We start from the raw sequence: 288358 nt of genomic DNA, 5'->3' as shown, positions 1-288358 counted from the left end.
GCATATGCTTAGTCAAAATTAAACTTAATTTGGATAACTTGATATAAAGTATAAGAAATTGTAAGATGTATTTTATTTGGTATTTGTATGTCCTTATAAGGTACTATTGTAATAAAAGGAGGCTCTTCAGAACACGTATATTTAATAAGAGCGTTGGTTTAAAAGTATTTTAAAACATCAATACATTTAGATTATGTAGGCGCATGCGAAGAAATACATCTTTATTGAAATAATAAAATATAAGTTATACATTTCTAAGTGTATATAGTGGACATTTATGATGTTTTTAACAAATAAACCGTAATTAGATTAATATTTGGCAATTTTCCAGCTACAGTATTCTTTTTTTATCAAATAATAATAAAAAGATAATATATAATAATAAGAAGGTAGTATATTAAAATATTGTATTTTAATAAAAAGTACAATACAGATAAAATACATATTTTTTATGTCGTAAATACACTAATTACAGTAAGGTTTATAGGTAAAAGGGCAATTGGTAACCCTATCAGAGAATGTTCCACACCAGTGCAAAATGATTCACTACCGGATAGCCTGCCTTTGCCAAATCTACTTTGTACTAAAAGCACTTAGTAGGGCTCTTTCTTTTTAACTACGAACCAAATTTGACCTTTACTCTAATTCATAATAGTATAAGTTAGCGAGTACATCGTTAAGCGGCGTAGTTAAAATTTAAATACATACTAATCTTATTAAATCTTTTAAAGCTAAGAGTTAGATAGAAACATGTATTCCTGATTTAACGGGGTTGCAGATTGATAAGTTGGAGCGCTTTCAAAATGTTTGCATAAGATTCATATTTGGACTGCGTAAATTTGATCATATTTCGGAGTTTCGAAGAAAGCTTAATTGACTTGCGTTCCTTAGGCAATCTAATTCTTGAAACTCCTACTCATAAGACTGAATTCTTTCTCTGCTCCTTTTCTGTGCAAAGCATCCTGCTATGGAATTCCATACCAATAGATATCAGACGAGGTCAGTCTTTAAATTTATTTGAAAACCTTCTTTTTCTTTGTTAGTTCAAATTATCGTTGCCTGGAAGGAGTCGCTTGTTAGCGATAAGGCCGCCCGTTGCCAAATAGCTTATGTAACCTAAGACTAAATAAATAAACATGTCATAATTCGGCTGAAAAATCAGTATGTTTTTAAAACAATGGAATACATATTAAATAGGTAGTAATTCACAGAATACTCAGCTCAGTTAAGACTGGTTTCATTTATTTAATAATAATACAATCCTTTATTCACTAACCAAATATTATAATATTTTTATAATTTTAACTTAAGCGATAATATAGATTTTATCTAATTTTTCTTATATTAGTCATCAGCAACTAGTTGGTCAGGTTATATAAACATAAATTACTTTTTACTGACATTGGCCTTACCTCATTTTTAAGTAGGTATTTATTTGAGTGGTCACCTTATCCAGGTTTTGCTTATACTTCTATCTATTTCTTTAGAATTTGTCTTTTATTGATATTAAATGTCCTAAATTAATGTAGTCATTTCTTGTCCAATTACTTTAATCATAATAAATATTATTACAATAAAGGTTTAATTTATTTTGCAATTATATACAAATTTAACAAAATTAAATGAAAGTACACTAAAGCCTTCTTACATTTAATTTAAAAACAAAGACACGGCAGAGAACTGCGTTGAATCTATTCGAATTCAAACTTACTTTGATGTTCGAAATAACTCAATCGAGTAAAACGCTTCATTAACTATTACTTAGACTGATTAGTATTGATGTATTTTTTAAATCAATTCCCAAGTTCATAGTTTGGTCGTATAATTATAATGGATCAACTCGTGCTTATAATTATGACACTATCTGGCCAGTATATTCTTGAAGCCTTGTTGTATGTACAAAAAAATATAAACGATTTTAAAACAAATGGTAACTTTCACCAGTATTATACGCGAAATAGAAATTTGAGTGTTCGGCCAACCAGGCTCTAGAAAATAAACCACTCCTTATATGGAAATTGTATTCATTTTTACAAGAAACTCCCAAGGGAAATTAGAAAATTATCACTAAATAAATTCAAAGCCCTCGTTAAACGTAAATTAATCAATAAATGATCCTAATCCTTGGCATTGATTTGCTCCAGTTGAAACAATTTGTATGACTCAATACTTGGCGATTAAAAGGAGTGGCAGAAAATTTCTTGCCAGTTCTTCTTGCCCGCTCTACGACCTTGATTTGCGAACTGGTAGTAAATGTAAATTTACAATTAATTTAACTTCTTTTCTGACGTTCATAAGTGTACTTGTTTACCTATATGAATAAAGATATTATGAGTTTGAGTTTGACCACTCTTGCGTAAATGTGTCTCTTCTCCAACACTTTCTAAATGATCTTTACCTAGTCTACCAGTCTTTTCCAGCTATTTCTATTAAGTTAAAAGCCCATCGTCTTTTTGGCCTGCCGACTCTTCTTTTCCAGGGTGGTCCCTTCCATTGTGTGGTCTTAATGACAAATATTGCTTAGAAAAGATTCCAAATGTAAAAATAAATACCAATACACAAGAAAATGAAAATAATATACTTTTTTAATAATTATAACTAGGGCCAACACAAAACGACTTTATAATAGGTTGGGGAAAAAGTTTCTTCGCATTTTTTAAGAAAATTTACAACATTTTTACACTGTCTAAAGAATTCTGAAGACACCGAAACTGATGGAAATCTATAGGTCAGGACTATACGGTGGATATATTAACACCTCCCAGCCAAGTACTCTTAATTTTTGCTGAGTGGCTAAAGATGTGTGAGTTCTAGCATTATCTCTTGCTTAAATGTCATCAGTTGTTCGCAGTAGAGTTCAGAATCGATGGTGGTAACAGCTCATAATGAATAATGCCCTTTCAATCTCACCACACATACAGCATCACCTTGTTGCGAGTTAAACCGGGTTTTGCCACAGCCTTTGACCACGACCTTTTTCGCACGTTTTTGTCGTACGTGATCCACTTTTCATCACCAGTTATCAGCTTCTTCAAAAATGGTTCGGTTTCGTTACGTCGTAATAAAGAATCACAAATACGTACACGGTTTCTTTCAGTGAGCTCGTGAGGTACCCAAATGTCGAGCTTTTTTGTGTACCCAGTTTTTTCAAATGCGCCAAAACTATTTTGAAGTCAATTCCCAGTTTTTCAGCTACGTTGAACTGATATGTCGATCTTGCTTCACTTTTTTAAAAATGGCATCCATTATATCTGTATCTGCATCTTTGACTTAAAAAAAATCGGATTAAAAACGCTTTAACCAAATTTGTGCTACTCTCACTATAACATGTATCGAATTTCTTCATTAGATTTACTCATCTTGACAGTACGAAAAATAATTAAGAATCACACATTTTCCTAATTTGAATTTGGTATAATACCAAATTCAAATTAGGAAAGAAGATAACTTCTTTAAAATTTAAACTTTTAATGATACCAAAATCAGCCAGATACAAATAGTATAGCGAAAGATTTTATTACAAGTTTATACATACTTACTTTCGCATTAGAAAAGAGTTTTCCCCAACCTTATATTTAAAGCATACAATTTTAGTTCGTTATTAGGCGTTTGGTATTATTTGAAGATGAAACCATTTCAATCAATACACACCTGATTTTTACACCAGTTTTTACACCTGTTGTTAGAAGCCACGCTGTATTATTTAATGTATTAAAATCAATCAAAATTAATAAAAAAAAGTTTTTTTTTCTATAACAATCATATAAGGAAACTTTGTACCAAAAAAGGTAATTTCTTTCTGTTTTTGTGCATTACCAACCGAAAAATCATAAAACAATATTTTGGGTAGAGTCGTACTTAGATGACTATGTATATAACATTACAGGTTATATACATAGTCTTAGGGATTAGCAAAATCCTTTAAATTAAGGCACAGTAAAAGCTTTTCATTAATACACCGACGAATATACTGAGTGTATTATATATATATATATCTTAGTAGGTTTTCAGCCTTGTATTTCTCTCAGGGAAGGCTTTATAATGTTATTCCTACGCTCGTTAAGCTCGGGCTAGGAACATTTAAATACATTAAATGTCAAATAAAACTACTATAAAGTACGATTCTGAAAGCAGCGCGTAGCTTAAAACTTTACAAACAAAACTTATTACTGATGGAACTCGTTGAAATTAAACCACTGTGTATTACACCGTTAAAGCTTTCATAGTTCCATTATTAAAGTTACCTACGTCTGGATTTTATACAAAAAATATTTTCCGACACATTTTACTACACCAGTGTAGTTAATAATATTTCAATAATACTCAGTACTTAAAGAGTTGAAGCAAAAATGTACTAAGTTGAGTTATAGGTAAGTAATATAGTATCTGTGTGTAACAAAAATAAAACATTGCAACGGTCTTTAAAATTATTTTTTGCCAAAATGGGATGTGATTGGCTCGGCTTCATAATTTTATGATATATGTAACATTTGTAATAACATTGTGTTTATTGTAATGTTTTTGTTTCGTTTTTTGTTTTGTTATTTTAACTAACATTTTAAAATGTGTGGTATAGCCATTCAGACACCAAGGTTAAACCGGTTTTTGCTGTTTTCTGTCCTTTTAGTTTATTTAATGTAAAAAGCAATAATAAATAAAACTATCGTAAAAGATACTTATCGCTACGATATTTTGTTCAGATGTAATATCTTTATGAATAGCTGTCCTATCCTATTGAATGAACCTCAATTTATATCACAAAAGGTGCGAAGTTATTCTTCTTGGTAGCAGCAAGTTGACAGCTGTGTTTTCAACGTGTGACTCTCATTACTAGGGTCGATCCCGTCTTCTAATGGACTTTCTGTCTATGCGTGGATTTTACACTCGCTCGTACGGTGAAGAAAAACATTGTGAGGTAACCGTCATGCCTTAGACTCAAAAGTCGAGGGTGTGTGACAGGCAGGCCGATCACCTATTTGCCTATACGAAATGATAAAGGAATCTGAGCTTCGTATATATTGTTCTTGCTAAACACTCTTATCGATAAACCAGTTATCTAGTGTGAAATATCATTATAATTAATTTAGTTCGTATTAATCCTGATTCGAAGATCCGGACGGCGGTGTGAGTAAAGGATTTACCGTTTAAATTAATAGCAATTGAATTTGTGTTCTCGTAGCAATCAATTTGTGGCGGGCTCGACAAAACGGCTACCGTTTTGTACATAATTAGTTTTGTGTTTTGTTACACCGTACTCAGCCACGCCCATTCCTGCATTAAATGGTAGCGAAACATATAATTCGTTTGGATGAATTCATACATTGAAACCTACATGGCAGTTAAATATTGATAGATCCTTGTTAGTTATTTTTAGTAATACGTTCAAGTATTGTGTGCTATTCACTTTTATGATTATTTAATAGCTTTTTTACCAAAACTTAATATTTTATTGGAATTTTACATTTGATATCCATTTTGATGGAATTTGTATAGAAAAAATTTTCATCAAGATCGCTTCAATCATTCAATATCATTGAATGGGACATAGAGACATACACAATTAACAGCATTTAGGAGCTGAATGCTTTGCCTGCATCTCGCTTAGTAGTAAATTAAAAGTTATTCCGCATCTATCAAAAAATACAACGGACATGCGTAGTAAGGTGTTTTCGATGCTTACCTGTGACGATTTTAGCTCAATAGGGGAGAGGTCCCATGGTGTAATGGTTAGCACTTTGGACTCTGAATCCAACGATCCGAGTTCAAATCTCGGTGGGACCTGCTTTTATTCTTTTATATTTGTTTTAATGCATTTTTTGTATTACAACTCCCGCGCCAGACACGTCGTAAAAGATTTCAATTATTTTATACGTACTACAGCGTCCTTACTTAGCTATGAAAATACAATTTTAACAAGTAAACCAAGCGAACTTTTCCTATACCTAACCACTTTACTCTGCGTATTACACGTTGTTTATAAAAGATGTATGAAGTCGTTTAAGTCGTTCTCATCGGTATATATATTTTTTATTAAATTGTTTGCAGTTTGTGAATGATATATATGCAGTAGATGTTTCAGAATACCATTTCTATTAACTTCATTAAAATAATCATTTACAATACTGCTTTATGAGTTTCGGGAAAGATTCATCCATCTGTTTTATATTCCGTTAGCAATTAGGTGATCAATCTTGCCAAACTATGTTGCTCCCGGATAGAATATTTTGAATATACTGGGAATGTAACATAGACTTATAATTTATTGAATTCCTTATTTTCTGTTCTGACAAAAAAATAAAAATTCCAAAACCTTTTTTTTAACAAATTATGAATAAGGTGATCACAATGCGGTAAAATAATAATAATAAATAATTTGTGACTAATGTCTCAAGGCGTGAATTGTACTTTACTGATCAAATAAGCAGCATAATTTATCATTTTGATGGTGAAAGCTATTGTAAAATTTGTCTATTAGACTTAATTCTTTACAGATATTCAGAAATACAAATCAATCCTCTTATAATCCTCTTTATAAAAATAGCCTTTATTCAAGTACTACATAATCAGGATTACATTATGACCAGGTTAGTTAAACATAACCTACACACTAGTACACAATCTACGATAGAGTGAAAAATTCCTTCAAATTCCTCCAGTTGTCTTTCAGCCTCGCCACTATTTTCCAATCCTTCCCTACTATTCCTTTTATTCCATCTTCTCAGGTTTCCGGTGTGTGTTCTCTCGTCTTTATAATATTACTATAAATTATTACTATTTGTATCATACAATAAGAGTTTTTATGGTCGTCGTTAACTTCAATTAATATTGTTTTTTGCGTCAAATAACAGAGACGGGGCAATACGATGACTACGTCTTTGGTTTTGCTTTAGAGATATTATATGCAGTACTTTATTCATTGGGTGCAATTACAAAAGCTCTTAAGTCGAATTCAATGAAAATAAGTGAAAAATTGTATGCACTCAGAATTCAAGAGTTGGTTAAGGGGGTGGACACGTAAATAGCGATTTTTTTGTAAAACGCGGGTATATTATATACCAAAAGGCGTGGCGTTAGTGGGTCCCACTGTTTATCAGAGAGCTGACTTGCAGTATTACTAATATAGCTTGTATAAATAAATAAATAGTGACATGAATTTTGACATTCGGGAGTCATAGTTTGCCCTAACTCTTGACTCTAATGTAGTCTGGTACGATCTTCGTAATGTCAAGAACTGTGGATTTAAAAAAATACTATTTTGTTTAAATTTGATTGATAAACGTAACACTACACAAGCAGACATTCTTCAAGGATTGAGTACAGATGTGACTTACTTTCTTTGTATAATTTCCCTACACCGGTTCTTGAAATCCCTTCAGAAAAAATGTTTTAGATATGGGTAATATAATGGGGATATATATGTAAACGCTGACGCTGTTAATGTAAGGGTTACCTTAAAACAGCGATTCAGTTAGCTCCGACGAAAGAATAGGTTGAGATCGCTTAGCATTTTTATTGGACATTTTCTCTCTTCGGATTTGAATAAGACTCTTCTATAGAAATTACACAAGTCGCTCACTGAATCAATTAATATTTCATTATTAATATTTGATTTTGGTTGAATACTTCAAGAAATAAAATCGTTAATGAAATTATCAGGGTACATGTTTGAAGGGCTAAGCAGTAAATTTCTGCGTTCGTTTGATATACCCAGTAAATAAATATTCTTTTGTTTAATTCTAATATTTGACTGTTAATCGACTATAGGAATTTAGGCAGGATATAAAGTCCGCCATGACTGGACTATTTAATATAATTGGTTTAAACAAAGACATCATGTGAAACATTTAATTGAAATTATGCTTTCAGAGACCGGAGAAAAAGACCAACTTGGATATATAGAGTAGGTTTAGGGAGAAAATATTGCATAGAAACTCCTTAATCCATATTCTACGCAGTCCGTGTCGCGGTAGTGACGAATAAAACGTCTTTTACATAAAGGCCGGGCTTGTTGACAGGTTTATTCATTCCGTCCCTTAATCGTCGCGAAGTCAGATTGAAATTGACTTTTTTTGAGAGGTTAGATTGCTTAATTTATGTACCCTTCGGCAATATTACATTTTATCACTGAGGCCTTTTTGGAGGCGCGAATAACTTTAGTTTATTCGTAGAAGAATCTGTGACCTTTTTAATTTAATTTAATCCGTCGCTAATTCGTTAAACTTGTAGGAATAAATCGTCTGGTAAGCCACAATTTTATTCGTCAATATTGCAGAAATATATTCACTGAATAGATATACTTGTAGGTTTGTTACCATTATTATTTTTTAAAAGACTGTAAAAATCTATTATTACGACATCGAAGGGTCATATTTTGTCAATCAGCCGATAGTCGTAACAGCCGATGACGTTGTTAATTGTTATTAATTACCTAATACTTATTATTGAATGTATGATTAATATACTCATGTATAAAATAAAACTACATTTTATTTATTTCACATGACAATCATAATAAAAATACATTACGTACATATAATTATCATTTTTCTACTTTTTCTAATTAAAGTACTGTCACAATTTCCCTGCATGTATAACTGTTCATTAAAAAAAAATCGTAATACACAATGTATTGAGGATTGGGACCATCATTCAAAGTTGGCACTGTAAAATTTCTACAGTCTCTGCCTGTTCATAATTTTCCTCTGGAACTTCTTGTACAATATATTCTTCCATAGCTGGTGCACAAATTTCAATAGTTATCCACATAAATAAATTCCTCTGCTTCAGTATTAGATAAAGCAGGTCTTAAATTTTGGGCTAATAATATAAATAAAATAATGAGCCAAAGAAATACTATACTCTTCATCAGTCTGAGGATATTGCCAAGAGGTGTTTGAAACCTGCATGTTTAAAGTAGTACGCAATAGTTTTTGGTGAAACTTTTTCCCATGCTTCTGATATCATCAAGACCCGTAAAACTTTTCTGGTCGTTCCAGTCAAGGTTTTGAGTTAACTTACACTCTTCTATAATGAGATTTCAAACATCTTATTACACCTTGGTCCATTGGTTGGATTACAGATGTAACATTTGTGTTTGTGTACTTTTAATTCAGCGTACATTTTGCAACCACCTTTCATAAATATCCGATGTGATCCATGATTTCATATTTTTTTCATAAGTTACCGGCAGTGATCGTGTGTTTTTAAAACATCTTGGTTTCTTAGATTTGCCTATAACTTAAAGCTTTCTTTTCAATTTCTTTTCTTTGCGATATGTTAAAAGTTTAATGAATAACTCAACAATATGTTTTGGTGGGTCTTGTGTTCAGATAAGTAACAAACTCATTGAAGAGAAATGAGAAAGTGGGCTTTGGGATTCGATTATACTGCATGCACGTGTATCTATTTTGTTTCTGAGAAATCGAATCGTTTACTTTTGCGATCTTAATGACTTTAATATGCCAGATGTAGGAAGGGGATACTGTCCTCACCTATTCCAATATTTACAATATGGCTCTAACTGTCGTTCTAACAGATATAATTCTACGAAAATATTAATTATATGTTAAACGATATTTTGTAATAAGCGATGTCGTAAAAAGCCGTGTTCTATCTAAGGTTCTTTATAAGGTGGTCTAATAGAACTCATCCGGGACCTTTGATTTTGGTCAATATAACCGGTATGTTGTTCTAAACGATGTCGTCGTTACCGGATTTGACCGTATATAGACACGAGGTTATGGTCTTAATAATATCGAATCGGGTTGGTAGTGATTTTAGCCGCCCAATAAACTTATATAATAGGTTTAATATTACCAATCAAGATATAGTAATATTATATTCTTCTTTTGTTGCCTCTCCATTCATCTCATTGTGCCAGATGCAGCAACTCCTTCGCAGCCGCAAGAACTCAACTCCACTCCACAGAAAGTCCACTTTACACACGTTACGAGACCATGAATATTTTATTTTTCCTACTACAAATACGCCATTTAGTATTATTAAACTTCTGTAATAACAGTTTATCTAAAAAGACACCTGGGAGTGAAATAAATAATTGTCCCAACGAAATAAAATCCTGGCAGCACTCAGAATAATTGCAAAGTTAAAGTTCAATCTTAACAAGATTAGGAAGGATTATCACCGTTTTTAATTGCTATTGCAAAATAAGAAAAGACCCTCATGTTACGTGTCGTGATGGGCTACAACACGTTATGAAATTATTTTGAGAGCGAATCAAATTTTTTGATTTAGCTAAATTTTGATATAGCATATATTTTGGGCAGCAGGAGCAGTGTTGGCCTAGTGGCTTCAGCGTGCGATTCTCATCCCTGAGGTCGTAGGTTCGATCCCCAGCTGTGCACCAATGGATTATCTTTCTATGTGCGCATTTAACACTATCTCGAACGGTGAAGGAAAGCATCGTAAGGAAACCGGCTTGCCTTAGACCCAAAAAGTCGACGGCGTGCCAAAGGCACAGAAGGCTCATCACCTACTTGCCTATTCGATTAACAAATGATCATGAAACAGATGCAGAAATCTGAGGCCCAGACTTAAAAAGGTTGTAGCGCCATTGATTTTTTTTTTCTATTTCAACTCACAGTGAACTCTACATTTCAATGTATTTTACGGGTTTGACATTACTCATATTTCAAATTATATTTATAAAGAAAAAATCTAAAAAAGATTTTTTGTTTCATTTTTCTACATCCTATTTCAACCCACAGTGAACTCTACATTTCAATGTATTTTACGGGTTTGACATTACTCATATTTCAAATTATATTTATAAAAAATTGTAAAGAAGCAGTGGAACAGTATTTCATGTAAATTTTCCGCGCCAGGCGTCGAGCGTCGACGTCGAAAGAAGTAGCTTATTTATGAACCGGCTATACCATTATAAGACTCGAACTTGCTTCTAATAAAAAACATAATTTATGCTTTTGAAAAGACGAAGTTAAAGAATTGATTTTTAAGTTTTCAAATTGCTTTTTAAATATAGCTTAGGAGCTGTTTAAATTGATTTGATTAATTCGAATTGATGTTTAGATATTTTAACCCCCCAAATAGGGCATTACGGTAGACAGTATGTCCTTATGTTATATGTTTGGTTTAAGTACCAAAACATACGGAAATAGCGGTTATACAAAAAAAGTCGGGGTTCAAACTCCTGGTCTAAGGGTTAAAAATAGCACGCTTAATAATTAGGGCCTACCAATAAATCACGTGATGTTTTTTGAACATGTTCTGCCATTTTCTTTTGCACCGCTTGGTGATACGTAGTGAGGTTTAAGACTAACATGTCCGTAACGTTCCTTAAAGAAAATATTGGAGGCCTTCTTTGCTTGATGCTTTCGGCGGGAATCTAACAAAAGACCATTCGCCCACTTCAATTCTTCTTTCGTAGTATATTTTTTTGCATTAGCCCACAACTGATTAAATTATTTCTGGGTCAAACTAGGTTTTTTCCTTTTTATACTCTGCAAATAGATCTTTATACAGATCACCAACTTTAGACGTTTGTTTTAATGCAAAAATACGAAGTATCAGTTTACGCGCGTAGAACGTATAACTACGGTATAACAATATAACTATAGCTGGCGACTAGTAAGCCGAGCCTAGGTGAGTCTAGGTAAAACTACACGCCGCTTTTCAGTTTAGAAATCGTGCAATTGACCCAAACATACACTCTACACTTCGTTTCCCCATATGTTATTTTTTCAGAACCTCCTCCCCCCCTACCAGCCCCACGTGATTAATGGCGGCCCCTTACTGCAAATGTAAATTATATGCAACTATATTTTAGGGCCGAAGAACATTCAATTAATTAGAGAAACACAAACAGGCAGGATATTGTTTGTGTCATGATAATTAACGACCAAACAATTAATTGAATAGCAATTATAATCTTAATTAACGTGTTCTAATTAAATTTTTGATTGAATGATTAATAAAAGATTTAAGCAAAATTTGCTCTCTTTTTAAGCTGAATTAAATAAGCTTGCAATAAAATATAGCCATCGTTATATTAATTATGTTGGCTGGAATGATTTATTTTTGAAAATATTGTTATTTGATATTATGTATATATTTGTGTATACTAGCTGTACCCTGCACCCGTTTTCTGTCGTAGAGCGATGTTATACATGATAGTTATTATATATATTATCTCTAATCATTTATTACCAATTAGAACAATGTGATTGAACCAACAAGGTTTCATACAGTGTCGGTTCCATTTATAATGAAATTTTATCCCGATATCAATCACGACATTAAAAAAATAAGTATATGTATTATATATGGTATTAAAACGGTCCCTACGTACAAAGCGACATGTCGAAAATAGATTTTCAGGAGAGCGTAATGAATGCTTGAATCTCTCTAGAAATTCATCTATTCACTTTATATATATATTATATATTTAGAGGATATTTCAAGTTTATGATTCTATTAACCATTGATAAATTTATACATGTTTTCATGAAACAATAGATATATGACTCTTTCTACACTATAAATTTAATACAACCGTGACGATCAAATCTAAGTTAACCGTTTATACGTAGGAGATATCAAAATAATAACAACTAGTTACTAAAGAGCGAAACTTCCCTGTCACAGGTCTCTGACTTACTAGGGAGGCCTCAATCTGAATTCTATTGTACATATAGCTAAACAAATAAAGAAATTTGAATTTGAATTTTCAAACGTGTAATTATGTTACTATAATGAAAAGTACGACTTGAATGTTGTAAGATTTTTACCCTTTAAAGTAAAAAATATACTTCTGTAGACATATCTCTTTATACGTGGTTATTTTTTATAAGAGTACTACTGCTGTAGAGGAATGTAAATAACGACATGTACTGAATTTAAATAGTAAGCAGAATGATTTTTATGAATAAAATAACATTTTTAACTATATAGAAAACGTTTAGTTTTCAATAATCATCAAAAATTAGATATTTTTAAATATTAAATTAAATAGGAACTTTAAATCGAAAATTTCGGTGCATTTAATGCTTCACAATAAACTATTAGTTAGTAAGGTAGTTAAAAAGAGATTGAAAACACTATTATATGATTTTAACTATCTGAAGATAGTAACTAATCTATCCCTCTGGCTATCATCACAGCTTATTTATTATTTAATTTATAAACTACTTATTTATTATTATTGTTTTAACATAAAAATCAATAGTTAAATGACTTAGTGTCTATCTTATTAATATTCTTCGTCATCACCATGGACATCCTTAGTATTAAGGTTTTTATAAAATTCATGATAATTTTGTTGAATTATTATTGTATCACACAAAGTAATCATGTCCTTATACTTTGCTTCAGTTATCGCAATTGGTTGTTTGTATAACTTCTTCAGTATCTTTTGCTCTTGTGTATTTTAAATTGTAGTGAAATCTTTAAAAAAATATTTAAAAAGATCTAAAACGTCTGGACAGCTCCCTTGAATTTTAGCTTCCCTTTTTTATTCTAAATATTTTTCTCAGAGTTCGTATCTTTTAACCAGTATTTAGTATGTAACCATTCTTTGAAATCTAAAATTAAATCTTGATCCACTTCTACGACTGTATAGGGTGAGCCGTTCAGCACAACGAAAAAGCTTTATACCATTCATCAGGTATAAATGATTTTGTTTTGTACTGATATTTCTATAAGCGCATAAACGCTATCTGCCTCGTTTTGAGTATGTCCCTTTTGAAAGAAATTATGGCACAAGCCATATATCTTAAATTTATTGCTTACAAACAAGTACATAAATACAATACGATTGCGATTCTGGCCTGCGCGGTTGTCGGACCAGAGTCTAAAATCTTTAACACCGGCTTCAACCTTTATATAACCTATATTTATTAGCGCCGCGTTTAGCAATTTTTTCGTCCCACATGTAACAAAAAAGAAGCTGATTGTTCCGGCACCAAAAATGGTAAAATTATATACGGATTTTTTTTATAATAAAGGGCACTGATGTTAGCATGTGGTGGGGTTTTATTAATTTCTGAAATCAAACATTGCTGAACAAATTTTTTTTGGATTCGATTGAACTTTTATTTTATCAACGTTTTTCATCTCTCTGGCTAGTTTTTTCTCACTATCCAATGGTGAGGTAGTGTTTCTGATCCTTTTCATACTGACCAATGTTTAACTGTTGATTGACGATATCTTTACCTTACCTTTTACCTTACGGATATTGCTTTATCTTTAGATATTTGTTGCTCATTACACCAGACGATATACAATTCGAACATTTTTTTAAAGTCTATTCACGCTCTAATTTATGTTTATTAAAATCTTTTCGAATATACCTACTGACTAATGAGTTAACATGTCTAATTACAGATTCCATCATTAAGGCATTTAATAGTAGGATGATTTTGGTGACAACCTCTCAACTCTTTAGGGCAGATACCCATGTCTGGATCATACTTATCGATAACAGATTGTTAAAAGTCTTGCTTACTGAAAGTGTATTTTTGAACATCGTTTTACTAACCAACATATTTATTTTGTTCTTGGCATCAGATAAAAGTGTCATAAAAATTGTCTTTAAAAACATTTAGTCTTCTAGAATGCTGGCTTTTCTTTATATAATTCGCATTAAAATACCACTGATGATAATGATCCCCTAGATTCCAAAATAAATCGAATAAATTTTGACGTGCTAGTACACTGAAATGATTCAGAATCGAATAATGTAGTATTTTAACAGTTAGCAATATCCACTATTAATTTTGATCTATTGTTACTCATGTTCCACGGTAATATTGTAATATTATTAACGTAAAATAACTATAATACACAACACCTAACTGTATTATAATATTATTCAAATGCCTTTGTTTTACTAGAGAAACTTCCGTAAATGAAGTTAAGTTGGACAAGACCCCCGCTCGCGTCGAATGGCGCGCTTTTGAAATCGTTACAAAGGTCGACGACGATTTACATATACATGTAAAGGTGTTCATAAACATAAACATTATTTGATACCAACCTACTTGTTTTTTTATACGATTAGTTCATCTGTAAACCTAAAAATATTTTGAAGAAAAAAAACTAAGATAAACACGTAGGGACCGTCGATATATCTTACAGTAGCTTATTGACGATTACTATTTCTGACAACTTAAGAATATTTCTTAGCAAAAGATCACATAGAACTCAATCGAATAATACTTTTGGCCAGCTTCGTGGGTTAATACTAAATGCATATGGTATAACCCAGAAGTCTTGGGTTCGCATTGAAGCAGACGACCTAAATAAAGGTCAATAGACAGGTGCAAATCCACGCCACATTATCACGGGCCTAAAATACGCATGTAGAATGTCAAATATTAAAAACAAATATAATTAATATCCTCGTACCGAACGGAGTGATATGCAATGAGGGTTTAATATGTTCACACAGTCAAATATTTCTTGTGGGAAAGGAATGAATTTCTGTGGGAATTCCGTTTGGTGGTAATGACACGTGCCACGGCGTGTAGGGGAGATTAAACACTTATTTGTGTTGGGGAAAACGTGAATAATTATAGTGTAAATGTTTTTTTAGGTGAAGCGTAGCGGAGTCAGGACTGAAAAATGTGTTCCTTAAACGATCAAAACTGGCAAAAATCACAGTTTATGTTTGAATATTCAGAAATTATAAGAACAAGATGATAATAAAAACTATCAGGTTTGAAATTGAATAGGCAAACGGGCAAAACGTTCTGCTGATGTCTTGTGATACCGCCGCCCATGGACTCTCTCAAAGCCAGAGGTTTCACAAAAGCGTTGCGGGACTTTTAAGAATTGGTATCTTCTTTTTTTGAACGACCTCAAATCGTAGAAGATTGGAACATAAAGTTAGTCACATACCTAGTCAAAAATTTATTTACGCATTATTTGTTATTACTTATTAATTAACATTTATTACTAATGGCATACTAATAATAATTACAATTACTTTAACAAAAACTAGAAATTAAAATGCAAAAAAAGAAACAAATCCATAACTAAACGTCCACCAAGACTTCCAAACTGGATCAATTTAATAAATTAATTTTAATTGCGTCATACAAGTCTTGTATTGGCTCCCATCGGCTTATTTTTATTATATTAGACAATATAATATTATATATATATCAACAAACCAGTGATAATCAATGTAAATTAACCACACCGGAAAGATATATCTGAAAAAGTCAATAATGTCGTTGAGTAATTACTCGTATTAACGATGCCGTGTTATTAACATTGTAATACTAAATTCTCAATTGACACAGGTGACATTATTTGCTTCATTTGCTATCTTTGACCAAGGTCGTTTCCCGTGGGAACGCGTCACTTACCCGTGGGAACGGTCGAGTTGTGGGAAAATTATAAATTTTTGTGGTGACAAAGTGGACACTACTCGACACATTTTGTTAGGTATTTCATTATAATACAGTAAGTATTGTTGTGTGTATTGTTTTTCTACTAATGAATTATTCTTATCTGGACTAAGATAAGATTATAAATAAAAATTACAAGTGATAAAATAGCGGGTTGGATAAAGAGGAAATGGATTTAATTTTGTAGTTAATATTTTCTATAACAAATTACAAGGTGAAAATTTCCACTTAAGCTGTCACGGGCAAACATTCACATTCGCGTATTTACGTTGGAATTGGGTGTCACGCTATTATCCGTACCTTGCAGTGACGTATTCATTAACATGCACCACTTTTAAATATTATATCGTCATATCTTTTAATTGAAAATTATTATGAAAAGATCTCATAGTTAGGTCTTCTCAAGTTTGTAGTGTGAGAATGTGAAATGTGCTAAAAGGAATGGCAAAACCCGGCATCTCTTCAACTTATACCAACTCATAATACTTTAAAAATTTCGGATTTACCCCATAAATAGTTAAAAAGCTAATTTCCTACCATCTTTGAGTGTCTAACTAACTACTATAAATAATAACTATAAATAATAATACTTAACTGTTATTCATGTGTCAATTTCTTTTATTGTTACACGTACCGAATCGAGATGAATACGAAACCGAGTCGACTGTGTCGCTACATATTCTATAATATTGTTGTTCAGTAGTATTATTCCCTTACTGAACTTGATCATTATTTTGGTTTTCTTGGCAAACATTCTAAAACCGACAATCCTGCTTTCCGAGTCTAGTTCTGTGGCCATCCTCCGTTTGGTCTGCAAACCTTATGTCAATATTTCACCGTTTATTGTTAGTCCATATTTATTTCAACTTAAGAATTTTTCTTTTAATATTAAATTAGAATTAAAAATACCATATTTTATATTTTTAAAAGCCACCTACACAACAAAATAATTTACAAATTTAGACGTAATACACTGTACTTCGAACGTTATTGTTTCTCAAACATGTACAACGTAAAACAAGTAACTTCATTATCCGGTTCATTTATTTATACAACCGCCAGCACCTACCGTAGCAAACTTTACTTCGTATAACATTATAATTCATTTATTATCTAAGTTATACAGCGGTGCACTGAATTTCTGTTTTAATTATCAACACTGAATAAATACTGAGCGCGGTCTCCGTCTCTAGAGTTTTTATGATTTCATCTTCGTAGAATTTGGACAAAAATTTGCCCTCCCTTTAAAGCTTTGATTGAAGTTATTAACAGAGAATCAATGAGAATCGTATATGAGCGTAGGCAAACGTATTTTTTGTAGCAAGATTATTGACCCTAAGAATTAGATTCTAGTTTTGGAAATTTGCAATATACATAAAAACTAATTAAGGTTTTTAGTTCTATATGCGCCTTAATATCTGTTGTATTCCCAGGGGGAATCAAATATAGCAAAGAAAAACAACTTAAATTATTTTTATTTGCAAACTCGACCTTTTTAAATAAATTTTAATCTGCCATCTCCAGACAAACTAAAGACATTATTTTCTGGCCGCAAGGGAGTTCACCAAATATTTCTCTTATAAGTCTAAAAGTGTTGGTTATCATTCAGATAAGGAATTTAATAAGAATATCCACAAAATCAATTCCATTATTGATTTTTATATCTCTAAGAAGTGTTTGGTAAGAAAAGTAATAAAATTAGTTTAAATCAATTTACATTTTTTTTATATTAAACATTTACTAATACATAGTATTAAATTAATTAACTTTAATTTATTTTTATTATTTTTGCACCCCACGCCAATCATTTTGATACGGTTTATAAAAAAATACAAATATTTGTAAATGTATAATAGCATCAAAATTCTCACACAAAAATAGTTCTCAGGGGTAAACATTTTGTCCAAAGTTTTTCTGGGATTCCGTTGTGGTTCACACGTAGGGGTCTTTCTGATCTCGTGTGACCGCGGTGTGCGCACGCGCCGACTTTCAAGAACTGTTCAACCGACTTCAATCGTTCATAACAATTGGTTACTTAAACGTGTGTAATCAATATTAACTATTGCAACATTTTTTTAAAGCGGATTTTTGAGTGTCTGTTCTGTTAGAAATGTCTGATTTATGTTATTTCTTTAGATTACACGACAATACTATTATATACACTTCTACAAAAGACATATAACAAACAAATTAAATATAAAATTAGTAACATGACTGGTGTTTTAAAATAAGTTTTTAATAATGCAAAAAGAGATTAATATATTAATGATATAAAGACACAGAGGGAATAAGCATTATTTATATTATTTTATATCTAATTTTGTGTAACCGATAATACATATTTAATAATTTAATTTATGATAAATAGACAGTTGAAGCTTTTATTAGGGTAGATTTGAGCACATTATCAGTTAGTTCTCACGCAGTCAAGGCCGTTCCCACGGAACTTTTACGATCGAACGGGTATGTTTTTATATTTATTTTTTACCCAACTTGTTAAACGGCTTGTAGTCACTTAGAACAACTACTTTTGACGACGATGAGAGTCACTTTTGAAAACTAAAAAGTGTAGGACGTATTATTGAGTTTATAATGGTAGGTAGGAATCAGCATATACATGTTTCTTTAAGTAAGTAAAACGAAGTTTGTGCTTTGTTAACCATTATTAGTTGTGTTGCAATCAAAATTAGTCCTATTCTTTGTAATTTTTAACAACGTCTTGTTCGAGTCTACATTACTAGCATAGTATATAGCATTGAAATGTGCATACAACTGTATTGTATAAAATATACTGTGTTTAGATTTTTTTGTAAAGTTAAATGACGGTTACATACAATTCACACGATTTTATTTCACGTGTGAATTCTTAGGGGTGAGAATATGCGCACGCGTCAAGTTGTTAGTGATCCTTCCCCTATTATAATCTATGGTCGTATTATACTTCTCAGCTTATTAGATAATTGTAGTCTCTAAGTTTACCACAAATAACGGTCGGTAGCCATTGATACACAATTTCAATTAAAAAATAATAAGAGACCGATTACATACCTTGTTGATTCAACTCAATTAGGCGAAAAAAGGCTCAGGGATAAGGGAACAAAAATACAGCATTAATTAAAGGTAAGATTGATAATATTATATATACTTTGCATTTATATACTAACGATATAAAAAAGTAAGTAAAAACAAACATGGCGATCGGTCGAGTCAAAAATTATACATTAACCTCGAGAAAATTTATGAAAACAGTATGTGTTACGTACTGAATACAACAAAATAAATCCTAATATTCGTATAAAAGCATAAAAAACATGCTTATGTGTTTTTATTTTATTTTATTTAAATACTATTTGCCTTTTATTCCTTGAAACATTCATCCAAACACACTTCATACAAAAATATTTTTTTTCAAGGATGTGTTATGAGACCTCTGGGACACATTCTTCCAAAATTTTATTCAAACCAAAATTAACGAGAAGAGTGCTGATCAAATCAAATTTATTAACACTTAAGTTTTTATGTAAACATTCTTACTTCCCCCAGATATGTTAGTTGACGGTTACATTTCACACGACTCCTGGGTTCACACACTAACCGTGTGACTCGGTAGGGTGGGAACCTGCGCACGTGTCGCAAAGTAGTTGGCCATATTCTGTTAAGCCGATAGCTATTTTCAATAAGTTCCAGGAATAGACTCTCCAGCAAAGTTCCCCTTTTTAAAAGTTTTTGGTTGCAATCTTGGAATTACACACCTTACCTCAGTATTGATATCACTTTTGAAGTAAGCTGAGTAATGTCAACATTCTTCGTGCGTATCTTGAATTTTTTTTTGTAATGCTTCTACTACTTCTTCCTGGACAAAACATAAATTTAAGTTTTTCTTAATGTATCCACTTCGGCCATGAAATGACGTACAGACCTAAGGTATAGATAAATAAGAAAGAAGGTATAGATGGAATCCCGAAGAACACATCTATTTGAATTAGTGAACAAAGATACAGACATAAACATGACTCATGGACTTTGAAAAAGTATACTTCACACTTGGTATAATTTCAAATATATATTACATACATTATTTCATTCATGATACAGCGACATATAAAATAACAAAAATAAAACTGCTTTGCAAAAAAAAAGTGTGGGCCTCAGATTTCTGTATCTGTTTCATGATCATTTGTCAATCTAATAGAGACTAGGTGAATAGCCTTCTGTGCCTGACACACGCCGTCAGTTTTTTTGGTCTAAGGCAAGCCAGTTTCGTCAGGATATTTTCCTTCACCGTTCAAGCGAGTGGTTAACGCCGAGAATCGAATCTACGGATAAGAGTCGTACGTTACAGCCACTACGCCAACAGTCCTCTGTCAAGTAATGACACAGTTTACTAAACCCTATATATATTAATGAACCAGTGTTTTGTGTACAATTGGTAGCGCCTCAGTCCTACGTTAACAAACAGCCCGAGCTGAGCTGCCAAAGCCCTTCAGGCCAACAGACCAACAACTCGATACCATTTCTAAAGAAAAAAAGAATGGAGGTGCCGGTGGTTCTTGCCTTGCCCTATAAATAAGGAATTATCAATATTCTTTTATTACCTAACACTTATAAAGTAACCAACAGGCTACAAAAGATATATGAAAAATTCAATGTAAAATAAAAGTACAAATGTAAAGATCAAAAGTGAATTATAATTGTAGTCGTTACAATTCGTTACGGTTCACACGGAGCGGACGAGTCTCGTGTGAATTCTAGAGGGTGAGAACCTGCGCACGCGCTTGTTAATGTATTTGTTCCTTTTCAATTTGATCTGACTTATTGTGCACTGTTATAATCCGTTAATTTCCTTTTAATTTTAAATGTGATATGATGTGAATGTAAGGTTTAATTATGATTATATTATTATACTGAATAGAGAGATTTTTTATAAATATTTGGTAACTGTCACTTTTGAGAAACACATAAGTGTCTTTCGATCTTGTTGCACATTATCAAATACCGCCCTGGAATCTTCGAGAGAAGCGCTATATGCCACACCAGACAGAAGGCTCTCGCTATATCCAAACTAAGCGCTACCGCCTCCCCCTTGGATTCAATTGCCTCGGAAAATCTATATTTAAGGTATACACTATACAAAAAGGGTGGCTAATCACCTGGTGGCTCTTTAGATACCTCAGGAGGTTTCCATTAATAGTATACAGACGAAGGCTTCAGAGCTTTAGCTAGTAATCAGAAGCTTTTTTTTAACAATTGTGGCCTTTCGTAGAATAATTTCCCTAGAGCATGGTAATTGCCCTAAAGTAAATGTAATTAGAAACTACCCTCGGTTAAAGTGACGTCTCTTACCCTATTAACAATGTAATTTACTTCGTTTTGGGAATCCCCAAGTCTCACGAGATCTCTAGAACTTGTACAGGAAATGGGTTCTGTGGGAGAGAATAACTAAGTATATGTAGCCATTACAATGGCGATAGTGTACTTGCACGTAAATTAAGTTATCTTTTATGCATAGTTAAATAAGAGAATAGCATTAAAATTATTATTTTCTACAGAAAATTATGAAGGTAGGATGATATTTTTTTTAGGGAATCCAAACTCGCTGCAGATTGTAGATGTCGCTACAAAATTAGTAATTTGTTAGTCATATATTCAGTTTACAAAAATATGTAAACTAAACTGCAATACTACAGTAAATAAAGAATTTAAATTCAGTTTAATGTCAAGGTTTATTTATTGATTTGTTATATTTATTTATTAACACGAACATTTAACGAATTGTATTACAATATAAAAATTGAACATAATTAATTGAAAAGGAGGACAATTGGCGGTCTTATCGCTTTTGAGTGATCTCTTCAAGACAACCACTACGAGAAAAACAATGTATTAAATGAGATAAGGTAGGCAAGATGTTTTTCAGTATCAGTATATTAAATAACAAATATGATTTTTAACTTTCTACGAAATTCACTAAACATGTTGAAATAAATTGTAAAATAAATTATAAATTAAATAACACATGGCCCAATTAATTTTAAGTTATGGGATATTTGTTTTTATTTCTGTCATTGTATATTTCGCCTGTTCCGTGGCTCAATAGTTAAGTGCATTTAACATTAGGGTGATAAGTGAAGGCACGCGATATCTCAGCAATTATAGGTCGGTCGCACATCATTATTATCAACCGGTTAAGCTTCGGTCATGTGACACTAAATACATGGGGTTAGGAATAATTGCCATTTATTGCCATTATGAGTGTTAAATTAAAACGTCTAGACATCTCTCTGCTTAGATACGCATACTTTAAAAACCTTGTTTGATTCATAGATTCAGCCGTTTTTAAACTCTGCTACTTAAACCTTAACGTATACTAAGTACCGAGGATCGAAGTAATAAATTTGATTATTTAATAATTTTAGGACATTTAATATTGGTAACTTGAAAAAAAATATAAGGACCAATATTATTTAGCACTAACGTACTTAATGTCTTCCGTACTGACTTCCACACACTGTATTTGGGAGGCACAATTTGCGTCCTCGAATACATTTCACGCTTCAAAATCTGTAGAGAAGCCTACTTTAGCTGACAGAGTAATAACAACCTTATTCCCAATGTCATAAAGTATAATTTTATATGAATTCGTCAGATAAAAATGCGTACATTCAGTGAGAAATTTCATTTGAGACGATTTCGCGATTTTCTCTCTTATCCCTAAGGACACGACGTTGATTTATCTCAAATATTCCTTTTCCTTTGAAATTTTGTGTTGCCTTAGATATATAGAAAATTTATTGAAATTATTCTTTTTGTTTAGGTGTTTTTTGAAGTGAATGATTTCTATCAAGCTTTAATTTAAAAGAAAAGAGAGATGGGCATATATTCTTAGCCTAAGCTTAGTCAAAGTCTCGTCAAACTTAATGCTGACTCTGTATCTTACACTAAGTCGGTCTGAGGTCATGATATAATTCCACTGCAGATGGAACGAGTCATTGTGTCAGTGAATTCAATATAGGTATTATTGAAACATCTTGTTAGATGAATAAACTATGTGATCGTCAAGTCAATCGAAACTTCAATCGTCAAATCCCTGTGATGCAGAGGAGGCATCTAGAACCATCGCGGACCAGTGTTTCCCAACTTTTTTTTGTGCCATGCCAAGCTTTCTAAAGTTCTTAGGTTGTTCTTAACATAATTTTTAACATTAAAAAAATAGAATATGTTTCAGGAAGCGATCAAAAGTAAGTTAATTTTCAAAACATATGTAAAACTGAAATTCAATTAACAAATAATTTTAATAAAGATGTTTCCATATTAATTTATTAAGATCGTTGCGCGTGATGCTGAACAGAGATTTTATATCAGCCACACTCTCAAGTATCCACGTTGTGTTATATCCAGCCGATTTCTTTTACTCCCTTGATAATCACATTGCCCCTTGTGGTCCATGTGCCCCACGTTGGGAAACATTGCATTAGGCCATATAAGATTAGAGTGCCACTGAATTATTACTATTGCATATACGTTTATGATGTTTGGTGTACTACTGTAAATAGATGTACGATATGAACATCTGTGCCTGTGGTTAGTTGCAGTGACACTCACTCCGCTGGCTGTATTGTATCTAAATCTAAGTTAACTAACCTTTAATATAATTTTAAAATTTGTATGCATTTCTGGTTCTTTGTTCTTATTATAGACAAGTAGGTAGCCTTCTATATCTGCCACAATTCGTAGATTTTTAGGTTTAAAGACAGGTCACACAATATTTGCCATATCAAGACAGTAGGAGTACGTGTTGCGCGTATAGAGGGAATCTATTGATACATAGCCGGGATTAGAAACACGACCTTAGGGCCAACACAGCTCCAAATTACTCTTTTATTTTTCGAAAAAATAAAAAAACAGTATGGAAGCTTCATCGGCCGAGTGTTTTTTAAGAAAAGTTCAGCGATACTATTTAAGTCTTTATTTCCGGCCTTGCAGTATTTCATTGTCCATTTAATGACATCCCAAAGTACACTTTGCAACCCAAACTACAACAATAACTCAAACAGGCTTTGTGAATAATGCACCATTGAAAATATTTGATATAATAATTGACGTTGACCATAATACCGTGGACGCAGAGTTGAAATTTCTATTGTGTTTTGCTTTCCAATAGTTTCTCAATTTTGTCAACTATTTGACGCATAGATCTCCTGGGTGCAATCTTATGCTAGGCTCAAATAGGTTAGTGATAAACTTTACTATAGATCAATTTTATTAATGCCAACAACATATGCTATATTGGGTTGAGGGTAGTGGAAAACTAGACACGGAAGGTGATTGCCGTGTATTGAACGCTTTTGAATTATAAAGCGTTCCATTGTTATAACTTTGTGAGGTTGACTTTTCTTTTTATTAATTTATTATTTATATATTATTAATTTTGGGTGTAGTTTATATTTCTTCACATTAGGTGTCCAATTATCGGATAATTTTTCCACTAAGGTTCATTCATAGAATATCTGTATTATATTCTGTATAAGTCGTGCATTGAGTGTTAGTTAGGCGTAAATTTTTCGCAAAGAAAAAAAATTCAATTTTTCCCGCCGACAAAGCGGCCGCCCTGGGCGGAATCCTTTGATTTATCCTCAAATTGCTACCCCCTTTGTGTTGCTCATCCTCCATTAACAATGTTCCTACATTTTAGACATCGTTAGTATCGCTAACCCCTTTTTATTAACTTCAATTAAGGGTATAAATTCGAGTTTGAACATTATAAGGATTATCAACGTAAATCAATATAGGATTATATAAATTAAATAACATTATCTCTTTCTCTTCAATCGGCAGTTTATGTCTGACCATTCTCACGTCGTGGTCAGCCCATAATATTATAACAATTTAGTTTAAAAAACTAAATCTACTTTTATTATGCTATTCTGTTATGTAGAGGTGGTAAGGTGGTATAAAAATAAAAGTATGTTTTTCATATTTTGAAACCTACTCAATCGATTAAAGAATAATTGCAATCGCATAGACGAGCCAAATCACCGGCATATTTTTTCATATTCAATAAATTATGAGATCCTTTTAATACAAAAATCTTCAAACTCAATCCGAATAATCCGAGTCGTCAAAACGTCTTGACTCTGAAAAAGAGATGAAATAAAAGTAAATTCATAAGGGTTGTACCAAGAACTTTCATGATTATTCAATCTAAACCGTTTCAACCCTTTTTGCGTCTTGAACGATAAAAATCTAAAACTATTAGTACCGATTTAATCTCATAGTCAATTCTCAGTAATCACCATCAATAAATATACCACAGCCTAAACTCTGAACATAGACTATAGTTATTAATTTACTTGAATATAGAAAGCATAGACTCACTTTTCAAACAGGACATTCTCGTGCAGTACTCGACGCGATCAGCTCCACAGACACATCGATTGCATTCTACAGAGTAAGATGTGAATGGTTTGCAATTGACTGAGCCATCTGAAGAAGACAAGTCATAACATTGAGGCTTCCTTCTGTACTTGCTACTAGGTTTTCCCATTACATTGGCAGAATTCATTTTCCGAAAGGAAAAGCATGTTCCACATTAGTGTATTGGCTTAGTACTGTAAGGCTACTTAGTAATGTTCTTTTCAATGTTTTTTGCCATATACAGTATGAGAACAAAACATTCTCCTCAAACCAAAATTTATTACGTGACGCGCGTGTTTCACAGCAACACAAGACCCATATTCTCATATCCGCTATGTTGGAATCTACAATATTCTGTTGAGTTTTAACAAAACCTACTGTGACGTCATGTTCCCAAGTTAACTAAAGACAATATTATTTTATTCTTATACTTTCTATCGTATAAACAGAAAAGAAAAAACTGTACTCACTTTTTCTCCAAAATAGTAGCATATCATCATCTAAGTACTTTGTCTGTATAGTAGCACAGAATAGCTAAAATTAAAGATTTATTGGTAATTGGTGTCTATGTAGTTTTTATTATTAAATTATCGAAAACTAAGTGATAAAGGGGCTTTTAGTTAATGTTTTCCACCCATATCACCTCGACTTTTATCGTTCCCCAGCTGAAGGTTTTTAATGCAGTTTTTGTCGCGCACCACAACTATATGGAACCGGCTGCCCACTGAAGTATTTCGAACCATTTCGACTTAGGGTCCTTCCAGAAAAGAGTGTAGCAATTAAAAGGCCAATAACGCACTCACGAGCCCTCTGACATTGAATATCCATAGGCGGCGGTATCACTTAACATCAGGTAAGTAGAACAGGATATTTTTCTATAAAAAAAGGTAGGTAGGCTTGTATAATATTGATGATTGTGTCTTCCTAGCACCATATTTTACTTTGATCGTATTGAAATAAATTGTCTAATCGGTAAAGTAATGAAAAGTATATTCCTTACAAAATAGCAGAATTATATATTAATAAAGAAAATTTATGAAATCCATATTTTATCAGTACCGGAACTGGAAGTCATAATTATTAATTCGATTCATATATAAAAAATACAAATACGTTTTGTAATACTCCCGTAGATATGCGACTGTTTAAATATAAAAATGTGAAGCCAAGATTTCATTGTTCACGGTACTCACAGTTAAAACAAGTAAAGCACTCCACATCTCAACGTGAAATAAAACTAAAATCAATTATGTAACGCCATTGTTCGCTTGTAGATTTAATCAGTTACCGCAGAATAGTCCTTTGTTATTGCTGTGCGTGGGTTTTACAAATTTTATTGGCTTTTAAAATATTAATATTTTCTTTTATCGAGGTTTTACTGTTATTAATTATGGGTTCGTTATATACATTTCGTGTTCAATATAAATACAGTATATAGTAGACGAAATATTTTTATAAATTTGGGAAATACTTCGAACGGAGTTCCAGTTTTATTTTATTATTTTTATTGATTGTTCTATTTACCAATTTGATTACTAAACTAACTTTGTCCAAAACGTATACACATGGCTTTCAAATCTAAAATATTGAGCTGAAGGACCCAACATTCAATTGGAAAACCAATGCAAACTGTTTCAACCTAGTCCAGAAAGAGTTGAAAATATTTATTTTACGTAAATTTTACGTTGTAACCAGTAAAAAACTATAATAAATATTAAAATCTTATTTAGTTTAACACAATGATTAGGTTATATTTAGGAACTCGAAGCAACATATACTTATACCACGGTTCTTACTTAAACACACAGTATTGCCATGAATATGTTTCCATCAGCTAGCATGAAGGTAATGTATTTCTCTTGAAACATTTCGTATAAATATCATTCTTCTTATCTCATACATTGTAGAACCTAAAATCGCCCGAAGTACGAATGGCTCGGAATAATCTCGAGACAAGTGTTTGAACAATTGAAAGCGCTAAAACCGTTCCGCTGACATTCTCAGTTCAAGTTTTAAAGAAAAGCTTCTTTATAGAAATAATGGCAAGACGATAAAGATAATTCCCGTCGCAATATTTCTTCAACATATGAAGACGAATAATTTTATTATGTTTTCTTGATTGCCTTTTAAGAGCTTTCGAGATGTGAATTATCTGTTTTGGTATTTAAAGAATTTCCATTACGCAATTTATTCCCCGATTAGTTAACGAAAGACATTTTTAATTTCCGATGTAATGCGATATTATGAAGCAGAAATTTCTGTATACCATATTTATCCATTATTTAATCCGTATCATATTTTGTAAGTATTTAAATTATAACCTATTAATAATATTCAAATATACAGCATCCGTCTTAACCTACATTGTAGTAATAATAATAATTAAATATGAATAAATATAAATAATATTAAATTTTTAAACTTAATTACGTTAGGTTAAGTAAAACGTATATAAATAACAATATGGCAGGTACAAAGTTATGTAGTGCACGAACAGCGTCCAAAAGCCAATTACAGCACATAGGAACCACTGAAGAACTTCAATAATGGTCCTCTCTAATTGGGATTTATATGGAGTTGTTAAAACGTAAAGTACACAGATATGACACATTTAGTTCAAACCTTTTTACAACCAAATTAAATGCAATGCTTACACACAGCTCGTGACTAGGTACTCTTAAACACTCCAAAAGAATTTATAATTTATAAAAGAATTTTCTAAACTAAATAAATAACCCAATGATTTTTACTGTGGTTTACGCTAATTGGTGGGCCATAGTACGTATTACTTACCCATAATTAACAGTTTTATTGCCGTAGTGGTAAAGTGACTTCAGCAAACTTCTGACGTTTAGACGGACCAAGAAATCTCAAAAGACTTTGTGGTGAATCCCACCAAAATGCACCGTTAGTTACAGTGAGTAACATCCATTGCAGGATACATCTTGTATTGGTGCGAAATTTCGTGATTGCCCTTTGAAACATCATCATCATTAATACATTGAGTAGAAAGATTTAAAATCCTTATTGTTGATTTTATTGAAATTGTAACATCCCCAATCTCAATTCAAAACTAAAAGTTTATTTAGTATTTTTTATGGCAAACTTTATGCCATTTTTAAGTAAACGGTAGAGAAACTACTCGCGAGAAAAAATAAACAAAGACATCAAAAGGAAACAAAGAGATAAGCTAGTTAAAAACAAAATATTTACATAAACATATAATCTTAATATTATTATTGTATATGAAAGAAGATTATAATACAAAAAAGGGAAAAGCCAGGAGATTTTAGTCGGAAAGAGAACATGTAGTAATTGTAAGGAATTCAGAAAGGAGGTGCGGTGATATTGGGAACAAGAAAAGTAACTATGGTCGAGGTCGCCAATATCTCTTCTCTACGCTCACAATCAACTGCGAAACCTTGCAAAATGATTAGGTGTACATATATGTCCTAAACGCATGGAAATGATATAAGTGACAATTTTATAACTTTTAACTTTAAAGGACCATGGCTTACTGGGAATCCTGCGTTGAATTTCAGCCTTTTCAGTTTGCCCTTAAACTCACTCCTTCTCAAACAAACATTACTCCCAAGGATAGGTTTTGGGAAGAGCAGCTAAATCGTGACAGTAATTCATGTATGGGACTATGTCTCCATCCTTTATAGCTTCTTTGGCAAGCTGATTGGCTTTCTCATTTCCTTTAATCCATTAATTAAATGGTGTAATTTCTTTGAGAACATATCAAAAGCTTATCACATATTTTGCAAATAATAGGAAAACAAATTTTCATTTGGAAAGGAAACTTTTCAGTCTTTGTAGTGCACTTTATGAATCTGAAAATATGATTGTTGTTTTAGATTTTAATAAAATAATTAGTTCTGGAGCTTTTAAAAGAGCAAAACATTCTCCAGTAAAAACTCGGAGGATCCAGGAGGAAGTTTAAGCTTTTGTATTATTCTATATTGCAAATGAACTAGAACAACTCCAACACAATCATCAACAGAGATTTTAGAGGCATCTGTAAAGATATAATCCCTGCCATCCAAATTTTGCTTCCAGAGCACTTGCTTATTGACGCCTGTCTTATATCCGGATCTAAAATTAATGAATTAAATTGTGTCAAATATGGGTAAAGATGAGATCGATGAATGCGGCTGTGTATTGATAAAAAATTACGAAAGATGGTTGAAGATGGTTGGAAGAGACATGGTAATGATTTGTGTTGTCAGTAACGGGATGTATGAATAATATTGTTCAATTCATGCAGTTTTCCATGTAGAGGGTGGTTAGAAAACTGCATAGATTTGAACAAGAATCGGTCACAGAAATTGCCTTCTTAATTTTAAAGGACAACATGGCCAACATCCACCGACTCAGATCGGGTGGCTCGTTCATACTATATTTACAAAAATTAAAAATCTTACAGATTATATGACACTTTTTCACGCCTAGTAAAATACGTCTACCATAAACGAAGTTTCCCGCACTTTTTCTTTTGCAATTTTTAAATACTTGATACTTAATTGGGACGCCTGATGTAAGCTGATACGGTAGCGGCTTTTCGACAAACAGATACAAGCATTTTCGACCAAGACGGCGTAGGGACCGTCAGAATGTGCAATCGGCTGTAGGGCCCGAACCATCTTGATTTTTTTTCGGATCACTCATTCGATTACAGGGAGGGCATTCTGTTATCACTTTTTTAGATTCTTTTTACATTAATTAATATTTAAGGTGTTCTTTTGTAAACCTTTTGTAATATTTATCTTTGTAAGCAATATTATCTAACTATTTATGCACGCCGTCCGTACCTTAATGCCTTTCTTTTTCTTTGTATTTTTTATTTTTATTTTCCTTTTTGGTTTTTAGTATGTGTGGCCTTGTTGCCGCAGCTATAAATAAATTTTTAAAATTGTTTTATACTCAAGGAACACCACAGCAATCGTTTTTGAGTTGTATGAACAGCTCTATACGAATCCAGCAAGTTTAGCATCGGGCTGTGTATAATTTTTCAAGAATTTCAAACTAATTACAACTCGCCGAAGGGTTGGATATTATTCTTACTAAAGAGCCGGCACGATCACGCGCAGATACTTTTTATCTCCGCCGTGAACCAGTTAATTGCTTAAGTTTTTCATCGATAAATCTTCAAATTCAAAGCTTTATTGAAACAGTTTTTAAGTGTTTAATGTTAATTTATGCTTTTACTTATGAACTCGTTGTACTTATAAGATTATTAAGTTTATAATTTAAAAGAAAGGGGTGATCGAATCAATTCAATAATAGAAATAAAATTCTTAACTTTAGGTCTTATGAAGGTGACGATTAACTGTCCTTTTCTTTTATACCCCAAGGAACCTTTTTTACCACTGCAGAATAGATGATTTTGATCTGAATGGTTCTGACAATTTGCTACAGCACTACTGAACACATCTTATTTTAATGTGGTTTTCGTATAAAACATTTCAGTTCATAATTAATAGCCACGAACCACCCACAAGATCGGTTATAGCTTCCTTACGACATTTCTAGATGGCTTGCTATCCATATCACAGACTTTTATGCTACTCATAAAAAAATAGGTAACTACTACCACTCCCGGTGCGAAAACCTGACGTGACATAAAAATAGCCGTATTTGTGCTTGAAATATATTTGTAATTCATTTCCAGTTATAATTTTAATCAGTAGTTTTATATTTTATTTCATTATTCTTAACCAGTAAGTAATAATTATTATTAAAAATTGATATATAGAAAACTAAAAGAAATTTAAAAAGCGTGGTCCTTGTGGCTTTGTACCTTTAATGCTGGCAGCATATCCCAGCTATTTTGCCATACTTTTTCGATGAGCGAAGAAAGCACCACCTCTGGAGTCATGGGTACTCCCAGGGGCCAACTTAAATTTCCGCCTGCGAACTTTAGGCATTACATAGTAATTATCTTTTTATGAGGCCTTATGTAATGTGTCATATATTACATCTTTTTATCGGTCTCACTTCTCCTTCTTCTTACTCGTTACTATTTGTTGAGACGAAAGCATTTAAGAGCCTACAAGTCTTTCCTTATATTATAATGTAATCTAAACCACAAAAAGGAGAAAACTTCAATTCCATTTCGGTCCAATATGGTGGTGAAATGAATCTACTAAGTTTACGACGTATAAAATTTTTAGTAGCGCGATAACGCGACCTCACTCACTGATATCTAGCTTTGATGTTGGCGTTGAATGGAATCTGTGATGTATGAAAAGTAATGGAACTATAAAAGGGACAGAGGAAAACTTTTAATTTTAGAAGTGATTTTTGTTAATCCACTCACTTTGTGCGTATGTGAGCATCGTTTATTTCCCGACGGCAATATTTCTGCATTAATGTTTCTAAAACTAGTGTAGTTATAAGTGCCAGTACGGTATCTCGGACACACGAACATAATGTAAATTAAAGTTAATTGTAAAAAAAAATACCTTATGTTGACTGTATATAGTGGCTGAAAAAGCACTCCGTATAGACAAGTCAGCAATCAGCCTTTTGTAACTGACAGACGCCGTCGATATTTTTTACGATGTTTTCTTCAGTCCATTAATTACACATATATATGTAAAAATATATTACTGTAGGGCGAGATTCGAACGCACAACCTTTGTGTAAGCGTTGCGTACCTAATACTTATCTAAAATAGTTAAGAAAAATAAAACTACATTATTTTGAATTATAATAGAATTTATATATCCTTTGCTTCAATACGTCAGTACAATTTCATCGGTTTTTCATTGCAAATGCAGACTGTAAATAGCGATTCTATTTTTAATAGAAATCTGAAAATATACATTATTACTTTCACTCGATTAAAATAGTTTGCTGTTTTTAAATTGTGTCGATTCGAGGCCTGTATATCTTTATATTATATATTGTTCGTATTTCGGTACACATTGTTTTTCATAAATAGTTCAAACACGATATTAGAGCCTTTTTAATTTTATATGACATGTTGCGTAGAAATGCGGGAGAAGATGTAGGGGTCATTTTACATCGTGCAGAGTGTTCATCGATATTGTTCCGATTCATCAGTTTTTTCGTTCAGAGAGTTTTATAATCAGACGTCGAGGTAGAACACAAAATTCCATACGAAATACGGTATAAACCCGACTTCCGTCGATCCACAACTTAGCGTTCTTTAAACCAGTTTTTACCACGTACCACCACTATGTGGAACTAGTTATCTAATGAAGTATATCTATGCATCCATTCGACTGAGGGTCCTTCAAGAGAGAGAAATTCCTAAAAGGCATATATAGGTTTTTCGTCAATGTTCTTGTCGATGCCCACAGGGGCTTATTTGGAAGCGAAAACAAGATTGCAGCTGAAATTGCAATAGTCGTGAATCGAATTCCAATTTATAACTTACTTTACGTAATGTCTTATTTCCCCCAGGTGGGGTATAGCTCACTCAGTGTAGAGAACCAGCCTGATCGGCCTGGAATTATAATTTAATAGATATAAATACAAACCTAGACTACATTATATAGGCAGTTACAAGAACATGAAATATAGGTAAATCAGGTCCAACCTAAACTCTTTTTCTCCTCGGTGAAAGTAAAAAATAAACAATATTAAACAGGTAAGCAGGACCGTAACCGCCAATACCAATATTATTAATATTAACATGAGGCAAAGATTACAGATACGGAGTGTAATTTGTGAGTTATCTATGAGAACTATCTGTAACTAATAATAACTTCTGCTAGTGTTGATTGGTATTTTATCTTTGATCTTGGAATTACTTAGTAGTATTATCAAAGCTTAAGTAACTTTGGTAGCAATTACTTATGATAGTCTATTTATATAAAAATTAATCCCTATTTCTCTTGGCCACGGCATCACGCGTGAACGGCTGGACCGATTTCGCTAATTCTTTTTTTGTTGTGTTTGTTATTATCAGGAGGACAGATAAAGAAAATTGCGCGGAAAATTAGGAAGTTTAAGAATACTTAACCACCATATAATGTCAGAATTACTTTTGTTACGATAGCAAATGTTTTATTCAGTGCATAGTGCTTTTACAATTCAAACGTTTATGATGTATCCTTATGGCGTTTGACATAAGGATACATTTTTCCTACAATCACATCATGATTTTTAAAGTTAACAATACATACGAAATTACACGTCGGATTTCATTTGAAGTTACAATGTATTCAGAAAATGATAGACGACCATTTGACCACTGATAGGAACTTAATTAGGTTAGTAGGTATTAAACCCGGACGCATCAGAATTGTTTTATCATTTTTTTGCACACAGATATACAACCATTGGCACAGCCGAACTACGAACATACGACCCTAAATTTGGTATAGATTATTTACTTAATTTTGTAGGAATTAATCCTTTTAAAAAGTATATGCAAATACTGATACGAAACTCATGGTAAAACTCCTGCCAAAATCGTATTTTCTTGTTTGTATTTCTCCAACCGAAAGTTGCTAATAAATTAAAAACAGGCGCATTTAAATGCATAATATCTTTTGTATTATTGTGAATACGGAAGCGGTGCTGTATACATAACAGCATCAATAATTTTAGTGTATTCATATATAGTATATAGTTATAAATTTTTTTTGCTATAATAATGAAACTATTCGAAAATGCGTTAAAACGTTTAATCGAACGATAACAATTACTTTGTATAATACTTTTAATTTATGACTGTAAATACCTTTATCATTTCATTTCATTTGGTTAAAAAGTATTTAATCTATTGTATATTATTCAGTCCGGTAAATAAGTTGTAAAATTACTTGAAGAAAACTATATTTATACCATATGCCATACAACAATAGTCTGTCTGTCGCGTTTCTATGAAACCACGTTTTGATGACATCTTATCAAACATAATTACTTCACTGACCATAAATGTATGCTGTTTACCATATATGTTTTTTAAAGAATTGAAGATGAAATAACAGAATATAGTTGATAGCAACGCCACCTGTTGATAAAATCTAAAACTACGTCAATGTTGTGTATGTGATAGTTGTTACAGATCAATTTAACTTTAACAAATTTAACGTCCAGTTTAACTTGTAAATTTACTACAAGATGTCTATTGATTAAGAATAATTGTGTAGCCGATTTGTATGATTTTAAATTTGTTGTATATGTCTCCGTTCCGAATAGTATTTTTTTTTTTTACAAAAATCTAAAAAGAAAAAAAAACATGCGTTTGTACTTATACCTACGCGTTAGAAGTTATACTTCTTTAAAAATCTTCTCTAAAATAGAGAAAAGATATTTATTACATTGAAAGTTTTAGTATAAATTTACATTTTAAAATCACAAAAAAAATATTTCTACATAATTAAAGATATGTTAATTAGGACTTCAGGGTGTGGTTTTTTTGTGATGGTGTGAGGGTGTCAGATTTTTGTGACTGTGTGCGCGCGCTTCGTAAAAATGTACTCTCATCATTTTTCTCTAACGCGCCAAAGGAAGTTTAACTTCAAAATATCCAATACAAAGTCTTCATGGGTTTCGTCAACTGTCAAACAATTAATTTCTTCGTCGATACGGTAAACTCTCCACAAATTTAAGAATGTATTTACATAAAGGTCCACGACGAGATATATCAACAATATTTGGATATTGGTGAATTTTAGATTTTAAAATGTAGAATAATGTCAGTAATGAAAATGGATTGATGTGTATGTTGGTTGTGAAATATTTATGCGTGAGTTTAGAAATTTATTCTGTGTAATCTAAGGAAAGTACATTGTAACGTTAAGTATTGCTTGTCATTGATAGTAATTCATATAATATTTATTTTGTATTGGTTGTTCCAAATCATTTAATTAAGTTCAACTAATCAGTAACAGGACATTCAGTTACCGGTAAGCGGTACAAAGTTCGTCGGGTCAGCTAGTATTGGATATAAATACTTTACTTATACCTATTTTAATTATATTAAAACATGAAAACAGACATAAGTAAGAAAACACTTTTTAAACGGATTGAAGTCACCGTTTTCTTAATGTGTAAAAGCTATGTTAACAAAAGACAATACTACAGACATAAGTTATTTACGATCTAAAATACGTTTAACACAATTTTACTATATATTTATATTATGTACATACCTGTTCTTTGATGTTGTAATGCAAATGCAGACCTTAAAGACAAACGCTTATTAGAAAATAATTGGAATTGATAAGTGACGAATGTGAAATATGTTTTTTGTTGTACGCACGATAACTGTATTCAGAATTAAACAGTTATATTACTGGCCTCTGGAAGTTAAGGATGGAGACTACAAAACCACTTACTCATTGACTCTTATTACAAATACGCAGTTAATAAATCCAACTGTTGCTCAGATCTCAGTTTTGTAAATTAAATGTTTCAATTCATTAGAAAACTGCTACTCGGATTCCGACAAAAGCAAACAGGTAGCAGGACTTTTGTTTGAAAGCCAGTTTGTTTGTCTCATTTCGGTTAGAAACGTGACGTATTGATTGTTGTGATCGAAAAAGTGCAACGCGCTGATGCAGCGCCGCGGTCGCGTTACTATGGATCGTTGACCTATTATATTTTGTCATTGTGTAATGAATTAAGGCGAGGTTTTATATTTATAATTTTAATTATTATTAATTTTAATTATTATTAATTTTAAATATTGATGTCATATCGAAAACCCCAAAACAAGCAATTACTAGTGGGAGAACTTAAAAAGGAAAGAGCCTGATGCTCAGACCTGGAAACTATTATCTATCAACTAAAGGAACGAATAGCTCAGCTCGAACGAAAATTAGATTAGCCATTAATACAAAGGGACGGGGCAGCCGCTGAATCAATTCAGTTTCAGACAAACGAAAAAGAACTGGTTAAAGAAACGGAATGGGTGTGAAAAAAAAGCAGAAAGAAAAGAAAACTAAACAGAAGTTACTTATAATAAAGTAAGTAAAGAATAGTCCAAAAAGGAACCCCTTCCACCCCCGACTGTTATCGAAAATGTGATTAAATACCAAACATTTTACGATTCTTTACTTAAAAAAGGATTAAATAAAGACTGTTTCACAGTGAAAATGCTTCGGAAAATGGTATACGGCAAGAAGATGATTAATATAATACAGAACCAGAAGAAATAATAGCTGGCGTGCCGCAAGTGAATGTGTTAGGTCCGGTTCTGTACTCCTTATATACATGCGATATTCCTAAACTAGAAGATAATATTATCCCGACCTTTGCCGAAGAGTTGGATCTTCGTTACACTAAATTGTACTGGTTGCTCGGAAGGCATTCCACGTTATCAGTAGAAGAAATAATAGCTAGCGTGTCTCAAGTGAGTGTGTTAGGTCCGGTTTTGTACCCCTTATACACATGCAATATTCCTAAACTAGAAGATAATATTATCGCGACCTTTGCCGAAGAGTTGGATCTTCGTTAAACTAAATTGTACTGGTTGCTCGGAAGGCATTCCACGTTATCAGTAGAAGAAATAATAGCTGGCGTGTCTCAAGTGAGTGTGTTAGGTCCGGTTTTGTACCCCTTATACACATGCAATATTCCTAAACTAGAAGATAATATTATCGCGACCTTTGCCGAAGAGTTGGATCTTCGTTACACTAAATTGTACTGGTTGCTCGGAAGGCATTCCACGTTATCAATACAAAAAAAAAAATCCTGAAATATATTCTCCCCAAGACATTCGCAATTACGACCTCCATCAGGACCTTAATGTAGAGGACGTAGCCACATTAATAAGAAAAATTGCTGGGGCCCACGAACATAGGCTCCACCATATTTTTGTCAAGGCTATTCAACTCCTTGACACCACGGGCCTAGTGAGAAGACTGAAAAGGACAAAACCATTTGAACTAGTAAATAAGTGTTAGTGCACGTTAGTATTAAGTGCTAAACAGTGAGTGAAAAAGTAGAATTGGAACAGAGTGACTTCTCTTTAAAAGAGACTGTGAGTAGTGTTATTGGACACTTCCTTATGTTAAAAATCACATGTATACAAAAAGTTATAAAGCCAGTTTTTGTCCCTTAAAGCAGAAGTCATATAAACAAAAAAATTCTGGCAAAACGTTTTTGTAATGAAATGCGACCTCTGAAACTTTTAAAAGCCAAAACAAGTTACTCACGTTGTCAAACCGTTAGGAACCCTTCAAAGATTCTATTATGTTAGTTTCCAAGGTTTAACGTTCAATATTTACGAAGTTCTTTTCCTTGAGGTGCGCCGTAAAATTATCGTCGTCTTGTACGCTGGTTCATTTATTTTATAGCAAGAAAACAGGATAATTTTGAACACAAAAAAACCTAGATACTGGGATAGAATAGAATGGCCAAAAGTAAGAAGGCCTATTTCAGAAGTAGTGCTAGCCTAATGGTTTCAACGCGTGACTTATTCTGGGTTCGTAGGTTCCATTCCCGGCTGTGCACCAATGGACTTTTTGTCTAGGTGCGCATGACTATAGCATTCGCTTGGACGATGAAAGAAAACATCCATACCTTAGAACCAAAAGTCGACGCCATGTGTCAAGCTTGCGCAGAAGGTTGATCGCCTACTTGCCTATTAGAAATGATCTCCTTGATGGTTGGAAGTCTTCCATAGTCCGTTTCACAAGGCATTTTCTTTTGCGAACTAGAGAACAATGGATTGACTCCCGGTGAGAGTCTCCCCTGAGAGATACGACCTCCATCTATTCAAACTTAGAGCGTACTCCTCCCTCAAAGGCCGGCTACGCACCCACTAAAAATGGGTGTCTATGGGCGATGACTGCACTTTTTGGGCTTCCCGTATGCTCGTTTGCCCCCCTATCATATATAAAAAAATTATTGCGCAACAGCTGTCAGAAGACAACCTGATCATAAAAATGGTTGCTTAAAATGCTATTATTGCTGATAAATTCGTGTTATGGAAATCCAAAAAATATATTATCCATATTCCAGATCCAGAGTCATTGTTGAGCACGTATTTTTAAGTGTTATTTGCTATAGTCTTCAATGTATATAATAATTAAATAAAACTGTTGAATTAATGGCATTGCTGTCTATTAATAAAGATTTTCTTTCAGTGAAAACCATAAAGTACAAGACATGTTTTGACATTTTAGTTGCTACCACAATCGGGAAATATGAGTTGCGTCCGAGCTTCTTGGTTTGTTCTTTTCAGATCGAGTGTGTTCTTAAAACTGTCTGAAAACGTAAAGAAAATTACTAGGTAAATGGCAAACAAGTGCGCTCCATGATTTAATCTTTTTTACTAAATATTTTTTTTATTTACTGAACAATGTTCGTAGGTAACGACCACAAATTACCTACGAAATTAAAGACCCATTGGGTTAACGATCAAATTAAGGTCGTATCGGAAAGTGGCAAACTTATTTAGCTTTTGATTGGACCCATACTGAAATTAATCTTTACCAAAAGTAACCGTAAGTTTTTACGACTCTATAGGTTCTCTCTTAATCTTACTCTAAGAACTCTTGATTTAGTTTATATTGGTGAATGCAACATGTTTCCGACAGAGTGAACTGCCTCAAAAGATCGCTAGAGATGCACAAATATTTATGCTTCAGTAAGCAACATTATAATGTAAATTAATACAATATAGGCCCTTAAATATATGGATTAAATTACGTTTTGCTTTCGGACAAATACAATAAATTGTAAAGATGACAGTGTAAGAATTTCTGAAAGAAATATGATAATGATAAAAATTATATTTAATCCTTTATTTAAAAACTTTTTAGAAATCCTATATAATTTACAGACTTTAGTACGAATACGAATTATTTATTTGAATGTGGAAGATGTTCACCCCGGAAGCGCGCAACATAAAGCCTCATTGAACGGATATAGCCGGGCAGTGGCGGAAGCGGGACACGCAGTTCCATTTCCGGTAGTTTGTTGGTTAAATGAATATCAAATATTAAAGCTTAAAGATTTAAATATTCAAATATCTTATGTTGTTTTTAACTTAGAAACGACTGCTGTGGAATTAAAAACGTTTCGCTTAGAAAATAAATATACTGATTCTCTCTTAGTTCAGAACTTTACCATACCTTTTTATGTACCTAGTCTATATTTATATATTTTTTCTGTTTTTAAGGAAACCACTAAAAAACCACCCATTTTCATTCATCAAAATTCTTTCACTATTCCACCCCGTAACAATAGAAATTTATATTGCCGTCCTTGAAATGTATACCTGATCCAATAAATATTCTATAAATACACAAAAACAAATAATTTCTATATACGAACGAAAGTGTAAACTATTTTAATATCTGTAATTGTTTTATTGTATAGGCAGGTCGTATTGAAATAAGAAAAACCCCCGGTGAACATAAACAAAAGAACTTTATTTCATACGGCAGCATAAAAATATTAAATGAATAGAAAGCCGGTAAACTAGTTCATGAATATGCGGCAAAAATCGCTTTTCAATAGCTTAATTCAATTCGTAATCAATTATGGCTAACTTAATTACACTCAGTACATTGGCTGAATAATTCGCATATACATGTTTACAGGGATGCAATTGACGCAAATGGGGCCCGTGTTTGGGGCTTCGGAATGAAGAGGTGAGAATGTACATCGGAAGACGAATAAAATTAAATGTTTATTGATCAAATGACATCGTTTGTATATGGTTTACTAGACTTGCTGGGCAAATCACACTAAATGGAATTTGTCAGAGTTCTACTGTCCATTATAATAATAGAAGGATAGTTCGACGCGATCGAAAGGGTAGCTGAATTTTTTTTTATAACGAAGGTAAAAAATAAAATAGATCGAAAAAATTGGAGGAGGCCTTCTTCCGGACGAGGGCGTCGTCACTCCATCGATATGGACATCGTCATTAATGGACTTAGTGGGCGTCATGTAGGTAAAGTGCGAGTACAAAAGACAAATAATTTTCGTACTGTATTTAATTCAAATTGATTCCTTTTAACATTACAAATAACACTTTAACTTAAATTATAATGAGCAGCTGGTTCAAGGCATCGATCTCAATTTTATCTCTACTATACACTCAACTCGGTCCAACGTCTCATCACCACAGTGTGCCACTGAATACTAACCAAAGACAAGATGTTGCTCTCGAGGCGTTTGCTCGGCTCTGATTAGAAACAAGTAAATAGTAATAAAACAAAGAGAATAAAATAAAATTATAATTCTTAAAAAAAAATAGTAGGAATCTCATTTATTAACTAACTCAACATTAAAAACAACGGTCAATTGTCTCGATCAGAACGTTTCCTGATTCTCGGAGCATTCCGTGACATATATATTTTTTATTGTATGTTAATAAGATATTGATAAAAAGCTTATTATTGTTATTATGTTTGCCTATTATTATTGAATTTTAGATATGCTATTGGTTATTTAATTAATTAGTAAAAACATGTTATAGCGGAACATAACGGGATGATAAAAATCTTACGCATTGCAGTTTTTATTCGATACCCAATAATAGGGCCCATTTAATTCTTATGGGCCCCGAATCCGACATGGATGCGGTAACGCCCTACGAGTTCCGGTGATGAACGAGTAGATTCATTGGAATACCGCTAAATGTTTATTGCCAATTAAGCTTAGATTTATATTTCCCTATTCGCTGAGTTATTTCGTACAACATAAAAGAGGAAATTAGTTACATATTAATTACGTAAGGCATCGCATGTGTGGTATTCAAATACGGTAACGAAAAAGAAGCTAAACTTCAAGTCACTTGACATAGTAGCATACATATGAATGTGTCGAATATTTTTGGCATTAAATAGGTTGACGTTCGCTTAACATACCTTAATTTAATTTGATATTTGGGTAAAAAATTCCCCTCTTGTCTGTAATTATACTCTAGGGATGGCTGACTCATATATATATATATATATGTATTTAAAGTTGGCAATCTAATAGGCAAGTAGGTAATCAGCGTCCTGTGCCTGACACACACCATATACTTTTTGGGTCTAAGGTATGCCAGTTTCCTCACAATGTTTTCCTACACCGTTCGAGCGAATGTTAAATGCGTACATAGAAAGAAAGTCCTCTGCGACTGACTCATAATAATAATTTTATTATTTAGATTCTCCTTCTGTCTAGTTTTATATAATTACTATAGAAATATAGAAACAACCATGTCCTTATGAACGCCAGTTGTAATAAACATTTAATAGGCACGCTTGTGTTTAAATTATTATTTTAATTACCAAACAAGTAGATAGGTCGTGTCTTTCGCTTTTTTGTATGTTTCTCTGAGTCGTCAAGAAAGCTAGGAAATAATAAACAATTTTCTATAAAAAAGTGCTTAATGGCGTTGATAGTCAATTAGTATAACCGCTCCGAGAAAATTTAGCGGGAGCGATGCTACGCAATGAAAATGTAAATACGATGAAAACTGACGTGAGTCGCCAGATAAAATGTCATTTGAATATCAGTGCTGTAGGGGTGGGATCTTAATGTTCGATACACGAAAAAAGATTTCACGGTTGTCCATATGCATGTTAAGCAAGGATACAAAGAAAAGGTTGCTTTGACAAAATTCCGCTGACCATTTGGCTTACGTCCTTTATATTTAGATATTTATAAATCTGCGTCTTTCAGCGATTATTTTTGAGTTGATTTAGACTTGCAGTAATGTGTAAAATTCCCTACCTCGGGCGTTTGAATCGAGTTCTGCTCTAATATATTTTTATTTCTATGTTAGAAATCAGTCCTAAATGGTTGCCCGACAACAACCTGAATATCGCAAGAAAACCTGCATATCAGACGAAAGCAGAGATCAGAATCTACCAGCGCCACTGTTTACGATAGTAATTATTATTTAAATTCAAATTCAAAATCATTTGTTAATTTAGGCGACACAATGTACACTTATGAATGTCTATAAAGAAATAGATATTAAATGCTTCTTCTAAACGAACGAGAAGCACTGGCAATAAACTCTCCGCCACTCTTTATAATCGCCATTTTTTTAAATCAAATTGTTTATAACGATATGCAACCATTACACTATGTTTCCCATGACCTCTTTAAGTAATTAACTTAACTAATAAAAAAATGAATCTAATGATAATTATAACATCACCTACACAGATATAACTCGTCAAAGAAAGGTCATTGTTAAAATCACGCCTGTTCCAAAGTGGTAAGCAGAATAACCACATAATCGTAACCATATTCGCCTTGTCTAATCGTAACATTCATAATACATGCTGGCGTTTTATAAAAAGTATAAACTAAAGTCAATCTATTGCAAATTATTCATTTTCGTTTATAAACTTGACGAATAACTAAAATATATAGAAATACATTTAGACAAATAGGTAAGCAGCTTCGCAAGGAAAACACAGTAACAAAAATATTTTGTTTTCAACTGTAAAAGTTGAATTTTAATTAAAAGGCTCTCGCGCATCACTAGACTGAAATTGTTTTCTTAGCAACAATAATTCGTTTTCCCTAATTTATATTAGCTCCTAAACTTTTAGAAGGCTTTTGTTTCGATGTTCAATTATTAGACACGTTGTGGGAGGGAAAAAGCTCTTTCGCACACGGGACTATAAATAAATGTTAAAACCGTTGCATAAATTCGGTAGTAGATTGTATTGATAGTAATTTGTAAGAGTTACTCTATGCCCTTTTGTTATCTGAATTTATCCCAATGCTAGAACTTCGCAGCGTCCCGCAAATAACAAATTAAACATATCTGTATATTGAAATAGGAATTTAACATACCTTTTCGGATACCATATAGCAAATTTGGTACTCGGGTTTTTTACGACACGTTAGGTTTAACTTAGGGTCAATATAAGCAATAAGATCTTTGTTTAAAAAAAACCTCAATAATCATACTTTACAGGCATAACACATCATCAATTACTATCCGACAACCAACTGAAAATTTTTTTATTATAGATATATATTTCATAACATTGAAACAGAGGAATGATAGTTCGCACGATTTAACGATTGCGGTTTTTATTTGCCATTATAGATATTTGTAAAAATACATACAACGTCATTGATGTTAGAACCATTTCAGAATTCAAGAATCGTGTATCAAGTGTCTAAAAATTCCAATGATAATAATTAAGGCTCAGCGTGAAATTGAATTGTTTTCTGAATATTTTTGAATGTTTGAAACTTTACATTGTTTAATGAAGCGTCATTGTCAGGACTTGGGACGCTCAAGAATTTTGACAAGTTATCTGGGTGTTTGGGAGTTTTTATCGTGATTAGTGAGCACTTACTGTCATTGTTAAATATGGTAATAATGTGATAAAGTTACCATCAACGAAGCCCAGTTTGTAAGTAATGGTTATTTCAGTAGTAGTAGTGTAGTAAGAGAGAAAATATACGGGAAAATTATTTACCCTAAGGACCTACTAGCTATAGCTAATTGCCCAATAATATTATGGTATTTGAGGCTGGAGTATGATTACTTTTCTCAGCAAAAAGGTACTAAGTAAGGTTGCTTCACTCGGAGCACTTTGGCTTAATTGTAATAAATGGATTCCCTTTAACTAATTCATCAAGATAAATATTTCTTTTACTATAAGATTCTTTGTATACGCGAGTAATAAAATATTTCTTGCTGACTATGACTGCTGAAATCACGTCAATATACATAATTATGTAAAATTAATGTACCGTTCTTGCTTTCTTAACATAAGACAATGATTTAACGTCACTAAAACCGCAATTCATCACAATACAGGGTGTGTCTGTTATCTGTCTACAACCATTTTTGTATAGTTTTGAAGTTATTGTATGAAATAAATTCATTTACTTTTCAGGAATAACGATGACTCACCGGGTTTCCCATCCTTCGAAGCCTGTAAAGGCTCCAGTCGATGTGAGTCAGTGACTCACTGGAATTTCACATAAACGTGACTAATAACAAGAAAGTAAAATACCGCCTCATTGTTTAAATAATAATAGTATCCCATCAAATGATGCTGACTCTTTCTGTAAGGTTTTCTATTGTTCACGAGCGGAACCGACAGACGTTGTCCTGTCTTACCTATGAATATTAATTTCGAATTGGTATAATAACTAAAAAATATTTCAGTAACAAAGTGATATTACCTCTAGTACTTTATGATAAACAACATTCTTTGTTTGTTTTTCTGGCGCGTATATTAATAGTTTTGTTTGTATACCGACACGGGAATAGGCGACATACAGGCCATATTAAAAACATGGATTTTCAAGATTAATGCCACAAACAGTTAGCGACTGTAATTATTTTATATGTATTTTATCAATATAATAACTCCGGCCGTTTATTTTAAACGATATTCATTTGCTTTCGTCCTCTTTGATTTTTGCGATATTTGCAGCACGCAATCTGTCAATGTTATGTCAAACGCCATAAGGTTACATGAATAAAGTTGGAATTGTAAGGGCGCTATTAACTGAAAAAAAATTGCTATCGTAACAAAAGTATTCTAAAATTGTCTAATGGTTCGAGCTATTTTCTTAATTTTTTCTTCATTAATAAGAATATAAGAATCTTTTCCTGACTGTAACAAACACGAAAAAAAAATTGCGAAATCGGTCCAGCCGTTCACGCGTGATGCCGTTAACCAAGGGAAATAGGGATTCATTTATATATATTATGGAAATTTCACAGATTCTGAACATTGGTTAGGTTATAACAAATACTCTCTAAATGTACCAAATGGCAATAGAATCAAATATCAATAAATATATATTGATATTTGATTCTATTGCCAAATAAATTAAATATTTTTAACAGCATTGTTAAAACCATCTAATTCATTTACGTACCGGGTACAATTTAGACGTAATTTGTTAATTTAATTAGGCCAAATCGATTCGGATCTAATTCGGAATTTATACCGCACTGTTTAAACCTAGCGTTCTAATTTACATGTTATTAGTGCAGTTTACCACAAACACACAAACTATAGAGACATTTTTAGTCAGGGTAAATGGTTTAAAGCTTGCAATAGTATTTTCATGTAACCGATAATTATTATTGATTGTGATTGGTAAAACGTAAGGACGGATAGTGTCGCGTGTCTGTGATTTGACTAAAGATGCTGTTGACTAATCAAAATGAAACGAAACATGCTATAGCTTAAACATTCTTTGATCATAACGAAAATTATATATATATAAATCATTTTTTAGCTTTTGTTACCGATAATAAGTTAATTCTATTATAACGCAGGCACAGCTTACGAATTGAATGATTTCTTGATAAAATAAATTTGTTTAAACCGCTTATCGTAGCCAAAAATATTTGCCTAGACAAATAAGATTTCATACAAATTAAGAAACAATTATTTTTATGAATTTTAGAACGAAAATGTCCTGATTTAAAAGGCATGGCATTAAAAGTATTTATCTGTCAAGTGCAGTAAACCAGTGCGGTCAGATATGTTATGCGTCGTATTATGTAGCTGACACATGGATCGCATGATAATTTCTACCATTTTGGAAAATAAATCCGTATTTGCTCCATTATTCTACCTCTGAGGTAATTTAAATCTATATTAACACAGGTTTCTTTTTCATTTGTACCTTAGCATTCGATTTTTACAATTATAATGTCAAATTCTGTTGTGCGTGAATGCTGTGAAGAAAGTAGACAAGAAAATAGTTATGCCAATAGTCAGGAAAAGGTATTGTATTGTACATTTCAGTGACAATCCAAGTAATATTTTAAGTACTGGATTAATATACAGTTTATATTGACGTTGAATATTGAATTCACTTCAATTAATGATAACAATGCGATGTTGCTGACCAAACCGCACTATGGCCCTCAAGGGGTCAATTCGATCCGAAACAAAATACAATTGAGTACGGTTTTATTATTTTTGAGGCTAGTCGAAATGTTTCGGAATTTAATATAAAAACTGTATTTTTAATATATTTCAAATCAATAAATAGTATTTGATACAACGTGTCCGTCATAATTTCGTCATGAATTCAAAATGATTTTTTTCCAAGTCCAATTACTCTTCGTTTGATAATCAAATTATTAAACTACACCACTGCATTGGAATAAATCACCTACAGAATTATCACTTTGCAACAGAGATGCATATAATGCGTCAGTATCCATATAGTCCTAGGGCGCTTAACTATATAGCATTTTTATATGGAAAAGGTCATCTGACAAATCCTATCAAAATACAAAGTATTTAACGCAAACGTGATTCGGCTTGTTTAAACGCAAAACTAAATCTCCATACCAATTCAAATATTTGACACATGTATTTTAGTATGATATTTACGGTTTCATATTTGGTTGAGCTTCCAGTCCAGTCCATAACGTGTTCAGCTAAAGAACTAAACACAATTGGTAACTATAAATCATCACACATTTTTTTACTATGTTTAAAACATCGGTCTTTCAATAATTGGGGACTAAACAGTAAATATGATTCTGACAGTACAATCAATATGTTCTCAGACCAGAGCAAACCCACTCCAATTAACCCGTGATAATGCGATATTGTCGAACAGACCACACTAGTACACTCCAATGGACGTTTTGGTCCCTTGATTTGTAACATTGAAGTACTCTTGACATTAAAGGGCTTCATGTTGATTGCACGATGAAGATGATTTCTAATTACAATGATTATATTAAAAACTATCAGTAGTTTTTAATATAATCATTGTATGTCAAAATTCTTAAAGGCATTATTTTTTATTTGATAAAGAAGAAAGTTATTTAGATTTTTTTAAATTATTTATTTATGTTTTCGATAATACGTTACTAGTTTTTTAAAGCTTTCTTGTGCTTATTTTACTTGTTTGTGAGCAGTGTTGGCCAAGTGGCTTTAGCGTGCGACTCTCGTCACTGAGGTCGTAGGTTTGATCCCCAGCTGTGCACCAATGGATTTTCTATGTGCACATTTAACATTCGCTAGAACGCTAGAAGGAAAACATCGTAAGGAAACTGGCTTGCCTTGACCAGAAAGTCGACGTTCTGTGTTAGGCGCAGGAGGCTGACCTCTACTTGTCTATTAGATTGAAAATACACAAATGCTTATGAAACTGATACAGAAACCTGAGACCTAGACCTAATAAGGTAGTATCACCACTTATTTATTTTTATTTTATCTTACTTGTTTAGTAATAGGTTCTATTAAAGTGAATCTATCCGTTGTTTAAATATTTGTCTAATTCACAAGGTTTACATTTACAATATACGTTTTTGTTTATTTAATAAATATTACGCGCTCTACAATTGGCAAGATAAGGAATATAGTTTACACTACTAAACAAGTTTGGCTGAGTTTAGTCTGAAGATTGGTTTTTTTTGAGTTTTAAGTCAATACATGCACGGGGGGCTGGCACCAACTTAGAACCCTCGAATAATGCAATGCTTTCAATTTATTCAGGTCAATTAAACTGAAGAACTGAGTATTAGTGAAATACGATATTATCTATTGCTATGTATCACGGCTTGTATTAGTATTTCTGAAATTGCATTGATGCCAGTTCGTCTGATAATTACGGTACGCAGTCAAAGCTTTGTGTATGCATTTACAAAGTACGTGCAATGTGCATGGATTGATAGTGACATAATTATCTGTCCGTTACACTGAGATTTCGATGGTCCTATTTTAGGATTATTAAACTGAGTTAACATACAATTAATAACTATAATCCAGTAGCGTGGCTAGTCGATAGATTAGGCTAGTCGATCTTGTGTGTCGATTTTCTCTTGGTGAACAGTTTACATTGTCTAGATATCCATGATACGTGATGGTGGAACTAAGAACTGGAACTAACGTTTAATGTGTAATCATGTCATCATAAACTATATTATAGGTCTATACCAATAGAGAAACAGAAACACGTACATATATTGTACATACTTAATATTATCTATTATTAAAACTAAAGAGATTCTCTGAGATTCAACATAATTTCAATTATGGATTGGAACTCTTTTTTTAATATAATTAATTAATTTAATAATTATAATTTGAACATATACGAATGATCACTATATATATCGATTTCAGTTTCCACGACGAAATAAGTTCATATGTATATTGAGAGGTTATATATGATGAAATTTAAACTAAAAATATAATATAACGAAAAGTTTTTGTAATATTACCCGAAAACCTTGTGCTTTAATATTTTAAGTACATTTTTAAATCACAATAAATAGTAACAGAAGAGTCAATGACTATTGGAGACAGTACATATCTTTATGCAATTGGATTCAAGGCAGAATTCCTATTCAAATGTAGCGATTAAGAAAATTGCAAATTCGTGCTGTTCTAAGGTCATGGAGCGGAGCCTACCGCAGTAAAGCAACATTTTTATTGCGCTATAGTATTTCTTAGTCTCTCCAAGGTTTTGCTGGTACTTAGAATAATTAAATATTGATTGTAGCGTAAAGGTCACTTAACATGTAACAAACCCAAAACTTAACATACAACATTTATGTTGTATAAATTTCTCACTCACCTCTTGTCGCGCTCTGCTTTCAATGCAGCCATTTAAGATATTCTGGAGAAAAGGGCATCCTCCAGAGGTATTCTGTAATACTCCATGCAGATACCATTTTCAATTGTCCTGCTTAATGTCTGAGGGAAAATGAGTAGGACAATGAATCCCAATTTTCATTATTACAACTGCCTTCGGCAATTAATTTTTATTATTAACTATACGAAAATGTATTTAGCTTGTCTATAACATAATGGGATAATCTCAAACCAAATATAATGTTTTTGTCGTTTGTAATAAAAAATGCTATTTGGAGCGAGACATTCATTTAAAAATTACCTTAATATTATCAAAATTGTTCCAGCTATTCTTGAGTGAATGGTGTAACTAACCCGACTTAGCTTTATACACATTAGCTTACCTCGTTGTTTAATTTAAAGTCATTTTTATCTGTTTATCGTTAATAGTTAAAAACATAAATTGGCCCGTCTCTAAAAATCTGATTAAAAAGTTGATACTTTGAGATTAAACTTTAATTAAATTTTCGTTTAACTAATTAACTACCGATGCTTAAACCTTTGAATAGACTTCGCTAGTCAATTCAGCTGTATTTGAGGCTGACTCAAGACAAGGACAAATTAATTGAATGCGGTCGAACGGTGTGAGTGAAAAGAACAAATATAGTTTGACCGTTGCGTCTTCCTAAAGCTTGATCGCCTCGTCGCTTTTTTATGAAAGTAATAAATTCAGCGGTCTATATAATAAAGCGCTACTTATGATGATTTATTGTAAACTGTAATAACTTGTAAGTATGCTATAGTTATTTTATATACAAGCAATATATAGTACATGAATAAAGTTAATATGTAAGCGCTTTCTTATCAAAGTGGAGCGGCGCGCAATTTTTACTACAAAGCGCTTTAGGCCGTTCTTCAATCAGTTGGGTCTCAGTATTAGTTGCGGCTCCGTCGCGTGTGATGTTATTCCACTTGTGGAAAATATTGCGAATTACGCTGTATTTTGACTAATATTTAAACAGTATAATAATCTTAAACATTTCAATTTCCACTTTTCATCTTTCCACCTGAACAATCATCTCGACAACGAGTGTTAAATATCGTATCGTTATCTTATTGTTTATTTTCATTTCCTTTGCGCGGGAAAAACGCCGGTTTTGTGAAAATTATGTTGTTTAGTGATTTTCTTTGTTCTTGCTACGTTCTATGACATTTATTGGATTGTAGATTTGTGTTTCTTTTTTTCTTTTGTTTTATGCCGGTGTCCACCTACACGTGTTTTATCGATCGACCGGCGAGTTTTAAGGTAAGTTGATTGATATCGGCAAAATACGATTTATGAAATGAAAATGGGCATTCATATTGGACATTAACTTCTTTCTTTCTCGTGTTTACTAACACTGTAAAGTTAAGCTTGCATAGACCGCACTCCTGCTCTGGCCTTTCTATAAACATTAAAAGTAATAATTAGTAGCCAAGGTATGTAAAACCGTCATCTAAGAGTTACAATTGTTACGAGTTACTAAGTCAAATAATTAAGCTTGTTGTTTATATCGCAATCATCTAAAAACAGCTCGCGAAAATCATTTCTGTGTTCAAAGGCTCAATGTATATGTTTTTATTTACATATTAAAGCTTCGACCATAGAGGTCATAATGATATTTTTATACAGCAAAACCACAGTAACAGAATAAACAGGATTTTATCCTTATTTGAGCGGGAATACACATGATAAATATATTGATTTCCGCGGCACTGATAAACAGCTGGTTTAAGTATGACGTAACTCTAATGTAACTTGTTTAGTTATTTCTGACCGTATACAGAAACATCTCTTACTTTGGACTCGAATAGCGCTGATTTGTGTTGAATTATTTTTGTAGCGAACTCACGACCAATCGGGAATCAAAGTCAGGAAAAAAGGACTCCTAAAGATTCCTATTTTTTTTAATCTACTGGGTAACAAGATAAATTTTTCTAAAGTATGTTCTAAGATGCTTGTTAAAGTTCCTTAAAAAAGTGATAAATATATCATAATATACAAATTACGTCCGAGACTAGCGACGACCAAAAATTATTGCACCGTTGCACACAAAATTATTTAGAATATTAATTAGTATTTTTACAAAACATGTCTAAGTATATACTGGGAAAATACTAGGTGATTTGGCATGACCCGATTGTTGTAATTGCTATTATTGTAATAAAGTAGGAAAAACCAAAATAGTATTCTCCAGAATGATATGTCATTCCGAGAAAAGACAAATAATATTTTTGAAATAGGCGACAACTATACTTTTGAATAGACAGCACTGTGCGTAGTGTAAAATAAATAAAATAATAAATAAGAAGGCCTTTGCCATTAAGAAGAACTAACCAAGACGCAAGTTTTAGATGAGTATGTTAAAGGGAATCTGTCGGATAAATTAAAATAAACATGAAATTAAAAAAAACGTACTTGTTATAATTGTTTTCACATCTCGTAATTGCGACGTTCATATTTATAATAAAACTAATTTAGCGCAGACTTAATGGTCTATAAATTATTTTCGGCAACAAATTATGACAATAACCTTGACAACAACCTCTAGACTGATATAAAATTTGTCTAGATAGGCATTCGACTAAAACGCTGATCCAATACATATATATATGCATACATATACATATACATATATATATATACATATATAATACATATATATATATATATATATATATATATATAGATTTCAAATAGAGATATGCAGACAATACCCTCTTTTTATTTTGTATGTTGTTTCTAAAAGCTGGGAGATCTTAGAAAGTTGGTCCATAGGCATAGGCACATGACTGTGACAGTGCAACAGTCTGTAATGTCCCCCCCAATTGGTAAAATTTTGCTATCAATAAAATATTTAGTTAGTCGCTGTAGAATTAAAACTTTAAAGTAATGTTAATGGTAATTGTATCATAAATATATTACATGTGTGCTTGTTGTGCGTTGTCTTGTCTTGTCTCTCCAGACAATATGGCGAGGGAGGCAATGGCTGGCCATGTGTGTCGTAGTCGTGAACAGGTGCTGTTTGACTGGACGGACATGGTTCAATATATACGACTATATCTTAATTATTTTCTGCCATGATTCTACTTGATATTACGTGATTGCGTGTTGTGTGTGTGGGACTCTAAGTATTTATTTATTCCACATCATTATTCTACCTTAACAGTTACAACTAATTCGATAGAACGTCAAAATACTTATACCGTTTATCCTACGTAAAAAATCGTATATATTTAAATCGTTATATGCCTAAATCTTATAACTAACAATATAGCAAGCAAGTCTTGTGAACTCAGCAAGTGTACAAACATATAGGTCTACCTCAATAGAAATTTTGTTAATTATTTGTATTGCTCGCGTGAGTGGCGCTTTGCTAACCAAGTTGAAATGTGCGCGCGGTCCATCCAAAAGTATTGACGGAAGCCTCAGGTTTCTACTTCGTACCCGTAGACCCAGTCAGTCAGTAATACACTGACACAGCTAGTTCTTTTCTGAGGCGTATCTGGTCGTAACCCACCATACCCAGAACAAACGGGGTACATAAGCGGATACAAGGGATACACTCCATACAGTCTCTTGTAGAGGCAGCGAATGAACTTATATTGTACTCGCTCTAACGTGAGACTGTATTTAGCCTCATATAAGGGCTTACACCATTGCGTTGTACTCCAAGTGACTTCTCACTAGCGCATTGTATAAAATTTTGTTTGCACTTATACCGCATTTTACCGGTTCTCTTTATACGCTGTAAGTAAATAATTAAATACTATGGTATATTTGAAGCATTAGAGTTACTTCCGAATGTTATATGACAACTAGATATTCGTCTAGCTAAACCCAAGCTGTAATATTTAGAGTAGTTAAGCTTTAACTTATTCACCAGTACCCTGACGTAGGATTAGTGAGGACAAACAGCAGTTTGCTCTATTATTCAGTTCGCTCAGATTATATTGTGTCAGAGGAATTGTTTAACTTTTACAATCTATACTAATGCAATAATAACTACGAGTGAACCCTTGCTGACAGTTAGAACCACTGCTTTTATTATTCTTTTCTCGGTGTTATTCATTTAATTATTGTATTATTATTACATAGTACTGACTAACCAATAAAAAACCCGAAGGATGCAGTTACACCAAATAAAATTAACATTTAATTTTCACACCGGTTATATGTAAACATTTTCTTTGCATACCGCGCTTTTGAAGTGACAATTGACAGATATAACATTTTGACGTTTCTTTTTTTGGATACGCATTGTTGTACACGAATTCATTTATTGAAGTTTACCACATAATACTATATTTACAGAATATATTACAAGCTATCTTTTCTATGAAATATGTCAATTTTACTACATTTAATCATATACACGCCAGGATGAAAGTTAACATTTCCATTCTAGTCCAAATTCGTTATCATTGTATTGTTAAACGATGAAGTGTATTAAATATACTATAAATATATATTTATATTTATATTTATTTATATATATTTATATTTATAAATATATATTTAAAATAAATTCAATACCCCAGACGTACACACTTCAATTAAGTACTTAGGTTTTGTTGTTTTAATCGATAATATATATTGATTGACATTTTGTTTTTATCTATATCACGCACTACTTTTGATGATACGCGCAAACACTGGTCTTGATTGGGATTTCGTCATTATTTCAACCACTTTTAAATCACTTCACAGAATAGAAAATGTTTTTTAAAAAAATAGAATTAATTTATTGATTTTGTCTTTAGTGTAGGCGAGTTTATATTTAACAAGTCTGGCCATAAATACTGTTACATAATTTTAACGTTTTTAATTATTTAGAATCTGGGACACGTATATTATTTTAAAAACTTTCGATTTTGCTTCATTTCACATATTTTTCGTGTTCATTATCAAATTACAATATGAAATGGGGTGTTAAAGAAAATAGGATTGCAGTGATCGTTTTGAAGAATGTGAGTATGGAGCCGTCATTTATATTCCAAACACTGTATAAGCTTGGTATCAGCCATATTCGTATGTTCCGTATGTTCGTATATCGTACTATACACATATACAACAACACTTTATCTGTCCAATACCAGAAAAAAACCGCGTGCTGTTAGAATTACAAAGGTTGTTAATGCTGTTAAAGCCAGAATTCGTTCAAACCCCATTAGGAAGCAAAAATTCTCTAAACTTTGTCGAGTATTATACAACAGGTGCTGTTGAAAGTCGGTGCTAATCGTCGATATACAAGACATGCCCTAAATCAATCTTTATAATTTAAGAGAGTGGATCGATCAAAATGCCTGTCACGATAAGCAGGTGGAAAGCACTTGAAAAGCAGGCTTGAAACTAACGTTCCGGACGTTATAACAGCTAAAGACTGGCCCTCATCTAGCCCAGATCTCAACCCTTTAGACTTCAAATTATTGTCCGTTTTAGAGGACATGGCTTGCTCTACACGGTGACATTGAGCCTCTTAAAAAATGTTTGGAGCAAGCAGTGGCGAAACTTCCCCTGGGAAATAGTGCCTAAATCCATAGATTTAAATACGTAGGTATAAATTTTAATAGTATTACATTACTTCCTTCAAAATGCATCTTTATTTTTTACAGAACTTATGGCTGGACTAGGTATTCGAAATCCTACAGAATTTATTAAACAACATACATATTTACATAATTCCACGTTTTGAAGGCTTTGATTATGGTTAGAGGAATATTGCATATGAGACCTTCGCGGCAACAGAGAATCTGTACGACCGTTCAATAGAAAAAATTGAAAATTGTGAAATATTCAATAATAATTTTGATTGGACCGGAATTTGACCGTGACTGTCATTTTATAATATTTATACCGGACCGTGATGGGACCGCAAACAAACCGTGAACGGTAATATTGTGTGTATATAAGCCTAACACTAAAACATAAGTTCTTTGACGTTAAACGTCATTTACAACATTCGACTTTTGGGTCCTTTATAGCCATGGTCAGCAAAAGATCTCTGTTTCCGCTAAGATTGATTTGACTTGAAAGTTAGAAGTTTATAGCTGGTGTTCGTTTATATAATACAGTCATGGCCATATAAATAATATAATAAAAATTTGGAAACGCATAAACTCGTTCTTATGAATACAAATAGGTTTATGTAAGTCTTCGTAAGATTTAGAATGCCTAAGTGCTGCAGTTACTGCATTCAAAATCTCAATGCTAAAACCTTCACTTTCTAATTCGTTCATTAGTTTTTGTTTTGTGCAAATTACTTTAAAGATAATTGATTGACAGGTTTTTATGTAATTAGTAACTTTCATTTATTTACTAGAGAATACGGTCTATATATTATGACATAACTAACATCGTTTCAACTCACTTTTAGTTTCAACAATTATTACGTTGAATTCTGTATACATAAAGAATCGAAGAATTCAATAAAAAAAACAATTTTGATTATAACCAGTGTTTTTATCAATTAATTTGTAGCAACGTTTTATATCATTCAGTCACGTATTGCAAAAGTATACATATATTTTGTATTTTAAAAAACCCTTGTTAATAAATCAGACATTAAAGTGTGGGTATAAAGATAGATACTCAAATTAATCTTGCTATTCTGTGGCGTCAAGCAAATTAAGATAAAACGCAAATTTACCAAAAAATCTGCTTGTAAAATCGGCTATTCACAGCTAACAATCTATAGCCTACCAGGACTGAGTAGGCGGTGGGTTACAAAGGCACCGGGGTCACGTGTTCACGCAATCGCACTGATAAGCTTATCTCGGAGGAAACACGGCTCGGAAAATACATTGCTGCTATTGTACTCAATAAAATAACCTAAAAACTATTTTTAAAGTACGTGATTGTTTAAACAGATTTTAAAGGGTAAACGTTTTGTTGTAGTTGTATGTTCTTTATTAATTTTACAAGGATATGAAAATAGTCAAACCCAATTGTCTTTTTTTATTAAGTGAATTTTATTCAAGCCATTTAAGGGGGAATTTGCTTATTGTACCTTTTATGTAAAGATAAAGTAAATAAACTTTATAAGTAGCGTGAAATAATCAATTAATTATACCGTTTATCCAGCTGGCAAGTCTGCCTAGTTGGCACGTGTTCAATGTCATTTGATCGTAGGTTTTAGGTTTGCATTCATGGAAAACTATATGTTATTATTTGAAAACTATGTGTTATACCTAGAAAGTTCTCTGAGCCCCATAAACTTAAACTATTAAGCCACTTTAAAATACTGACCCCCATCGGTTAAGTCGACGTGTAATTTTTGTTGTGTATTTTCAAGCGTAGCTTCTCCGTTTATTCATTAATGTGCATGATCGATGTGTCTCCTAACTCCTATCTACAGCAAAATAATTGATCGATCTAAATGTACCACTTTCCTGCAAAGATTTGAATGAATGAAGTTATTATGAAACTAGTCTTAGAAGAGATTTTGTAACCAGATTGATAGTATTCAGGATATTAACTGCAGTGTCTTATGAAATATCCTAAACTCGCTAAAGTCTAGTGTTTATTAACCTACATCGAATAAAACGCTATATGTTCAGAATTATTGATGAGATATGACTACCAAAAATTAGGCTAATGGCCATACAGCACATCAGTGGCCCTACCAACTATTTAGGTCTGAACCTGAGATTTTTTTTTCAGTTTCATGATCATTTAATTAATCTAATAGGTAAGTAGGTGATCAGCTTCATGTGCCTGTGACACGCCGTCCACTTTTTGGGTCTAAAGCAAGCCGGTGTTCTACAATGTTTTCCTTAACTGTTCAAGCGAATGTTCAATGCGCACATAAACAGAAAGTCCATTGGTGCACAGCCAGTGATCAAAGCCACGAACCTCAGGGATGAGTGTCAGATGCTGAAGCCGCCAGGCCTAGGCCAATGCTCCTCTGAGGCTTTTAAGCATACCCCTTATCAATTAATAACAATTTAGCGCATTTTGTGCACACGTCTGTCGTATTATGAGTTGATTTTATTTTTAAAATAATGGCTTAACTCGTCATAGTGGTTTTGCTATCCTTAAAATGCATTTTCATATCATAACAGTACTTGAGCAGTGTTATAAGTGATTCGCTTCGTTTATTGAGCTACACGGGTGAGCAGATAACGATAACATCAATGAGTGCAATCACTAAAATCAATTAAAGCAAAACGTATAGCATTCAGTACAAGGCTGGGTTACCGTGTCGACGGGAAGTTGACGCGATAAATCGTAGGGCTGGCAGGGAAAAGTATTAGTCAATAATAGTAATTAGGTAGTCAAGAACTGAAAATATGTTTCAATTGTAATCAGGTAAAGGATGTAAACGGAGATCATTTGAATTTATTTATGTATACTTTCTTTTATTTAAAACCTATGTTGCAGATAAAATACAAATAACAATTGAATTTAGAAGGAAATTCCAAAGCGATTTCCTCTTCCTTATGACTATAGAATATTAGAAAGAATGAAAGTGCTAACAAAACTTTAATTCTTAATCAAAATAATTCTTGTGTAGTAAATGCATTTAAGTCCCTTAAAAATTCATATAGAGGGAATCCATCTTTTAAAAGTAACTTCTAAATCTTAGCAACTCGAGAAGAGATCGTTAATGTGAAGAAATAATAACCTTAAATTGTCTGTTACTGTTTCGTGATCATTTGTTTTATTAATACGCAATTCGGTTATCAGCGCTCTGTGATACGCTGTCGTCTTTCTGCATCTAAGGCGTACTGGTTTCCTACCAAGATTTCCTTCAAGTCGAGCTACGCTTGTTTTCACGCCGTGCTATGCTCGCCAAAACAGTGCTGAGCTATAAAGGCCCTTAAGGCCAACAGCGAGATTCCATTCAAAGAAAAAGAAATACCGAGATTTCCTTCGTCGTAAGAGCGAGTGTTAATCGGAAATAGACTAGTACTGGCCAGCGCCGATTCGAACCCACAAATTCACAAAAAGCCACGTTATTAATTTTTGTTTATTATAAAATATACATGTATGTACGTAAAATAATTTTCGTGATTCGTCGTGGGTCTCAATGTGACACAGCAGAGACAGTTATAGTCCTTCTTTTAGATTGTTGCATAGAATATTCAACGGGTAACGAATATATATAATTGTATTTCTACACAGTAGTAGGTATCATGCTATTTGACAGAAAATATTATCAATAAAATTACCTGGAGTTGAAAAAGACGTCGTTTTCTAGGTATTGTCAAAAATAAATCTGTCCTGTAGTCATTAAGCATAAAGACGTAGACACGCTTTAATAAAAACAAAACTTTATTTTACAAAGGAACCGGTACCGTATTCTAGTCTAGACTTTCCTTTTGAAAAGGTAATAAGGATTAAAGAATAATATTTTATATTTCATTAGGTTAAGCTTTTGAAATTTAAAACGTGTTTGTTAATTCCTAAGAAATCCCTATTCTGGACTTCTATTGGAGGATGGCAGGGCTTTTTCAATTAGACATTGGATTGGATAATTAAACTTATTTAAGATTCTTCTCCTTAGATTTAAATAAATTTTTATTCAGTAGCGCAAAGCTTTGCGTAGTACAAATGGGCAATGTTGCAGAGTACCTACTCTTAACGTTGGCAGCATTTCCCCGCTGTGAATACCTACACGAGATTGACCAAGGAAGGCACCAACTTTGGAGTCACCGGTACCGTCTACCAGCCTAAATCTTTGTTTAAAACCTGTACACTTGTCTACCTCGGGACTTGTACTCAAGAGTCTACTCTGTAGCAAACATTTTTATTATCTACATATGTTTTACATAAATTCTTAATTAATCGTAGTTAACTTTTAACACACACATGAATTATACACACGTATTATGTTCATATCTGAAAGCGAAAGAAAGTCGTCTTTGGCTTTATCGTGTGTATAAATTTCAAACATAATATATTGTGGTATTTTTTATATTGACAACCCTAATCTATTTGAATAATATGTTAGCGCATTGCTTTAACGCTTGTACTCAGTACAAATTATCAGCATTTAACCGACGGATAGCAAAAGTGGGTTATGGTTTTCGTTACGAGGAAACTTATCTATATAACAGGATATGAGTTCAAAAGAATGGTATGACTAATTCTTATGAATAAATTATATTAGCGCTATTTTAGAAAAGTATAGTAAAAAAACTGCTTAAAAATTATGAAATCAGTTTAGTTTAGTATTAAACGTTCAAATCAAGTCTATCTTAAACAAATATTTAAATTTATATATCGATTTTAATTTTATATAATGCTGCCAGAGTTCAAGGGTCCAAACTTTTTAATTTTCTATTTACTTTTAATCGTTAATATTACTACGTGGGCCTGGGTATCCGGAAGCTATATCCAGGATGCTCCCTTCCCTCGGTGAAATAATATGCGCTGGTTCGGCTGTCGCGTGTCAGTATAATAAAAAAAAGGAATCCAATAATCGATAAGACTAAAACTAGCACTTTCCTTCAACGGTGGCGTATCTCACTCCAAACACTGGATCCTTCAATGATGAATCAAAAAAAGTAAATGCTATACGGTATGCGGTATATATTTAGTGCGCACGCGACAGCGGTTAAAATTTATCTCCCTTGCGCCATCACGCCGGGACCTACCATCCTACCTACCATCTCCGGTTTGTGTGTCAAAGTCAAATCGACAATTGTCATCCTTATTTCATTGACACCGATTTAGCGCGAACAATTACTGTGGTAAATTATCGTGTAAATACTGTATATTTGTATGTTTTTCAAAATTCATGTTTAATCAAATTACTCTATTAATAACAACATACAACTCAAATGCAAAATGTATCTAGATCAGTACATTGACCTCTTATATTAACAATATAATAAAAATTATCCCTTGGCTTCAGAAGAACAACCAAGATGCTGTGTGGGGACTCTTAATTTGCATTTGTATAAAGGACTTCATTTAAAATTTTAACACCGAAACTGCGAAAACTATAATTCGAATAATAGGAAGAATATATAAAAATAGATCTATAATTTTCACAATTGACCCTAGTTTGCCATTCAATCGACCATAGACATAACAAAATAATGTAGAGTTATGTAGGACGAAATCTCAATTAGGCCAACGACAATCGCGTTGCAAAACCGCGCAAAGGTTACCGAGTGAGAGGTTCCGGGCCTTTATTGGTTGGGAGGTAAACAAGCCGAATAATGACAGACAATGTCAGTTTAAATACTGTTTTATCCTTGCAGTTCACTGAGATCCAGCTTAAAGGCCCATTTTCTTTCGATAATCTTACATGCGAGACGAGAAACCTTCTCCATCTAAATGGGCCTTTAATCTAGTGCTGAGACTGTATTTTATTGCACCCTGAAGTAATTGCTGCCCTAACAGTTTTGATAAATGCGATGTTTAGACATAACTTTGTCATTAAAAATGAAGAATTGTCTCAGTACTCCGTATTATTATCATAATACGATTACAGACTGCGCTTGTTAAGCCAATGTTATATTGAAAAGCTCAAGAATATCTTTATCCTTTGCACAAAGGCTAAGTTTATGTTATCTGTAACCTATATAGGTAATTGGGTGTCGTTATTCGTATCTAGAGCGCTAGACAATATCTAGGCTTATTAAAATTCACGACATCATGCTTGGTATCCCGCTCAATGCCAAGGTTCGAAGTTTATGTGAATTATTGCCTTGTATAGATACTGAAATATTTGATCATAGCATTGGCAATTATTTATAAAGTTATGTAGACAGAAGAAGAGTTTGAAGATACATTGTCTTTTGCAATGTTAAGTAGTATCTTCCAGAACAAAATTTCTTAATAGAATCTTTGCTAAGTAAATACGTCTAATTCTGTTTTGGCGATTTACGCTTGTTATCGATTGCATTTGCGGTTCTGTTGAATTGGTACAAAGAAAGTGATTTGCATTTGCATGCAGTGATATATACAGAGAGCAAATTATAACTCAAGTCACATGTGACTGCCGCGCTTCTGCAGTGCAGTGTTACAAAATTATTGAAGTAAATAACAAAACACTGTATTGTGTTTATGTTGTGAATTTGAATTAGATATTGCATATTGATTGATATTACTATGTCGAAAGATTTTCCATCAATCGTGGTTATATCTGAATAATGTAATTAAAACGCCTTATTTTTATTATTTTAACTAAAATGTATGTTAGTGTATAAACGACAGATATCAATCAAATAAAAATTATGAAACTAATTGATGGAATCTGACGTCAATACTTATTTTAAGATCCATATTATTCATAAACGGTACACCATGTTTTTTTTTAATAAGTTTTTCATTTGCTTATCCATTCCGTAAATTTATTTATCAAGTAGATGCGAATACATGGCTATTACGAGTATATATATAAGAAAGAATGATAAGGTATTTTTACGACAAAGAAAAAGTTTTCACGCCGAAGTGAAAAAAGCTCAAATGCCAAAGTGTAAAGCCAAGGTATTATATTCATATGTAAATTCCTGAAAGAAAAACATTGCACTAAAATTGTGTTAACAACTATCAATCGACACTTCAATATTAGCACAGCTGTTACAGACAAACAATACAATAAAAACAAAGTCATGATCGGAAATTGTTTGAATACTATGTGAATATTTTGACAAAAAGTTTACATGTTATAAATCTTTATATTATTTATATGTAGTATGACATTTGTTTTGGCAAGGGCGTCCGCTCGCCGCTATATAGATAGTGAATGCGACAATAGACAATTTAGGTGACAATGCCTTCTAAAGCTAACATGAAGTGTTGCCTAGAATCGAGCCCAGGAGCTTTGGCTTATACGCTAAGTATTTTAACCGCAAAGGGACCGTGTCAATAAAGCTGCTTAAAGTTTCTAAGGCGGTAACATTGTATTCTTGTGTTTTTTTTATTTACACTGTTATATCACAGTACACCTTTTCGCAAATTTAACTTTTTATATCGTTTTACTAGACCTATGATGTCAAGCCAAGTGGTACGCCACGTGGTGGTGTGTGGTATTCATCTGAAAATATAATTTTTAATTTGTGAAGCTACTAAAAATCACAACACAAATTTGAACAAAATTCGATTCGCTAACACGTAAGTTCAAAAGTTCAGTTTGCGAAAAGCACCCCTTGTGCGTTGTTTACGCCGAAGACTTAGCCCGCAGGCATGAGGTAACATACTGTTAGAAAGTTTTATTTACTCCGCTGTGCAGTCATTTTGCCCGTGGATTCGAATACAAGATGTAATTATTAACTTTCTGCTTAGTTAATTAGTACAAAGTTTAGGTGAATTATTAAGTAATTTCGTTTATAAATAATTTAATTAAAGAGTTTCATATACCGTTAATAGCTTTTTGAGATAATATTTAGACTCCTACACCGAATATATAATATATGTAACCAATAGTTTTCTAGATATTTATCACTTAGGCTTTTAGTTGATAGAATTTTATATGACGTAGGTTCATATAGTCGTGAATATAATATGAATTTGTTTTGTTTCAAGAACGCTTTTAAAAATATTAAAAATAGTGATATGTGAAATTTATCTTGAATTTTTGCCTATAATTTATTAGAATGTGTAATGTAAGCATTGCCCTACAAGGTAATCTGGATACGAATAAATGAAGCAATTGTCAGCACAGGAAACATAATAAATAGATAAAAACGCACGGGCGGAGCTGCAAAGTGACATGTTGTAAATCCATCTTTGAATTGTGTAGTAGTTAACCTATAACTAACATAAATTACTGTTCTTAGACCTAGATATAGTAAGAAAGTATATAAGCAATTAAATGTACATTTTCGTAGGTTTGTCAAGTCAAACTTTGAACATCGGATAAGCTCGGTTAAAATAAAGAGCTATAACGAAAGCAGATAGGTGTTTGGAAGGCTTCCAAGGCTGTAAGTTCATCTGAGTGTGGAAAAGATCTGGCTTGTCGTTTTTAGAACTTTTAGATTTGTCATCTGGTTTTGAAAGTAGAATAGTTTTTGAATTTCGAAGTTGTGTTAATGATCCTAGAAGTTTTCAAAGAAGTGTAATTAGGTTATGATTTAGTTTTTAAGATAATTGTACATTAAGTACTAAATTTACGCCTATAAGACTACTCAGTCAAAGATTTAGAGACCATCTAGGACTAAAAAGAAACGGCAGAGTTGTGCCAACTGTATACTGGAGTTTTCTGGGTTTCGTACGAAGTTTAAAGTAATATATCTTCCTTTATGCATACGTGAGATAGATACAAAACTAAGTAACTTATAAAATATCGTACATTAGTTGTTCCTTAGGTTAGTACTAATGTATAAATCACAATTACAGTGATTTATATATATGACTTTAGTATTATTACTTGCTTGGTTTGATTACGTTTCAGGACTGGATGTATTTTTGTAAATGAGTTTAGTTAGACTACATTTCGTCGTACATCTTCTAATTGTTTTGATTACAATGCTTCTACAACGTGAAATAAAATAAATTCAGATGGAAAAATCATTTCCGTAATTTTAAAATTAAATGGGCTTTCCCAATATTAAAATTTCATCGGATTTTCCCGGAATTGATATGAAGCGTCGAATGACTGTATTATTTTCGGAATAATTGAATTTTTTTTTCAATTCAGTTTCCGCTTTGACTTCCGATATTGCTTTTGACGTATGTTTGATTTCTACATATTTACTATTCTGTTTTTAGAAATGTAGAAATATTCGACCGAAATAGCTTTTATGTATTTGCTTAATTATTTGTAGCTGTCCTATTTTTATAGAGATTTTTTATCTTACATTTTCTATTACCTAAAAGTATCTGTGTATCAGCGTTAGCAGATAAAGACAGCCAGACAGACCAGAATAAAAAAAATAATTATGTAAGGAAAAATTTTGAGCCAAATTTTCCCCTTAACCGCGCGTGAATACGTAGAGAAAGGGAAACTGCCATAGTTATGTTATTTAACAAAATTACTTAAATTATATTTTAAAATATTATAAATTTAATCACTTTATGTCATGCTTAATGTACCTACTAAATTAACTATCAGATCGTAAATCTTTCGAATAATTGGGAAGAGACCTCCATCAGAATCGAATAAAGTCAGGCTTTCCGACTTAATCTAATATCGAGCGAAACATTGAAAGCCAACCCTCCTGTGGCCTCCACGTAATAAAATTACTACACTAGATGTGGCTACACAGGGTAGCATTAATAGAACTCAGGAAGCAAATAGCTTAGGCCCCATTTATCGCTAGGGCCCGCACTGCTAGGGTTTTCCCATCCCATTTCATAGTAACATAGCTCGTTATGGCAAGTCCAGCTCCCATTCTGACGTTAATATCTTCAAATACAATCGTGCATTGTGCACTGCCTTTTAGATCTCAAGAAAAATCCCTACCAACAAATTTATCTTCACAGGCAGCGGTAGAAGCTCAACATTTAGCAAGCCAGGAGTTTTAAGGAACTGCACTAACAGCCTAACAAAACAAAGATATCATCAGAAAGATGAATTAGGTGTAAGCGACATCAAAACGTCTTAAAACCGCTTGAGGGCCCCAAGAACCGGGCAGTCCCGCGCCTAAGTTGTATAATTCTGTTAGTGATAGATGTTCTACTCTTTGAAATAAGTAAAATGCGAGAAAAGTGCAGTTGATAAAATTATCGGACCGTTAGCTAAAGAGAAAAAAAACGCTGCTGTTGATACAGATACTTAAATAGAACGCCGCGAAGAAAATACTTGTGAGATCTGTTTAGTTTTATAATGATTTCTACGCTTTTGTTACTATGTAGATGCATGTGAGAAAATTGTAAAGTATATTTTAATAATGTGGAGTAGTGAAACATAATAATACAAGAATTGACTATAATGATTTATAATGTAATATAATACGTAAGTCTAAAGTTTTAAGACAAATTTGCACACCTTTTTGTGTGGCACAATATGCGAAGTTTATTGATAAAAATCAAATTGTACCCCCATAATAATTTTTGTACTATATTCATGCAAATAAATTATTATTATGGGTTTTCTTCCGCAATGACAGATACCTACAGCAATGAATTGTATAAAGTTTTCAAAAACTATTTAGTGAATAAGGTGTGAAAACCACTTACTATATTATTATTTAGTATCTATAATGATATAGACATAAAAATACAGTTTATGTTATGGCGAAACACACATTGACCGTTACATTGCATTTTTTGATTATGAAAAAAACAAATATACTTTACCTGATTAAAAAAATGCAGTGTTGGTCTAAAGGCTTCCGAGTTCGACTCTCATCCCTGAGAACGTAGGTTCGATCTCCGGCCTTTCTATATGCGCATTTAACATTCGCTCGAATGGTGAAGGTAGCTATTGTGAGGAAACCGGCTTGCCTGATACCAAAAAAGTCAGGCACAGGAAGGTGATAACATACTTTCCTATTAGACTGACAATTGATCATCAAATAGAGACCCTGGAATGGTTCACCGCTACTGATATATTTATTTTATTTTTAATAATAAAAATCATTGACTTATGAATTCCTTCATCCACTGTAGTTAAGCTTACTGTTTGTATTGTGGCAAGCCTAAAAGCCTTACGTCTAGCCTCAACAAGCTTTGGTAAATACCTGTTAGCAAAGGTAATAGGAACAGTGAATGATTGATACAGTACACTGCGAATTTCTGGCTTTATATAACTCGCTAGGGACGGACTACTGTTAACCAATCTATAGAAAAAAATTATCTGGTTTTATAAATAAAGAACATTAATAATCAACAGAAATTTCAATTTATACCAGATTTCATTTTGATTAAGTCTTTAAAGAATATCATAAATTGATTATATAATAAACTTTTTGCGCAAACTATAGTACTCATTGTGTGTTGCCTTATCATAGGCATTTGATGATTATGGACACATGATTTTATTTATGATACGATACTTCTGTCACTGTGAAATAAATATTTGTTAAATAAGTATGCTAAAATAAAGTAGAAGTTAACATAAAATAGTATAACGCTCATAATAAATGATAATAAATAGATATTTTTAAATTCAAATTTTTCTTGTACCGGCTTATAGACTGAGTATGTCACGACACTTTGGAACTCTGTTGTATGTATAGGTATAAGAGTATTGCCAAAGGGTAAGGTAGTTTTTTTTTTCATTGAGTAACATAACATCGACTCACCCCATGCCTAACAGGCCAACAATTTTCCCAAGTAGGCTTTCATTTATGTAACACTTTGTCTTAGGTCTGGCGCACCCCAGTAACCTGCCTGAATTCATGATCAAATGTATACGATTGTATATTGTTTTGCGCTATTGTTTTGGGTCCATTGTTCGTGTATTAAATTGTTGGCTCGGCTGATGTAATTTTATTATTGTTGATAACATCTAGGTGTTAATTACTAGAGATATGACGTCATAAATGATAATGTACCCCTTGATATTTTTCCTAAAGTAAGTCTGAGATGTTTACCTAATTGTAAGACATATCACATACCATATAATTTAAAATTATATGTTTTTTTTAATACTAAATGTTCTCGTAGAATATTCAGTTAAAACGTCGAATATCTGAAAGATTTTTCCGTTTTATTTATACTAAAATATTGTTATTTTGTATTGTTCTTAGTTTAAATAATGATTATTATAGCAGATAGTAGTTGGGAGACAGATACAACAACAAATACAGTTAGAATTCAACTTCTGTGAATTCAATTCACAGATTCAACTCAAAACCTACATCAGAATATATAGAAATTCTATTTCCTACATTTTCATTAGTAACTAAAAATTGCTAAATGAATTCTAGAAGCAGTACAAATTTGTTTTTAAACGAGAATAAATTAACTGACTAACGAATGCCGTAAACTTACCTGAAACTTACAGAAATTCGAAGCGAACTGAAAATGTAGACACGTAATGAACTATTTAATTGCTAAACATCCTTTTCCAAGTTAAGGTTTTCCGTGCAATTCAATTAAGAAAAAGCCTGGATTTTTTTTAGTTCTATAAGATAACTACCTCATATACAAGTCGTTGCAAACATAACTCAACTGCGTATCAGTGTTCTAGTAATAACTATTTTTTGTATATAATAAACATTACGCGAATAAATATCACTGTTATAATCCTGGGATAATCTGGCTCATGAATTAATGCTTTTCTCGTAAAGAATGAATACCGTAAACTTACCTCTAAATTACTGAAATGCGAAGCGCAGTGAAAATGCTAGGCGAAAAAGTCTAAAATGCTATTTCAGTAACTTTTTAACGCATATAATTTATTAATAATCAATGTAACAATAACTACACTAGTTTAAGACGATGCTTGTCTTTTAAAATCAACTTTCAAACGGCATATAAAAATCACCCATGATGCATCAACTTAAGTATACTATCTGTATACGGAATGACAATAGAATTAATATTCTCGTAAGAAATTGCGTTGCGGTGTAAAAACAAACGAATTTCCGGGCTTGTCATTTTTCATGCAACCGCAGACAATTTATTTTCGAGTCAAAACACCCTTTTCCCGTAAAATATATTATATAAACAATATAGGTTGGGAGGAAAGGTTTGTTAGGGAAGTCAAGTTGATATTAGAGTTCTAATAAACGTAAATACTATTTATATTTACCGAATAGTGTTGTTAGAAATTGAAATACATACTTTTATTCACATTCAAATTTGAATTGCTTTATTTAATGCCAAAGTTATGTACCGATAAGTTGTCTAGTTTAAATCAGCAGTAGTCTTTGTTCTACATATTGAGTTTTCATTAAATTTAGGGTGATTTTAGTATAAATTGTACTTTAACAAACAAGAATATGATGTAAGTATAAACATCTAACAAAACTGAATAGATTCCTGCAAGTGTATGAAGTGCTCGTATAGCGTTGTTAGCGAACTCGTTATCTGCGGCCAGTTCACAGGATTGCTTATTACGCGGATGATAATCAAGTTATACGCTGAAGGTGTTTTCTATTTAATTTTTGTATATATTGTAATGAGTTTCTTCGCTATTCTTTCGGTGTGCAGACGCAATGCACCTTTTTATAGACCTTATAAACTTAGCTATAAGTGACGTTTATAAGCGATCAAATCGTATATGAATATACGAATTTGTCAATGACCTGTTAATATCTGTATTGTAGCTGTTCCTCACTGTCCACGACTGTTGCAAAGCACTCCAAACATCGTGCTGTTGTAATAGCTTTTCTCATTTATCTGTTAAAGAAGTTTTATACAATACACTTAAAATCTTGTTTATCCCGTGAACGATTAGTGAACGCAATTTTAATATTTGATAAAGGTTGTATGACTTGTACCACGCAGCAGTTTGTCGGCTTTTGGCTTATCGTAGTTTGGTACTTAGGTACTTGTCCCTTGTGTATTGTGAGAAAAGCCTATTACGCACCCTCATGCCTCATTTTGACAGGGTTTGTGTGATGTGCCCTTATGCTTCAAAACTTAGTTCTTGATAACGCCTTTGTTAACTTTATTTTTAAAGATCAATTGTGTGTTACAAGTTTTAAGGATGACCTTTTATTATTAAACGCCATAGAAAAGTCAAATTTTCATAAAATCTTACTTGATAGAAGCGGGAACAGTCGGTTAAAGACACGTGTGATACGTACTGTTTGATTAAATTAACTAGTTTAGTTTAGTTAAATTCAATATTGTGTCCATATCGATACAAAAATTTCCAAGGACAAAATCCTTTACGTTTCGACATAGAGGAGTCATAGTTCCCGCTAAGTGATGGAATAGACAATAGAATACTTCTATGTAAGTTAAATTAAAAAAAAACTGTATATAAAAATAAAATTAAAATCAAACTAAATTTAAATTTAAATAATGGCATATGTGATACGGCATTTGTTGTGTCAAGGGATTTTTTAACAAATTTATTTAACCCACTTACACCAACACCGTGGTTGACCATGTTTGGCGGTTATCAGATGTCCTCCTTTTAATGTTGGACTATATAAGATTTATAACTAATTTCTATAAATACTATATATTATATTTAAAATCACTAGAAGTCTTTGACCTCTAACAGGATTTAAAAGTGTCAAGTATAATAACAAAGTTACCAAACTTTTCTTCATAATTACCGGGTATAAAGAGGTAGGTTTTCAAAGTTTCTCTGAGTTCTAGTTGTGGGATCAAAAGGGATAGTTGAAGGATATTGGAGTGAGCTTTGTGTCCTCAATTCTAGCTAATATTATGAACGTAAAAGTTTTAAGACACTCTTTTACTTTTTTAGTTTCACCACCGCATACACGGCTTGTTTCGCTGAAAATCAACTGCAATATCTCCGAGATATACTTGACGAATACACATGACGATGTTGTTGTGTTTCATATTTTTCTTTTTCTAAACCACTGCAAATTCTATGAATTTATTTATTTATCATATCGCGTCAATAATCCTAATCATAATTCAGTTTACAAATTTAGCACCACGTCCATTTGACATAAAACTTTCTGAACGTGTCTCAACTTAACAAATTCACTTAAGTAGGGCATCATTTTTTACGCGAAGAGCTCAAAGTCGAAAGGTGTGACGCGGACGGCGAAGAAGTAGGATTTTTCTTTTTTCAGCCTTAATTTAGTAACTGAGAGACAAATGACCTTAATAAATCTCAGAGATCATTCAGTGACAATTTCTCAAGCTTGTAACCTTCTTATCATCCAAGAACACACTACATTTTCAGTGGTAAAAAAGTTATGAACAACTAATTGACTACAACGATTTTTTTAAAACCTTTAAAAAAATCTTCTACGACTACTAACTACGTAAAAAGCTCAAAGATGTATTACCATACACACTATAACTAGCTTGGTTCCAGGTGCAGATTTCCTTAACGCTTAATATCTTTTTTTTTAATTAACTGCTTTAACAAGTCATAATCTTAACAGTAAGTGTACTGATGGCTTAGCCAAACACGATAATATAATAACGGAGAGGTCCTTAAAATTTTGAATCTTAACTAAATATATACAATATTACCTAAGTATTTAATTAGATGATGGTGGTGTTGTTTATTTATCTACTTTGATTAGGTCTTTAAAGAACAATTATTGACTTTCACCACTGTAATGTTAACTGTGGTTACAGTACAAGAAAATCTGATTCGCGACTTTTACTAATTAGTCGTGGGTCGTAGGAGGCGACTAGGAACGTGAAATAATTAAAATAATCATTTTATATCACGAAAAGATCTAATGCTTTAAACGTTTTTATTAATCTATGTGCGTGTATTTTACTAACTCTAGTACAATGACTACTACTGCTATCAAACTTTTTATGAAACGATCTAGAAGTTCATTATTAATTAATTTAGTAAATTACAATAAGAAATATAAAGCTTTAATTACTTGTCAATATTATTGGTGGGTGGTGGAGGTAGAGGGTGTATCATATGAGTATAATATACACCTTATACCTACTATAATCTGATTTAAATCAAAAAGTATCATCCCGGTGTGACTGACAAACATTCTTACAAAGATTAAGACTCTTACTTGAAAATCAAAAATGATGAGATATTATCCAATTCCAACAGATAACTTCCTAATTTTGAAGTCGTTTAAAACTATATATAATGTTGGCGTAAATCCGAGTTGAAGTACGTCATATGTCATCTTGACAATTGAATTAATTCTAACGAGTCTTTTTGCGACGGATCTTGGATATTTACTTTATCTCACAACTTAAGAGCCTTTATGGCGGAGGATTTTTCTTTTCACAAAGTTAATGATTTAGGGAGCGAATTAGTTTGAAGTTCAGTTTAAGTTAAGTTAAAAGTTACTTATTTCAGACATTTTTTCTTTATACTTTAAGGAATCTAATTTGACAGTGGATGAGACCTGAAAAGTCAATTTTTCTTTATATTTAGAAACCTTCGAGGAAGGTTAGATTTAGGCTTAGGTAACTCACGTAGGTAACAGCGCCATGTTATAATTCTCTGCAAAACAGACGCAGGGAGGGAGTTCTATTCCTTAGCCGTAACAAGGTGAGAGTTAACTTGATAAGTCCGGTAGTAGCCGTAGTCACTGATTACCCCTTTGGTATGGTTTGCTTATATGTCATACAAATGTACCACTTAATAGTCTTATATATGATATTTATATTACTTACGACGTATCTTCAAAGGAATATAATTTCATTAGCAATCAAAATAATATCTTATAATCAACTTCGTAGTAAATAAAATAATAAAAGAAGCACCGAAGATAATAATGTACATAATCGAACAATACAATATTTATATTTTTGTCTTCACACAATTCACTTAGGGGCGCAGAGTGAATGGGGAGAATCGTTTATTTGAAAATGTACTGTTGATGAATAGCCGTTTCACTTCTGTCAGCTCATAAATCAAGCGACGCCGGCACAATTAGCCAGCTAATGGCTTTGTATCTGAGAAATAGGTAATTTGACTACGACTTGAATATACCATTGTATCATATTTCGCTGATAACAACCGCTTAGCTCAGTCGTCTAGAGCATTGATTGTCAAAATGTACGGGTAAAGTACAAGAAACATATCTCTATATAATGCTTGTTTTATTGTTTAGTGAGTAAACAGTAAGCACTGCAGATAATGTGACTGTTGGCCTAGTGGCATCAGCGTGCAACTGTCATGCTGGTAGTAGGTTCGATATCCAACTGTGCAACATTGGGCTTTCTATGTACGCAATTAACAGTCGCTTGAACTGTGTTGGGCTTGCCTTAGACCCAAAGTCGACGGCGTAAGCCAAGCACAGGAGGCTGATCACCTACTTGTCTATTAGATTGAGAAATGATCAAGAAACAGATACAGAAATAAGAGCCAACAGCTAAGTTGTAGTGCCACTGATTTGTTTATTTGATTACTGCAGAATATTATTATGAATATCACCTGTTTAGATATTTAATTTTAATTTTTTATAACCTACTTTGTGGTGTTTTTGTAATGCTTTCTATGTAAGAAAAATTCAAGAGCTAATAACTTGTACTTTTTGACACGCGTCTTGCATTTATCCTTTATGTTAGTAAGAAATAATGCAGGACTGTGTTTTTCTATGTTACAGCAAATTATTTTAATATATGCAGGATATTTAATTCAAAGCACGATCCACAAATCTGAATTAAACGCGTGGCTTAGTTCCGCGGGAACCATCAGTCAGGCACAGATCAGAGATAGTCAAGTCACTGTCGGGGATGTTATACACTTTATTTCGTTTAAAATACTGTTTAAGTTGCCTTTTATCTCTCTACCAAATTAAATAAAGTATTTTGTATGAAATGTTTAATTGTTACAGTTAGGTGATGTTAGTGTATTTTGTCCGCTATAAAAGTCTGCGATTTATGCCTACATATTCCAACAGAAATTAATTATTTCTGTTTTTTTCGGCAATACAACTTAAATTTAAATCTTGAAAGCTGTTAGAAAAGAAAAGCTATACTTGTTATAATCTCAGAACCAAACATACAAAGTATCTGAACTCTTAGTAGTAACTTTTTATGCTTTTTAGAAAACAATGTCTTTCGATTGTAAGTATTGTTTAATATTAATAGAATTTAAGTAAGTGATGAAAGCCCTAAACCCAACTATAAGTATTCTTATAGAATTCTACGAGGTTAATAAAGTATTCCGAGAGACAAGATTCTTTCGCGGTGCTTCAAAGAGATTTTGTCACCGATTGCCAATTTGTCGCCTGTCGAAGGAGATCTTCAGGTCCTTTTTCCTGTGACTTATATAGGTGACATCATTCCGTCTCAACATACAGAATGTAAATCAAGCAAGGCACTCTAATGCAATCGTAAATGTCTTGTCTTATTTTAATGTTTTCTTTCTTTGTCTTGTCTACGTAAAATTAGCATGGATATATGATTTTTATATTATTATTTAATCTCATTACTTTACTATGATAGTTGTTATTACCCTAGAACCTATGAAACAATCGAGGACATTAACATGAGGTAGTACCTATAAAATAAATTTGTCTAAATATGCATCATAAATTTTGTAGAACATGTAGAACTGTACTGTGACCGAAGGTGACGCATCTTTACCGAAATGAAACCCACGTTACACGTGTATCCAAGCGCATGACTCAAATTTGTAAATCATGACAATTAGTAGCATCACTGGATATATGTTTTTAAGCATCATAGCATTGAGGTATGATGCTAAAAGCAAACCTAAAAGTAAGCATATCCAGATATCCTTCCAGTCTAAGATATTCATGTTCATTTTACTTCCAAGACTTATCATCTTTCATTGCCTTTTCGGCTTTTCCAAAAAAGCGTAGATTGCGCTCATAAAACAACTGCACCGGCGAGATTCGACCATACAACTTTAGGTTTAAAATTGCATGATCATGACGACATACCACAAGACTAAAACTATAATATTTGATGTATTTTGTCAGATGAAATCATAGAAAAACATTTTCGGTGTATAGCCTTTTACACGAATAGACTATATTTATTACGGTAAATATGATTAAAAGACCAGTCAAAACTTCCTGCCTGTGCGATATAAAAAGATTTTAATTAAGATATTGAGTTATTGAATTCTGAACAGCACTTCTAATTGGACGTGTACTGCTACAGAGAATAACAAAAAAACTGGAAAATTGAAAACAATCCGCGCACGGAAAGCTGAGAGTTTTGAAATTTTTAGTGTTTCAGTTATTTACTTTTCATTGTTCCGAGTTTAGTTTGTTGCGAGTGTGCTAAAACTCAATCGTGAGTTGCAGTATGGAAATTAAATGAGAATAATGCAATTTAATTAGTTTGAGTTTTGAAATAATTTTATAGTTGGAGGATGTCACACCTAAAGAGGCGAATTATGTAATCTTAACTAATGTTTTCGATCGGCACTATTTTATTTACACCATAAGATAAAATAAATGAGTCATTGGCGCTACAACATTTTAGATTTCTGTATCTGTTTCATAATCATTGATCAATCTATTGCCTATTGCAAGTAAAGTAGGTGATCAGCCTCCTGTGTCTGACACACGCCGTCGATTTTTTGGGTCTAAGTCGGTCCTCTCGGGCTGTTTTCCGTCACCGTTCGAGCGAATATTAAATGCGCACATAGAAAGATTTCCATTAATGCACAGATTTTTACATCATAGTCGATGATATACTTTTTAAAAACATTCAGCTATTAACTACTTCGTGTATTTAAACTGTATACCCCTGAGACCCTAAGATCGATTCCTAGAAAATGAATAGTTGTTTTAACTTGCCTTTAAAATGTCATTGAGTGCGTCAGTTGCATTTGTTTAAACATAGGTCCCGTCCCAACACTTAAAGCAAGTTTAAATTGGTTCCAAATGAAAAGGAGACCTAAAAACCACGTTATTCTTACAAAATACTCTTTAACGCTTTTGAAAGTAAATTATTTTCAGTTTCTAAGAATTTTGATGAATGGTATGAAGAGTTTTATACGCTTTATCGTGAATATTTATATTTTTGCCAAAGTGCTTTCAAAGTAGGCGGTTTTATACACTATAAGCCTTAAATTGCTATTAAATGTTTTAATGAAGCAGCGTTGAGCTATCGGTTTCATATCAATACAGGACCCCAAAACGCTTTGAAGTCCCACGAATCTTTCATTCTATTTATATAACACTTGTTCGTACTATGAAAGTAATTGTGAGGAAATCGGCTTTCACATAAAAACACAATATGTACGTGGCCAAAGATAACTACTTGACTATAAAAGAAAACGGCAAAACAAATCTAGTGGGAGGCAAATACCCATATTGAGTTAGTGTTAATCAACTCCTGAGTGTACTTGCAATTCTGGAAGACAATTCCTTCAATTTAATGACGCACTGATCAAGTGGCGCTGCAATGAGGTGTCGTTTTGAACCAACTGCTTTACTACTGAGTAAACACGTGAATCGCATTGTCTTTTAACTGGCATCATTAATATATAAGCTGTATTTTAAGTCTGTAATTAGATATTTTTTACTACTAATTAAAACATTTAAAAGGGTTTTAAATCTTCAAAAATAATGGAACTTCTGCTGTCTCGCAGTTATAACCAGTTGTTTATAATTATATATAATCTATAACTTAGAATCTGTGAGCAAAAGTATTGTTCGTACAAGTAATAATTTTGCAATGCGTGATATTTATTATTCACTGCACGTAATCTGGCAGGAGCCGCTAGAATCGCAGAAGTCGTGCTTAAGTCTTTTGCTACTAGAAGTACAAATTCCTAAGCAAAATCTTGCCAAGTAATCATTCTTATAGAATAGCTACTATACTACCAAGACCAAGAAGGTTGGAAGGTCGGAAGACCAGGAAGGGTTTTTCACACAGGGCACAGTGAGTAGCCAGACACAAGTGCACTGTCCTTTCCATATCTGTCAGATGGGAACCCGAAAAACAGGTATTATTTAAAATTTCCACTTATAAATCGTAATGCGTTTTTTTAATTTTCTCCACTAGTAATTTTTGATAGTTATTATATTCCAGTGTAATACCTCAGATTAATGAGAAAACAGAAATCTAGATATCATATTTTTATGTTACGATGAAAGACAATTTAATTACAACGCCGTCCAACGAATCGTCGACCTTCATTATAATAATAATATTATGAATGAAAATAACTAGTAAAAAATAAAATAATAAAATAAAATATGTATGTCTTAGGTTAATTGGAACTATTTCTTTTGGCATTGGTCATGATTTGATTCTAGTTTCTAATTTGTCAGAAACGCCTAATGTGTGGTTTCCAATTTAGTCTTGTATTAGTATATACCCGATTGTTCATCGTATGACAATTACGGTTTACGGTGCCGGTTATGTTGGAGAGCAGGAAAATATTGTGTTTCAATTTCGGAGTATTTAGTTGCGCAAGTGTCATGACCTGACTTGATATGTAGTACTAGCATTAAGTACGAATTCTGCATCAAGGTGTCTTCGCCTTTCGCCAAGGTGTCAAAGTGCAATTGCAACTTGATTTTCTGTTTCCTCTAATCTATGTCCATCTGTTACTGATCACATGTCAAATTGGTATATTTTACAGTATTTGATGATATTAGTCTAATGTTCACACAATAGTCACTACACAGTGTGTCGTATGAGACTAATCACGGAGCCCTGCATCTTGCCTTCGTCGATTCGTATTGGATTGATATCTTTGTTATTATAAATAAATGTATATTTAACCAGCCAAGATATCATTGTTTAAACACGGTATAAAATAATTAAGCCAAAAGAAAAGCAAGAACCTCAAGAGTTCAATTCGAACTAAATTTTCCGTGTAAAAACTTCAAATGCACTGGTTTTTCAGAAAATCCGCTGGAAAATCCCAAAATGAGTGGAAAATCGAAGTGGAAAAATATCTTAAAGCCTTTGTTGATGTTTCATTGTTCTTTTGTTTACTGACAATCTCAAAAAATAACTTTTACTTAGAAGCGGTTGATGTTTACGTAAGACGTTTTTATGGATTTCGATTTCGACAATAGTAAAAATGCATGTATATTGAAACGGAACTTTTTAAAAAAATTATATGAAACTTAAACGAAATGTGATAATGTATAAATCGCCAGTACATGCATTTCCTTCCACTGAAGCCAATCATTGCTGAAACATGTGTGGCAAGGTACGCTGATGATATAGATTATTATATAGGTATTACATTGATGGCATAAATGTCACGTAATGATTGTATATTTAGAGTAATCACAGCCTCGGGTATCAGCTAGTCTTAGACAAAAATTAACACAAAGGTATTAAAATAGGTTGCACTCGGCTAGAGGGGCCTTTGTACTGTATAATATTAATTAGGCGCATACTCTTTGACAAATTATAGTGTGGTCAATTTCAGGTCACTAGTTACAGCTTTAAATTGGTTATTTTTCGTATCAATGTTATTGAAAATAATATTACAATACCAAAAGACGAATACTTATTTCTAAATTATAAAAACGATTAATAAACTCAACTCATCAAAAATATATGTTACGGTGTAACGTTCGGTGTGAGTTCGCCTTTTATTTTATATATTTATAATAATATTTCTATGAATTTATATGTATGCAAAAATTATTATAGGAACGTAAATAATTAAAATAATGGTTTGTGTCTTTATCTGCTAATAGAAATCTGCGCAAAGAAAAGCCTGCATGTCTCCTGCATTACATCTGCATCCTGGACTTCAATTTGAACGCAAATTACTTAAATAATTATTTATTTCTTTCAGGTGATTTGCCGCGGCTGTAACGAAGCATCGATTTGAACGGTAAGTAATAAATCTCCAATATTTCGCGTTTCCAGGAATTTCTTAATTGAATACCTTCGAAATTAGTTCCTCAACTGGATACTTGTAAGTCGATATTCTCTATATATCTTATCAAAACTAAATTGAAAAGTAAGCAGCGGTTTCAGTATAAAATACTGATTAATTGAAATTGAAATAGAAATTCTGCGGAACTATTTACTCTTATATTATTTCTTCCCACAACGCTTTTTATGTTCATTTGTCATTTGTTTAATAATAATTTCAAAGAAATGTAAACGAATATTTAAGTGAGACAAATACAGTCTTATTACGAACGCAATTGTGGTCAAAGTTACAATATGTAGTTGTAGTTTATTGGCAATCCTTTAGATTTTATTATAATGAGCCTAAATGTGTTGCTTGACAAAGTTTTGTATCTTGTTCCACCATTGTTTGCCAAAAAAAGACTTGCCAAACATAAGAAATCTGATATGCGTAATAGGAAAACAATGACGTTTGTATTATGTATTATAATTAAAAAGAACATCAAAATAAAATCTAAATCGTGATATCTCGTTGTTATAGTACTTTAGAATAATAAATAGTAAAGTTGTGGATCTAAAATCACCCAAGAATTAACAGGGGCAACATTAATGAAATGACCACTTGTTTATAAATTATATATATTGAGTGTACGACCAGCAGTTAGCGGATTAGCGCACTAATAATGTTTCTTCTTCTTAGCCTTGTAAGCAGAAAATACTGTTTTATTAATGGACAAAGTCCCAATGTTACAAGAACTGGTCTCCCACGTCTGATTTCTTAGTATCATTTTATTGCATGGTATATTAATATTAGAAGGTACTGAATTTTTTAATTCATTTGTCTGTACATTAGACATTCAATAAAAATCAACACAATTTCTCTTTATATAAATTGATAAAGACTTTCAAGGAATTTCACCGAAATACTATTACCAACATCAAGATTCGAGCGCAGAATCTCAGGGTTGATGGTCTCACACCATACTACTTTGATAGCGCCGCTCCTTTGTTAGGCTAACCTAGTGATAGAAGTTTGTTAGGACAGTGGCTAGTTACAGTTTACAAGTACGAACACGCGAAATATCAATTTATGATTTAGGTCGACCACAAGTGATTACGTAAATATTTCTTTTTTTAAGAACATAAATGACATTTTCAGAACTTTAATTTAATGTGATAGATACTTCATTAATGCGAATTCGATCTGTGTCAACGCCTAACGTTCCCGATCGTTTTTTAATGCATATTGTGCTATGAACCTTCTATTCCAAACTCCTACCCGTATTCGTATTATAAAAAACAAGCCCTTTTAGCGATGCCTTTTGAGATTGTGGTGTTTGAACCGGTTTGTATTTTGCCCAATAAACGTAGTACTTAATATTAGCTCATAAATCACGTGGGCACAAGCGTCAAATTATAAACGTCTGGAAATGTGTTATTGATCTTTATTTCTAGTAATTTTAACTACACTATTTAGATGATACCAACTGAAGTTATGATTGCTTATTTTTAAAATTAAATATTATTCTAGATATAAACATATTTACATATATGTATCTAGATTTATATATTTTTTATTTATTTAGCACAGTCTATTTAAACTTAACATTTCGATAAACATATAAACAAATGTAATCCCGAAATAGCCATCGATGTAATTTATTTTACTTAGCAAATAAACGAGGCAAAGCAGACAAGAGACAGCAATAATTAAATTTCGACAAAAATATTTCAAAATTTTTATTTTCGCTTAAATAACTTTTATATTTTTGTTACACAGTTTGATATCTTAATTACATTAAAAATCCACTTATAAACCGTTATTTCAAATTCGATGTGATTTGTAAAACACGCTAACGATGTTTTGCGAGCGCGTAACATTATATAGAATATTGTGTACGGGTAACGTGGGGAGTCCGTTTCTACTGAGTGAAGCGGTTTGGTGGCGGAACCGTTTCTAATTCCGTCTCATTATTGTGTATGCACGTTGCGTCGCAAATTGAGGTTTAATCCACACAGAGGTAAATGAATTTGTAAGGGTATGGTCCTACCCGATGCAATTGAGAGGGAGACAACCCGTTAAAGGTCAAACAGTTGAAGCCGAAAGGCAGTGAAGAACGCTTATCTAGCGGGCCGAGATGGCAAATCGAGGAATAAGTTCCTCACACCCACTCTAGTAGAAAATTTGACTCTCTTTTAAAAAAACAAACTATTTATTAAGTCATATAAGTTTAAGATGTCCATCGTGTAGAGGGCGCTGCGCCTGAAAAAGACAATGTATTTAGTGTTGCAGTTTTATGTTAACGTCAATTGACGCTTGTGACGCCATATAAAGGACGATGAGAATAAGATATAATCACTAATCATAAGTATTGATTTAAATCAAATAAAACGCTTTGATATTGGCTGTTATCAGACCTTTTTTGTCACTCTTTTTTCCAGGTATTTTTTCTAATAGCATGCTATATCTTTAAAGTTACGAATAACAGGAACGAATGAATAGTTGAGTCTATAATAATTTCTAGGATATTTTAAATTCTTTCATTTGTTTCAGTTTTCATTGCAAATGAACATATTCCAAATTTGCTTTGGGCAATGCCTCAATAAAAAGTCCTGGTTGTTATTAATGATGATAAAAATAATTTTGTAATATAATGTCTTGCGATTGTCTGTGCATCACTTTACCGGAGAAAGATAAGTCTTTAAAAAAGTTTTTCTAGTAATAACAGTGAAATATGAAATAACCCTTCATTGGCGGTTGAGTCACGAACAGATGTTGAGTATTCCAGGGTTATCTTAGGTCAATAGCTCCTTCCTGTTATAATTTCCGTATCACTTGACACTATGACACGTAAAATTGATATATTTGCAAATCAGCATTGCGGTAATTATTGTTAGTTCAAGGTATGTTAGTTCATTTGTAGCAAGTGGCTCCATCTGTGTTTACTAAAATGAAACAACATTCGTTTCCATGGGAATCGAGTCAGGAACCAAACCATTCAGCCATGGTGACGGATTTTCTTTGTTTGTATGTTATTTATAAGCTTCTTTAATCTTTAACTACATTAGTTTGTATAATTCCCGAAGCTAGAAGAATTGACCTTCTTTCCAAAGTGACGTGATAATCATCAAATCACTGTTAGTATAAGCGTTTTAGTCTATGGAATTATTGTTTCATACTGCTTAATCAATAATATATTTGTGTTGGCGATCGCTTTGTACGAATTATATAAAAATTTTCTGTGTTTATTCACACTTTATTGGACGCTTTAAAACGATTTACAATACAATAAATAAAAACAAAAATAACATGAAACAGTGCAACACGCGGCCTTATCGCCATTTAGCGATCTCTTCCAGACAACCATTTAAACGAAAACACATCGAAAGACTTACATTATATACGAGTAATATGATTTTTGAGATGAGTTTTATTTAATGATTCCTGTCTTAAGGATCTTCTCCAGACTGAAAAGTGATATTTTCTTGTTATTTTATAATTAGCTAAGCAAAGATTAATACTCGCGGCCCGTAATACCTTGTTTACGTCAAGCCAATTTATCAAAGTCGTATTTTACATTTAATTTTTCTTCGTTATCTTAGAATGTTATTTTCCTCAATATTTTGAAAATTAATAAGAAAAGTATTTGGATCAGAAACTACATCATAGTATGTCTAGTCGTCATTTTAAATGTTCAACTAAAAATTGTTTTGACTTGATGGATAGTTCTAACGGTAGGTTGCAAGTGCGTTGCCGGTCTTTATGAAAGTTGTACGCTTAACATTTGGAAATACCGGAAATGCGAGCTGGTTCCATAGTGTCGCGCCAAGAAGTGTCTTAAAAGACGTTCTGTCGTGGAATGTCAAGGTGATACGGCGGTAATTTCGCATTGAACCTTATCGCCTTTATCTTACATATTTTTATAATATACAATTTATACCTATATACCTATATGTATATGTACATGTTTTTTAGAAATCAACCACTGATTGCTGTCTTTTCACAAGGCACATTGTGTTATTAGACCAAGAAATGAAAGCTTTTAATAAAACTCAAAATGTCTTCTTTCATTAATTTGCGATCAAAATATATAACATTATGTTAAGCTGGTTACGAAAATAAAAGCGTTACTCCTAAATACTTTCACTTAATTCAAAAGCTTTCTCCGGATTAATTTAAAAAATGAAAATTCTTCTAAGTATTTCCGAGAAATTAAAATCTTCGGCTCATAGCTTTTGTAGGAATGTTTTTATATTACATTTTAACATTAGTTTTGTTATTTTTAAATGGCGCGTCAGGGTGAACCTTTTTCATTTTCTTTGAGATTTGAGGTATTTAAAAGTTCACTTTTGTAAATTTATAAAAATTATTTAAATAAAACTATTTGTAAATGTTTGAAGACAAGTTGCTTTAAGAGATACAATTTATCATAATCGGGGCGGACGAATTTCTGTATCATCTTCATATTTATTTTTTATAGGTATGACTAGCCTAGGTCTAAGAAAAAAAATCGGTTAAACGTCATAAGAAAACATTGATGAAAAATTGCATACTTTTATGAACTGTTGACAAAACAGTTCACAGGTTGTGCGCTGTCGCTATCCCTCTTTTACTCGGGCGAATCGGCCGATGGTGTGGACGAGAGATAAATACGTCACAAGTAGGGTATGCAACCCCGATTTCGTGCTATTTTTCGAGATTAATTGCGAAGCTTAACAAGACGAGATCTCGTAGTATTAACGAGATTAAGTACTAGTCAGAAATGCGTCGAATATATGCAACTAGATCGTAATTATATTTGAAAATCACTGTAATTATAATGATAACTTGCAACAGTTCAAAAGTAAAGATATTTTCCAGTTGTCTAGGATGTATATCCTAAATAACAAAAACGTGTGTGTACTTATGTACTTAACACGCATTAAAAGTTATACTTCTGTGGCGTAACAATAATAAAAATATTTTCAAAAATTTGATCTTTCGAAACGACACTAATAGAAAAGAAGTTACTGTCATAATTTTTCCCTAACGCGCCAAAAGAAGAACTTCAAAAATTAAAAATATAATCAAACGATTATATCGGATACCCCTTTAAACGTCGCCACTGCTGTTAATGAGATGCAACTGAAATTGATTTTACGTATTGCTGTTATATAAACAGACACGAATCTTCAAGAGGAATACGATGAGACTCCAAGAGCAGCTAAAAGTCTTTTACGTGTTTTTATATCAAAAGAGACAAGATAAATTAGAGTCAGTCATAAAAAAGAGATGAATTTGTATGAGTATGTAATAGTTTATAGCTGCAGCTGAGTTTCATCATCGGACGTCGAGGCAGAATACAAAACACCCGTGTCACTTCGACGTCCGTTGTTCCACAACTGAGCGTTTTCGAAGGCAGTTTTTGCCACGCACCACCGCTATGTGGAACCAGCTGCCTACTGAAGTATTTCCTAACCAATTCGACTTAGGGTCCTTCAAGAAAAGAGCGTACAAATTCTTAAAAGGCCGGCAACGTACTCGCGAGCCCTCTGTCATTGAGAGTGTCCATGGGCGGCGGTATCACTTAACATCAGGTGAGCCTCCTGCTCGTTTGCTTGCGATGAAAGATGTCGATACTTTTCGACTGGATTGAGTAAGTAATCAATAAATGGCACTGCTATGGTAAACCGACAAACGTGTCATATAAGCTACAATTAAATATCATGATTAACACGTGTTATTGAGGCTAAAGTATAAATTAAATTAATTTTATAGAAACGAAATACCGTGAAATTCAATTATTTCTACTTTTTAATTTTTGGTATTAGCATAGCCAACCACGTGTTACTTAGACCGAGATGTAAATCAAATTCAAATTATAGTGACGATAATACAGTGAAATTATTCTTTCGTGTCACGGTATAAAAGCTAACTAAAACCACATTAAGGAGAAACGAAGTTCGCGGGGGTAGCTAGTATGTTATATAATTAAGCCAGCAATTGAGCTACGGATTTGACTGAAAGGAATCAAATAAGTAATTACATTTAAAACACAAAATGGTCTAAAAATCCGTTCATCGTTTTAAATCAAACTATAATTTATATCAATATTTTGGTATTTCAGACACTATCTTGTTGTAAAGATATTCAGATACTAGTCACTGTTCATGTGAATATATTTCTATATTAAATAACAATTATATTGTTATTGCAAAATGCAAAAGAAAAACATTTACAATGTATGCTAAGTAGCTAATTCGGGGTTGCAACGTGACGTGTCTGTTGTCACGTAAGGCGGTTATTATGAGCATACACTGGGTGGATTCAAAATGGCGGATTACAGTGAAATACCAGGGAATCACGCGATTTGCAACAGGTGCACTTACCCTAGTTAGGTAATAATCTCTTAGTTATTACTTTGTACATGATCCGTATAGATAGTTGAGTTAGTTGCTTTTTTAGGTTTAAAAAAAACACTTTTTTACCGGATTGAAGCTCATATTCTTATTATTGTGTTGGATGGTCCATTTTTCCATGAATGCTGTAAATTATGTCATTCGTTTTATCATGACCACGCACGCTGTAAAGCACGCAAAACGTCGGAAAAAATTAAAATTATGTAAAATAATTATACATTACAGCTTCTATTCGGTAAAAAAGTGTTTTCTTTAAATGTGTAAAGGTATGTTAATAAAATACATTACTATTTTTTACTTTTTTTTAGTATTTGTCTGTATGGTTAAACGCGTTAACCTCAGAAACTACTCATATTCTTACTATCCATTTATCCATTCATGAATGCTGTAAATTATCACATTCGTTTCAGCCTGTTGACGTCCACTGCTGGACTCCTCTTCCCCCGCTTTGCATCCACCACCTTCCCTTCACCCTCGCCAGGCCACCTATCTGTCCACCTAGTGGGATGCCGTCCATCGTTTCGCCGACTGGCCCTCGGCCTCCGGTGTCCAATCTAGAACTTTTTGCCACATCCCCATGGGCGTTCGATCTTTGTACAATGTGCCATTTTAGTTTCACGTTTCACGCTTTGTATTACCGCGGTCTTTTATTTATTATTGTATTCAAATTTAATTGTTTTCCTTTATGATTGTCTCAATATATAGTCTAATAAACATTTATATAAAGAAATTATTCAATATTATATTATTGAGAAATTATTTAGAAATCGGTTAGTACGTGCTGAATAAAAGGCTGTAAAAAAAGTAAAAGCCAGTCTTTTTTAATATAACTTAAAATACTTCGAGATTTTTATCTTACCTTTTATAACCCACAATACATCACTGGATCACTTTAATGTGCTAAAATTATGACTGCGTATTCTACACACGTACCTGAAGATATATGGGCCTCTTCGTGAATGTCAAATGAACTATTCTTACATTTTTATTCCCTGCAAGGTCAATGAAGACTCAGTTTAAAATATTGAAAATGTATTTTAGTATGTATTAACCAAAATTCTACTGATTGTACTAAGATTTAAATTCTCGACCTCCGTTTTAAAGACGAATAAAAATAAAAATAAGACAAATAAAAATCATTTACAAACATTATGCAAAATACGAGTGCATAACAAACTGTTAAAACTGGGAAAGTTAAACTTGAAAAATGGGCTGTTTATGTAAAAATTAAATATAACTTTATGTCCCTATAGGACGGACCATCAGTCACTTTCCTGATATTATTACTTAGACCGCTTGATTAATGGTTTATGTTGAGTGTCAATATTGTTTATTGACAAATCGATAGAAGTTTTCACGATTATAAGCGTACTCCTTCACATTTACAAGGTCTCACATACAATAATCTTTACTTTCCATCTAACCATTAAAATCTATAATTAATATAGATCGTAGTAAAATTTGATTTCTAAACCACTCTAAGTTTAACGAATTATATTATAGTATTTAATTTTGACGCTTCACTATAAATAGGAAAATTAAAAAAAAGCAAGTATGAAATATTTTAAATCAATTTTTTATAAAGTTTAAATAAAAATTTAAAATCGAGCAGTTTGTCATCGCTACTTGGGATCTATAGACGCTTCGTTTATTGTAACATTTTATTATCACAATTTTACTCTAAATGATTAAATTTTTATAATATATAACTCAGGTCTTCTTACAAAAAACTTCTTCCCAAAACCTGTCAAAAAGAATTTATAAGAGAAAGAGTGTATAATATATCTTAATTTACTCCGTAATACCAAGTACTTATCTACCCTTACAAGACAGCGTTGCAAGTGCATTTTCGGTGCGGTATTCCCAAAACGCATCAGCATATCTGGGCTCCAAAATGTTCTAGACATTTCCCGGGCATGAACTTAACATATCTACTGATAGAAAGGTATTCACTTTACCCGGGAATCAGTGCAGAATCCGGTTTAAAGCGCTTAAGACCCGGAATTGATCGAACGTATTGAAAGTTCTGAAATTGGAAAATGGATGTCGGTTATGAAGCTTATAACTCTTAATATACTTAAGAATGCACATGTGAGTTACGAGAGTGAGTTATGACAGATTTATGCGACCAGACTTTAACATATTCAATTAAAATCATAATATAACATATCAGTTAGTGTTTGTGACTGTCTGGTTATCTCAGACCTCAAGAGAATGCCCGCTGAGCATACATTTTGCGCTGATGAAGAGGTAATCGCCGAAACTAAAGCCTATTTTAAGGCTAAAGATCAATCGTACTATGAAAATGGTAATAAAAATTGTATATCCGTTATAACCGTTGTATCGCTCTCGAAGGGAACTATATTAAAAAATTAAATGAAATTGTATAAAAAAAAACTATATTTTTCTCTATGTTAGTCTATGAACTTTACAGCCCACCGATTATAAGCCTAGACTATACGTATAATTACCACTGACTCAATAATTCGACAAAGCCTTTAAGCAGATTGGTTTTGTAAGATGTGTCAGTGATCATTTTCATGTCTATCTATCTATCAAGTGCTATTCTATACATATGTTAGAAGTGTTCTTGAAAACGATTGCTCACCTAGTACACAAAAAGTAAAAATCAAAAAGATTCAAAACGAATTATAAAATCCCCTTTAAGACCCATAAGTTTAATATGTATGAAGACGCGCGTGAAGATGTTAAATTGACATTTTAAGAGACTCGACGAAAAAAATACGATATAATGCTACTACATGACATCCTCTCAGATAAAATTAATTGTAGCAAACTACTAGAAAAATTGCACTTCAACGTTTCTTCATACCACACTCGTAATCGTGCTTGGTTCCTTATATAAACAACAACTATGCAAAAAACTCAGTTTTGGATCGCGACCTCTAATTGAGCATCGACTTGTTTGATTAGCGGAATATGACAACAAGGAGTATTTAGAATATCTATAGCGTGCATCGTGAGCGATCGGCATACACTCTCACTTACACAAGATGACACAACACATCCGAATTAGGTATTACTTAATTAAATGTATTAAATAATATTTTAAATATTGTGTGAAGCTGCAGTTACTCTCTCAACTAAAGCATTATTTATTATTTTAAAGATACTTTTAGCTTACTGCAACGATAAATATAATTATAGTAATTGACTGAACCTTTTAACAATGTAGACAATTCGGGTTTGGTCACGGAATGTATACACGAAATGTCATGAAACTAGTTTAACGCATATTCTTTTAGTATTGATTAACTTTAACTTTCAAAGGTTTAAAGTACTGATAAATTATTATTAATATAAATATTTTTTATGGAATTACTATGACTATCCTCAATCTTATTTTTTGATGATACGGCATACAGAAATAAATACAACCATTAATCACCCCTATTTTTATTTGTTAATTAAAAACTTATGACTTCAATTCTGAGGTTTATATAGAGAAAAATTCACAGAAAAACTTAAAATGTTTTAAACCGAACCGTTGTTAAAACCGAACAGTCTCTGGGACTGGGGAACGAACAAAGTAAATTGAATACTATTTATTACATTTATATTTTTAATTAAATAAATTACACAACTTTTTTATCTTGTTCCCAAACTTTTTTATCTTGTTCCCAAACTTTTTGTAAGCACACTTCCGCAGGTGAATGCCTCCTCTAAGGATCTCCAGGTATCTCGGTTTAGGGTGAGTTGCATCCAGCTCCAGCCAGCCCTTTTAGGAATGTCGTCCGCCCATCTGGAGAGCGGTCTTCCTCTGTTCCGTTTCCCAATAGGGCCACCGGGTCACCCTTATGGTCCATCGATCGTCAGAGAGTCTTGTTGCTCATCTCATTTTAAGCTTTAGAGCATACTTTAGCGCATCAGTGTGTTGTTATTTTTGAGTGTCTTATTATACTAATTATACTGAAATCATTTGGAACTCATGGATCACAGCTTGCTCCCACTTTACATTAAAAGTGGATGTCGACGATCGCGTCCGAGTCTGGAAATGCAGGCGAAAGATTCAGATATCCAAGCAAGTCTAGGGTCGTTTAAATATTCATTTGTATCATAATAGGCCAGGCAAGCAGCTTTACTTTAACGTACGATTTGAATTTATTTATTGACAACACTTGTATCTTACTAGAGATTTTGTTGAAAAAACCTATACAATTGACTACTATTATTTTTTAAGATATCTATAATTTTTCACATTTTTCAAAATTCTTCTTCAGGCAGAACAGATACGGGTCTGTATATAGAAATACTCCATAATGTATATATTCATTAAATATTATAGTTAACTCTGAACCGATAGCATTGATTACCGATGGTAAAATGAATACAGTTACACTGCAGAAGAGAGCTATTCATGCAATCTATAATTTAAAATGTAGGGAATCTCTGAGAGATAAATTCAAGGAAATTAAAATACTTACCTTTCTTTTTATAAAAATATTATGTATGTATACAAAAATAGTTATAAGTTTACTAGAATATAACATACGCATACTGTTAATACGCGGAACAAACGCAGGCTGCAATTTCCGCGTACTAGATTATCTAAAGTTAGTAATTATTTTTTGGGAAAAGGGATACTTTCTTTAATACAATCCCAGAGGCTCTTTTATATCTGCCTTTTAATAAATTTAAGAAATGCATTAAAGAAAAGCTCTGTAAAAAGGCTTACTATAAAGTTAACGATTATCTAATTGATAAAAGGGCCTGGTACTAGTGCTGAACAGGCTACTTCTAATTAATTTGCGATATTTGTTTTAAAGTAAGTGTTGTTCAGATTCTGTATGATGATTTGTTATTTTAAAAGAGTACCGAGAGTTTTTTACGCCGGCTTCTTCTATCGGCCTACACCCTCTGTCTTCTTTGCCGATGAGTAGGGATGTCTACTTATTTAAATTTAATGACGTGGAATACCTGTATGTTATATTCCATAATAAACTTTTTTTTTTATCTTTAAGCTGCCATTGTAATTATACGTTACAGCTCTAAATTATCATGATCAAAGTCTTATCAGTTTAAAATCCTTAATACTCGTAGTTTATTCGATTTGTCAATATTAACAGACATACGAATTAACGACTTTTTGTTATTTTAGTAATAGTAAGAATTACAATTAGTATTATTTTTGACTATCAAAGACTTATTTGGCTTTTACGTTAACAACGATGAGCCTAGTGACATGTAATAACAATGGCTGATAGCAGCGCCATTGCTCCGACATATATAATATACAAGGGGCTTAGTCAAGATACCTTAACAGTAGACTAAGAATCCTATATTTGTATGACAAATTTGTCGAGACGAACTGTCATTTTCAAACAAATTTAACTTTCGACTTCTCGATCTTGCCTAAGCCCCCAAGTCCTTGTTGCTGTTACAAATGCGTTGTATATTTATTTAAAGCCAGCTGTAAGAAACTTATTCAAATGCGATGAGAACAATATTGTTCACTTATTGTATGGTGTGATTGTATTAAACATTAAACATAGTTAACAAACTAAAAATACATCTGGAATTGTAACTTGAAACGATGACAACGGTGAAAACAAAGTTTTCCTTTGCATACTTCAATGGGTAGGACAGGACACCTTATGTACAATGCCGAGCGCATGAGGTCATTACACCCAATAAGCGTAGAAATCATTCGTACACTCTGATGTCATTTCCTGTCATCCAATATTATGTCACCAGGAAACCCTTTCGATAAGTAGATATAATAATCATAAAAATGCTTATATAATCTAGAAATATGAAACTTTTACAATTATTTTAACTCCCTAATTACTAGTATTTTTAATTGAAATATTGAATTAACAATTTATTCAGAAATGCTGCAGGGTCTACACTTGACGTATATGGATAGACAATATTCAATAATGTAATCGTTTTCTGAAATATTGAGTATTAACTGTCTTGAAAGACGAGGAAGCTGTGTTTTATCATGAGGCCTGTAGCGAATTGTGAGTATGAAATGGCGATACCAACAAATCGTGGGAGCTTATATAATCTGTATGCAAAACTAAGCACTTAGATAGAGTTAAACTATTAAAAAATTCTGTAAACTAAAAATATATCGCTTTTATGACTCTGTTATAAGTGTTTAATATGTCCATGTCATTCCTAATTAAAACATATTGTACGAATACATTTTAGTATCTCGTATTACAATGAAATAGATTTACTGATGTTTGTCCATTAATAAATTGTAGATTCGATCAAGGTGTAATGTTTACGAGGCAGTTTCCTATCGACACGCTTAATGGCTGCCATAAATTCCTTATGCATTTTATGTTGCTGATTTCCGTCACGGTCCAGATGTGTTAATATTACATTTATACAAAATCTATATTGTGTCAAATTTATTTCAATAAAATCTGGCGTATATATATAGATTTTAATTGGGACTCCATCGTTTATAAAAATAATAAACAGCGTTAGGACACAATATACAAAGAACTTTATTGAACACTCAGCATTCATAATTATGATTGAGTTATTGTATGTATGTTTATTATTCTAGTATATCGTCACCCCTGAAATGCTGTTACATTTTTTACTGCAGAATGTGAATACTGCACCGAAGAAAGGCTGGTGATCTACCACCACAAAATTTATCTGGTCCTTAACCTCTCACATAGATAGTCAATACATTAGTATGTGAATTTGTGAAGAAAGCAAATGCAAGCAAATTTTTTTTATTCCTTTACTAGGGTTAGTCCGGCGGTTAATCCGCTTCCTTATTAAAAAGTTAAATTAAACTTTGTCAAACAAACGCAGGAATGTTTCTCTGTTTATATGTTTTGGATGTGTATCGTAGCAACCATTAAGTGTTGTGAACAACCATAAATGACATTCTTTAAATTTGTATACAGCAGAAGGTTGCTGATTACCTACTCGAAAGAAAATATCATTAAATACGTTTTATACACATCCGGATAAATAATAATTATCTAAAATATTTGTTTATTCTCTGTGTTCATAATTAATGGAAAATCAACTTGGATTGGACTAACACAAAGTTTTATTTTCGTTAAGTTAAATTGAATCTTTCAAAAATCCATTTATTTGCGCTGTCCCAACACAATGAACAATCCTGAAGGCGTGACAGATAACCAGAAACAAATGTGAATCTGTAAATCTTCAACCCACTATGGTCGTTAAATTAACTTACAAATCTGATTAAGGAAAAATTAAATTCTTTATTCGAAATTCACTCTTGAACTCCATTATTATAGATTAATTAATTAAAATATAATGTAATAATAAAATATAATAAATATAAAATATTATGAGACGTTTAAGCTTTTATTCATATATATATATGGGAATGCTCGGATTACAAGAAAATATTGTGTTGGAATCGTTTGACTACACCCGCTAAATCACATAGTCGATGTCAATATCGATATTTCGTCGAAGTGTATATATATAATATGTTTACTGTGCAATTTATAAGGTTATATACAAATAATTATGTATATTTCAGAATTTGTAACAAAGCTTCGATGTCAAAACAACTTACGCAAGAGCTTATGCAAAGCACAGCTGTGCTGTTAACTTGAATAAATCACAGCAAATCAGCTGCTTGCAAAAGCTTGATATTACGACATAGGAATAAAATTAATATATGCCTATATAGCTAGTCCAGTCCTAAGTTTTGTTACAAATTAAAAATTGCATTTTTAAATGAAGTAATGTAATTTTTTCTGGTTTTTGACAGACAAAGTGTTGTTGTATCTATTGATAGTATAACCTACGAACATACGGCCGATACCAAGCTTTTGAAGTGTCTGATATATGATCGACGGCTCCATAGCAATTTGTGCAAGCTGATCACTATAATCCTATTTTATTTAACCCCCCTTCCATATTGTAATTTAATAAATAACACGAAATATATGAAATAGCGCAAAATCGAAAGAAGTTCTTTTTTAATAATATGCGTGTTCCAAAAAAAATGCATTTTCATTTGTAACAGAACATATGGCCAGACTAGTTGTAAATTCCGCCAATCTTAAATATAAATTATTTTCAAGCGTTATTTATAGTTTAAATTTAAAAGCGAGTATAGGCTCAAGTTGTATATAAATAAATTACGAAATTTTGCATAACGTAGCAAGTAATTCAGTCATAGTCCTTCAATTTACAAAATTTAAAACCTGGTTCTTTCATACCAGTTCCAGTTATTTTAATAATCTAGCTTAATGTGGCAAAGGTGAAGGCGAAAACTGAAACGGATTTTCGTTAGAAACAACAAACCTGGGGTCTTTTTTATTTAGTAGCTACTATGCTTACCCATATAGCTTATAAAGATATAAGATATTTTTGAGGGTAAATCAACGATACGAAAAATTTGAAACTAACAACTATTTTTTAAAAACTAATATGTTGACAAAGGACAAAAGCAAGCGTAGCTACAATAGTTAAGGTTTTTTCTGCCTCAGATGGTTAATGGGAATGTTATACGTACGATTATATAATTATAAAAGTCAGTGAATGTCATTTATATAATACAAACAGTTAAGCATTTTATTTAAATTGTTTTAGTTCAACATTATAATTTGTCGGTTCGCATTGTTGAAACATTGAATGTTAAAGAGATTATCTCAGATATTCCACTTTTCTCAGTAAACCGATCATTTATTTACAATACAAAATGGCGAGAAATTACAATTACGAGTATGACCGATAGTGACGTCAAAGGATTTAATATGAAAACATTACAAACATTGCTGTCAAAAATTAGTTTCCATGTAAATTGTATCAATAGAGTAAGTAACATTTCAAAGCTAACAAAACTCACATCGACAAAAGTAAATGTAATGCACAGAAAATGGACGAAGATGGCTAAGCTCACTCTTTCCTCGTTCAGTCTTGTTGTCAGTTAAAAAAAATTTCGTAAATTTTTCAATGGTAATTCTCAATAAATATTTAAGTAGTAGCATTTCAGAAGCACCTATATAGTATAACGCCACACGCTTCATGATTGCGGCGTGCTTGTTGCACATTCATTAACCTTCAAAGGGTGTGGTTTGAACATCAGCCCCCTGGTGCAGTGTACGAGATGAATGGGCTATGGCCATAGGCGTAAGCACTGCAAGGGAGAGGACAATCTGCCCTGTGCCTATGCCCAATGTGGAAGAACTGCAAAAGGGTGGGTTTCGAGTGACACGACCATGGAGCATGCATTAGCTGTAAATCTGGCCTTAGCGTGATACAATTCCTCAATAGATGGACTATATGACATAAAAAAATATCAAATCGAATTTCTGCTTCAAAATATAAAAATATAGGTTCCATGAAGTCGTAATTATAATCCAGGCTTAATAAGAATATATGGGTAAAAAGCAATAAAACACAGCTGCTATCAAATTTATTCGCCAAATATTAAATTGTCATAACAATAGCAGATTGTTACGGCTCGGGAAATTTAGATGTAGAATTAGATTTATTTTCACGTGAATGGATTTCGATACTGAAATACTGTATTTCTAATTTCAATTTAATATACCGAATTTATTGTTCGTTTGTGTTCTTGATAGCGTTGGCTCGAAGTTTTATTAGTTCTATTAATTTTTGTGTTATCTATCCATACAGATGTGTGAACTAGATTTGAAAGCTGGACTTGGAACTGTAGCTATATGGTTACGATATGAATTCCAAAACGTAGTAACTGAGTGAGGAAATATATTATAAAACGAATAATAACGAAATATGTATATAATTATTCAAAATAGTATGCCACGATCATAATGACGCGGGTCAAACTTTAGGGCATAGGTATTCTTTAATAAAAGAACCGTATAGAAAAGTGTTACACTAATTTAAAATCCACAAAGTCAGTGCCACCAGCTAATAAAAACTTGCATCCGTAAGACACAAAAATAGGTGAATAGCGCTATAAATGTACGAAAAATAAAACAGAACGAGAGACTACCCCAACAACTTGCAGATAGGGCAAGGGCATCGCACGAGCGCGAGTGCATCGTAGTCATAGATTATTATAACGACTGCCCAGAGGTTGCAGGCGGTTTGGTTTTAATTTTCTATCGAGTAGTTAGTATTAAGTCGCGTTTTTATCTTGTCTTGTGAAATTGGTATTTTTTTTCAATATAAACTCTACAGGACGTCAAGGTAGAATACAAAATACCATCCGTATCACCTCGCCGTCGTTTCACAACTGAACGTATCTTAAGGCAAATGTTGCACTGCGCCACCACTATGTAGTTATCTCCCAATTTCTTCAATTCATTTCCTTAGGAAATACTTCAGTTCACTAATTCGACTTAGGATCCGCCAAGAAAAGAGCGTACCAAGTCCTAAAAGGCCGGCAACGCACTTGAGAGCCTGGCAAAGTGAGTCTCCATGGGTGGCGATCACTCAAGATCAGATGAGCCTCCTGCCCGTTTGCCTTCTATTACGTCAAAAAAACTTAGCTAAATGTCACAAATAGTGTATGTTTACAAAAGTAGGTAACAACATATTTCTGAGATTAAAGAAAGAAGAAAGGTAAAGTCTGATATTGTCTTTCATACTAAACATAATAGAAAATTAATTTAATGGCTATAATAATTATTTTATTACTTGATTTAGATAGCTCAAAGTTTCGAGTAATTAATACCAATGAGAGTCAGCAAGACACCGTGTAGATTTTGTAAAATATTTGTAATTTACGACCGTGATTGTTGTTTCCCTCTAAGAGTCAACGCCATTCAGTTGCATGCACTTTAGTATTGGAATAGAGCATCTATAACATAATCTCTGAGAATCTTGACCCCTGCGCGTGACCAGTCTCCGATCGTTGCCACCGCTGTACATACGTATGTAGTGTAGATTATGTACAGTCATTGTTCCGTGTACCGTGAGAGTTACGTATTGCTTAGTATTCTGGCGTATTAATAGATTTCTTAGTACAGATCGTGTCATTATTAGCTAACTGGCTATGCTATGGCGTTGTTTAAAATCATACACATAGTTGTTAATCGTGTTATACTATATATTTAGGTAAAACAATAAAAAAAAATTTAAAGAATTTTTATCTATTTTAAATTTAGGTATATTTACTTCATATTTAAAGTCAAATTATTTCTATGTTTGTGCCACGACGAATGTGTGAGTGTCTTAATTTTGTCTTCACAATCTGTTTAATGAACTTTTACAGTAACATAGGACAATACAGAAAGCAAGAAAGGAAATAAGGAAAAATTCTACAATAGCATAGTTTTGTTATCTGTATTTCACTTTACTTTTTTTGTATACTGAATATTAAAAATAAACATTGGCTTTACAAATTTTTTAGGCCCGGGCCTCAGATTTCTGGATCTGTTTCATGATCGTTTGTCTTATAGGCAAGTAGGTCCTAGGATCAGTATTCGGTGCCTAACACTCCGTCGACTTTTGGGCCTAAAGCAAGCCGGTTCCTCACGATGTTTTACTTCACCGATCGAGCGAAAATTAAATGCGGACATAGGATGAAAGTTAATGGGTGCACTTTCGGAGATCGAACCTACGACCTCAGGAGTCGCACGCTGAAGCCACTAGGCCAATACTGAATATTAGCTATAATAATAGTTTCAATAGTTGGCAGTAAACCCCTATACTGAGATGCATTAACCGGTCTCTATATAGTTTTATCTACAACCTTAAAATATGAATTTGCTAAACTTGATAAATAACTTAAGAAAATTTGAATGCACAGCCAACGAAACTGGAGATCCGTACGATCTTGAAGATCGTCATTTAACAACGTTCCCAGTGTTTGTCACAGAGTAACAAAAGATATAGGTCGCAGTAGTCCGAAACAGTTTTCATTCCTCATTACGTACAAGAGACCCTCGACTCTGTGACTGTGTTATTCACATAAGTCTTTCAACTTCTTTAATCGTAGAACCAATTTATATTCATACTGGCGGTAGCTTCGTCTTGGCTGGATAATTTGCAAAAGAAAAAATCGTATGATTTCATGAAATCGGTCCAGTACTTTTTGAGTGTCCTTACAAACCTACGAATATTCTTTGTAACACTATGAGAATATTTTTATAAACTGCTGACTTCGTGAATTTTCTAATACGTTTGATATTTTTCTGTGTTTCGAAACGAGTATGAGATATTACTTTTTGTATTGTTGTTTTTTTACCACGCCATGTTAGCTTTTAACACGTAAATTGTGACACAAACTTATACTGTTTCAAGAGTAACGTAGATTTTAATGTCCAGAATAATCCCGTATTAGTGGAGTTTGCATATCATTATGGAAGCGTCGATAAGACTTCTCTCAAGAAAAGAAACAATTCAGTCTTATTCTGAATGGACCATGAATACATTATTATGCTTTCTTTAACCAGAAGTTTAATTAGTTAAGATGTTTTAATAATTGAGCATTAGCCTGAAACTTGGGGACGAATCATTTGTCTTGTTTAAAGACAGACTCTTGCGTCTTGAGGTAAGGTACATCAGACTAAAAAACAAAATTTTATCCGAAATTTGAAACCATATTTGCATTATTCTTTCCATTGCACTCGAAAATCTCTTCGAACGATCAAAGGGAAAATGCACCAATATTCATGAATGCGGTAATCTTTATCAATCCCTTATCTCAGTTAAGCCAGTTAGCGGGTTCCATTCCTGACCAATTATCCATTATTCGCTATTTCGATGGCCTTTTAAGTGGATTTTCGCAGATATTTGATTAAATATCGTTGTTACGACTAACTTAATTATTTTTGTTTTCATTTGCATGATTTGATGAATGTTTATAGGTTAAAGTAAAAGAGTTTTTATCAGTATTGATAAAAGATCCCGCGAACTTCGTACCACAAAAATGTTGATAAATAACGAGATCCCTTTATAGCTAAGCCCATAAATTGTCTATGAATCAAATGTCTATAAAGATATTTGAATAAGTCCCTGTGAATACGTCGAAGTATAACAAGTTGCATGTTTTTTACATATCAATTTTAGTTACCTTACGTGAATCATATCGATATATTATACTGTTATTCTGTATTATATTTTTTGGAGGGACGAATAAAATAAAAATCAGTGGCGCTATAACCTTTTAATCATTCATTAATGATTTGTCAATCTAATGGGGAAGTAGATGAACAATGGGTTTTGGGTCTGTCTTAGACTTACGATGTTTTCGTTCTCCGTTCGAGCGAATGTTAAATGCGTACGTAGAACGAACGTCCATTGGCGCACATTCGGTGTTCGAACATAAGACCTCAGGGATGTGAGTCGCACGCTGAAGCCCCTAGGCCAATACTGCTATTTTTTTGACGGCTTCGGAAAAATCGGATTAGCCGCTTTCTAGTTATAAATGGCGTACCCCAAATTATAGTTTTACTTATTAAATTAAACCTGGGTAGCTTTTAGCTTGTTCTTTTTTGTCTCTCAACGTATAAAATCATAAATGATTCTTTGTTTTATTAATGAAAGAATATTTCTGAACGATTACGTATTATATTTAATGAATCGCAATAAATATTCGCACCACTCTAAAATGTTGCAGGTAAATAAAAGTAACTCGGCATAAAGACAATGTATGCTAAATATCCATCATTCTTCAAGATAAAAATGCTCCTCTAGTATGTATTCCCGCAGATATCATTTATTCTCATCTCACTGGAGTTTTATCATATCTTCTTATAAAGACTCGCTAGGATTTATATGATTGACTATATATATAATAAGTACTTGCAAAAATTAAAGAGAAAGTGAATTTTGAGGTACCATAAAAAAGCTTACTTGATGTAAGGCACTGAAAGAGAGAAAGGGGAAATAAGCTTAACCCATTTTTATATTCTGCATATTTTTTAGTATGGCATAGTTTAAAAAGTGATGTTACAACACTTTAGGCCTCCGATTTCTGCATCTGTTTCATGATCGTTTCTCAATCTAATAGGCAAATAGGTGAGGTGGTGTAACTGACACACACCGACAACTTTTTAGGTTTGAGGAAAATCGGTTTCCTCACCATGTTTTTCTTTAGCGTTCGAGCGAATTTTAAATACATAGACAGAAAGGCCATTGGTGCACAGCCAGGGAATATAACCTACGACCTAAGAGGATCAGTCGCCCGCTTAAACCACAAGGCCAACACTGCTCTTCTTTGCATAGTTTTCCTGTAACTTATTTCAAAGCAATACATAAGCCTGTCTAAATTGGAAAAATATAAATTAACCTTTTCGAAGACGTTGCTACTAAAATTAGTAGCAACGTCTTCGAAAAACTAAATAGTTATTGTCAAATTTGGCTGATAATTGGAAAACAATTCACAATGTTTTTGATAATAATAAATAAATCAAGTTATAATGTCTGTACACCGCCTTGGGTTATCTTAATCTGGAAGTGGCACTTTCATAAAGGCACACGCACACTTTTACTTTGTTAATGGTTACTTAACAAATTTTCTACATTTAATTGAATAAATATATGATTTTTTTCTGATTGCATAGTTAGATGGAGGTAAGAGCAGTGTTGGCCTCGAGGCTTCAGCGTGCGACTGTCATCCCTGAAAACATCTTCAGGAAACCGGGTTGCCTTAGATCTTAACAGTCGACGACGTGTATCAGGCATAGGAGGCTGATCACATATTTGCCACGAACTTGATCATGAAACAGATACAGAAATTTGAGGCCCACACTTAAAAAGGTTACGGCGCTCTACTGCTTTATTTCTATTTATTTTCCCAAAAATTAAAATTATTCCGATTAAATTCCTATATGCAGTTAATTTATTTGTATACGTAGAGTTATATGTGTATTTACTTAAAGCCTTTTTGGTATATTAGTATTACTCGAGCAACTGTAATAATATTAAGTTTCCAATAATAGTTAATGACCAATGTGCGGTGAGTGGTGGCCCTATTTTCAAACGACTTCTCGACCTCTCGCAGTCGTGACCCACCATATTAGCGACTACCACTGGGCTATTTGATGCAATTTATCCAAATCAGTACTTACCGCTACATTGAACTGTGTAATGTATACTATATACGGGAATTACATAATTAGTTTATAAACGATAAAGCATCATTTAAAAAAACAATATCGCATTAATTTAACTAGTATACATGCTTCAAATAAATATTTACAGAAATACTATAATGCACTTAAATTCTAACAAAACTGCTATAACCAATAAGACAGTACAGGAAATAGGTAATTTCCATTATTATGTGACACGTGATGCGCGCGCGCAGACTTGCATAACAGTGACCTAATCACAAAAATGAGTTTCTACGTACTTCGTTGTTTTGAGAGTTGCCAAGTAATGTAATTGTTAAAATTATTTTCTTATTAAATGCAACTGAAGTTTGAGATCAAGATAGGGACAGTGAATCATATAACAAATTAAGACAAATTTCGTTACTAGTGTGGTAAATATCGTGAGAAAAATGTACGTTTGTAAACCCAAATTTCGATGGCGAGTGAGGCACAGAAGACTTTTCATCTACTATTAGAGACAAATGGTTTTAGTGCTGTTATTTTTTCTACTATAGTATCCTCGCTTAATAGTAGATTGTAATGACCAATTTGCTTGAAGCGTTGTAAACATCCGCGAGCTCAAGTCATTGAACCGATGATGACATCATTGTTCCAGAACTGATACTAGTTTATACTAGCTAGAATATAAAGTTATAAAAGTGCATGAACATCCTATAAACACTTCCGTTGACTTCATAGAAGAAGACCTAAAAGCATGATAAATGTTAGAGAAGTATGAAAAAAATTAATAAAAAAATTCTTGCTGTCCAATGACGCTGCGATCAGTTTGGGACCCCTTTTAGCAAACCTTCAAAAAGGTTTACTTGATAAAATATATTAAGCAATCAAAACGTTGAGGTATATACATAATTATCCATTACAGACATTATTGAAGTTATTAAATTTATATTAATAAAAAAAATGTAACTTGTTAATATAGTGAAATTTTTCGGGCTTACAAGTTTTTGCTTTGCGCTTTCCCAGGCTCACGGGCGCGCCTTTGATCGCACGCTTCACTGGCACTCAAATAAAATTAGTTTTTGTTTCGATTCGCTTAAAGGTCAAAGTGAATAGTTGTTTAGGTTTATGGAATGTACCACGTCACTGGATTTGACCATTGGTTTAATTTAATTTAAAAAATATATAAAATGTAATGCAAGCTTGTTACAATACATAGGGATCTGTGAACGTAGTCCTAAAATGACACAGGGTCCACCATTATTTCACTGAGAAGCGAATATAGTAAAAACTAAGAACATTTACCGTCTATCACGTAAAGAATTATTATAATTTAAACAATTCTAAACGATTACGGGTAGTACCTACCTTATAATGGCGTGTGCATAATACTCGAACACCGCTTCGAGTCAATCGTATAGAAAATATAAAGAATAGAAAATAAAATATCCATTCAAAAGGCACCGAATATAACAGTCTTATTTAAAAACAACACATTCATTCGAAACAAGTATTATTTCGTACAAAAGTATTTGAAATTCAATTCAACTCTTTCACGTCAGTGGCGAATAAAAGTTTTGTGAGGGAACAAAAGACCTAGAACAGCGAACATTGTGGGGCAAACTCGTTAGGTCGTGGACTTGCTAGATGACTGGCATTCTTCTTCGTGTATTCTGTGACACAAAGAACATATGCGGTCTTATGAGTTATGATCATGTTTTGTTTGGCTTCGTTTTCGTGGATATGCACTTTAGTTTCACACACAAAATAAAATATTAAACTCTCGTTATTTTACAAGAAAAGTTAGTTTATTTATGAAAGAATACACATTACTGCTACTTACACCAAATAATATCAACACAAATATGTTTTTAATGAATGGTTCTCACGTGAAAAAACTTTTTATACTAATTACAAACATAATTCTTACGTTTCGTTTCGTATTGTATATCGTGTCTATCTAGTTTTATGAATACTAACGGAGTCTTGTATTGTGAATTTAAATTTATCATGTTCTTTGATTGCATAGCAACCACGGATTAGCGAGATATTTTTGTATCACTAATCTTCCTTAAACCTATACGAATTACTAAGAAAATGAGATTTACAAATATTTCTCTAGAATTCTTAAGGAATAACTGAGCTAAACTAATACGCGACAAAGACATTTTCAAGATTAATAGCGGTATTTCACGGGAGTTAGTTCGCGTAATTTCGACAGATTTTTTCACTGAAAACCCGCCGTATTTTCTGTCTGAATGTTCTTTTACGCTTTTGTGCCCATTCCCTTTGAAATGAAATAGACCCGTGTTATTTTCTAAGTACGTCGAGAGTTGTTTGTTGAGATTGCGCGTGGATTAACGCTGATTTAATAGTACACGAATTTCGAATGATCTTTGTACTGAAGAAATCAATATCATTTCATAATATTCTACCGTACATTATGTCACTAGCAAAGTGAGATTCAGTCTAGATTATTTTTTTTGATTGCAACGTAAGGTCATTGTGCTATTCATTATTTGGCATTTGATAATCATTACTTACGACCAGGCAATTATTGTCTAATTAATTATTAGCAAACATGGCTTAATATATTTTGTGTAATTAGCATAGAAAATAGCATTTCGAATCTACATTTAGCCCAAAATAAACATTTATTACGTTGTTAACGAAATTGTAACAATTGTAAATTCGTTCGTTTCGTTCTCCCCCACTTATCTTATATCTCGTTATATCAATTGTATTACCAGTTACAGCGCACAACAATGTAGTAATGAAACATTTTGCCATGTTTTATCGGTCGTCATAAGTCCAGCGAATTTTTTCACTAGTTGAATCGTTTTTTTGTGATACCGCCCACCCATGGACACTCACATGGCCTAAAGTTTCGTAAATGCGTTGTCGGCCTTTTAAGAATTGGTACGCTCTTTTCTCGAAGAACTCTAAGTCGGTTTGGTTCGGAAATACTTCAGTAGGCAGCTGATTCCACAAGTGGTGTTGCGCGGCAAAAACTGAATTAAAAAACACTCAGTTGTGGAACGACGGGTGTCGAGGTGATACGGGGTGTAATTTGTATTCTGCCGATGATAAAACTCAGCTGCAGGTATAAGTTCCAACAACTCCTCTTCACACTCCATGGTAAATACGGTAGAAGATGCCCCACATGTTTATGTAACGCCAAGGGATCAATCCGCAAGAGATAAGAGTATAGCCGATAAAAGCAATAACACAATTATACAATATGTGTGTGTACAATATGTGAGTGTATTCCTATAAAAACGTTTCGTTACTGATATTCCTAACACTATGGTATTATCATACAATTTGTGTTTTTACATTACATTTGGATAAAGAGTTTGTTCTTTTGAGATCCTTCTTAAATGTATTCGAATAAATTGTATTTATTTTGATTGAATTAAGCTCTGGAGGACTATTGGGATAAAAGAAAACCGCAAAGAAATTATTATTTTATGTTTTCTACTAAATCTATTGTCTGTCTTCGTTAGAGTGGTGTGGAGGAGTGGATTTTGTGAGTTCATTGTTCCTTAAAATAGAGTTCAAGTAAAACTTAGATATTATTTTAAGTAGTTCTTTGTCCAAAGAATTTAGAAGGAGGCGACGTACTTATTAAAAACGTATCGTTCATTTTTTTCCGAGAATGGCCAGGACCATATGCTGTTATACCTTTATTGTAATTTAGGTTCAAACCAAAATAAATACCAATTGAAATAATTAAAATAATAACAATCACAATTAACGGACAAATTTACAAAATGTAAATGTTGTTAGCCTTCTTTATAAACGCTTAAAAAAGATTAAATGTGTTTCACATTCATTTCTAACGTTAAGTTATTGAAGGCTACACGTTTATTAGACATAGCATAACATTTATTACTAACAATCACTCATATTAATAGGGTTGATTTAGTAATAATTGTTTTAAAAGTATAAATGGAAAGATAAATAATTTGCATAAGTACTGAAGAATACAGACGTCCTTTCATCATGAGAGTGGATAGGGTTGTGGGTGCTTAGAAAAGTAACGACAATACTATGTCAATAAAGTATTTCTAGAAGTCTTTAAATGTAAAGGACTTTTTCATTAAAAAAATATCCATGGAATAGGTATACGTATTATAAGATAAACATCTTTAATATTTAAAAAAAATCTGTCATTTCTCTATTTGACCTCATCTGGTTGAAACATTTATCCGTTTGATTCGTTGATATTTGTATATCGCTGAAAACCAAACGTTTCCGTTGATGCTAAAAGCAATGCGTTTAGTCAAAAACGGCTTGATTCCTTCCAACTAATTTCCAGTTAATAGACAAAAAGAAGGATCCTCTTTGGACTTTAACGTGCTTTTTCTATTTGACAAATTCTTAAGACAAAAGGGACTGAATAGTAGAAAATTTATCTTTAAAAACGTTGATGAAATAGCAACCCTATGTAATCAAACCATAAAACGCACACATTGTACTCCATTCACTGCAAGTTCAGTGACACAGCTCACTCATTACACTAATTACCCCGTGCAACGATTGCCCGCAGGATTGCTCCTAAATAGACCGCATTACCCGACTGTGATTTGTGAAAGAAGAATTATTAGCGAAAGGTAGAATGTAGTTTCTTAAGGGTTTCTACATTGATATTATGCTGGGTTTTTGGGTCGCTAAGCATGGCTATCGTATATCAAGAATATTTTCATTTTGACAAACAAAACTTATCCTACAATAAAACGTTTCAATCGTTTAAGTAGGATTTAAAGAGAGCAGAGTGTCGAAAAATATCCTATCACACCTCTAGAAGGCAGTATACTCGTAAAATATAAACATACTAATTGCCTATGTGTAACCTTCTTTTTCTAATTTTGGTGTCTCCGTTACTGAAGGTTGGCCGTTAGTCTTGTGAAGCGTGCCCTGTCCTGTGCCAGATGCAATAATTATTCGATATTTGCAATATCCATCCACTCGCTAAATTTACGAAGCCATGGTTTCTCCCTTCTACCGACCTCCGTCAGTTTACCCTGGACTTTACCCATTATAATTAATTGAAGGCTGTCATGGCGCAACAGAGCGTCTGCGTTATTATAAAATATAAAAAGATGTGTGCTTGTACTAGTGTACACTCGTAAGAAGTGAAACTTCTTTATGACCTTATTTTTCGAATGATCTACTATATGCAACTTTACAGAAATTGGTTAAATAAAGTTAAATTAGATAAAGTTAAACAAAAGGCTTTTACTATCATCATACAATTATTTCATTTGACCTTATTACTACTAAGATTATAACAGAATTTCATTAATTTGTAATAGAATTATTACTATCATTGTTATCGTCATTATATATTTTTGTTATTAATGGCTTCGAATCTCTTTCAAGAAAAAGATGGTGCGTAACCAAAAAATGTGACGGTAATTTTTTTTCCAACGCCGATAAAGAAGTTTCACTTCAAAAACGCATATCTTTTTCCTCTTAGAAATCGGAAAGGATTTTGAATTGTTAAAATAAAACAATGAACACATAAACTAAACTAATAACCTTTATGGGCATAACATGAAGATTGAGTGAACGGGACCTTCATTTGATTGTTATCATTAGACAGGTGCGCATTTATAGTTAATAAAACTTGTATGAATCATTACCGATTTGCAAAATAATATTGTGATATTACGAAAATTTATAATAACATGCATTAATGTTCCATTTAAGATTGTTTTCCGGTTAAAGTGAGGCTACAATATTTATTCACATATACAATAAATTAAATAGTAGAAGAATCTAACATTCGATTAACTAATCAAAGTTAACGTCAATCTAGTTTTTAGCTCTTGAAATTTTAGTCGTCGCATTTACTGGTGGCTATTGGTAGTCTCTTTTGACTGCATGCAAATTTCCTTGTTATTGCAAATCGACCTAGAAAAAGTCTAAGGTAAAATCAGGCGTTAAATATTTCATCCTTAACACTATAGTGTCGCTTTACAAATAAATGTGTCTGTCTTATTAAGGCTTTACGAATATGCCCATTAATGTCTAGCTTATCATTAACTGGTCTCTCAGCGCAGAATCCTTGAGCGCCACTCACTGGTGTTGCGACAACCGGGCCAAGAACACTTCCTTTCTTTTCTAACTACATTAACCTAACACTGAAATACGAATTTATTGTTTCTAGATAAATAATTATATTGCTGGCATTTGACTGGCGGTCCGTTTTCGGCCAAAGCTACCCACTGGAGATGACTTCCAGGAATAATAAAGGAAGTTAAGCGACGAAATAGTTAAGACTTCTGGGAAGAAATGGATGGAGGAACCAAGGAACAGATCCAAATGGAAAGTTCAGCAGGAGGCCTTTACCCAAAAGGGGTCCACACTGCAGTATACAAATGGGAATAACAATAAGTAACGTAGACTAAGTATATAACAAATCTAACACCTATTTGATATGTTATTTTTAATAGTATGGAATAAAAGTAGGTTTTATTATTATAATTTTCACAACAGCGTTGAAGCTCTAGCACACGAAAAACGGACTTTGCTTTTATACTATGTAAAGCTTATTAGGTAAACTAATACATTCCAGAGTCACTATTAACATAACGGAGTCACTATTGATGATATCATATGAAATTAAATGCGTAGTTAAAGATATCTAAGCATACAAACAAGCAATTTTTATAGTATACAAAGATAGTCGTTGGTTGTATGTAAAAACATTTGTAAACTCGGAATTCAGCTCAATAGTGTTTCTCTTTTCCTGGGTTCAAATAGTCAGGTTATGGAATAAACTGGTTTCCCTATAGTCGATAATGTTTGATTCCTTTTGTTGGCCAAATTGAGAATTTCACGGTTTGCCGCCCACAACTATGATCCGTGACTGAATCATCCGTTATATATAAAAAAAAATCTTACACAAGTATAATATATGTACAATTATTATGTTTATTTACTACTTAAGTAAGAATAATTGTAGTTGGAGCTAATTAATTTTAAAATTTGCGAAACTAGTTTGAAATAAATTACGGCAGGGGTACCACTGCTACCGCTATACTGCGATCAAAAACTGAAAAGAGCGTACCAATTTTTAAATGTCCAACGCACTCTCGAGTGCTCTGGCATTCAGAGTGTCCATGGGTATCACTTAATATCAGATAAGCCTCCTGCCCATTTGCCCTCTGTTCTATAAAAAAATACTTTATAGGGTTGGAAGCGGTGGCCCGGAGTGAAGTACCGCCTCGCCTGCTGAGCACACCAAGCTGCTTACAGCCTAATTTAGCCTTCACTTTCTAATGACCGCGAAACTGAACGTCATTCCATAAGTCAACGTCCAGTATTCCGATGCTTGTGTCTTTGTATCTTCAAAGAGGTTTCTTTGTGACTTGTGTCTTTTTTTGGTTAAATTGGACTAGATTTAGTCTACTCCAGTCCGAGACTCCACGAAGAAGAGTTTCGACTTCAGACACAAGTTTAATCCGGTACTCATCGACAACTGCCCGAGAAATACCTGCCCAGCTAGTGTGTGTGTATCCCTAGTGCTGTCGTCCGCATAGCAATGAATGTTGCTAAGTTGCAACATATCATTGATATGCAGAATAATCAGGGTCGGGGATAGGGTTGTTCACGGGTTCACGGGTTTATGGTCGGAAGATGCTCCGTCGATGATGACCTTAATGCTATGATTGGCCAGAAAGCTGGAGATTCAATCGTATCATTTCTCGAGGAACCCATGGACTGGAATCTTCGACAGTAGTGCTCTGTACCACACCCGATCGAAAGCTGTCGCTATGTCCAAACTTACAATTGCCTCTGCCCACCTATGTGTAAGGTATTATTGCTGAGCGACCACGGTGGAACCCGTACTGATAATCGTTAACCAGCGATAGTCGTTAAATTTATTGATTTTTTTTGTTACGAAATCTTCATCATTTATAACCGAATTATGTATGTTATATGTCAAATGTTTATTTGTACGCAACTGCCAATAAATCTCCGATAAAAATAGAAATCCGATAGAATTAGGTTGTCAAATCGGATACTCGTAAAGTATTTTACAGTTATTACGTTCGAGTGCGTTCGGATATTTTGACTGACATGGACTACGATAAAAAGGCCACAGATAACCTATCAGCGGACCCATCCCATTCATAAATCACTCTGTGTCGAGATTTGCATGTCAACATTTGAGTTATTCCTGAGCATAGTAAATAACTTACGAAGATCGAAATGCTATACATCTTCATAATTGTAACCACGGTGTTACTTAGCATTATTACGAGTCTCACTCATCTCAGGAATAACCACCACTGCTTTGGGAATATGTAATAGTATAAATGTTTTCGTATAGCCTATGTACAACTTTTAATGTTAACATTAAAATTATATTAAAGGTTAAATAGTCATTGCTAATACCACATTTTATTGCAAACAATTGTAATTACACATAGTAAAGGGTTGTTTGTAAAATGATCAGTAAGTTATCAAGATTTAACAACGACAAGTCAAAAATTTGCGCTTGGCCTACATGCATGTTTGTACTATGTTATTAAGTGCGAGTGAATGCGAAGTGTCGAAAATTTAAATTTCAAAGGCACGTTCCATTTCCAAATGTGAAATTCAAAATTGAAATAAGAATTGTTGCCACTCACTTGAAACAGCATTAAGCCATCCTTTGACAAAAATTTGGCAATATTGAAATTTTTAAATAATATATAGGTATAGTTTTTTTAATACATATTAAAAGTAATTATTTTGTTTGGTTTATTTTCCTTGTTTTTATATAACATGGAACAACAACACATTGCTAGAGGGCTCGCAAGTGCCGGCACCATTTAAGAATTCATATGCTGATTTCTTGGTGAAACCTAAATAGAATTGGTTCGGAAATACATCGCTGGGCAGCTGCTTCCACATAGTGGTGGTACGCGGTGGAAACTGCCTTAAAAAACGCTTAGTTATTTTATAGTACGTAATGAAACCGGATCTTAATTAAATTGTTGCGGTATTAGAAGTAGATATGCGTCTAAAAATTGAGTCAAGTGCTTTTTAGCTGGCCATTCAATATCTTAAAGTCTTTGGTCATATCATGAAGCGATCAATCCTTAGATCTAAGACATGTACATAGTAAGAACATAAACGTAGAAACCCCAGGCTAAGTCGTTATTTAAAAAGCTCCTTAGCAAAATATAGCGAAATTGAAAAGTGCACTTAACTCTACAGTAGACAGTTTTTACCTGCTAACATTAGTCACATAGCGCGATGATCTGTCTCGCTGATAAATGGTCTGGTAATTCCAGCTTCAGGACATTTACTATTTTTTTCGTATCATGCTTTTAAGAGGGGATTAAATGAAAGTCACGGCTTTCATTGAAAAACCTGTACCATTTTCATTCAAGGATCTGTAGTTCTTCTTAGATAGGATTTGAAATATCCAATAAAATTAGACAGTACTGTATCTATTTATGAACGTCAATATTTAACAATGAATGGGATTATACAGATTGGATTGATTTTAATCAAAACTCGCAAGTGGAGCCGTACAAGTTTTAAGACGGCTATCCTTGTCATGTTAAATCAGCTGGGATCGTCCCAAGGCGAGGTCGTTGTAAAATTTTGCATTGCTGAATTGAAAACACAAGTTAGTTTTACTCTAAACATAGCTTAGTGTTTTTGTAAATCACTTCAATCCTCTTACGTTTTTCAACTGAATATATATTTAAATTTTCTCACTAGAAACAATATAAAACATAATGTATTAACATGCTATTGTTTTAACTACTTTTTACATAAACGCAAGGACTGTAAAGTAGATTTGTTGTACAAGTATATAAATAACATTCACGTTTTGGAAGCTCCTAAAATGTAGAAATTTTCCGGCCATTATGTTAACGCCTTTACAAAATCGTTACGTAAAACGCAAGAGACATCATTACATTCCTTTTCACTGAAAATACAATTTACATTAAATACTCAAATTATAAACAGTCCGAAAACTCAGTCAACAGGTGTTCGAAATTTGAAATCCAAATGCTGCCGTTTGCTTAAATCGTCGTCATTAAGGAAAGGTGTGAATAGGATAATGACATAGTGACAATTTGTACACATCTGTTGACTTAATCGGGAGCTATAAGTTTTTGTGAAACTTCGCAAATTATATACAATACACATTGTGTGTATGTACGTGTTTTGTTTGAGTTTAGAAATTCAGTACTAGCTGAAGGCTGCTCTTCTCCGAGTATATATATCTTACTATAACTGGAGGGTCATTAGGTTAGACATAATGAAGAAGAGATGGTCTACTATATAAACAATTTGTAAGTGGATTCGAATTTCCATAAATAGCCTAAAAAATAAATAAAGTTATAAATACCTTAATTCTTATATGTATAAATATAAAATACAACTAAATATATGTTATTTATAGAAGTGCATTTTGGAATCGGTTGAGTTTTGTTTGTTAAAAAAAAAGTTTAAAATACAAATGACGTAATCACAAGTAAGTCTATTTTTACTTTTTAAAATAAAATAACAATTATCAAAACAATAAAGTATCTGCTCACAATGTTAAAGTTTTATAAATTGGAAACCAGAGAATGCTATTACAAGAAACTGAGTGTATCATGTGCACAGAGCAGTATAGCCTGAGGCGACTCATAAACTAAGTCGAGCTAGTGATGTGTGCGTTTAAAGAATTGTCGATAAACTTCTGCGGTATAAAAAGGGTTTTGTTTGGGTTGTGCAAATAAATGGATATATAATGGTGGGTTGTGCAACTCTCATTCCTGAGGTCATAGATTTGATCCTCGGTTGTGCACCATTAGACTTTCTTCCTATGTGCGCATTAACATGGTTTGTCGTCGAATCTTATTAATAAAACTTTGAACTATGAACATATATAAAACATACACTATCTCAAGGGTGCCGATAGATTTTTTGTTGTGTGTAATTACAGTAAACTTATATATGTCTTTAATCTACTAAAATTATAACTGTGTACGAAAGTAAGTGACGTACTGCAGCGCTCGGGATTCCTAAGTGTTTTGAGTACCAAAGATTCTATTAGAATTGTTATCACACTCTATTTTTCTATAAATCCCATAACTTCAGACCAACATTATTATAAATTCTTCTATAAAATTTAGATTTATCTGGGTCAAAGATAAGTCAAAATTTAACATTACTTTGAAAAATATAATGCATTGAAAACTATCGATACGTAACACCTCTATTATTGGAATAGCGTAACAAGTCAAGATCTGTTTCCTGCAAGGTAGTTGGTACTTATTACATAGAACTTACTCGATATTTTAGTTACTCGCCGAAACTTCTGATGCGATTGTATTTATACAGCCTGAATTCAAACTAACATCTTAGCAAATAGTTTTTGAAGTAAAGAGTGGATCGATGGAACTCGCGTATTTCGTTTCAAAGTTCTGATGAGCTGTAGTGTAGTTAGATACCGACCCTCCATTCTAACTATTCCTATTCACAGGTATTGCGCATTCTTCTTATTATGCGTCATTGTTGACCTAGTGACTTCAGCGTGCGACTCTCGCACCGCTATTATCATTAAAACCTTAGGTTCGATCGCCGGCTCTGAACTAATCCTTTCTGTCTATTTAACATTGGCGTGATTGGGAACATCATGAGGAAACCGGCTTGCATTAGACACAAAAAGTCGACGAACGCACAAGAGGCTAATCAGCTACTTGCCTGTCTATGCCTTCGTATGATGCGTCTGTCAAAGCTAAGAAGCAAAAAGATCGTAGCGTTAGAAGTCGCAGAGTAAACAGTAGAAGATATGCCCATCTTCTACCTCCTGTGTAGTGTGTACTACACCGGAGGTTTTTGAGAGTAACATGCCTTTGTGGTAGAATGGGGTACGAGCTCTGTGACGCGGCTTTGTAGGAACTACTCGAAGTGTTTTTATTAGTGGGTATTGCTCATCCAGTCTGCGGAGATTCTAGATTATTGACGTGACAACGTCTTATAATTCGATGAAGCCGGCTGCACGCACGATAAAACATGACGCATGTGGCGTTACGTCGCTCTGCGGCGTTCCATTTAAAGCAATTGAGATTTCCATTTACCTACTTCTCTATATCCAAAAATCTATCAAACATCTATACAAAATATCTATCAAACAAATAAAATTAAAATTTTCTTTTGAAAAAGCAGCCATTCCATCAGTATTTTCTTATGGCGTTGTCACGTTCAACTATCGTCAGAAAACCGACTTTTTAAAGGATTTGAGAATGTTGTTATTTTATAATAAAGAAGAATTCAAGAATAAAAAATAAAGTGACCTAAATATTCGACCAAGATATTTTGCCGAAAACACAATGCATTTTATATCTCGTGAAGTAAACGACGATTTTACATTTCACACCCAACATTTCATTTTCACAATAGTCGAAGATTCAGTGAACGACTGAACGATTGAACGACTAAATGATTGAAACATTTTCACGTGACGAATGTCAGAACGAAATCGGCAAACTAGGCGCAGCCGACCGTAACCCTTTGAATTTCCTAAAGCAATTTGTCATTCACTGATTGATTGATTTAGTTTCATTGGTAATTTGAATGACTATGTTTTATGGTGATATCGGTTTACATTTCACTTGTAATTGCACGGTACGAATCAAGGAAATAACATTCAGCATTCGATGTTGTTTTGTATGTATGTTTTTTTATATTTTTCAAGATTGCAAACTACGAATTTTCCTATTCTACCTAAACCAACAAGGAAAATCGGTAAAGATTTAGAAATCTGTCACCCGAATGGGGGCTTGGGAGAAAAAGGGGGAGGAAGGGTATATTTATCACCCCCCAATCAATTTCACGCGCCGGAGACAGTTATATAAATAAAAAAGTTATAAAAAAAACCTTATTACCTAACCAAATCTAAGAACTTGACGTATAAAGCAAGACGTCCGTTCTCCTATTAGTAAATAACTTAAATTTATTAAAACACTCAAGTTTTTAATTATAGTAAACTGTACAAAATCGCTTGAAGCTGAGAAACTGGAGCACGCTCGCACATAATACGATTAAATATAGAGAAGATATACGTTTAATTGCAAAACAAGACAATTTAATAACACGAAGGTAGTGTGAAAATATCTATGCAAATGCTATCAGCGGAAACGCGTTACGGGATGGGAATTCAAACGTGGTGAAGATCTTCAATACTGTTACGAACAGAAGCGAAGCGAGAGCGTTTTAATGCAAATATACTGTAACTACATAAAGATGATGCCATCATTATAATGTAATGTGATATGTCTGTAATTATTTGGTATTGAAGTGTTCATTATGGATTTTTAAAATAAAATTCTGTCAGCACATTTAATAAATTCTGCGTACAATGCCGGGATCCAAAAGTGGTGTTTCCATTCGAAAGAATTCTCTTAACACCCAGGATATTTTTTAAGATTAAAATAAATCTTAATACAATCAAAAGTACTACTGTATGCGCCAAAAAACGTTACGAAAGTAAACGAAATTTATCATTTATTATCCATTGTCTCCGGGTAACAAAAAAAATATCCTCAGCCCGCCTTCTGTCGTTACTTAACCATAGACTAACTGCTGTATCTCTCAGTAACATTTAATAACAGCATTAAGCTCGCGTTCATTATGTTCTGAACGTGTAGTGTATAGTTGTTACTGTTGTTATACATAGAAACTATTTCAGTGTCACATATTCACAATCCAACTAGGCTTTATTTCTTTCATTTAGTTCAGCTTACCTGCGTGATTACTAACCAACCCAGAATATTTATCGTTTTATTTATTGTTTTAATTTTTAAGGCCCCAGATTTTTCTAATCTAATTGTTAGTGTAACAAACTGGTTACAAACAAAATTAACGAAAAACAGAATTGTGGAGCAATCAAATTGTTTTAAGATATAACAACCTCCGCGACAACTTGTAAACGTGACGGGATTTGTAAAGAGAATGTGTATTTGAATAACGTAATTGATAAAAACATACCTGTACTTTTATCGCATAAGCATTTTCCCTTGTCTCCTTGTTTTCCAAAGAAAATTCCATGTGTTTCAAAGTAATTTTCCCTTATGTCGCAAATTCACTAATTTACTAAGGACTAACTATGTTGAGTTAATAAAGTGTTATCAGCTAATGGTAATAAAAAAAAGCAATGGCACCTATTGAAAAGGGTAACTTGGCCTCCAAAAAGCTTGGTATGCTCAGCAAGCGGAAGGTAGTTCAATCGGGGCCATCTCTTGCTACTTTGTAAAGTGCAAATTTGGCCCCATATTGATAACTGTTCTCATCTCTAGCCGGGAGCTTTCTAGTACCAGCTCCTTCCACTTGACCGTATTCTACGAAGAGCGGTGCGTATCGTTGACCACCAATCTCTTTCTGAGCGGCTTGACCCTTGGCGTTGCGTAGAGATGTGGGGACACTCTGCATCTTCCCGCATTTACCTCAGAGACTCTTCAGAGGAGTTGTGCGGATTAAACCTGCAGCTAAGTTTCATCATCTGACGTTGAGGCAGAATACGTAATTCCACCCATATCACCTCGATGTCCGTCGTTACACTACTGAGCGATCTTTCAGGCAGGTTTTTGCACTATGTGGAACCAGCTGCCCACTGAGGTATTTCCAACCCATTGAGAGTGTCCATGAGCGGCGGTATCACTTAGCATCAGATGAGCCACCTGCTCGTTTGCTCTTGATCTATAGAAAATAATCCTTTAGGCTATCTTTTTAGATAAATTTTATATTATACATGTCGCTTTTGAAGTACTAAAACGCACCAGGTTCCTCATAATGATTACTAGCACTAAATGAGCACAAATCAACTAATGCTGGAATTGTTGACCTCAAGGTTGAGAGCCAAATGCTTGCCCGCTAGCCCATCACTACTATAAACGCTATTTTATCTTACGAGTATAAGAAAGTGATCGTATATGAAAAAAAATAGTCAATAAATAATACACAACAAAAAATTCCCATATAAAAAGAAATGTTAATACACTATTACACGTAATAAAAGCTTATTCCTCACTTAACCCTCAATTACCTTACTTTTCCTAGTTTCGCTTCAATCATTTCTAATAAAATGTTACACATTTAATATGCGACATTATTATACGATAAAATAAATTCAACTCTATTGCAGAGGTGTAAAGGTAAAAATCGAATAAGAAATATAAAATCGCGTGATGCGTTTGCAATCCGTGGGAACTTTTCTATGCTATGTTGCATAATTAAAACATGTTGTGTCATACACCAAGTACTGACACATTTGCATTTAATATTATATACTTATCTTGTTATATACTTTTATGAGGTCAAGGCTTTTATTCTGAAAAAATTTATAGTAGCCGAATCACGGAATAGTAGGAAATACATTTTTAAATTCATATGTAGTTTTCGGAAAAGTTATGTCTATAAACAACCATAGGTTGGTAACACATAATTGAGTACTACTTAACCTACTTTTAAATTTTGGTAAAAAGTTACGATATGGTAACATTAATCAATAAAACAGAGCATAAATGTGACAGATCCGTGTCTCATAGGGACTTATGGTCCCATAGTGTATGTGAAGGTGTGCTTGCATGGACGCAAGTTGAGTGTTTAATCATGTCTCTTGTAAGAAACGTTTGATCTTAGGTAAGCCAGCATGCCCAATCGCGAATCGTCATACATACTAGACTGGCTTTGCTAAATACAACGCAATATACAAATTGTGAAATATTTATATATAAATTAAAAGTGTCCTTTAGAACGTTTAATTTTCTTGTACCTTAAGTCGAATTCGACATACAGAATGTCCGTTTTACGGTATAGAGATTTTGTTTATATCTCGAGAATTTTGTAAGGAAAATATGATATTTAATAAATAATGCTAATAGATATTACACGTGCCGTTTATTTTTAGTCGCATACTTAAGGAAATCGAATTGCCTTTATTTGAGTTGTAATGAAGCATATATTATTTAGTTTTAAAATCAGTTGAAGAAAATGTTATGATATGATTTAAGTTAATACATGATTGCAAATAACAAATGATTGTATTGTGTGTTACCACTAAATAGTGTTTCCGGATTCGTGCGACTGGGCATGTTATTTTTTTAATACCTTAGCAATATATGTAACCTATTGTAGTAATTGTTTCATTCTAAACGTATTAGATGAAAATCGGTCCTGATGTTTTTGAGTTTATTTGTTATAAACATATAAAATGCTATATCTTTCTTCTATGTAATAGTAAAGTAAAGATTGTTAATTACATGTATTTTAGAAAATAGTGAGACATACAAGTCTCACTATTTACTTTATTGTGCTCAAAATTGTAGTTATTTTACAAAACAAAATACTAGGTATTACAAAGAAATAATTAAACGATCCCTACTTTCAATATTATCTAGTCAGATGAAGTCACGAGCACTTTAGTGAGTAATAAATATCAGGCGTTGAAGATAACATTTATTAATGAATTGACCTCAGTCGGTTTTATGGTCAGTAAACAATAAATATCACGCACAATACTATGTATTCTATATGGAGGACGTCTTTAGTGTACACTAGGTTTATATATCCTTGGAGAACAGCCTTGGGTAGTATTTATTCTATGAAACCACGCAAAAAGATAAGGGGCGTGATAGATGGTTTTTATTTATTTTCTTTTAAATTTTCACATTTAATTTACAGTTTCTCACATAAAAAACTCGAAAAAGACTGGTCTCATTATATAAATCACCGATAAATAATAGCAAATCTCAAACATTGGCCTTTAAAAGTAATAAATATTCCAATAAAGCTAATAAAAGTCCTTATTAAGCATACCAATATAAATTGCGACATAAAAATATTTTTGCTTTTAAAATATTAAAGTGAAAAATTATCAAGAGACTTCAATGACAGTCAAAGTGATTCAGAAAGTCATTTAAAAGTTAGCAGATATAAAGCGCCCATTAATATCGGCTTTTATTTAACTCGGCTCTTGTTATACTTTTGAAAACGAGTTTCCTTCTTACCGTTTCTGTGAGAATGGTTATTAATATAAGTGAATACATATAGAGTAATACTGAAAAATATCCTTTCCAAGCCGAATACTACGAATACTCTTTACATCTAACCGGAAGTAATCAATCCTATCATCATATTGTTCAGCTGTTGTGCACAACGAATATAGTAATATTTTGAGTTATGTCATTACAGTTTATTTTGTAATTGATCAGAAAACACTTTACCCGGGTAATCACTTGATTATTGAGTAGATTTAATGCAGAGTGATACGGGTCACATGACAAAATATCACTATCGTTATGATGAAGGCTTTTCAGTAAATGTAATTTAATAATAAAAAATGATGTTTTTTATTGAACTTTCTACAAACTAGGTTTATATTTAAAGCTGTATAGATGGAGATTCATTCGATCAAGTTATATGAATACCGTAAGAGACATGAAGAGACAAGGCGACGTGATGCTTTTAGTTTATATTAGATTAAAAGTTCCATATGAAAAGGGTAACTTATTACCAATACAATAGAACTCTTATTAATATACAAATTAAACTAAGAGAATAAAATTACAAATAAACAAACAATAAAACATAAAACCTCAACCTTTTTAAAACTAATAATAAATAATGCAATCATTGCAAATTCAGCCACTTACTTGATTTATTTCTAAGGTTTTAGGGTTAATAAATGTATGTACAATTAACAATATGAGTTTTGTTGTATCGTAAAGACGAGAGACTGAATCAACTCATAAATGTTTGACTAATTATGCCTGAAATTAAATATATCGTATACCGGTACTCGTAGCACAATCCGTAGCAACCGTCCGCCTCCACGTAGCACGTACACGTATCTTTACTACAGCATTAAGCGATGCTAGCATTTAAAGATTACCATGTTCTTATTAAACGTCTACACATAGTCGTATGAAATCCATACATGGAAATGCAGAGGCCTCCATTGCTCATTTTATTCGGAGGTCTGATTATATTATCTATGGATACTTCAGACACAAGTGTTGACAACATACAAATGTTCCATATGGGGTATGGTACATGTGTCGTGGTCAGTTTCAATAAAACGTATTCACTACTAATCCAGTAAGAAAATAGTAGTGTTTCACAGACTGCAGTAAAATCATATATACGTTAGAGACATGTTAAAAATTGTATATAAATTTTTGAAACAATAGTGATAAATCAATCACAGAATTAAAATTCTCAATTAATAAATTTGTGTATATAAATAATCGACTATAAAGTAGCTGATGGGCTGGCTAGCTTTTAAAAAAAGGCAAGAGTTCAGCTGATATATGAATTGTACATTCCTTAACATATAAAAATAATAATAAAAAGCATAGCAATAAAGCGGCCATTCTGTGAAACCGCCAGGCGAATGTATCTATGTGTTGGAGGTAAAATAAAATGGCGGGTTAATAAAAGCCTCCCATTTTCATGAACAGGGGTTAATGGTACTCCAGGAGCGATCTTGTAGGACTGAGAGTTCTACTTTTGCGAAATCGTGGTACAAATGAAAGGGTCTGGCGGTTGTTATTAGAAATATAATTTTATGGAAAACTTGACGCTATGACATTAATCGAAAACTACATGGTCACAAGTTTTTTATAATATCCGTTGTCATACACATACACACATATACACATACACATCTATACCATATGTATTCAATAGACTCATTAGTATGCATAAAATATTTGTGTCCAAAATCTTCTTTATCTTTATTTATCGGCGTACATCTTAAAAATAGATATAATTTCTTTACAGAAGGGGTTAAAGCGATATACATAGAATTAATGTATGGACTCATATACTATTTTTTTAAAATTGCATTGAATCCCAAATATCCTATTTGAACCTAGAATCACTTACTAGTGATAATAACCGCCGTAGTTTTAACTCTTGCTAATGCAGAGTTTAATACTAAAGTTATAAACTATAGACTTATCTATACTGAATTTATACCTATATACGTATACACTATTTGGATAAATTCCATATTTAGAACACGCACTGATCCCCTCATATTATCATTATTTCATCGATAAATATACTTACATAATGCATTTTGAGAAAGCTTGGTGTGCTCAGCAAGGCGAGACGGTACTACACTCCGGGCCAACGCTGGCAACTCTATAAAGCGCAAATTCGGCCCCACATGGAATACTGTTCTCACCTCTGGGCGGGAGCTCCCCAGTACCAGCTCCTTCTACTAGACCGTATTCAAGGAAGAGCGGTTCGAATTGTCGACGACCAATCACTTTCCGTGCGGCTTGATCCCTTGGCGTTGCGTAGAGATGTTGGGTCCCTCTGCATCTTCTACCGCATTTACCATGGGGAGTGTTCAGAAGAGTTGTTCGGTCTAATACCCGCAGCTGAGTTTCATTATCGGACGTCAAGGCAAAATACAAAATACACTATCTATACTAATCATAAATAAAATAATATCACCTCGACGTCCGTCGTTCCACAACTGAGCGTTTTCTAAGGCAGTTTTTGCCGCGCACCACCACGATGTGGAACCAGCTGCCTGACTTAGGGTCCTTCAAGAAAAGAGCGTACCAATTCTTGAAAGGCCGGCAACGCACTTGCGAGCCTTCTGGCAATGTGAGTGTCCATGGGCGGCGGTATCGCTTCACATCAGGTGAGCCTCTTGCCCGTTTGCCTGCTATTACATAAAAAAATACACTTATTATACGGTCTACGCTTATAGCTTGTACCACGGCTCTCTGGTTACGTAATCATCGAAAACGCTCGGTTAGTGCGGATGTCATACGTTTCCAGTTCCCACTTCTAACTACGCCTTTTTTATCCTAACTTTTATTGGTAAGTTCTCGAATCGTTTTTGATTCGTTAATTCTCTACTGCAATAGTGTATCGACTAAAATTTGATAACATTGACAATTTTTTTTAATATTTTCTGTAGCAAGGAAAGCTTTATTAATCGGCGGATTATAGATTTAGTATATATATGTAGTATTTATCTATCTAGATATAGAAGAGGATAATGAAGTAAAAATAATAAATCTTACATTTCTTATTTTACGCAGATATCGGTCACTAGATTTTTTTATAAACCGCTATGATGGAAATTCCTTGTAACCATTAATGCCTTGAACTATCATTCTATGAATACAACTTTTGAAATAAAATCAGTTTTAATAGATCAAAATGGCTTTAATTTTACAATTACTGGATATATAAACGGTACTAACGTATTAACCATACTAAAACTATCCTAACGTTCAAGAAATAATTAAAAACTTAAACAAATAATTACAATATTTAAGAAGAAATTTAATTAAAGTTTACTTTTATATACTTATTACAAGATTGAGATGTCTTCGTCTAAACCTTGAATTGTCTGGGAGGAGAGAATCTCTAATCATTAACTATGACAACAATACAATTAGTTGCCAATTGACAATACTATAAAACAGGACTCCGTAGGGCCCAAGTCACATTGCCAAGCATTTGACTGGAATGCTTAAGGCAAAAGAAAACGTGGCCTTTCAAAACAAACCTGGCATCATTGCAGAAGCGAACTAAGCTGGAATGAAGAGAAATTAAGAGAACTTCCAAGGTTAAGTTTAAGTTGTAAATCACAATTTAATGATAATGAGCGAAGTACTAACCAACCACATAACATTTGTTGAAGCCATTAGTTTTACTATATTACGGTGTCAGGACATCACCGTTTTTTTAATTCAGAGACTATTGTCAATATATTTGAAATTTATTCCATGAGTTATCAAAGCAAAAGGGAATAAAGCCACCAATTGTCATAGCTATTTAGACAAGTCTATATATACGTAGAATTTTTACTCTAATTACTTTCTCGGCATCGGAGGGAAGAAACAGGTGAGCTTCCTTTCTCCCTTTAAATCATATGTTTTACTCTATTACATTGTTAAATTTGTTATCTACGCTTAACTAAGTTATTACTAAAAACATTACATCTAAAAGGCGTGTCTTATCTGATAAAACTAAATTTTATTACAACCCAAAGCGTTACATAACATCGCAGCCACGGTCCTCTCCACAGTCCGCAGTTTGCATATTAATGTTTGTAATCTGTGATCTGCTTCGTGACTCGCAAGTCGCATCACCAGTATGACGTGGGATTTCTAGCTCTGCGCTAGAACTGTTATCAATCTGAGGGGTTGGCCTTTTAAGTATTGAGGATAATAATTAGTGACGTTAGGACCCTTAAAGACTCTGTCTGTTTTTTCAGTAACATTCTGTTAGACTCGGTTATGTCGCACAGAAAAGCGTGATTATATAAGTAGGTATTTTGCATGCCAATCCCAATAAGGGCTGAACGTCCTCTCACTGGCAATGTTAAAGTATTTAGATCTAAAACTTGAATATTTTGGTCACGTCTTACAAACCATCTATAATAATAATAATAATAAGCCTTTATTCCACATCTTTGACATACATTTGATTGAAATAAAAAGAAAATTTTTAGTTTTTCTAAGATGCGGCCCCTGTCCGGGAGAAGGCCTCCTCCAACATTTTCCACCCTACTTTATTTTTCGCCATCGTCATGCAATCTCTGCCAGCTACCCTCTCGATCCCGTCGGCCCATCGCTCCATTGGTCTTCCTTTCTTTCTGTTTCCTTTCGGACCCGTCCATTCTGTTACTGTTCTAGACCATCTGTCGTCTGTACAACGGGCTACGTGGCCTGCCCATCTCCATTTAAGTTTAAGGGCATATTGCTCAGCATCAATAATATTTGTTTTTCTGCGAATATTTTCACTTCTATGTTTGTCGCGTAATTTTATTCCGAGAATACTCCTTTCTATCGCACGTTGGCAACGTATTTTGGCTTTTGTTTTGTTTTTGAAAATCCAAGTTTGTACTCCATATGTAAGGCAGGGCAACAGGCAAGAATCCACTACCTTTTTCTTTAACTTAATTGGGAGCTTAGCTTTGAGGATTTCTTTTAAGCTCCAAAACTTCTTCCAAGTTGTGGTGACGCGGCGCTCCAGTTCGTTGTCATGTCTTTGTTTCTTAAATGAAACTTGTTTACCAAGATAAGTATAGCTGTCTACATACTCCATGTCTGTTCCGTTAAGCATAATCAGGTAAATGTTGTTATTTGTTGCAACTTTTGTTTTCGAAGTATTTATTTGTAGTCCTATTTTTTTGCTGGCAGTATTTAGGTCTTCTATCATTTCTTGTAATTGATTTGGCGTTCCTGAAAACAAAACTATATCGTCTGCAAAACGTAGGTTGCTCAAATATCTCGAGTCTATTTGTATTCCTTTCCTTTCCCATCGCAGTTCTTTGATAATATTTTGAAGGACGGCTATGAATATCTTGGGTGATAAGGGATCTCCTTGTTTTACTCCTCTAGTGATACGAAATTTTGGTCCAAGTCTGTCTAATTTTACTTTACTCGTACTCTTCTTATATATGTCTTTAATAATGTTGATGTATATGGCTGGTATGCCTTGATATGAAAGCGCCTGCCAAATACTTTCATGTGAGATACACTCAAATGCTTTAGTATAATCGATGAATGCTAGATATAGAGGCTGGTTAAACTCTTGATGCTTTTCTACTATAAAATCTACCGTGTGTATATGATCATCCTGCCCGAAATCCAGCTTGCTCTATAGGTTGGTGCTTTTCTATAAATATAGCAATTCTTTTTTCTAGACATATTACGAACAGTTTGTACAAATTTGGTAGAAGACTGATAGAGCGGTAATTGCCAATGTCTGAAGGGTCACCTTTTTTATACAACAGAACTATATGGGATTCACCCCAAATTTTGGGAATTTCTTGCTTTTCCAATATCTTGTTGAATAATGTGGTTATCAAGCTTATAAGGATATTTTTTCCAATTATTAAGGCTTCATTTGGGATACTGTCCGGACCTGGACTTCTGTCATTCTTCAGCTTATTTATATTGGTTAGAATTTCATTGGAATCGAAGGGTGACACTAGTGCAGTTTGTTGTAAGTCATATTTCAAGTAGCCTAGCGCTCCATCCAGATTGTCCTGATAAAAGTCTGATGCTATATTTATTATGTCATTTCGCGATTTAAGTTTGTCTGAGTATCTCTGGGAAGTTAAAGTATTAATCCATTTTATTTCCTTGCTAAGTTCCTTGAAGGCTTTCTTTTGACTCCCGGTATTAATTAAGTTCATTTCGATTGTATCCGTTCTGTATGTTTTATAGTCGTATTTTATTTGTAAGCTTATATAAAGCGGTCAGTTCTGTCTTTTCTTCTTTGGTCTTGGATGGTTTTGATTGCAGTGTATAACGTTTTTTAATTTGTTGTTTTCACAAACCATCTAACAGCAAAAAATACGAGCTCCTTAAACTAATGATACAAGGCAAAGTGGCAGGTAGATGGAGATCTGGCCTTTAGCGAAGATTTGGCGTCTTTCGGCGACCAATGTTTTTTTCAAAGTAGCCATGATCGCCAACCTTCGAAAGGATATGGCATTATAAGTAGAAGAAAGTATTAAGGCAATTCCGGCCGAATCAGTAGCAAGGGCTGAGAGTAAATGTGATATTACTTTTAAAGGTAAGGTAGGTAGGTAGGTAGGTGATCACTCTTGAGTGTTTTACACACTGGGCCAAAGAAACGCCGCCTCATGATGTTTACCTTCACCGTACGAGTAAGCCTTAATTACACTAGGCCAATACTGCTGCATGGACTATAAAAATTACAAGGAAACTCAATTAAAAAATGATGGCAATTTCCTGATATTATTGATGTTATAATAAATATTAGACTAGACCTTTAACGCTGAGTGAAAGTCAAATAGTCTTTGATGACTTGTTTAGCTTTCATTGGATTATATGTATGTAATACACGTATAATCAATAACAAGTGTAATTCATTAATCATACATAAAAAGTACAAGAAATTCGCAGTTTGCACGCGTAGGCGATGCCCCAAGCATGCGACTGCCCTTGTCTGGCCGTTGTCACTGGAGTCATTCGCATCGCGTGGAATGCAATGTCATGACATTTTGCCTACACTCGATTCAAATATACGCCTTATCCCAATGTCTTGTAGTCTAATTGACTGCAATGTCTTGTGCGTTACTATCTTTCGTAACCGAAGTAAATAATAGACACAATCGATTATGATCAATATAGCGTATATCCTTACGATCCAAATTCAAAAACTTCCGCAATAGACAAAAGCCATTCGTTGAGTTATAGCTGCATAGTCATTTCGTTATTTGATATTGGACTCTCTTCAATTATGAGAAGGTTTAAATTTTATTGAAGCACTGAAGCGCTTACGTCGTTACGTATTTTCTGCCTTACTCAATGGTGATGTTCATCAATTTCAATAAAGCGTTACTGCTTGGATCGGTTATTAAAATTTGAACTCTATTGTCAACTAAGAAGGCCTACTTTATGTTAAACAGGAACCCGGTTGAGTAGGCCCAGAGTGCGTCGACATTATAATTTTAGCCCGGTTTCATACGGTTTTTATTGTGGTAGGGTCATGTTGTTGCATTCAGGATTTCTGCGTAGTTGTCAACCATTAATTAGATTGTTTTCGTCGGGTGATAAATGATCGTTTGGTTCTAATCTTCTTTTGATTAGGACAAACACTTTCGCTACTATGTTGCATAGATTTAATAGTTGCATAGATTTTATGGTGTGTGAGTGTTGTAACAATCACACTTTTGTAAAACAACAACAGCCTACATTTTAAACAGTTACTCTCTTAAATACTCTGCAATAAAAAATATGAATGAAATTGGAAAATCGCCACCTCGATTGTAGATTTATCATATGCGGGTCTGTCATTGGGACTCATACTGCAAGGTCAGCTCTAGATTCATTCACCTCACCACGCTTATTCATCAGAAAGCTTGGCAAATACTTCGATATTTTGTCTTATATATATCTTGTTACATCGGATATTTTAATATTAATTTAAATAACACTTCCTCAATGGATATAAACTCGAATTAATTAAATAGTTTAATTTTCTTTTATAGATGCAACATACAAATTTATTGTTGTCTCTCAAAGTGCATACATATTTAACTATTATATGCCAATAAGCATATTCATAATATTTTAATAACATAGTTTAGTAACCATCATTATAAATCTTGATATTCCAATTCTTTCAAAATTAATATACACATTTTCACATACGACTATCTATTTATTGCCATCTCTATGGTGGACACAATGTCAAGTGCATGTACTATTTACATACCATATAATCAAAACGTCTGATGGGTAAAATCCAGGGTAAACACCGTCTTGGTAGAAGGAAGAAATCATGGCTCCCCAGTTCCAGCTCCTTCCACTTGACCGTATCCAATGATGAGCGGTTCGAATCGTCGATGACCAATCCCTCTCCGAGCGGCTCGATCCTTTGGCGTTGCGTAAAGATGTGGGGTCACTCTGCATCTTCTACCGCATTTACCATGGAGAGTGTTCAGAGGAGTTGCGGATTAAAACCTGCAGCTGGCTTTCATCATCGGACGTCGAGGCATAATACAAAATTCTACCCGTATCACGTTCGTTCGACGTTCCACGACTGATCGTTTTTCACGGCAATTTTTGCCACGCACCACCGCTATGTGGAACCAGCTGCCCACTGAAGTATTTCCGAACCAATTCAACTTAGGGTCCATCAAGAAAAGAGCGTACAAATTCTTAAAATACCGGCAACGCACTCGCGAGCCCTCTGGCATTGAGAGTGTCCACGGGCGGCGGTATCACTTAACATCAGGTGAGCCTCCTGCCCGTTTGCCCCCTATTTTATAAAAAGAAAATATGGCTTTGCAACGTTCCCTAACGTGGATGGGTATTGCGACTGCGGAAGAGTTGCTGCATCAAGCAACGTACTGCATGTATAAACCGTAACATAGTTCGTTTAATGTCGCTTTTGGAAATTCCCTTTGGGAACATATAAAAATGTCGATTGTTTCAGAGACAATATTAAGCACGCGCAACGCCTTTGTAACGCTCGATGCCATAAGTTCGTTCTGCCACTAGAAATTGCAAATACGCCGACTCAAATAGCCGTTTGGTACAAATAAACTGAGTTCATGCAGAACACTAGGATTACTCATAATTCCCAGAAAATCTTTAACAACAACAGCAGGCAAGCTGTAACACAAACACGTTGAGTACATTAAATGATAGAAAGGACAAGTACCATAAAGCCGTTGGTAAAAACACAGTGTAAATTTGGTCTGAGTGCGCTCCAACGTGAAACAATACTTTTTCCCCAGAGTGACGAATTCAACTCGAGCATGCTTATGATCAACGCATTGTACTGGGTTCACATAGCTTTGATGTTCGTGAACGTTGATACCCTTCGAAGGACAAATCCTAATCATTTATGTGGTTTTCAACATATGTCCGTTATGTGCTCCCGCCGTTCCGTGAGCTCGTAACTATTGTAGGGTTGAGCATCCAAGATCTCGCACTGATGTTCCCTTTCTAAGTGTTACCTCTGATACTTTATGGACATATTGATGAGGAGATCTTGCACGATTGAATGTCATTGTGGCACATTTAACATTATGCAATTCGAACTCACTAACCCTGTCTATATCGTCTTGTAGGAGGTCATATTTCGGGTTGGTACAAGCAACTTAAGATCGTCTGCAAGTAGAAGGCACCTGAAATAGGTGCATTGATCCGATAACTCATTTAGTATTATTGCAAGGTGTAATTGTCCTAGGTTACTTCCCTGGCTCACTCCTGACCTGATGAAATACGGTACTGACTAATTACCTTGATACTCTACTTACTGCTGCTGATTCGAAATGTAAAAGCAAAAAAAAATTATTTAATAGATAACAGTATATCATTATTTTCTTAAGGCGTTCGCAAAAACGCCTTAAGAAAATCAATGTACGCCGTATCTACATGCAAGCGTTCATATCTTGTATAACATACGTTGTTGCGTTTAGTATGTTGCAACTGCTTGATGTTGAGAATATGACAGTTGTGCCTCTAATTGCAATAAATTGCTTTGGTTTAAAGCTGTATCGAATACCTTTGCATTAGTCGATAAAATGGCGTACGCTTTATGTGCTGATGTCTCACCGTCTCCTTTTTTTATACCGACTTGAAAAGACATTTGGCATCAATCCCATCTGATATTATTGAGATGTGGCCTATAGGAGGGCACGCCTGTCCAGGAGATGCCTATTTAACTGCCACTTAAATTTACCAAATGTTTTGGTATAGGCAGGCTCTAGTGATTTTCCAGTACTCTGTGAAGTGACAATTATCCAGGCGCAAATTGTATACATAAGACGAACGCTTTGGCTTGATGCGAACCAGCGCCTCTAGCACTTGCGCTTGCTGCACTCATGTGCAGGTTCTCGCAGTTCCCGTTACCACTGCCGTATCAATATAGTCTATGAGCTGTACCAGTTCCTAAACTGGGTAGAAGTGCACATACAGTCTCTGATAACATTTTCACATTTTTCATCATAATGAGATTCGAATAAAATTCTTTTTCGCCTTACTATCATATTAATATCAAGTTAACATATTGCTATATTTTGTAACATTCGTATGTTGCGTTTAATCGTCTATTAGATATAATATATGTCTATAATAGACTGTAAAAGAATTATCTTTTACGGTGTAATACAGTCTGTCTCTGCCCTTTGACTGAATCATTTAAAATTGCTTTATGATACATAAATATCGCATTTTACAAATGTCGCTTACAAAAGATCGAGGTGAACGATTCTTAAACGTGACCTTGTATGTTGTGACAATGACAAACCCATATCAAAGTAGCACGTCATTTGATTTTAAAATATGACCATAGTCAATATACAGATCTAACAAATAAATAAGTTTACATTATTTACCGGAGTATCACACATTAAAAATTCAATTGGTGTTTAAAACAAAATATATCATAAGATTATCTACGGACGGAAAATGATCACTTTACATTGTAAGTACTAAATAAAAATGCCTCGAATCAAAAGCACGAGCATTAGTGAATTAATTAAAGTTCGTTCAGTACCTTATACATTTTAATGATATTTTAGTTTCAGGTACGAATATTTTGACTTCAAAATAGTAAAAAAGTAAACAACAGAAAATAAACACTTATATTAATATTCCAAACAAAACTGCAAAAACGTATACATATTTGAAAACACTATTAAGAAAATCGTTCCAAAGAAAAGCGATTGTGAGCGCCAAAGACAAAGCTCTATCAATCAAAGTCGTTTGAAAATCGAAAGAATACAATTTAAACTTGCCTAGACGAGTCCGGGAAACAAAGTTAGTAATGGATGAGATCTGTGATTATCTAGAAACTTCTAGGAAATGTGCAGCTTTAATAGTGTCCCTGAGATGATAAATTGAAGTGTATTTTTCTTTGTAAAACGACTGCTTAAGGAAAAAGGTACAAAAATAAAAATGTACTTATTGTAGGTATATCTAAGAATCTCGTGTATTAGCAGTACGTAAAGGAAGTGTGTCCTCAGATTCGATTTCCGATCGGAGCGATTATTACTAAATTAATTTTCATTTCGGTTCAGGAGGGTTGTCATGCCCACCCTTTAAATTTTAATCGAATATTATATAATAAAATACAGATAGTCACTGAATAGCAAAAAGTAAATTAATGTCACGAGACAATCACGTTGTACCACAAAGAACGCAGATACACAATCTTACACTAGAATAATTAGTCCTGAGTACATACCTCGTTACAATATCTTATTACCAGGAAAAAAGGCACAGAATATTCACATACATCATTATTAGGAAACATTCACAAATAAGAAAAGCAATATAATTATTTCATCACAACAACACTTAACAAAACAAAAATATAGGAAAGAAAAGAGCAAAGATAGTCATAGTTTTAACAAGAAATCGAATGCATACATTCGACTTTTGTATTTTTTTAGTTCCAAGCATGGCATACTGTTAATTTGTAAATAAAAAGTTAAACATGAGGAATAAAGTCCTTTTAAAGAATTTATAATGTCTTCATTTATTAATTAAAATTACTGACACTTTTAATGTGTAGAACAGGCAAACGGACAGGACGCTCATGTTAGATGATACCGCCGCCAATGGACAATACCAGAGTGCTTGCGCTTGCGAGTGCGTTGCATTTTAAGAATAGGTTTGCTCTTTTTGTGTAAGGGCCCTGAGTCGAATTGATTCGAAAAAATTTATTCTACAAACACATAGTGGTGGTGCGCGATAAAACCTGCCTAAAGAAACCATCAGTTGCGAAACGAAAATGAAATAATCACTTTAAATGAAATCCAAAAACAGAATATAGTATTTAACCAACATATATTATGAAGCAGCTGTAGTGTAAAATATTGTAACAAAAATAATCCAATAATTACTATAGTTAGTTATTTTGTACATCACATACATAATATCATTTGTTACCGTAAAGACCGAATTAAAATAATAGTATAGTATCTAATATAAAAAGAAAACAGTGGCTTATATACCGTCGTATCTCCGAGGACCGAGTGTCCTTATCGCAAAATTACAACAGATATTTACGTTCGTCGTATAAAGAAATAATTTACGCGGCAAAGCTTATTTGTGGTGACCCAAATATAAGCGGCAGCGGGTTAGCTTATAGCTTATATACCCATAATTTAACCATTGTGTTTGTTAATAGGTCTTAGCATTCTTGCATTGAAGGTAGGTTTTTGGTCAGTGAACTGGCTTATAAAGGCCTAAATTTGCCAAATTTAGATGATATCTTTTGGTTTGAAGGTTTAATGTTAAATGTGTCTTTTATAAAGGACCTGTATATTCCAGATTCTCTAAAGTTTTATAGAAAAGTTTCCTTTCTTCTAAACTAACTTGACACAATTAATCGTTTCGAAATAAACAATAAAATAGTAGCTTAAACTAATGCTTTTGAGATTGTTTAAAACCAATGTCGAGAAATTTTCAGTTCAGAAATATAAACTTGTACCACTGAGTAAAGAAGCTCCAGAAAAAATTACGGTGTTAACGACGACAGCCCGTTAGGTGAGATTTGATCGAGTGGCGTGACTGGCGACTTTGCCACCCTTCGTAGGGCTCGTGTGCCACTAAACTAGGAATGCACGCCAGATTTGCTTGATAATATTGTTTCTGTGTCATGACAATATGTTTTAATTATTTTGTCGTGTAAGGGATTAAATAATTATTGATTACCGGAGACTATTAGTAGTGCCAATGAAGTGCTAAGTAATATTAATATTCGTTTGTCACGCAATATCTGACCTAGTTTGATATAAATCAACTCATATGTCGTATGATAAAAGGTTTTTTTGAATACTTATCGTATAGTAAAATCATAGTTTATAATAAACTCAAAACGCGGTCTTATCGTTCCAACTTTTTAGTTGGATTTTATTATGGATATACATACTATTATTTATAATACTATTTGGTTGGATGCTTATTCCTTTATAGAAAGAAAATATAGTATATCCACTATCACCATGGCCACACTACATTGCTACGGAGTCATTAGTAAGAAAAATGGTGGATATTCCGTACATTTCTCCAACACGCTAAATTATTTCTATTACGATACACGGCCAACTAACTAGATCACATTAATATAAATGCAATGCTCGAGGATATTTTTTCTTTTAGGCCTACGCTTTCTCAACGTACTATGGTAAAGCCTTTGTTCTTTGTTCAAGAGATAACGTATTTTGTTTTTTATTTTATTTTATGAATATATTACTCACTGAATATGCACGATAGCTTCTGCCTACTGAGACTGTACGCGTAATATTTTTTACATGTGTGTACACAGAGACACGTAGGTGCAGTCTTTATTCAATAATAAAGTTCTACTTCTTCTTTCTTCTAGTTCGAGGTACGGAGTTTTCAAACATTGAATAATTCCTATTTTGGGGTTACCATTTAAAAAAAATATCACAATACTAGCAATGAGGAATTTAAATAATTGGCTTGGTGATTTAAAAAATAAGCATTTTTTTATAAATTGTTGGTTCATTTTTTTATAAATTAATGTTTGGTACGTCTTCTCTACGCTTCAATAAATCGAGATTTTTCCATCCAACTCGGTATTGGCATAGTTTAAATAAACAATTAGGTCAATGTATGAGTCAAACGCAGCTGCGATCTTGATACTGTATGTTTAGTAACCTATATCTATATCAGTATGTTTGTAAACTCTCTGTGTTGATTTTGAGTAACCTTTGTAAATTAAATATATGGCACAGATTACTATAAAGCAGACAAAGTCAGCCATTGAGATAGCCTATATCCCTCTAAAAATCAAAAATTATCCTAAAGTCAAAGTCTACATTTACAAGGAAAATTAACTTTGCACCTGAATCACCTTGGAGCGGCTGTTCGTTGAACTTCGCAGTGAACCTGCTTTTCATTCCTCGAACATCTATCAAATAAACATTACTGATATAAAATATATATAATTTTGTAACTTATATATATGTATATATATTGTTAAATTCAGAGGCGCCTATAACGGGCTCATCAAACATCCCTGAATAGCTTAAAACGCGTAAGAAAGCTCTTTGGAAATTAATTGTGTAGACATAACTTTTTTAACAAAATAAGCTACCACTACAGATTACTCCAATGCGGTAACTTTTGCATTTATATCACATACATACAACATTAAACTGTAATAGATATAAGGCAGATCTTTTATCAATTCACTCAACCGATAATAAATAACGTACGTCGCAATCAAAATCTAACCCATAAGTGAGAATATCTTTTAATAATTGAGGCATATGAACTAAATTCACCTACCCTTTCTCTAAACCTTACATTTACATCTCCTATAAATTTTCTGATAAACTTATATTTCGTTCACGATTTCTCCATAAGGGTTAGGATAATTTCAATCACAAAGCTCGATATTACAGTTCATCTATTTTACATCAACGTCGTATTTGGGCTTACAAAATCGTATCCAACGGGATCGTATTTTTACGTACAAAGCAGAATTGGCGGACTAAATCTTCAATCGACGCCAGGCTATGAAGTCAAAGGATAAAACCTCCCTTTGCCGCTGACAAATACAAAAATACATGTATGTAACGTTTTAGGATTCCGTAGTAACAAACAACAGTTTATATCTTGCAGTCAGTCACTGAAATAATTTATAACAAATATTGTATATCTTTAATTAAAAATTCAGCATTAATATATTTATTTAATTGAATAAATAATTGATGAAATATAAAAAGAAAAGACACCTTGCATTATATTGGACAAACAGGTTTAATAATATGACGTATCTTGTTTCGTATTATTTCGTATTGGACGAAAGACGCTGTTTATCAATTCGCAGTCGTTTTGTTTACGTTTCACGTTTCAAGTCGCAACATAATACGTTCTCGAAAGCAATTATGATATAAAAGGCGCATTAATTTGATTTGTTAATATGGTTTCACTGTTAATGATTTTTCTTAGTCCTACAGAATCAACAAAAAGGCGACACAAACTTAGCTAGGTTAGGTTAGGTTGATTGTAGGCGCGAAATTGGTTGAACGCGTTGTTTTAGGAATTGAACATGTTTCGGCCTGGGTACCCAGAAGCTATCCAGGATGCTCCCTTCCCTCGGTAAAATACTATGCGCTGGTGTGGCTGTCGCGTCTCAGTTTAATAAAATAAAGAAATCAAATAATGGATTTGACCAAGACTAGCACTTGCCGTCAACGGTGGTGTGTCCAACTCCAACCATTGGAACCTTAAATAATTATGGTAAATAAAAGGCGGCACGATATGCGGTCTATACCCACTGCGCACGCGACAGCGGTTAAAATTTAACTATCGTCTTTGTGCCATTATGACGGAACGCCACCCGCCATCTCCAGTTCTTGTGTCAAAGTCGATATTGACAATTATCATCCTTATTTGAGGCATTTAGCGCAAAGAGAGAGATACTCAAAGTCAAATTTAATTAGGCCTATTAAAAAGTCAAAAAAATTACAAGTTGTCACTTTCAAAACGTAGAATGCGCAAGAAACTCCATGCTTACTGCATTTTAGTTATTATGAATAATTTTAAACTTATATTATACAGATTAGTTTTATATCATTTACAAATGCAGGCACTGCGGACCTGGATCATTTATTTTTATTTATTCCTACTAGAAGGAGAAGTTTGACTTAAGTTTTATTTTTAGCTAAATTATAGCTTATTTTGAAAGTCATGCAGGAATGAGATAACATTGTAGCTTCCATATGCTTTGTGAATGAATAAAATGTACTTATGTCGAATCTTGTTGTGAGTTACGTCTATTGACTATTGATATAACTACTGAAACGAGTGGCGGAGAGTTTATTGCCAGTTCTGCTCTTCCGTTCTACGCCCTTGATTTGAGAACAGGCAGTAAATTAGAAGCAAGCATATACATTTCTATTTTTGACATAATCATATTTCATATGGTTCATGAGTGTATATTGTGTTACCTATATAAATAAATGATTTTAATTTTTTGAATAGTCTGAGAAATATCTTACAAAATAATTTAAAGCGTTTTCTCTACCAAATTGAATACCATACAAGTAGTAACTTCACAAACTAAGTACAACTTGAACACACGGCAACAGTTTTATTCCTAACAAGAAGCATTAATCATTTAGTTCTACAGATGTGTCTAACGAGTCTTATAAGTACGATTTCCTTGTTTTGTTAATATTTTAAGTAAACACTTCTTGATTCTATTACAATTTGAAGTGAGTTTGTAATATAACATTTGAAAATAAAAAGATCAAACAAAAATGAATACAAATTGGTATAATAGTTTGTAAGTATTTTGGCATGCATAAAACTGAGATGGTCCTCCACCTCGAAGGTTAAAAAGAGCTCCCGAGTCCTATCCATCCAATATTTAATATTCCTCGAAAATTAATGATGAGAAATTCTCTTCATATTTTCCCACGCGTGAACACACTCTGAAGTAACGAATTTCTTCTCGACGAAAATCTAATTTATTCCACGTAATTGACAGATGAAAAAGATTATTTGAAGGTCTTTTAAGCAGCATCGGGAATGTACTGTGTTAATTTTGGGAAATAAGAAAATCTATTTTTATTTTCCCATCACATGCATAGTTTTCCAAGGTCCCGTATTTCACAATAGGACATTTGTTGAGTTTATCTTTTTAAGGTAATTATGACCGTTCTTGGCTGATACATATATTGTTGGGCTCAGAATTTAGAAGCTTATACTCCGGATTCGTTAAACACTTCGCTATGCAACCAGCGCTCAGTTTCCATTAAAATATGAAGAAGAAAGACTGTCAATTGTCCAATCTTTTTGAAAAATCCACGACTTAATAGAATTTTGCACTCCTTTAGTAAAATCACCAGAAGAAAAGAGAAGGTTTAAAAAAATCCACCAAATAAAAACCGGGCATATTTCGGCTAGTAATTATCAATTAACCTTTGAGTCTGTGAAAAATATTTTCTGACGAAATATAGAATGTAATTCATGTTCAGGCCCGCTAATGGAATACATTCAAAGGTCGCACAACCACAGGGGATCATAATTAATTGAAGGATGGGCTCGCGTTATTTTTATAACACTCATTCTGTCTTTTGCTATGTTGATCAATGGGGAAATGTATTAACGAATAAAAAATTAAAGATACAAATTGTTTTATATTTGGAGCGTTTCATGTCGTTTAGTGCCAGAGATTGAATTAGTGCTTTACGAGCTTGACATTCTTTGGGGGCTTAGCGAAGCGACAGAGGAATCGCAAGAGACGCGACGACAACTCTTTAGTAATAATAAAAACCAGCCTAATATAGTAGTTTAATTAAAAGAGAGCAATTATAGATATTGTGTTTAAATTGCCTACTAGAACACACAGACAACAGGCCTGAATAAACCCCTAAAAAACACCGAAGAGAAAGTTTATCAATTCAATGATTTATATGTCAAAGTACACTCATTGATTTGTATGTTGACATAGGTAACAAAGTTTTATGAAGATGGGAGCTTTATTTTATGAGATATCTAAAGGCAGTTACGAAATTTAAGTTTAATTCGTTAATTTCTATGAAATAGACTTCATTTATATGTGTATAAATTTAGTCAAAACATCTAAAACAAAGTTAAAAGGCTACATTGCTTTGGGGGCATATAAAAATATTATTACAACTTAGATACGTGTCGAACACGATTTTTCACCCCGGTCCGACATTAGTTTTACAAACTTTTGTCACAGACAATAAAGAGAATTCTTATTAGTTCACATAACTTGACCCAAACTCCTGAAACTGTCCCAAAAATTGACAAGAATGGCCCCAGTTTTGTCACAAAAGTTTGACAAAGGCTTTTTCGCGTGATTCCTTCAACTTTGTCCTTCAAACCCTTGTCTTACAAGTTAAACTTTGATTAAGCGCTTTGATATCACAAGCGCTTAAATTTCTAAAACTGGTTCCATCGATATCAGAAATGGCATGTTTTAATCGAATTCAAATATTATTTATTTATGAAATTAATAACAATAGAATGTAATTTAATTTAAAACTCAAATATTTCTCACAGTTTGTATTACGTCATCACTTGTAACGAAAAACTAGATTAAGTTATGCAAACATTTCTTTGTTCGCTGACCGTGATAAATATTGTATGTCAAAATAAACTCTAAAGTTTAAAACATAAAGTAGTAATTCCCATAAACAAATTCACTTTCACTGACCAGTGCCAATGTCAGTCTATTTTCTCCGTAACATTACGATTGTGTAATCAAGGCACGTGGAATGATCGATTATTTTTAGTGCGTCCGATTCGATTCGATTATTCGTTATCATCATTGATTTTCACGCTAGTAATTGAGATTTGATGTTTCGATAATAAACCTAGCAAATATGACTAAAGGGTTAGTTAGTTAACATGAACTGCAGTTCAATAAAACTGTAAAAATTAATTTAGGGAAAATAGTAATCACATATTTATTGCTTGGTGCATACATAAAATTGTTTTTTTTGTATCATCACTGATTTGACAATGATGATATTCTCATACGAGTAAAGACTGGTAAGGCAAGCACAGCGAGTACTTTTCGCCGTCTCTTGACATCAGTGACATGATCATTTTTATAACGTTATGTTTAATTCAATAACGTATAACGGCCGTTATGACGCCCGTCTATAGTCGTTAAGTTCAGTCGTTAACAGCGCACGAAGAAAACACTTGCTTTAAAATGCAACGATCTTTGTCCTTAAGTTTTCCAACATTAGTTATTCTACCAAATCCAGTTTAAAGTAAAAGTTTAGATGGATCGTCTAATAAAACTGCTCGCTTAGAAAAACTAACAATGATTTAATTTATCCTCAGTATGCTTGCAAGCAACAGAATATGACAAAAGCCCTATATAGGTCTGCATCACACAACCAAAGACTTTATTTTGACTATTAACAAAAATATTAGCTATTAAATGAAGGCTTATCTTTAATGACACTTTACAGATTGCTTATTGTGTAAATGCCCATTTAATACTGTTTATTTTCCTTTAAAAGCCATCCTGTTTAAGACCGGTCATAGACAACTAGAGCCTTCGGATATAAAATCGATAAGACATTTCATTTTACGACTCTCGTAAAAATATGTGACACGTCGTAACGTGTCTTATTAGGAACATTATTAAGTACATTTCTGTAATGACCAAGGCATTGTATAATAGACATTCTCGTCATATTCTTCTTTGTAAACCTCATGATATATATCCGAAACATAAAACATCTGTGTAACGTTAAAAAAGTGCATAATTGCGTATTTTTTGCACATACCTTTTTAGTTGCGAAAATTTATAAACATATAGTAACATTTTATGTAAATTACATGAGAACAACGTTAAAACACTTAGTTTAATCCATCATTTATAACATATGACGTCTAAATTTAGTCATAGGACTACTTTTATAGTAAGTGACGAGATCTTATGTTATGCATACGATAAAAAAATATTTGAAAGCGAATGTTTTTACGTGAGTCAGTAGTGTATGTCTATTGTGTAAAGATAACATTCAAAAACGAATATTATTTCCTCTTCATAATTTTAGTTATGTAAATTACTAATGTAGTAATTTCCGCTGACCTCTACATATTTGTGATACAGGTTACATGCTACTAAACTTAAAGAATATTAGTTTGGTCTGTGTCTACTATATACTGATATGGCAATATAAGAAGTTAACTCTAAACATAATAATAACATTAAGAAAACACTTTTTAAACGGATTGAAGCTATGTAAAAAATTAAAATTATATAAATAATTATAAGTTTTTAATAATAATACAAAGCTTCAATCCGTTTAAAAAGTGTTTTCTTAATGTGTAAAAGGTATGTTAACAAAAGACAATACCATAATAATAACATTTTTTTTGTCTATTTCACTAAACAAGTTATGGTCTCTTTAATAAAATACGAGGATAATTATTGTAAGAAAACGTTAACCAGCCCATTTCTGCTCTCAAACAGTTCTCACCTATGTAACCTAAATAGTCGACAAAATATGAAGCTAGTATGTCGATCACGCACAAAACTATATGAAGATGTTTTATTGTGGTCGTAATTTCCACTCTTTGGGGGCTTGAGAAAAAGAAAATAGTTACTATAAGGAAAATTAGGCTCGTGATGGATAGTGTAATAAAAGGTATAACGAGTAGTTATTCAAAAATTTCGGAGGATGTGGAACCGTGCATGTTAAGCTCTGTTTTCACACCTGCTTTGACATTCTGATAATCCGTGATTTCATCTCAAAGTCGCATCTCATTTTACTATCAGACTGGGAAGGGATCTTCGCTGGTCACATAATTTTTGGAATCTCATGTAGTCAAGCAATTTATTTTACGTCATGGTAAGTTACAATTAACAAATTTTATTTATAAAAAGTTTTAATTGTCTAAATTTACATCTTATAAACAAAGTATTTACTAAATTTACTGGGTAAACATTTAAATTAATTATTAAAGGGGAAGGACTACATAAAACATATTATTGGGGAACCTAATTTAAATTCAAAACAGTTAAAACACATGTTTAATGTAGTGTATAAATATCCATAAGGAAAAAAGCATTGCCAATAATAACCCACTATGAATGTTGTGAAGATGTCTACTTATTCTTCTGTGTGATGTTATTTACCGTACAAGTACATCTCATCTGGCAAAGGGGCCACTTAAGGGTGTGTAATATGTTTCTTTACTTATATAACATATATATGTGTTTTGTTTATAACCTCCAATCAAGAGTTTATATTTAGCATAACCCGTCAACTGCAACAAATGAAAATGAAATCACAATAATGATGTTAAGAATAATATAATTGTAGGTAAAAAACTTCCAAATATTTTATATAAGTTAGGTTTTCATGAACACGCACAACGGACCTAATGAGAGTCTAAGTGCAGAAACTGAGTCCACCAACCATTTAGATTTCGCAAAATGTAAAAAAGTCATGATTTATATTTATTAAGTAAAATTTAATTTAATATTTCTGAACACTTATACAACCTTAATAATCATGATATATGTATGTTGGATAAAAAATAAGGCTTGAATCTTAATCTAAACCATTTCAAGTGATTATGACATAGATGAAAACGACATTGCCGCCATAACTTATTTTATAAATTCAGAAGCAATCAATATTTAAGAGGTAGTAATAGCATGTCGACTGCAGTTTAGCACAAACACACCCTTTATGGGTCTTACCCACAGATTTGTTTCATTAATAATTGTTAAGTACCCAAGTACTGACAGTAAGATATTGGTTTCCTCAAAATTGTTTTTTATTCACAGTATTCAATCGAATACTGTTTGCGAAGTAACTAAGCCATGTTACCACATAACAAAATAATATATTGTATTAGGCCTATTTATTTTATCATCAAACATAGTTAAGACATTTTACATAGAAATACAAAAATATCCCATATTTTTTTAATTTTAAAACTTACATGAACATACTACATTTAAGTTTATCCTTTTTTAAAGCTTTGATATATTTTTTGCAGGTTTATTACTATTTTCCTAAACCTTGTTAAATTGCTACTCAATATTATTGTGACAATACAGATGCAACCTAAAGGCGCGTTTGAACCAAACGAACGTAGAATTAGAGCTAGACCAACAGCACTCTTTCTCGACTTTTTAGTATAAACCAAAGATTTTTGATTATTCTTAGAGCGTTTACACCAAAATATCAGTGAGTAAGAATGAGAACCAGAAATAAATTTCTTTCACGATAGATATTTAGATAATGCGAACGAATGCTCTTTGCTCATTCGTTCATTTCGAATTATAGGTGCAGTCGACACCGCTGCCTGATTTCGTACTCATTGTTTTTTGCCTTTCTTGGCGGTAAGATGCAAGAAGTGAGACCATCTTTTTTTTACTTCTTCAACATTACGTTCTAGTATATTTGCAATTTCCTGCCAAGCATCCTGTTTGCGAGTTGTATTTTTATAATGTTCAAAAGTCGGATCCCATAGACATCTGGGCTTCACCCACACCTTCGATAGGCTTCTATCATAAATAAGCATTCATCTTGAGACCAATCCATAGTTGAATCGATGATCACTGAAAAGAGCGCTCCGGGAAGTGAACACGTCCGACCACGCCAGAACGTATTAAGCAACTGTTCGCACGCTTTATAAAACACGCTTGCAAACGAGAATTCTTAGAATATTCTACAGAAACTTTGTGAACGCAGATAGAATGCTCTACGTGTGTGTATTTGATAAAGTGGGGATGGACTGAACATTCACTCGTCTGATGTAAATCGGCCTTCACACATCTCACTATTTACAATTTAAACAGATAACCATTCTATTACAGCCATCAGTGGTGCATCAGTTGTCAAGAATGAGGACTAGTCTTAATGCTTACCATCTAGTCAATTATATCAGCTCAACAGAATCATTGTTAAAAAGAGATATAAAACTGAAACCACAAATCTCTTTTGAATACAGTTGGACAATTATGAGTTTCACATGCGCTTTTGTAATCAATAAAATAATATCAATATGTTTTTGAAACCTTAAAATATGTTTTAATGCTACTTTATATATAGGTGAAAATTGCCTTTTAGACTTCTTCAGTACCTGCAAAAAACTAATGTTTTGCAGAGAGTCATACTTTCTTGTGGTTATCTGCACTGAACCAAAACCACGGATACGTATTTTATTCAATTCAGCGAATTTAAACGCTTATTAATTTGATGGCGATGACGATATTTTCGCAAAGCTAAACAAAAAAGACTAATTGCAATGGGTGCGAATTGGCACTAACTCCAAGATCTAAACCAAGCGTATTAGTAACACAAAGACTCCAACCCTCGTACGTCAACAAAGGTCAACCGGGTAAAATTGGCCCATTCATGTGATGAATGGCGAAATCAGAGCTTATTTATTTACGCAGACACGACACTGGATTAAATTACCCAAACCATACATCACAGAAATCAGACAATTCTCGCCTTGTTGATCTTGTAAATGCAAAAGAATTTAATACGCACGCAAAGGGTATATGACATATTTCGTAACGCCGAATCAATTTATTATAATGAAGAAAAATGAACGTTACAAGGAGAAGGTTAAATAAAAATGATCATCTCTCAATATAACAATGTTTATCAATTTTAGGTTGAAAGTACTCAACTTGAATTCGCGCGAGCAGTTTTGACCTAGTGATTAGCAGTTTTTCTATGGACAAGGCTGTACATTTTTCTATGTCATTTAACACTTGGACATGTTGTGAAGGTAAAGGTAAAATAACGTCTTTAAAACAAGGCTGGACAGTCCACAGGCTGACCTCAACATCTACTTGCCTATAAAATAATAAATGTTTTCGATGCCATCTAATTACTGTCAGGACTAAAAACTTATAAAGTTTATTGTAATACAGATTAATACACCTGGTGACCGTGACTAAGGCTTGCTTTTCAAGTCATGTACAATGTATCAATAATAATCAAACTTTATTAAGTAAACTTAAATTAAATTATTCTATTGTTGCATTATTTTAAGGACGGTTGAACTGTCTTAGTGTGTGTGATTCTTCCGAGGTACAATAAAATAACAAAAACTTAGAAGTATAGATAAATTTGATTGTTATCTATGATTCAGCATGTGAGCGCGTGAACTATCAAATGAAAATGCTTCTTCAAACGACGAGTCATAATTTTTCTGTAGCTGTTGAATTCTGCATGGCTAAAGATCCCATGACACGTTTAGGCAACATCTGGAAGAAAAGAGGACTTGGCATCAAAACTGTTAATTATAGTATAAGTTAATTACTAATCGATCTCGGGACAAACGGAGCAAAGCAAGAAAGGCACACTCGGCTTTGCTCTGTCTTACCGAGACTCAGATATCTTCCCCGGCTGATACTTCCTACTTTTCCTACCCGGGAAACAAATTGGAACATGCATTTGAACCGCAGGCGGGAGTTTGCGTGTACGTCAGAGGGAACATCTGTTCTCGTCGCCTCGGGACGCTTGAAGTAACGGACCTATTTAACCTCTGGCTGCGCGTAGACTGGGATGACCATCCGCCATTCTACGCATTCCTGTATAGCGGTCCCATAGCGGAAATACCGAAACTGACCGACTCATTGAGCACATCCAAATGGCTACAGATTCCCTGCTCGAAAGGACTCCTACCGCTGAAATCGTGATCCTTGGAGATTTTAAGGCCCATTGCCGATTGGCTCGGCTCTGAAACCTGCAGCTGAGTTTCATCATCGGACGTCAAGGCAAAATACAAAATACCATCCGTACCTCCTTGAAGTCCTTTCCACAACTGAGCGTTTCTTAAGACAATTTCTGCCGCGCACCACCACTATATGGAACGAGCTGCCCACTGAAGTATTTTCGAACCAATTTAATTTAGGGTCCTCCAAGAAAAGATCGTATCAATTCTTATAAGGCCGGCAGCGCGCTTGCGGGCTTTCCGGCAGTGCGAGTGTCCATGGGCGGCGGTATCACTTAACATCAGATGAGCCTCCTGCCCGTTTGCCTCCTGTAACTTAAAAAAAAGCAATTATACAATTTCGGTAATTTGTATGTCGATAATTCAACAACCTTGGAATTAGCCACAATTATAATTTTGTTCTAAAGGAAAAGTCCTCCAAACTGGAAGAACTGTTCACCAAAGACAGTTCAACGACGAATGTTATAGCGAAACTTATGTGTCTTCATATTACGTATAAATAAAATTGGTAGCATATTTCGTTACGCGAGTTTCGTAATTGGTTTATCTTTTATTGTTCACACGAAAGTGTGGATGTCAGTTTAGTTTTATCTAGTTAGGTGGAAACTTAAAGTGGGCATGTGGAAACGTATAGAAATATGTATTCATTGTACTCAGTAATACAAATATACTTATGTATCCTTTGCATCTCTTTTATAACATATTTATTATAGTATCGGGTTTTACCCACGCTCTAAAATGTATATGTTAAGTCCCTACGGCGAAGCATTTGGTTGAAATCTTTAAAGAATGCATTCGCAATTGTTGTGTCTCACACCTTTTGTTTTATCACACATCACATCTTGTATGGTCAACAAAGCCTAAATTCATACAAGGTTTCACAGGACACAAGCCATAGTATCAAAAATGTACGTGTATTCAGCTATTAGTCTATGAATCAATCCCATAACTTTGAAGCATTTGAAAGGTGAACGTTATGATAAAGTACAGATGTCACATTTTGTAATTGAAATCTTGACAATTCTATTTCGATCTCTGGATCTAATCAAGGGATGCGGCAAAGTGGATCCTCAACCTGGAGCTGTTCGGAAATTTATTGCGCCGTGAATTAGCAATGAACTTCAAGATGTTGGAAGACTGAGATTATTCACAACTCGATCCCTTAGGGATACGCTACGGGATATTAAATCGGCGTTATGAATAGGGTTGTTACTTGCCAATAGTCACAAAGTTATTGTCATATTACATTTGTGTTTTATCTAAACCTGTAATGAAAATACCCAAATCGATGTGTTGAAAATTATAACAGAACTATTACGTTATTTTATGGTTACATTAAAATCACAAAGGCTTTTTACTTGAGCAAAATGTAGCAAGAATGACTAAAAGTTAGGTTTTCTTACAAAATCAATAATTAATGCTCAAAACTGAATATAATAAACAAATCGTTTTGTTGCATGATTGCTCTAACAACCCTGGCAAATTCTTATAAAAATATTTCTGGATTCGTTTTAAAACGGGTCGGATTTGGGGATTCGAGATAAATTTTCGGGAAATTAATCGTCCGTTTGAGGTTCCTCGCCGCGTAAATATAATGATAAAATGTAAACGGTCACGACGAAAACGTTTCCTGGACATTATTAACTTATCTAAATGATGTCCTACTTTATTTATAGGCGTGGAGCTGTGTCCTACAGTTTTATTAACCTACATTTGGAAGTATCGTGATGTTATCCTTAAGTTATTCCTAAATGGATGGTGATGAATGCAAAATACTTTCTGATATTGGTGTAATATTACAATGTAAAACCAATCTATGAAATGCTTCTTACAATCGCTTTTCACTTGAACCACATGAAACTAGAAAAGTAAGACAGAGATAGCGCACGTTTTTCCTTTCATCAGTCAACGGGGAATGTTGTCCTTTTTTCAAACTACTGTCCAAGTCCTGTTGACACAATTTCCTAATTGCTATGAGTGGCTGATGAAGAACTAAGGTAAAATAAAAGTTTATTATTGTCTATGAGCAAGTTTCACGTGTTTCATCCTTGTCTTTGTCTTTAAAGTGTAATCAAAAAAGATGACAATAACCTTGTTAATTGATCGGAATCATTCGTAAAATTAAATAAATATAAATAACTGTAATTAAAAATACAATTAGTTAAACTATCTACAGATAAATTTTAATAGACAATTGTACGCGCGACGAATGAGTATTGTATTGTATGTAAATGCACTAATAATTCCTGTTAATTTAAAGATTTCTTGCAAAATGTGAGACGTCGTCGTATTCTTGAATGAATTTCTATCAAAATTAATTACCTCTAAGCAAAGTTTTCACTCTCTCTATGCAGACGACGTTGCGCATCGAAAGTCTACAATGAATTTATCCTGTGTACTTTAATATTTATCACACGCCAACTATAAAGACCAACTTTAGGTTGCTGTAGCAAATCTTTTAAATTCCTCATTATAATAATAATATAAACGAAGACAATTATTTATAATAAGTTTTTATGGATACATAGATACTTAATCCGTCAGGAATGCTTGTTTTTAATTTTTTTTACTATCAGAATAGTTATGAAATATATATATCGTAGATGTGATGTCATTTCGTTTTATGTACGTGACCTCATACATATTGCTTTCGGACCGCGGCCAAACGATATTTCGGCCGGAAAAGTTACTAAAATGTTATCATCATAGATTGCAGAGTATACGCAGAAAAAGATAATAAAAAAGTTCCTTTACTTTCTAGTGTAGTCAAAATAATTTGGACATACATATTGGCTCGTTTTTTTAATTTCATATTTATTAATGAGAATAAATAATATCAATTGACGGGTTAAACAAATTTTATTACATTGCGAATCGCATTTCTTCATATATAATAATTATTAATTAACTATCGCTATAAGTATATTTTTTTATTATGTGTACAAATATGCATACAATGTATTCAATGCGTACAATACCTTTAAAAAATCTTAATTCCCAGTCTCATCTATTAAGATACACCCTTAATACTTCCGTATATATAGTATACAAAAAAATGTATTATCCGAACAATATTAATGATATCTGAGCACGTGAACTATTGTTATAATGCAGTACCATATACTGTATAACATTCGAACGGATTACTGCAGCACTATAAAGCTTATATACGATTATTATGTAATTCAGTTACCCTTCGGCGTGCGAGATATGTGCGGCTCGATAGGTATTGATGGAATTTATCGTCTTACATTGTTGTACTATAGAGATGTTAAAAATATTGATGTTTTTAGTATTTAAAAGTACCTCTATATCTACTATTTATTGAGGGTGATAAATAAACAGACTTAAAACGATTTTCACGTATACTTCTGTAGCCTTAGTAGTTGGTAAAATGCAAAATTAATTTAGTTTCAAAGTTGCTCTTCTTAGTAATTAATATGTACTAAAGGAATAACCTAAACACTAATAAATAATTTATGTGATTATTTTCGTTCTTTCCATACTAATAAGCTTACAAAAGCTAATCCTTTACAATGAAATAACGTGTCAAAATATAATATTCAAAGGGAAAATAACATTATGAAGGCGAAATTTCTCTTCAGTAACAATATCTAATCTCAAAGATAGCTTTAATAGAATTCTTGGGGGACAATTCACGCGCATAACACAATTGATCCAACCCGACACCTACCGCGTGGGCCTGTGAGAAAAGCGGGAACTGATTGATAAGAATAGCGATTTAATGCCCTCCATTTCTTTAACATATGTCGTTTGTGCTGTGTTTTGAGTTTTTTTTAATAATTTAAGATACAATTTAGTATAGCAAAATATTTTTAATTTGAAGATTACGAAAATGGGTTGAGTAGGTTCGGGAGCCTATGACTGTGTGCTTGTTGTAAGTTTATTTTATTATTTGAAATAGCTTCAATCAACTGTTTTTTTTTTTTAAATTTTGTTTAAACATCGTGTCATCATATATTTTGTTCAACGAACAATGCAAAATTATAGGTGTCTCGTTATTTAACTAGTTCCTGCGAAATAAAATCGCGCAATTAGTAGCCTGCTCAAAAGCTCAACCAATAAAGCTTTCAAGAAAGCATTGGAACAAAAGGGTCTCGAGCAGGAAAAATCCTCTGACGGTTTTTGGATTAAATTACTTGTCATTCCACGGCTACCGGCGGTCGACGGTCGTGCGATTACGGATTCTTAACAGTTTTGAAGGTAGCTTTTATTGAAACCGGGACAAATTATACCTTCATAAGAGATTACCGGAATGCTTTGTGAAGGGGCAAGGGCAAATAATAATTACCCTGGAAATATATTGTCATGGAGAACCTTTTCCTGAATAGATATATTTTTGACCGACCGACAACTTTAACGCGTCATTTGTATAGAATTAAGTTTATGTATGATTATGAAAATTGAGGGTGAAATTATTTTTAGTGTATACAATTACGCTATACAAATTGTATTTTTGAATTTAATTTAAATGTGAATATTTATTATGATAAACTACACAAATTTGTTATAATTAATCGCATGCGCAAACCACTGTTTGTTCCATAACTAACTTATGAACGGGAGTGTACTGCAACCGCATTCAGAATATAAGACAAACGTTATATTTGATGATAAGTTATTAACTGTATGCTAAAAAACTATACAATATTTTACAATGCCTATCTACCGAGTCTTACATTTATAGAATGTAAATGATATGTCTGTTTAAGGCTATACCAAGGCCGCTTACGAATTGCCCTAAAATAACACGTCCTTATTCTATGCGACCCTTCAGATACTGAAAAGGGTCTTCACCGTCTTCACTAACAATACGATACATATATAAGACCAACATGTATGGAGATAGGATTACTTCGATCTTCGCCTTTGGATTCAGTTGCTAAAGCTGGAAGTTAAATAGTGTTCCTTCCTAAGGTTGTCGTAATAAATTTTTAATTTTTGCGGGTACAATTTCACGGAATGAATACTTATATTCAAATGCTTCTTTAAATAACACTTGTCCCGACGGGGTTTCTACTAAAGGTTTAATCATTCGAATTTTCTTGAATGTCCGATTCGATTATATTTCCATGTTTCTTATTTTTAATAATCTCTAACTGAAATCAATTGTTTTTTGAATTTGAATCGAAAAGCATAATAAGATTATCTTGCACTTATCTATAAGAAAATTGATTAAAGAATCAGACAAAGCGTTTGCGAAATTACCAGTTTTCACACGTTTATAATTCTGTATGTGTGTATTAATAAACTGAAAAACTTCTAGATAAATTAGAAAAATGTTTTACTAGTACAATGCTGAGTGACATAGGATAAATAAACTAGACAAATATATGTCCGGCCGCACGAAGCTAATATATTATAGCTAAACAATATGTTATCTTTCAAGTCGAGCCACGTTAAAAGCAACGTATAAATTTAATTACATTATTTTAATCAGCTGCGCATTCTCATTAAAGTTATTAAAGTTGGTATTGATTTTAAGAATTGTATTGGACATGTTGTATGCCCAAACAGACGTCCAGAGTGACATGATAGCATTAATTGGCCCTACAATGGACACCAATTTTATTACGGCGTTGTACGAATTTTAATTGCTTGCAAACAATTGAATGTTATTAAAAACAACAAAGGGTAAAATCCATATGAAATAGTTGTAGTATTCGAGAGCAATTCACTGTAAATACCTAACTAATAATTCTGTAAACTAAATACAATAGCTGTGCGTACACAGCTATTGCTAAATTAATCCCTAAATTCTACAGAATAGGTTACGGTATTTTTCATAAAAGTACTGTAAACTTTAATTAGTCAAATAGTGTTTATGTCAACTGATTTAGTTTAGGTGTAATATATACATATCATACGATAGGGATAAAAAATTCAATGGCTAATTAAATACAATTCTGAAAACGTCATCCGTACATACGTGATAAAATATTTAGTAATATTGTTGAAATAACCTTTGCATTTGTAATTTAAGTATAGATAAATTATGGTAATCCGTCCTAAATTGACATCGTGGAGCCGGGCCTAACCGCGGGCTTAAGCTAGGTTAAATTGTTTGCTTTTCAATTATAACCTAATCCCCTTGATTGCTTCACTATTTTACATAAAATAGTTTATTGCAGACAAGTGAAAAACTTTTTGACGGTGGAAATTAATTTTTAGGTAAGCGTTACTTCCAAAACAGTTTTAAATACTTATAGAATATAGATGACTGTCTATAATATAGTTATTTTTACTCTAAAGTATTTCTATTGCATTACAATGAGAATTATTGAAAGACAAATAAAAGTTAGAGATAAAAGAAATCTTCGAGACGGGGTACCGGAACAACTTTTAATGGGACGAAACTATTAACAAAGATAAAGTCAAGATGTCATGACTTTTGATCAATAGTTGTTAAATGTTTGCTCTGTGAAATACTTCTACATTATATTATTTGCGCAAAAACAGATAAACGATATTCAATAAAAGATCTCGTTATGGAGGGATTGCTTAAGTTAATTATTATTGCAGGCCTAATGGCATCAGCGTGCGGCTCTCAACCCTGAGGTCGTAGGTTTTTCCCCCGGCTGTACACCAATGGAGTTTGTATGGTCGTATTTTACATTCGCTCGAACGGTGAAGGAAAACATCGTGAGGAAACCGGCATGCCTCCGACACCAAATGCCGACGGCGTGTGTCATACACAAGATGCTGATCACCTAAAAGACTGACAAATGATAATGATACAGAAATTTGGTGTGGGTAATTTTTTGTATTAGCAAAATTCCACACAATGACATAAGACGTATTTGTGTTAGATATCGCCCATAAGAAACTTAAAAAAGGCTCCACTTTATTTTAAAAGCTATCCTTTAACTGAGTAATAAAAACATAGTGAGAAAGCCAAGAGGTTGTTTTAGATAAAATTTTAAAAGAAAACCCAATAGCGCGGTAGAAATGACGCTCATTCAATTTAGTGTGCACCGCTTCGTTACTGGGATCCGATAATTTAAAATATAATTCAATTCACTTTTGTTAGAGTATAGAATTCTTTTAAACTGAAACAGAAAAATTTTGCAGCGATATGTACTGTGTACTTACTTAAAGTAGTCGCAGTTTTTTTAAGTATTAACAAAAGAAAAGATTGCTTCATTGCTTAAATTATCACTATGGATTAGCTAAAAAGTATACTGTATTGTTTTGTATAGATTTTACAAGGCTACGCACCATTGAGCCTACTTTAGACAAATTGCTAAATTGTGTATTAATTACCAAATATATGCCTAATAATATAGCTTATATAAAAATTTAATGTGTATATGCATTCGGTTACAGTACAGCTATTTAAATTACTTTCTACCATTTTAAAATAAAATGTACTTAACAAAAACAAAAGTAACATCAAATCTAGAGACATATCGTTGTCTCTCGGATACAGGTATTGCTCAGTTTCATATAAAAACTAACAGCAGCTATCGCCAGTTTGCTAACGTTTACGAAACCTCATCCGGTATTCAGGGAACAGAGTGAAGTTGGCTGAGATCCAAACGCTATTCCGGCCCATTACCTGGAACCAACTTCGCGTTATCGGAAATGTGAGTTTAATTCCACTTTTATCGCTCCCTAATCGATTATATTGCAGTTTTTTGCAGCATTCAAATATCAAAATGTAAATACCATATCTATGAAGTATTGAGTATTAAAATTTAGATTTTAAATAAAATTCCTATACAGCTTTACTAGTAAGAAGTTTAAATGTTATACTGTTCAACACTATATAAAGATATTTATTAATCCAGTTAAATTATTCAGGTTTACCATTCTGGGCCATTGCGCCTTTTAGATGACTAAGTAAATGGAATCATTAAGTGTATGATGATAAGAATACTCCTCTGGTGTATATTTTGTCTTTTGTCTTTTGGTGAAGGCCAATGACTACATTTACTGTTGTACTACAATCTCTTCGTGATATCAATACTGGCAAGTGTATATCTATGTACGGATAGATATAACTAGTCTTATACACTGTGCCTATACGATTCGACGCATGAATGCGTTTAGTTAATTAATGCGGCGACGAATAGGTTAATAGTCTGGTAAGATCATAAATGCCAGTTTAATCTTGAGTTGTGGCCTGATTTATACCAATATACATTTCCTTTATGGATTCTTTTCGCGAGTTGTTGAATACGTTAGCTTAGTATAACTAGTAAATGTATGTGTATGAAAAATCGTTGTTTGGAATTAGTCACTTATTTCGGGGCTCGCTAAAACTTAGAATAGTTCTTGAATCTTCCCTTCAAGATTTCGTATACTTGACGGAGATGACACGCTTTATTAGTTAAATTATTAATGGTTGTAGAGCAGCGGGGGTAGCTTGGGACTGGGTAATAGGAAACAGAAGGATAGCAGTCGAGAACAGTAATTTTAAAATAAAAATAAACCATATATTAAGTCCATTACTTTTTATCTATGTTATAAGATTTGCTGTATCAGCTTTAGCTAACTGCAGGTGCAATGATTCACGATTAAACGCTACGCAAATTTGTATTACAAATTAGTAGCTGCCATTTAATGGGGCTTTGTCATTGGTATTGATTATAGATTGAACTTAGTGCTACAATTAAAGTCAACAGAGAGTTCTTATTAAAATGAAACTTAAAATAAAATGATTACATAAAAACTCGTACACCTAGACAAACGTTTATAATAAACAGCAGTACAAGTGGATACAGTTACTATTTTTGATCTCGCTTATAGGAGCGGCTCTGTCTTCAATGCTCAAAATTGAGCGCCATTCTTAACTTACTTGTACAACGAAACAAAACTTTTAACTGTCAGACAATTACACTTAATAGCAATATGCAGACTTTTTTGAAAACAAACCCCCGACACACCACATCCAACACAACGCAAATCTATATATAAGCAACCCAAAAAACGCACTTTCTTCGTCCAACGCTTTGTCTCCTTCCGAGGCCCTTTCATCTTTAACCACTTCTATAAAAACAAAATTATCGCCAACATTTCAAAACTCATCCATTTACTATAAGTCTCAAATAATATCCTGTCAAGCTATCCTATGCTGATACATTTAGTCTAATATATGTTAAGTAGAAATCATAAAGTAACATTCAGTTTACATGTTAAAAGGGAGAGACAACACAGGGGATCCTGGTGTGGAGGCCAGTGCACTTTACTTTACCTAAATATCCTGTATATTGCGTATAATAAAGTATTTTCTTTCTGTCTTATAAAATAACTTCAGCTAGTCGTAGTTCAATTTTAACAAAGATAAACGCTAAGATATGTTTCTTTAAAAAAATCTAAATCTTCAGGTATCAAAGGTCTAATTACTTTATAAACATTAATAGTAGTCCTTGGCTGATTTCTAAATAACTAGCAATGCCCCGTGGTTTCACTCGCATCGATACTCGTTGCAATGGAAAGTCTACTAAGTCGGACTATAGATATATTTTTGTTCTCATAAAAGTTATATTTTACTAAGTTTTCTTAGTTTTTAATTACGCCCTTTCTGATTATTAGATACACTTAAATTTATAATCTAATCTATATACATATTTTACTTTACACCGAATATTTATCCAATATGTTTTTAAATTTGTAACATCATAAATTAATAGAAAATTTAAAAATACTCTACAGGTATTAAAAAAATTCTTGATTTGAAGTAGGTAATGCCATAATTATTTTAATCAGTCCAGGAATACACTTACAACTGCCCATGGATAAAACATTATTTTTATATAATTTGTCTGGCCATAAGTTCTCTTAGAAATGAAATAATTTTTAATGAAGTAATGTAATTTTATTAAAGTTTATACCAACATATTTATTTATATAGTCTCAGCAAAAAATAAAACAATATTCTATTCGAAATGGCCATCTTTGGCTTTTATACATGCCTTATACGTTCTATAATCCTGTTCAACATTTCTTTTGTTCTATCATCAATAGTTTCCACAGCGTAATTGCATTTTTATTAGAGATGCATATTTTTGAAAGGAGTGTATGTCAGTCAGTAAAGATGCAGCTTTCTAATGGTGAAATAATTTCTAAAATTGGTCCAGTAGTTTTTGGGTGAAAACATTACAAACATATATACAAAAAACATAAAGGTTTCCTCTTTATAATATTAGTATGGATATACTTCATCAAACTTATTTTATATAATAACAGAAACATTGTTTTGAAAACAATAAAATAATAGGTATAATCAGTACCTAAGAAGGTAATTTACTTGATGTTTTAGATCTTAATATCCGAAAAAAACTTTTCTTTATAAAAATTGTCATTTGTAATTACATCAATTTCCCCTATACACTGAAATTACGAAACTTCCAAATTCCACCATACTAAGTGCTCGAACTTGGTAAATACTATTGTTAGTAACTTGTCAAATGGCTTGTAGAGTAGCAAGTTGGCCCAGTCTCAATTAGTTGCAAGTTACCTGCAGTCTGTTACAAGTTTGATAAACGGCCAATGTACGATGAGCTATCAATACTATTTGTAAACTATCTGCCCTAAAGAGCTGTTTAAGTTGACCGCAATAATATTCGTAACCAGCCTAGTTTTAGGGTTTCGACGTATTTTCAATGTAGTCCATGAAATTATTTGTAGTAAAATCTACAGATTTTCTAAGTAAATAAAATGTGTAAAGATGGAACTGAGTATCGAAATTCATAACTCAATAATTAAGCGATTCGTGTTGAGAAACCTTTTTTCAGTTCAGATTAGATCCCAGGAGATTTAAAACATTATTAAGTTATCAAAATACTATGAACTGGAGCTTCATGAAACAATCTGAAATTATTTATTTGCAAAGTGTTCAAATTAAAAAATCATTTATATAGGTAACACAATGTACACTTATGAACGTCAAAAAAAAGAAATATACATTAAATGCTTCTATAATAAGACACAGAACAGGATAAACTATTAATTAGCTATTTACGATTTAGAGTTCCATAATTTTTTTAATCAGTCTAAAAATTTAAAATGAAAAACATTATTCAATAATATATGAGATTTATTTGTACAATTTCAGTATCATGAAACTTTCCTATACAAAACATTGGACGTAGTTTTGTTTTTCGGCAGCAAAATAATTTCATGTTTTGAAGTTCCGACTCGGGTTAGGCCAACATACTTACATTGGCCCATGGGTAAAACATTCTTTATGTATAACTAGTCTGGCCATAAGTCCTGTAACAAATAAAAATGCATTTTTTTATAACAGAATATATAAATAATAAGCTAAAATTGTGTACAACATATTGATATGCACGGCAGAAAATGAAAAAAACATAGTTCAATAATTATGTAGGTATTTGCCTCTCAATTGATTCTGACCTTCTCCATGTTTTTCTTAGTGAAGCTAAAATAAATCAGTCTCGCTGCGACCTTTTTAGGCTTGGGCCTCAGATTTATGTATCTGTTCCATGATCATTTTCAATCTAATAGGCAAGTAGGTGATCGGCCTCATGTGCCTGTACACACGCCGTCCACTGTAAGGTAAGTGTGTATTCCTCACGATGTTTTTTTTTCCTTTTTATTAAGTGCGTACATAGAAAGAAAGTCCATTGGTGCACAGCCGGGGTTGGGCCACTATCACTGCTCTAGTGAAGGCAGGATAACTAATATGATTTGCAGTTGCAGTAAAACAAGCGTTCCCATATTTAATTCAGGCAAAGATTTTTTTGTTGTTGAAGAGGAGGATCGTAGATACAGCCACGAGCCTGTTTGTAGTCTAAGTGCGTTGCCGGTCTGTTAGAGATTTGTTATTTCGTCGATGGACCTAAGTCGTATTGGTTTACATCTACCATTTAAAAAAATCGTTATATGCACGTTGCACATGCGATTCTAAATTCGATCGTTGGTATTTTAATGAAGTAATTTAATTATGTAAACCCAACGATACTTTCCAGCTCACGTAATAAGAGCAAAAGTTCCATTATTAACGGCTTCTGCCTGAGCCATTTGTTACCAACTTGTTACCGTCTGATTACGGAATTTCGACATTCCGGACGGAAATCGGGACTGGACATGTGCATAGATTGTTCGAATTTCCGAGACGAATTCTGTTGTCCGAGACTTGTTCGTGTAATGAGTTCACCGCTTTTATTGAATGTCTACGGACGGTAGAAATTAATTTGTAGATACAGATATTATTAAATACCTGGCAAATATAACAAAAAGTCTTAGTTGATATAACTTATAGATATTACTTGATAGAATTAGATATAGTAGTCATATTTAGTTTTAGTATTTTATCCATATTATATGATAGCATATACGCCGTATCTAAATACACCAGTAATGCCCCATTGCCTTTCTTATTACAGATAGAACAATACTATATCACATTTTGTCAATAATATTGGTTGCAACTAAGCTAATAACTTGCTTAAACATAACTCTTCCATTTCTACTTACAAATCCTATCTTATTTCCTAGTTTAAATTGTAAAGTCAGTAAATAAAGTCAGTCAGTCTAAGTGAAAAAGACATCTCAGTGGCTTAGTGGAAGGCTTTAAAGGAATATTGCTTTTACAAGCGCATTTCAGTGCGCAGTTGAAAGTATATCGCGGCCTTTATCAAGCCATATTTCTTAACGGACGCCGAAATTGCAGGAAAACAATATCCCTTAATTTGATCAGCAAAAACGCAATAAGCTAGAGCGCTGGGCTTTTAATGATAGGGGTTCGGTGCTACTGTTGTCATAACGAATATACTGAAATTTCGATTAAACTTTAAAGTTTAGATAAAATAATAATGGGGCTTTACTTTGTTAACAAACTTATTATAATCACTTGAAAACAAAAGGAGCAACTAAAACAAAGAGCAGCAGCGGTGTTAGCCTAGTGGTCAGCGTGTCTCTCAACACCGAGGTGTCTCGCCTAAGGCCGGCAACGCACTCGCGAGCCCTCTGGTATTGAGAGTGTCCATGGACAGCGGTATCAGTTAACATCAGGTGAGCCTCCTGCCCGTTTGCCCCCTGTTCTATAAAAAAGTCCTAATAATCGATGTCGTGTCGTGTCGTGAGCCACAGGAACCTATGCAGAAAGAAACTGAACTAAATATCTTCTTCTTCAAGATCTGAGTGCCATATTTATATGTTAAATCCATATCTCTTTACACGCTATATATATTTATATTTTCACTAACAAAACGGCATGAGTTATAAAAGTGTATTAATAAAATGTAAACTTTGAAATCCCAACGGAATTTTCAGCAACACTCGTTCGGCACTCGTATCTAAATCGCTTCCGCTTCCGCTGCAAGTGAGGGCACATCCGATACTTCAATATTTTAAGAGATGCTTGCTCTAGGAGATTCCTTTATGCGGCGCGAGTGCAACGCTAATATTTAAACGGAACATTTTCCCCAGAAGACACTATGCTTTTATTAAAACTTTTTAACCTATTTATTCATAAGCTAAATATAGATTCATACTTTTATAGAGATTTTTATTTTTTAATCCAACAAGGACAATGCGCTCCTCGTCTACTTAGCTTCAAGTATACCTACTTCTTTACGACTTATTTCGTTGCTTAAAACTTGCAGTAAACACAGTACATGTGGAATATCACAGGTGAAAATGTGTAACTTTCTCTGCCACTTCCACTGTTAGAGCTTCGACTCTTCACAGTGCTCAGGCACAACAGGTAGTTAACATTGTTATAAAAACAGAGTGCAGAGGAGAAGGAGGCTCTCATGGCTCGTACTTTGTAACTTCCAATATCAACAGGGATACCGAGTTCTCTCAATATCCTTAGCGCTGATGTTGCAAGCTTGGTTAGGACCCCGGCATCGCTATTGGAAGTTACTGAGTATGGGCTCTGACGTTAAGTATTATGGTCACCCATGGAAGCCCACAAAAGGTGTGAGTGCGTTCCCTTTTGAGAAATGCTCCGCATTCTAAAACCGATTTTATATTGATCCTCATCGGCAAAATCGAAACAACGCTTATCTCACCCACGCAAAAAGCAAAGTTCTTGGAACCTATCTCAAACAAACAAGGCGGAACTCGATTAAAACTAAGTCGCAATTTAATCAATCAACACAAATACGAAGAGAAAAATAATCAGAAGGATAAAGTTCGCGACCTACCATCTGGTGGAGGCCGAAGAATCGATTGGAATTCAATAAAATTAAAGATTCAGGAAGCGTGCGCGGGTAAGCTGCTCAAATTGATGGTGTTAGGCCTTGAGTGGAAGCGATTAGAACTCTTGGTCACAATTGGCTGGTCTGCTCAAGAACTGATGAAATAATGGACAAATTGGATTATGTTTTTTAAAACTTTTTCTAATTTTACTAAAATATTGATTTAAAATCAATATTAATAGGGTATAAATACAATTTTATAAAACGATTATTATGATGAATCAATCTTTAGCAGGCAAACAAACCATATCAGTCAAGTCGTAGAATATGGTTTCGTTTATCTAAATTGTGGAGATATACCTACTGCTGATTCAGAAATCATTATTTATTAAAAATCGTAGTAGAAATTGGGTCTTTTTCTTCTTCATGCACTCTTCATTTCTAAAGGTCATGTTAGTGGCACCGCACAACTTCCCCCCCTCTCCCTTGCCTTAGGCAAGCCTCTGCGCCTGGGTATTGGTAAGACCCGTAATGGCTTATACTTGATTGGTCCAGCGAGTAGGGGATCGGTTTCGAAGTATAGTGCCCTCCACTCTGTTATTTTTGTAACATTTGTTATATGATAAAGCTTTTAAATTTTGTTTCGCAGCCGCTTATACCTTGTGTCAAAAGAAAATCCACCGCACTTCCACTTAAGGTTAATATGTTTATTTACCGTTCCGCTGCTTCAGATAGGCTCGATACATTTCGATTACGCTACACCTAAAGATATATATGTAAATCACGTCGTTTACATATGAATTGATGATTGACTGTCTTTCACTATGATCGAAGGTGTTATTCATGTGAAATTTCATGGAATTATCATATTTCCACTATAACTACCATACAGTAACCCTTGCTAACGAAGAAGCAATGTATTAACTAGGAAATAACAAAATTTAATTATACGTATAAATACAAATAATAACTGTCTAAGAAAAAGTATTAAAAATCTGTTTATTTCTGACGCAACAAAGTAATGTTGACCGTATTGTCACTTCCAAGAGATGATAGAGTTTTATGCAAATTTATGAACAGCCTTATGAAGTGAAAAAGATATGTTCCATGAAAATTAAGTTACCAAGTGCACAACATGCGCGCATCCGTACTTCATTGCTTAAAGATAAATAGCAGAAGTTACACTTCATCCTTATAGAGATTTAAAAAGAGAATAATTAGGAAAGAACCGGAAATACTCGTATCAGACATTTACAGAACAGGAAACCTCGTGAACTTTGCTCTGCGAATAGTCCAATTGGAACTTCTTAGCCCCTAATGGAACACGCTCGGGACGGAAATTAATTCGAACTCGGAACGTGTCAAAAGCATGTCAAGTAGTTGAACGGTGTGTGAGAAATACTTGAAATTAATTAGACGCGTTCGGTATTGTATGGACTTGGTCAGAGTCTTGGTAATAACTGTAACCTACTATTTATAGTGATTATTCTCGGTCCTTAAATGGCTACGTTTTGATTCTAACTTTTAAAATAATAAATATTTAAACGCCGTTTTCAAATAATCAAATCTCTATTTATAAGGTCGTTGTTAATTTCCATGTTATTAGGACAAAACTTGAGCTTTCATTTAATTAATGGGTTTTTTGTAAGAGCAGTGTTGGCCAAGTGGCTTCAGCGTGCGACTCTCATCACTGAGGTCGTAGGTTCGACCCGGCTGTGCACGAATGGTATTTCTATCTATGTGCGCATTTAACATTAGCTCGAACGGTGAAGGAAGACATCGTGAGGAAGCCAGCTTTGCCCAAAAATCCAAAAAATGCCCATATTCCCAAAAAATCGACGGTGTGCGTCAGGCACAGAAGGCTGACCACCTATTCGATTAATAAATGATCATGAAACAGATATAGAAATCTGAGACCCAGACCTAAAAAGTTTGTAGCGCCATTGATTTATTTTTTTGTAGGATTGATATTATATAACAATAAGCATAAAGTATAAAGATATTTTAAGGACTTCATTTTAGTGAATAGTTGTTATAATGAGTTCAGAATATACAACTCGAAAAATAGGACTTCGTTAAGCTGTACATCTGTTGTAATGTGTCGAGAACTATTGCTCTTTAAACTCAGAAATTAATCATGAAAATGTTTATGCTTCTAAAATAAGAGAAAATGCAGTAGATATGAATGTCAGTGGTGAATCTAATGTATATTAGTGTCACAGTTTCATAGCATGGAGTCAGTAAAGCCTGTAAGGACTACGTAACATCCAAAGCCTGTTTACAGCCCACGTGTCACTCGTGTGCGGAAATAAGGTCCACGTCACGAACCGGCCCAACCAGTCCTACTCATTACACAACCTTTCACTTTCATAGCCCACTTTACGCCTGCCATATGACATCAATATAAACGGAATACAATTTGCAATGTATTAAACATTTTATGCATAAAACGGTTTTGGCATACATCAAAAATTAAAGTAAGAACTAGATAAATTAAAGGTTAAACTCAGCATATGAAGTCAACTTTTTGGTTTTATTTATATTATTTTATGTAACAGGAGACAAACGGGCAGGAGGCTCACCAGATATTAGTGATACCGCCGCCCATGGACACTCACATTGCCAGAATGCTTTCAAGTGTGTTGCCGGCCTTTTAAGAATTGGTACGCTCTTTTCTTGATGCGGTAGTTGATGCAGAGAGACCCCATATCCCTACGCAACGCCAAGCGGTCAAGCCGCACAGAAAATAACTGGTTACATGGCATTTGGCAATATTTGCTATTCACAGTGGCATATGTCGTTTAAGATTGCGCTATAAAATTTGTATATGTTAAATCTTACTTAGTTAAAGTACGGTTTAACCCTTTAACTAGAATTTAACTATAATAAACCTATCGAAAATTTCAATCACTTTGTTAGCACACCACCTTTATGTCAATAATTGAACTAAACAATTAATGATGGAATCTACAGATTGACCGATCTGAAGCAGGACCGCAACAATTGCTCATTCCGCAAACAATACATAATACTAATAATGTATTAGATTACTGAGGCGCATCTAATTGCGAATTGATTTGTATAATTAGCTGTTGGATTACTTAAATCACAATGATCTGTTATTAGTGTTCTGAATTATTGGACATATCTCAAAAAGTTTACGTCTGAATAACGGCGATTTTACATTTATTTTCATAAGTTTAGTCTCTTGGCGAAGCCAAGTGAGAATAGAAGAATCTTGTGTTTCAGTATTAATTGCTTGTCTCATTCGATTGCAATAAACTCTGACTAAATCCGATATGTCACTTTGCAACTTAAAATCTTTGTTTCAACAAAAAACTAAAAACTTAACAAAACTTAGAGGAGTATTAGAGTTTTACTGAAACAAAGACAGGTTTTGTCGGCCATTAGTGTTTCAAATCACGACTTTAAAATAATTTTTATCATTTAATCTATCTAAGCAATCAGCGAGCGTTAAGTTAACAAAAAATATGATAAAAACTCCGATCGTTACTCTACACAAGGCCAAAAACAAGGTCACTTTGCACTAAGGGGCAAACGGTTCATATTTATGGTTTACTGGCAAATGTAAGCATCAAAATGACAAAACAAGTAATTTGCAAACATTAAGGACTAATTTTATTTAAACTGTTATCTAGACTTTTTTAATTAACTTAGAACACAATTTCGTCAAAGCTCCTTAGAAAACCAAATCTATAGGAGGCCTCTTTAAATCATGTCCATGTCTCCCTTTTACAATCAGTTTCTCATTAATATCGTACAAATTTTTTTAACTTCAAGTGGATAGTGTTGGCCTAGTGGATTCAGCGTGCGACTCTCATCCTTGTGGTCTAAGTTCAAACCCCGGCTGTGCACCAATGGACTTTCTATGTATCCACTCGCTTGTTGGGTGAAATAACAGATGGTAAGGAAACCGGTATGTCTTAGACCCAAAAATACGACTTCCTCTGCTTCCATCCGACTTCTTCACACACCGCTTGCCCACTGACATCAAATATACTTAATTGGTTGTTTTCACTGAATTACTAATTTCAGAGGAAATATTTATAAAGACAAAAATTTATTTCTACTAATTACACAAAATATCACGAAACAGATATAGAAATTTGAGGTCCACCGCGTTTTTTTTATTATTATTTTGCTTTTAATTTACTAATACTAGTAGCGAGTGGTCGTCTCACTAAACAATAAGGCCAATCTTAAGGCCAGGTTAAGAAGAAACAGCTGCCTATTCACCAGTCCAGTTTACTAGTGTGTGCTTTGGCAGCCTATATAAATGCTAGACAGTATTGACACTTCACGATTTTCTCAATAACAAACATTTTAAACGGTTTAATATCCAAACAATAACAGTATATCTGCTGAGTTTAGAACAAGTGAATCAGGTCTGCCGGTAAGTGCACTTACCTCAGCACGCCACTTTAAGTGCTACTTAGCTTAATGACCCAGAATAAAACTATCTTACATATACATTATTTTCGCTATCTAATCCATACGCGCTACAAACATGCAACGACACTTGGGACCCAATTCTAACTGTTAGACATATATTAATACTTGAAAGTAGAAGATTGTGCAAAATGCTTCTTAACTGTAGCTTCTAGCAATATTGCCATTTAAAAGGTGTACACTGGATTTTAACAATATTCGTATGATAGAGTTTATAATATGCCGCTACTGACTGACAACAGTCTAAATAATTAGCTTTATAAGATATTTTTTAAATAAATAAGAATACCATTAAATAAAAAAAACTTCAAAAATTTTAGGTTTAGAAATGTATGTATATATATATATATACTTAAGATTACACATAAAACTTGTTAACTTTGCTTGTGTGCAAACCCAAAACTGAACAAAGAACTAGCAACATTAAAATATACGTAATTTTCCGCAAATGTCGCGAGGGTCATTGAACCGGTTGTGTACCAACCCATATTAATTATCCCATTATTACTTTAGTTCAACGCACCACGTAGAATGGCACCGACCTTGATGGGGTCAGCCACACAAGAGGTTTTTGCCTTTAAACAAAAAATCAATGTAACGATCCGTAAATTCTACGTTCAAAGTTTCTAAACAAATTCAATTACTTTTATTTATTCAAAATTGCTAAACTCTCACACTGCAATTGTCTTAATTTAACTAAAATATTTAAATGTGTTGTTGCCTAGATTTGCTTTGTTGGCTTAAATTTAATTTTATATTTATTGTACTAAAATATGTTTAATCTCGGGGGCTTTCAACATACTAATAATGTATTTCATAAATATTGAATGTGAGTGATGATTAATTAACATTTTAAAAAGACAAAATAAATGTTCGTGTTACAAATTTCAAATTTTATTGTAAAATATTTTCGCTTCCTCTTTCCTTGATTGTGTCTTGTTCACGTATATAATAAATTCTAAAAAGTATTACAGAGGCTAACTTAAATCGCAATCGATGAGTAAAATCAAGACCATTACAAAAATATATTTATCTTTCTGCTTAAAAGAAGAGGGTTTTTATGTCATATTCCTGGAGGCTTCAAAAACACTTTTCCGTCATAACTTTAGTATTACATAACAATTGGGAAGACCCATGGGCCTATCTGTATGCTTGTCACTTCCCTGTTTCTTTTGATTTGTGGAGACATGGGGTCGAAAGGGCCCTGCGTGATTAATATTAAGTTAAACTTGAGGCTAGGGAGTAGTTTTTTTGCTGTCAGGTGAAATTAATTGAAGGGCCTGTGAAGAAATTGGTTTTAACGTAATTCACAGGTATATATTTCTTTACCTTATTTCGTTGTGTCCGCGGACTTAACCTAGTTAGCTGCATAATTCCATTGATTGAAAAAGCCAAAAACATATAAATTAGGTATATGTTGTTATTAATTGTGTACAGTTTGATTCGTATCCATACCCATATTTCACTTCCTAGCAGCCAATATGCCAAAAAAGAACAATTACTTTCTAAGACAACCTATCAGTCACACGTCTATTAAAGGGTGTTTATTATAAACAAATACGGGTGTTTATTATATAATATACTTATATAAATAATCAACTCCACGACGCGACAAAGACAGGAACCCGCATCTGTCAAGTTAATTGATATCGTTACAATGGAGCTGTCCGCGAATGCTCCCGTATTGTCGAGAATACATATTCAAAGTTCTTTATATAGGCAAATTAACCTCTGTTACAGTATTCGTAAGGATGTAAATAGCTGCATGTAATTAGGCGAAAGATGTAGATTATTCACAGTTGTAGTAATTCAGTGAAAACAACCATTTATGCACATTTCAAGTCAGTGGACAAGACCAAGTGTTGCAGTGTCACTGCCTTTTTTATATTATGTATTCAAGCTGATCACTAAAAATATTTTTCTTACTATAAAGTAAACTGTAGTATCAGAGAACTTGGTATATTAGCGCAATTCGTTTCAATAAAATATGAGAAAATTGAAAGCCGTTCTCTACATTCCAATATTTACAACAAAATGCAATAAACTGGCTTTGCAATAAGACTAGGTATTCAAATCTCCAAAATGGCTGACCTGCCTATACCTCACAAATGGAATTTTGACTATAGGTTAAACGTGATATTTGGTCAAAGACCATTTTCTACAGAGTCCACTTCAAACCGAAATAAAACGCTATTTTTAGATTGTAATAAACGTGATTTCTGCTTCACCTTCGCATTTTTCACATTTGGCAACTGGTTACATTAATTTTTAGGTGTTACCATTATAGCTGTGTTTTAACTCAGAAACTATGTTTGCTAATTGTTAGTCCTCTATTGACTTAACTGAAAAATACTAAATACTACTTACTCCTTACATTTTATTCCAAACACAAAGGGTTAATTAGTAGACACTAGGGTTTATTCGTGGTTTAAGAATCATCCAAGATATTTTTTTTATCTTTAAGTTTTATCTACGTTTAATGCGCCACTGAGACTAGAGATTGATTCGGTAATTTAAATACTAGTCATATAAAAAAGCAGCGACGATGTAACAGCCAAGACATACATTTTAAATATATAATCAGGGACATAGTAACTAAAATAGAAAACGTATAATCCGTGCGTTTAGGGTCGAATTCCCGGTAAAACTTTTGGACTATTAGCCTTATAATCTTACCAAAAACATAATATTAAGTGACCAGACCAGTATTCCTTATACACATAGATATAATAAATTTATTTCGAAAAGTTTAACTGTTATTTATATTCATTTGAACATTGTAATTATGTTCTGTTCGTGTCTAAGCGAAATATTTCCTATACTTACGACAATTTATTTACTTTTCCAGATTGCATTAAGTCGGCAGTGGCTATTGACAAACCAATTGAATCTTAACGCCCGACACCCGTGCCTATCTCAAAAGCTCTCGTAAATTTTAATCGTCGAAATCTTAATCGATTCGGTTATTCGATTTAATATCGAAAAGCGTTTTACGAGCCATTACCTAAACGATTATGCGATATCTGCAAGTTAGCGCGTAAACGACGTATGAAAAACAGATTAGGGATACTCAGACGGGAATTTTAAGCGACATTTTGTCGAATGTTAAATTAGTCTTTTGTTTAATGGTGTGATAAGAGAACCCTTATTGATACACGCTAAACTTCAAACAAAAATAACAATAGAGGCACTATTGAAATTTATAAGTACGTTTTTTAATTAGGCCATTACATACTGATACAATAAGATGACGAGTAATAGAAACAAATATTGAATCCAACTATTTTATGGGATGATGTTACATACTTACTGCGCTGACGCACCGACAAATAAAAATGGGCATTTTGACGATCTTGTCAAAAAGGCAGCAATTTTAACCGCGCTATGGGGTCATTCCTCTATATCTGGACCAATCGGGTTGACAACTAATCGGTATTCTAGATACCATTTGTTGACACTCCGATCCTCTTAGCTTGGCCGCCTGGGGAGAATATTCTAGCACAGCCTTTATGTTTTGGTTTACCCTGCAATATCTGGATCAAAAATTACGTGAGCACACATTTCGTATTGCATTTCGCTACGTAGGGGTGAACAACCTCGTCTATCATTCGGATATATTAAACGTCAGTATTGTACTAATTTGTATGCAGATAAAACGAGATAGTGTAGTCCGAATTTTACATATTGAGGCTGTTGCTACTCTGATACAGTGCAGTAATTGTATTGTCAGCTTTTGCAATGCATAATCATATTTATATAATATATTGATTCCGTTCAGTGCCTGAGTACTTACGTCAAACGCACGTATACCTAGTAAGGTAATAATTAAACTTTGCAATATTAGGCGTTACGTAGAGACTATCAACTTCGCTGTGCCCAGTAAGAAAACTCGTACATTATTAAAAACTGTCACGAGTCATCATTTACCTTGAATCCCTGAGTTAACTTTTAAAACCTGACGTGAATTCCCCAAACTTCATAATTAGGGGCGAGGTGACATAAAAACTAATGAGCCAACCTTTAGTTGCAATAAAAAGACAGCCGTGTCCCGTTTCTCCTTTATTTTCACATTTTTCCTTTACGCGAAACGTGTCCGGGAAAATATTAAGACAAACACTTTTAATCATAAGGTTGATATTTTTGTTTTAAGGTTGAATGCATCTAATATTATCTAATATTAATTGAGTGTGGCAAAATTTACTACTCATCTTGATAAACGCAAACACAATGGTGAGCATCTAGCGTTGCGAGTGTCCATAGGCGTCTTCAATTTTAAACATTACCATTATATCCGTTTATAGTTATTTTAAAAGAAAAATAACTGTAATATATTGAAACATTTGGGGTAATATATAAGTAAAACGGCCAAGGTCATTATAGTATAGCCCAGTGAAAGTGGTTGAAACGAGGTTTCGAGAAAGCCCGAGGTCTGAAATGTCGAAAAGTTGTTGCTGGGTGTGTACAGGAATTTAATTTATACAGATTTTAATACAAATATGGGTTGCAGAGTGCTTATATAATCCAAATGGCGATTACATTATATATGTATAGACATTAAATGATTTCTATTTGTATCTATTATTAATTGTGTAGTATTTACAATATTCTTAAGCTATAATAATAATCAAAATATATTAATATGTATAATTAAAAATTAATAAATAGAAAATTAAAACAGATTTAAAAAGTTTAGTCCCTGTGGTAGTGTATATTTAACGCTGGCAGCATTTCGTCGTTAAGCGTGGAAAGCACCAGCTCTGGAGTCACCGGTACTATCTACCAGGTTCTAACTAAAATCTTTGCACTGAACCCCATGGCCCAAGACTCTCTACTCCAAAGGAAACAAAAAAGAGTTTGGACGAAAGACTGTTATATTTGAGCCTTTTGAGTTCCTGATAAACTTCAAGACCATTGATAATTATTCAAGTCACCTATTAAACGTTTATAAACAAAGTCTTGATGACATACAGTTATAATAATAATGATGATTATGATAAGCATGACAGGATATACTTTGTTAAGTAATTGTTAGAAACTGTACATTTCATTTTTAAATGAATCGTTGGTTTTTTTTGTAAAATATACTTGAATTCGTCTTCTATATTTTACAAATAGAAAATGTATGATAAAGCTTTTCATCTCATTTTTAACCCTTAAAATAACTCCTTGAACAGTTTATATACACGTTGAGTTAAATATGAATTACACTTCAGTTAAATATTTGAGTGAAATATTTAACAGCTGCGTTGGTTTTAAAAACAAAAAGGTTTATTTGAGTTTTCTATCGGTCCTTAATTTTTTGTATTTTTGTACTAAGTACTTTGGAAATAGGTTAATTTTGTAATAAAATAGGTCATGATATCAACAATACATAGGACACTAATAATTATGAATATTTACTTTTTACCACATACATCTGGGCTTCGTACAATTATAAACATTACTTAAGCAGAAAACGTAGCAAACTTGATATCGTGTTTTAGGCACATAGCACCGTAACAAATATAATCTTTGAAACAGGTACTTGTCTAATGGGATCTCGCTGTTGGACGGGCCTTGACAGCTCAGCTTAGGTGATTTATCTTGGCGAGCTGAGCTCTGCCGGAAACTGGCGTTTACCCACGACTAGCGTAAGGATGTCTCCTGTGAGACTCGGGCCTCGTTTGGGCGCCGCCAGTGGGTAATCAATCGCCTGAAGGGCAGGACGGAACCTCACTGGCGTGAGCGAAGGGCGAAGTAAAGGACCCCGATTTCCCCAGCCGGTTGGAGTTACATTTGGGGCCCACAGCGCCACAATAGCTCGTATAAAAAGCAAAATCAACAGGATAATATAAATAGTTTAAATTCCATATTATATAAACACTGGCAATAACCAAAGTGTGCCACGTAATCTCAAGTTAAATTTATTAACAGAGCGGGGCTTTAATATTGAATACAGTAATCGACCCAAAAGTTTTACTATGAATAACCAGAGTTTACTAAAGCCATGCGATTTAGACCTTAGTAATGTGCAATGAATGCTAACTTTACCATTATTGATTATACCTGGGTATTTCATGGTTGGTTACGTTAGTTATTTGTTATATACATGTGGTTTATTACACATATGTATTAAATATACATCCATTAATGTTGCTAATATGAAGCTGGTTAAATACAAATGAATTTCAAACTAATATAATACTGTCTTATGTCTAAAATATATATTTTATTAGTATTTAAACAATTTTTAAATGATATCTTTCCTTAATATGTGAATTTAAAATAACTCGGATAAGCAGAAAGCCTCGTAAATGTTTAAGTATGAAAATAAAGTACATTAATCTACATTCCGGATGGAATCTCTTAAGATTATCCAGAGTATCTAATACATTATTAACTTCGGAAAGATACACTTAAGAACACGGCTTTACATATTACGACGTCATTAACGAGTTCACATCGTGTACACCTACCCCTGTGGAGCCATGAACTGAGTGACAGTGATATGTGTGACACTTTTTGTCTCATCTACGTAGCATATGAATAATGATTCAATTTCTGCTTATAAAACGTATTTAAAGTATTATACAGATCGTTTATTGCTTATCAAAGTCTCCCCTCAAGTAACAACGTATTAAAGAAACAAACATGGCCTTATTAGGCCGAGTTTTATGAATATGTCACTCAAAACCAGAAAAGTAGTACAAGCTAAGTAAAAATGCATTACTGCCACAAGGCTCGTACAATAAATAGTGTATGGGTGGCTTTTTCATTGAAGGACCCTAAGAAAAAATCGTTTAGTGTTTGGTCGACGAGCAGCTTGCCCCAAGTAATATTTCAGGTTAAATCTTAAGCGACTCATTCTAAGAGTAATGGAGATTCGCTTAAGCTAATCTAAGAATACCAGACCTCATGGCTCTAACATTAATTATGTGTGTTTAGAAGCCAGTTGTTTTAGCAATTACTTTGCAAAAGCGGACGTTAAGTTGATCAACATGATTCATTATAAAATACGCTACCTGAATTAGGTACTTCTTTTAAATTACGTCTTAACACCTCCATATATCAGAGTCGAAGAGTAAGATAGGCCAATTTTTAAAAACGCTACTAAGTTACCATTATATGTACTATAAAATATATATTTCAACAGTATTTAAACAATTTTTAATGTTTTTTTTATTAATACCTGCAGCTGAGTTTCATCATCAGACATCGAGGCAGTATACTAAATTCCACCCGTATCAACTCGACGTCCGCCGTGCCACGATTGAGCGTTCTTCAAGGCAATTTATGTGGAACTACTATGTGGAACCAGCTGCCCACTAAGTATTTCCGAACCAATTCGACTTAGGGTCCTTCAAGAAAAGAGTGTACAAATTCTTAAAAGGCCGGCAATGCAGTCGCGAGCCCTCTGGCATTAAGACTGTCCATGGGTGGTGGTATCACTTAACATCAGATGAGCCTCTTGCCCGTTTGCCCCCTGTTCTATAATTTTTTTTTTTTAAATTTAATAGACGCATAAATGTGCTCCATGTCATGGGTCAGTTAAATTAAAACAACAAAGTCTTATTACTATTATGCTATTTTTAAAACTATGTTCCTTCCTCTATACTACGATACAAGTAAGAGCCGTTTGCACACACACAACATATCATATGGTGCGCTGCCGAAGTTCGTTTGACTTCGCTACCATAAATACTAGATTCCACTACAAAAATACCGTTTATTTTTATATGTGACTAAATCACAATGTACACTGAAGAACGTCAATTAATAAAATAAAAGGAAATTATTGTTTCTAAATCCACGTTTACTCAAATCAAAGTAAATTCGTCACAATAATTCAGAGTATGTACTAATAACATCAACCTGTATAGCTTACCACCCCAAGCCCACGTATTTCGCACGTGTTGTTGACAAAACGCACGGATTTACTTCATAATGAACCAACAAGCTGGGATTTTGCGACACATATTGAATAAAAGGTATATTTACTTAACATCGCTTACACTTTTAAAATATTATTACGGAAATTGACATAATCCTCTATATTTCACTATAATTTAGACAACTTATTTTATGTAACAGAGTGTTACTTAAATAAAACTAATTTAATATGTATAAACGATAATTTATGACAGTAGCAGCAGTAGCAGCGGCTCTGCAGCATTGGAAAAGTCGTCGGTGTGTTTCAGGAAGCTGATCGCCTGATTTTATTGTCATATTTATATTATTTTTGTTTTTATTATAATATTTAGTAACTTTTTCTTGTTAGACTATTGAAACGAATTTATTGGAACGTTTAATACAAGAAACATTACCTGTTTTTCATACAAGTACGTTTATGAATTTCACAAATGTATTTGCCTAAAATATTTCCGACGAATTACAATACTTAATATGTCAAACAGTTAACTATAGTGTAATTAGAGTCAAAAGAAAACAGGCTTATTTGCAATTCTGTGGGAAATTTTTCCCAACTTTTGTGGGAAATGTAATTATTTTTCGCTGCTTGTTTGTTTTTCTTCGCTCATCGCCACCTTATTATTTTGACGTGAAGAATTCTTGTAGCCGAGGCCCGAGCACAGAGTGATTTAGACAGTTTTACGACTACTTACGTTTAGACATTATTAGTTTTTCTAATCCTGTAGTGCTTAAAGTTCTTAAAGTATTGCTCTGTTTTATGCGTCAGTTTGTTTTCCTTCCTTTAACTACATTTATTTTTTAGCCACGGCAACGTGAAAGACGTGTTACGCAAATTGGAAAATTCCAAATTTGTTGTGTTGCCTTAATTATAGCCGCAGACGGCATGCACCAATGAAAGGCTTACAGGCTACAATTGGTTGTACGCTAACTCGTTGCTATCTGAGCCACAGCAGCACTAATAATTCCTAACGCATACAAAAACAGTAACGCCTGCTTTTTTTGCAGATTTCACAATCTCGTGGGACTAGAATAAACATATAATTTCCAACTGTCTCTACTAGTTTGTGATCACATTAATATTTTTACCAGTTTGTCCGTAATTAAGACGTTGAAATGTTATCAAGATTCCAGTGAAATTTATGAGGTGGACATAATGATTGTATACTTTGTTTTGTCCGTTTAATGAAAAATGAGAGTATTTTGCGTGGATTTTCTTTTGCACTCCTAGCTAAAAAGGCTTTAAAGATGATAAGAGAAGTTACTGATGTCAAGTTAATACCGCAGCTCTGACTCATACAGAATGTTAATCCATGTACTTAGATGTTGAAGTGCGTCCCGTATGTTTGTGACGGGTGACCGGGAGACGCTCCAAGAAAAGAAGCGTGGAGGCCGTGTATGGGAACATGTGGCAGTCCTATGTCAATATATTGGGTGTCACACTCGCATTGTGACAAAGGGTGTCCTATACAATATAATATAAGTATTTTAAATTAAAATATCAAGATTTATTTCCGAAGAAATACAAATCTTACAGATTTTCTATATTAAATTAACTTAATCCTGAGGATTAAGGAAACATTAGTATTCATAAATATTCCTTATCACTGGAGCTTGTTCATGCAAAATTCTGTAATATTAATATTGCCATATTACACGCATAATCCGTTACGGTGTATTTTCTAATATGAACATTTACGTATAAAATGCGATATTAAAAATATGTTAGTTATTAACAATGTAAGGATTCGCTAACACTTTTTAATTTTTAAATATTTACGACTTTTGCCTAAAGAGCATTCAGCTAAATACATAATGCAATACTTTTTTCGTCTAGACCAAACCTTCAGGGCCGAGTCAGTGTAAATGTAAAATGGAAACAAAGGTTGACAAATTGAGACATAAATTCGACGGTAACAATTTCGTAACGGCTGAAACATTAAAAATGCACCTCAATTACACCGTGATGTAGCAACTCGTGTTCGCTGAATTACCTCGTACAATATGCCACCGGCTTCTCATTCAACTACGCGGAAATAAATAAATTTTATTTCTGCATCTCGTAAATGGGCATTGTGGTTCTGATTTCCATTTTATTTATACTATACAAGAATTAATGAAAGTAATCGCCTACTCTGCGATTTTAAACCCTGAGCTAACTCAGAGCTTTACACTAATATTGTTATGCATTCGTCACTATTCTTCTGTTGACAAAAATCACCCACGTACAGTGGTTGTAAAAAAAACAATAAAATAAATGCAGAAACGTGATAACAAACCTATAAGAGACTGCTTCGCACTATTTAGTATATGTATAAAGTGGTTATAAAGTATTGTACAGACTATTCTAAGAGAAAAAGTATATAAGTTAACAATTATATTCTAATATTTCAGAATGTGATTCTTCATTTACCGAAAATAGTTTGGATTTTATCTGCATTTTGGACGTTCACTTGACGAGTAAAATGAACTGAAAATGATGACGGTATAAGACAAAGCTATTGCCTATAAATCTTCTGTTTCAATCTATTCTAGATTAAATGTATAATTCCAACTTATACGTTTACAAAAAGCTAATTCAGCATTGGATCGTTTTGTCTATGATAAAATTTCTTTTAATGGCATCTGTTTAATTTATTTTTATATGATATAAACAAAGTCGCTCTCAAAACTAGTATAACATAAACTCAATTAATAGAAAATTGATTGAACTAAACGACATGTTTTATAGCATAGAATTAACTTCCGTGGACTACGGAACCAAATGATGGCGTCAAATAAATGTCAATATCAATTTAATATAATTGTTTAAAAAAATAATACAACGCTTATGAACAAAAAAAATGTTAATGTCACGACAGCTGACAACTTTAAGTAAAGTTGCCATCAAATGTCATGTTTTTTTGTTTCTATGACAACTGATACATGAGTTTTGAGAATGCCGTAAGAATGATATTGACTATCAACAAAATGTGTTCGATATTATACCATGAAACTTTCTGAACCACTTAATACTTGGTTTTAAATGACAATGGTGATAAATATTTATTGTTGAGCAAAATAGCTAGGCTATTCTAAAGTAAAGTTTACGGCTTAAATGTGTGCAGATTAATTACCAAAACTTTACACTCGGGTGTGATGGTAGCGAATTCAAAAGAAACCTTCTTGAATAGACTTTTTTAATCTAAAAATTATGTAAACGTTTTTCATTTTGTTTCAGGTACGTTATGTAAGGCCAGTTTCATCGCGTTTAAATTAAAAAGGTTAGTGTTTTACAGGTATTCGCGGCCGAACTTTCATAAAAGCTAAGTAAGTTTTCACTATACTTTTGAACGAACAAAGACTTGACTTGCTAATTATGAGAAGAAATGAAATAAATTGTGTTAAAAGATTAACGTTTGGTTGATGAATTTTTTGTTGTACTTGTAAGTATTTTGGAAGGTCGTACTCTATTTAATCTGGATATGGATTAACTTAAAACGCGAAGATCCAAATCAAATTTTAATGAAATGTAGTATGTATTCTACTCTACCTCTTAGTATAATATTTAATTGAAATGTTTTGTGTTTTTTAATCTGTAATCGCGAGAATTCTTGGAGAATTCACACTCGAAAACAATTAAAAAAAATAATAATAAGGTCGCGATTTAATCCAATTCTATCGACAATCGAATCGATTCTAACAATCGATCCGATTTACAATTTGGAACTTTTATCTTTGTTACTTTAACTTATAATATCATTATTTTGAAAATAAGGTTAAGTGGTTTTGAGCATTGAATATTGTGTTTAATTAATTTGCTTTACTGCAGTTGGGAGCGTTTAATTGCTTGAACTGAACGACTAAGTGTAGTTATTTTCGATTTTATTGCATATTTTATCATTTTAAATTATAAAATACATCTATCCGCATAGCTATGCTTAATCCTGTTTCCTTAAGGTTTATCGTAATTAAATATTGAACGTTTAAAAAGCCTTCGAAAGCCTTTCAAACATAATATTTAAGATCCTCCAACATCGTAGACTACTGATGGCCTTGATTGTAAACGCCTAAAATCCTCAAAAGCGGAGATTAAAAACACCAAAAGTTATCAGGAAAGCAATTAAAGAGAAAGCACTCAGAGTGAAGTGTCCAATATTTCGTTTATTGTTCGGCCAATCCGCTCCAAGTAACAAATAGCGAGACGAGAGGTCTCGACAAATATTACGAGAAATTGATCAAATGCCCCTTGATTCGCGGAAAATTTAATGTTTCGAGACGCGCTTAGCGAAAATCCGCTTTTCCTTATTTTTGATGTTTTTCGGATTATATTGAGAGGCTGTTTGCTTTTTCCGTAATTATTTTGCGGTTCCATCGCCTGGAGGTATCCGCTTTTTATATCGTCTTAATCAGCTACGTTAAATTCAAATTAAGGACTCTTTTATCAGAATATTTTTACTATATTTCATTTTTATATATTATGGTCTCTCGTACTAATATTGTATATATTTAATTGAAATATACAACGAAATGATTCATCCAGATTTTCTTGTATTAAGCATGGTACGTACATCAATTTAACTCTTGAATAGATATTCGCAAAAGTTGATCTTATATTTTCTTTAATCAAAGTCGACGCAGTGGCTCGGGTGATATCATCGGGGAATACTATCAAGAATTTGCGTAATTTGAAACATTGTAAAGGTTATCTTTGACTCGTCGTCACGGATACTGATTACCATAATATTTTAACTGACTTACACAAATCAGTTAAAAAAATAACAATCTACTAGGAATATCTTATTTGTTAAGTTCAAGGTATATTAGAACTATAAAACCCCTATATTTTGTAACCTCTATGTAAGAACAACATAATAAGCCCGAGTCAAATTCTTGTGCATATAACCAGAAAAATCCGGTTACACGCGGTTTAAGCCTGTTTCAACCGGGCGAGACGCAAGGAATTATAAAGTGTACGCCACTAAGAGGATTTAGCCGTTGCACAAATACTTTATACGAAATTAACATAATAACACAGGAAAAGGATCGGAAACAGTTTTATTTACATACTAGCGGACCCGACAGACTCAGTTCTATGAAAAAGATGTGGAATATGGCAGTTTTTTATTCTTACCTATTTTATAGTCGCGCAAAAAATTCTCCTGAACAGAACCGTCACCCTGATGATAGGGTGGTGACCAAAGGTTGCTTTTATCTTCGCTTCCATGAACTTTGGCCACCCTTCTGTGATCCACAAAAAACCCCAACTGGGATGTCTTCTACAGGGCTTCAAACTAAGAGGCGAACTTAGGGTTCTAACCTTATTGGAAAATAATCTAAAGGCGCAGTGAGAACCTAAAGGTGACAAATATTTCAAAATTGTGTGCCTCCATGACATATTTTCCTATCAGTATGAATTTAGATAATTTTGCATAGATAAGGATATTAAATTAATAATTAACGATAATAAAACTCCTTTTTGACCGCGATTTGTCTGACAGATGTAATGACGTGAAAACAGATACATTTTATCACGTGCCGAAACGTCGTGGTTCTATGTGCGCATTTGGCACGCCAGTACAGAGAAGAAAACCGCGAGGAAGCCGTGCTAGATAACGTGTCTTATGCACAAACGGGTCATCACCTACTTGCCTGCAGAAAGATGATGGGAGAAATAGTAGAAGTATCCTATTCCCTCTTCTGGATTTATTTTTGGAATTCATAAATGTTGCAAATTCAACTAAGATATGTATAGATGGCGTTTGGCACAGCCTTACTAACCAAACTAAAATCTAAATGCATTCAATTTGTACATTTGAGTTCCATCCGTCTATCATCAACTTGGTCTAATTGATTCAGAATACACATACCCATATTTGGCAGTTATGTACGGTAAACGATATCGTACATGAGTTTAAACAAGCCGATATCTCAAAGTTCACTTGGCAAAAAGCGTTACATTTTTAGGTGTCAATTTCTTTTAAAAGAACATTTTGCAGAACTTTGTATGGACAAAAAGACAAAGCTAATTCCTTTGTACGAAAAGGGGAGTAGGTCTCCGAGTCACTGAACAATGTTAGATGCTTCGGGCTACTTTTTGAGTTAATTCAATTTGATACACTTCTTTGACATTTTTGAAGACGTCGGTTAAGGAAAACAGACGTTTTTACGGCTATAGATGTTTTTTTTTATTGACCTTTTTGTTGTCACCGTGTTATATGTCTAAGCTTTGAATTCTACCAACAAGCTTTCTATAGAACATAGCCATTTTTATAGCTTTATCAGACCTGATAATAAAAGATCGTGCCATGCCATGCATCGTTTAAGAGTAACGTTTTGTGTCTAAAATATTTTATAAAAATATATTTAAAAAAAAAATATTTTTCCATCTCATTATTCTTCTTCTTCTGCTGCCACTTTAATGCTCAACGTTGGTTTTTAGTAACTTGAATTGTCGGGTATTTTGCGCTAGTCTAAAAAGGTCCTCCGCGGATGTGATTCCGGTACGTACGCAACCACGACTTCTTTCTTCCACCAGCGCGTCTATTGTATTGAAATTGCCCATCATTATAAACTGCTACAAGACCTGCTCGATGATAAAGCAAAACGTGTTCGAGATATGCAACTTTTTTAGGACTTTTGGTACGAAAAATAATGGCATAAAGTCAATTTTCATTTTAACGATAAATTAGCGCTACACAAAACTTAACTTATTAAAAGTAAACATTTTAGAATGAACTTTACCTACGCCAAAACTCCACTGGCGCAGCGATCCAAAGTATTGACCTCCAAAACAATAGAACGCCACGTTTTCTGAACTTTCGTTACAAAACTATTGAATTAATAAATCCATATATTCTGGTAACAAAATATAAAGGAGCTTAATCCAAGAGGAATTGGTACGTGTGAAATTGGGGATTATGCCGGGATGCGACCGGCTAAGTGAGTGAGCGGTGTTAATAGAGTCGCTAATCCCGCGGCCCGAATTACTGTACACAGACCAGAATATGTAGCTAGCTTAGTTCGCTTTTGACTAAATTGTATGTACACTGTACAGGCAAGGAAAGACACAGTTCTTCGTCTGAGTCATTATATACAAGTGGGTGATCTGCTAAAGATATTGATATTGAAGTTCATGAGATATCGATTCCCCGAACCTACGATCCCGAACGACACGAATTAAAATGGTAAACATAATTGAATGGTATCAAAATTTGTTTCACAAAGAGTGGGACATACTAGATGTGTAAATAAAGGACCCCCCCCCCCGTTCTGAATAGAAATAATTTTCTGCTATATTTAAGAGCTGGCTATATAAATAATAGTAAAATAGAGCACAAATCAAACCCTTTAATAATAAGGAATCCTTTGCAATCATAATTTTATAAGTAATGCCGCAACATAAATGTAGTCTAAAAACTATTGTTTCTGCCTGTATCATATTTTTATTGAAACATCCATACTTCATGATCAATTAGCTGCTTAAGGTAATCTGTGGCTTAAACAAAAAGCTCTGGTCTCGACACAGACCAACTAAAGCTGAAATGACAAACGAATGAAGTAATTATTTCGTTTTAAAAGTTTTATGAACTTTTGAGTAAACTGGGAGGTGTTGATACACCCTTTTGTAAAATAAAAGATATATTTAACTGTAATAAGAGTAATATGGTTTTCTGACCTTATTTCAGCCACATTTTTGTGTTGGTTTATGTGTAGGTTCTCCTCACTTATAATATAAATTGGGAATTTAATTTAAAAGCGGCGTTATTATTCATGAAGTAAATGGAAAATTTTTAATTTTCATGAGATGCGTCGTGTCGGAGCTTAACATGATAATAGAGTTTCTAAAACAGTGCAGCAGGTAATTTTTTGGATTTTAAGATACTCAACGACCTGTTCTAGGTATTATAAAACTTGTTTTGGAACATTACAAAGAAAAAGAAAGTAGTCGTCCATCTTTCACATTGATGTAAATACATTACATACATTTTCGTTCGGTAGGTCTATGTCATCAACTACTCAGAAATCGTGGTAACTCCCTCACGGTATTTAAAGATGCGGGTTTATTTCAGACAGTCGTGTTCCGTTTATTCGTTTAATGGCTTCCACATGCTTTTCACCTATTAGCAAAATGTCCAAGGTAAACTTAGCGAGAAATATTGTGGAAACCACACTGAAATTAGTTACGTGAACCGGGCATAAAATCTATTAGCCTTACATCCTCTCGAGGGGTGCCTTATATTTGATGCTGCATACTAATTATGTCGCTACAGCGCACACACAGAAACAAGATAAGACAGTAGTTTGCGTGACACAAGCGACTTACATTTTTAATAAACATTCCTTGCTTTTTGGTTTTTGTTAGAAATATTTCATAGACACTGAAACTGACCTTGATTGGTAACACAGAAGGCAAGAGGTCACGTTACCTTTCACCAAACAGATGCACGGATCAAGTTAAAGACTCATCGTCCTCAAAACTGTCATAACAGAGGTGCTGAATTTATTCATTCGAAACGGATCTAAACATTTGCACCTTCCATACAGGCTCATAACACGTTGAAAGGTCTGTCAAAACAATACGCTGTCACATCCAGTTCTATATCGCACCCGGTATTATGTAATAAGCGGTGCGGCGGTAATATTAGGCGACTGCTTTTATTCAATATACTCTACGCTTCATATACCCCGAAGAATGGCCGGTGGAATTATGTTTATATCTCGTTAATTAAAGTTCATGTTAAGTAGAGATTTGTAGTGATGGAGACGTTAAATCTTTCTTATTTGAATTACCTTTCTACAGAATTAAGGTTTTATAGGAATTACTCCTGAGTAGTGTAACACGTAAATCACAGAAAACTTTTCACTTCATTTATTTCATACAAAAACTCAGTTATTTAGTTGTTTTATTGTTTATTAAATCGGGTTACTAAATCTGCAAACGGTTAATGGTACATTAGTGCCACGTCGTATAAATTAAATAAATGAACAATTTGAGAATATTTTCTAAACACTGGTTAAATTAACCGAGACTTAATATATGATTTTCTTAGCGTAAGCGTAGCGCAGTAGTCAGTGACAGTTAATTGGGCTGTCGTCCAGCCAATGCAAGAACTTTATATGCAATGAAATTTTGTTTGTGGAATATATAGAATATTAATTACAACTGTTTTGGAAGAAAGACACACTCTTTGACAAGGAAGCAAAGACCTTTCACAAAAACATCTGATTATATATTTGTCGCTACATTCGCTATACATAGTATAAAGGACCAACACTAATAGATTATTTTTATACATCCGAGTATAAGATAATAAACAGCCTGTTTCCTTATTATTGTGAAGGATAAATAAAAATATACCTAAATAAAATACTCATTGAATCAAATCAAATTTTATTAAATCACATTAGAAAAAAGCTTGTAAAGTGGTTGAAATTATAAATAATATCGCCGGTTCACGGCCAGTCACCACTAGTAGCACCTGTTCGTGAGCACGACGAATGGCCGCCACCAAAGTAATAACATTTCAGTGAGCATGAGGAACCTTGCACTCCTAAACGTTGCAGCTACAAAAACAAAATATATTTACGACATTGATCACGATTTAGACTTACATTGTTACAAAGTTATTATTAACCTATTTGAAATGAACCATCTTAGTCCCAAGCGTTGGCATCAATTAATAATCAACTTTAGAAAAGCTTTAGAAATTAGTTTACCTTCAATTTACGTCCTAAATTCATTTAATGATAAGTCTATAAGTTCAATTGGGAGTTTGTTGTAAATACGAATAGAGTTTCCATTGAAGGAATAATTTTTTTGAAAGGATGCGCTTCGAGCGGATGTTAAGTATGATACAATTTTAAGTTGATAAAGATAAAGATTTACTTGGCCCCAGAGTATCTCGATACAGCGAGGGAATTTCGATTAAAAAGAGTGGCGGAGAGTTTATTGCCAGTTCTTCACTTCCGTTCTACGCTCTTGATTTGAGAACTGGCAGTAAATGTATGTATATTAGAAGCAAGGAATGTATGTATATTAGTAATGTAAATTAGAAGCATTTAATGTACATTTATTTTTTATTGACGTTCATAAGTCTACATTATGTTACCTATATGAATAAATGATTTTTGACATTCTTGACTTGAAATGCTGCCATCGTTAAAGGTACCAAACTTCTTAAATTGGTTTTAATTGTCTATTTATTAATTGTCAATTATTAGGATAACTTTGTAGGTCAAGAATATTGTTAATTTGTGTGTTGGAAATAAATGACTAGATATATTTTAAGTTATATTATTAAAATTTTGTAAAATAATTTTTTCCGCTTCATACGAGGAAAAACAAACTGCGCATCATTAATGTTACCGCAATCATAATATTTTATTGAAATTTCATGAACGCCATCAAGATTTATTATTATAGGGTTGTCGACACGTTTTTTTGCTATGCAAGCAAATTGGGGTTTTTAACGATATCATTAGAAATGAAATGTTTTTCGAAGAGGACTTAGGTATGAATAAAATTGAATTACCCCTTCACGTCACTCATAAAAGCATTAATGAAGAACATAAAAGTATTTAGATAAAAACTATATAATTGATGTGCATTAATTTAACATTTTAAATACTTTTCTTACAGTATAAACGAAGTATAAGTCGTTGGGTTCTCTGAGAGGAAAGACGATTTATTTAGTTTAAAAAAATTGTTAATTTAAAATGATCATAACATAAACATCAAAATAGCAAATTCGACAACCCTCACTTAAAACATATTCGTTTTTAACAATCTCCAATTTAAATTATAAGCATAACATTTCCCGACTTATATCGTATGTGAGGTATATTGTTTCTATATTAAAGCCATTGTTGTGCAGTTACGAAATTTTCAGTACATTTTGCATTTATGCAAGTAAAATGAATTATTTAATTTCCGTCCGCTAGGGCTATACAAATTATAAATTATTACCATTATATCCGATTAATTTGCGAACGTTCGCGCTGATATGACTTGTGGCGAAGTAATTATTATTTATTTATGGCCGTCTAATAATGAGATTTATTATACAATGGAACTCGATTCAGATCGAGATTAGCATAGTCGCTCTTTGTAAGAAGTACCTATTTGAGACATAGATAAAGAACGTCATCTATGTAAATTAATTCCCAGTAAAGAGCGTCATCAGTAATAAAATGTAAAAAGTCTCTTGGTTCTGTCATAATCGGTAACTTTTAATGGCTAAAGACTCTAAATACGACCGTAAACTTAGAATATTATATCATTCGTCTTACTTTTAACTTTTAACTCAACTAAAAACACAAATTATACAGATTAATATCAGTATAGAAATACATATTCAACAATTTATTTAGCAGTTGCATACTAATACATCAAAGTGAAGTATGTCGATCCATAATTCCGTCATAATTTTGTTATTAAGCAATCGATCACCTATTGGCAACTCAATTTTTTTTTGTAATAATGTTTTTAAATAAAGAACTTTTCTGCCAACCAACCTTTCTGAAACAGGATCTTCGGAATACAGTTAACACTCTATGACACGGAATAGCTTTTTTATGATTATCTGAAAGCATGGCAGTTCGCCCACCAAGTCGAGTAATAAAGCGGCACGACCGTACCATCCTTTTCTCGAAGTAGTTTTCGACTCCCTATAACTTCGTTGCAGATAAAATTGGAATCCTGAATTTTCAGTTACCAAGAAGGCATTATATAAATGCGGTATTTTTCAAATTTAATTAAATTTTAAGAAATATTACTAGTCTTTTCTTAATTAAATTTGTCGCTTACTGACTACCCGATCATCGAAACTCTAAGGCACTAGCAGACATAGTAGCTTCAGTTTTAAAATATTATATTATAATGCTAGTGTTTAGTAAAAAAATAAGGAAGGTAAAGTTTTTGATAGCATTTTTATTTTGAGGTTAATTTGAGGTTGATTGTAAAATTAAGTATGAGTTTGAGCGAGTAATTTGAGCAGAGATTGGGTAGATAATATTTTTTTGTTACTGTTAATCTAATCTTCAAAAATCCAGCCAGTACTTTCATAATAATAATGTATCATATACACGTCAAACTCCTCACACCCTTTTAACACTTGCTCAATTAAAATTTTCAAACTGAATTAAAAAGGTCTTTTGTATGCCGAGTAAAAAATATATGAAGCATTTCTCGTATCAGTTTCCAAACCGATGCGCATCGGAATACATTGTTTGTGTTTATTTTGGTCCATTGTGCGCTAATGTTATTGTTTTTCTCGCTTTGACAAACTATGCATTAATCGGCCAACGATAACTATTACGTATATGAGAATATAAACACTAGTTGAAAACGTTTCAAACGTTGTTACAAATGTTTATTATAACTTGGTCTAAATACGTCAAAATATATAAAATGCTTAAATAATATTATGTTGACGTTCCTTTGAGAAGAAGAAGATGTGATAAAAATTAAAATAGTGATGAATAATAGTGAGGCGTTACAAACGTTTTCTAAAGAAAGATTTTGGTACATTCATTTCTTGTGATAAGAACTAAAGTAAATCGTTTTATATCTGAATAACAAAATCGTAATTACACTAACGAATTCGAAGAGGCTTGCTTTGCCTCTGGTCAGCTTCTACGAACTGTCTACGGCGGCTCTACGATTTCTGTAGCAATATATCAAGAAGAGCTTCGACAGAAAATTACGTTGTAACGTGTAGTTTCACATTGAATTGAAATAATTTATAAAAACGTATCAATGTCGGATATTTATCAGTTAGTTTGATATATAAAAGATTTTGCCATATTCACAAAGCTTCGACGTGTGTAAATTATTTTATTCTAAAAAAAATATTCACAAAACGTTTTCTCATATACCCGTAAACCGTATAACATAGGGATATGGAGTGAGCTCAAATATTCAAGTCTTTTGTAAGCTATGCGCACCCCATGCATACATCCATTTCAACGCAAATTTCCTTATCCTAGTTCAAAGTTGTTTATTAACATAATATTTACAAAGGCGGCTCGGTGAGATTGGCAAAGTAGTTCACTCTCGTTCACCTTGGCCTCCCGATCTGTTTTCAATCAAAATACTTCAGTTATTCAATGTCACACCCAATCCGAGCATCAATTCGTTCGGTTAACAGAGTAGTCATTGCTTACAATGTTATAAAGTGTTTCCAAAAAGTTTGTCAAGGCCAAATAGGAATACGTATAAATGTATATTTAGACTTAGGAATAAAAAGAAACTAAATAATTCTTATTTCATATAGTATTAAAAAGCATTCAGCATAGTTAATACGATATGAAATCAGCCACGCTCTAAATATTTTTCCAATAACAACCAATAAAATGGGTTAATAGACTTTAATGATTGATATAATTCGAGTTTCCTACGAACTGTTTCGAAATACAGCCTCTGGGTCTTAAACAAAATGCCTTTATTGTCCTCTTTATATTTTACGCGAATGTATTATATTATTTACACTACTCAATGATTTTCCAGTAATGGTCAGCTTGAGTTAACTTCATTATGTTGACTCAATAATATGATTAGTGTGCATTGCAATTTTAATTGAATATGTAGTTCTTTGTATTAACCAAACACTTATAGCTTTTAACTTCTCACCGTAATGCTACAAGGTGTACTTAATTATTTCATGAGTTCACAACTACGTTAGTTGAGTCGAAAAATATAATAATTTCATTATGTATATATATATATATAATTGTCTTCAATATATCTATTGGTTTACGGTTTTGAGCTAAAGTTTTCGCAGAAATAATTATATTAAAATACCCCCTATGGCTTTGATATTTATGTAATAATTCCCAATAAAATGACACCAACAAAAGTTTGTCAAGTTTGGGAGTTCCATGAGTATCATATTGTTATTGATGTTAGATGTTCAAATATAAAAAAAGGTTTTGCGATAAAATGTTGGGAAACTGTGAAAGAACTTTTTATTTTTGTTGATCATCGGTTAAGATAAACAGCCTTGTAATTAAAATATTTAGCGTAGGTATAGTTTTAAACTAATTAACTCGATCACGAACTTTTGAGTGAAATATTGCTGTTGCTACACTTTACGACAGGTGATATTAGCTTAACGTTAGGCTTGAATCCATATTAAACAACAGGGATGGGATGGGATACGTATTATACGTATACGTATATTTAGTATGCCTAAATAGATCCATGAAAAATAATATTTATGTCGTAATGAATACTAGAATGGAATAGGGTGTATAGCGCACTGGCGCTGTATTTGTATTTAAGTTATGTGTATGCGTGTATTTTCCTAGAGTTTATAGAAAGTTTATTTCACAGCTGTAAAGCACAAAAAATGAACCGTTTTCTTGTTTGAATTAAGTATTTCTCCTAGTTAGGTTCTAAATATATTAATATAGGCGTTGATAAATTTTATTATATTACAAAAATTTTACATTGTTAAACTTGATGGAAGGAAATTTAAAGGACATTAAATTTGAAAACTAAAGCATTTGACATACAATTGTCTAATACGTATTCACTTAATTAAACCCTTTGTAGATAACGGAAGCGTACACTAAATTTGGTAACTCTTTCACCCAGACTAGAAACGCTGTCAATGTTCAAATGCCACTACTATTTATTATTTAATTCTCAAAACAGAAATATTTCGTAAATTTTTAAAAATAAAATACTAAATGTAATATATCGTTTTGGACACAACATACGCAGCTTCGGAATTTCACATTTAAATCCGACCGGAATTCATTTTCAGTTACAGCTGATACACAAATTTAATATTTAACGGCGGAAATTTACTATATTTTGTATTTAAATTATATTGGAGAGTTGTTGGCTTAGTGGTTAAGCTTGTGATCCTCGATCCTGGGTTTGTGCGTTGAAACCCAGCTGTGGAAAATAGCATAGGTGAAGAAAAACAAAGCGGAATCAGACACATCTTTAATGTTTTGTTACAACAAAAGATATGGTGTTTTATAAAACCCTATGTTCTTTTTTATCTGGACTAATCTAAACACAAGTTAGAAGTTCACGCAAACGACAAACCTCTTTGAAAAAAGATAGGTTGTCCATGGCTGGTCTTGGCGTGGATATACTTTATTTATATGTTTGAATGTTACATTTGTTTAAACTATACTGATTGTCACTTAAAATTGTAAGGAATCTATGTTAAAATTTACTTATATAACATCGTAGAAAATAAAAACTTAGATCTGCACTCAATTTTATTTTAACACATTCGCAAAAGCTCTGCTCATACCGGAATGACATCAGAAATTTCCTTTCTACATCAGCGCGCTTATAAAATTTACCGTTTGACTCATTTTTTACAAAAAAAACAGTACATCGTGAAATAAAATTTAGCGTCAAAGTGCACTGAGTTTGCTAAGTTCATCCTTAGTCTTATTTGGAAAACATGGAAGCCGTTCTTTGGCGCGATAGGGTGGGCATTCGTTCTTTGCACATACAACATATTACATATTATTAAAGAAAATGGAAACTGGCAAACTTCATTAGCCATCAACGGGAGTTTCTATAACTCCCGTTCATCATTGATCTCATTTGTAAAACATAATGAAATCATGCCAAATTAAAGATCAGCTATCTGCTATTCCTATAAATTTTAAAATATACTTTGAAACAGAAATCTGAAACATAGAATGGCTGAAGTGTCGGCAGACTCTTTGGTTTATATTGTCTATGTCTAAATACTTAATTTATGTCACCGAATATTAACGTTAGCAATCAAAAAGTCCTATTTAATCATAAAAAGTATACAACCTAACAAGAACTCATTAAGTCAGCCGTCGCTTCATTTTACAAGTTGAGTGAAAAAAATTAACAGGAATCCTGTGAACGAACTATGTTTTAACATTCACTCAACATTTTGCTTTTCACTCCCCCGCTTAACTCCGTTACATTTTTGCTAAATTTGGCTCTATCCTAAGGTCTTTTCATGTATCGTGTACATTAAATTAAAGACAAACAGTAAAAATCTAAAAACCTATTTAAAAATACTTCAATAGCATTTTTTATTATTTGTATTTTCTTCCCAGATTTTGTGTTGTGTTAAATGAAAGTTACATATAAATGAATATGGAAATACACAGAGTTAAACAGCACACACAGCATCGCAATGAAATCGTTGAAACTCTGTAAATGAATAAAATGCCGCCGTTTACAGTTTCAGGTATCTGTGTTTTAGTAGGGTTGCTACTATGCTTTGAGGTTAAATTAGTGGTAATCAAGGCCTTTACGGTGGCATATAGTTCTGACTATATTGTGAGCATTTCAATTTATATTTGAAAAATCATAACATTTGAAAACCACACAACGGAAATATGTGTTAATAAAAGTATACGCTAAAGTAAAATCAATAAAGAAGAAATCTAATTTAAGGAATATTTTCTTACAGTAGCAACCCTATGTTCAAACTTTTCGTTTTCGGCGTGCTTTGCGAGTTTGGTCTGAATACTTTTTGATTGTGACTTTCGTAGGTTTCATATGCTTAATTGCTTTTTTTATATTGCTTTTAGTCACTGATTTTGCAGAATTCTGAACAGTAGTACTGTTATGGTCCATCCATTCCAACAAAAATATTGTCAACTAAGCCACCACTGAGTTACCAAGGTAGGCGCAATTTCTTCAATTTTCTGCAAAGTATAAGCCCGTTCACCTCAAAGCTGGACTAAAATCTTATTCTAAACCAGTTTCCGTAGTAGAATGTTTCAGGCATTTTGCGTTTTATCTGGTTTCACCACTGAAAGATAACGCCCTTTGTGAATACCCTAATAGGCGAAGGCTGCGGTTTCGCTTAATTACTCAGCATCAGTCATTAGAATTAATAATTATTTATACAATATACAATAATTTCCATATTAATTTATGTTACTTAGCGCAAAAAATAATCTATAGAGAAATATAAATAAAAAGGATTCACAAGACAATCCTTTACTTATAACTGCGTTTTCCAACGAATTCTGAATGACAATAACTCTACATAACAATGTCTCCCTTACATAAGTATTGTCAGTCTCGTGAATTCCGTAATCCCTTGAGGTCGCTCTCATCGTATAATGCAGTCTTTTGAAATAAAATGTGCATTCCTATGTTATCTGCTGATTCTAACATAAAGTCTTTTAGGGAGACAATCTCCCAGTTCCTGGCATAAAATCTGTATGTCTATAACCTTTTCAGGTCTGAGCCTCATATTTATGTAAATTTTTCATGATCATTTAAACAACATTACATCTCTAACTTTCGTAATAACTGAAATCTAAAATTATTGTAATTCATGTGCACTTTTTAAGTTTAGTTTTTTGTTCCTGTTTTAGTTTCTTCTAAATAATAGTAATGTCAATTGGAATTTTTCTGCAACGAATTGTTAATATATAAATCATTTGTCAATGTAACAGGCAAATAGGCCATCAGCGTCACGTACCTGACACACGCCGTCGACTTTTTGGGTCTAAGGCAAACCGGATTCCTCGTGATGTTTTCCTTCACCGTTCGACCAAATGTTAAATGCGCACATAGAAAGAAAGTCCATTGGTTCCCAGCCGGCAATTGAACCAACCACCTCAGCGATGAGAGTCGCACGCTGAAGCCGACACTGTTACCGACACCGACTCCGTCCCTTACATACATACAACTATTATATGAAAATCCAAGTTGATATTTTCATAGTAGTTTATAATATAGCTCAAATTTATTAGGAATATTAATTTAACAAAAAGTGAAGCGAAATGCGTAATGTTTACGTTAGTTAATTAATACGAAACTGGATAGCGATGCCGATGTTGTTAATTTAATTAAAACAAGCACACACGTATTACACGGGGATCAGGTTCAATTTGATTTCAATTATTTGTTAATCTGTCGGTAATAAAGAGGCAGGCGAAAACTATGTTTCATTCATCATCGTAAGACGTTTATATAATTGTTACGTTTATACAATAAAGGCTGGAACGTGTCCAGTCTATTATTCTAAGGTCACACAAGTTACTAAGTCATACAAGGGTGTGTGTATGCTATAGCTAGACCAAGTTACGCGGTCCCTCATTCTTTAAAGATACGTCTTCAGAACATATACTAAAACAATTGCAGAAATGGGTTACAGTTTTAAAGCCACAAATTTTGTGTTGAACTAACCATGTGTGTGTATATGTTTAATGTCTATATAGAACACATGCAAAAGGAGTACAATTTATAAATTGTAATATAAATCACAGAAATTGAGATTTTGGCTACAATACCGTTCGTTTTCGTTTGTTCGAAGATCGTTAAATTATTTTTTTCTTTATAGGAAATTACTTTACCATCATTTCAATACAGTCATCGTCTTAAAGGTTAAGTAACATTAAATGAAATATTGACATGTCTGTCATATAGGTAAACATTAAATTATTTTAAATTGTCGATTTCTCAAGATGAAATTTATATAATATCCGTCATATTATTCATACGGTTATTTAATAATTCGTCATACGGTCTTTACTAATATTTCAGTAAATTTGAACGATCCGAAAATAAAACACATTTCTCAGTAATAAAATCTAATAAAAAGATATCGTTATCATCTCGCACAGGCCTACGAACAAAGAGAATGAAATTAAAAAAATAACGGAACTCTTTGCCTGAATACCTCTTCATATTCGCGCGAATGTCGTCCCTCTTTATTATCTGTGTTGGGAAAATTGGCGGGAGTTTTTTCCTTTTTTTAGTTACGAGCTGTCGTTACTTGGTCTGTGAAATGTGCAATGAATAGTAATTGGCACAAATGCTAGTGAAGTTAGCAATTTGTTTTACTCTGTAATGTTACAAAATAAAATATGTTTTAATGTATATGGGTATAATAACGATTTTTTTTTTAATTTTCTCAAATCGATAATATCACTGCCAAAAATTAATTTCTTAATATTTATTTAATTAATAAACACATTTCAAATAAAATACTGTTTTAAGCGATTAAAGTCTTTAAAACTAAATTTATAACTGGGACAATTTTAGTAATTTAATCATTAAATATAGAGAGAAACAAGTAGAAGTGTAATGAAATGCTTACGTCAAACTTTCAAGATACAACTAAGTTAATTTAAATTGAATTACCTAAATGTGTTAAAATGTATTCAGGTTCTATTAAATTAAATTTATTCAGTCTGACGACCAAATGCTTTATTCCATTTAAGAGAGTCCATCTTGTCTAGAGGTCTGGCGACTTATTATTAATTCAAGGGATCTAGGTTCTAAGCAAGCATGTAGATAGTAAAGACCTTTCAAGAGCGCTGAGTTTCAAAACCCACTTTAGAAATTTATTATAATTGAACACTGCAAATATATAATATATAGTTAACGAATATAATATTACATTCATTTAAGTTTATTGAGGAAAGTTATTAATAGGGTAAAAAAAATAATTTTATAGTGATTGTCGTTAACACAAATATATTATGCAAATCGAACTGTTAATGTAAACTTTAACATTGAGTCAAAACAACTTTAAACGAATGAATTAACATAAAAACGATAATTACTGAATACCTACAATAATACTACAATATTAAAAATTATTCCGATACCGGGAATCGAACCCGAGCCTCCTGGGTGAGAGCCAGGTATCCTAGCCACTAGACCATATCGGATACAATATTGTATTTCAAATTGTTCAATAATTTATTAATACATTATTATTTATTTTTACTAAAAATAATTAAAAATTGATTTAAGTTGAAGATGATTATGTCAATAATTGACAATATACCGATATTTCGTCGATAACGATGACGATGATGTCAAACTTGGAATTATGAGGTACGAAGACCTAATAAGTTACAGAGTGAGCGTACTTGGATTCAATTTTATTCAAAAACTAAAGCAATAAAAAAGTTTATCTAAACCTTACTATATAAAGGCACGTACAAAACAGTCATATTATCTCACATTTTGATATATTAATCTATCTTTATCACATTCTGTAGAACAAGGACTACTTTTTGTACTTCACGGAGTCGACGTTGCGGGGATAAACTAGTATATTATTGTATTAACATTGACCTTGGTTGGACCCTTTAAAATGGTTGACCAGACGATATTTCTATGGACAAGCCATTAATTATACTAAAACTGAAGCACAAGAAATATTAATTCATACATTTAAGTCCAACAGTTCGACTGAATCTATTTTGATAAATTATGTTGGAGAAATGTTACTACAAAGATTTATTTTAATTGCTTCACGACGATTGAAAAATCGACATCCAACGCTTACATATCCTACGTGGAAAAAATAAAAATTATTTTTAAATTACCTTAAAATAAACCCGCAGAAGAAGATTATCTATTATTATAAATTTACTTCGCATCCGAATCGAATAACTAAATTAGAAATTAATTCCTATTCATACCCTAAGTTGAACTTTAGGGGTAGATCAAATATTAGAGCTTGTAAAATAAAAGATTCATGTCTACGTTATGTCTACCAGTAATTACAATCTAAAAGTTCCCTCACATTAATATTAGAGTCAGCGGCGCGTGACCCCTACCCGCCATGGAACCCTAATTTTATAGCCATTTGTCATTAAAATTTCTACATTAACTGCGCCTGATCACGCGGAAACATAGATGGCTGTCCAAATTAATGAGAAGGGATTTATTTTAAAAGGAATTCCTTGCCATCAGCTTTAACATCTTCCATGCATAAAGATTTGGGTGTCACACCCACATTTTCTGCTTATTATATATCTTTAGTTGAGGAGTGCGCTACTATGTTCCTCTTAAGTTTTGGTTCAAGATTCCAATAATCTGACGTATAAAAAATCTGAAAATAGTATCTGCAAAAAGAACTGCTCTATCTACTTCTTTTAGCATTAAAGAAGTCTTTGATCAATTATTTGTTGAACCAACCTAACAGCATTTGGGCAATGCGATGAAGTTCCGCGTCCTATTTAACACTAAAATTCGTGTTTGTTGAAGCCAACATAAAGCTCGTCCACTAGACTCACGTACGAAATTATTCAAATGAAAAGTTCACATTGTTTATAGACCAAGAGCTTAATGGAAATCAAGTTACATGTGATTTACTACAACGTTGGAGTTGGAAGTGACAGTGTCGTCGAGAAATTCGTAGAAGTCTTCTTCTTCAATCATATTGACGGATTTTTTTATGGATGTACATAGAAGACGATTACTTATTGCTTGCTTACAAGGAAACATCATAAATAAATAACTTTATGCATGTCCTAACATTTATAATTATTTTGACCAGACAGACGCTCATATGACATAAACCGACGATTCGCTATTGACCTACTTGAAATAATAATTGCGCTCATCTGTTGTATAAGATTAGACCTCTATTACCTTATAAAATTTCTATTATCGATTCAGTAAAACCCTCGCTCTTCAATATAAAGAATGCCCAGTTTCTTTGGAGTTTATCTTATAAGGCAGGAAACGCAAGGGATTGATCTATTATAAGGGTAACGTGACAATTGTTTTATCAAATGAGGAGCAGCACCTGTACTACAATTCATAGTTGAACGCACAAGTTGGTGTGGACACGCGGTCGTCCGGAACGCGTCCGAGCCTGGCGTTACTTTTGTTTCTGAAATTCGAACGATCCATTTTTTTAGATTTTTTAACGTAATTGCGACGGATGTTTGTTCTGGATACGTGACGTATAACATTTTTATATTTGAACAAAATAAATTTATCCGCGTAAGCTTTAGAATATTTTATTTGTAAGATATGAAATTGCATAATTTAATATTTATTATTGTTTACCCGTAAACACAATAGCAACACATTCCAGATGTTTGTCTACATAAGTTAAATGATTTTTGTTTATATAAATTTTGTATATATTCTGTATGCCATATTAAGCTATGTCTTAGTATTACTGTTGGTTGAATACTTTAACTTACCTGTAGGCAAAGAAAATGAATAAATAATTATAGAATTGAGTATATTTCATCCTCTGCTTCAAAATTCTGCTGCGCAATTGTTCTGTAATGAATCAGTTATTTAGTTATTGACTTAATAAATATTTAATAATTAGTCCATAGACGCTTTTTATATATAATCTAGCTATCTTACTACTACATAATTTAATAACACTTGACTACAAATGGAAAGGAAAAATAATAATTCTCTTCTAACATACCGACATGTTCTATAAATATTCTATACATATATTATAATGCTACAAATAAGTAGCATTGTTAAAACTTATGAGTTCATACTAAACTAAATAGAACAATAAAAAAACTATAAAATTGTAGATAAAAAGTTTTTATTTAACGCACTGGGCGGTAAAACGAATTTTATGCGGGTACAATGCTCGCTTAGAGCGTAGTGGGTTAAACTCAATTTATCGATAATATAAATTGTGTATCGACTTAATTAAATCTGACCGGAGAGCGGCTGAAAATAACGCTAATGCCGATTATCTGATTTAATTAAAGTGGAGATAATATTAGATTATAATGTGAACTGAATTACGTTTAATATATTTAAAAGCTAATCGTAATTGTAGGCTGTATATTTAATTATTTTCTCATTATTTATTTTTTTGTAGAGTAACAAAGAACATATATTATTAAACTACCTAGAAATTGTAAAGCAACCTTATCCATATGTTCATATTATTAGGAAGGATGTTATCTATAAAGTCAAAAACTTTTGGACCGTTATCAAAAATTCTTTCACCATTATAATGCTACGTTTACATCCAAAATATTATAAAAATGTCAACTTGTAGAAAGCCTTTATAAAAAATAGCAAATGTTATCTGCTGGTAATGTATTTCTTGTAATAACATCGATAAGTTATATCTTCACTAGCCTATGTTAACAGTGATGTAAACAGAGCTCGACAGATGTTCGAAGGATAAATATTCTAATATAATATAGTATAATAATACGCCATACAGAGAGACACTAGGAAGTAACACTAGGAACAATATGAATAACTTGATGTTCCTCTTATTATTAGTCAATAATAGACTTACTAGATAGATCATTTAGGTTATATTCCGTTGCATCCAGATGATTGGATTATATCAAGTTGTGATAGTAATTATGTCTAAATTTGTTTGTCCTCCATTGCATTTCGAATCTACTTTTTTAAAAATCACCTTAATTAATTAATCTACAAAAGGCAAAGTTAATGCTTACTCCGTTAAAAGTCTGTAATTAAACCATTTATAGAATAAATGAAACCCGTAATTTTGGAGCTAAAATTATTCAGTAAATGTACAAGTTTGTAAAATTTTCTTTGTAAATTTCTATGAGCTCCGGTAAGTAAATTTAAATTTAATCTTACTGAAACTGAATTTTATACGCAAAAATCGAAATTGTATTTTTGATATGATACTGTCCGCGTTACGACAATGAGTGAATCGTGTAAAATGTGTTCATTCGTATTAAAGTATTTATTTTATTCTTAAAATTTGTTTATAAGTCTATTCTCCAATCTCTTAACAAAACGGATTGCCACAACTTCTTTCCAAAGAATCGAATAGCACATTGGTAAATAGCTATCTATATATTTTATATTGATAGTCATTCATATGTATTAATGGCCACATGCGTCAGGCCCTAATGGCGGATCACATATTATGATAAATAATAAAATTTGGCGTCAGAACATCTGTCTTATACGTCTAAATTTTCTTGCTTTAACTATTTCTGAATCAGTGATTTTCTTTCTTTTCTTTAATTGCTAAATAAATTATGAACGAAACGCCGAAACATGTCTACGACGTCGGGGACTGCGCTCGTCATAATATTTGCATTAAATGGTCGCACTTAAACTGTGTGCATACAATGAGCATTTCCTCATTTAAGTGAAATTAATAAAAGCATAGCCAATTCCAAACAAAGTAACAAACCTCAACGCAACGGAACCCCATTTCATCACGCGACGTCGCTCGTCCAATTATTTGCCCTCATTTGAAATGGAAATGTGTTTGCAAATTGCAGCTTTCGGTATTAACCAAGTTTTATTCAGAGGATATTGCACATTTCACAAGGATTCATATTATTTTATTTACATGTGAAATTGTTTGTGGAAACCGTTAGGCTTTGCTAAAATGAGGTGGATGAGGTGTTTTGAAAATATTTATCATTAAAATACATTCTGACAAGTAATTAAGCAGTGTTACACTTGAAAAGTCGAAACGTTCGAATATTTTCAATCTAGTTCAATATATTCCGATTATGTTTTGTTAAAATTCTAAGATATATATTAAATAAAAAAAACAATATTAAAATCTACGTTTTGTATGTACAGCTCCTTAATACTCCACCTTTATAACGAAATCCTATAGCTCAAGCCGCGTAGAATAAAGGTAAACATTCTATGAATATAAAAAAAAATGCCTGAAATGCTATGATTGAAGCAAGTCTTACTTTCTCATATAAGAAATAAACTTTAAAGTATAATAAGCCTAAGTCATCAGCCGATAACTATTTCAACGTAATGGCTCAGAAACCTTTTAAAAAATGACTTTAAAGAATGATCTATCATTTGTCTTACGTATTTAACATATTTTATTAGGTGACACCGTAATTTGGGCGTCCGTAACAAATTAGTTCGTTAACGATTACATTCGAAGATTCATAGCGTGCTTAGAACTGATACAAATGGAAAAATTATATTATTATTAGGCCAAGATATGCTAAACCATCTACGTTCTGCAGAAAATAATACTCACTAGTACCTTTTACATATTAATTCAAATACCATATCTCTTTTTGGAAAAATAATATATTTTAAATACATGTATTTACTAAGACATCATGGCAAATTACGATCCAGCCTAACATAAAACTAATAAGTAATTTAAGTCTAAACTTATTTTCTAATAAGGATATTTAGCATAAGAAAGTGTCTAATGACACTACTTACAGTCTGTAATACATGGAAGTTCCTTTCTTGTGTTATTTCTTTTTTCTTCACTTAGCCCTTAAGACTAACGTCCACAAACACTAATTCTCTAGTTTCGTTTTGGTTTTGTCCCAAATGGTTTTGTCCTTCTCAGTCTTCTCACAAGGCCCGTGGCGTCATGGAGTTGAATAGCCTTGACTTTCAGGTGATGGAGCCTGTGTTCGTGGAATCGTGGAGAATTACAAATATGAAAAGATTATCTCTTTTCATATTTTGTATATTATATAAAATGAAATCTAAAACGAGACGAATAAATATTAGATATGAAAGATATGATATTCTATGATAAGTGAAATGCACTCTTACACTACAAGTGTAGTCCAGATAATACGGGATCGGTATGCAAGGTCACAGGTTCGATGTTTGCTCGATATGAACGCGTAGAATGCTTTTTTGTTTTTCTCTTGACTCACCGATGCTTATTTATAAGTTCCTTTGAGATGTATATTATATAGTCAACATTTACATTCTTGTAGTCTATTCTTAGGACATAAAAGTTATACATTACACTGTAGATAAAGACTGACTACCGCTTTATCATTAGAATATAGATGTCATAAAATAATATTACCTTTTTCATGCGGGTGTTGAGGATTACGTAAATTCTTAACCCAAATAGGAAGTCTTCGAAACAGATGGCATTTATAGCTAATCAGCTGCCCCCGCAAACTTCGTTTAGACTTAATGTGTTTTACTTAGACTACCTTTTACCACATAAATAAAGCTAAATTTTTAAAGTCCTCTCATGTCAAGGTTTGTATGGACATAGAAATAGTTCAAGGAATAAACAATAAAAAATACACTCGAACTGGTCCACCCGTCTTCGAGTATTGCGCTTAGCAACATACTTTTCGTATTTATTTATTTAGATAAAAAATAGGGTCATTTTCTGTTTATACAATTCATTTGTCTGATATATTTTGTAAAACAATACATTATTTTCCCTTAAAAAAAAAATAAGTAGTAAATCTTTATTCCGGGTTAGGTGTATTTATGGCCCTTGAGTTCTCTACGATTTATGCTCCCTTGGTGGTTGACCTGTGGATTTAGGGAGATGTTTGAAGGACGGACCTTTACAAGTACAGCCACCTGAAAAAGTTTTGCTTAGAAGTTTGCTTTGATTCGATTAAAGATATTATAATTGACTTAAATAGTTAATTTTGATTAGCAGCTTATTATTTGATTAGATTTTATAAGACTCATAAGTGGAATTGAATGACAGAAGACAGAAAAACAGTACAGTTCCTTATATTTATTACGATAAGGCTATCAGGTTAGGCAGGCTAATGCTAGGCTCGTTCTAACTTCGACTATGCATTATTACTTACATAGAAAAAAACCAGGTGATTAAATCGGCGTGTTTCAGATCCATTAATTTATGGCATCTGTTAGTCACAGAAGGCTTACCAAATAATCTTACTGTAGGTGATATGTTTCTAACTCCATACATATATATTTTATATGCTATTTAAGGATGCAATAAATGAACACAAAATAAAAATTATAGGCCATCAAATCGTCGCTTATCAAGAGAAATATAGAAAATTATATGTATGTTTTTGTTTTGGAACCAAAAATAGAATTCTGTGCCATAACAAAAGATTACAGATGTATCTTATGTTTGGAATCTCCATCGTTCATTATTAGCATGTAATTATAAAATTGTCGAGTTGGCTCCCATTTCTATGGCGTAATCCACAGTGTTATTATAAATACAAACGGATGCTTTCCTGTAGTTAATTATTTGTTTTACCTCAACAATAAAACTGTACTGAAAACAAATATTTAACTTAATTTTGATCTACTAACGTACCTACAAACGCAAATATGACAACGTTACCTGCTTCAGTTACATTTGCCATAAGTAGCAGAACGACTGCAGAGATACTCGATAAAACATAGGTACCTATTAATTTCCTAATATCTTGAAATAGATTTGAACTCCACATACGAAAATTGTATAAAACAAACACGAAGATAATAATTACTTAAAATCAACAAACTGCTTAAAACAATTTCGGCTGCAGACTGATTTAAATTGCACCGTTCATCTGTCACCCTGCGCTGCACTTCCTACGTGTATAGGCAAGTTCAAAATCCCCCAGTCTGGCCGTCTAGCCGTCTGGATTAACCCCTATCCAGGCCTTTCAACCACCCTTATTACCACGCCATAAGGCCCATTTCCTCATAAGTACCACTACACCTTTTTGTGTCTCGTTCACGGAAGAACTCACCCTATTGTATTCAATTAAAGTCGTTTTTTGTTCGTAGCCAGGACAAAGGGTTCGTTGCTAGGCGTTCGTAGAGGTAGTCATCAACGCGTTAGGAAAATTCGGGATTCTACAAAAGGGTAGCGGAGGCAATTCGATTTTAACGTTCGGGAACATAAAAGCTTCTTTAACGGGAAGTAAGTGCTTTAAATAAGAGTGTGTTTATGATAAATGTACTCTGTGAAGTGAAGTCCTGTCAACTCCAGTGTCGGAGCAGACACCTTATTGTGTTTAACCTAACTGAGAGTGTTTACATTGATTTTTCACGTCTTTTTCCACTAAGCAGTATAAGACTAGTCTTTAAGGTAATTCTCAACTCTTAGGTAGCAGGTTCATCCAATGATTTTGGCACAAAGGGCCTTGCTTATAAAAATAATTATCAACTAAACAGATGCATATCAATCTGCCACAATTCTCGACTTGACAACACTTTCTAGGTAAATATCTAGGCATCCAAAATGCCTAGGACTTTAATGCCTAGGATGATTCTGCTTTGGACAATTGAGATGCTGATGGTGCCTTGGTTTACATTCTAGTGTAATGAGTCTGATGAATTTTTATTTAGTATGACAGTAATGTATCATATTCAAATTATTATCCGTAAATGAAGTTTTTAATATTTGGAAGATTATGTTATTTTTTGTAATGTTCCTCTGAATATATCAATGTATAATTATAATTATCAATGTATAAAAAGGGAAGTCGACGTCAACGTCATCACTGGCTTCAGTAATTTTAGGAGTAGGTAAGGTAAGGTAAGGTAGGGTGGACTCAATTTCCGCACTTAGACGCGTAGTCGGTCCGTTGTGCGTAGAAGCCCTAGCTAATTTAGCCAGCCCAACTCCTTCCAGAAGCACAGAAGTCTCCCGGGCACTTCATAGGCTTCGCGGAGCGACCTCAGTGTTCCGAGGATTTTTGTACGTTGATTAGCCACAGCCTCGCATTCCAGGACTACGTGGGTGACTGATTCCTCTGCGCTGAAACAGCCTCTACACGAGGGGCTGTCTGTTGCGCCTAGGACGAAAAGATGTTTGTTAAGGAGACAATGGCCCGTGATTGTCCCTATCATTGTTTTGAGATTGGTTCTGTTCAGGTTTAGAAGTCGCTTAGTAAGTTGCGGGTACACAGCCGGCAGAGCCATTTTGGACTGTTTGCAGTCTACATTTCGCGACCATCGTTGATTCTGGAGTACAGTGGATCTCTGGCGAATCCAGGTTCGAACTAGCGAGAACGGCAAGGGGAGGAGCGGATGCGGGCCAGCAGGCATCATACCAGAGCCTCTTCTCGCAAGCTCGTCGGCTGCATCGTTGCCGAGAGAGCCACTGTGTCCCTTAATCCACTGTAAGGTAACTCTATTTGTTAGAGCTATTGCCTCCAGTTTTTTATTTGCTGTTTGTGTTTTCGTTACCGAGCGCCATCAGCACGGATGCACTGTCCGATATGAGCTTAATGTAAAAGTCATTGACTCCCATCCGCTGTACGGCTCTGGCTGCTTCGGTTAGAGCGACACATTCACATTGGAAGATTGTGCTTTGTGTGCCCAGAGGTAGGTGTATGTTGATGTTGAGATCAAAGGAGAAAATACCAGCGCCTGAGCCACACCCTGTTTTTGAACCATCAGTGTATATACGTAGCTCATTCAGGGGTGACTGATCCTGCTCCTCTTCTCTCAGTTGTATAAGATATTTCTTGTTGAATATTAATTGATTAGTGATTCTGTCACATGGCGCAGCTATAAGAGGTTGGTACTCTATTACCCTGTTGACAATCACTGTGTGTGAACTGTAGTGGTTTTTTCCCCATAGGTCCAATACCATAAGTCTGATGGCCGCTAGTGCTGCCTCCTGCTGTATGTGTAGGTCCAGAGGTAAGATTTGCAGGGCTATCTCTATTGCTGCGGTCGGAGTTGTTCTCATACAACCGCTAGCAGCGGACAAGGCAAGCCTTTGGAAGCGTCCCAGTTTCGTGATCGCCGTTTGAAGTTCAGATCTTGGCCACCAAACCAGGGCTCCATAGGTCAGCATTGGCCTGATTATGGCAGTGTATAGCCATAATGTTATTTTAGGCGATAAGCCCCATTTCACGCCTAGCATCTTTTTGCATTGATAGAAAGCGATCGTTGATTTGCTCAGTTTGTGTTCTAGGTGTTTGTTCCAGAGCAGTTTACTGTCCAGAATCACACCCAAGTACTTTATTTCATTTTTGAGTTTGAGTTGTGTGTTGAAGAGTTTTGGAAGCCTGTGTGGTCCCAGAACCCTCCGGTTTGTAAAGAGTATTAACTCTGTTTTTGATGGGTTGACAGATAGCTCGTGCTTGTTGCACCATCTCTCAATTACTTTGAAAGCCCTTCCCATGAGATCGCATAGGGTACTTTCAAAGCTCCCCGATATCAAGGTTGCCGAGGTTGCCAGCGTTGAGTTCTGTGATGAGCTCGTTAACTACGAGGTTCCACAGTAGCGGCGATAGGACACCACCTTGTGGACAGCCTCTGCTGACAATGCCCCGTGTTGTGGAATTAACAGTGAACTGTATAGCTCGTTGTTTTAGCATGTTGTTTATCCACCCTATCAGGGTTGATGATACTCCACATGTAACGAGTGCTCTGGTTATGCTCGTGGAGTTTGTTTTGTCAAAAGCGCCTTCGATGTCAATAAATGCACCAAGGGTTGACTGTTTTAACTTCAGGGAGTCGCCAATGCGAGACACAACGTTGTGGATGATGAATCTGTTGATTTGCCTGGGCTGTAGGCATGTTGATTTGGGTGCAGGAATTTGGATAGCGATACCTGGCTACGTATTTCCAGATCTCCAAGCCTTTCCATTGTTTTTAACAAGAAATATGTGAGGCTTATGGGTCTGAAGGATTTCGCCTGGGTATAGTCCTCTCTGCCTGGTTTTGGGATGAATATTATTTTCACTTCCCTCCATTTCAAAGGTATGTAGCGGTGGGCTATACATGCTCGGAAGATTGAGGCAAGATAGTCCACCAAAAGGTTTCCACTCCATCTTAGTAGGCCTGGGAAGATGCCATCCAGGCCAGCCGCTTTGAATGGTAGGAAGGAGTTGATTGGCCATGTTACTTTTTCATTTGTGATTATTTTGTGAGCTACATTCCAGTCTGAGTCGGTGGTAGCTCTTTCTGAATAGGGTTGCCATGCCTGGTCGTTGGCAATTATGCAGCCTGGAAAGTGTGTTTCCATCAGTAGTTCACATGTTTCTGCATCGGTTTTTGTAAATGATTTATGAGGTTTTTTAAGACAACCGATCGAGTGATAAGGCTCACTAGAGAGGCATGATTTCACTCTGGTTGCCTGGTTGTTGGTTTCAATGCTGGTGCAGAAGTGTCTCCAGCACTCTTGCTTCCTAGCACGTAAAAGTTTTTTGAATCGTCTTCTCGCGATTGTGTACTTGTCCCAGTCGGCAGGTAAACGAGTATTACCTGCTCTATTGAACAGCTTCCTGACCTTCTTCCGGTGTCTCTCCAGTTCGGGGCACCACCAGTTATGTCTACTCCCCCACCTAGGCATGGTAAGGGGACACGACCGTTCAAAGCTGGTCAGGTGTAGGGACGTTAGGTTATTTACATGTTCGTCTATGTCTTGTACATCAATGGTGGTTGGTATTGTTAGTTTGCTTACCTCTGAAAATTTTTACTGAATCAGTTCTCCGAGGTATGCGTCGTGGTTGTTGTTTAGGTAGCTCCCCTTTGATTGCAAAGCGGATCCACCTGTGATCTGAGCATGATAGCTCACTGGAGACATGCCAGTCCTGTATGTGATCTGACAGACAAGAGGTCACCATTGTTAGATCAATTATGGTTTGCGAGCGTGCGTTGATAAAGGTTGGTTCAGAGCCGCTGTTTGCTAAGATAAGATTATTGCTAAGAATGAAGTTAAGCATATTCTCACCTAGAGCGTTGGTATTTGCTAATGCAAAAAACGCGCACCATACGCTATGGGGTAATCCCCATAGCGTGTGGTGCGCGTTGGAGTCTGCTGCGATTATAAGCTCAATTTTAGGAGTAATAAGAATATTGTTAATATGAACTGAAAATCTAAAATCTTTCAAGAATCGAGAATCAACAATTTAGATATAAAAGTCAAAGATATCGCTTGAGTCCCCAGGATTGAGAAAACTCTTATTATTATCGGCGAGATAAGGTTTAGGCATTCGGTGTAATCCTCTTTTAAGACGGTTAGAACAAAATATTGATTGCTGGCTTATCCCGCTTTGGAGGTGACAATTTTAGTCCGAATTCATCCACTTCGAATGTTGAACCATGAAACCAGTCATTAGGTCCTTTTTATTTACACACAATATAAATTATAGACATACCTTCATATATTTTTTTATAACAAAACAAAATAGTAATTTGAATATGAATGGAAATCAAGTTTGATTTTCAAACGAAATTAGTGTTGGTATGTAAATTTTACTCTTCGTACAAAATTAATTACCATATGTTTTGCCTCTAAAAATCAATATATATTTTAAATTGGGAAAATACTTGTTGATAAACTTGCTCTTAAATCATCGGCTTGAAACGACGCGGTGAAATATATTAAGTATGAAGTATAGGTCGTTTATTTAAAGTAATTTTCGTTCTCGACTCCTAATTAGCAGCGCTGATGGACATACAAAAACAATATTTCAAATTATTATTTACTTTACAACGCTGTCTGGTGTTCGATTTAACAAAATTAATGCTGGATTAAATTGATCGACTAAACACCAAGTTTGCTTGGCCAATGTTGTGCATTTATAAAATGGAAAATTAATTACAAGATATTATTATTTACACCACGTCGAGCTATAAAAACTGTCACGGATGGAAACCGTATCGTCTATTTTGTTATAAGATGTGAAAATTATGTGCGATTCCTTAAAATAAATTATCCACTTTGACATAAAATCATTAAAAACGTGCCGTCCTTGATATATTGGCAATAAATAAAACATTTTAGTTGCATTTGAAATATTTTGAAAAATAATAGTTACGGCGAACGTCACGTACAATAAGTGTCACGTCCTCTAACGAATTTGTTATCTGACAGATTAAAATATAAAAATACATTTGTTTTTAGTATGTTTGAACAGTATTTGCATCACTCAATAATCTCCGCAGTAGCAGGCCAGGCAGCTTACACTGAATTCGGAATAACTTTTTTTCTAAGACGTGATTAAAAAAACAGACATTGTGATGTTATCATAGCTTAAACTAGGTGTAACTTTAAAATGATGGAACGTAAGATTCTGTGACGTATTTTTATACCAGTGCCCGTGGCAATGACCGCGGTTGACGCTGCCAGTTCACGGCCGTTTATAAAGAGGCGCTCGGCTCGCATCCTTGTGATACACGTCCGCTGAATATTTCCCTACCTAAACCTCTTTCAAGTTTTTAATTCGACCCGACGAATGCACTCTCTAGAGTATTCATTCTGTATACGAAAATAAATAAACGGTTATCGGGGCGCAGGGCGCACCCTCACATGTACAAGCCGCGCACACTAACAAATGTGGGGCGGCTCACGGCTGAGGCCCAAGGGGCGCTAGTGTCGCTCAGTCTCGTGCCGAACGTCGCTGTTGCTGGCCGTCTCGTATTTGTTTAGTGCGATACAATCGGAGTGATAAACTAGTTACTCCGGAACGACCGGCTATTCTACAGTGCATTGTGAACAAAAACTGCTGTAAAGGTGTATTTTATATTGGTGCGTATCTCTTTTGTGCACAAGGCGGTACAATTTACATTACAACCATTGGATTCGTTGCGTAGGTCCAAAAACGTAGTTTGTGTTCAAGACGCCGCATTAATAAAATACGTTTCTATTTCCAGATAAACTGAACGGTTTCGGGAGCCGTTAGTGAAACAAAGGCATAGTTTATGAAAAGGTGAACTTGTAACAATCGAGAAACAGGTATGTATTTTTTTCAAATCTCTTAACGGTCGCCGCATTTAAACAGATGACTAATATTTGATATTTAATTTTTCTGTCGAGATTTTGTCATATTTATATGTTATAACGATGTGAATAAATGTGCGTATTTTTCCATTTTAGGTCAGTGACCTCCATTTAGATTTATTGTAGGTAATGTTTTTCGCAAAACTTGCCGTATTATTACTTGTAGACTTACGTAAGCCGGTTTATGGATGGCGATTATAAATTTAGAAGCGTGCAACTAAGATTGATTGGATTCTCTTTGGATTGTCTATAAATGTCAAGTTTAAGTATTGCATAAATGCTAATAGAATTCAGATTAGAAACTATGCGAAAATTTACATATTTCTTCAAAAAAATATTTAAGTTTCCTGTTAACACGTTGACTTATGACATTGAGAGTCTTTGTTCATATTCTGCTTGGATTTAAAGAAAAAAGATTACCTGTTGCGCTTGTCATTCTAATCTCGGGCTCAAAAGTAGGTCTTATATGTTACGAATTATTATGAAACAGCCTGCGGCCGCTCACGTAAGCGTAGCCACGCTTGCAATTTCTATACCTACAGACAATGACATGAATAATTTTGCTTTGACAGACGAAAATTAACAAATCGAATTGCATTGTGCAAGATAATCACAAATTGCAGAGTTGTTTAACTACAAATTGACGTGATGCATTAATTATTTTCTATTTGTTATTGTCATTGCAATCTAGGCTGTTTGACTTTAGTTTAAACCAGAAGTTTTACATAACAAAGGGTTTTAATATTTTGTCCACTATAGTATCTAATATACTATAATTTATATGTAACAAGCTTTAAAAGTAAAGTTTGATTTTTATAAACATTTATACTTACTTAAACTTACACATTGTCTTCCATTTGGAATCAAATGGTTTGGCCATTTAGTGTTCAACAAAGAAAATAATTTGTTACAAACCAAAAGCAAAACATTACCTGATCTTGTGCATTGAGAAAATTAAAAACCTAAGTACATCTTGAAAAGTTCAAAGTCGACAATCACTTATAAAGTTATATTTAGATTTAGTGATTGGATTATTAAATTAATAATGAAACATATAAAACAAAAGCAATACATATTCAAAATTGTATTCAGATGCAGAAATGTATTCTTAAAGTCTGTTACTATTTGTTTACTTTTCTTAATAAATAAATTATTTTTTATCTCGGAATCCTCTTTATGTATTCTAATAAAAACACATAACTTATGTATAATTTGGCTTAAATATTACATCTTGTTAAAGTTACTTAAGTGATAACAATGGTATTAATCTATTTCAATGCAATAATTACTCAATCCTACAGTTAATAATTATAAGTTGATTTCCTTACATATTTTTAGCATATAGTCGAGAGATTTTTAATACTTTCTATCTCTCTACTCTAATCTAAAAACAGTAGTTTAATTGTGTGCATATTTTATATACAAAACTTTTATTTTTTCATCATGTTTAGAAATTGAACAAAACAACCAGATGAATTTTTATGTTTACAATTGAAGGGCACAGTTTTTAAGTTCTAATGTTAATAATTAACTCATCCTAATCTATAAAGGAAACCGTCTTGGTTCAACAATTTATAATAAACGGCCACTCCTTTTAACACAAAAGGAAATCGGAATATGTAATTTTTATGTTTCCCACGCGTTACGCTATAATAGCACTTGATGAAAAGAGTTTTTGTTTCATACGCATCCTACAACCGTATCAAACTCGATCTTACTTTAAAATAATATTAAGTTATTGTAAAATATCATCCAAATTCGTACTCATAAACGTCTTCCGCTATAATATGGAATTTGTTACTTATAACAATGTTAAATTTGAAAATTAATTTGGCGTTGGACAGTTGTTTAGCTAAAAGACGGTTCAACCAACCGGATATCAATAAATAATTGTTGGTTAGCGAGTAGTTACTTCAATTTTACGCCAGGTACTTTGGTATTCAACACAAAACTATTCACGGAAATCTATTCTTGTTTCACTTTCTCCTGTTGAGAGGGAAAGGGACGAGAAATATTTTTGGAAGATCACGATGTTTATTTCCGTCCCGCTTGCACTTGTATGGAATTGATGTATTCATGGAATCGTTATTTTTAGGTTTTGTTTGCTTTAAAGTAGTAACGCTTGTAAAAAATATACCGATGCAGTTAGTGTCATAAATAAAGCAAAGTCAAAGATTAATTGAGTATCTACAACGTATTTGAAACTACTCTTTTATTAATAGACTTTGTTTTCATACATTCTCCCCCCCCCCCTCCTGCGGGTACATAAAATTGTTTAGTAGGCTGACTTAAAAACTTTAGAAATGGGAAGTGGAAAAACGGGTTAATGTAATACATATGTATATATATATTTCTCTCGTGTCTACTTATATAAAAATTGAATGAGCACCATGATATCTTGACAAAAGTATGTACTTCATTTATACATCGTCAATGGTTGTCACAAAAACCACTCCCTTGTCCTTCATTCTCGCCTTCTAACGCATAAATAAATTGAAATCAATTAAAGATTATGATTGTATTATCTTTCAATTTCAGTAAGATATATAGGGATATGAATAAAATTACGCGAGAGTTTTAGAAAGGAAATATCCATAAATTGTTAAGAATTAGAATTTCGAGCCTACGGACCTCGCCGAATGGAAGTGCTCCACAATTTTCTTTTTAGGTAACTGTTTTTAACCATTCAAAAGGTACATCGAAATACGATTGCGTTGAATTTTACAAAAAGCTGGTCTGTTGAAAATATCCGATACACTCACTGCCATAGAATTCCCGATCAAAAGAAACTCCACAAACAAAAAGCTCAGCTCGCGGTTTTCCAAACCTATCAAGTATTTTTAATGGAATACGATTCACAACTAGTAACTCCTTTTCTATATTTTATTAGCTAAAAATACTGTTTAGTAAGCTGACCTTTCGTTGTCAAGTCGGCATCTTGAAAATGCAATAAAACCCGGTCGGCTCAAAGCCAGTTACAATAAAATTATTAATTGTTTATTGCATCTTGTACAATGTTTTTTCTTTTAGAAATTCCTTTAAATAGGTTGCCAAGCTACGCATTTTTGTAATAACGCTCTATTACTTATCAAATGATGCGTAGCTACTAATACCATTGTAAATTGGACTCTTAAGGTTAAAAGGTTAAGTGGCATTTTGATTGACCGTGGCAGAGGACGGGAGTTCGACTCCGGATCGCTCTCGGCCGGTTGCCAGATCGGTGTTACTGACCTTCCACAATGATTCATTGTGACATTTTCGGTACGAGATTTTAATGCGTTTATTTTCATATTTTATCTTTTTAGCTGTCGAGAATGTTCACGCTAATGGATTTGCTTTCGCTGTTTTTAATTACTGCTGATCTAAGATTTTACTAAAAACGTATGAGATTCTGTTTATGGCATATTTAATATGACAATTATACCTATATGGCATATGCAATATGTAAGTACTATATTCTAAATTAGTTTTGGTAATATATTTTATAATCATGTTGTTTTATATTTTATTAAATCTTTACCTTAAATTTAAAAGCATATTGCATTATGTGACATTGAACACCTGTAATGCTACACACATAATGGCGTAAAGTATGACATTACGTAAGCCATAGTAATTAGCCATCATGCGGAGTTCCTATAACCATTTCCCATGGGTTGCGGCCGCCTAAACCACATCCTCAGACATTCAGCGAAGGGTCTGGGGTAATTACTGGCAATCATTCAATTATGGTGCGTTGGGGTGACCCGCTCGTCTGTCTTTATTTTACGAAAACGGTCATTAAAAATCCAAGATTCTGCTGCATTTGGAATAAAACAAAAATGTTACAATTCAAACTGCAAAATAATAATTTTCCTGTTTGGTCTATATCTTTTTTAAATGCAATCAGTGTGTTGTTGGTACGCAAGAAATATGTAGTTTGTCGTAGTGGACCAAAACCATAGTTAACAAGTTTGTGACTCGCAATAATGAATCAACTACGGTCGAAAGCGACAAAACAAAGCATTCTGTGACTAACTTCGTTCAATGACTCAAACACTAAATCAGTAACGCCTGAATCTACCTTCGAACAAAGATACGGCTGATGACTTGAGAAACACTGGGCCAGTGTAGCTTGGACGTGGGTTATACTATTTCGATGCTTTGTCTCCTTTATTATTATTTCTTATTATTCCAACGTTATGAACCATTCGTGTAGCTATTTATACAACTATAACCGACGTTTTGACTGAAAATTTTCTTTGTGATTGACAAAAATTCTAGGATTTGTAATGTGTATTATGTGTATTACTGTTTCCTTTGATGTTAAACCCACGAATGTAGTATTTAGTTGCTCAAAATATTCATGCCGTTGAACAAATACAATGCGATGTTTACAATATAATCCGCCATTAACATGTTTCTATTTAAAATTCATATAGTACTTAGATGGGCGTCTGTTTTTATTTTTCCACGAGCGCGTGTATGTGAATGTTGCCAAGAATATTTTTTTTGCTTGGCAAGATTCGGAATAATCAGAAAACATTGCTCGTATAAACATTATTACGCGGGAGGTGGCATAAATATAGATTTACTGTTTAAAGCCGTCTTATATGAGAAATCGTACAGCGTTTCTTTATTTGACCTTAATTTAATGTTTTATATCAATTATTTCAGGGCATGTTTGAAATATACGATATGCGAAGTAATTAAATAAAAATAATATCTATTGTGAACACGCAAGGTCGACCTCAGCATTGGCGACCTCAATACCATTAGTAAAAATATGTTACAACTACTTATGAGTAAAAGTTTCGCTTACAGTGTTTTACCTATGGAATATTAACTATGGAAAGACTAAGTTCGGACACAAAGTGTTAGAATTCGCTTCATTATTTTGTAAAATATATCAATTAAAAGTAGTTTAATCCTCCAGGTTAATGCGAAAATTCGAATTTTCTGTGAAAATTACCCTTTATAAGCTATAGCGTAATCGGCTAAAAGTATGTTAAATTACAACATAGCGATAACGACGTAACAATGCTAGTGTGCTCGATCAAACGGCGCATAGCAATGAGAGGTATTTCTTAACTATGCGAACTACCTTCACTACTAACCTTGGTGATACAGACCTACTTCCTCGTTGACAGTTCTGCTAGCTCGCGACACTTGTGAAATGTCTCCTGCCACGGACTTATTGCCACTTTTGCTTGATTTTAAATCTAAAGGTCGCGGCTTATTAAATTATCCAAGGGAATGAAACAGCGACGCCCAAACTAGGCGTTCGAAATTTATCGCTGTCTCAGACCAGCTCAAAGCGGCAGAAACGGTGTAAAAGCTGCCGTTGCCCGGATAACTTAACCCTTTATTACATAAGTAATATCCGATGCACTTGCAGCAGCCATAATGTTCTAACTTCAAACTTTACATCAGAAGTTCACACTTCTAATGGCTTCGCCCGGGATGTGTGGTCGTGTTTAGACAAGCCATTAAGAAACCTCGAAATGTAAGTATTTGATTGATACGAAACGAGAAAGCTTCGGTGATTTATGTCGGAACGGAAACCACTGTATTTTGTTGGATCCAAACTCGTAACTATTAAAAACAGGATGTCAGTGTTGAGCAATAAAGTAAATTGGTGAATATAAAGTTGAGATTACGTGATTTCCTCGTGGGTTAACGCGCTGCTTATTCGGCAGAAGTTTTTCTGCCGATTGTCGAGATTTTTCCGCGACTATATTTTGTACTCACTTGAACTCGCGTCGTTCGTTATTTAAATCGCAGAACCGACTCTGTTCAAATATTAACATCACAATAGGTGGGTACAATGTATTTACCTGTCTAGCTGAGCACGAAAAACTTGTAATAGTAACGAGCGTTCTTTATCTCCTCGCTCGTTTGCACAAGAGCGAGCGAGACGCGAGATCTAGTGCGGCCAGAGAAAACTCGGCATAAGTAATGTACCGACTCACGCGCGGAGTTGATGACCGCCGGCGAAGGCCGTACAATCGGTCAGACACCAAATGTCACGGTCATACGCAGCGGGCGACAGGAAAAACTGCGTCACAGATGAAAAAACGTGACTCAGACGCGACATGCTGGCCAGTATAAGCTGAGCCTTCTACGACGACGCTGGAGTCACCCGACGCGCCCACCTGCTCTAAGACATTTTAAAAATACCAAGTCTTAGCTTCGGACTCTGATGTGTGTACATGCGACAACTTCGCTACGAGAGCGGCAATGACATTGGCTTTATTTCAACACGGAAAGCGGAAGACTGCGCACTGGTTCATTGTTCATTGCGGTCTTGTAATGCGAACAATTTTACAATCTTTATTCCAGTCATAATACAGAAATATATTTTCCTCTTTATTTTCTGTGCCGCGTATTTCTACTCGTAAACTCGATATAATAACTGGATCGGCGCTCGTTTACGACTGTCAAAATCGTATTTTATAATAATAAAATGTCTCAATTTAGGATGCCAATGTTTTATCACGGGTGTAAAGAGGCGTTATTAAATATTTTTATGTCACTTTCGTGTATTGTGGGCGAAGGGCTCCGATTGCGCCGGGCATTAATTAGGTGGTCTTGATCTAAACGATTACACATCTTCGTAGAAGCGTGAGTGAGTAACATTAATTCATAAGACTATCTCGCTATCTAAGGCACGGTAAGGCCAATACGGGAGGCGTCACGTCCACGTCGATGCGTCGACTCTATACGCACTCATTCTCTTTGTCCATCGATCTTTGTGTATTTCCACTGTACACAGAATAGTGTATATAATATTTGTGGCAGTGTTTTGTTTATTATGGTTGTTTGAGCTTCTATCATCTTTAACATACTAATTCCTTTCGCACATAAACAAACCATATGGAATGAGATATAGATGGAATTTGCGCTTCATGATTAAGATTTGACCAATTGTTAGGATATCAAAACAGGTTTGCAATGCTTCCTAATGGGATTGACAGATTCTGTCCCGGCCTAGACCTATATTTGGTTACTCTCACACAAATTTGGCAGAACAAGATTATCTGGATTCGGAACGCAGTCTCATATCATGAGATCCGTATTATTGACCCCTGCTACATAACCAGTCTTAATTAAACTTGTGAAATCCATTTCAGGTATTCCTCAACAGGTCAATACTCTTAAACATTTTACGCAGTCGGGTAAGCCGTTGACCCTCGGAAACCGTGATAAGTCGGCCATGCTTGAAATTACAATGTGCTGTCATTAGCAAGCCATTTGTATATTTATTTCAGTAAACAAAAGACTAGGTACCTAACTGCGTCAATCAAGTCATATGCGATATTATTATTATCCTTTCGAGGGAATTATTTTAAGGGGATAACATATGAATATATGAAGAGTAGGATAAATGTTAAATACTATTTCGTAATTGTTAAAGAAAAACAGAAAGAAAAATATTTTTGCTTTCAGTTTCTTGCTGACCACTATTGCTATAAAGTTCTAGAATATTCAAGTTTATTTGTAATGTGATAAATCCCTGTTTATATCTGTTCTAGGAAATTTAATTTACCTAATAAAGTATTGAAATACTTGGTTATCTCAAATTCAACTTGTACAATAAACAACAAATGTAGATAGATAAGCTAAAATACATTTTGTTTCTTTGAAGGAACTGTCAATTTATTCCGATATACAGGAAGGTTTGTTGAATCGTCCCTCAGAGGCGCGACTTCGGGTTGTCTTATACCTGCTTATTTTTTATTTAAATTCCTCGATACCTGGGGCAACATAAAACATCCGAAAAGGGTGAGTCATTGTGGCTGGGTGGATCAGGTTTTATGGGGAGGATGAGAGAGCAGATTCACTTACTGGTTAGGTGGTCCGAGCTTCGGATACCAGATAAAAATATCTTTTCTCGTTTTTTCTACTTTTAACGACATTTTTTTATTTGAAAATTGCTTCTTTATGCTTACCTATTTTGATCTAAATTTTCCTCAATTAACCAATGCAGTATTAGATGTTTTGATAAAAATATATACATTAGAGCTCTTTATTTATAGATACTACGAAGATTAATAAATGTGAATTTATAAATAAACTGTACGTAGGTGTTATCAATTAATCTTACAATAAAACCTTACGCTATACTCTATATAGTATATAAAAATAATAATTATAACTTAATTTACGTATAATGAATAGGTATTGACTTGTCATTTAGTTAATTATTGTGTACGAATAATCTTCGTATCAATGTTAATATGAATGTATGAATGATAAACATAGCTAATATTAAATGGGAATTTCGATTAGAATGCAAATACTTCGTAGATATGTTAAATAAATCAATTCCCCGATACCACATTTCAGCTCTGCGGTAAGGGAATTGTGCTGTGGTACACCGGGCACAACCTGATTTGTTGCCATTACACGTTTGGTATATGCCAAAAGTTGTCTTACCTCGATAGGCTGTAGCCAAGCAATTCGACTGATGTCTTGGAAAGCTTTTAGGCTTTCCTACACAGATATGCGCGTAGGAACTACTTGTATTCGTAATATTTTATATATAGTCGTAGTTGATACATTTTACGTATAATTATGAGGACGAGGCGTATTCAGTATCGAATAATCTCAAGGTACTCTAATATAATGAGTGTGTTTCAAACCTAAGGACGTGTGAAATCACTTAAAATTAATACACAAATATCTGTGTTTAATTACTATGTTTCAAGATAAGCCATTAAGTAGCTGTAATCTTGAATAATCTCCTGTGTAATTATTCACTAGTTTTAGTTATTATAAATGTAACTATATGTATATACAAGGGTCCTTATGTAATACAAGAAAAGTATAATACCTATATAAGCACTGTTAGTTAGCATCTTCAACTATGTATGCCCTCAACATTGTTCGTACTGTAAAAAAAGAGAAGTACCAGTATTCGAAGCTTTCCACGCACAAAAGGCTGAGCAAATAAACGCAGATACACAGTTTTGGCCACAGGGCCACGCCTCGTAAATGAGTTGCAGCGCCCAATCTATGACCGTTGAGTCCTTATAATTTAATATTCATGCACACGTCGATTACATAATATACTTGACCGTTATTAAAATCGCAGATGTGCTAACGTTAAAAGATGGCGACTTCAACGTGTTCGTAAAGCACAAATTTAACATCTGTCAGATAAATTAACTGCCCCCAATATAGTAATTAATGTTAAAATTACAATTTACATGAAGTAAAATTTAATACGTTCCGTCTCGAGTTATAGTACTCTTCATTAATATTTAAAATAACGAGTCGACTCTGAAGATTTATTTTTAAACTTTCATTATATGCAAATAACGCCTACGTGGGTTAACCGTGTTGCAAAACAGGAGTTTCATTAGACAAAACATTCACGATAAGAAAACGTATCCACAGCTTAATTTTTGTAAAATATAAGTATCTAAAAGATATATTTTGATTTATAAATAATATATGTAGTAAGCTTATATATCTAAAAGACTATAATATTCAATGGAGTGAAAACCCTAGTCTTGCTCTAATTGCTAGTAATCTTCTTGGCTTAAGAATTCGTTTATAGAATGGTTCGATTATACATACGTCGTAAAAAATATTTATTTTATTTATTAATATATAATAAATGAGCCGCCGTCTTATCGATATGTTCATCATGTCATATAATTAAAATTGAGATTAAATTATTTCCAGGCCTATACTGTTATTTACAATCAATACATAAAACGTGTAATAACAAATTTAATGGAATATCTTTAATACTACTGGGCTGGGATCTAAGTTGATGTTTCTCAGAACTTGACCTTCTCTTGTTCTAGGTTAGTGTTAAAGTGACCTTACGGTTGCCACACGATGGATGATTAATTATCACATTTAAGTTCTCTTGTAATCTTTGAGTTCTATACCTTCTTGTACCGCACAGAAAGCTTTATTTCTTATGTTTGTCGATGTAGTACTACAGTTTGTTCTGTGACGTGTTAGGTAAATTATGTGATAGTTTCGTACTGATAAAGGATGAAACGCGCGGTCTGATAAATCAAGGCTAAAACAATGTTGTCTATGGGTAGAGTAAAGTGGTCTCAGTGACTTTAAGATCGTTTCGCGATGCCGAGCTCGGTCATTGACCCGGAAAACATAATTGTCTTTGAATTGGGTGATGTTTGTCGAGTTTGTCATACGTTTCTTCAATATGGTGCTAATTGTATGCGCAATATTTTGAATAAACATAAGTTATTTACTGTGATTTATTTGTGTTCATAATCGAAATGGAAGCGTAGGTAAATGTGATTTGCGTGAATGTCAACTTTTATTTGTGTATTATTTCAAGAACTACAATTATTTGTCTCAAGATAGAAAATCAGCCATTCTTGAAATAAGCTATACCAAAGTATCAGTAACGTATTCGTTAGTTTTTGTGCCTTCTACATTTATATATCTTTATCGTGGGAACAAATCTATTGCACGTATAGCAATAACTGAATTTTAGTTCAAACATTTTAAGGTGACCTGATTAAAGATATTAAAATATTGTGGAGTGACCTTCCATGTCGGTTACGAACTTTCGAAACGATTCAATTAACACGTAAGGACGAACGACAGCTGTCGGCCGGATATTAGTCTTTTTATGAACTTGTAAGATTTCTGAAAGTCTAGGCTACACCTGCCGGTGTCACTCACATGCGGTTGAATTAACGATTGAGATTAATCAGCATTCAATTAATGTTTATTATCAGATAGGAAATACATAATCCAAAATCTCATTTAATTAACTATGAAATTAATAAATATCTCACCTTTACTAACGTTAATCTAAGGTTACTAGAATGTATTATTGGCGTCCCTGTTTAATGTATAGCTTAGCAGACGTAAAAAATAATAAAAAAACACTCGACCAATACAAACAAAGGAAAAGACTTTATCTTCCCAATGAGAAAAATAAAACAAATCTTAGAACACTCGACTCGAGGGACGATTTAGCGAAAATTCTAAATTTCCATTGTGTTCAGAATCGATTATGTGAGCCGAGAGGTTTTTGAACTATTCTTCGCGATCGGGAATTTAAGTGAAATTAAGACAGTTCAGAATAAAATGATTTTAATTTGAGTAATTTACTTCTAGAATTCAATATTAATATTTTTCTGAGTAAAGTCATGTATGACTTGAATCCAACTTGCGTTTGTACGACAAAAATGTTGTGTACACCAAAATGGCTTCAACACGTGTAGAAGATGCATTCAGGGAAGCATATGTTTGAAAATGCATCTGATATATTCTCAGAAATCTTGGTAGCACAGGTGCACGTTAGTATACGATATTTTGTTTTACGCGAGGTTCAATTTGTTTATTTTCGAAACCATTTTCAACGACCTATAACTGGAGATCACGTAGGACAAATGTTTGGCTTATCATGAAGAACAAGGAGGAAAGAAACGTCTTAGATCAAGCTTATTTGTAAGTCGAAATATTACCTTTTTAAATTATGTATATTATTTATATATAAGAGCGTATTCAGAGCTCGCTCCGCGTAAAGAAATTATGATAAATACACTCGTTCTGGTTCGCCCTTAACCCCACAAATGAACTACGGGACGGAAAGACCGGGCTCCGGCTATTTTCGTTGTTAAAACAAATTGAACGAGTCCTCCGAAGTTTACAAGCCCACATATTTTATTACGGTTTCCGTTTAGTCGAGACTAACTTGTAATAAGTTTCTGAGATCGAAATACCACGATGTTTACGTGAATACATTCCTTTCATGTTGCAATGTGTTTCTTTATATTGCTTAAATGTTTTCATCGCGTTATGAGATGTAAGGAGCCTTCTTCAAAACATAAATTTCAATTTTAAATGTTTCAATATCTTGTCAACGGGGGCGTTCACCTTTCGAACACTGATTTTCCATATCAATAAAATGTTTTATTTTGCTCTTGTAATTTACTTGCTAATAACAAGTCTGTACCGTCTAACCCTTGTTTACTTTAATGATATAATAAATGTTTAGAAAATACTGCGCGGCAAATAATTGCCCATGAGGTAGTGTTTCCAAGTGTCTGATGTCATTTTTATTGGAATTAGTTTGAGTTATGGAGCGGATGAAGCGATGATTGCTGATTCACGACGGTTCATGAGCAGCTCCATCTTTATTTAGTTTTAAGTACAATGAACGTATGACGTATGCTGTTTTACTTAAACTGACGTACCTACACACCGTATAATGCTACCCAAACTCTCCCATACAGCTGCTTCGATAACATCAGGTATTCTTGGCACCATCAACCAATAACCCTCAAAATCACGTTTAATCGCGAAATTAAAACTTTTCCTTTCCTTTCCTTAACCTTTCATACTTATTACAGTAATTGGCATTAGCAAATATCAAGACGTCTGCACTACTCGTTAAGTTAACTTTATAGATCGTTACTATTATGCAAGAATAATGGTTACAGTATTACATAATCCATATCAGCAGTGTCGTCAGGTAACGGATTATTATTATAACGATCAATGCAATTTTAAAACAAAGGCATTCGAGGAAATCTTAACACGTGAGCACACGTGACGAGTGTAATCTCCGTCAAAATATAACATGAACACAACCGGAACAATAGCCGACCTTTGTCCGATAGTGTTGTAATGCTTGATAATCGATGAAATATGAAAGCAAAAATTGATACGTGCGATAGTGATTTTTGCACTACGTACATTTCAAAATGGCTTACACAATACGTTAGATACTGAATTCATTTCGTACACGTTTGATTGCCCTTTAGTAATACTGAGAAATCTTGTTTTGATAATGGCTATTATCGTTATTACCTTGTTCGCCGACTTGATAAAACAAAGTGAAACTAATATTCTTCGCGAGAGAAGTTGAAGCGCTTTGAAATCTGTTAACAAGCAACGATTACTATCAAGTGTCTCTTGATTCACGCTATCGCTTACACTAAATATTAGCTTCGAAAATTCAAGCTCTAGTTTAAAACGGTCTATTAGAGTTTCAATACGTCAAGGACTGCGAGCGTCAGATTTCGTACAAAAGAGAAAAAATCACGAGCCAGTCTGCCGTCAGGCCCGTCGGAATATTTAAATAACGTCTGGCTTAAACAATGGCTTCCGACCCTCTGCTTTTGTTATGCTAAAATTAAGGCTCGATTCGTCAAAACCTGTATCGATAAGTAGGGCCATTGTTTGTACATCCCTATTATTGTTATAGCATATGGACCGTGTGGGTCATGTTTGGGCTGAAAGCTAATTGTTTTAAAATTAAATATTGTCGGAAGATGCGATGCCATTCATAAACGTTGTCACTTTCGATACTTGCTATAATATTTATCATCTTTCATTTCTGGGCTCTAGAAATTCTGGCTTCACCAAATTGTGCTTTCCATAACACAACAAATGTTATAGTTGCACAATAATACCCTAATTAAAAGTTAAAATGTACCTCAAACAGTGGACTTCTATAATCCTATCGAAAGATCATCACCTGGTCATGGTTAAGGTAGAATATATGCTAATTATTCGAGCTATAAATGATTTAATGCAATCCAAAATAGAAGCTTAGTTGTCGAATAAATTCCCTATATACTAAATGTGGAGGTCGCTTGGTATTAACAAAGTAGCAAGTCTCGTCATTGGGCTTTCGGATTGACAGTTAGCATCGATGGGACATTAATTAATTATCGATATGTCACGACTGTACATCCCTAATATTATAATAGAATTAAAGGTTTGCTGTGGGTTCGTGTACTTATTATATTTAGGTCGTCCTCGATATTTTAATATACGTATATGTACGTTAAATGGTTATTTGGTGCTACTGCCATATTGGTCCAGTAGTTTCCTACAGTCATGAGGTCTCTTGTTCAGATCCCTGATATATAAAATGTTAAACAAAACTACGTATATGTCATAACAAGTGACCAAAATAAAATTGTGGACCTTCCTTTCTTAAACGTATTAAGTTTACTGTAATGTCCGCCAGTTGCCCTCCTTTTGATTTAATTATGTTAATTTTTATTTTGTAGTGTAAATAAATAAATATAATTTTTTTTTATTACATTATATTAAACGGAACAAAATCTTATTTTATATGCTATTCCAGTAAAGCTTTATATGTATATGCAAAATAATCCATCCGGGATTCCCAATTAATCATTTCGTAAATAATAATTCATTCCTGTACATGACTGATGCGGAAAAGGAAGTGGAATATAATTGTAATTTAATGGTGAAATGTACGGGGAAGGAAAATATAGTGCTAATAATGGTTTTTTTAATTGACAGAATAGATAATGTTATTTTTATTTTAACGGAATCATTCAAATTAATTTGTTAAGTGGCTCAAATTCAAGCGTATTGCTCGGACATGTTGGGTTCGATTGTACAGTTGAAACAAATGCAGATTTATATTCTACTTTCCCGTTGACGTCAGCACTTTTCACAAAACATATCCCTATTACAGAGAAAACACCTAATTTGCCTAAGAATGCCTATGAACGAAAGAAGTGGCAATAAATCTCAATAAATTCGGGTAAAAATGGCCGAAATAATCCGCGGCTTTGTGCCTACTCGCTAAGCTTGCCTGTTGTTGTGTATTTAGGGAGTAACACACAATTTTCCGTAACGTTATATTTCAGAAAAGCTTACATTGATTTACAATATTGATTTTTTGTTTTCTCCTGATGTCCTCTTATATTTTGAACGTAAATCCGGCACGTGAATCTTTAATGCAATATAATGTAAAAGTGTGTCAGTAACATGATATCGACATATTATATTTTTTGCATAAGAACATTTTATACAATTTGGAAATTACATACAATATAATACGTGAATAAATTGCGTTAAAGGTACATATTTACACAATTATTATTTCAAAATAAAGAAGTTCGCTTTCACAATAATTAAAATGACGACTTAAATGCTGGTTTTACTAACACTCAGAACCTAACTGTCGTTTATTTTTAACTGCATTTACGACCTAAACCGATGTCTGTCAGACTTGCGCGTATTTTGTGGAGGTTGTTAGGTTAGGTTTATAGGTTACAGAAAAATGTCGAGATTATATACATATATATATATATATATATATATATATATGTGTGTACTATTAAGTTAATATTTATTAGATCTAGATTTTATGAGGTTCCTGTGTGCCGTTGCCTTAACCCGAATGTCAATACGGATTAGGAGTGTTAGTACCATCTGTTGGGGATAATGCTTTTGTTGCTTCTAATTTATGTGACTTATCGTTCTAGATATACAAAGAAAAATATATCGTGGATAGCGGCAACATAAAGCTTTAGGCTTTGAGTTCTGCCTTACAATTTCAATTTCTTTAAGTGCGGAACATGGTAAACAAACATATATATATATATATAAGTTATTGTAATAATATGTAAGTTATTGTTGCGACTGATCTTATTTTCATACATTTTGTTATACAAAAATAATTTTCTGTATTTGAAAATTGATGATAGATTTTTCACATTTCACATCCTGCAATACCTTGGTACATCATACAAGCTTAGTGTTAAGCCGTACTACTACTACTTCGTGCTGTTGCCATCTGTTGGATTGTGAGGAAGCAATACGACACTTGACCTAATTGTTAGTGTTCATTCCAACGTAAATAAGGGATTATGGTAGTACTGGCAAGACACATTTTGCTTTCGAGCAGGTTTTTGATCATCGCCAAACACATTGTACCTACTTGAGCTATGGTCATATTCAAGTAGTCATTGTATATGGACCCTTTAGGAATTAGTAACAGTTTATATTGGTTCACAAGGTACCGATGATTTTACATTCAACCTGTTTGAGATTACATTATCACTTGTACATAGGTGGTCGTTTGAAAAGTGTCACCGCGAGATTAACCGCAGTTTAACCGGAGTTTAACTAAAGGATGTGTGTTTAGGACGCTAGTTACATGCTCCACGGTCACGTTTACATAACGACGGGTTACTTCGGATGTGCTTTAGAGGATTTTCTGTTGGTAGTTTGTTTGCGTTGTAAGAATGTTTTGTTTCGTGCTCATGAGAATATTATTTTATATTATTTAAATAGTAGATACTATCCTAACTTACCAATAGCATAGAGTATATCTATGTGTATTTACAATAAGCAGCACTACATAGGCCAACTAAAATAAAGTAGGTTTAAAATTTAATAAAGGAATGCAAGGTTGTGGTTGTGATTTTATTCTTTCGTATTATTTACACCGTAATTCGTAACATTCGATTTCTTAAATAATTAACTTAATAACGGTAAACTCAACCTATGACTCGACAAGACGTAACCTTACAATGAATTAACTGTCGTTTAAAGTTTAATTGGAGATTTATTGTTATCGCCAATTGGGTGGGAGCTGTCCTTTCGGTTTCGTGATTTAAATTAACTACCGGTTTATCTAATGATAAGGAATGCTAATTGTACTATGTAATTTTCCATTTCCTAATGAATATATGGGTCAGTTGTTGTATAATTAACAAATTAATTAAGTACATATATATAATATATTTGTTACATTTATCATACTAAATATACTTTTTTTTCTAATTGCTATGAACGGTTAAAGTTAAAAAAGTTTACCAAAGGATAATTATGCCGTTGACTGTATTTCATCGGACATTAAATTATTTAGATACTTCTAATATAATTCTAATAGCATTTCTAAAATCATGATAAAAGTTCATAAATTGTTTTTTGTTTCAGGTAACGCCGCGTTTGTCATGTGCTAAAACATAATTTCAGTGAATAGCAAGTTCGATTTATTTATAAATGGGTTATAAGAATTGGGGCTGAAAGCATCTTAAAAATATCTCGTTGTATATTAATCAAATGATGCTGAATTAATGCGTCGATTTTATGAAAATTTCCTTGTGTGTATTACCGCAAAGGTAGGCGACTCTTGCAAAATTTCGTACCATTGCCTAAGGTACAATATACCTAAGCATATGTATATAGTTTTATAGAGGTTAACTCCATTTCTCATACTGTTTTAATTCCTGGAACAAAGCATGACCTTAAAGCATGTTTGCAATATTACAAATATAATGTCATGAGTCATGTGTCCGCGTATCAAGGTGCTCTCTTACTTCCGTGTTATATTACGTACTGTAATTATCACTATTCTAATGGACATTGCGAACGCGACTTTAATTGGATTGCTGGATTTTTATGAACTGCCAATCCAGGAACCATACCGCGCTAAGCCTCGACGCTGAATCCGTCCCGTATCATATTTATTCCATATACATCTCTCTCTAATCTTACTTCACTTAAACGTATAAAATATTATTTTAATTCACTCAATACTAACAAAAGTTTCTGGAAGACAGACTGGCAACTATATAACCATATCCAGGAAATTATGTGAATTGTTTAGATATATTCATATTGAAATAAACGTATAGTATTTCTTTATGTACGAATATTCTCACGTTGCAAAGTTCTATGGAAGCTCATAGTGTGTCAAGTTACTCCGATTTCAATATCATATATTATGCTGATGACATATATATTAAGTGGAATGTAGAATATTTTACTGGCTTTTTTCTACCGCTTTGCTTTGCTGTCACAAAGATTCTTATACATTTTCATGCATTTATTATTAACATAAAGGATCTGTTTATATATACAAAATTAAAAATATTATTTATACATCGAAATACATGCAACAATGCAAAACATATTTATTTACGTTTATAAAATTGTAGGTATGAAATGCGAGGCATCTACATTATGTATAGACTTAAAAAGTCGTACGATCTAAGATAAAGATGCCTATAAAAAGTTATAATCTACTTAACTGAGAACAAACTCGAAACTCATCATAAACTTTTAAAATATTCTTTTAACTTTATAAACCCTCTCAATGATGTAGCTATTTTGAAACAATACAGCGTAAACAAAGGGGTATATTTCAGTGCGTATTTTGATTAATAACCACCGTTTTGTACCTCTGTCAGGTTCAAAAATATTTAAAAAATGCGTCGCGCCGCCCGCCATCTAACCCAAAATCAGAGGCTATTCAAGTATACAATGGACTTGAATTATGTCAAATAACCCGTATTACGTGACTGCTAAGGGCTATATTGACCGCGAAATTTTTTGGGACCTATTTATTCAATTTTCGCCTCTAAACAGGTCATGATAAATGGCGTTTTAGCGTGACTATCGGAATACGAGCTGGCAGCGATGTTGATTCGTATAAAAAACGATGCGGGGAACGGGCGGCCCCATTCGGGACTGGCTCTAAACCAGAGGGATACTTATAAAACAAGATTTGTTTTATATCACAAAGGAAGAACGTAATGAAATTCTAGTCGCACAGCGTGACGTGACTAGGATGGGTGGGGTTGAACTAACCCACTAGAATTAAACGATGCAAGCTTTGCCCCGTACCTACTCTGACCGCTCGGCCTTCGCCCTGAAAATCAACACTTTCGAGATTATTGTATCCGAACTAACGGTTTAGGAAAGGAACCTCCAAAGAAAATCGAATAACCTTTAACGAAAAGTCTTAGGTTACCGAACAATACAAGGGCGTCAGAAACCGCAACAATTCGTGGAAACACTAAGAGAATATCCGCTTCGTGCCATGCGCATGCAAATGTCGAATTTGGGGTATATGTATTTACATAGTTTGATTGTTTAATGACTCAGGTCCGCTGTTAAATTATTCTATTTTGTGTGTTAGTTACAATTTAATAAATAGTTGATAAAAATCTATATTAAAACCGAACATAAAGAGTTAGGAGTATTGCGGGAGTTAACCTCGGCAGTTAATATTAAACTCTATTAAAATTCAGTGCTTATTGAGATTTATTATCCAGGAGCTAGCCGATCGGAAGCGAATTATTATTGGCTCAATGCGTTTCCGCCTCAAAGCCTTCCTACAATACACTGAAAATAAACAAATCGCATTTTACCTAGCGATAAGCGTAATTGGCTTCGATATTCACTTACTAAAACCACGCCGAGTTTATTTTTCGTATAATATTAAAATTTAACGAACGAAAACAATAACTTCTATAGTATCTCTTTATAAAACTTCAGCATTTTCGTTCAATAATAGTTTTATAATAATGTGGTTAAAGTTGCCCATATTAACATTTTTTATATAGACCAACAAGGACTGATTAATCATCATCATATCAAATCATAAATAAATAATTAACAGCCTAAATCGAATTCGCGTTTCGGTTTCACAGATACTTTGATTTAGTTTCAACGCCACGGGACCAAATTAAACGTTCAAAAACACCCTATTTCCTCAACATAAATCTTGTAGCGACATCTTAAGGTTAATTTCATTTGGTCATAAATCCTCTATGTCAGAGGGATCGTGCTTCTATTTACAAGTACATGGTACGGCTATTTTGAACCGGCTCACCATATAGAAGGTTATCAATAACGCAGAAGTGTCGGGAGTTCCCGTTGACTGTAAAATGTGTGTTCTAGGAATATTCACATGTAAAAAAGCTGAAGCTCATGCAGCGGTGCCTGATGGAAACGGAAATATCGACTTTTGTTTTCAACATCTTAATCAAGTATAAAACTATAACTCTTTCAAAGTTTCCAACTAAAGCATAAAGATTTTACATATTCTTCGTTCTTAACTTAAAAGGCTAACTTCCGATCTCGGATAAGTTTATGGCGATCTTAAGCTTGTTTATGATGAGATTCTGCTAATGTATAAGTTTGATATGTTAAATATAACTAGAAAAATTTGATTGACAGCCCTAACACAAGAACGTAATACTTACCTTCATATCTATGCGGGGACAATGCCTTAGCTGATGTTTCTGTTCACGATTTTCTTTGTGTTTTCATTTTAATATTAGAAGAGATGCTCGCTGGCAGCATTCCCATGTGCGGAGTTTGTATGCGGAAGATTTTTGCAATAACGTAGATAAACTGTAATTAATTAATATGTGACATACTTGTTGTGTTTCAAGGGCTTTTACGCACAATTTATAAAACAGAACGATAAACTCTTTGTTAACTTACGCATAGTATTATAATATTACCTCACAACATTCAGTAAATATGTTACAACCTCATCACGTGTTTTAAAAACAGAATATAAATGCAATTGAATCTAGACTCCTCTTCTCTTAAATTAAATCACATGAAGTGTAACTTTGTTTTGACACAACAAAACCAAGTAAAACCTAAGTGCAATGATGTATAGCGTCAAAGGCAGGCTGTGCCCGCGCAGGTAGGTATGCGCTATTCTGAGACATGGTCACTGACCACGAGACCTTTCCTCGGGGTGACTGTACCACCATTGTATATTGACCCTTACGCCAAAGGACTCATTAAAGGAACATGCGAGTTCTCTCAACTGGTTATGTCGACCGGTCGAAGATGACCCATCTCGTTTTCTCGATCCCTAAATTGAAATAAAGAACGTCCTTCCTGACACGGCTCTCGGTAAGCTGGTCGCCGTCGTCGCATTTCTTTTTGTATCCCATATGTTTTCTGGTTATTTTTATGTCCTTGAATGTTCGCTGTGGTCTCACTTATATTTATAGCTGTAGCTCTTGAAGTGCGTTACAAAATTGGACGCATTTTTCAATGTTGTGAAAGACATTACAATAGGATCGTTTGTCAAATTCTATTAATAAGCGTGTCCGTTCTCGAAATACCTCATTATTCAGATTAATATCGAACGACTGTTATAGATTATAATTAAATACTTTTTCACTGCTTAGTAGTTCAATTGAACAATTGCATTTTAAACATTCTTCAGAATTTATTATCTATACTGCTTGAAAGAAAAATGGTTATTTTCTTGCTGCCAATTTTAATGATGGTGCAATAGATTTCTCAAGGATATATAAACTAATGTGAACGGAAACACGCGATGTCTCAGTAGTCCGCAGACGTACAAAAACTCTTCCAAGAAATCCGTCTCCCAATATGACACGTGACCGGCCGAAATTCCTAAAGAAATCGAAATGTTCTTAAATCATAGCCTCCGTTTTATATCGGGTTATAAAAACATCTATTGCAGCCCATGTTGAATTCAACTTTATAGCGTCTCTAAAAGGTTATTTTTGCAGTGGCATTCGAAATAGAGCCTTAAGGCAGACCGGGGTACCTCGCTCGACTGGTTTGAGACCTGTTACACTTCGTTTTGTTTTGTTTCGAGCACTGACCATCGCAACAAAGGTCTTGATAGTTTTTTTAATGCATCGCCTACCCACGGCGAGGACTAGGATAGATGTTGTGCATTTATTCATTTTCATTTCTTTACAAAGAAAAGCCAAACAATAATACTTAGAATAACCATACACACTGCCTTAACCAACAAATTATTCCACTATCATCCGTCAGTCTTTCCAAAACTGTCGCAAATATGTATCATATAGCAGGGAAACCACATGCCATTTTCGCTTGCATTTCTACTCATAGGCAATTTTGTCGTTAAGCATATTAAAAAAGCGCAGAATCGTAATCCTAGAGCATACATTCAACATGTGTTGTCACCGATTTAGATATTTTTGTGGAATTGCAATATCCGTGTCACGATTTGTTGTTTTATATAAAATATGTATATGTAGTGTGTAAGTTACAAATTTCGAAAGTGTTTGTGTTTAATTACGGTAACAAACAATATGATTTTAATGGAGTATTATCAAGTGGGCGTTAAAGACAAATTGATTAAAATGCTCAGGCAGTGTTTAAATTTTGATAATAGGTAATCAAATTTTATTTTATTTTTCGTACGCCAAGAACTTGGAGCTACATTCTGGATCTATTTCTGTTAAACAGAAAAAGACATTTAATAACAACAAAACAAGATACTACACGCGTACAAATAATAAACTTAGTACCAGGAACAAGCTGATTGCTTTATCCCTTAACTACCTGGCAATAAATAAAATCCGTTTAATTTGGTCCACTAATGACATATAGAATCTTATTAACAGAAGTACCCTCATTCAGAGGTGCGTCTGACGTTGACGCAGGTTCAACCCTAATCACCTGTGCGAGCCCTTATACTTCTGTACAACATATTTTATACGAAACGGAATTAAACCAAATATTTAAATTAATTCCACTTATGAAATAGTTTTTTTTTATATATTATGTACTTCTCCAAATTTACTATGACAACGAAAATAGTGTATGTGTTCTTCTGTGCCTTACGGTCGTCCGCAAACCGACGTTAAATAATTTTTGGTTAAATCATTTTCCAGAAAATCTCCAGTGTAGTTTAGCTCAAGGTTAAATCGATTTGGATAAAACTCAAAACTGTATTCTGAAATTAGTCATACTATATTTTAAGACTTGTTTTCTATGTGCATAGATGCTTTAACCAAAATTCTCGGGAAGAATAAAATTATTAACTTAATCAAACGCATTTCTAAGAAATACTTGTGGTATTTCTTCGAAATCTATCTAAATAAATGAATCATTTCTCAATTTAATAGTGGTATGTAATGGTGTACGTGAACCGAAACACGCACGTCTCAAACTCCAAACATCAAACAGAAATCGGTTTGTTTTTGTGAACACGAAATAATATTAAATTTATGATCTGTCGAACGTAAACGGATGGACAGTGAAGCCAAAGTTCTCCATTGAAGTTCACGACAAAAAAGATTTAAACGTATCTTGCGCAGACGCCGCGCAATTATTAGACCGGAAATGATTGAGGCCCGAGGAACTATTTTTGTAGGGCCTCACATTCCGTCTAATATGGCCGTGTCTCGCTTGTCTTTCTCATTACTGTATTTTCCCGATATACTCAATCGATGATTGATACCATACCGAGTGTTGCTTCCATATGTACTTCGTAGTTCGTCTCATTTAGACAAGGAACTGATATTAAAATAAATTAATTGTTAATTGTTGAATTTCAAACCATAGAAGATATATCTCATAAATGTATACAATATGTAGGAATTAAACCGTGCCATTAAAATGAGTGAAAAATGAAAACCCAGTTCTGAAGCGGTGGCTCCATTGTATTTCGTAAGAAAGTTCGTCCCTGTTCGTCTATATATGAGTCGGCCAAGTGTTCATATGCTTGTGAACACATTGCAATGTTTATGTTGTATATTTCTGGAGCGACCGTGTGTGCTGCCACGTGGGGTAACCACCGCACTGTACACCAACATAAACAACATACATGCGGGCTAATATACACCGTATGACGGGGCAGTGAGGGCAAAAACAGCTTGAACGAGGTTCGTTTTCTTCTTTGATGACATGCTCTCTGATTGTTATGAACGTTTTAGGCTTATTCTCAAAACCGTAGACTTGTAAGGATTTTTTGCGGTTATAAACGGTCGCAACGGGTTGTTTATTACATCTTTAGATAAATAATATTTCCTTTCTGCGCTATTTTAAGATTATCTGTTATGAATGTTATATTACTTATGATTAATAATGTTTTCTTTTCATTTACCTAGAATTCAGTTTTAATCCTGTAAGGGAAAAGCAATATATAATAGCTAAGAGAGTATTTGTACGAGTTGTTTATTTATTGTAATCATATGTATAAAGGAGGTAAATTGTATCTCTTTAACAAAGTTCCTTATTTGAATGCTGGATATCAGCTTTAGTAATAAAATAGTCAATTTGGATTGTGAACCAGCTATTTGAATTCAGCCCGAAACAAATTCGTCAAATTAAAAAACTCGCTCGTTATGAACACGAATTTTATGCGAAATCTTTTACGGTTTTACAGATAAAGCTTTTGATTAGGGCTGTGGTGCCATAAACATTATGGAGGCTTTGGTGTTAATTATGAAACAATGGAAATCAGTATGCAGCAGTGGGAAATTTTCCGACATTTTGTTTATGTTTGTTTGTCACTGGGCATATTTCAAAGTGATTTAGGTTGTGTGTGACAGGTTGAACAAGTACGTACATATATTGAGAGACTCAATTACGTAGGTATTATTAGCTGATGATTGCTCATCTTTTTGATATCCTACATCTTATGTTTAACAAAAGCTTCACTCCAGTACAAAAGTATTTACTTTCCAACTCACATCTAAAAACACCAAAATTGAAGGACGGCTCCAGAAACTAAAAGGCATGTAGATAACGTTAATAACACTAAATGTTGAAAAGGGATGCCAAATATAGAAATATCTCTATAGAAACTTCGACACGACACAGTGAAATATGAGCGCCCCAACATTGACCCGAGAAATGAGTGATTTTTTCTCATATTCGAAGGAAATATGATGTCGAAACGTGCTACTTTTTGCTCTAACATTCTGAATTATTTTTGTCTGGAAATAACTCGCAGATGACACCGATGTGAAACGGCACTGAAAACGATTATTACTTGTCTATGTTATTATTAAACGTTTTCTTGTGTCGCTTTGTCAGTGCGTTTACAATTTAGGCATTTGGACACGAACTTTCCAGACATGACTTTATATCGGCAGCGAAGTTGGTGATTGCGTATACATTTTCGTCCTTAAAATACCTCTCACGGAGCAAAGTATTTAACGGTTTACCGAATAATTAATTTCCATCCGAAACGAAAAAGTTTTCCTCCGAAAGATAGCTCCTTCAATTGGGAGAGGCGGTCGGGAATTTTATTTAAGAGCGAGAGAATGAGATGGTTTGGCTTGAAGAGGTGACCAAGATTTTAGTATCTTGTGGCATTTTTATATTTGTTTTTAAACGTTTTTTCTTTTCACATGTGTTTCTTTTCCATAATTTTAATGCAAATATGTTGTAATATAAAATGGTATATCTGAATTTAAAAATAATGACCAGAAACAGTAATAATGCGTAAACCTAATGTAACGAAATTTTTGTTGTTTATCGAGCTGTGGTCACCCTACCAATACACTTTAGGTTCACCGCAGACTTGGGGATTGCAAATGAATTATTAATGCCTACATTCATATAAACCTGGCCGTTTTCCCATTCTACCTTAAATTTTACTTTTTACTGCGCCTCCTGAATCTATTGCGTACCCTTCTAAATTCTAGACTTTAACGTATATATGTACACGCGATCTAAAAGCAAAAAGCTTTTTGTAAACAAAGGAAACACAAAAATAAAAAGTTTAATATGAACTTCAGAAAGGCCCATTAAGTCGGGAAATGAAATACACATGGAAAAGTAACACCTATTTGGTCGACTAGGGCGCAAATTGATTTTTAATTGCGCCCAATAATAATGTTTCGATGGTTTAAAGGGAAACTGTAAATGTTTTATCGTGCTATTAATACAAATCATAATCAATATTTATAATGATAACGAATTACTAAAAACATTTGATTTTATCGGACTACTAATAGTACCGTTAGCTAACAATAAATAACTCTTAGTGTTAATTTAAAAAGCTACATTATTTTAACGAAACGTAGGAAGATATTTTCAAACAGAATCGTTTAATATCCCACTCGCACTACAGCCCTTTGTATTAATTCGAGTTGATCACAACGCCATCTGTTAAGTCATTGTCAAACCCCTCGAATTACTTGGCAAAAAAATTTGAACCTTATACCTAAACGTTAAAATTCAATATTGCATGTTTTCTAAAACCCGTAGCACTTGCCCGTATGTCGTGTTTTTGCGTACTTATTGTCACTAGTTTCTGCTCTATTGAGACTTGTACATTATACTTTATATGTAGCTGTATAATATTCATTAAACTATATGAATGGATGTTCATGTTAATGAGATGAAAAACAAACACAAATAACAAATTATAACAATATACAGTTTAAATTTGTAATATAATATGCACATTTATTTTTTACTCGATATTTCTTGTTACTCGATATCCTAATTTCTTCCTTCCTATTGATCAGAACCCCTTCAATGGTAAAGGCCTCCTCCAACTTTTTTTTCCAATTTCTCTATCCATGGCTTGCTTTCTCCATTCGCTTCCTGCTAACGCTTCTTTATCTTCTATCCACCTTTTCCTAAGGGCCTCTTCTCCTTCCCTCTATCTTGTGACAAAGATATATACAAGCTCTTTAACTAATTATTTAAGACGAATGATACTACGCCTATATATATCATAAACAATTTCACCAACTATTACCGCTATTGAATACATCCCTCCATATTTAAGACCAAATTTGATAGGCTTTTGACGCGCACGTGTTTGTTAATTAAACAATCTAAATTCAACGAGATTTACTTATAGATCGCTGGGTCCCCATATTCCCTTGGGAGGCAATTTATATTATGAGAGCTTTTGACCGCGTCTGCGTGCTTCACCCTAAGGGAGATACGGATTAAAAAAAATATATACAGCATAGGGCAAACACATTTAATCATCCTTTTTTTATTACATTAGCCTAGCTTTCTCAGTATTCGTATTGCCCGCTTTGTTACAAACTTTTCGCTCACCAAGCTCACAATAAAGCTCAGGGTGCAAACCTTGCGTTGGAGATCTTATTTATTTATTAACACTTCCTTGCAGAAATATAATACAATTGACTTAATTAAATGAAAACGAAGGCGGCCTTATCGTTTTCGACCGATCTCTTCCAGGCAAACACTCGTTTCATACTACGAATGGCTACCGTAAACTGTAATAAGAATGTAGAATAATTATCTGAAATTCGTGATGTTGATCCCACAATATTTTGTGCGACAAACAAATTACGTATTATATATATTATATACAAAGATAAACAGTTCTCAGAAAAAATAATAAAATGCTCTTGCTAAATTCAAATATTTTCTTTCATATTAATGTGGAAATAATAATGTAACGTAGTAAAAGCACAAATTAAATTCGATATTGTGTTATCATTACCTCGGATGTTATTGATATTTAAAATTAACATACACTCATTAATTCAATGTTCCAATGAAATACATTTTATCTTGACGTGAATGATTTAATACAATAAATGGATTGCATTTACATTGCAAAATAGCATTTACTAAAAAAAAATTACCGTAGGTCATCAATAATAGTTAGTGGGGATCAAAGTGAGAACAGTTTAACTTTGGCAATGGTTCTTTAACTCATACCTTTGTAAGTTGCGTACTCTTACAAGATTCAAAATAGTCAGAAATTCTATGTGAAATATCAAGACATTTAAAGCCTGCGAAACATCGTCTACGTAAATATTCCATGAAGATTTCACATAGCAACATGTAATTTAGCATTCAATTAAAGAATATCCCTCACTAAATATCCTCTTACATTTGAGCCTGCAATAATCCCGCTTTACTTATTTTGATCTGTAACGTAATTTTGCTAAGGTTTAAATTTAATTGAGCGCCATAGCAAAACATAGGGCGCCCGCCGTTAGGGGTGACGCTTTTAAAATATTAATTAATTAATTAAAAGACATTACGTTTTATTGTGTCGTTCTGCTTTATTTATAGGAAGTGACGTTTCCTTTAAGGATTCTGGATAATTTTCGACGGCTTACAAAAGATAATAAAGCCACGTTTCCATCTTTAATTTTTCTCTTTGTCGAGGCTTTGTGACTTAACAACATTTTATTAATGATTGTTCATGTCCTATTACTGTTATTTGTTTGATTATTTATATCATTTTGAAACCGGAGTTTCGAAGAAGCGTGGAGGGAAACAGTTTCCTCGCCATTTGAACTCATTAGCCGCTGGCAGGCCAACTCCGTTACAGTCGTTCAAACCTATTAGTCTAGTTGTATTTTACTTGTCCCTCACAAGTTTCTAATGAAGTGTACTTCGAGTGTTCAGTTCGATCGATTCGCTAATTATCCGTACATGTGATGAAACTTTGTCTTTGGACAGACAGAGGACATTAATTCTAATTTGTCCCGTTTTAATAATAAATAAAGGCGAATTTAAATTAGAGCTGTTGACACACTCAGTCCACGGAACCTGATGATAATATGAATTATGAAATTCTTTGAAAGAGTTTCTTCCGTGACCATGGCCACTTTAAAAGATAAAAACGTACAGCCGAACTCAATCAGCCTGCTCGTGTCACTATTCTTTTGTTTGAATATTCCTCAACACTTTCATTCGAATCACGAATTACAATTTGTTTGCAACAAATCAAATCGCGTCATCCTTACACAGTGTTGTTTTGCATCTAAATGAAGACACTGACGCTGTAGCTCGTACGATCGTCCTTTAATTAAGCTGTAAGCGATTTAAGCGCTTAATGGTCAGGTGTCCCTAAAAGGGGACCTCTATTTGCATATTTGCTTTGTCTTCTGTATTAGGTACTGATATTTGAGGTCCTTCCTGCTTAATTACTAGAGAATATCTTCATTTTCAAACATAACAAAGGTAATGGAATGTATGGCACCTGAATACTACTTTACGAGGGTAAATAATTAGGTTTACACTTCGTACCAATGTTTAAGTACTTATACCTAAGTGTTACACTGAGTTTATTTACGCACTGTTCGTTTGGAATACAATTAGTAACAGTCTTGAATCCCTGCGGATTCTTTAACTCTGGTTAAATGGTTTACCATATTCGTTTATTTTCTAATAACTTATTTCATATTATGACACTACTACTATTTGATTATCTTCATTCCTAGTATCAGTTCAATCCTAGGTCCAGACTGGACTATACTGAGTTACTAATTGGAAACTATAACCATGTAATGAGTTTCCGTTAAAAACACCCTATGTACGCTACTCTTCTCTTCGATGACACTCTCTTTTGAGGCTTTAAGCCTCTGCTAGCATCGGAATACTGGGCGCTCACATATCGAATGACGTTCAGTTTCGCGGTCATTTCGAAGAAAAGGCTAAGTTAGCCTCTAAGAAGTTTGGTGTGCTCAGCAACGCGAGTCTACAGTAATTCACCCCGGGTCACTGCTTGCAACTCTCACACGGAGTACTGATCTCACCTCTGGGCGGGAGCTCCCCAATGCCAGCTCCTTCCGCTTGACCCAATTACGTTACAAACAGCGATTAGAATCGTCGACGACCAGTCACTTTCTGTGTTCAGAGGAGTTTTTCGGACTAATACCTGCAGCTGAGTTTCATCATCGGACGTCAAAGCAGAATACAAAATAACATCCGTATCACCTCGACGTCCATCGTTCTACAACTGAACGTTTGTTAAGGCAATTTTTGCCTCGAACCACCATTTTGTGGAACCAGCTGCCCACTGGAAGATTCCCGAACCAATTCGACTTAGTCCTTCAAGAAATGAGCGCACCAATTCTTAAACAGCTTCTATCTGTCAGTGTGAGCGTCCATTGGTGGCGGTATCACCTAACATCAGGTGAGGTGAGAGAGTGATCCTGGCCTATGCTAAAGAATGAAAGCTATACTTAAAACTGAGTTGAACTTGACGGAAGAATTCTATTCGTAGCAATTACGGCCGTTCACGTTATTCTTTTCCTTCGTCCAACATCTTAAGGTTAGTATACCCAAAGGCATTAGGATCTATGAAACGTATTAAAATATAAAGTTTCAAAAATTATCACTTTCGCAAAATAAACTAGGTATAAGTTTATTGCACGCAAAAAGCAGTGTGATACGTTTTCCTCTAAAGCATATGTAGGAAGTGAAAAGGATAATTTATGAAGCTGTCCACTTTGAAATCGTTTGAGAGTTGCCAGTCGCAGGCGGAAAGGACGGCGTTAACATTCTCAAAGGGAATCCTAAATTATCTCGAGTCCTGAGAACCACTTGAGACGTGCATTAAGGTGATGTTGGTGTGATTGTGGTATTTCTTGGGTTGTTGCACCTGTTCCAGTGTCGTGTGGAAAGAGAGCATTAGTCTCAATTCTATATATTTATTATCCTAAGTACCTTCTTAAGTCCTTGCTAAATTCCTAGTTCGTAGGATTTTTTTATGTTACCTATTTAAAAATATGTTTTTGATTTTTTTTACATAAAGTAAAGCCTGCATTATATAATGTACTGTACATACCTAATTCAAGCTCAAAATAGTGCCTCTAACTGCCTATTTTAAGGTGTAACCACGGAAAAGTTTTATAATTGATAACATTCAGTATACTTGATCAAGCCTAAAAAGGTTTTATATGAAATAAGGATTAAATTTGTAATTGTTGATACAAGAAATTAAGGTTGTACATTAACGGTAAAATAAATTGAAAACTAAATTATTCGTGTAATGAAAGTGTCCTTTTCACCGAAACAACCTATTCCATTATATTTAAAGAACCGTTTAATTATAGACCGCCCGCCATTCACAATGATCTTGCGTGGGTCGAAATGGGCTGGTCTTCATAATTTGACCTTCTGCCGATTTCACACTCCAATACAACAATTATCTTCTAAATAAGGCCACACAGAAAAGATTTAAAGAATCGATAATTAAACTTAACTGAATGACAACAGCTATTACGACTCTTAAGGCACATATGCAACCTACTTGTCGGAATTGGTTTAACATTCTTATAAACAAACTATGATAACTACTTTTAACACTATTTTTGTTTATTTTTTCAGATTGATAACACAAAGCGAAGCAGGCGCATTGGCCTCCGACCATGAATTAGATATCGCTGCAAACGATATCGAAACGTAAGTTCCTTTTTAAATATGTTAAATATGCGTATACTATACGGTGTACAATGTTGACATAAGTTCCAAACTCATTTTCCGACTTTTCCATTCTATTTAATCTCCGATGAACAAAATCCTGTATATCCGAATGTTGCTTACATATTTAACCAACATTAATACGCACGTAATTATAAAATCACTTTTCATACAAGACTTTTCCATCTACCCTCCATTGTTAAGAAACTCGTAATTATTCAAACAGAAAGGGGCTTTTCGAAGATATTTACTTAGGCCCTGATTACAGAACGGTCGGGCGTCGGAATAAGCGCCTTATTGTTTCGTATTATGGTATGTTTTCCGTAGGCATTTTGGCCTATCGTTCAATCATCAGTGTTGATTAGAATTAAAGATCTGCCGGGAGATATTTGGGATAAGGCAGTAATTCTAAGGATGTCCTTTAGTCAGGAAATTTACAATAGTGGCTTCTGCGTTTGTTAGTTTAAATCGGTTTGGTATAATTTAATGAACTTGCTTCCCCAAATAGACGTAATCGCCATAATTTTTATTATTATAGAATTGAAACGATATCGAAACAATAGTTGCATTTATATAAACATATTGACAGAAATTTAGACGTATGTTAATTTGATATTCAGTGCAAATAAATCTAAAATAGCCAGTTTTAATATATGTAGTGTTAAATAATCATCTATCAGTATAGCGATTGGATCTGAACGGGGCTGCCACCAATTTCATTAAACAAAGAATTCATCGACTTGGATGAATTTTCAATAAAACTTCTGAAGAAAAACTTTAATTGAAGCCTCGGTCGCGGACCGACCAGTTGAAATTTCCATTTCATATTATTTTAATATATAACTTTTTTATTCTTAGATTGCTTCACAAACAAGTAAATCATGTTATTATATAAAGGTATTGAAATGGCAAAGGCAAATTTTAGAGTTGTATGACAAAAATAATGTCGACGATTCACAATATTGTCATAGTTTTACTTAAGTTAAACTCAAAATTAAACAAGACAACATCGAGTATAATGGAGCATCGCTAAACACAGATTAGCTTATAAATTACCTAATCTAATTCAATGTCATGACAATCAGATGATTTAATCGGATAAGTGACAGCCCTAAGCCATATCACGCACACGTAATTCACGTAATATGTTAATTATGAATTAATTATAGCTTCTTATTTAAATAGACGCGTGCGATATAACGCACGACCGACGACTATATTCCATACTAATTTGATAGCTTTGTTTTTAACATTGTAAATAATGATTAATAATTAACTTATACCTCGTGTCTGCTTTCATTCAAAGGCGATGTAAGCGATGTTACTTCTTGTAAACAACGCGCCCAAAAAGAATAATTTCAACAGATTCAGCGCTGTAATGCGCGTAGGCAGAAAGTTTGTCTATCGTGCGTTTCAATTATTTTGAAGTAAATATATCGCAAATGTCTTAAGTATATGCAGTTATTAACTCTAAAATCCCAACAATGTTAGTTCGTAGTACTACAAATGGTGACAAGAAGCCAGCCTTGACTGTTTAACATCCAGTAAGCGGCTTATCTTTGTTTTTGTTAGGTTTTACTGAACATCGTGTGAAAACTGTAACTCAATACTTTGAATGTAAATGTTAGCCAAGTGGCTTTTGCGTACGACTTTCATCCCTGCGGTCGTAGGACTTTATTTCTATGTACGCATGTAACATGGGCTGGAACTACAGTGAAAGAAAACATTCTGACGAAACCGGCTTGCCTTAGATCCATGTGTCAGGCGTAGGAGGCTGATCTCTATACGAAATATTATTAGTTGCGCCATCTTTGGTCATATCTAGTGATGTAGTCGATTAGAAGCAAAGCGCTCCACTTAAGGCGCCAAAGTCTTTGAAACTAAACAGACAGCGTTTGATAGGAAACAGCCTTTGAAAGAAACACTCGAGAGCTTTCTCGAGTCAAGTTTATCACCTCAAGTGTTTCGGGTTATAGAGGAGATTGACAAAGAATCCAAAATAGTTTTTAATTTAATTTGGTGGACAAATTTTCATCTAAAAAGGCTTTACTGGTACTGTCTGCAACTAATCTTATTAATATAAAAGTAACTTTCAAAAAACCCATTTGTCTAATGCGATAGGCCTGTAATAAGTTTCCGAGTTATATAACAATTCACAAGTCAATATAACTTAAACCTTAAGTTAATGAATATGTAACTTATTCATAATTAACGTTGTATAATTACGGGCCTCGCAGTATAGAGGGAACAGTAGGAATGTTACGAAGTCCGTGCTGGCCAATATTACTATGGTGAGCACAGGTGTCATTTATAAAAATAATACCCTTTTATACTAACCAAATACATAAATTTACATAATTTTAACCTAAGCGATAACATATATTTTTGTTATAGCACACTAATTATCAGCGGCCGTTGGTCAGCTGATATTATCCATCCTTTCCGCACATCGTTTAATCGAGTTACTTAGATCGAGTTTAAATTTACCCTTTTAAATACACTACATCTACTAAATGTGCACATGATTTATTTATTATATAAAATGTATATACTCCTATTTTCGATACATAAAAATATATTATTCTTTATTTTTAACATTCCGGCATTTCCAAATCCCCTTTTGCGTTTATCATAAATGTCCTAACTGATTATACCAACCTGTGGTCGCAGTAAAGTTTCGACGTCTCGTATTAGGGTTTAGTTAATACGTTTAATAACTAAGCCAGCTAGTTGACGAGATGACGTAAAATAATTATGTTATGTAACACGAATTGTTCTGACGGCCGACCCAGTTATATTTCTTTGTTTCGGCCAATATTATATTACTGTATTTAGTTTCATATACATTCTTTCTCTTCAGTCGGTAGCTCATGTCTAAGCGTCGTGGTCAGCACCTTGCCTTCTGTGTTACCAACCTGTGTGATCAGTTTCTCCGTATTCTCCTCGCCTCTTCGCATTGTATATATTGTGTATAAAAAGGGATATTTACAACTTTCTTATTAGACTAACAAGAAACATGACTAAAGCTCCGAAGCCTCCATTATCCAATTAGCCTTCGGGGTTTGGTAATAATTGTGTAAATGTCACAGCCTTCAACGCGTCGGCCACATGTCACGTAGCTAGGCGGTTAATCTATTTTCCGTTTCAACAAATTAGCTGCGACACAGTGCGGAGACGTCATCACTAAAGTCGTTAGGATCTCGATAAGTTGTGCGCCCTTACGTCAAAGACCGTATGAATACGTAAAGTTTTGACATTGACATTCGTGTTTCGTCTATAGAGTTGTTACTAATGACACAAGTTTTAATGAGCTGAGCTTTTGCTAGGCTTTGCCATTTAATTAGCTTGTACTAACTGCACAATTCTACTATAACTTATACGTACGTAGATGTACGTAGATCTACGGATAGAAGAATGGTGAAAATACATAAAGGCAAAGTGAAAATGCAAATTTCCTTTATGAAGACCCATATTCAGTTTACCCGTCTCCAACTCAATATTTTAACCTTGGAATTTGGATTTCATCCATTCACCTTCGACTTGGGTAAGTTATTCAAGATGACTTCCCTCCGGATGCGTCAAACTCACCGTAAACCAATAGGCGGTTGATACAAGAGGCGCATTGAGGGCGTTCTTTTGTCTTACTTAAATCGGGTGTACTGGTGGTGGATTACGGGTTGTTAAACAAAAACTTGTAAGTATTATAAATTGTTTTTCGATGATAAACGGTATAAATCACAATTAAGCTATTTTAATATAAATCTTAGTTTAGTTTTTCCTATGTAGCGAGTATTGGTTAATCAAAAACGCTTCGCTATGTGAATTAATCCGGGTCACGTGGAACAAAGGTGCGTGTAAAGGCAGCTTTTCACATTTCAATCTAGTACCCAGCAGTAATAACATTTACTAGTGACAATTTCATTATGGCGGTGACGTGGGTGTATGAAACATGTTTGCGGGAAATAGGTCAACCGGTGGTTGATAGGCTCGACCTTCGTTATCAGTGTAAAGTAGTTCATCCCTCGGAGGAACTTCCTCGGGTGATCCGAGTCTGAAAGGACAATTCGTTCGCCCACATAAGCAGTTAAATACTGTTAATATCCGGTAAACAAGTAGCAGTTTTTTTATGTTAAAGATAAATAATGTTAAATATTAACAGAATCCTAGTTCTAGCCTTAGTATATTGCCTTTCAATTAAGATTAGTTTGATTTATATTTATCAAAAGTGAATTGAATCCAATTGATGTAAAATAATGCAAATGTTTAATGCCCGTTTTCTTTTTAATTTCGTGTAACTGAATATAGATTACGAGCCTCTGTATCAATAGTAATTACAGTTGTAATTAGTGTTGAATGTTGGATAATATTTCATCCATACAACCTTGGCTACAGTTTAACTAAGAGATAATGAAGCCCAACACCACCAAATATTTGTTTAAATTATTAAACGTTTCCTGGATCCATAATGGAGATTTATGGGATTAAATTTAAACTTTTATATTGAAACTTGACCGTTTTATCATCCTTTCAAACGTTGCTCGTAGAATTACAGCCCATGGTGTCTTTTGTTCGCAATAACAATGAGGGATAGCTGAAATATCGCTTTTATTAATGATACTTTTACTGTTCTTTCCGGGTCACGAATCACCGTTTATGGACGCGAATTTTCGTATGGCTTAAGTGCACCACCAGGTCTACCTGCATGGTTTAAAGATTATTTAAAAAATTATGTAGTGTTAACTGGTCACCGGTGACTCTAATTATAGGCATATAACTCGTGCAATGCGCGCTAGTTCTCTCGACTTGGAGGTCTCCCTCTCCGGAACCGTAAACTTTAGAACTATGTAAATAACTATAAGTTTTAATAATAATACATAGCTTTAATACGTTCAAAAAGTGTGTTTCTTTCATTAAAGAGACGCATTGAGATAAAAGCAGTTTATTGAAATTAATTGGGAATTGAAATTGTACAGAGCACGGAAAACCGACTTGCTTAAACAAACGCAACAATCGTTATACCTTTGTTTGTTATCACGCGCTGGCTCTTGCCCGAATTCATAAGTCAAATTCCTAAATTGTTGATTTTCATCAAAGGCTCACAGGATTTATACTTATTACTCACTTCTCATTTGATGATGTACTCCTTGCGTGAAGTATTCCGCTACAATGTACTAAAGTTGATAAAATAACAACTGAATATTTGAAATTGACAAAATGTTAAGCTATACCAGAAATCGAAACAGCAATTTACTTACAAATCGGTTACTTTGTCGGTTTTCCTGGAAATATAAATTGCTGGGCCGTTTTGATTAGCTGTGAAAATATTCGTTTATTTGTGATTGCTTATTTCGTAGAAATGTTTTTTGTTCCAAAAAGTAGCTTCGTAGAAATCCATATAGCCGTTCTCGCATCGCGTTGTTTTATGTTGTGTTATTTGTGCCAATAGAAATAAAAACTAAGACATTAAAACTGATGATCGCGCTAGTTACATAAAGCACAAGCCGGGATCCGAATCCCCGGCATGTAAACAGGAACCGATCGATACGGCGAGGTAAACACGGCGGTTGTCATGGCAACGGCTGCGTCCTTCCCCCAAACCCCACACCCGCGTCGAGTTTGTTATGACGCGACGTGCTTTGCTTAGTGAGCACTGCATAGTTTTATAACAAATTCCTATTAGCATCGGCATTCTTACCGGTTTCCCATCCACTATACTTCATTTTCATGTATTATTATATTTATTTAGTGGTACGAAACATTCTTATTTGTGTTTTCTGTTTAAACACTTGAAATAAATCACCCTTATGTATGTTTTTCGGAAGTAATATATTGCTTGTGTCTGGCTCTTTCTAAATAATTTAATTTCCTTTATAAAGATGAAACAATATATTTTACCCAAAAAAGTTGTAACACGCCTTGTCGGTTATCAGCAGGATGCGTTCCTAATCAAATTCCTTAAACTGTTTAAACGTGACAAAAGATCGTATAACAGATGGGATATAAATTTGTTTCTAACCGAAGAAAATGATTAGGAAACGCGGAAATGTGCCATAAGCCTTCTTTTCATTCACACTACGCAATCAATATGCTGAAAATGGGATGGAAAGAATGTTCACAAAGTTTTCTCGTATTTAGAGCAAAACCGTATCCTCGGCCTAGCGATTTATATGATGCAATAATATCGAATAGCCGACATCGATATCGTCACGAAACGCAACACTAAACGGAAGGACTGTTGCTTATGTAAAACAGGGATGTACGATCGTATCGACTCCTTTTGACTTATTCCAGACATATAAATAATAATATTAATAATCTGTAATATGAACGGAAGCATTCGCATTATTCATAACTTTTTTTATTTATATCCGATCCATTGAACTATATTAAACATTGAGATAAGATAACCGTAAACTAGGTAAAGTCTCAAATAAAAACAAAGAAACAGTGAACCGCAAATTATTAATGTTTTATCTGTCAATGCTCTTGATTTATGAATTAAAAACATTGACTTTTATACATGAACTCCGTTTAACGTTATTAATATGTACATTGTATTGTTAATATGCTAAATGGCCATTTGGAGTGACTCCGAACGCTCTTTACCCGTTGTGCTAACAATAAGATATAGCATTGTTATTTACATTGAGATTAAATTTAAAGCCTTTGTACAGGTTTTGTATCAATATTATTTACATCACTATTGTTTTTTTTCACGTACTTAAAGGAAGCTATCGTAACCACAGATGTTGTAAAAGCTTCACTCTGTTCCACATTCATTTATTAATACGGTGATACTTTCAAAATCGCTAAACACGCTAAACGATGTGTGCGATGTCGTTTCATCTTGAGCCGAAAGGTTCACATTAGTTTTAAATCGGTTTTGATTATGATGATATTTGATGTTTTGATCTTATTTATAAACTTTTATCTCTGACAGAAGGCATCGGTCCAATTTTAAAGGTCGCGTTTATATTCATTGGCCGTCTGTAATTTATTATTAAATTTAAAATTTATATCATGAAAATAGAAAATTCCCGTCCTTAAGACCCAATTAACAGGTACAGTAGCAAACGTAATTCGGCATTTTATAAAGATTTTTCACCAGAAACGAAAATGTTTATTTTTCTTCACTTTTCTCGAGAAACTAACGAGGAAGGTTTTTAATGAGCGTCTTCTAAAGCTAAGACTGTTTTAATGACACTGTCCGTGACAGTACCTATGTAATTTATTAAGCCGAAATGATTGGCATATTTTTATTTCGCTGCAGTGTAGGTCATGCTTTTTTAATTCCGTTTAGAGTGCGACTGCTTTTTTTATTAAAATTGTCATTAAAAACTGTCCTTCCACATGTAAAGAAAATCCTCGGTTATCTACGACACATTGGCCAATCAATCAGTAGATGGCGCTTGCTTTCATTTGCCCTTATGGAGTTTAATTCCAACGATAACTAACGTCAGGAATATCGTAAATTATGTTTTTGATGTACATGATTTAAATGTGTTTAAATCATTGCGAGGCCGTAACATTTAAATATTTTACTGAGCATTACATACAAAAGGAGGATAATTCAAAAAAAGCATTGTATCTCCACCGTTAAAGAATGAATCATCTCTTTACACTGTAACTCATAAAAAATCGTCATATGGTGGGGGCGTTGACCCGAACGTTGACCCTGGGACAATATCATATTATTACCTCCATAGGTAATTGTGCCTGCAGTTTACTGCCTTTGGCAGTGGTATAAGATCAAACACAATATTCAACTGAACCATTAAACTGAAAATCAGTTCAACAACTAACCTTCGGCATTGTTCAGTTTTTCATCTATGTGCAGCTTATTTATGTTTTGAAATTATTTTGTTTAGTCTTGGAATATATTCCTTTTTGTCGGAATATTGAGTATACGTGCACAGCAACAAGAGAACATGACGGCCCAACTGCAATTTCTATGCACTTTATGGGTGATTGCGCCTACCTCAACGCGCATGCGCGCCACTTGTCAGTGTGTGCGTCTTAGTGTTCCATAGTTTTGTTTACCGTTGAGCCCGTGTGAGTTTTTAGAATCAATCAAACTAGTGGAAAATATAAACAAAAGTGCATTATTCTATCGTTCTAAAGCTTTTGCTTTGAAAGCTCTATTTTCTTTTACCTTTATTCACAGAGATTATTTAAAAAACCCGACACTTTTACACATTTGTGGTAGTGGTTTTCAATACTAGATGATTCATCTGTTCACATGCCCTTTTATTAAGTTCCATTTTTTGTATTTTAGTTTAGCACTTTCAGTAAAAGATAAGTAATAACAGATATTTCGGATGTAAGAAATCCTAGCCTTTACATGAAAGTAGATTTAATAGTTAAATAAGGTCGAGCATTTGGCCAACATCTGGCGTTGAATCATAATTAGCCACCCCATGACAACAACATAGTAAGTGAAAACATTAAATAGAAATAAAAAATATTTATTCCTAAACCTCTCAACCGGGACTAGAAAAAATAAAACAAAGATTATCTGTTTGTTTAGTAACTCTTACATTACATAGATAAATAATAAATACGCAGAACAGTATTATCAACATCGCCCCAGCCGTTACTAAATCAAATGTATTTTTCTATGAACAAGTACATAGTAATAATAGTGAAATCAATATAGCAATGATCATTAAACGGGACACCCCACGCATTAAACACCCTTGCACGCGCACTCACGTATACGCTGTGCGTACACCGTGTCCCATGTGTGCACGGCAGCTGCGCGACCCAACGGCTCTCAAACGTGTTGTCGGTTTTTGAGTCTCTAAATTATTATTTTGCATTTTTTTGCTGTTTCAAATATTCAATTATCTTCAAAAACACTCAAAAGTTATCACAAGAAATAGTAAAGTATTTACATACATATATGATAAATACAAAGTCTTTCATATTTTTTAGTATCGTTTTAACAGAACTAAATATTCTCATCAAAGTGATCTCAGATTTGAATAAATACGTATTGAAAAGAAAACTTTGAAATCCACGATCAAGTCTGTAATTTTCTTTCAAAAGATTTGCACTTTAAAGTTAATCTTCTTAAAAGTCCGGATCACCATTCCCTTTCGTCTTAATATTGAAGCTTTTTCATTTGAATGTATTTATAAACCTTAGAAAAGGCGCTCATTTAAATAAAACCGATTAAAATCAAAACTAGATTGGTTTAATTCACATCAAATATGATCCATAACTAATGTGGATACGAAAATCAATCAATACCAATCATTACATCATGCCATGATCTTGTCTGATTTTTCAAGGAACAAGTTTTTTCTTTAAATATTCATAAAAATAATTCTAACCGGGGTCATTATATTGAGTACAATGAACGCGGCGGTTACCTTGAAATGTGACTGTCAATGTCTTAGAAGTAACGCACAAACATTGATAAGTTAAAATTTACAAATTCGACTTTATACTCAAACAACAACCCGTCTATTGTTTTATGATTTAGGCCATACAACATATTGATCTGTTAATTAAAAATTTGCAAATATCCACAAAATAAATTTGCCAAAAATATTACCCGTAGAATTGTCGGCAAACATTTGAGAATCATTCGCTGCCGGTAATATTTAGGGTTCTTTTTGTTAAAGGCATCTCGTCCGTATGGGCGCTTTTGCCTGCATTCATTTTTTTTTCTCCAAAAACTTGACCCTCGCCGAGTGTCGACGAAGCCGTCAGTTATGAATCGACTGTTGACGCGTACGGATGTGTTCGCAGTTAATATCTAGTCATTGTCCAAATTAGTTTAGTGTCTTTCTCATAGTGTAGTGACGATAGTTTTTAGCATTGAGAATAATTTATTTAACTTTTAATGAACGGATTTGGATTGCTTTGGTAAGTTGAAAAGTTTAACGAACTTTTATCCGGCGAGAAGTTGTTCCTACAACAATTCACGGCTAAATATTGACGGCCTTATGTTTGTTTCAATGTGTCTCGTTTTGAATATCGACAATTACATTTATTATATTTTTTATCTACCCTCTCACTTTATCGTGCTTATCTGGAATACTTTTTATCTCTTAAATAGTGCCCTATTGTCCTTCAACATATTGATTTATTTTGTTGACATATTTTCTATATACATAATAATACAGTTTTACAATAAAATGTGAATATAGTTGTCGATACTACCGTTTTAAATTAATACGAAGGAAAAACCATTGAGTCAACCATCAATTTGGAAAATCATATATTGAAGTGAAACTATGTGGAAAAATGACATTTGTTCGACATAAAACCTTATATATTCTTCCCTTTTACTTGAAGGAGGCTTTCACTGAAATTGCCTTTCAATTTGAGCGTATTGTAGGTACCTACGTTTAGTTGCGATTTTATTACTCCGCCCTTTGTGTTGAACTATGCCGGGATTTTAGGCATTTGTGTATGTTTTCCTGTTTTTCATGAATCTATTTAGACATTCGTACGATTTGTATCCACGACTGCGTATGAAGTGAAAAGTGCATTATTTCCTAATTGCAAAACTAATGAAAGATAATGTACAAACAATTTAGCTGCTTATGTAGTTTGTCTTGTCAAATTGCTAAGTAGGAAATACTTTCATAAATAAGGTTCTATTTTTAGGTCAAGGTTAGTTATTATGAATCGGTTCATGTAACGAGGTTCACAAGGCAATTATAATTGAACTTTGTCGATATTTATTTATTTTTTATTGTATTGGTGTAACGAAATTTGACATTGGTTAACTTTTTAACTGGCAAATGTCGGTCAGCACTGTTAATTTTGTGGTCAAGGGAGTAGATATAATCTTGGTTCTTTCTTAATTTTTCTTTTAATCTAATTCAAAACTAGTAATTGTAGATTAAAACGTTGTGGCTGTTTTACAACTACCGCTTCCGCTGAGTACAAAGCATAAGTACATAGAGATCCTGGGTTCTATTTCCGGTAAATAATAATTCTATAAATTATACTTGCCTTGATCTTATCGGACGCAGAAATACACTATGCATCATGACTTATCCCATTGCTTGATGTCGCGGAGATCCTGGGTTTTTTTCAAGTGGAAAAATGAATCCATATACAATAATTAATTACGAATAACTTAATAATAATATTACTACTGCCTTTCTAACTTTGGTATAGAATGTTTCCGGTTTGTATTTAGAGGCATATAATTAGTGTGTAGGACATCTTTTGTGTCAGTCGTGAGGAACGTGTATTTAAGTTTTTCCTCGAAACGGTCTGTTTATTTTATTATGAAATATTTCTTAGGACTGAGTTTCGGTCATGTAAGTGAGGAAAATAATCTTCGCCAAATATATTAAATGTTCCTATATGTATTTTCTTTTAATCCGAGTTTATTAAAAAAAAAAAACCTTATAACGTTTCTTTTTATTCTTTTATAACACAACACACTCATTCATATACATAAACGTTTAATTCCTTGTCGGTAATTATTTCTAAGCTTAGATTAATATTTAAAACTAAATTTAATACATACTTAAACAGTTTGAAGCTCTTTGTGTAATACCAGCGTTGTTTAACTAATGTTAGGAATGTTGTCCAATTATGCCTGATGCATCGGCTCCCAATTCGGTCATCTTGCTTTATTGAAAGCTAAAAACCAAAGAAACCACATGTTTTGACAAGGGACTGTAATTATATGGTTCCCAGAAACCTTTACCTGAGCTACAAGATTAGATAGCCCACGTCACAGGTAGTTGCAGCGCCACACTCTAATCTTATCAGTCGGCTTACAATAAACGCCTTTGTTGTGCTATGCTTCACATAAAAATATTTCCATTTAATTTAATAAAAAATTTGTTTACTGCAGATAATAATCACTCTAATTTATCAGTATACAAACAAGGTTCTAGTTAAAATCTAAATAAGGCAAACGACGCATTTTTTCAAATGGATTCTTAGTTCATTCCTCGATCCAGTCGATTTGAAATAGTCTTGGAATTGTCCAAGTTGTTCTATAATTATATTGATTTAAGAATCCTGTGATAATGCACCTTCTATAACTAATATAAAGAATTACTGGTATATTTAGTACTTCTAAACATTTTAAATAATTGATGTTGTGTTTATTTGAAAGCTATAAAGCGAAAAAGGCGCAATGATTTGGTTAGAGTTCGAATCCGTATTTCGGCTGCAATAGTCCCTGATGCTCATCTTGAACCATGGAATCCTCCGAAGACGGCACTTGCGATTAATCAAATTAATTACGTTCATTTCTCCGCGTGAGAGGCACTCGCCACTTAGGTCCATAAGTCAAGAGCTGATGCGATTACTGAGCCCGAATGAGCAATGATATTTGAAATAGCTATCTCAAATTTGACTAGAGTTGTCTGTATAAAATTGTAATAAAATAAAAAAAGTTTCGTAACTCAATTCAAATAAAACTAGTATGTAAACTACAGAACGCAAGTGCAGAGGGTTTTACAGGTACCTCTAAAACCCTCTGCCTATGACTTGAACCAATTCATCCGCCTAAATGACTGCCTACATCCATTTAATGGAAATTCGTCTCTATAAAGGTATTCATTTGTGATGTAACGACGTTCAATTGAATTTCCCCTTATAATTAGTATTTATTGTCTTAATTGCTCTAGTAATGTTATAATGACACGATTGACATCTTATTGAAGCCTCGCTGATTTCTTCTGTGCGCCTTGTTCTTTGCTTTCCAACTTAAAAAAGCATACACTAAAACTAAGTAATTAACTAATTATATGTTTCAATTACAAAAATATTTACAAAAACTTGTTAAATGTCGAAATATATATGTGTGAGGCTTATTTTTGAGGCAATTTAATCATAAAAAATAAGAATAATATGAAGCCGTATTCTAGTATTTGAAAACTCGTAAAGTTTAACCGTTAGACATTTGACAATTAATTCTCATAGGGGCTTAGATTCCCGCGGGAAATCTATTCTTATATAAAATCTATTCTTTCTATACGTAAGACATAAAACTACCCCTGTGAAAATACAATGGCTAGAACCGTTGCACTATGCGTTTATTCAAATCTACTAGCCTTTTGTTGCACCTGATCGTGGGAACGGCATCTCAGGGGTGACTTGACATTCTTACGTTCTTAAGACGTCACCTAAGACCGGTTTTGAGTGAGATTCGCTTCTGATCGTTTAAGAAGTTACGTTTAATAATATGACAAATGTGTTTTGTAAAAAAATAATTTTTCATTCTTTGTTGCAGGTACGTATCACACTTTTCATCTTTGTGCAAGTTTTACGAGTAAGTATTTTTGATGATGAAGTGACCGATTATAAAATAATAATAACGAAATACGTAATTTCAAGTAGCACAGCCTTATATTACTTGTTATATTTAACGAAGTCGGATAACTACATATGTCTCCCTTCGACTCTAACATATAAATGTATAGGATTGTAATGTAATAAATGCCTCAAATGGCAGGAAGTATATAATCGTGTGTACATTGTTTGACGTGTTACATCGACACATTTGGCAAATGACAGTATTCAGGCCCAACGCACACCAACAAGTGATTCCAACTATCAGTACAGGAAACGCGAATAATTTATGAGACCTCCATCGAATGCTAATCGATGTCTTTGACTCATCTTGTCACTTGGCGCTCAGTCTAGACACACATTTTATTTAACAAGTGTATAGGAACCAATGTTATACATACAGAATGTGTCGTCGAGAGAAAAACATGCCAATCAGAAATAATACATAATGACTGACAATCCCTCGTATCGTGAATAAATCATTCAATCAATCGAAATATTTAAGCATTTTTAAAAGCTTTGCAACTAAACGTGGTAACAAATTTGACCGTTTTACTACCGTGTACGCTATAGAAGGCACAGGTATGTCTATAAAGCAATAAACGACCTTGTGCGGTACAGTGGCCGGGTAACCAGTGACGAATAACGAGTGTAAAACGCAAAGATTTCGTGGTAAAAAGCTGTTAAATTATTCTAGCCAAGGGCAAGCCATGTTGATAGGCTGGCTCTTTATTTATTAGCAGTTTCCTTGTTTAGGGCGAAGTGTCGTTAACAATTAACATGAATTTTAATAGGCGTTACAAATACATGGACACTTTTAAATTCTGTAAGGGCTGCCCTTACCCAAAAGTGATTTATTGGTTAAAGTATAGCAGGCCATTTAAGGGGGTTGTAGCTTACTGTTTAGTACATAAAGATTTTTCCTAAGTAAGACGTCACGTGCTTACATAATTTACATTCAACATTCGATTACCCGATTACAACTTATCTTGTTTCGCGAAATTAAATTTTACTCTAACTCGAGTTGTACCGCCGAGCAAAGTTTATTCATTTTAGCTAAATTTAATACATAGCAACTTCCTCGCGGCAAGACTTTCACATTGTTTAGACATTAACTAACTTGTATAAACGATTTATGTTTACAATTCATTGAAACTTTAATTTCAATTGTTTAATTGTTTTTTTAAATACCAGCCGATTTTTTTGTTACAAATTTGAACCTTATCGAAGTTATTTGCTGTTCGACCTAGTCCTGCCATCTGTTTAGCTACTGTGAAAGTTTTCATCATAACATTCAGAACTAAAACATAGATGTCACTATATTTCCTTTAGTAATATGAATTCTTTTCGGCGGAGTTTATTATAATTATTTTGGCTATTAATCTACTTTATTGTGTTCGGAATTTCTTATATCAGTTCAATTTTCCTCTGATGACATAAGCTCCTCTCATTACGATTCTTATTAGCTTAAGCGGAATGAAAATTTAGATAGGATCGATGTAATCAAAGCGTCAAATCGTAAATGAGATTGTCATCGGCCCTGGGGGATTACCGAACACTCGGACGGCAATAATCCTCGAGGACATTTTTAGATAAAACCTTTTTCGAGCGTCAGATTTGAGGTTATGTTTTTGACGTCTATAAATTCACTTCGGTGGGCCTATGTTTGAGTTTGACGTTTCGTTGAATAAATTGACAATTTAACGGTTTGGTTTTATAAAACGCGCGATGCAGATCTCAAACATAAAAATGGCTTCAAAATTACCTGCTTTTAGAGCGAGGACCTAATAGACAGCAGGGAATGTGCGTGTACAGTCACGTCGGCCGATGACAGATAACACAGGGCCGCCGGTATTTAAATCATGCCTCGTAAAGCTCAGCCCGCTTCCTCATAGCGACCACTTTACTTTGACCCGGGGTGGCGCTGCTATCGCAAGCGATGACGTAATAATTTTAATTCAATTATACAATTGCATAAACTGTTACGTTTCTAGGGAAATAGAGGCCTTGATACTTGATACGAAATGTTTATAGCACACCGTTAAAACTACTTTCCCTATAGGGCAAATGTTGCATTGCGTTGCGTTTGTAAAATATCATTTGCAAGTAAGTTTATGTCGATATTTATTTCGTTGAGAATATTCAAACCATACGTTGTGCGCGAGTGTGCTTTATTTGAATTTAGGAAGGTCAACTTCCACTGGTTAGCCGTGTGCGTTCACGAAGTACATTAATTACGTTTCCAACTCGTGAAGAAAAGGGCCGACGTTAGCGCGATGACTTGTTTTTAATTTGCATTTTGTAATAGATTTTTTATCTCGGAGAGATAAGGAAGTACGTGTTATACACGTTAGTTTAATTACTTTATAATTGTGTGTACATATACACAACAGCTTGGTAGCTTTAACTATACAGTGTGACTCGGTGGCTGACACGTGTCCTTGATTTGATATTTTTAAAACCAATCGGATTTATCTCTCAGAGATGCGTCATAGTATTGGTGATTAGGGAGTATAATTTCCGATAAATTGAAAATTTATATTCCCACGCTCCTCGAACCGTGACTTAAACTGATGCTTCATACCATTGAGCTAGCACCGTAAGAATGACTATTATGGGATATTGAACTAAGCATTTAAATGCTCTTATTAGTTTAATATGGACCTGTTCACGTATTATTTTATGGCAACTCGAGTTATGACAAATGATAGCCTTCGTCGTACACATGGCACCAAAAACAAAAGCCCATACACAACATGGAGCCTCGTAAATTGTCATACAATCTTGTTTCCGATAATGTCCAAAAAGTTCGACTTCACTTGTATTAAAATGTCACTTAGATTTATTGCCCTAAGATGAGTCAAATTAGTTTTTGCTAGCGTCGCAACCCCACTACCCTTAAGTTAATGTAAGATACAAGCTCATGTTGTAACCATTAAAGTCAGTTGTTACCCAGCTTCAAACAAAGAGTTTTATTTAAACATCTCCACACAAAAAACCGTCACCGTACTTAATTCTCGCCAGTTTAATTTAAGTAATTTTATAATCGTATTGATATATGCGTCAATGCGTAAATAAAAAGCTCCAAAGTGAGACCATTCGGGAGTATGCGCATCTCGATCAAGTTTCGAAGTCCTTGTTCGAACTTGGTTAAGGTCAATTTTAAGGGTCGATGGGGACACGAGTGGCCAACTTTTTAGAGTATCAAATGAGCCACTGGGTTTTCACACGACGCGATTTTATCTCAATTAAAAAAATTCCATATTTATTTATATCGCAAGGACTCGACGACACACATTTTAAATTAGAATCAAATTGATCGCCATCGTATAAAGTAAATTTAATAAAGAATAAGCATGTTGAGTGTCTATTGAATTGCTTTTATTCCCTCTTTTTAAGCACGAATGTTTTCGAGATAATGAAATTTGTGTTCCGCCCAATATTGTCCCCTGAAATAAAATTCATATCTAACTTTCCCACTTACAAACTTGTTCAATGTTACCAAAGTTTCTAACGTTCCGGAAATCAACTCGATAAAGCGAGTCTCACATGAACGAAGCGATAATATTTTCAAATTACATATTTCATAATTGTAAAGTCGCTTTACGTTGAGGTAGGTTATTATTGATTGCGTTTTAATCATTTAATCGTCAGAACCCAACAATGCAAGAAGTTAGGCAAGTTGTAGGCAGGGTGACTAATGTATCTAATGTTATATTGTCTAGTTGAGCGGATAATTTAAGATTAGCTATCGGTCCTACGTAATGCTAGGCCTATGTAAACGGTGCACGTGGCCGACTAGATATTAAAACCGGCCTTTGAATGTTAGGTACTTAAGTATTTGTTACGGGGATTCGTATCTGCTAAAGAATACTACTGTTTAACTCTCTGTGTCGGATAGGTTAGTGAACAAATCAAAAAATGCTTCAAAGCTGCTATTCAAAAATAGCTGTTTAAGCAACAAGTGGCTCAATTGTTGTTGCTTGTATTCCGGCCCTCATCAACTACCTCTAGTCTGTATCGAGTTTATTAGTGGGATAGTGAGCTAAGCTTATATATGTCTCTTAGTTTGTCGGTCAGAATATGCCAAAGCTTACTCCAACTTACTTGACATTCCAAACTCCTACCTTGGACCAAAGCATGTTCGAAGTAAACTTGTATAAAGCATTATTGTATTCGCAGCGAAAACACATGGAACTTCAACGCTATGTGCGTCTGTTTTATTATTGTTTAAATCATTTATAAGAGCATTAAGACACGCTTTTTCCATCTCCCTAGACCATAAATGTCTAATATTTTACATGTAGCGGCACAGGTGGGGTAAAGGGCAAATCGAATAACGGCCGGGACGGTACATTGAATGCCAATAGGTAGTCGGTTACGACGATTTTACGACGTTACGCGTAATGTTTTTACATATGGGATGTGTATCGGATAGTTATTATTCCACAAATGTAAAATATTTGTTTGTTTATTATCGGATTGAAAGGAGTTTTTATTTGTTTTTCATTTTCCTATACCAATACGAGACAAGAACATTTATTGGTTTCTCTAATAAAACAATACAGGACCCTATCGTCTGTTTTATTATGATTGTTTGTCATCTTAGTCGATTGATGTTTGAGGTTTAAAATGGGACCCGTGGGAACCACTTTACTTATTTAACCGGGCTGTGCTAAAGGTACAATTGTAATTTAAATAGCATAGAAAGTATACGTTTTTCAGCAATAACATAGACTGAATATCACATGGAAACGCTCTTACTGTTTTGGTCATCGCTTAGCAATATCGCACCACTTCACCGATAAACCACTTTCATCGCAGGTGAACCCTCCGTCGGTTTAGCGAACAAATTAAAGCTAGATTAGATAAAATCTAGAACCGAATGTGGGTCACACTCAACAGGTTGGTAGCACGTCGTTTCAAACTATTGTTTAACCGCTCTGGGACCGACGTGCTGTGGTGAAATTGTTGTATCCCGATTTTTGTGAAAACGCATAATTGTTTGTAACGGACCGTGGCATAGTTTTTGCCACTCGTATGGTTTTCTATATTTTTTTTTTGTTGTTTATTTCTATGAAAACGTATCAATTTGAGTTTCGTTAAAGAAATTTAATGTCGCATGTGATTAATTAGTTTTCCGGCGGTTTTAGGACCTCGAATGAAACAATTCGACTCGTAACGAGAGGCGCCTGTCAAAGTGCACAAAGACAAATTACGCCATCGCTCCTCAAAGCTTTCCAATTTTATATTTCAAGAAATACGATGACAGCGTACAATTTGTTTGCCGACGGACCTCCTCAGATAAGTAACATTGTATTCAGGAGTTTATTGTGTGAGAGATTCGAATTTACTTTGAATTTCTCCGCTTTTATGACAAGAATTTGTCAGCGAGTGTTAAGAAAGAAATGCTAAACACGGCGACATAATGCGAATGCCGTTCTGTCGCAGGTTCTATTGTAGAATTGTGCACTTTTAAGTAGAAACGACAATTGAAGATACGTGTGAAGACAAAGCGAGTTACGCGAGACGAATAGTTTATGTGATTTTTCTAGATTAAAACGGGAACAGTTCCTTATTCACATAAAATAACACGACCTTCGATTCTTCCCTAAAGGAGGGAATGAAGAGATAAAGTCGGACGAAAACAAATAAGGAAATGACGAGTGATGTTCACAAACAATCGCACGACGTTGGGACACATTTTTTATCAAACAAATTGAATTCGGCCGGAATTGCCAACTTATTGGAAAGCTTTGGCGGTCTTTTTTCAGCTTTATTGGAAGTTTTAACGTGCAAATTTTAATGAAAAACACTATCTTACATTCAGTGGAACTATACTCAAAAGCAATGTTTGCTCAGTACGAGTTATATTATTTACTAACTATTCAATAGACGTCTAACCCTGAATAATTAATAGTTGGTCAGTGAATTGGCACAAAGAAAACCCTGTTTTATTTAGTCATGGAAAAACAACTTATCTAACTTCCATTTTGCTGGCATTGTGCCAGGCATCAATACCCCATACTGTTAAGTGCCAATTTTCAAAACAATACTTTAAAATTTAAACTAATATATCATTGTAGATAACATTTAAACATAATAAAAAATAAGTTTTTAAATGAACCACTTCGGAAGGAAAAAATCGCTCACGGCGTCTCCAATTAAGGTTCCGTAGTTTTTATCTCGGCTAACCTTTAAACGGTTCCGCTTTCCGCTAATTGAACTGCACCGATTTCTTATTCCTTTTATTCATACTTCTAATGATTTTAGGTCCGTTTGAAAATTCTCATCACTGTATTAGTACATAGCCAATGTGGTAGACTTGTCGAATCACGGCGCCATATCGTTCTCTACGACTTGTATGTACATAGAACATTATGGAGGATTTAATTTATTAATTATATTACATGCATGATGTAAATGATATTGTCTGAGTTCCCAGTGAGTTCCAAAAATTTCATTCATCCCTTAAATCACGTTACACCATTGCCATTGAAAAAAACTTGGAGCCGTGGTACAAATTAACCGCAAATATTAAGTTACTTAAAAGAACGAACCCGTAGTTATATAAAACTAAAAAGAAAAATACACCAGAAACAATAAAAAAGGCTTAAGTTTAGAGCCATAAGCCGGGGATGTAACAAATCCACTCTAAATGGGGTCTTTCCGATCCCACATGGGTAGCTAAAGACGATCCAAACATCATTCTTTCCTGAATTAGAAGGTTTCGAGTGACAAAGTTGTATGAAAATGTATATAGATTTATTAAAATATAAATCCGATTTTTCTAAGACGGTGGTACGTTTAGTATTCAATATATACTCAAGCCGGCTAAAAGGGTTCTCACTTGTCAGTTCTTAGGATGGCGTGAAAGCGAAAAATGTTTGGATCAAGTAACAAACTATTTACGAACGAGTACTGAATATTTTTTTTAGTAATAGTGAGTAATTTAAACGTCCATGTAAACTTATTGAAATGTCATTAAAATTTTCGATTAAACTAGATTTTGTTTCAAACAAAATGCTCTTTCGGGTCAAACTAAATAACGCCAGCAACTATGAATTGCTGCCAAGGAGCACAATTTGGGGAAACAGAAAATTAATGTCCTCGGCGATAATACGCCAAATCTTTTTATCCTTTCTATTCACGGGCTGAGGTAGTTTATTTATGACTAAAGGGCTTCTTCCCATCGCTATATCAAATTCTCGCGTTAGGCAAAATTTATGGTTTGGAAATATTGTCAGCTGGCAACCCTTAAGTTTATCTGAGCGTTCTTTTTTCAAAAAAATATTATTGAAATAACCTACTCTTTGTTGCTGGAGTTCTCGTGGTAAGAGTTGAAATGGGATAGGTTAATCCATAGTTACACCACGAAATTGTTCAACGAAGTTATGACAAAATATAGTAAATAGTGGCATTTATAGTTGAGCTCATCACGTAATGCCATAATCCCCGTGTATTGTTATATGTTAGTGTTCGCTTTGTGAACGGATTAAATTATGAATTAATTATTATTGTTAATTAGGACGTACACCGCGGCTATTTAACTTTTTGGAGCGGAACTAGTGACGTGTCAACTGCTTTGCTCTTACTTAATATGTGATAGAACCTCATTACTATATTTTTATACTTTTTACGGCCAGAAGTAAATAATCTAGCTTTTAAAACATATAAAGCTATAAATAGAATGAGTCAAATTGATCGCATTTGGTTTCCATTACTGTGTCTATAATACATCACATAGATCCATTTGTCACACAAAGACTGTTTTTTTTATTTGTCGAGGTATTATTATTAATCTCGTGACTGACGTTACTTAATTCCAAGTTCAATTGTACTGTTTCATTATTATCAGTGTCCCTCTGGCGCGTGGCGTACATTCTCTGCGAAGGGTGGCCCGACGGACCTCTCACTCACACGCGCCTAAACTAAAAACGAGTGAAAGAGATCGATATCTACACAGCTGCATTTGGGGTGATATTGAATGACTAATCCTTTTTCAACCCCTGAAGCTTAAACTGCAATTAATAATACCTTTGTTTACTAGTCCAATACATAAGGGACGGTTGCAGCTTTTGTGCTTTAATTTGCATACGAGTCTGTTAAGCTGCATCCATTGCAATGAATAGGATGCACACACACTGTAAATAATATGAAATAAACAAAAAAGGAGATGGTTTAATTATACAATTAATATTGTGTTCAAATTTATTACAAAGGAGCCACTTAATTCAAGCAAACCTCTTCCAAACGATATTCCGCCGCGCTCTTTTAAAAGACCTCATGAATTTACCGGCTGACGTCACGTACAGTTAATATTTCAGTCTTGAAAATTATGCCGTAACTCCATGAAATGTAGGTAAAAAGGGATACTTAAAATTATAACAATGAGTCACCCGTTCCACGAGAAAGAGCAACAACCCGAACGAAACGAAACATTTTGTAATCGGCCGATATAATGACTGACTCAGCGAAAACCTTACCGAGGGTGACCGGTCAGAGCTAAACTCATTTAAATTAATACGTCTCTTAACACTGTAAGGGTACTTGTATATTTGTTAAACACTAACTTTTAAACTTTTAACTATGTGACAGGTTGCAAGTTCTATTAGTAGTGTTAATTCAAAAAATTCAGATAATTTACCACATTGTATAAATACCGTTGATATTGAAAGCCAGAAGCGGCGACAAATCTTAATGCCGAAACCGCGAATTAAAATGTCAAAAACGGCGGGAAATATGACAGCTCGTGATTCAAAATGGCGGACTTAAAAGGGAATTATACAATTTGTTTCGCGCCATTTAACTCTTGCCGCGATTCAAATTAAGCCCAGGTTAATTGATAGGTGGTACACGTTGTAATTTCTTTGGTGTGGTGACAAAATGTATGTGGCCACCTTTGTTTAGACATTTTGTTCTATGTTTGTATACATTTTTCGCTTTTGTCTAACACGTACTCTATTGCATAAGTAAATTACTTTAAGGACACACGGCAACTTTAGATTATTACATTTATGTAAATTACGTCGTGCATTTATGTAAAATACGCAATGCTTTCTCGTAGCGTTACCGCAACGGTTTGTAGCATTGCCTACATTAATACTACGCCTCATATTGTACTGTCAGTCTTCGTAGCAATTTAGAGCTTTCTACGAAAAAATACAAAAATGTTAATTATCTACAATAACTGTTATTATTTTCATTAACGAAATGAATTTGCAATAGTCCGGCCACTAAAATGAAATATAAAAATTATGTCTGATAACATAATACAATTTTAAAATCAATTGTGTATTTGAACAGCTCGAAATATCTGCATTTCAAACTGGAAACCGACTCAATAACAAGCGTCTTATTTGACGTATAGAGATCGATTGAGGAAAGATTTCTATTTGACGTTATTGTGATATGAGAATATTGTACATTGTACAAGCGAATGGTTGTAACATCAATACGACAAGAATATATTTGCTATTTTTCTTTATAAAAAACATGTTTTTTTCATCGCACACCTAGGAAATAGCTTGACTATAATATCAGATTAAACCTATAATTAAACCGAAATTTTGTTAAAATGAAAACAATGGCTAGCAATGTTGAAAATATTTGGATAATATCATATTTCAAACTCAACATAACACGCAATTTAACCAATTTCCAAAGTAAATAAGTATTGTGATACATGAAGCTTGGGTGTATTAGGGTCGAACAGGGTGCTTATAAAGGATTTTCATGTTTACCAGCCGTTACGAATCTACTAAACGGTGATTGGTTTCGGAAAACGTCTCATTTACGTTAACAACGTTCCGTTTCGATTATGACTGCTTACGTAACTCGAACGATTCTGGGCTGTCTCTATATATATTCGATAAAAGGGAAATTCTAAAACTTTGCTTCTGATGCTTTTTTAGACAAAGTCTTGTCGTATTTAGATGCATATGATCTCTTTTGTAGGTTTATTAAACAAAAAGCTTATGTAGTATACTTTTCCTAAAATAGTTGTCATAAATCAATTTAGAGGTATTTGATGGCGTTGTCCGTGTTGATTTAGCGTCCATCCATTTCGGATATCGATTGTAACTCAATAGTGAGGGGAGCGTCCGTACTTTGACGCCCTTCAGTCTACATACTCATGGCTATGATTCGTGTGTAGATATGACTGCCTATATACACGGTATGATTCCTTTTGCAATATATTTTAAAGGCCGGCAACGCATCCACTAAATATGGTTGTCTATAGACTGAGATGACTGCTCTTTTGTATGCTAAAAAAATTGGTTTCGCAAATAACGATTATATTTTCTTAGTTTATTAACGAGTAAACAAAATTAATTATGTGTTAATATAAGGATTTCCCACTTTCGGTTACATAAATGGTAATCTTCCGCGAATGGTGCAATATCTCATACACGGCACCAAAGTTAATTTTGGTCTGGAGACACGACGTAAGACTGAGTGGGGTGCATTAATAAAATTTATATCTGTTTACCCTACGTTGTATCAAGCTAAGGAGTTTGCTAAGGGTTTAACGAATTACCGGGATGTTTCCAAATATTAAGATAATACCTTCCTTATAATGAAGTAAAGCTGCTGTATACTTGTTTAAATATTTAAAAAAAATCTTATTTCGTAATAAAACATTACAGCAGTGTATTGTGAACATTTGTAACAAAAGCACAACATCAAGCAATAACCATTCATTACGACCGGTATGTCGCCGCGGGGACACGCGATTGCAACTGTAACACTTATAAAAATATCAATAATAATAACCTATAATTCAGTGTAAGCAAGCTCGTGCCCGACAATGCTGCAAGCTTTAGGGGTCGAACAGCTGCCTGCAAACTCGCATCTGCCAGCCCTAGCACGCACACATGCATAATCATCCACTACACGCTTCGTTACGCACGTAACTATAGCATACATTAATATCCGTCTACGCTACACAGATAGAACAGACGCTTTGTTCAACTAGGGCTGTCGCACCATTGTTTTTACTTGTTGAACGTTTGATTGATGATCGGCGATGATTGATTGAACACGTCTATACGATTGTTGATGAATTATCACAAAGCTGAAATCTTTCACCTTTTGAGCGTATTCTCGTCGGTTTTATTTAGAAATTTTCTTGAAATAAAAATATTCTCGTGGATTTATTTGCCGGGTTTTGTGTTTGCTTTCACTTATAAATTCTACAGCTATGCACCTTTAGTAAACAAAGATATTAATTTCCTCTCTTTAAAACTCCTGTTATATATGAGTTTAAAATCGCGTAATTTCGAAAGAACGAACAGAAGCTTCTTTGAATAATGCGGAGTCAACCCTGGCTCGATTTAATCAGTTAATGTATCATTCGCCAGATTTTACGATGTGCAATAGTGGTGTAGTTTTAAAAGCACCGTCCGACACAAATTTATGTCCGCATAAAGCGCAATACGTACTAAAATGCTATTTGGGTAAGTCTGAAAAATGGCCTGGTTTATACCTACCTCTCCGTGTCGAATTGAATTGCCTGTTCACACTTTTTTGTTAAAATTTAAATTGCTTGAGCTTTTGAAAGTTTAAAACGATCTCGGATTTGTATTTTCCCATAATAATGCTATTTAAATTGGTTCGTGTATTATAAAATAAACAACGAATCGATGCAGAGCGATTATAACTAGAAGTTCAATTTCCCAATTGCTCGTCCCACGTTAAATGTGATACATTTAAGTGCCGGTTAGTTTCAATTGGTTTAACTTTTAATGTTTCTTGTTTATAGTCGAATTTAAAATCACGTTATTCGTGGTGATATATTTGGAAGCTAATATTGAACCTGACATCCGAAACTCATAAGTCAATATAATACTAATCTACACAAACGATAGATCGCTTGTAAATATCCTTTAAAGTCGAAAGTAATAAATTGAAAAGTTGAACACAATACCATTAGCACACACATGGGCGATATCCGAAATGGCTGAACACCTGCATTTAAGTACAGAACGTAAACGATCCAGAGCCTGTGACGTTTCAGACGTGCTGGAGGGTTATTGCTTTTAAATTTGTTGTAATGTTAGGTACCTTAAAATATTTGCTTTGGCAATACATGGTGAAGCTGAGTCAGTTGAGTTCATCGTCACAGAAAGGTGTTTATTGATTCTATTGTTATGTAAATTATGCTTTTAAAAAGCTAAAAGCTTAATTTGTACGAGTCCCTACCAACACATCATCAATCGTTCAGAAAATGCATTATTTATTAATCGGTTACAGTCACGACTTTGGAGCCTTTTTTTCTAGCCCACAAAGACATTTGTAACATAGAAAAAAACTTAATGAATTCCTTTAGAAGCGATACGTCATGTTCATGCGGGCTTACATTAAAAAATGGTCCTTTAAAAAACGCAACCCGCGTGAGTGCCTCGAAATTCTTTATGTGGAGCACGTACGGCGGAAGCTCGTCGGCATCGAAGTTAAACTCGGTCCAAAAGTGCAGATACTAAAATATCGAAATTTATATTCTCTTACAAACGTATTGGTGCTTTATAGCTTGGCGATATCGCGTTTAATAAGCTTGTGAAAGGGGAATAAAGCAAAACTTTGTTCTCTTATATATTAGATTATTAATGAATTGTTTCATTAGGAAACGTATAAAAATATATTTGAATACAGTTTCGATTCACTTTTAATTTCCTTAATCAAGACAATTTATTGACAGGTTATGTGAACTAAACTATTGTTGAGATCGAGTCAGTCGCATTTAGTCACATCGTCAATTGCGTATCTCCAGAATCACCTTGAACCTCATAGTGTCGTAGTCACAGACAATACAAACAAACTAGTCGAGATTGATGGAGAATCGAATCAGCTGGATTGTTCATTTTGACCGGTGAGATATTCAATTAAGGAATCAATCCATATTAAGGTCATTTCGACAAGTGATGAATTATTGCATAATGTCATTTACGTATTGGTGAATTTTTGCTATGTCTCAATTTTGTACAAATATTTTGTTGATCAACTGTTCGGTAAACAGGTTGAATCGACAGATCGCTCGATTTTCTTCAATAATTCAGACTATGGAGCATTATATCATTCTCGTCACTGCGCTATTACAGAAGCAATAAACTGAAACTAATTTGACTAGAACAGACAGTTTCGCCCCGAGCCGGGCCATAAAACCTAGGACGTTAATATCTTGCAATTCCACCTGAGATGATGTAGGGTAAATGTACCATTTAGGAAACATTAACATGTAGCTCTTTCGTTACAAAGAAAAGGCGCGGTTCAGAACATGCACAGTGATTTACCTCTGAGCGTGTCTGTTGAATCAAAGATATACTAAAGTTCTATTATCTTTTAATTGTTTCATTACTTATACTCTTATTAAACTAAAAACGATGCGCGACCAACATTTGAAGCGCATCCACGTTGCGCTCCGACACAGGTACAGTGTCATAACACTGAGTAATTACGAGGCATATACGCGACTAGTAATAAACCTGCCCCTCAGTCAACCGTATGCGGTATTAATAATAAAGTTCGTTTTGGCCGGGCACTACGGAATGCTTCCCTCACACAAGTCGGGAGTAATTTTTAGTTGGGGTTGTAAAATTTTTAGAACTCTGTTGAGTTGACTTTGTAATTTCGGTTGATGAAGCTACATAATTTACTTTTGATTTATGATTTACTCGCAAACGAATAGTTTTTTTTCTTAAATGTAATCAACTGATCTTAAGTGATACCGCCGCACATGGACACTCTCATTGCCGGAAGGCTCGCAAGGGCTTATCCGGCCTTTCAAGAATTGGTACACCCTTCTAAGTCGAATTTCAAGCGTCTTGTGTAGATGCGGTTTAACAGCGGCGGTTATAGCTTTTAGGATATACACTTGGCTTTTAAAATCTTATTCCGTGTAATATTTTGTTAAGTTATAATTAAATATGCAACGAGTAATTTCTTGTGTTAGGAAAGATTTCCATTTTCTTGAGACAGTGGTAATCCTATTTAAATAACGCCACAATTTCGAAGTATTTAGAAATGTCATACCTGATAAGACATCGCGGCGGTTTAAAGAAGACTCCACCCCCGCCATATTTAATTTAAATATATTATGGTTTGCTTAACAGCAAGTAAAAGTTAATTTATCTGTTCCGCGTATCCGATCGAATTAAACAGAGAAAACAGACTAATGATCTTGTAGGTCCGAGAAACGAAGCGACTTTTCAATTTGGTGGTATGATAAATAGCTCCAGTTTCCACGAGTTTTAAATTTCCAAGTATTGTTCGGGAGCGTTCTGAATTTAAATTCATTTTACATCTGTCACACAAAGGGATTATACCTTCGAAAATTTCGCTGTACCTCTAAATGTTTTCCCGAAATGTTGGGAACAAAATTAGAAGCGGTTTTTATTTAAATTCACATACATAATACGACCATTTTTGTAATACAGATACATCGGATTATTTTAATGTCTACCGAAACTTACTGATTTCGTGACGGAATCACATTTTTTTTAAATCTATAATAATACACTTACCGCGTGCTTCCGTCGCGTGCTCACTGAAACTTTAAAGGTGAAATATTGGGAAAGTTTTTAGAACAATACCATTACTGCCTTCGTAGTTCATAATAATTATTAGTTATGGAATGCCAAAGTAAACCTGTGCCATAACTGCTTGGCCTGTTTACATAAGCAATTTCGGTTGAATTGACGTGTGAGCGCGTCATTCTAGTTTAATAATGGAGTTAATACTAATATTAAAAGATGTTATATTATTAATTTATCCTCGTCAGCATTTCACTATTGTTTCAATCGTAGGTCATGTCACCCGAGATGCTTAATAGGTGGTGGAGACATTATGAATTACGAGAAATTTGACGAAGATCTATATAAATATTGGGCGGTAAATAGAACACGGTTCAGGCTTTTATGGTTTTATTTGAACCAAAAACTCCGCAGTAACTATAATACCAGAACTATTATCGCACAGCCGCATTGAAAACGTTTCATGCTTACACGAAATTCAAACTTTACAGCTTGTTAATATCGCTTTTAAGTTTTTGTTCAACCCGAGTTATGACTACTCAACTAATCTTACTGCTGACTGTGCTACTATTTAAATTTTATTTACTTTTCAATTGGTGAAAAATAAATAAGTAACTCCTTTATTTGCCTTGAAAGTGGCACATATGACGGAGGAATTACAAAAGGCCACACAATGATTCATATCAAACTAGCATCCAAATGTCTAGTTTAAATTAAAAGCAATTGAGCAACTGTTTTAACACCTTAGTAAGTTTGTAAAGTATTATGTTAAAAACTACACAAATAATGTTTAAAGGTTTTTAATACTGTGATAGGCTTTTCTTAAAGTTGAACTTTGACTTCAGTAAAGACGACGCTCGTGTGCGAGCTGTACGTCGTAAAATTGCGTAGTGGGTAATCAGCAAGTTTTTTGTTCATTAAACATGTAACAATGCAGTAACATGAATTATGCAAATGTACCCGATAATGTATGTCGCAGTCGTGTTAACTAGCGCACACACATTTGTTAAACATAGTATCTACACGCTTCTATAAGGGAGTAATGTTTTCCCTTGCTGTTAATAGTGACATCTCATTGATTATTCAAGACTAAATGGAACAAATTTAGAATATTCTCCAAGCGCCTAAAGCGCATTGCGCTCACCCGAAAGTCCACATCTGTTCCGCAGACAAATTGTCTAAGCGTGAACAAAAAAGTTGAAAACCATAGAGCCTCGGCAATTTACAGAATACAGCTGCGCCAATTAATTTCGTGTAAACCAACACAGCTGATGTACATCATTCGAATAACGATTCCAATGAAAACGATGTCCAAAAAAATGTCAGTCGATTTTAAAAAAGGAATAACCGACGCTCTATCCCAGCTGTTTCCGCGCACAGCTGATCGAACGGATATTGGCTGTTACGGTAACTGTCTCGCTCGCACGTATTAGGGTTGAAACAGTTAATCATGTGTGAATGCGGGTCATTAAGACGTGTGACTCCCGTGTTTAGGCGTTTAGGATTTTACGTAGAACTGAAGCCGACCACAAAACCTTTTATAATGAATTACGTTACCATAAATTGCATTCATCGCAAGCTGTGCGTAACCCTTGGGAAATCACCTACAATGGGGACAGAAATATATGTTAGGTTAAATAGAACAGGTATTTGGAATTAAGAATGTGATTATAACACAACATTAGCTTTTTGTACAACGTTATATATGTCATATTTTCCTCGCGTCGTCAGCCCTGATGCTCACACTGGTTTCTTTCGGCTCTATTAATTTTCTCCGCCGTCCTTTAATGAGTACTTCAAAGTCTCGAGTGTTCCGCGTTTTTATTAGCCTCTTACTGATAACCTGCCAAAGAGACATTTAATTAAGTCAGTTATTGGCGTTTTCCAGCGTAGGTTCTTAATTTTAAAAAAGATATGTGACATATTCCTTAAAATCTAAGAACCCTCTTATCATTCAAGTACTTATAATTATTATTTTTTGTTTCAGGTGAGTATCGTGACTCGGAGAACACAATATCCAAATGTTGAAGAATGATTTACGAGTAAGTCTCAATTACAATTGACGCTGTATTTGTCGGTATAAGGTGCCTGACGGTATACAAGCCTTATATATTACATACCTCCTTATATACTTTCATTATCTTGCGATTCCCACTTATTATTTCCGATTACGGCCTCGTTCGAATTGTAAAGTCCTTCGTTTAGCGACATGCTTAGCCACCCATAGCCACCCATAGCCACCCATAGCCAACTTTTATACTAATCATTTAATATTCAAGTTGCAAAATGTATTTAAACTAGAAACAAACGGCAACTCAGATTATCCGCTATAGAAAATAATTTATTAAAGCGACTTTGAAAACATTTCTCGGATTGGAATACAAAATTTATAATTCTTTATCTTCTGATTTATTCTGTGCCTCGTTACGAAACCCTTTTGAGCCTATTTCCACTTGGAATATTCATTTCTGAATTACATCTATTCAAGCTTATCAAGACAAATAAAGTTGCTTTATTGTTGTTCCAATTCGCGACGCTTTAATATACATTTTCAGACTGAAGTTTTCGCGCAAACTACGTTCACGTTGAAGTAAATGTTAAGATAAATCCCTTTAACAGTAATTAAACGTTAAACAGAACCGACTCCAAAATATCACAGCTCTATTATAATTTAAAGCTGTTTACGTCGAAATTGATTTGTGTCCCAATTAATGTACTATCAATCCAATTATTTGTCCCTTTAAAATTTACCATTGATTAGTTAATTTTATTCAGTCAATTCGAGATCAAAGTGTTTGTAGAGCGAAGTAAATCAAAGCAAATACGTACTAATTGGATAATAAACATTTTGAATTCGACATTGTCTGATTCGTTAACGAATTAACAGCGCGGATAGACCGCTGAGGAAGACAAGGGAGGGCTTAATTAAGGGTAGGTACATGTCGCAAATTTACTCATTATAATTGAATGGCCAAGACTAATCCTGACACCTGACGAAGGCTGCAAAGACAGTCAACCTCTCACTTAAGTAACGCCTTGTATCTGAAACGGAATAATTCTTTTGTCTGAAGCACATCGCGTGATTGAGTAACTGCTAATGTGAAACCGCCTCAATAATTTGAAACACTAAATCTGCTTTACACACTGAGTAAACAGTTTCAATCGTTCAATTGATGATATAGGCTTGCTTTAAAATGCATGAAGTGGTACCCGTTCAAATAGATCTTGTGTATTGCATGAGGATCCAAGGGTCTATCAATCCCGGTCTCTATTGACTCGATCTCTATGTAATAAATACTGATTATTCACCACGATGTCTGGACTAACCGTCCGCCGAATTTCGATTTGATATATACCTATATATGAACCTTTTGAATGGAAACTTCAATCATTACAGCTCGGATCTGATATTTTCTGGTTCGTATACCAATTATGCTGCCAGGCACACAGCGGTCATGTTGGAGGTATTGTATTCGATTCTCGTTGAAACAATTGCTTCTGGTTGGGAATAATATCAGGTACTGGTCTAAAATGAAATTATCCATTGAGAGGAACTATTCGTATTACAGCATTCTATAATCAGCAGTATGATTAAACATTATGTCATTATAGGAAGAATTGTCATCAAAACATAATAATTTAATAAACAATCATGATTGTTATATGATGCCGACCAATTTGTATGCAAAGCTAAAACGCTCTTGTCACGTGACCAACAAATAGTAGTGTTTTCTATATTAATATTGTTTCCGAAACGTGAGTCACGCTACGACTTTATGGCGCTTGTCTATTTAGGTGACTGGAAATGAAATCGTATCAAAAAGTGATTCGGTAACTGCGATTTAAGTAAAATAGGTGTCACTATTTTGATGGATCATCAAATAATATAAAAGCAAGATGGGAGATTGATATAATTTTGACAGTAAGATATGGCCCGAACTAAGTTTTAATACCGTGTCAGGGAATTATGCTAAACTCCCAACCCTGAGTTTCATACATTATTTATTTACTTGGGAAGATTTGCATTACGACGCTTATTGAACAAGTTTCAAATTTCGCCATTCAATATTAAAGATTAAGCGATGTCAAAGGAATATTTTTGTAACAGATTTTTCATAGAAAAACCGGAGCTCATTTGATTGGAGGGAAGTTTTTATAAAATAAGGGGTGTCGACTTAATTATCAACAGGGATGATATCCAAGGCAATCTTTTTGAAGTATTTCTTCGGGAAATTAGTTCCATAGTATACTTAACTTAACTTAACGAGCGCGTTGATCAGCCGTTATGTACTTTAATTATTACACCGTCTTGGCTTGTAAGACCCGGATTCGAATCATACGTGAAACAACCGACATGGCATTGGGTACGCAGTACTTTTTGCATTCACGTCTAAACATATAAAATAAAATGTGTGACTGTTTCAGTAAACATGATAAAGCTTTTAGTGCTAACTATGATAACTGGTTGAGCTCTTACGATGTCGTCCGTGGTGTCATTAATTTTCGTGGGAATTCCTAATACAAGAAGACAAAGTAATGTTTTTAGTATCATTAATATATGAACTTTCACATCGGCGTATGTACTTAAGGTAAATAAGAACATCGGTTTTGACAGAAGGCGTTTATGGCACACGTCTTATCTTAACGCCAGCGGTTTTTGTGAATGCGAACTTCCCGCCATGATGACTCCGTATGAATATGTAATTTACAGCTTAACTTTGTGCGACGAGATGAATTCTATTATCTAATATTGTGCTTTTTATTTTGTCTGTTAATGCCCCATCAAATAAAAAGTGTTCGCTTGTGGTAACAATACGTTTTGGCATCTTTCAAGACCTTGCATTCCAATGCCTATTTAGTCAAACTTTAGCTTATCGCTAGTTATTTTAGAAAATAACTAATGATTGCGAATTAGTACACGTAATAATGGCAATTCCGCCTGACGCCTATTGGATGACCACAATGCTTAAAACTCGTCCACGCTATACCAATTTGACCCTTAAAGCAAATCAGCCAAAAGACCCATATTCCCGCGACGAATCGAGTGATTTACAATAGTTTGGAAAACCTTTTGGAGCTGTGTAATCTGCTTCGGAGCGATCGCAATTAATGGGAAACTGGAGTACTATTGCCGAAGATATAATTTCACAGGAATGGCCTCCCGTAACTAATAAATAGGTGACACGAGTAACTTTCAACTAATGTGTCGAACCGTTACCAAAGTTTTCGTCCTAATTACAAGCGGGAACGTTATCAATTAGAAAACTCAGTCGTTCATTAATTAATTAATTTTATGATATATACATAGATCAGTCGCAACGCGAAACAGAAATCTGGTCTTCAAAGTTCTTTTTTTAACGATACCAGGCTCGTCTCAATATATTCTTTATATACACTTTATAGCTTTCCTATTAGTTGCTCAGACGCTGCTGTAATTACCTTTTAAATTTCAAGATGTGGCCATATAAAATTTTGAGATATCTCCGAAGCTGTATTTCTTATTTCGCCGGCCCTCAAGGGAGAGGGTTGAAATTTAGAAATGCGGCATCTCCGCATTGGAGCTAAGGCATTTTGCTCGTGTATCTCCCTCGGGGAGAAAACTTCGCTTGACCAATGTCGGTAGTCTTCGAGGTTTCTGAAATTAACGCCATAAATAATATAGGACTCCGGATTTGGGCTGTTAACTCCAGCTTTGAGGATATAACGGATTTCATTAAGCGTGAGTGTTTTTATTTCACATGGAGTGTACTTTATATTTTTTCACTACAAACTTTTCACATTTATAACATCTTTAAGGCTTTGTAAGAGCAATTCCGGCATACAATGTCAAAGGCGTCGCAAGATTTCAGTAATAACAAATACATTGTTTGACACATACATTTCACAAATCGTAAAAGCAGTCCAATCTTGTATCTTATTCTCGAGGAGGTAAATCAGAATAGTATGCCAGTGAGCCAATTTAGCCGAGCGTTCGTATCGAGCTGGCAATTGTTGGGAATTGCGCCCTATTGTTGACGGGAAATCTTCGGAAAAGGTGTACCAAGTTTATTGATAGCTGGCAACTATTACTTTGCTGTGTATTCAATAATAAGTAAAATACTTGTTACATAGGTTCGGAATAATTGAGCTGGAACATAGCATTAGAGACATGTAAATTAAACGTATACTCGTATGCACGACTGTCATTCTATCACTAATGGCTGTTAGCTTTTGCTGTGTCAGGCATGAAGCTTTGTCTACGCAACGATGTATTATGCAACCTCTGCATACGGCCTCTTTGCACTGGAGAACCGCTTTGATACTGATAGTGATGGTCTTAAGGCATTTGTGTACGGATCTGATTTGATGAAACTATTCATTCAACGATCGATACAAACAGTGTATAAAGCTTATTTAAAGTAAAAGAGAGACTAACGAATTTTGATGATAGCTTTGGGTTTGTATTCCTCATCTGTTGGAAGGGATATATCTTACTATGGCATGGATGCGGATAAGTTCCAGAAAGGCGGAAGATTATAGGCACAGATTGAGATCCCTATATCACGTTGATGTATAACCGGTAAAGGAAGCTACATACAAACGGACAGTCATTATGTATGCGGCCGATCGCTCTGTCACGTCACGGGGGGACAGTAATCTATGACCGGTTGCAGCCCTAGCCGAAATTCCTCTGACCAAGCTAGGGTTGACAAATCAATGCTTTTAATAATAATCAAAAAACAATATGTTGTATCGTTGAAAGTTACGAAAAACCATATTTTTTGGCAATTTCTTATCTTGTGTATAAAGTATGTTTATAATAGAAATAACAACTACCTCATGAAGTAATGGTGTAAACTTAAAAGACGAGCTGTTAAGAAATAAAATAATCGTTTATCTATACAAATATCTTTGTCTAAGGAAATCCATGTGCATGCTTTAAGGAATGATATGATACAATTAAAAGAACTGTACAACCCTATAGAAGTCGATTGAGCTCCAACTTGTACCTATGGAAATATATAGCACCGTGATATACGCTTGGTTGCTTGTCGACAGTACTATACGAGTATATGGGCATCCTTACATTTATGTATATGCTATTTTGTTAATCGTTTGTTATAATAATTAGTTTTTATTGCTATTGAATTTCAGTTCTTACGACATTTGCAAAGGAGTGCGTAAGGGCGCCTCTGAACTTCCGTAAGACTTAATCTGTAGTCTGGGCAAGGATTTAGCTTTATACAGGGTTATTGTTGGTAGAGCTAAACAGTATTTGGGGAGGCCTATATATATTTCCAAACCCCAACTTATTCCTGAAGTCATGAAGGGAGGAAATTTTAAAGTAATTTTTTTACATAAACAGTTGGATATCTATCTCTACCAAAATATAATTTATATATATTCCATATAGCCATTAATAGCTTTTAGGTCGTTCACTTCGAACACGATAGTAGAGTAATATATGATATATATAAGTTGTAAAAGTATCAATTGTTTTCTATGATATCTTTAAAACCTTTGTATAAAACAAAAATTCAACTTGCAATTGTCAGGTCAGGATCTTTCGAAATAAGTTTGGGTTCGCGCCCCCCGAACATTAGTCATGTTGCAAGGCCATTCACCTTGCAAATATCGCCCCTTGCGAAATAACCACCCTCACCCTAATTCGATGAGTTTCCCCTCGCCGTTGCCATGGCCACGGACTCCCCTTCAAGTGCATAGGCACCTTAAACTGCACAAATGTTTTGTATTTACACATTTACTATCATCCTAACTAATCTTTTAACATAGCCTAATAAGTCTGGCAAGTTTTGAAACATAAATTATCATTAAACAGCCCGCAGTTTGCAGCCACCTGTAAGGTGCTTTATCTTAAAATTGAAATATAAAAGATAATCTCTTAAATTTATGGCGACGCTATAGCTTCACGCTGCGAGCAAACTGAACTTGCCTCTTAATACGCTAGTCTTAACTTTAATAAAAGGTGACCTTTTTATTATGACGGGACATATGAAACGAGCCTATTTGTTCGCATATAAAATCCAATTTATCCTAAATAAATACTTTGAGCCATTTCATGTATTCGCATAATATTCAGTAAACATACACTCAATATATCTATCGAATATAGCTTAAGAATACCCATTTGCGACGATGTACCATTTCCCCATCTGTTACGCCGCACGGTATCTTTTACGAGAAATTCAAACATCGCCATTTTCCTTAACGCGACACGGCTACGACTCCTAAATATAACTTATTTCCTCAGACTCTCTACGTATATTTTTAATAATTTTACCGTCCCGTATGCAATAGCAGTCATCAAATATCTTTAATTAGAATTATAAATAAAGTATATACTTTATTAGTTAGTTATATTGTTATTTTTGTAATTTCAGGGATGCCGGTGTCCTGAAGATGGCCTCACGCACCCCGTCCCTTGAGTCGCTGCCCGGTGCCAATTCTATAGGTTCGCTGGAGCGTGGCTCCTTATCACCACTGACCTTAAGCGGCTCCTCGCCTCCCGCGAGTGACTCCGCCGTATGTGATCTTCGCGAATTCGACGGTCTAGACACCACCTGTGCGATTTGCCGAGAAACATTCGTTGACCCTAAAGTTCTCAACTGCTTCCACACCTTCTGCAGAGGTTGTCTGGAGCGAGAACAAACTCACCCCGACAAAGTAACTTGCGTCACTTGCCGAGTGGATAGTCACCTGTCTCCAGCCGGTATACCTGGACTCCTCACAAACCTAGTGATTGCAGCAGCCGTCGAACAGGACGCTGATCTTCTGCCTACCGGACGTCAGACTAATTCGCCCACTGCGCCTTGTACTGGCTGCAAGTCTAAGGAATCCGACGCTGTAGCGCGCTGTGTAGATTGCGCTAACTTCCTGTGCCCCAATTGCGTCATGGCTCACCAATTCATGCATTGCTTTGAAGGTCATCGTGTGCTGGCCTTCACGGACCTAAAAGATGATAAAGGTCTTCTTAACTCGACGCTGTCGGCGAGCGGTGATAAAACCGCATTCTGCCCGAGACACAAAAATGATATTCTGAAATACTTTTGTCGCACTTGTTCTGTGCCAGTGTGCAAAGAATGTACTATTATCGAACATCCCGCGGCGCTTCACGACTGTGAACATTTGTCGGATGCGGGGCCTAAACAACTTGAACTCATGCAGCAAGCAGTTAATGAAGCTAAAACACGTGCAACAGAAATAAGACACGTTGTGAAGACGGTGGAACATGCTGCTGGTAAACTTCAAGTTCAATATCATAAAGCTCAAAATGAAATTAACGACACCTTCCAATTCTACCGCTCTATGCTAGAGGAGCGTAGACAGGAGTTACTGAAGGAACTTGAAAGTGTTTTCTCTACAAAACAAATTGCTCTCACTGTCGTGGGACAGAAAGCTCAAGAAACTGTAGACAAAATATATCAAACATGCGATTTCGTGGAAAGGTTAACAAAATGCGCCAACATCGCTGAAATATTGATGTTTAGAAAACTTTTAGATACTAAACTGCAATCTTTAATTAGCACAAACCCAGAACAAAGTGTACAAACAGCTTGCGAACTTGAATTTGTATCGAATTATCAAGCGATACAAGTCGGTGTAAGGAACACTTTCGGTTACGTTCGCTCTAGTTCTGAAGCGAACGTCGGTCCCACCAAACAACCACCAATTGCTCGTCCCACCAACGGTTCTCTGTTGAATGGCGGATCTTCATCAAGCAGCAGCAGCGTAAATGGAAGCTCAGGAAGCCTTAACGGTGGTATTCACCTACCGACCGGATTAAATGGTGTTTTAGACAGACCTTACTCGAATGGACTTCTCGGTCCTACGAGCCAATCAACATCTCCGTTTGATACGAATATTATCTCCAAACGTTTTACTAGTGGTAGCTCTCTGGGGCCTTTCTCCACTGCTATTGGAGACATCAACTTAAACGGTATAAACCCATACGAAAAATGGTCAAATGGAGGATGTGACACGCTGTTCCCTCCTGCCACATCGGACCCATATTCTCTTTCTGCTGCCGCTCATTCGGATCCAATTTTAGATTTGACCAACAAATTAATATCCACTGCTATATTCCCTCCAAAATCACAGATCAAACGTCAAAAGATGATATATCACTGTAAATTCGGTGAGTTCGGTGTGATGGAAGGCCAATTCACAGAACCAAGCGGAGTCGCTGTCAATGCTCAAAACGACATTATTGTCGCCGATACTAACAACCACCGAATTCAGATTTTCGACAAAGAGGGCCGCTTTAAGTTTCAATTTGGCGAGTGTGGCAAACGAGATGGACAGCTATTGTACCCTAATAGGGTGGCCGTTGTCCGAACCTCTGGAGATATTATCGTAACAGAAAGATCGCCGACTCACCAAATACAAATTTACAATCAGTATGGTCAATTTGTTCGAAAATTCGGTGCCAACATTCTTCAACACCCCCGCGGTGTCACCGTGGATAACAAAGGACGAATAGTCGTCGTAGAATGTAAAGTAATGCGTGTCATTATCTTTGACCAAGTAGGAAACGTTCTACAGAAATTTGGATGCTCAAAACATTTAGAATTCCCGAACGGCGTTGTGGTGAACGACAAACAAGAAATATTCATAAGTGACAACCGCGCGCATTGCGTCAAAGTCTTCAACTACGAAGGCATTTACTTACGACAGATCGGAGGAGAAGGAGTGACCAACTACCCGATAGGCGTGGGCATCAATGCCGCCGGCGAAATCTTAATCGCTGACAATCACAACAACTTCAACCTTACAATATTCACTCAAGACGGCCAGTTGGTATCGGCTTTAGAAAGTAAAGTAAAACACGCTCAATGCTTCGACGTAGCTCTCATGGACGACGGCTCGGTAGTGCTCGCGAGCAAAGATTACCGCCTCTATATTTACCGTTACGTGCAAGTGCCACCTATTGGCATGTGAACGTCCCGACCTCACTCAACCCCATCGCAGTCGGGAACTTCCGGCGACACTTAAAGCCAAAAATAAAAGTAAACGATTCTGGCCCTATGTGTCAATTTTTATTACAAAGTGACTGTTGAAGTGAAATATAAGAAATAACTACGTTTGCGGCTGTCTCGATGTGATCACTTTACCGATAGCCCTCCGCCGAGGCGAAGACGCCTACGTCGAGAGAGGCTCGATGCATTATGTACCTATATTTTAAACGAAACTGTAATGAGATTAGTTTTAGTATTGACATTGTTATATAAGTACCTAAGTGGAGTACAGAGATTATTCCGTTGGTTGGAGCCGAAAATATCGTACGATTCTCGACCCTTATCATTTTTGAACTATGAATAATATTTTTCCATATCCCACGTCGTTAAATTAGGGATGAATATTACGGGCGTTTGTATTATTTAGCCCATTTGTTGGACCAATATTTTAACTATTATTACTTAAAATTGTTAGGCGTTAAGCGAGTGATTTTATTGAATTAAGAGAGCATCGAGTGGTATTGTTGTTAGTTTTAAGGACATTCTTCGGCACAATGGCACTTCCTGTTTTGAATTAGCACTTATTCTGTGTCGATGGAAAAATAATTATGAATCTAATTAAGAAGTTGTTACATATTCTTAGGTAAGTGTTAAATGGAATTAAACTAAAATGGACAACCTTTAGTTACTACCCCCTTTTTATTGTAGTTACAAAAATTAGGGAAAGTGATGTTAGGGGTTTTATCAATGACAAAGTTGACTGCGGCGTCTCTTGAAGTACGTATAGATCAAAAGTTTGGTTGATACAACTGGAGATCTATCAGACATCACACGAGAAGTGAGTTGCGCCAGTCCTTGGAATGATAATAACTTAGAGTATTATAAAGCATTTGAGAATGGTTGTTTTTGATTTTGAGTATTGGAACACTGTTAGGACTACAGATATGACGTCATTACCGCCTAGTCACTGAGAGCCCACGGATCCATAAATTCCTCAATTTCGTTGTTTTTATTACAATTAGTAACATTTGGTTGATATAATATTATTCGTTTTTATACAAAACTTAAGTAGGTATTTTATATTAATTAAACACGGTAGTAACTAGTAGAGCACTTAGTGAAGGTTCGTTTCGCTAGATTTTTTGATTTAACTGTTTCGAGATTTTAACAGTGTGCCGCATTTTGTTGCTCACTGTAGTATTATAGCTTACTTGATATGTCTCACAAACCTGTTGATTCTAGTAAGATATTTTTTTATACGAAAACAACTTTATTTTTGTAGCATTATTAGTTTACGGTGCATGTGTAACGTTTATTTCTCTTATTTTATGAATATTACGCTATCGTTAGTACTACTTTACCGCGTGTTTGAGTGTGTTAGAGGAATTATTTTAGCTCGATTTTTCATTAGTTTTCATTTTTAGTTATATTTTTTTGTAGTTTGCTGAATATATGACAATAATCAGATCTGCCGCTTAATGTTTGATCTGAATAAGCCACTAGAGTAGGACTGGCACACCCGTAGAAGGATTGAAGCCACGCCACTATGACCTTTGCTCGTATCTCGCAATACCTGCTTTACATGTGCCATACAACCATGTTGTGATGTATTAAGTGATATTAAGTGTTGTTTGTAAATATATACCATAATATCTTTGTACCGAATTTTATACATAAGTTATCGAATTTTTTCACTACTATTTGTGCAAATTACTTGGTCAATAATGCAATGAATTGCTTAAAAAAGCTTTATGATTTTTACACTTATTTCGAACGAAAGACATTATTGTTCGCAAATTTGCATTAAAGTCTCTGAAAGGTTCTCGGGATTATTTAATTGTCTGCATTTAGCAGTCCACGGTGCTTTCAATTGAATCATATTTGACGTGGCTTCGATCTACCTCCATCAGATTCTGTCACTAGATTAGGCGAAATAGAGGTTTTGATCCATTCTTTAGAATCTAAATTGCAGTGATCGATCACCAATGATTTGACGTATAGCGTCTGTTCCTAGTAAATTATTCCGTTCTAAAGATGGCTTTCAGAATTTTATTTCTTTTAATCTACTGCACTCATTATGGTAAGCTTGATTTAAACCGGTAATGTTTCTTTTGTGATCAATGACAATTATGTCATCATTACGAGATCCAATAATTTGTTTAGAAACGATGAATAAAAGTCACACGAGAAACTATCGGTTTAAATAAATCTCTTAGGATTAGACCGGAACGTTCATTGATCGCGTTACCCACGAACGATCGGTCTTTGATAAAACATACGCTTTTACTTAATTAAAAATGATTCATCGTATTATATTTATATTAAGTACCTATAACTTAGTATATCGAAATTCTATGTAAGATTATGCAACTTATGACAACTGCTCCCGTTATCTATGTAATCCAGTTTTTATTATTTTTTGATTTTACAGTAATTATTTAGTTTTGTTTTTCAAGAGACGTGTTTTAAGTTTGTATTATTTTTGTTCACAAATGACTAAGTTTGTGGTTTAGCATAATATAACACAAAAAGATTTAAGAGTAAATCGCTCATTCTTAAAAATTGCATTTCTGAATCTTAGGACTGATTAAATTTGAAACATGTTTTGTCTTTAAATATATTTTGTCAATGTTTGTTGTTATAATTATTATATTTTTTTTAAGTATTTGTATAAACAATTGTTCTTTAAATTAATGTACGTCGTTTTGTTTTGAATTATTTTTGTTGTATACTTGCTTTTTTATAATAATACCAGTTCTTTGCAGTTTGACTGTGTGTTTTATTTTTGCTTTGCCCAAGTAGTGCTACTCAGTATTCCACCGTAGTCACCGCTGTGCTAGTCCATCTAACACAATGATGACTTTATCAAGTTTGTGCTATTGAATCCCCAAACACAACGTCTGTGCCTTACTAATAAAAATTCATAAACTTTGTCACGTTTCTCTCTTGCCGAGTTCGCTTCCAGCACTGTACCTTTAAATTTCAATCAATCTCAAATAAATTTAAAATACTGGGTTCTGTAGCACAAACGACCGGTTTTAGGAACCACGAGTGAGTTTTATAATTTGGGGTTCTTGTGTGTGTGTGGGTGTGTGTGTGTGCATTTTTATGAGAATTAATTTAATACAGTTGGTGTTGGGGAACAAACATTGGCATGAAATTAGTAAGTATTCATTTAGATTTTAACTACACAATTAGACGAGCACCATTTTTTGTTTTTTTTAGGATTTGCTGCACATTTGCCTTGCAACGTAAATTTAAATATGACGTTACTCATGTAGCATCTCAGTGCATTAGGCGGTAGATTCACTAGGAGTTCCGTATGACTAATGCCTATGGTGAAGTCTAACGTTAAAGCCAGACAGAGATTGTTTGATTCTTTCTCAGCACGTACTTAACCACTATTTCCAAGTCAATTACTCTAGGGAACATTTTACTAACTAGCACCTACTAGTACAGTAAGCACAGCTAGGCTTACGAAATTGTTTATAATTTTATACTCAGCTCACTTTAAGACTAAAATAAGACTTAACACATCAGCCATGTTATTTTCATATTTCTAGGCTCCACTCATCTGCTTTTTCCACTCGATTAATTCTCACACCTAAATCTTGTCAAACTATTTATTCCTGTTGTCTTAAAATATACATAAGTCATACAATATTCGGCTCGTACAATAGCCTTTCAGTCAGAATGTAAAAGTTTGACGTTAGTCTTCGATGATCATTGATGAAATTTCAAGCTTGATTATTGACCCCATTTTATAATGATTTTGCGCAAGATTAGATCCACCTCAATCAGGAAGTGTGCAAAAATGTATATATGTTGGTTAGTTTAGTTTTAAGGCGTGCCGGGATGAGTACGAGATGGGCATGTTTCGGATAGATGAATTAAAAGTTGATTACATTGTGTGAGAATGTGTATTTTTATAATGAAAATTATGATTCAACGATAGGTATCTTAAATTACAGTAAGACGTTACTTAGAAAGCAAGTTATTTGAAAAGTGATTACGAAATGATCTGGTCTGTTGATTGACACCCGAATTCGCCAGGATTATTAGACTCGACTTAGGACTTAACCATATCGATAATTTTAAGAGTTTGTTTGAAATTCAATAATTTCGTATGTAACGATAATAAAGTCACCTGTTAATATATTCATCAATGTAGAGAATAATGTATTTGATGTTAGCTTGTCGGATTGTATGATATGATCACTTTATATTACGTTAATATGTATTGCGGCATTTATTGTAAATAAGATTGATGCTTGTGCGTTCGTTTGCTAACTCCGAACTGGCCCAATCTACTTCCGGTCAACCTTCTTCATGCTTAACTGACAGAAGCACATTGAACCAATTTTTATGTAAAAGTCGAAGCTAAGTGTGCATTAAATGTATATAGTAGAGAAGTTGATCAAACGTCGACGTCCGCAGACGTTTTTAATTGCTCAGGAATTGTATTGATTTTTCTGATATTTTGATAATTTATTATAATATTTTTCTACCATCGCTTGTAAGTAATTATAGGATGCGGCGATGTTGTATCATTGTTGAATTTCATTAATTCGCTTAAGTGAACTCTGCACAGAACGTTGGTGTTTCACTTAATTTTTGAAATATTTTTCTTATAATACATGCAATGATTTTACTGCATTCAATGACTGATGTTGAGTTTAAAATGGAGAAATTATGTGTTGGACTCTGTGTAAAGCGGAACGAGACGATCCTCGATTGGGAAATCGATTCCGGTTTTACGCAAAATGACAAAATTGTAGTTTAATAAGTTTAGGTGAAAGTAATAATGCACATACGAGCACAAATCATCCATCCTCAAAGATTACTACGCTGAATGTTTTGATTGACTCACGTTTGAATTTATGATACATTTTATTGTAAAAAAAGAAAATATTTTACTATCGCTTATGTTAGTTGAAACGTTTGCAAATAATAGTATTTATTTTCTCAGTGATAATAATTTTTATGGCAAGTTTTGGAATTCTTAAGGTGTTTTATATATTACGGATTCTACTTAAATATTGAATTAAGGCATAGTACTATCGTGGTAAATATTACTTATTATTCCTAACGTTCGTGACAGCTTCTTGTGTAGATACACCTATAAATTCTATATTTTTGTAAGAATTTTCACCTGCCTTTTCTACGAACACAATAATGGCAGCGACAGAAATAACTTACAAAATATAGATTCACTTGAAACGATAATTTCTTATCTTACGTTAGGTAGTTTTTTAAGATAAGGTGTGTGATTTTAGTTAACAATAATGTTTTTTATGTGGAAAGATTCCAAATGATGCTGGTGGAATATACGAAGCTAATTACATATCAAAAAAGTTTCAAATTATTTATAATCTGTTGGGGAGGTGTAAGTAAGGATAGAAATGGTTAGTGAAGTAAAGTGTGGTTTACAGACAATATTAAGACAGTTTTCTCGTTTTTGTAAGGAAAAAAGTTTTAATAGCAAAATTGTTTCAACGTTTTGAAACGCACATATCATCCACGTAGTGGAGTCGTTTGAATTCACTAAATTAAATAGAACAATTCCGTTGTTAGAAGAGATTGATGAATGATGTGGGTGGGTAATTTGGAATCTTTCTCGAAGCTTGACGCCAAAGAGATTGCTTTTAGATAATTCAATATTATCTATAGGTTATTACGCACGTCGAATACTTTAAATTAGTTGTATGATGCTTAAAATGTCCACACACAAATCGATTTTAACCATTTAATTCCATCCTGCCAGATTAAGGAGACACAATGCTTATGAAGATTATTATTATATCCTACTTAGATGTACGTCGTAGTTTGTATTTTTAGATATCGCATTGTCTATGTTAGATTAGTGGTTAAGACACCTTGAGCTTTGTACACTCTGACACCGACGTTTTACCAGTTAAGTAGAGCAGTACCACCCGCCCACCAACCCTGTAACCAATCAGCTAACTGAGAATCCATTCTTTAGAAGCAAGCCTTCGCACCCACTGCGTCAGGTTCGAAAGCATTTGCAAATGAACTTTAAGAGCTTGTATTCTGTAAATAAGGCCAAACCGTAGATGTTTAACAACTTAACTTAAATGTAACTCTGTAACCTTATTGTATTGAACTCTGAGACACCACTTAATGCCGTGGCCTTAAATTGTAAGGGATGTTTTATTCCTTTTTAAGAAAATTCAATTTCTTTTTGTACAGACTTAAGTGTTTCCAGAATTCCATCGTCATACATTAGTTGTAGTAAGTGCTAATGTGTATTGTCAGTAATCGTCTGTCTTAGAATAGTCGTTGCGGTAGGTTCTACGTAGGCGCTTTAACTATCCTAACTTTAAGAAATTGTTGATTTCGATATTCCAATTCATGCATATCCCCATCTCTTGATGATTGTTACCTACACTAGTTACTTTGAGACTGTTCAAATTACTCTATCGAGTTTTCTCTAAGGGAAAGGGCTGTTTTAGCAGATATTTTTGATACAATGAGGAAAATCGAAGGGAAACGATCTTGTAAATATGAAGTCGATAAGAGATTTGCACTTCTCACTCTGCTCTGAACGATCCGAGCGGAGGCACAAAGAGTCCATCCGATTTTGGACTCGTCGAGTCGTTGTCGTATCTACTTCGTGGACGTGGATGATACAATTAATGTTACTGTAACGAAAGAAAAACGTTGTTCTTATATGAGATGCGATAATTTCGCTGATAACTTGTTGTTTTTCATATATTCGTAATATTTCCTTTATTTTTTGTACTCTTTAGTGTTAAGGTAATTATAAAATGAAAATTATTCAATGTTGATTACTCTAAAACAAATAATGTACGCGTTAAGAATGGTGTAATTAGTTTCCCCGAGAGCCTTACTAGTGATGAAGCCTTTTCCTTGGAAAGTTAATCTTTCGTATATCTGTCTTAGTTATAAAGTGATACCTAAGAAGTATGATTGAAACCGTGAGGAATGAACATCTTAGATGTAAAATTGAAAGAACAACAATTATGTGATCGAACTCGTCTATTCCGAGACCTCTTTATCTCTCCAGTTCTACTAACCGTCATAACTTCCACTTTTATATGCAAACACCTCAGGTAGGTACGGTATTAGTTTGGCCTAGCGATGACTTAAGGTTACTATAAGGATTCATCATTTTAACTTAGATCGTACGACTCAATTTTAAGACTGATCACAGTAAAGAAAGTTTAAGATGCAACAAAATTCCTGGATAATTGTTTTCATTGGTTACTTAGGTAGAAACTATATAGCATGGTTGATTATAGCGACCAATGACAAAACGGAATTGTAAGTCCCAAATGGAATGACTGTTTGAATGTCTAAATAATCAGATGATGGAAATATTTGATATTTGTCGCTATAAATGGTACATTATCTTCTGTCGATACTTTCCTGTCTTCTATTTCAAAGACGATGGTAAATTGAATCGATACAAGATTGGTATGATCCATGGTGATGTTGTCTCCAACGATGTGAACGTTACTGTTAGAATTGATTGGAAAAGAGAAATACTATTTGTTGCCAAAGTGTTGTTAGCGATAACCTTGTAGTTATAAAAATCGGTTGTCACGTGCATAATTAAGTTGTTCTTGGATGGTTTGAGGTTAAGGAGAGTTGAAAAATATTTCCAATGATATATTTTTTCATAATGAACTTGAATGCTATAATCGATACTTAAGATTTATATTTGTGTAGGGACTTAAATTAAACGTGTGGTAATTTTCGTTGCCACGATTCTATCTGTGGCGAGCTGACCCTATCGGCCGCTAAAGGTGCATCGTGGCCAACGACTTAGTTGTTTAGTGTTCATGTTACATTAGATTGTATTCGACGGTTCTATATTCTAAACAATCGAGCACTTGTTTCCGCCTCTGAAGCACTCTTACTCCATCCCACTTTTATATTTCGCACTCTTTGTTTCACTGACAGTCTGATATTGTTAAACTCTAATTTATTGCTATTTATTTTATAATTTAATATATTTATGAAGCTAGTCAGTGTATTGGTTAGATTAGCTACTAAGTTCCGCTTATTTTCCACGAATAATGGTTTCGTAATTACATGAATTTAATATTAAAAGGGTAAAATTGTTTCTTGAAGTTATTACTTCTTTCTAGTCATGGGTTTTTGACATAATTCGAAAATGTTTTTTCCTTTAACCCTTTTGTTTTAATTCTTATCTTAGTCAACCCATACAAAAAAAATCTTAATTTTTGTTCATCACTGTGTTATTATAGAGTTATTCTTTAAAATTTCCATTCTGAGTTGAAGTTAAAATAAAATTGTGTGCGACTTGGGAGTTTGCATTTAAATTTTTATATGTTTATTCAATTAACTTGGTTAATTAACCAAATGATTTGCTCAACAGTATGTTTTGTAGGTGAATTATATAAACATTATAAATCTTTTCGGTCTAAGAAATTCAATGTAAGTATATTGCTTATTGTGTGTATAACTTTGAATCTTTATTTAATTTGAACACTTTCTAGTTTAAACTAAAGCAAGAATTTCCAAACATTCCATGATAGGGTTTTTTATGTTTGTTATTGGTTCATTGTTTGCAAATTATTCCGTGTGGGTTGGACAGCATTTGTCTCCTGACTCAAAAACTTTGACGATAGTAGTTAGTAAAGCCTTTTAAAAACATACAAATGTATGATTTGCTTGAATCTTACTGTCGGTGAGTTTTTGACTGACACTGCGGTTATGAAATCGCGTCAATACTCTACTTGTTATTCAGGTACTTTAAGTTAGTCTGTAAGAATTGATAAAATAATATCTGATGATAATTTACTTGTATGTTGTATTAAAATGATGAACATGAAATAAAGAAACTGGTTTGAAATGTTCGTTTTATTTTTACTAATTCCTAATTTGGTTATTTATTTCACATTAATTTAACAGAAAACCCATGGATACATTGTAAATACGTTAAATAATTATGGCTCCGCATAAAATATAAAGATAAACTTTTTACAAATCAAACGATATTAATTCATGGTCGTGTACTTTACTCTGCTAAAATTATGTTAATTAAGATCTAGAACAGATTTGGGAATTACAAGGCTATCACATTAACGGCTTAGCGGTTTCCCTCTTTGCACCGAATACAATATAAGCTTTACAACATACAATTAATGCTTCAGCTACATTGATAACATTGCAAAAACTAAAATTGTTACATATAGTTTTCTCGCAATGTTTCCTCCAATAGAGCAAGTGGTAGGAACCAGGGAACAAACGGTAATCCCTAGGCTATAACATTTATCTAATTTAATGTCCCAAAAATTTTGTATGTTTATTTATATACATATGTAGTTTTAATTAAATTTAATAACAATTTGGTCGTAAGTTTCTTTGATAATATTGGTAAGTAAACAAAAAACTAAATATGCCTATTATAGTGGGGCATGGACTGCATACCAACGTTTTAAGATATACGTGTTCTTAATAACGTGTAATCAACACATTCAAGGTAACATTGGTGTTATGCCTAACACGATGCATCAGGTGTTGTAATTCTTGTTAGGGCACGAAAATTATACACAGAGTTTATTAATTATACATACAGTATCCGTAATAAAGAAATATATTCACTGTTTAACTTGGAAGTGATATGTCTGCTTCCTACCACGATACAAATTGGAATAAATCAGAAATGACCTGGAGCAGAGTGAGGTAAAGACAATTTGGCGCCTCGACAAGATGGCGGCTCAATCGCTCATTCAAATGACAGGAAATAGTCAATACAATGATTAATTTTTGCAATCTTACTCAAATAAATCAACATCAGGTATTCCCCCGTTTTCCAACTGCAGAATTTCGGCAAGCCCAATTGCATGCAACCTGAACGTGTTGTTATACTGATTACGGAGCGTATTCCACGCCTCTTGGGTAAAACGGGCCCATAGGCTGTACGAGTAAAATTACTGACAGTACACCCGCACAGAATAACATTGACTTCTGGTGAGCCATGTGCAAACCTTCGGGGTCAGCATATTACCCCTTACGGATTACTCTCTTCTTCCTCGAGCGGCACACTGGTGGAACTGTATCAATTTTATTATCGCGCGACCGACTTTTATCGGTATTTTATCTTAGACAATACTCTTCACATATTTTTTAAAACTTTTGATGGCGCCTACAGAAGGAGTTAAAAGCACCACATCGTCCGCATCATTTATATTATTGACTAATGTGCCTTCTAGGGAACAGCTCACACTGCTATTCCTAAGCAGCTTCAGTAGGTATTTGACGTAGAAATTGGAGAGTCGAGGGCATGACAATCCATTCTGTGTTACTCTCCAACCCAAACCTCTAAAACTCGTGTCAGACTCAACATTTCTCTTTCTTACACAATTCACTTGATTAGAGTATCAATAATAATTAATAACTATTTCTATTTCCGCTGGGACACCAGTTTTTGTTATTACTTTATGCCAGAGAAGGTCTTAAAAAACTAAGTGAATCACTTTCGTCAAAAGCCAGAAAGCACGCAAGTTGCACTTTCCGTTGATAATCTGGATCTAAAACAAAACTGCTCATTATCAATATCTAGCTATGTACTTACACTAGCGACTAAAGCAGCCTAGCCTTTGCTATTATAGTTGCTAATGAACTATGACTATGAGTACCAGTTTTTACGTATCTCTTGGTTTATTATGATCTGCCACTAGTCATCCCTCCTAGAAGTGGCGCAATTTCTACTGCACTGAATCCAAAAGGAGCTAAAATAGAACACACAACTTGGTAGCGAGCACCGTTGGAGCAGTCGTGTAGTAATGTTTCTACCAACCAATGATGGAAATGGCGTCGATCATCTATCTTATACAGCATAAACATGTTTTTTCCATCCCACCACTATCTTTTTATACTCTTTCTATACTTAATTGTTTTATAGCTATAGGGTTTTAACAGCCACCTCTAAAGATATATTTTTAATACTATTATACAAAAATATGATTTGTCTATGCTCAATAATTTGACACAACTTCTTAATTCTATTGAAAAGTCAATTTCTCTCAACCCTGCATTACCCAGTATTCTACAACATTCCATTTGCTTAAGATCGGCTTCACCCTTTAATACCCTATAAATAAAAAAAAACATTAACAGACAATAATGTTTCGATTTAAGAGAAATCAGGTTACCCTTATTGTAACTATGATTTTTCTGAAATTGAACATTCGTAAAATCTTTTCTTTCGCGAGAAACACTTTCATCTGGGTAATTAAATATCAATGTTTGTAGTAAAGCGCTATACAACATTAAGGATGCCGTTTGAAGGTGATCTAATTCAATCAGAAATCAGCGGAGGGATAGATAAGCTACTTCAAGGGACTGATTTTTGCAGGATTACACTGCTGGACACTTTTTGACTTACTTATTATAAAATCCCCTAGTTGATCCAATTTTGATATTTTTAGCTCATATAGCATATGATTTAGATATATGACTTCGTTGACTTAATGTCCTATGTCTCCTGGATACGGCAGAGGTCGTTCACAGTGAGAAGCTAGACTGGCTTTGTTTGCCAGGACTTTACGCACAACTGACTTTATGAGCGTCTAAGCGCGGAAACTAAGTCCACCATACAATACAATACCAGGTCGTCTAACTTGGATTGTATGCCTTGTAATGCGAGTCTTTACAAACGCCCGCGTGCACTTGAATATCGTATGAGACGAGGCCACCATGAGTCACCCAACAAGACTAATTCCTGTAGATGGCCTCTAGACTGAACGTGTTTGGTGGAATAATAATGTATGTGTAAGTAATTTGCAACCATATTATCTTAATTTTTTTTATATGTACATGTGTCATTACCAAGACATCATGGAACACTATGATCTAGCCTAACTTAAAACTAATAACTAATATTAGTCTAGTCTAAGTCTTTAGTAAATTGCTAAAAAGGATTTTGAACATAAGGAAGTGTCCAATAACACCACCTAGTCTCTAATAAAGGGAAGACATTCTGTTCTTCTGTTCTATTTTGTCACTCACTGGTTAGCACTTTGTACTAACATGAACTAACAATAATTCACTAGTTCAAATGGTTTTGTTCTTTTCAGTCTTCTCACTAGGCCCGTGGTGTCAAAAGGTTGAATGCCTCGACCTTCACGTGATGCCTCGGGCCTATGTTCGTGGGCTCAAGAAGTCTTTTTTTATTATTGTGGCGACGTCCACTACATTAAGGTCCCGATGGAGGTCGTAATTGCGAATGTACCAGGGAGCATTGACTTCTCCCCTAAGCACATTGTTTTGGAATCGTTGCATTCCTTGGATGTGGTTATAACTGGTACAGCCCTACAGCTGACAACCATAAGTCAGTCAGGACTTGTTTGTAGATCAATAATTTATTCTATAATATGATAACTTGAAATGCCCTCCGAGCAACCAGTACAAATTAGTGCAACGGAGATCCAACGCTATGTGCTTATTTTTAACATGGACCTTTTTCGGTGTTTGGTATCCAGAGTCAACCTATATACCTGCTGAATTTAGGAAAGGCTATGGCTGGTAATATACACTCTCTGGTAATTTGATGTCTTTTTGGTAAAGTTTATGTGAACTGATTTAGTCTTATCCGCCATTTTTTGGTCCACAAGCCAAAAGTATTACTGGTATTTTGGAATTTAATTACCGCTTCCTTTTCAGTATCCGCCGTAGACATGTTAGCTGTATCATCGGCAAAGGTGGCGATTACGCTATCTTCTAGGATACAGGACAGGACCTAATACACTGCCTTGCGGCACCCCAGCTTTTATTTCTTTCAGTTCTGAAAAATCGTCTTCTTGTCGTACCCTAAACATTCTTTGTGTTAAATATGACTCAAGTATATTTGAAAATTGAGCTACATACATACGTTTGAGACAAAGTTTCTCAAATAGTTTTGCTATAACAGGTGAGATTGGCCTGTAAAACGTTCGTGTGGTGGTTTTCCTAACTTGGGAATCATTATAATTTCCGCACCTCTCTGCATATTGGGAACATATTGAAGTCAAAATCAAAGTCAAAGTAAAAAATAATTTATTTATATAGGTAACACAATGTACATTTATGAACGTCAAAAAGAAAGAAATATACATGTAATGCTTATAATTTTACATTTACTGCCAGTTCTCAAATGAGGCATTAATTAAGGTTGTCATTTTAATTACGGCCTCGGAGATCCTGTTGTACCTCACTCGTAATTAAATCAAAACCTGGCACAGAAGTTTTATGCGAGCTTCCACCCTAGTGTGTGGATTCTGTTTTAAGGCGCAAGGTTAGGAAATCCTGCGGTCAAAAGGAGGACCTTTTGACCTACATGCACAGCTCAGCTACAGGTCTAAATCGGGGGCATGTAAGTGCGTAGCTGCAGCAGCTCTCAGGATGGACAACTAAAGCGTATATGAATCGGCCTGGCCGGGATTCTACTTACATTAATGTTCCACTACATAACATAGTAGATGATCAAATGTTTTTTTCTAGGCTATGTTAACCTTACTTGATCAGCGATTCCCACTAATACCATGCTCCGACTGATGCTTGATACACTCTCTCTATATAATTATTTAGTCCTATCTGAATATTTTAATTGTACAAAATATTGCATTGCATTTTTGTTGCATTTAAATTTTATAAATATAAACATAAAAACATTTATTATACATACGTACCGTCGCGTTATTAATGCCCTGTATTGTACTGGACTTTGGAGTAATCACTTAGTCTGACGGCCAGGTGATTATGTCCTCTTTATATAAAAGAAGACCGTTCGCTAACGACTAATTAAGTCTGCAAAGCTTATTGAGAGAATTCGCTTTTACCAATATGAACATATTCCTTAATAAATAAATACCCATGAAATCTTTTGTTACATAGCTTGTAGATATTGAAACACGTTTCATATTATTTCAGTACAGTTGTGTAATTGTTTATGTATGTAATGTTTTGTGAAGGCAAAGCATAATAAACTTGCTAAATATTTAAAATTGCACTTACATTGAAGCCATCATTTAACATCATTGTAACTGACGATGTTACTATGTTGTAGGGGTGTCTCGGTGTTAGTTTGGTAAATTCACCCCACATTTGGGGAGATTTGTTGCAAGGGAATATTGATTCCCATTTAATGGCCAGTAAACGGGACGGTGCCCCATTGAATAAACACTAGACAAAGGATCATAACCGCTGTGCGTAAAATAAATTATATGATTTCGTAATTATAACAAATGAGTAATTCTAAGTATAACATACTTTCGCATGTTATATATTAAGATATTATAATACAAATTTTTAATAACCAAAGCTTTTTTGGAATTAAGAGTATCAGTCTGACTGAATGTAGTGCAGTAAACCAAAATCTTTTTGTCTGAAGCAGTCCTTGTAAAAAGAGACATATGAAGTAACAATGTACAGTGAGCGCCAGGAATATTTTATCTTCCCACTTCCTGTCATAAATATTCATAAACTTGACGTCGCAATTAGACAGATGGACTTTGGTATTATGGTAATAAGGCCAGACGTTTCCTCAGCGAATACTGGCAGACTCAATATTACTACTTCTTTACTAAAGTAATGTCTAATCTAGTAATCTATCTATATGTTGTGTTGTTGCCTCAAAGATAGACACGTAAACCTTTATAGGCATCAATTTTATTTGAGAGTAAAAACCTAAAAGTTCTAAAGTTATTTAACAAAACAGTAACTGAAATATTACAAGAAATATATTTAATTCAACTTGATTAAGTCTTGCTGAACTTATTCTGTGAAGAAGATACTTAAATAGGCTTTATAAGTTTTTTAATCGCTTGATTAATATTCGTTACGTCGAAGAGCATCTCAGTTAATTGGAAACTTTGTATTTTTCTATACCGTTGCGAATTCGCGTTTTGCTTTATAGCTATGAAATAAACAGTTATTATATAGTACAAATCGCTGACAAGTTGTAAATAAACAACTCTGGCAGACGTTTGAAAAAGTTCGTGTTACAACCAAATTCGATCATGTTTTGCGTTAAAGTGTTTCAGAATCGATTTATGACCAACTAAATATTCATATCAGACTATAACTCGATTGTTGGAGTGGACTCGATACGTTAGCCGACGATTATACTGGTAAAATAATAATTTGCTATTAGTTACATAATTTTCAAATACCTAATAAATATTTCGATTTTATTTATATACTTATAATTAGATGAGAGCGGGCCAAATAGTGCGATTGATTGAAGACCTCGCTAGTATAAAAGATGAGATGGATACCGATATGTCGAAGCGTGTAGGCTGCAAATTAATACAAGGCAAGGCCGGTCGCGTTGAAAAAAAATAAAGGGGATGTTCGTCTCGACGTAAAAATGGCTGATGATGCTGAAACATAGATATATCAAAATTAACCTAATTTAAGTGAATAAAATTACATAATTACACAATATGTTGTATAATATTTCGTATTATATATGCGTCTACCAGAACAAACCTTTATAACAAGCCGCGTCATATACTTATTATATAAACAAATATAAGCTGCTCTTATGTAAACGCAACAAAGCCTATTATTGAATGGCCAATATCTGTTTCACAATAGCTTTAAGTTTGTTAAGTGCAGCGGGAATTGCGACCGAAGACATCTTTGCCAAGTTAAATTTACCACTTACAATTAATACAGATGATTGAAAGCTTTGTGAGCTGATAATAGGGAAGAGAATTGCTTAAACTTTGTAAGCACAACGATGATAGTATAGTGATAGTTATTAATTATTATGGTCGCTGTGATTAGTTCCGAAGTATTACGCATACCGTAGACTATTTGGCAATAAGCAATTAATTCTAAAACTCTGTTCTTAGATAGTGTTAAGGAAATACATACACTTTTACAGACCCGAAGGCTTTTTGTCCAAAACGTGTCTGAACATCAAAGATACGAAGTAGGCGGCACTTATCTAACTAAGAAATTTTTATACCACCTACGCCAAATGTGTTTCTTCGTAAACCCTGGTACTGGGGCATACTGGGCTAGGCATCAAAGAGACCAGACCAGTCAAAATTGACACTCGCATAGCCACTATAGAAAAGTTATTGCAAGTATTAATCGTCCAATAAACAACATACTCCAATACCGGCAAGTAAAAAACAAACAACAGAAGATTAGCAAAACTCATTTGAGCAGGACCCTCGTAAAAACGCATCGCCATCTCGACGCCATTTATATTTAATAACAACCCTCAACTAGGGTGACACAAAATCAATACTCCTGTCTGGGAGACCCTCAAAACCCCATGTAGTGTGCATCCCGCCAAAGTCCTGCATAACGAATGCGTTTTCATAATACGACAATTCCTTAGTACAATCACAATTTTGAGTACCACTGAAGAACGAAAAGATAAAAATACCGTAACATACAATTATTTTACAAAGAAAAACAGGTAACTATAAGAACATAACAGGTAATAATAAGTACGTTTCATAAAGTAACATAAAATCGTCGTATTTCTCAAACTAAACTAATGAGTATTAAAAATTTGTCTAAATAAATTTCTTTATGTGAAACGAAATTAGTGCCCAATTACTTTTAAAATTATTAAATATATACTGGCATAGTGTATAGGTATTCTGCTTATCGTCAGGTAGGTATATAAACAAACATATTGACAATTTGTCAAACGTCATGTAACTAGCGATTAAAAAACGAGCCGCTAATGAGTATTTGGCTCGTCAATCAACTGACTAGAGAATTTTCTGTAAATAAACTGACGTAAATACTGATAAGTCAGTCAAGTACAAAATACTCGTAGAAAGTATTATATGTAGCAAAATTAAGTGTTTACGTTATCTATCTGAAATATATAATTCATGTACATATCCTGAATTTAGAGAACTGGTTAAAAAATAGATTGAATCGAAATCTACATAATTATAAAATTGTTTGTACTAGTATACAATTATTAATTGAAAATGTTATATATCTTGACGAGCAAATCTGCATCTTGGGGGTAACGGCATCTATTCTAGGCATTAGCATATAAATGGGTTTAACTTGAAAGCTTGCGTGTGTTGTCGGCACAGTTTTATAAATCAGTAGGCTGTTCCGAGTCCTCTGCTTAGGCAATGATGACAAAAGTCAACAACATAATATTATCTCAGCATACCCATCTAAAAAACGGCAATTAATTGAGTTGTTAATTGTAGAATTTATTGATCTAAACTTCGATTGTTTACAATATTAGGTATTTCTTTCTATTAAGATTGATAGAGTGACAGTAATAAACGTATTCCAATTTTAATTTATGTCAAAATTCATTGCAACTGTTTCAATTTATCCCTGTTATGGACACGCCGAAGAAACCTTGTTTGGATTCAATTTTCGATTTATTCTTAACCTACAATCTGTTTAAACGTCTATTGTACGTGTCACTATAAACTTTACAGTTTTTATTTTAGTTTTAGTTTTTAAAGTTTAATGATTTGAATGAAAATTTACATAAAATGTTGCTTATTATACTGTTTGCTTAATGGTGTTTACATTTGATGTTATGAATTATAATTCTTATTATTCAATAATTTGAAGCTTAGTATCTAGTTAGTCCGTTCATGTTATGTTATGTTATCAAGTGTCTCACTTGATAAAGAATAATCTTTTGAAATAAGATTTTTACTACTTGTTTTTACTTTAATTTTTTGTAGCACAGGGAGCAAACGGGCAGGAGGCTGACCTGTTAAGTGATACCGTCGCCCATGGACACTCAATGCGAGAGGACTTGCGAAACAATTTAGAACCAAAAATTTACCTGTTTTATTTGAATTATTTCTATTTGAGAAATAAATTTCACCGCTACCACGCGCCAAACCTCCATAAATAGCATTTTATACATCTATATTTCATCCCGATTGCTATTATTTTATTTCTTAATGCCTAGACTCGCCGTTCGGTTGAGAATTAACGATCTCTGCTTAGAATGTAAATTTAATTTTTCTTATTTTGCACAAAAACTATATAATAAATATATTACACAAAATCTATATGAGATAATAATCTCGAAAAGTCCAAAGTAGCTTTTAAGAGGTTTTGAGATATTTATGAATAATATCTTTAAATAGAAATGATTTTTCCCCATCCTACGTTTTAATAAGTAACAGCCTAATTGTTGCTCCGAGAAAAGCTTATTGATGAAACTTGTAAAATAATTAATTCGGTAGTTTCTTACGGAAAAAATGTTTTAAAAGGGACAGGTGACGTAAAGAAGTCCGTACTAAACCTAGTGACCCACAGGAAATATAAAATATTCTTAGCATTAGGTATGATTTAAAACGTTTGAATCATAATTCATAGTACTCGAATACGAAATTTGCTTATGAAGCGTAAGCAATCCGACATAAGTGCACACGAGTATAGTCGTAAATCACTTCACTCTGACATGTGACACGTTTAGAAGTGAATGCCTTGAATTATTAAAATTCAATCCGTTAAGTCTGTATTTGAATGTTTTGGCTACCCAAAATAATAAAGAAACAACTTTGCCACTTTGCTTTTGTCCTAATTCTAAACTAGCATTATAAAGAAGGACAATGTTTGTATTTTTGTGGCAAATAAACTCTAACACTATAGCATCGATTTTAAAAACTCTTTCACCATAACAATTCAGCATTCTCCCTGAGTAGCATAGTCTATATTTATCATCATCGGGAAAGAGCTTTAGTAAGAAAAGGCCACTTCACTCACAGACAAAAGTCTGATTTGATTTTTACCACAACATTAGCTTTTGAACGCTACGAGTTTCGTAG

The 288358-nt window shown here is 33.7% G+C and overlaps 1 protein-coding gene, 2 long non-coding RNA genes and 2 other non-coding genes across 10 annotated transcripts; 2 read left to right on the top strand and 3 right to left on the bottom strand.

Moving 5' to 3' along the window:
• Positions 1-5709: 5709 nt before the first annotated feature.
• On the top strand, positions 5710-5781 carry Trnaq-cug. Its single transcript has one exon. It is a non-coding gene; the product is annotated as a tRNA-Gln (tRNA).
• Positions 5782-24628: 18847 nt separating this feature from the next.
• LOC123713959 lies at positions 24629-27149 on the bottom strand. The gene is made up of 4 exons (XR_006754250.1): positions 26999-27149; positions 26276-26339; positions 25767-25874; positions 24629-25525 (listed from the first exon to the last, which is right to left on the bottom strand). It is a non-coding gene; the product is annotated as an uncharacterized LOC123713959 (long non-coding RNA).
• A 5426-nt stretch (positions 27150-32575) lies between these two features.
• On the bottom strand, positions 32576-36316 carry LOC123713416. Its single transcript, XR_006754187.1, has 4 exons — positions 36128-36316; positions 35942-35973; positions 33214-33282; positions 32576-33086 (listed from the first exon to the last, which is right to left on the bottom strand). It is a non-coding gene; the product is annotated as an uncharacterized LOC123713416 (long non-coding RNA).
• Positions 36317-50221: 13905 nt separating this feature from the next.
• On the top strand, positions 50222-272879 carry LOC123715550 (brain tumor protein). Of its 6 annotated transcripts, none has more exons than XM_045670686.1 (6): positions 50222-50588; positions 77512-77550; positions 200215-200296; positions 230717-230791; positions 260606-260660; positions 267000-272879. In XM_045670686.1, exons 5-6 carry the CDS (start codon positions 260650-260652, stop codon positions 269554-269556), a joined length of 2568 nt encoding a protein of 855 aa, XP_045526642.1. In that variant the 5' UTR covers positions 50222-50588; positions 77512-77550; positions 200215-200296; positions 230717-230791; positions 260606-260649; the 3' UTR covers positions 269557-272879. The 6 variants fall into 6 exon arrangements, with proteins under 6 accessions (XP_045526642.1, XP_045526634.1, XP_045526625.1 ...); XM_045670678.1 differs by lacking the exons at positions 50222-50588; positions 77512-77550 and adding exons at positions 199960-200089; positions 244029-244067; XM_045670669.1 differs by lacking the exons at positions 50222-50588; positions 77512-77550 and adding an exon at positions 199960-200089.
• On the bottom strand, positions 186735-186806 carry Trnae-cuc. The gene has a single exon. It is a non-coding gene; the product is annotated as a tRNA-Glu (tRNA).
• Positions 272880-288358: the final 15479 nt, after the last annotated feature.

The sequence above is a fragment of the Pieris brassicae genome, chromosome 1, assembly GCF_905147105.1.
Source record: "Pieris brassicae chromosome 1, ilPieBrab1.1, whole genome shotgun sequence".
Lineage (NCBI taxonomy): Eukaryota > Metazoa > Arthropoda > Insecta > Lepidoptera > Pieridae > Pieris > Pieris brassicae.
Note: the sequence above shows the minus strand (reverse complement) of the source record. Positions and strands in the feature narration are given on the sequence as shown.

Coding starts and splice junctions, on each gene's coding strand:
- LOC123715550 (XM_045670660.1), top strand. CDS start 240,660: ATGAACGGATTTGGATTGCTTTG. Junction 240,683..266,999: donor AACGGATTTGGATTGCTTTG/GTAAGTTGAAAA, acceptor TTGTAATTTCAG/GGATGCCGGTGTCCTGAAGA.